Consider the following 288,358-nt stretch of genomic DNA (forward strand, 5'->3'; position numbering starts at 1 on the left):
TATACAACGCCAACTTGCATTTGGTGGATGCTGGTTGTCATGTTCTGGAGACTGTTTGAAGTGAATGTTAAACTATAAAACATGTAGTTTAAATAATTTATTATGAAACAACTGCGTAATAAGATAACTAAGATAAAACAAATAATAAAATTACTGACACTAACTATTGCAAAATGCTTCAACGTGACTTACTCCCAACTCCCCAGAAACTCACCTGGTGGGTTTACACTGCCACCTACTGGTCAGAGGTCATGTATAACATTATGTACAGAATTATTTTATGCATATCATTACACTAGTCACTGCACCCCCCCCCCCCCCCCCCCTGAAAGAAGGGAGTGTGTCTTACCTCTATACTGCAGTTAAAGCTCCGATTGGTGTCTCTGTTTTCTCTGATTATTCTTAAATTCTGTGCATTGGAACTGGCGTTTGCGGGAGACGTGGCGGTGTCAACGTTGTGGACCCCGGGGAGTCCCGCATACCCCAGTTTGGGAACTTGTATTTTAAAGGATAAAAGTGATGTATAGAGAAACCAATATCCTTTTATTGATGCAAGTCAAAGCAATTTGTTGGGCCTTGAAATTTGAATTGGTGGCAGTAATAGGGACACTTGAGGTCTCTGCGGAAAAGACAGTATCGGTAAATGTTCGAAACAAGTTAATATGAGAGACACTATGGCGGTTCAGTCATGGGTGTGGTGTTCTTTGTGTTGCTTATTTCAGGATGGAAGGCATAGTGTTCACAAAGACCACAATATAGCCTGAACGTAAACAAAGTGTTAATTAACACTCCTAACTTGGATTCAACACATACTCCTAAAGAATACACAGTTGATTAATAACATCTAAACTGCACTCATCTACAGCTAATCTCACTACTGGTTTAAACTATGATCTGCTCTCACTTACACTGTACTTCTGACTCGCTCCAGCTAACTCCTGCACACGCTCTCCCACAAGGCCTTGTATAGTTGTAACTGTAGCTCCTTCTAGTGGCTACTCGCGATACTTCATTAACCCGGGCAGTTCTTACAGTTATGATAATACCACAGTGGCAAATCTGAAATCCAGATGGCGAAAGAACAAATATTAATGTGGGTACTCATGGAACTTATGAGCTTGTTCCCTTTAGAGCAAATTTACTAAGTGACTTAGTACATTTTGTAATTCATTTGTGGGATGTGGGTATTGCTAGCTAGGTCAGCATTTATTGCCTATCCCTAATTGCCCCTGAGAAGCTGGTGGTAAGCTTGCCACCATGAACTGCTGCAGTCGATGTGGTGTAGGCACAGCCATAGCGTTGTTAGGGAGAGAGTTGCGGGATTTCCTTCCAGTGACAGTGAATGAATGCTGATATATTTCCATGTCAGAGAGGAATTATGGGTGGTGCTGTTCCCATGCGTATGCTATCCTTGTCCATCTTGATGGCAGTGGTCGTGGGTTTGGAAGATGCTGCCGAAGGACCCTTGGTGAGTTCCTGCAGAACATCTTGTAGATGGTACACACGGCTGCCACTGCATTGGTGGTGGAGGGAGTGAATGTTTGTGGAAAGGGTGTCGATCAAATGGGCAGCTTTGTTCTGGATGGTGTTGAGCTTTTTTAGTGTTGTTGGAGCTGCACTCACCAGGCAAGTGGAAAACATTTCATCGCACTCCTGACTTGTGCCTCGTCAATGGTAGACAGGCTCTGAGCAGTCAGGAAGTGAACTCGCTGTAGGATTCCTAGCCACTGACCTGTTCTTGTAGTCGCTCGTCCAATAAAGTTTCTGGTCAGTGGTAACCCCACAGGACGTTGATCATGCCATTGTATGTTAAGGGACGGCGGTTAGATTATTTCGTTGAAGATGGTCATTACCTGGCACTTGCGTAGTACAAATGTTAGTTGCCACTTGTCAGCCCAAGCCTGGATATTGTCCAGGTCTTGCTGCATTTGGACTTGGATTGTTTCAGTATATGAGAAGTCACAAGTGGTGCTGAATGTTGTGCAGTCATCTGGAAATACCCCACCACTCACTCAAAATCACATGTCTTTTGAAGGGTGAAGGAGGCACAGTGGTTACTCCTCCACAGTGTAGATGCACTGACATGGGTCTCTGAGGCAGAACTGATGTGTTAGGCAGGTTGGTTCAACGTTGACTGCAACTGGATGCAGTGAAGCTAGAAACAGACGTCTGACACAGGAGATGATCCAACACTGTTTTATTTAACTAGTGGACTGCTGCACATGTTCAGCTGTGGGTTGACACTCTACTAATCCAACTGATGACCTCTTACTGGCTTGACCAGACTTACTAGCTACCGCATGGTGATCGTGCTCACTAGCTTGTGCACTCTGACTGTCTCAGTCGCTGGGTCCTGAGAGAGGGAGAGTCTTAATGCCCTGTGGGCTTTATAGTGGTGGTGTCCTGTCTGGTGATTGGTTGTTCTGTGTTGTGTGTTTAGTGGTCATCCTATGTGTCAATCAGTGTCTGTCTGCATCTCATTAGATACATGAATGGATTTTATGACATCTCCCCCTTTTAAAAAAAATAAATTTTGGAACGTGAAGGTATATACATGCCTGACTATGTACAAGTAGTGAGTTAACGAACATGTACATGGGAAGGTGTCTATCGTGCAGATACAGAGCAAACTGAACAAAATTTACAAGAGTTAAGTCTATAGATTCAGTCTTTGAGGCGGGCGACGAATTCTTGTCGATCGCCGCAGAGGTGGAGCAGGAGATGTCGGCACTTGGACAGGCGGAATCGCTGGCAGATCGGTGGCCTCGTGGCAGGAGACGTCCGGATGAGGCATGATAACTGACGGAGCAATGCAGTCAGGTGGTGGGTGGGGAACCCACCGCAGCGCCCTCCTGTTGCCCCGGAGAATGGAGCCGTCAGCCATTTGAACAATGAAAGACCGTGGGGTGGCCTTCCTGACAACAACAGCTGAGGCTGACCAACTTCCCTCCGGCAACTGGATGCGAACAACATCTGCTGGAGCCAGTGCAGGCAGATCCGTGGCATGAGCATCATACATGACCTTCTGCTGGTCCCTGGATTGCTGCATTTTTTGCAGCACTGAGAGGTGGTCAAGGTCTGGAACATGGATGGCTGGAACAGTCGTCCTCAGGTTGCGGTTCATGAGCATCTGCGCCGGAGACAAACAAGTCGACAGAGGGGTTGCCCTGTATGCCAATAGCGCCAAGTTAAAATCGGAGGCTGAGTCTGCAGCCTTGCACAATAACCGCTTGACAATATGGACCCCTTTCTCGGCCTTCCCGTTTGATTGCGGGTAATGGGGACTGGAGGTGATGTGACTGAAGTTGTAGGATCGTGCAAAGTCGGACCACTCTTGGCTGTAGAAACATGGACCGTTGTCACTCATTACTGAGTGCTATCCCGTGCCTGGCCAACGTCTTTTTGCAGGCTTTGATGACTGACTTGGACGTGAGGTCCGACAATTTCACCACTTCCGGGTAACTGGAGACGTAATCGACCAAGAGCATGTAGTCACGCCCATGGCGTGAAAGAGGCCTATCCTCAGTAGACCACGGAGAGGTCACAATCTCGTGCTGTTGCAGTGTTTCCTTGGGCTGGTTGTGCAGTTGAGGACCGTGTCGGCAATGTCCTGGTTGATGCCCGGCCAATAAACAGCCTCCCGAGCTCTGCGTCAACATTTCTCGACCCCAAGGTGACCCTCATGGATCTGTCTGAGCACCATAGCTCGCATGCTTTGAGGAATAACGATCCTATCCAGTTTAAGAAGGATTCCATCAATAACCGTTAACTCATCCTTAACGTTAAAGAACTGGGGACATTGCACCTTTTGCCAGCATTGGCGAGGTGTTGCATCACGTGCTGCAGAAGAGGATCTTTGGCAGTTTCTTCGCGTATTTGGACCACTCGTTCATCAGTGGCTGGGAGGTTGCTGGCACACAACTGCACCTGTGCCTCTATGTGGCGGATGAAGTCCCCCTGTTCACGCAGCGTGGTGATGGATCGGGATAGGGCATCCCCGATGATCAGCTCCTTACCCGGTGTGTAGACGAGTTCTAAGTCATATCGGCAGAGACAAATAATTCGCTGTAGCCGAGGTGTCATGTCATTTAAATCCTTCTGGATTATGTGGACTCAAGGCCTGTGGTCTGTTTTCACCGTGAACTTCGGCAGGCCGTATACGTAGTCATGAAACTTGACTATTCCTGTCAGGAGGCCCAAGCACTCCTTCTCGATCTGGGCATACCGTTGCTCGGTCGGCGTCATGGCCTTGGAGGCATATGCCACTGGAGCCCAGGATGAGGAGTCATCTCGCTGGAGGAGCACCGCCCCAATGCCTTCCTGGCTTACATCAGTAGATATCTTGGTGTCCCTGGTTGTGTCAAAGAACGCCAGTACTGGGGCTGTGGTGAGCTTCGCCTTCAGCTCAAGCCACTCAAAGCCACTCCTTTTCATGTGCGGGCAGCCACTGGAACACTGTTGACTTCTTTACGAGATGCCGGAGGGACGTGGTATGGGCTGCCAAATTGGGAATGAATTTCCCAAGAAAATTTACCATCCCGAGGAAGCGGAGGACCGCCTTCTTGTCCTCCGGGGTCTTCATGGCGTTGATCACCAGCACCATGTCGGTGTCAGGTTTCACACCCTGCTGTGAAATGTGGTCACCCAGAAACTTGATAGCGGATCGACCAAATGAGCATTTGGCCCTGTTTGAGCTGGAGGCCATTTTTATGAATCCGTTGGAAGACCTGTTTGAAGCGGGCAATGTGATCCTCGGGTGTTGTGGACCAGATGATCACGTCGTCCACATAGACTCGCACACCCTCGATGCCCTCCATCATTTGCTTCATAATGCGATGAAATACTTCGGAAGTGGATATGATGCCGAAAGGCTTGCGGTTGCAGCAATAGTGGCCGAACGGAGTGTTAAACGTGCACAGCTTCTGACTGGACACGTCTAGCTGTATTTGCCAGAAGCCACGGGAGGCGTCCAGCTTGGTGAAGAATTTGGCATGAGCCATCTCACTGGTTAACTCTTCAAGCTTCGGGATCGGGTAGTGCTCTCGCTTGATGTTGCGGTTCAGGTCTTTGGGATCAATGCAAATGCAGAGTTCACCAGAGGGTTTTTTTACGCAGACCATGGAGCTGACCCAGTCTGTTGGGAGGACTGATGCACATGTTCAGCTGTGGGTTGACACTCTACTACTCCAACTGATGACCTCTTACTGGCTTGACCAGACTTACTAGCTACCGCTTGGTGATAGTGCTCACTAGCTTGTTCTCTGTTGTGTGTTTATTGGTCATCCTATGTGCCAATCACTGCCTGTCTGCATCTCATTATATGGGTAGTTATTTTAATTATGGGTCCAACATTTGACCTAAAATTTCAAAATTATCAAATTTGCTTTTGGGTTTTTAAATGAGAGAAACAACTGACCTTTCAGAAATGTGTACAAATTTTGGTATCACAAAGCATTCTGCCACGGAGGAACGCTTCAACAAGGGAAAAGTCACTCGGTTCCCCATGTAAATGTGGGACACCAATTTTTAAAAGAAATTCTGGGATTTTTACTTCATTAACTGATATATATAAAAGTTTACACAATATTAATGTTTTGTTACGATCATGTCTGACAGCTACCTACATTTGGTTATGATTGATTTGAGGAAAAATGAAAATTGAGCCATTTACATTTTGAGGATTTGAGCCAGGAAATGAGCGATTAGGACCATTATTGATTCAAATAATGTTTTCAGGTAGAAACTTTAATCATATCTAAGTACATTGCATCAGAAATTGTTCCATAATGTCGTATAAATATTACTATGAAAATTTCCAAGTTAAATACACGACAGAAATAAATCTCAATGGAAATAAAAGGCAAGGTTTCGCATGTAAATGGGACACTAAACTATCGGTGTCCCTTTAAACTGGAAACCAACATAACATCAACTTCATAAAAACAAAAATAACATGAGCACATTAAAACTACCAGTATAACTACTTTCAGCAACAATATCTGGTCCTGGGGAAATTACTGTTCCGCTTTTGTTTACTTTAATACAAATTTTGAAGATATGTTACTCAAGTCTTGCTCATCACATTTGTATAGAAAAGCTCTTCCAACTTGAACTGTGGAAGGTTCTGCCATTACTTGAACTATGTCGACCATGGGATGGGTAGCCTGACGTTCAGATGTGAAACTATAGAATCCTGTTTTGTCTCTTCTCATAAATTTCACCTGTACTTCATCTCCGCGTACATCAGTTACCATTGCCATGTAGACTATGCATGCTGTGCTGTTTTTGCCATGTTCAAACTTCACGGCCACAAAGTCATCCACAATGAGCTTCTCTGGTTCTGGTGAGGCTTTTCCTGTGTAGACTGCACACGGACCAATGGTAAGATGGTGGGTAGTGTCATGGTTTGCTGCATCAGGAGTTGCATTGGGACTTGATTTCTTCTTACCAGATGCTTTCTTCTTGCTGTTTTGTTTCTTCTTTTTCTGCCTCTGTAGGGCAACCACTTCCCATTGTTTTACATATGCTCCATTCTTACATTCCCTGATACCACGTAGGCAGCCGGTGCAAAAGCAGGAAAGGTTTCGGACAGCCACCACACCTCCCTTCACAGTCTTTATACTACAGTAGTCCCCCGTTATACCGCGCTCCGCAATACCGCGGTTCGCGATATACCGCGGGGGGGCTTATGGACCCCAACTGTCAGTTGTGTCAATTTCAGCGGCCGGCTCACTTTGATCCGGAGAGGGAAGCTGCTCTCTCACTGAAACAATCAGCCGGCCGCTGAAATTGACACTGCCCGCTGCTCTCTCCCTCCAATCCAACTTTTAAGTTTTAATGTTTCTGATTGGAGGGAGAGAGCAGCCGGCAGTGTCAATTTCAGCGGCCGGCTGATTGTTTCAGTGAGAGAGCAGCTTCCCTCTCCGGATCAAAGTGAGCCGGCCGCTGAAATTGACACTTTTAATTAGATCCACGATGGGGGTTTTAAATTTATTTAAAAATCTATGCTAGCGCTTCCCATTGTGAGTCTACGGGGGTCTGACATCTCCCCCCGCCCCCGTAGACTCTCAATGGGAAGCGCTAGCATAGATTTTAAAATAAATTAAAAACCCCCATCGTGGATATCCGCGGCTCGGATGCAATGCGGGTGGCTGTCTTGGACCCAACACCCGCGTTATAAAGGGGGACTACTGTATGCAGTTTTCTTGTCCCTTTCACGCTTTTAAGTGCTCTACCTGGTCTGTCTCTTTTCACATCTAGAATTGGAACAAAGAACACTGATCGCTGGTATGATATGCAGCAGGTTCCTTGGGCATCCTTCACAAGATTTTCTGACAAGTAGTTGTAAAGGGCCTTTGGAGTATTGATAATGGCAGTTTCTGCCTTTATGGCATCAGAGGCACTTCTCTTTACAACCCCGCTTTCCCCGTCGCTTGGTCCCTTTTCATGTCTTGTTCCACTGTAGTTATGACAAAGAGTGAAGCCATAGTCCTCTTGGGCATAACTGATATCTGATATTGGGCCCTTACTCTTGTTTTGGCTGCTGCAACCATCGCTGAAACGATAGAATGTGGAAAGAGTAAGACCCCTGGTTTGTGTTAAATGTCTGGTGACCACTTCCTGAAATAATATTAATAAAATCATTTTACAAACAGTTCCTCACCTTGTCTTATTTTTATGTACCACGTATAATGTGATGCAATTAATCTTTACACTTAAAATAAAACACCCTGCCTTATTTAATTATTCATTTATATTTAGCTTTAAATAAATTGTATGGTTAAGGTACAGTATAAAAAATAGCACACATGAATGAGTAAAACATTTGTGTACCACGTATAATGTGATGCAATTAATCTTTACACTTAAAATAAAACACCCTGCCTTATTTAATTATTCATTTATATTTAGCTTTAAATAAATTGTATGGTTAAGGTACAGTATAAAAAATAGCACACATGAATGAGTAAAACATTTGTGTACCACGTATAATGTGATGCAATTAATCTTTACACTTAAAATAAAACACCCTGCCTTATTTAATTATTCATTTTATTAGCTTTAAATAAATTGTATGGTTAAGGTACAGTATAATAAATATAAAACATTTGTATGATTAAAAAAGATTAACCAAAGCACAAATTATGGTTGTAAGCTTTAAAAAAAATATTATAAACAGAGTTTACAACGTAAAGACTGGACACGAAAAAAATGGTTTCCCCATCCTACTTAAAACGCACACCGTGCCTTTCTAGCACGAGTGCAAAAGCTTCCTGGTTGATTTAAACTGTTTGAACATTTAAAAATTACCCTCATCTACAAAAATAAGAAAGAATCTCTCACGAAATCTTAAACTTCCTGTGATTCATTGATGAATTCCAAACCGCAGCGTAAACGGAAGAACAAGGTAAAGTCCGGGACACAATGCCGTTTCATTCATAAATTTCAAAAGTGGAGTAGTTCACGTGTTCTAACCTCGCACACGCGGTAGGTCCATCCGGGTGCTGTCGAATCAGGTGACTTTTCGATTTGTAAGTTTCGCCGGTAGTGTCTTTCGCATGCGCAAATATGGAAGACGTAAAGTTTTCGGGGACACCGTTTATCATCTTTAAAAAGGTATTTGCAACTTTTTTGGTTAAAAATGTAGGCTATATTTAATGTTTTATGTTGTAATGTGCGCTGCTAATGTATGTTTATTTTACACAAACAAGACTGACTTGCCAACAGATTGACCTGAGACAGATAACGAGTAACGTCGACCATGAAGCCAAGTCTCTCAGCCATTTGTTGTCACTGAGCTCAGCCACAGGTTTTCCCTTTGTCTCCATGAAAAATTTCACTTTGCTCCTCGGTTCATAACACTTCAACAGCAAATTCCTGCAGCTGAGCCATCACAGTTCACAGTGAACTAAATCACCTCTGATTCATCGTCTTTTGTTACGTCACTCTGGGCAAGTATACGGTCAGTCCTACACCCCGGAGTTCCAACGTAATTGAATTATCCAATTATTTGTGTAGTTTTCTGAGATCATTAATCCTTGACTGGTCCATAAGACATAGGAGTGGAAGTAAGGCTATTCGGCCCATCGAGTCTACTCCGCCATTCAATCATGGCTGATGGACATTTCAACTCTACCTACCAGCATTCTCCCCGTAACCCTTAATTCCTCGCGACATCAAGAATTTATCTATCTCTGCCTTGAAGCCATTTAGCGTCCCGGCCTCCACTGCACTCCGCGGCAATGAATTCCACAGGCCCACCACTCTCTGGCTGAAGAAATGTCTCCGCATTTCTGTTCTGAATTTACCCCCTCTAATTCTAAGGCTGTGCCCACGGGTCCTCGTCTCCTCGCCTAACGGAAACAGTTTCTTTGCGTCCACCCTTTCTAAGCCATGTATTATCTTGTAAGTTTCTATTAGATCTCCGCTTAACCTTCTAAACTCCAATGAATACAATCCCAGGATCCTCAGCCGTTCCTCATATGTTAGACCCGCCATTCCAGGGATCATCCGTGTGAATCTCCGCTGGACACGCTCCAGTGCCAGTATGTCCTTCCTGAGATGTGGGGCCCAAAACTGGACACAGTACTCCAAATGGGGCCTAACCAGAGCCTTATAAAGGCTCAGTAGCACATCGCTGCTTTTATATTCCAACCCTCTTGAGATAAATGACAACATTGCATTCGCTTTCTTAATCACGGGTTCAACCTGCATGTTTACCTTTAGGGAATCCTCGACTAGCACTCCCAGATCCCTTTGTACTTTGGCATTATGAATTTTCTCACCGTTTAGAAAGTAGTCTATGCTTGGATTCTTTTTTCCAAAGTGCAAGACCTCACATTTTCTCACGTTGAATTGCATCAGCCATTTCCTGCACCACTCTCCCAAACTCTAGATCCTTCTGCAGCCTCCCCACTTCCTCAGCACTACCTGCCTGACCACCTAACTTCGTATCATCGGCAAACTTCGCTAGAATGCCCCCAGTCCCTTCATCCAGATCATTAATATATATGGTGAACAGCTGTGGCCCCAACACTGAACCCTGTGGGACACCGCTGGTCACCGGCTGCCATTCCAAAAAAGAACCTTTTATCCCAACTCTCTGCCTTCTGTCAGACAGCCAATCCTCAACCCATGCCAGTAGCTCACCTCGAACACCATGGGCCCTCACCTTACTCAGCAGCCTCCTGTGTGGCACCTTATCAAAGGCCTTTTGGAAATCCAGATAGACCACATCCACTGGGTTTCCCTGGTCTAACCTACTTGTCACCTCCTCAAAGAATTCTAACAGGTTCGTCAGGCACGACCTCCCCTTACTAAATCCATGTTGACTTGTTCTAATCCGACCCTGCTCTTCCAAGAATTTAGAAATCTCATCCTTAACGATCGATTCTAGAATTTTACCAACAACCGAGGTTAGGCTAATTGGCCTATAATTTTCCATCTTTTGTCTTGATCCTTTCTTGAACAAGGGGGTTACAACAGCGATCTTCCAATCGTCCGGGACTTTCCCTGACTCCAGTGATTTTTGAAAGATCTCAACCAACGCTTCCGCTATTTCTTCAGCCACCTCCCTCAGAACTCTAGGATGTAGCCCATCGGGGCCAGGAGATTTGTCAATTTTAAGACCTTTTAGCTTTTTTAGCACCATCTCTTTTGTAATGGCAACCATACTCAACTCAGCCCCCTGACCCTTTATAATTTTTGGGATATTACTCATGTCTTCCACTGTGAAGACAGACGCAAAGTACTTATTAAGTTCTCCAGCCATTTCCTCGTCTCCCATCACTAGCCTTCCAGAATCAGTTTGAATTGGCCCAATGTCTACTTTGGCCTGTCGTTTGTTTCTTATGTATTGAAAGACACTTTTACTATCATTTCTTATATTACTGGCTAGCCTGCCTTCATATTTGATCCTCTCCTTCCTTATTTGTCTCTTTGTTAACGTCTGTTTGTTTTTGTAGCCTTCCCAATCTTCTGATTTCCCAGTGCTTTTGGCCACTTTATAGGATCTCTCTTTTTCTTTGATACATTTCCTGACCTCCTTTGTCAGCCATGGCTGTCTAATCCCTCCCCGGATAATCTTTCTTTTCTTGGGGATGAACCTCTGTACAGTGTCCTCAATTATGCATACAAACTCCTGCCATTTTTGCTCTGCTGTCTTCCCCACTAGGGTCTGCTTCCAGTCGATTTTCGCCAGTTCCTCTCTCATGCCCTCGTAATTACCTTTATTTAACTGTAACACCATTACATCCGATTTTGCCTTCTCTCTTTCAAACTGCAGACTGAACTTAACCATATTATGATCGCTGCTTCCTAAGTGTTCCCTTACTTTAAGATCTTTTATAAAGTCTGGTTCATTACATAGCACTAGGTCCAGAATAGCCTGTTCCCTTGTGGGCTCCATGACAAGCTGTTCCAAAAAAGCCATCTTGTAAGCATTCCATGAATTCCTTTTCTTTGGATCCACTGGCTACGTTATTTACCCAATCCACCTGCATATTGAAGTCCCCCATGATCACCGTGACCTTGCCTTTCTGACATACCTTTTCTATTTCCCAGTACATGTTGCGCCCCTGGTCCTGACCACTGTTAGGAGGTCTGTACATAACTCCCATTATGGTTTTTTTGCCTTTGTGGTTCCTCAATTCTACCCACACAGACTCCACATCATCCGACCCTATGTCGTTTAGTGCCGTAGATTTAATTTTGTTCTTAACTAACAAGGCAACCCCACCCCCTCGGCCCACCTCCCTGTCTTTTCGATAGGTTGTATATCTTTGGATGTTTAACTGCCTGTCCTGAACCCCCTGCAGCCATGTCTCTGTGATGCCTACCACATCATAATCATTCACGATGATCTGTGCCATTAGTTCGTCTACTTTGTTACAAATGCTACGAGCATTCAGGTAAAGTGCCTTAATGCTAACTTTCTTATCATTACAGATATTGGAAGTCCTAAGATGTCCAAAGTTATCCTTCCTTTTTGTTGCATTCCTAGTCTGCCTCAAGCTTAAATCCACCTGCCTACATGTTATCCTCCTGCGTATCTTGCCATTTAACTCCATGCTCCCTGTCGCTTTCACTTTCCCTTCCCCCCCAACTCAGAAGTTTAAAGTCCTACTGACCACCCTATTTATCCTCTTCGCTAGAACACTGGTTCCAGATCGGTTCAGGTGGAGACCGTCCCAACGGTACAGATCCCCCCGGTTCCAAAACTGATGCCAATGTCCCATGAAGTGGAATCCCTCTTTCCCACACCAATCCCTTAGCCACATGTTTACTTCCCTAATTTTCTTATCCCTATGCCAATTGGCACGTGGCTCGGGCAGTAATCCGGAGATTATGACCCTTGAGGACCTGTATTTCAATTTTCTTCCTAGTGCTTGATAGTCCCCGAACAGGTCCTCCACCCTAGCTTTACCTATGTTGTTAGTCCCAACGTGGACCACAACAACTGGATCCTCCCCCTCCCGCTCCAATATCCTTTCAAGCCGGTCAGAGATGTCCCGCACCCTGGCACCGGGCAAGCAACACACCATGCGAGACTCCCGATCCGGCTTGCATAGGATACTATCTGCCCCCCTAATTATAGAATCCCCTATAACAACTACTTGTCTTTTTACTCCCCCCTCTTGAATGGCCTTCTGCACCATGGTACCGTGGTCAGCTGGCTCATCCTGTCCAGAGCCCTTTTCCTCATCCATACAGGGAGCAAGAGTCTCATACCTGTTGGACAAGGTCAAGGGCTGAGGCTCCTGCACTCCTGAACTCAGGTTCCCCCTGCCTGCCTCACTTGCAGTCACACTCTGAAGTCCCTGATCACTTACTGAATGTGAATTACTTAATCTCCCAGGTGTGACTGCCTCCCGAAACAAAGTGTCCAGGTAACTCTCCCCCTCCCGGATGTGCCGCAGTGTTTGAAGCTCAGATTCCAGATCATCAACTCTGAGCCGGAGTTCTTCCAGCAACCAACACTTGCTGCAGATGTGGTCATTGCCATTCACAAGGGGAACAGCCAGCTCCCACATCATACAGCTACAGCACACCACCTGCCCAGCCATCTCTGATTAGTTAATTATTTTATTACTTTGTATAAATTTCAGTTGAAAAAAAAACTTCCTAGTGTTCCTAGTTCTGGTTAACAAATAAGAAAAAGAAAAATAATAATGTAATAAGGCACTCACCTGCTCACCCCAATGGGTCTTATTATTATGTTAGAGGAGGAGGGCGGGTGGGAGACACTACGAGTTATAGGCACCAAGGCCGGGATTCTCCGAGCCCGCGACGGGCCGGAGAATGGCCGGTGACGCAGGAAGGGCGGGATTCTCCGACGCATGCCAAAGCGAGGGCGCGCGCATGGCGCCCGGCCGCACGGAGAAACGTGGAAAATAGCCGTATCAGCAATTCTCCAGATGGGCCGAATTCCCGCCGGCGTAACCAGATGTCATGCCAGTGCCATTCTAACATGCTATAAAACAGCATCAACCAGTCGTGCTGGCTGATGCTGCGGGAGAAAGTGGGTGACGGCGTGGGAAGCCCCCCGGGGGAGGTGGGGGGTGGTTGACGGCGTTGGAATGGGTGCACAGGGCACACGGCCAACGCGGCTTGCATGGGTGGCTGCAGCCATGTGGGTCACGGCTATGGTTATACCGTCCCCCTGGGGAGGGTGTGGGTGTCACACATGTGGGGGGGGTAAGGGGGTTCGTGCCATTGGCACATTGCTGGGTACTCACCCTGGCTGCCCTCAGTAGGTCGTTGAGCTATTTGCGACACTGCTCGCCAGTCCTGGGTGTCACCGCGATGGCACTGACATCATCGCCCACCTCCCTCCACAGACACTGGGCCACATTGGCTGGGACCCTCGGGCCGAGTCCAGGGTACTTTCCTCGAGGGCATCCAGAAGCGTCTCCAGGTTGTGGTCTGTGAACCGGGTCGCTGCTTGGCGTCGTGCCATGTTGCTCCATTGGCGGCCTTATGTGCATGGCGTTGATAGCGTGGCGCCGGGTGTCTGAGGCTGCGCCCCTGCTAGCCCCCTTGTATGCCGAGAATGGGGTCCTGGAAAGGGTGCCGACTACGGAGTGAAACACTCCTGTTTTGACACCGGCGCGACACCTCTGCCGCAGAGCAGAGAATCATGCCTGAAATTCCCCGCCACGCCACTCCGACGCCACGACGTGATTCTCAGATGACCGGTGAATTGCCGCAAATGGCGCCCGAGCTGTCGACACAGCGTCTGCCGGGGGCCGCTGAAAGAGGCCCCCCCCCCCCCCCCCCCCCCGGCGATTCTGCACGGTCGACCGGCCGAATTCCTGCCGGCGTGGTTCCAACCTTGCACTACCCGGCGGCGGCTCGTGCCGAGGTGGCTGTCCTGGTTGGGGAGGGGGGAGGGCTTCCACGGCATCCAGGCCCGCGATTGGGAGGGCACCTACCTCCTTTCGCGGACGCGGAGACAGCCACCACGAGCATGCTCTGGCCACGCCGGCAGTGCAGGGCGTTTTTCAGCACATGAGCAGCGTGCAGCACTCCGCCAATGTGCTGGCCCCCTGAGGAATCGCTGCTGAATCGCTGGGCCTGGAGACCCGTTGACGCCGGCGTACACCACTCCAGTGAGAGTCAACACTTGGCCGGGATTTCGGAGAATCCCGGTCCAGATATACAAGTTGGACATTAAAAACCTTTATAACGAAAGTAAAAGGTGAACAATGGCCACCTGGCCTACTGTTCCCAAAACCTCTCATCACCCTTTCTCCGCTCACACAGACATTAGTTGAAATGGGTAGGAAAGGTTAAAAATCACAGGGATAAAGAGGTATGAGAGATTTGAGGATCTTCGTTGCTGAGACTGTGGTTTTTGTGGTCTGCGATCTTCCAAGGACCAAATTGTCAAACTCCTCAGTTAGTTTGCCTTTCCTAATGTTTGTCTTCAAATAGAACATGAAAGCGGGAGAATTTCCTCCAGAGAGTCACTTGCATTTATAGGAGCTGTGCCAGTCTAACCCTCAGACCCACTGAGGTAATATTAGACCTCTTCACCTGAGGATTTTGCTAGGTTTTAAACAACCCCTCCCCCCGGGGTTGGACTGGGTCCTTCTGCAGGTTGAACTGACTGCAGAGAGAAAGGTCTTTAACCACAGGTCATCAGTTGAGAAAAGTCAGTTTCAGTTCCCCAGCCTTTCACGCAGAAGTGGAATCTTCGCAGGCCGGCTGGAGGGTACTTTAATTGCCTTAACTGATAGTAGGAGTGTTTTACATCACCAGCCCTCCCAAACAGAGATTTAAAATTCTCAGACCTGACTACTGCCTGCAGGCTTTTAAATAGGAGGCGCTTCCACAGACCTGGTTGGAACCAGTTTACATTGTCACGCTGAGTGAGAGATCTGCTTTGCTGCCTTCTAGGTCTAGCCCCAAAAGTGAAACTACTTTACAAAATGGCTTGCCTGTGCTCTCCAGAAGATTCTGAAGTGCTTGATCAATCGCCAGTGGAAATAATGCAAGGTCCGGAATTCCAAAAGACGTGATTGGCTGGGAGCTGAGTCCATCGCAATGACATTGTGGTGATTGTAGATCTGTGTAGATGCAATGCAACTGAGCAAGCACTAGAGGGAGCACAGGAGAGCTATAAATACAGAGGAACAGGAAGTGAGGACACACTTCACAGAACATGTCTTCACCTTTGTGCTACCAGAATAGGCAAATTCTCTCGAATCTCAAATAAATTTTTGATCCCATAACTAAAAATAGCCGGTTGGCCTGCATTTGTTAGGTCTGCTGTCTCATAAATAGCCAGAGATTGAAACTCTTAACGAGCCACAGACCTTTAAATATTATTGTAGTCATTTAACTGATGCTTTTATCTACAGCAGAACATGGATAAATACTGTTTTGAAGGTGCCACAAAGTCTATAAATTTTGAAATCTTTTTGTGGGCCTGCTGAAATCGAGCAACATGGGTTCATCACGTAGAGGAAAAAGGGCAGGAAATAAATTGGGGAAGCTATCGTCTGTAAGCTTCCCTCCAAACCACACATCATCCTGACATGAACTATATCACCGTTACATCGCTGTTGCTGGGTCAAAATCCTGGAACTCCCTTCCTAATACCCCCCGTCTACTTGCCCATTATTCTTGTGTCTGAAATGCAACCCCACCCCCTCAAAATAAAAATAAAAACACTTTTCTGGAGGTTTCTTGGTCACTAGAACCCGAGGGAAAATAATAAAAGATGCCACACAGATTGCCACAGATTAGATAAAAGTTTAACATACGGATAAGTCCTTGGCTTGTTAGTGAAGCATAGATGATGGTAAATCACAGCCGTCCGTTGATTTCAGCAGAACCCTGGAGCTGACTTGTGTGGTTTTGCAGTGTGCTGGAGACAACTGTTGGCTTGTCCCTTGAGGGAGATGTCCGTGTCTCTGCAGGTGTGACCAAGTGCACGATTTCTGCTTACTGTCTTTCTTTGTTAAAACACATTTCCCTCCAGCGAGAGATCGTACTTTAGTCCAGCAGTTCTTGCTTTTCTCTGTCAAAAAGACACTTGTTTTCAGCACAAGTTTTGTTTCTTCGCCGTTGTTCCTGTATGGGCCTGCAGGCTATTCTAATGTAAAGGTGCTCAGCAGAGCTCAAGTTAACTAGGGACTTGAGAATAGCCCAGTTAATGATGTATAGAGTCGCATGGTGATGGAAGGAACCTGCATGGGAGCAGCATCATGGTATGGCAATAGATAGGTAAGGACTGTCAATGAAATGTTCATGTTTAACATACAATCTCAAGATCACCAAACAAACCCATAACACAATAGTTCTCTTTTTCAGTTCCAGTTTTAAACTCATTTTTGTGTATTCCCTTGAGGGAACTCTATGGCATGTCTGAATCCAAAGTCGATATTGCTTTAATCCTGTAATATAACTCTTTGGCAATGTATCATTACTCTTTGCTTTGTAATCCAGAATGGTCTGATGGTGTGATTATAAAGAAACCACCAATCTCTAACCTAAAGCAAAATTGATTTATTGAATAACGATTGATTAATATTGAGTTTACACACTTCATAGAACTATAAAGTAATCTATGTTTAAGTATCTAATCTTAACTATGCTGTAATCTATCTCTCTGCTTACACTCATCTGAATAGTACCCAAGATTCCCTGAGTTCTTGTATTTATACTGGGAACTAGTGGTGCCCTCTAATGGTTGTGCTCCACTGAGATATAATGATTAACCCTTTACTTGTCTACATATAAACATATCAGTACATCCTTTTTATAATGTTTCTGTTCTATGTGTTTAACAAAAGGAAAAAATGAATAATATCGCAATACATGATATGTATTCTTTGTAAATATCAAATTTGAGTAATGATCACAAAGTTCACTAAATTATTTCCAAATTTCAGTCTTTAGGTTTTTATTTACAAATTCAGTCTATTCGATATTCTTGTAGGTGACGTAGAAGTTTTTACAGTTCTTTGTGTGTCATCACAAACTTGAGTATTGGTTAAAGTATCATGGAAAATACTTTCATGAAGTTGTAAGTCTGGGAAAAACTTTAGTGTAGCCTAATTTTTTGAAGTGCACGACGATTTTGTCAAAGTATGTTTCCGTCAGCAGTCTGAACGATGTAAGAATATGTTGCTGCTTATCTGATGATTCTGGCAGGAGCAGACCAACCTCCATCAGATACCTTGATCCTGACGGTATCATCTGGAAGCACTGAGTCCAGAATGGTTGTATGCTGATCGTAGTACATTCTCTGTTGTTCACGCTACTGTTTCATTTTTCGTATCACAGGCAGATGATCTGGATTTGGAAAAGGTATCGATGGTAGACTTGTTCTCAAATCTCTGTTCATTAACATCTCTGCAGGTGATAGTCCAGTTGAAAGAGGAGTCACTGTATGATAGTCGCGCTAGATTGATGTCTGATGAAGAATCCAAAGCTTTGTTTCGAAGTGTTTTGATTATGTGGACTCCTTTTTCTACTTTCCCGTTTGACTGTGGGTAATGTGGACTCCACGTGGTTTGAGCAAAGTTGTAAAGTCGTGAAAACTCAGCCCAGTCATTGCTGTCGAAACACGGTCCATTGTCTGACATGACAGTGGTAGGTATTCCATGTCTGGCGAAAGTTTCCTGACTTGCTTTGATGACAGATCTGAATGTAAGATCTGGAAACTTCATGACTTTCGGATAATTTGAGTAGCAGTCGATCATCAGAACATAATCACGACCATTGCAGTGAAATAGATCTATACCAACTTTGGCCCATGTTGCTATAGTTTCGCGCAGGTTGAATCTTCGGACACGTTTCACATCCAAGTACCATATCAGTAATGTCCCGATTGATACCTGGTCAGTATACAGCTTGTCTTGCCCTTCTCTTGCATTTTTCAATACCAAGGTGGCCTTCATTAATTTGGCTGAGAACCATGGCTAGGATTCTCCGAGACTGCGCCGGGTCGGAGAATCGCCGGTGACGCGGGAAATTCCCGCCACGCCGGGACCCGATTCTCCGGTGACCAGAGATTCGGCACCAATTGCGCCTGCGCGGTAGACGCGGAGCCTGTCGGAGGGGCCGCTGAAAAAGGCCCCTGCGACGATTCTCCGCCATCGACCATCCGAATTCCCGCCGAGCCCCGCCGGTGTGGTTCCAACCTGGTACCATCCGGCGGGAGCTTGGACATGTGGCCCCGGTGGCCGTCCTGGTGGGGGCGGGAGAATCAGACTCCAGGGGGGCTGTATGGCGTCCAGGCCCGTGATTGGGGGCTATCAATCTGCGGGCGCCCGTAATCTGGAGGGGACCTACCTCCATGTTGCTCGGCGCCGGCACATGCGCTGCGCGGTGATGGCCGTCGTGCGCATGGGTTGACCTGTAGTGCAGGGCCGCCTTTCGGCGCTGGAGCACGCTGGGCCAGGAGGCCCGTAGACGCCGGCGTGCATCACTCTGGTGTTTATGCCGGCGTCAACATTTGGCCGGGATTTCAGAGAATCCCGGTCCATGGGTCAGAGAGACAGTGATATGACTATCCGGTAAAGTCGAAGCAACAATCCATCGACGATTATCAAATCTTCTTGAATATTTCTGGATTTGGAACAATGCCCTTTCGGCCACCCATTGTTGATGTGTTGTATGACACGTTGCAGCATTGCATCCTTTTTTGTCTCTTCTCGGATGAGGTTGATCTTTTCATCCGAGGCAGACAGATTTTCAGCACACACTTTACTTGAGATTCGACATGTTGTATGAACTCAAGTTCACTTTCTGAACTCTTTTCCCGGTGTATAGATGAAGATGAAGTCGTATCTTCTGAGCTTCATCAAAATTCTCTGGAGTCTCGGAGTCATGTCGTTGAGATCCTTCTGAATTATATGCACCAGCGGCCTGTGATCCGTTTCTACAGGGAAGGTAGGGAGTCCATAGACATAGACATGGAACTTTAGTATGCCTGTTAGTAATCCAAGACACTCTTTTGCAATCTGTGCACATCGAAGTTCTGTTGGTGTCATCTGTTATGGGCCAAGGTTTAGAGAACCCTAAAGTGTATCATGGAGTTCACCTGACCTGCGACTTTTAATAGATTGTGGTATGGGGAGCACACGGCCCACTCTATGGGTGTGGTAGAGCAGAAATGGGAAAGTATTTTTTAAAGCAAAACAATGTTTATTCTATGAACTCAAGTAAACCTATTTAAAACGTACAGTGAACATCGTAGCAACGATTAATTGAAATACAACCCCCAAAGAATACAACACTATGTAATCCTTTTAACACCCATAAGACTTAAAACACCTTTTACCAGAAGCACATCAGGTTAAAGTCACTACTGTTATTAGTTTTAAATCACCAGGATCGATTTACAGTCTTTAGATTACAGAGAGAGATTCATACACCTGGCTATGACTGTAGCTATCCAGCTCTGAAAACAAAACTGAAACACACCCTGCAGCAAACAGCCTAAAATGAAAGTAAAAAGCTGACAGACACCCCAGCTCCACCCACTCTCTGACATCATTGCAGTAATAAACACCCATTTCTTAAAGGTACTCTCACATGACACATCGCACTGGATGTGTATGCAATAGGTACCCAAGACGCATTGTCGTCCTTGTGCAACAGTACAGCTCCTATTCCGTCTTGCCTTGCATCAGTTGAAATTTTTGTGTCTTTGTTAGGATTGAAAAATGAGAGCAGGGGCGCAGATGTTAATTGATTTTTTAAATCAAGCCATTCCTTTTGATGACCAGTTGTCCATTGAATGTGGTTGACTTTTTAAATCAAATTTCTAAGACCTGTTGTTCTCGTTGATAGATTAGAAATAAATTTGCCGAAAAAGTTACAATACCTAGAAAACGTAGAACTGCCTTTATGTCCTCTGGAACTTTCATTCTTTGGATTGGATTTGTTTATTGTCATGTGTACCGAGGTACAGTGAAAACGATTTTTCTGTGAGCAGCTCAACAGATCATTAAGTACATGAAATGAAAAGGAAATAAACGGGAATACATAATAGGGCAACAGAAGGTACACAATACATAAGCACCGGCTAATGGGCTGCAATCTTGTCACTGTCAGGTCCCCACCATGTTCAGAAATCTGGTCTCCAAGGAACTCGAGCGTGGAAATGCCGAAACTACGCTTGAATTGATTCAGCTTAATACCATGTATTCGTTGAAAAAACTTTTGTAGTCTTGAGATATGTGGGGCGATTCTCCCATGCCGCGCCGTCTGGGAGATTTGCTGTGCACGCCACTTTTTCTCGTGAAGCCGGTCCGACGCTGTTCCGCCATTCTCCCAACCAGCGAGAACAGCGTCATCGAAGTCGGTGCCGCACATGGCAGAGAATCTGTCGAGCAGGCAGTAGAGGCGATTCTCCCAGCCCCGCTATTCTATGGCCCGGATGGGCCGAAGTCCCAACCACGCCGTTGCCGTTCACCCCTGCTAAATAAATTTGTCAGCCAGTTGTGCTGGCTGACGATGTGGATGAGGGAGGTGAGTGGGCGGGCCCATCCCAGGAAGTTGTGTCAACGGCCGGTGATGGAGGGGGGAGGGCTGTCTGAAGCGTTTGCTGTGATCCCCCAAGAGGGGGGAGGGGTTTGGGGTGGAAGGGGGTTGAGGGGGGGTCGGGGGAGGGGTGGTTAGGATGGACGACGACAGGAGGATGGGTCATGGAAAGGAGTAGAGGGAAGGGGGGTGGGGTAGGAGAAGGGGGAAGGAGGAGGAGGTGGTGCAAATGATGCCACCAACCTGTCGGGTTGGGGGGGCCCTCCACGGTTGCCCGCGGGCCCGAGACCCCCAGCTGGAGTGCCATGGCAGGAAGGTGGCGAAGACACCCTTCCAATTCGAGGGCATGGTGAAGGGCTGTGGCCGCTGGCGCTGCAATGAGGAGGGACGGGGTGAACTGCGGGAAACGGATACTGTGGGCAGGTATAACGGTGCGTGCGTGAATGAACCGTGACCAGGCAGCCTTGGGCACCCATTCATCGAAAGGCCCCTGGCTGCCTACATGCCAAAGCGCCCTCCTAACAAATTGTGTTGCCTCTGCCTCTCTCTCTCTCTTCCCCCCCCCCCCCCCCCCCCCCCCCCCGTCCCGTTTCAAATTCCTGATGTTTTCACAGCAGCCATCGATGGAACCTTGCCCCGGTGCGTTCAGTCCATGGCCCATGCCAGGTGTCATGCCCCTGTGCCTCATATGTCGCAACGTCCTCTGTGCGTCACTGTCCTGAGGGCCTGTCCTGTTGCCAGCACTGTCCTGGTTCGATGTACCCTCCTCGTCCGTCTCACTGTCGTGTGTCATGACTGTGCATCCTGACGCCTCTGTCTGTCCTCTGTGGGTAACACTTCGGTGGCCCGGCCTCAGAGGAGGGCCTTCCTGCCCATGATCCTTCCCCTCTGTCCCGTGCGTCCCTGTGGCCAGAAGAGGTTGGAGCTGGACGGCGGCGGGGTGACGGAGCAGTTACACGGCAGTGTTCCTCTGGCCCTGGAGAACACAATAAGGCATATTTCGTTAGGCAAGCGGGGTCGTATGGGGGGGCAGTGTGAGGGCGTGGACTGTGGGGGTGGTGCAGTATCAGGCGGTGGGGTGTGAGGGGGTGGTGTGTGAGTGGCTTGGGGGTACTGATGGGCTGAGGGACTGCATGCAGACGGGATTCTCACTTGGTGCTTCGCCTCCGACCTGGCATGGCGCTACCTCCTGGCTGGGTGCTCCCCTAGCAATGTCCAGAGCCCTTTGCCTGTAGACGGTGTACCCCCCCCCCCGGCGGCGTGAGCAATGCCCTGGGGGAGTGTCAGGGTACTTGCCCTCGTGAGGTTGTGCAGTTTCTTCCTGCACTGGTCTCTCGTGCGGGGGATTTACCCCACAGCGCTGACCGCCATCCCGACCTCTCACCATCCTCGCCTCTCGGTGCTGCACGACTGCCGATCTGTGTCCACATCTGGGGAAGAGGATGGCCCGCCGCTCCTCCACAGCGTCTCGAAGTGCCTCCAAGTCGCTGTCCCGGAAGCAGGGAGTGGCGCGACGGGGCTCATCCATCTGCAACCTCGGTGTCTGTGCCGATCTGCGCACTTCCTATTACACAGCGCGGCGTCATCCTGGCGTCGTGCGATGATGCCGCTGGGCTTTCGCCATGCCCACTGTGTTTCCCACGGCACCGCTGCTGCCCCCTTTTCTGCCCCTGAATCGGTTGCGGCGGGGGCCTGTTCGCGCCGTTGTGAAACGTGATGGCGTTCACGACTGCGCGGGCACTTTGTCCTGCGATCAGAGAAACGCCCCCATGTTCTTCCTTTGTTAATGACCATATGATAATGTCGTCAACGGACATGAACACCTTCGATGCCCGCAGTCATCTGTTCCATGATGAGGTGGAAGATTTTAGACGCAGAGATTATCCTGAATGGCATTCTGTTAAAGCAGAATCTTCCAAAAGGTGTGTTGAAAGTGCATGGGCGCGATTCTCCGCTGCCCACGACGGATCGGAGAATAGCGGGAGGGCCTTCCCGACAATTTTCATGGCCTCCCGCTATTCTCTTTCCCCCCCCCCTCCCCCCCCCCCCCCCCCCCCCCTCCGGCTGCTCCCTGACACGAATCGCTGCTCGCCGTTTTTTACGGCGAACAACGATTCTCCGTGGGCCGAATACCCATCACACCTGCTTTCAGCGTTCATGAAAATGGCCGCAAAGTGCCCGTCCCGGACAGCCATGGCGGCCGTGCCAAGGGTGGCATGGGCCTGCGATCGGTGGGCACCAATCGTGGACAGCGGGTCCGATACCCGCGCACTATTTGTTCTTCCGCCGCCCCGCAGGATCAGTCCGCGGGGCGGCTGAGGGGCATGACGGCCCACGCATGCGCGGGCTTGACGCGTCTGCGTGATGACGTCATGCGTGGGTTTGACGAGTCTGCGTGATGACGTCATCCGCGCATGCGTGGGTTGGAGCCGTCCAACCCGTGCATGCGCGGCTGACGGCATCGTGCGCGTCAGCTGGCGTGACTCTTGGCGGGCGGGGTTAGCGACGTTCGCTAATTCGCGTCGCCGTGATTCCCCCGGCCCCGATACTAGCCCCGCCCGGGGGGGGGGGGGAGAATCGGGTCCCAGGACGGAGTTCTGAGGCTGGCGTGAAACACGGCCAGTTTCACGGCACGCCGGATTTGCGGAGAATCGCGCCCCATAACTTTCGACTTGATTAATCCAGTTGCATTTGCCAGAAACCTCGCGATGCATCGAATTTGGGAAAGATGCGTGCATGAGCCATCTCGCCAGTGTGTGGTGAATGTATAAGCACTAGTAATTCACCAGTATACTGTGTTGCATTATGCCATGCCATTAACCCTGTGGGCTCCATCTATGGACCACTGTGTGGCTTCACCCACAGGGGGAAATGTGGCGCATGTACGGGCTCCTCCCATGGCTCCGCCCCTTATAGAAAGTATAAGAGTAGCTGACCTGCAGGACCGCCTTCAATAATGTTCCAGTCGCAGGCAGGCAAAGTTGTTAGCTGATTAAAACCACTGTTTACTTCGACTCGAGTCTCCGAGTGAATTGATGGTCGCATCAAAGTGATCTCTCATATTGGAATGGGATAGTGTTCCCTCATGATGTTCTTGTTGAGATCCTTGGGATCTATACATATCCTCAGATCACCAAAGGTTTCTTCACGCAAACCACTGAACTGACCCAGTCAGTCGGTTCAGTGACTCTTGAAATTATTCCTTATTGTTGTAGCCTTTCTAATTCAAGTTTTAATCTTTCTCTGAGTGGAGCAGGAATTCTCCTCGGAGGGCGATCCACAAGTTTGGCATCCGTCCTTAACAAGATTTTGTAATTGAATGGAAGCGTACCCATGCCTTCAAAGACGTCTGGATATTGGTTCACTGGATCTTGGATATCATCATGCAGTATGGGTTGAGATGAAGTTGCAATATATATTTACTGTATTAGGTGTAAATCCTTCCAGGCTTGCCTACCTAAGAATGATGATTTATCCGACTTGATAATTTCGAACCCCCCCCCCCTTCCCGGGTTGCTGCTGCTATTGACCAAGGTACCTATCTTTGAGTCAGAAAGTCCAGAAAAGGCTACCACCGTTTTGTAGAACCCTTGTACTGATCCTCTCAGGGCAAATCTGACCCTCTCCAAATTTATAAATCCTGCCATGTCACTGATCCAGGTCTCCACACTTGGGGGCCTTGCATCCTTCCACTGTAGCAAGATCCTCCACCGGGCTACTAGGGACGCAAAGGCCAAAACACCGGCCTCTTTTGCCTCCTGCACTCCCGGCTCCGCCGCAACTCCAAAAATCGCGAGTCCCCAACCTGGTTTGACCCTGGATCCAACCGCCCTCGACTCCGTCCTCGCCACCCCCTTCCAGAATTCTTCCAGTGCCGGGCATGCCCAGAACATATCGGCATGATTCGCTGGGCTCCCCGAACACCTGGTGCACCTGTCCTCACCCCCAAAGAACCTACTCATTCGAGTCACAGACATATGGGCCCAATGCAGCACCTTAAATTGGATGAGACTAAGCCTCGCACATGAAGAGGAAGAGTTAACCCTCTCCAAGGCATTCGCCCAAGTCCCATCCTTATCTGCTCCCCTAGTTCCCACTCCCATTTAGCCTTCAACTCCTCCACTGACGACTCCTCCACCTCCTGCATTACCTTATAAATGTCAGACACCTTCCCCTCTCCGACCCACACCCCCGAAAGCACTCTGTCCATCATCCCCCGCGAGGGCAGCAAAGGGAACTCCTCTACCTGTCGCCTAGCAAATGCCTTTACCTGCAAGTATCTGAACATGTTCCCTTGGGGAGCCCAAATTTATCTTCCAATTCCCCCAGGCCCGCAAACCTCCCGCCAATAAACAGGTCCCTCAATTTACTGATGCCCACCCCATACCACCCCCTAAATCCCCCATCAGTGTTCCCCGGGATGAACCGATGATTTCCACCTAATGGAGCCGCCATCGAGCCCCCCGATTCCCCCCTATGCCTTCTCCACTGTCACCAGATTCTTAAGGTCACCGCCACCACCGGGCTCGTGGTATACCTCTTAGGAGAGAGCGGCAACGGCGCCGTTACCAAGTGAGGCACTCTCAATGACGACGCGAGAGCGAGGTCAGTAGTCAAAGGCTTTAATATACAGAGAACAGGACTGCATCCGAGAGAAGTGTTCTTGCAAAATGGAGTCTCATCTTATATCCTGTTTCCAGGGGGCGTAGCCAGAGGCGGAGTACCCCAGGGTTCCAAGCCTCTTAAAGGGGCAAGGTATTAAAGGTAAATACCGATCATCACATTCACCCCCTGTTTAAAAAAAAAACACAGTCCATCGGGGGTGAAGTGTTTTAAATTATAAGTTCAGTCTTTGTGGTGGTCTGATAGTCCGTGCTGACTTTCGCTGCTCCGGTGGTGGCGCCGTGGATGCGGACGGTTCCGATGGTGTTTTATCCGGTAGCACTGTTGACTGAGCCTTTGCCCGCCTTGGAGAGGGGGGGTATCAGGAGTGATTAGGGTGGTCGGTGCCGGCTGGGGGGCAGGGAACGCTATGGGGGGGGCGCTGTCGAAGTCGGCGGTCGGTGTGGGGCCGGAAGCGTCGGTAGGGGGGGGGGTGTCGGTGGTGAAAACGTCGGGGTCGGTGGGGCCGGTAGGAGAGCCAGCGGGTGCCAGGTCTGGCAGGGAGACAGTATCCTGCCTGCCGTCGGGGTGCTCAATGTAGGTATATTGAGGGTTTGCGTGCAGCAGGTGGACCCTCTCGACTATTGGATCCGTTTTATGGCTCCTCGCGTGTCTCCGGAGTACAACTGGTCCCGGAGTCATCAGCCAGGGTGGAAGCGAGACCCCAGAGGTGGACTTCCTGGGGAAGACAAACAAACGATTGTGAGGGGTCTCGTTCGTGGCCGTACAGAGGAGCGACCTAATGGAGTGCAGGGCATCGGGTAGGACCTCCTGCCAGCGGGCGATAGGGAGACTCTTGACCGTAGGGCTAGGAGGACAGCCTTCCAAACTGTCGCGTTCTCCCTCTCCACTTGCCCGCTTTCCCGCGGGTTATAGCTCGTCGTCCTGCTCGAAGCGATGCCCTTGCTGAGCAGGTACCGACGCAGCTCATCGCTCATGAACGATGTACCCCGGTCGCTGTGAATATAAGCGGGGAAACCAAACAGAGTGAAGATGCTGCGCAGTGCCTTGATCACGCAGGCCGAGGTAGTATCGGGGCAGGGGACAGCAAAAGGGAAGCGGGAGAATTCGTCGATGACGGTGAGGAAATAGATGTTGTGGTTGTTGGACGGGAGCAGCCCTTTGAAGTCCACGCTTAATCGCTCAAAGGGCCCAGAGGTCTTTATCAGGTGGGCCTTGTCTGGTCGATAGAATTGCGGTTTGCATTCCGCACAGATCTGGCATGCCTTAGTCATGGCCTTTACCTCTCCTGTGGAGTAAGGTAGGTTGCGGGGCTTGATGAAGTGGGCAAGCCGGGTGACCCCCAGGTGGCAGAGGTCATCATGGATGGATCTCAGGCGGTCCAATTGCGCGTTGGCGCACGTGCCGCGAGACAGGGCATCTGGGGACTCGTTGAGCTTCCCCGGACGATATTTAATATCGTACGTATAGGTGGAGAGTTCTATTCGCCACCTCAGAATTTTGTCGTTCTTTATTTTGCCCCGTTGTGCGTTATCGAACATAAAGGTGACCGACCGTTGGTCGGTGACGAGGGTGAACCTCCTACCAGCTAGGTAGTGCCTCCAGTGTCGCACGGCCTCCACTATGGCTTGTGCCTCCTTCTCGACTGCAGAGTGCCGAATTTCCGAGGCGTTGAGGGTTCGGGAGAAGAACGCTACCGGTCTGCCCGCTTGGTTGAGGGTAGCAGCCAGTGCGACGTCTGATGCATCGCTTTCTATTTGGAAGGGAATGGCTTCGTCCACCGCGTGCATGGCGGCCTTGATGATGCCGGCCTTGATACGGTCGAAAGCCGACTGGGCCTCATCCGTCAGGGGGAAAAAATGAGTGGCCGGGCTTTGTCCGCATATCTGGGGACCCACTGGGCGTAATAGGAGAAAAGCCCCAAGCACCGTTTGAGTGCCTTGAGGCTACGGGGGAGGGGGAGTTCCTTAAGGGGACGCATGCGGTTGGGGTCTGGGCCTAGGACCCCGTTCTCCACGACGTAGCCGAGGATAGCTAGGCGGGTTGTGTGGAACACGCATTTCTCTTTGTTGTACGTGAGGTTGAGGGCCCGGGCAGTCTGGAGGAACTTCCTCAGGTTTGCGTCGTGGTCCTGCTGGTCATCGCCGCAGATGGTGACGTTGTCCAAGTACGGGAGGGTTGCCCGTAAGCCGTACTGGTCCACCATTTGATCCATTGCCCTCTGGAAAACGAAGACTCCGTTTGTAACACCAAAGGGTACCCTGAGGAAGTGAAACAGCCGACCGGCTGCTTCAAAAGCCGTGTCGGGGCGGTCCTCTGGGCAGTGGCGTGCAGAGGTCTGGTGATGCCCGGGGCAAATCTTGATTGTATGCCCCAAAGACTCAAGTATAACGCCTAATATACTGAGAAATATTATGAGAAAGGAAAACATTTTGAATATATAAACAAAGATGAAACATGAAATAAACGCTTTATTCGATTTTAATATAAATCAATCAAATTTATTAAGTTCTTTTCCCCAAATTATACCTCCTGTCACAAAACACCTGAACTACTTCACTTTTTACATCAGCTGTGAGAAATTATTTTTCAATGCCTATTAAAGCCAGGTTGGTCAGTCGCTCCTGTGACATAGAAGACCTCAGATATGTTTTTATTAATTTCAGTTTTGAAAATGACCTTTCACAGCTTGCGACTGAAAATGCAATTGTAAGCAGTAATCTGTATGAAACACACAGCGTCGGAAAGACATCCCTCCCATACTGCAGTAAAGACTCGAGAGCATCTTTAGGATCAGGGGGAACTCTATTCCCTCCAGCTCGAAGGAGCATCACAAAATCAATAATTTTGTCATATAACTGAATTGCAACCACATCATTGTCATAATAATTTGCAAAGTCTGAACATTCCTTTTTTAATTTCTCTCTTTCTTGTTCATCTTCAATCACTACTGAATTCAAGTTCAGAAGAAAAGAAAATGGGATCACTGAGTCTTTGAAGACGGACACTGCGATCTTCAATTTCAGTTTTTAATCTGTTCACAATCTCTACCATTACTCTATTCATTTCTTCTTGTGCCGTCAGTCCACTATCTCTTGCTGACTCTCCAGGCATTATTCTTCTTCTCCTTGTTCGTGCAATTGGTATTCCCCAATTTTCACAATATTCATTGGCTAAATCTATTGCATTGTGGATAATTTCGTCATTCTTCAAATTCAAGATATGAATAAGTCCTCTCAGATCACAAGAAGCTTCATGGAATCCCATTTTCGGATCCTGCAAACGTTTTGAGACTTTCTCCACTGATGATAAAACGGAGTACCAAAAATTTAATGAAGCTATAAACGGGAACTGTTGAATAGAGTTCAGTAGCGATCCTGCATCAGATTTAGTTTCCCTTGAAAATTCTCCTTCCAGCAGGTGTTGAAGGCTTGCAATAACGTTGTCACACCCTTCGTGGATTACTTGCACAGCATCATGGCTGGAACTCCCATCTTGTGTCACACTGTCTTTTCACAGTCCGAGTGACAAATGATTTTAACACTTCCCAACGAGAAGTAGATGAAGAAAAAAAAGTAAAGAGTTTTTCTAGAATGCCAAAAAATGTAACAACAACAGGTTGCACCTCACTTGCATGGACACAGGCCAAATTGAGGCTGTGGTTCTCGCAGTTCACAAACACAGCTTTTGGGTTAACTTCAAGAATTTTTTGTTGAACACCTCCTCTCACTCCAGCCATAACTGCTGCGTTATATGCTTGACCACGACAGTCATTCATGGAAATTTTGTCTTCTTCCAATTTTTCCTGAATTTTATTTCAGGCTGACTGCATCTTTCTTGTTGACTTGAAAAAATCCCAGAAATGTCTCCTTTATTTCTACTTTTCTGTTTTCATCAATATGAACGTAACGCAGAATTTCAGAAACCTGATCTTCATGGGCAATATCTGGAGTTGAATCCAGCATTATGCTAAAATATTTTGCGTCCTTAATTTCGGAAATTATATTTTTCTTGACAGTTTCACCAAGAAGATTGATTATTTCGTTTTGAATTCTGTTGGACAAGTAGGTGACACTTTTTGGTGTCTCTTTCCCTCTCTGCAAGTGTTTTGCTAAGATGTCATCATATTTGGCCAAAAGTCTGATTGTTGCTAGGAGGTTTCCTGTATTTTCACTGACTGTCTCCCCTGGCTCTGATAACCCAGATAGTCCTTCTCCTCGATGTCCACGATAGGCCAGATTCTGTTTTGCCAGAAAGGATATAACCTCGACAATCCGTTCAGTTATAGCTTTCCATCTTTTCTTTTCAGCAGACATTTGCTGTTGAAGTTCAGCATCTATCGTAGTTGAATGATGGAGTCGAACTACGAGGTTCAGGTATTCCCTCATGTGAGCTCTATGAGAAGGGCTTTTCTCATGGTCAGGTATTCTTGGATTTAATTTTCTCCAAGTGGAGAAACCGTCTTCCTTTCCAAAGTTTGACACAGATGACAAATGCTCCTTTGAAAACAAAAAGCAAACAAAACAGTAGCATGCTTTCCGATATGGAGAGTATAACAACCATTTTCTCTCCATAATTTCTCCGTTTGTGGAAACTTTATCAAACCACTGTTTGGAAAATGATCTCCCATTCTTCTCAGCAAATGGACCACTTTTATTCTGATATCTTTCAGGGCCATGTTGTAATATTGTCATCTTCAAATGATCTGGAATCGGTTTCTTCAAACAGCCAAAATCGCTTCTTTACAAAAATATGCTAAAATCTTCTTTATTTTCTTCACATGGATCATCATCCTGACAACGAGACTGAGGAGAGAGAGTATTATGTTCTGACCGAGCTGAATCCGCATCAGAAAAATCCTTCTCTGCACCCACATCATCTTTTACTTCTCCAGGTTTTCCTACTTTACTTCTTTTTATCCATGCATCTAATGCCCCTCTTTGATGGGACTCTTCTTCGACTCTGGCCCTCTTTTTTTTTCCTGTTCTGTGCTCTACTCGGTTGTACACAAAATACTCTTAACATTTCATTTTCTATCTCAAAAAGCGTAAGACGCATGAGAAAATGGGACGAAAATGGTAAACAATCGGTCAGTTGCAGACGGATAAACCATATTTCATTTCTTTGTTCCTTCGTATCAAATTATTTCACCCTGATTCTCCACTGATAATTTTGTGCAATTTATATCATAGACTTGCAAATTAGTGGTATCTGTATTCGAATATTAGCATGTTAAGGAATAAATGTCTCCTATTCCGAGATTAAATGCCATAGCAGTCCTCTGATCATCCAGGCTTCACTCTTACTACATCCCACGGAAATATTTCATTAAATATCACCCAAAAACCTATAAAAAACGTAGTTGCACCCGTTCTAGAGCTATTCACTGACCTGAGTAGGTAAAAGAACTAATCTAGATGCACAAAAAGCTGAAGAAAAGACGAGTTATGACTCGAGGAAACGCAGGAACGAACAGCCACGTCTGCTTGGTGCTTTTGATGGTTGCACCACGTACATCATGCGCATGCGTGTGTGGGGGATGGGGAGAAGCACCATTTTCTCTAGACAGAAAGGGTACACCATGTTAAAGGAATAAAGGGCTAACAACTGCCTCTGCAGTGTGGTGAGCCTCCAAAAATTGATTTATCACCGCTGAAATTTTAAAATTACTATCTTATTTCCTTCTCTGATTAAATACCCCCATCCAATGGATGCCCGGGGCCAACGCACCGTCGGGCCCCCCCTCTGCACGCCACTGCCTCTGAGCGAATAGGGAGTTGATGGTAGGCCGATTTGAGGTCAACTGTGGAGAATACCTGGTACTGGGCGATTTGAGTCACCATTTCAGCTATGCGGGGAAGTGGGTACGCATCGAGTTGTGTGAAGCGGTTTATTGTCTGGCTATAATCCACTACCATTCGTTGCTTTTCCCCGGAGCGGACTACCAGTACTTGGGCCCTCCAAGGGCTGTTGCTGGCCTCTATGACCCCCTCTTTTAGTAGCCGCTGAACCTCTGACTTGATAAAAGTCATGTCTTGGGTACTGTACCGGCGACTCTTGGTGGCGATGGGCTTACAGTCGGGAGTGAGGTTCGCGAAGAGGCGGGGTGGCGCAACTTTGAGTGTCGCCAGGCTGCAGACTGTGAGTGGGGGCAGGGGTCCGCCGAACTGCAGTGTCAGGCTCCGGTGGCTGCACTGAAAGTCCAGACCGAGCAGCAGGGGGGCGCAGAGTTGAGGAAATTTGTAAAGTTTAAAACGGGAGTATTTCGCGCCTTGAATTGCGAGGTCAGCGACACAATACCCCGTGATTTGAACCAAATGGGACCCTGAAGCGAGGGCGATAGTTTGGGAGGCGGGGTGGGTGCGCAGGGAGCAGCGCCTTACCGTGTCTGGATGGATAAAGCTCTCCGTGCTCCCGGAGTCGAATAGGCAGGGAGTGTCGTGGCCGTTGATTCGCACCCGCATCATCGAGTTTCGCAGGTGTTTCAGCCGCGATTGATCGAGTGATCGCTCCTAGTTGCGGAACGTCAGAGTCGAACTCACAAAATGGTCGCCCGGAGTCACAATATGGCCGGTCGCACGTGTCGGGTTTCGATGATGGCCGCCGCCAAGATGGCCACTCCCATGACTCGCACGAGGTTGATGACGCGTCGGAAGTAGGCGTGCCCGGCCGCAGCGCGGCCGCGTTGCGGGGTCTGTGAGGCCGAGAGTTTGATTTCTGGGCCTGATGAGGGTTTCATTTGTGGCCTTTGGGCCCAGCCAGGCAGACTTTCGCGAAGGGCCCTTTCTTCCCGCAGTCGTTGCAGATCGCGGATCGGGCCGGGTAACGCTGATGTGGGTGCTGGGCCTTTCCCACAGAAATAGCATGGGGAACCCCCGGAGTGAGTGGATCGTCGCGTGGCACAGGCCTGTAGCGTGGCCGAGTCTGGAGGGGATCGAGAGGGGTTCGTAAGGTCCGCGGAGTACGTACGGAGGTTACGTTGGGCCGTTCCGAGAGAAGAGGCGAGTGTTACCGTGCCCTGGAGATCCTTCGCCCCGTCTTCTAGGAGCCGCTGCCGGATGTACGAGGGCCTGATACCGGACACAAGGGCGTCGCGGATATGTAAGTTCCTGTGTTCTTCTGCCGTCACTGCTTTGTGGTCGCAGTTCCTCGCGAGCGCATTGAGTCTTTCGACGAACTCGTCCAGCGTTTCCCCGGAACGCTGGCTGCAGGTTGAGAGCAGGTCTGGCGTGTACCTCGTTAGTAGTCTTTATGAAGCGTTTCTTCAATATTTCGATCGCCGCCTCATAGGTCGTAGCGCTTTCGATCATGGCGGAGAGTCGGTGGCTCACCCGGCCATGTAGTAAGCGCAGCTTGCGAGTGCTGTCGACATCAGTCGTTGAGGAGTCCAGATAGTCCTCGAAACACTGAAGCCAATATTTAAACATTTCCGGGGCTTCCGGCGTCCAGGTTGAGTTTCTCTGGTTTTAGAGCGCTGTCCATCTTGATGTGTCTGTATATTAAATTGAGGCACTCTCAATTACGACGCAAGAGCGAGGTCAGTAATCAAAGGCTTTAATATACAGAGAACAGGACAGCATCCGAGAGAAGTGCGCTCGCAAAATGGAGTCTCATCTTAAATCCTGTTTCCAGGGGGCGTAGCCAGAGGCGGAGTACCCCAGGGTTCCAAGCCTCTTAAAGAGGCAAGGTATTAAAGGTAAATACCGATCATTGCACCAAGGCACCCAGGCTCGTACCTCTACAAGACGCCATCTCCATTCTTTTCCACGCCACCCCCCCATCACCCATTTATGCACCATTGACACATTGGCCGCCCAATAGTACCCCAAAAGGTTGGGCAGCGCCAGCCCGCCTCTACCCCTCCCTCGCTCCAGGAAAACCCTCTTCACTCTCGGAGTCCCAAGTGCCCACACAAAGCTTAAAATACTGCTAGTCACCCTCCTAAAGAAGGCCCTGGGGACGAAGATGGGCAGGCACTGAAAGAGGAACAAGAACCTCGGAAGCACGGTCATTTTGACGGACTGCACCCTCCCCGCCATCGACAATGGCAACATGTCCCACCTTTTGAACTCCTCCTCCATCTGATCCACAAGCCTGGTGAAATTATGCTTGTGAAGAGTCCCCCAGTCCCTGGCCACCTGCACCCCCAGGTACCTAAACCTCTCCCCTGCCCGCCTAAGCGGGAGCCTACCAATTCCTTCCTCCTGGTCTCCAGGGTGCACCACAAACACCTCACTCTTGCCTAGATTTAGTTTATAGCCTGAAAAGGTCCCAAACTCAACTAGCAGCTCCATCACCCCCGGCCTCTCTCCCACTGGGTCCGCCACATACAGTAGCAGGTTATCGGCATACAACGACACCCTATGTTCCTCCCCACCCCGCACCAAACCCCCCCCACCTTCCTGAATCCCTCATCGCCAACGGCTCGATTGCCAATGCAAACAACAAGGGGGACAGGGGGCAACCCTGCCTGGTCCCTCGGTAAAGCCGGAAGTGCTCCGACCTCCTCCCATTTGTGGCCACACACGCCATCGGGGCATCATACAGTAGCTTCACCCATCTAATAAACCCTTCACCAAATCCAAACCTCCCCAACACCTCCCATAAGTACCCCCACTCCACTCTATCGAAGGCCTTCTCCGCATCCAGCGCCACCACTATCTTAGCCTCCCCCTCAATCGGCGGCATCATGATGACATTCAACAACCTCCGCACATTCGTGTTCAGCTGCCTTCCATTAACAAAACCTGTCTGGTCCTCGTGTACAACCCCTGGCACACAGGTGGCCAGGATCTTTGCCAGCACCTTGGCATCCATATTAAGGAGAGATATGGGCCTGTACGAACCACACTGCTGGGGGTCCTTGTCCCTTTTTAAGATTAAAGAAATCAGCGCCCGCGACATCGTCGGGGGCAAAGTCCCCCCTCCCATGCCTCATTAAGTGTCCGCACCAACAGGGGGCCCATAAAACTCCACCGGGAACCCATCCGGCCCTGGTGCCTTCCCTGACTGCATCTGCCCGATCCCCTTAACTAGCTCCTCCAGGTCAATCGGCGCCCCCAACCCCTCCACCTGCTCCTCCTGCACCTTCGGGAAAGATAGCCCGTCGAGAAAACTCTCCATTCCCCTCCTCTCCCCCGTTGGCTCTGACCGGTACAGTTCCCCTGTAAAAGTCCTTGAAGACCTCATTCACCTCTACCCCCTTCCGTACCACATTCCCACTCTTATCTCTCACTCCAGCAATTTCCCTAGCCGCATCCCGCTTGCGGAGCTGATGAGCCAGCATCCTACTCGCCTTTTCACCATGTTCGTACACTGCCCCTTGTGCCTTCCTCCACTGTGCCTCCGCCTTTCTAGTGGTCAGCAAATCAAATTTAGCCTGTAGGCTGCGCCTCTCCCCCAACAGTCCCTCCTCTGGTGCCTCTGCATACCTCCTGTCCACCTCCAGCATCTTTCCCACCAGTCTATCCCTCTCACTCCTCTCCCTGTGTGCCCGGATGGATATCAGCTCCCCACGAATCACTGCCTTCAGGGCTTCTCAGACCATTCCCACCCGGACCTCCCCCGTATCATTCGCCTCGAGGTACCCCTCAATACTTGCCCGGACCTCCTGCACACCTCCTCCTCCGCCAACAACCCCACATCCAACCGCCACAACGGGCGCTGGTCCCGCACCTCCCCCATCTCCAACTCCATCCAATGCGGAGCGTGGTCGGAGATTGCAATGGCCGAATACTCGGCCTCCTCCACTCTCGGAATCAGTCCCCTACTCACCACGAAGAAGTCTATCCGAGAATAAACCCTATGTACATGGGAGAAAAAGGAATACTCCCGTGCCCTCGGCCTCTCAAACCTCCATGGATCCACCCCTCCCATCTAGTCCATAAACCCCCTCAGCACCTTCGCCAACGCCGGCCTCCTACCCGTCCTTGAACTGGACCGATCCAGTGAAGGATCCAACACCGTATTGAAGTCCCCCCCCCCCATAATCAGACCTCCCGCCTCTAGATCCGGGACACGTCCCAGCATACGCCTCATAAAGCCCGCATCATCCCAATTTGGGGCATACACACTAGCCAGTACCACCTTCTCTCCTTGTAGCCTGCCCCTAACCATAACAAACCTACCCCCCTTATCCGCCACCACCTCAGATGCCTCAAACGACACATTTTTCCCCATCAGAATCGCCACTCCCCGGTTCTTCACATCCAACCCAGAGTGGAAAACCTGCCCCACCCATCCCTTCCTCAGACGGACCTGGTCCGCCACCTTCAGGTGGGTCTCCTGAAGCATTGCCACATCTGCCTTTAGCCCCCTCAGATGAGCAAGTACCCTAGACCGCTTCACCGGCCCATTCAGTCCTCTCACATTCCAGGTGACCAACCGGATCAGAGGGCATCTCTCCCCCCTCCCCCGCCGACTAGCCATAGCCCATCGACTGCCCGCCCCAGGCCAGCACACCCCGCCCGACCCAGTCCCCACGGCGACAGCACCTCACCTCTGTCCCCCTGGCCCACACCAGCTCCTTCCTGACCCTGCCAGCAGCAACCCGGTATTCCCCTTTCCCCCCCTCCCTCCCCCCCAGGCCAGGAACCCTCCTAGCCGCGACCCGTCCTCCATTGTACTTCCATGGGTCAGCTCATTTCTGCTGACCCCGGAAACTCCCGCCAAAACCCAACCCCTCCCAAAGTGGGATCGTCCCCCCTCCTGTCACTCCTCAAGGCACCACTCCAGCGCGGGAAGGAGCCAGTAAAGGCCCCGCCCCCCTGCCATCTCCACCCCTCCAGCCACACGGGAAACCAGAGGAAAGCCTGCGCTTTCGCACTGCCCCACCACACCCTACTGATGCAGCTCCCAAATACCAGCCACACCCCATACCCCCAACCCCATACAGAATGCAACAAACCCCCAACCCCCCCCCGCAAAATACAAAACTCAAACAATGCCCCCCAACAAAAAACAGAACACCCCAATAAATAACCATATACAGAAAAAACACAGCAACAGAAGAAACCAGCAATAAAACATTACAACCGACCCCGCAACCCCCAACCCCTAGTTCGAGTCCAGCTTCTCCGTCTGCACAAAGGCCCACGCCTCCTCCGGGGAATCAAAATAGTAATGCCGCTCCAAATAAGTTACCCACAAGCGCGCAGGCTGCAATATTCCAAATTTTATTTTCTTCTTATGGAGCACCTCCTTCGTCCGATTAAACCCGGACCGCCGCTTAGCCACCTCTGCACTCCAATCCTGGTAGATCCGCACTACCCCATTCTCCCAATTGCTGCTCTTTACCCTCTTGGCCCAGCGCAGCACACACTCCAGATCGCTGAACCGGTGGAACCTCACCAGCACCGCGCACGGGGGTTCATTCTCCTTGGGCCTCCTGTCCAGTACTCTGTGGGCTCCCTCAAGCTCCAGGGGCAGACTGAAAGATCCTGCCCCCACCAACGTGTTCAGCATCCTGGCCACGTAGGTTGTCAGATCCGACCCCTCCAGACCCTCCGCAAGGCCCAAGATCCTCAGATTCTTCCGCCTCATGCGGAGATCAAGCTCCTCGATGCGGTCTTGCCACTTCTTATGGAGTGCCTCGTGCCCCTCCACCTTACTCACGAGGACCACGGCCTCCTCCTCTCGTTCAGCGGCCTGCTCCTGCATCGCCTGGATGGCAGCACCCTGGGTCGTCTGGATCTCCAAAAGCTTTTTCTTTGTTTCCTGCAGAGAGCTCAGCACCTCAGCCTTAAAATCTGCAAAACAGTGCAGGAGAGCAGCTTGCTGCTCCTGTGCCCACAGCCTCCACTCCTCTGGTGCTCCGCCGGCCGCCATTTTGAAATCCTTCCCCCGTTTTTTCTGGGGAGCTGCTGCCGTTTTTTTCCGCTTTCCGCTCCGAGTTCGATGCATTAAATGTGGAGAAAGTTGATCAGCACACCTTCTTCCACCGGGAGACGTTGAAGAAACTCCGTTTTGGGCTCTAAAAAGAGCCGAAAAGTCAGTTTAAATCGGGAGCTCCCAAATGCGCGGCTTACTGCGTCATCGCCGCCGACGGAAGTCGATAATTTCGAATCTTAATGAATCATTGTTGGATACTATCAAATAGCATGATCCAATTGATGAGATTGAATTGCCTTTTAATCCGCAGGCTGATGGATGTATTTTAGGGGTTTGCTTAAGCTTCGTGAGATCAAGCAAATTGGCAGAAGCGCCTGTTTCTGTGGTGATCGTAGATTGACTATATACAATACAACTGAGCAAACACTAGAGGGAGCACAGGAGAGCTATAAATACACCGGGACAGGAAGTGAGGACACACTTCACGGAAGGCAGAACTGATAGCAGGACACAGACACACAAGCAGGTAGCATTTGAGGTAGCCGTATGATAAGCTCTGAAGAGAGAACAAATTCACAATAAAGCATCTTCTCCACATTTGAGACTACGAGCTTTATTAAGACACGAGGAACAACACATGGTACCAGGAGTGGCTTCAGACGCTTACTACAGGACAACTCAGCTGCAGACACAGAAAGAACAAAATGGCATGGAAATCTCCTACTGGACATTCGACTTGGGAAGACATCGCTGCTGGGAGGATGTGCCTTGGATCCCCACTTCAGCTGGACACGACTGGCAATGTAAGAAATGTCTGGAAAATGTTTAAACAATGGTTCGATTTAGGTATCATAGCTAATGATGCAGCAGCAGCCTCAGACGAAATTAAAATAGCAATGCTCATCGAAGGACATGAAGCTAGGAAAGTTTATAATGGATTTAAATACTCAAAAGGTGAAGACAGAAACAGCTTACAAACAATACTAAACACATTTGAAGAGTACTGTAAGGAATTTGAACAGCACTGTATGCTCAGAGGCCAAACTGCACAGAGACTGAGTGATGCAAAACTTCAAAAATCACGAAAAGAACAAGAAATCGCGAGTGAAAAGTACAGATCAAAAAGAAGAAATAACATGAATTTTTCACAAAGCCAAAACGCTGAAATCCAGTCCAGATCGAAAAGAAAAGATAACTTACAACTTTCAGAAAGAAAAAACGCTGAGATCCGCGATAAAATGGCGTCCGACCACATTTTGCAGTCTTGGGCACACAAAGAACTACAAATTGCGTCTGCGCATGCACCGGAACCGGAAGCCGCGCATGCGCAGTTCCAACCATCAGTTCATTGTTCTGCGCATCGCCAGCCGCGCATGCGCAGTGTAAAAAAGTTTGTGTTGCCGATCGTCATGCGCAAGACGCGCATGCGCAGTATCTAAAAGTTGTGATCGTGGATCGTTATGCGCATGCGCACGTCGCGCATGCGCACTCTCAAAAAGTTTTGGTCGCGGATCGTTATGCGCATGCGCAAGCCGCGCATGCGCAGTGGACACAAAACCGCACAGTGAAGGAAGGCCGATTTGCGCATGCCCAATTCATTCCTACGCGTGACGTCACGAGCGTCATGACGTCTGAGCATCCCGACCATGCCTACTTAAAAGGGAAATGCCTGAAAATTGAAAACAAGATACTTAAAGTGGTAAAACCAATTTTTCTTGCCTCAGAACACAGAAAAACGCCTGAACTTAAACCAGCAGTTAAAAAATAACTCGCACAACACCCTGGAAAAAGCAGTCTGCACCACCCAAAGTGAAGAGAACAAAAAGAATTCCGAAACAACAAAAGATGATTTGTTTTTCGAAGATTACTACTCAGACATGGCTGAGTTAGTCGGATATGCTAATCACAGCATCAGCGACACGGTCGCAAAACTCAACACGAATCAACTCGTGGTAGAAGAATCCAACCGAGATGATTTGGTTTTCAAAGAATACTACTCAGACATGGCTGAGTTATTCGGATATGCTGATCACAGCATCAGCGACACGGTCGCAAAGCTCAACACGAATCTACTCGTGGTAGATGAATCCAACACCATGATGCCATGGCAGCTCGTCGATATATTGGATGACAGCAATACCCAAGACGAAGATGACGCCACACAGAGAGCACAGAAAGACTCCACAGAGCGAGCGATGACAGGCTCCACAGTGCGAGTGATGAAAGACTCCAAAAGGGACGCAAGCAAACACTCCCTGGCGAACACCATGCATGAACAAGACCATGAAGGTCAACCCGCTGTATCTGAGCAACTGCAAGCAGACTATGAACGTCTACCAAGCTCACATGAACAAGAAGAAGACAATGTACATCTACCCACTGCATGCCAAAACAGTGACAAGGTGATCACACTCGACGTACAGGATCACAGCGAGACTGACAGTTCTCAGCTTGTCTGTGCAGAAGCACAGAGTCGGGCCACCCAGGAGTCCAGAGAGACCACGCCAACAGAAACCATGCAGATTTTGACTCCAGAAGAGGAGCACTAAGAGTCCAGTGAGACAACATCAACAGAAATCATGAAGATTTTAACTCCAGAAGAGGAGCGCCAAGAGTCCAGAGAGACCACGTCAAGTGAAATCATGCAGATTTTGACTCCAGAAGAGGAGCGCCAAGAGTCCACAGACACCACGTCAATTGTAATCATGAAGTTTTTGACTCCAGAAGAGGAGCGCCAAGAATCCAGAGAGACCGCGTCAAATGAAATCGAGAAGAAGTTGACTCCAGAAGAGGAGCACCAAGAAAGCAAAGAGAGGAATCAAATCCTCCACAAATGATTGATGTCACCAGCACCGATGCAACATCAGATCATTCTCACCATTCTCGAGACGAAATGTTCAATGACTCAAATTATCCACACGGGACACTCATAGAGCATAACAAGAAAAACAAAAGCCAAAAGAAGCACAGCAGAAACGAGAACAACAACAGCAAGAACAAAAGCAACATGAAGCGCGACAAGAACAACAACAATAGCAAGAAGCACAGCAGAAACGAGAACAACAACAGCAAGAACAAAAGCAACATGAAGCGCGACAAGAACAACAAAAATCGCAAGAAGCACTGCAGAAACAAGAACAACAGCACCAACAAAAACTACAACAACGACAAAAACTACAAAAAGAACAACAAAACCAACAAGAAGCATAACAAAGATAGCGACGACAAAAACAGCACCAAGAACGGCAACGAAAACAACAAAGTCAGGAACAAAGATAGCGACAACGACAAAGACAGAAACGACAAGAACGGCAACGAAAACAACAAAGTCAGGTACAAAGATAGCAACAACACCAAAGACAGAAACGACAAGAACGGCAACGAAAACAACAAAGACAGGAACGACAGAAACAACAGCAATGAAACAACGACTTGTACACAATGGTACTACTCGGCACATGAAGGACAATGCCACAGCACACTGCAAAACAATGACAAGACTACAAACATGCCATGGGATGACAACGAATCGCACAAACTCACATCTGCTCTAGAACAAGCAAGCACACCAGCTTTCAAGGCAGATGAGATAATACATCAATACCACAAGCACAGAAAAAAAGTCCATGTCAGTCTCTATCAGTGGTTCGACCATGCAAACACCTCGGGATGACGCATTGGTTACTTAAAATAACAAGGAACACCAACAACATTCACAACGGAGTTGCAATATCAATATCACCACGTCATCAACAACAAAAAGAAAAAAACTCTGAACAAATTCATCAAGTTTGGACTCATAAATGTTTTTATTAAGATTGGACACATAAATACATTGGCTTTGTAAAATATGCAATAACACCATCACTTGTATAGATACGCATATCATAAGTAACTGTTTTGTACAATTTTCTTTAACGATGTACAGAAAATATGTAAAGAGAAAAAGGGGGATGTGGTGATCGTAGATTGACTAGATACAATACAACTGAGCAAACACTAGAGGGAGCACGGGAGAGCTATAAATACACCGGGACAGGAAGTGAGGACACACTTCATGGAAGGCAGAACTGATAGCAGGACACAGACACACAAGCAGGTAGCATTTGAGGTAGCCGTATGATAAGCTCTGAAGAGAGAACGAATTCACAATAAAGCATCTTCTCCACATTTGAGACTACGAGCTTTATTAAGACACGAGGAACAACACAGTTTCCAACTTAAATTCTATCGGACTGCCGTTTACTTTCAATAGTGTTACATTCTGTATCCAAATTAATGGCGTTGACTCATATGAGAGATGATATTACTTCAGTGGTGTGATCAAACGTATCTATGATTCCAACAAAAAAAGTATTTTCCAAACAGTAAACATCTGTATCCTTTGAAATGTTCTGTTCAAAATCATCTTGCTTAGATTCTACACTTATTAATCTGTCTTGAATTGGACTTCGCCAATGTGGATCTGCTGAGTAGTAAAATGGTTCAGCTTGCAAAGGAGGGCAGGACCCCTTGTGTTAATAAACTGCTAATCATCGTTGCCGATTCCCCTTTGGCTTTCTGAGGGAGCCGTACTGTCTTTGGGGTTTAGGGTCAGGACCTTCTGTGATTACTTCCCCTGCTATTCGCCCGCAGTCATGTTTGTGACTGGCGAACGCCTCTGTGTTTAGTTGATATAACCCTGTGCTTCAGGGTCCTCCGTCATTGCTGTGGGGCTGATCCATAATTCTCCAAAAGTGGAGATTTGTTCTGTGTATCTGCTGGTGGCCACTTCAACTGGGATTTGTGGATCCCTGCATCGGCGATTAGTGGGGGTGCACGGTGGCGTGTGGTTGGGATTTGCTGGTCCCCTGATTCTACCTCCCCCCTTGTTTCGCCGCACTGGGACGGGATTTGAGTTGGGGAAGATGGGTTTCATTTTTAATTCAGGGGTGTTCATCTGTTTGACGTCCCGCTCCGAAGTGCGAGGCATTTTCCGGATAGCCCAGACCTCATTGTGTGTTTTGTCTTCAGGGTCATAATTCTCGCATGCTTTGTGACTGGTGCGGGTGGCATGGGCTATCAGGGTGCGGATCCATGTGGGTCGAATTGGGCTCTGTTTAGCGCTCCGAAAACCCCAATAAACTGGTTCCACAGCCGACCTGCAAACGCTGTCGGATTTGGGTAGGGCAGAGCGGATTGCGGGACTTAGGCTTGGAGAATGAGCTTGACCTATCGCCTCATCTAGCCCATTTAGGAGATGGTATTGTGTGCTGTTCTCAAAAAGAGCATTCGGGTCCCCGGTAAGTTCGAACACCCTGATCGCTTTTGCGATGTCAGCGAGCTGGGTGACAGTGTAGCGCGTTATGTAGGAAACATTGGGGTTCTGTCTGTCCTGTTTGCGGGTGGTGACTGGATTGATAGGGATGGGGCTCGGTTCCGGGGCCTGAGCAGGAGGTGCGGTTGGTTCTACCTCTTGGAACGGGGCCCCCAGTCAGCAGTGGGACTTGCCGTCGCATAGTCAGAGGCATCCTCTTCTAGTTCCTGCCATTCTACCCCTGGGTCACGGTCCCCAGAATTTGTGGTAAAGGCACACATTAGGACTAATCTGCCTATCTCGCACAGGCATTTGTCTCCTTTTGCTATTTGGGGAGACTCTCGTAATTTAGTTCAGTGATCAAAATTCTGGCTTTTGGGAATTTGTGTTTTGCGATTTTTAATAGTATTTGGAGTTGTTTGATCGCTATGAAAGGGTTTTCTGTCCGGTTATACATTCCAATTGAAAATACTACCTTGTATTTATCTTATTCCACTGGCCTCGCTGTTTTGAGGCCTACCTCGACTCTACCAGCTTCCCCATAAGGGTTACTGGTCTCCAGGAGTGAGACATCTTGTCAGGTGTGGTAGCTTTTGGATCATTTAATCAAAATGTTACTGAATTAAAATTAGTTCCCAAACTGGGGAAATCCTGTGTGCCCTGTTGTAAAGCCCCAAGTTTTACTCTCACACTCATACTCACACTTAAAATGGACGTGATATGGCTGAATTTGGCTCCAGAGAAACAATCGAACTGGGTGTTAGGGTCGGAACAATTTTTAATTTTAAAGAGATTGGAATCTCCTATGATAAGTGTGGGTTTTTTTGGAACCAATTTTTATTTTTGTAATACAAAAACAAATAACATTACAGCACAGGAACAAGCCCTTTGCCCTTCAAGCTTGTACTGGCCAAGATACCAACCATTCCCAAAACCCTCAGCACTTCCTTGTGCCGTATCCCGCTTTACCCATCCTATCCATGTGTTTGCCAAGATGCCTTTTGATCACGGTTAATGCATCTGCTCCGCAACCTCTCCTGGCCATGCGTTCCAGACTTTTGTGTCTTTCTGGTGTCTCTGAGATGTCTACTTTTATCCCCCTCCACTCTCTTTTCCAGAAACTTCTCTGGCTTCTGGCAAATGAGGTCTCGGGAGGGATGGTCCGATTGATGACTGACAGACCACCTGAGCCCACCCCAAGTGTCCCATCTCTGGTGGTGTGGGCTGCACATGACCTATTCCCATATAAGGTAACAGTAGATAGTCTGGGTTGACGTAAAGTCTGCACCGAATGGGATCCAGAAGCGAGGGAGATTGTCTGGGATGCGGGGTAGATGTGGAGGGAGCAGTGCCTTACTGTGTCGGGTGGTCGAAGCTCTCTGTGCGCTCGGAGTCGAAAAGACAGCGGATCTCGTTCTCATTGACCCGGACGGCCATCATCGAATTCCTCAGATGCTTTGGCTGCAACTGGTCGAGGGTTACTGCGCCAAGCTGCGGGTAGTCTGCGTGGTCTGAGATATCGAGGTCACAAAATGGTGGCCCCATGGGTAGCATGTGTCGGGCTGGGTCGAAGATGGCTGCCCCTATCGGGGGCAACGTTGCCAGTGGTGTTGGCCCTGCCCGCAGAAGTAGCACAACGGTTCCCCGGGCAGCCGCGCGGCCCAGGCCTGAGACGGAGTCGCGTCTGATGACGGCCGTGCCCACGAGGGGTCCGCCGGGAACGCACTGAGGCTCTGGTGGACTACCTCCAACGAGGTGGCTAGCTTTACCGTGTCCTGTAGGTTAGCGGCCCCGTTTTCCAGCAGCCGCTACCGGATGTAGTTCCCCAGCCACATAGGTGTCCCGGATCATCAGTTTCATGTGCTCCTTGGCCGTCACGGCTTTGCATTTGCAGTTGCGGGCGAGTGGTGTCGGGTTCTCCAGGTATTCGTCGAGTGATTCCCCGGCACGTTGGCGGCGGGTAGTGACGAAGTGCCGTGCGAACACTTCGTCCACTGGCTTCACGAACTGTCTCTTTAGGATCGCGACCGCCGCTTCGTACGTAGCCGCGTCCTGACTCATACCCGATATTCAGTGGCTCACACGGCCGTAGAGGATGCGCAGCTTGAGGGCATCGGAGAGAGGTGCAGCGAAGGAGTCGAGGTCGGCCTCAAAACAGCGAGGCCAGTGGAATAAGATTTCCTTAGCTTCTGCTGCTCGTGCGTCGAGTTCCAGTTTATCAGGCTTCAGAGCGGCTTCCATGGCGATGTCTTTGATTAATAAATTATTGTACCAATAATTCACTGCGAGACGATGAGAGTGAGTGAACTTAGGCTTCATTAACCAATAACTTGCCAGCCTGTGTCTGCTGTACAAATGAGCGCCGGCCACAGGCGGCCGGTCTATATACTGTCCGAGGGGGCGGAACCGGAGGCGGAGACTGCCAGGTTCCAGTACAATACCTGTAAGGAGATCACTTTACTGTTGGGCCACAGTGCAACACAGACAGCTTATACAATGGTGAATACATTCACCACAGGATCTAAGTAGGAAGACGCACCTTGGCAGCACGTTTGTTTTGATCGTCTGGACTCTCCCCGCGAGGGAGAGAGGGAGTGTGTTCCATCTTTGCAGGTCCTTTTTTACTTCCTCTGTCAGACTGGTGAGGTTCCATTTGTGGATCCCTTTCCAGCCATTGGCTATTTGGATCCCCAGGTAGCGGAATTTGTGTCGGGCTTGTTTCAACGGCAGTCCCGTTAGTGCTGCCCCCCCCCCCCCCCCCCCTTGTGGGTGTACCGGGAGGATCTGGCATTTGCTCATGTTGAGTTTGTAACCCGAGAAGGCTCCAAACTCTTTCAGGAGCACGATGATCACGTCCATGTTGCTCTGTGGGTCCGAAATGTAGAGGAGCAGGTCATCTGCATAGAGTGAGACTCTGTGCTCTCTGCCTCCCCTTCGGATCCCCCTCCAGCTATTTGCTGCCCTGAGCACAATTGCTCCTGGCTCGATCGCTAGAGCGAAAGACAGCGGGGACAGTGGACATCCTTGTCTGGTGCCCCTGTGCAGCTGGAAGTATCGGGAGTTTGTGTTGTTGGTCCGTACGCTCGCCATGGGAGCGTTGTATAGGAGCCTTACCCAGGGGGTGAACCCTGTTCCAAGCCCGAACCGTTCCAGTACCTCTATAAGGTATTTCCATTCGACTCTGTCGAAGGCCTTTTCTGCTTCTAGGGAGATGATCTCCTCTGGTGTTCTCTCCCCGGATGGGGTCATTATCACGTTTAGCAAATATGGTGATATGATCTGCATACCTGTCTGCCATTGGGCTAGAACATCGGCTTACCATTGGCCCTGGTCGGTCATGTGCCTCTCGACCGATTGGCCGAGAGGCTGAGTTAACCACGCCTCTATTAACAAGGTATAAATGGTCAGACGCCTGACGATCGTCCTTTCCATTGTAGACGATCGCAGAGCTATGTTCTCGGCTATTAAAGCCGGACTTTGGTAAATCACTCGCCTTGCGTACAATTGATGGCACATCAATTTAATAGACTACGACTTTGAAGATGGAGCTCCGCATCAACCCCGAATGCCTCCGCATCAGCCCGCAAACTCCGAACTCTGCAGAATTTTTCCAACTCTGGCTGACTTGCCTCGAAGGGTTCCTAGCATCTACAACCACCCCCCCCCCCCCCCCCCCCCCCCCCCCCACCCCACCGGGGCACAGAAGCTGCACGTCCTCCACTCCAGCGTGGGTATGGACGACTACGCAAATATCGAAGAGGAAACGCATTATGATGACGCTATACAAAAGCTAAAAGGACAATTCATCAAACCGGTCAACAGGGTATTCGCTCGACATCTGCTGGCCACCAGAAAGCAGGTCCCCGGTGAGTCTCTAAGCCAATACGCCTGGGCCCTCTATGCCCTGGGGAGAAGTTGCTCCTGTTTAGCGGTCTCGGCTACAGAGCACATGGAGCTACTGATCAGAGACGCTTACGTGGCTGGGATGCTGTCCCCTGTGATCCGCCAGCGGATGCTGGAAAGAGACGAACTCAGTTTAACTGAGACCCTGACTCTCTCCTCCTCTCTGGAGGTCGCAGATCAAAGCGCTCGCACCTATGACCCTGGCCAGGCCTCCTGGCACGCTTCCCACCCGCCGCTCCCGACCTCCCTCAGGCTTGTGCCGCGGGACGCCCCGATAAATCCGCGGGGCCCCGCTGCTAATTTTGCGGGTACGCAAAACACCCTCGCTCGCGCTGCCCAGCCCGCTCCGCCCTCTGTAAGAGCTGCGGGAAGAAGGGCCACTACTCCACAGTCTGCCAGGCCAAAACGCTGGCTGCAGCGCTTCTGGAAGCTGCACAGCACTCCCCCCCCCCCCCCCCCCCCCGCCCCCAGGCCTCTGCGAACGGCCTGTGTGCCTCTCTCTCTCCCCCAGGGCTGCCCCAGCCGCTCCCGACTCGCGCCCCAGAGCCGCTCCACCTCACCCAGCTCCTCTCGACTCGCGCCCCGCCGGCCGACAAGCGCACCTTCCCAGGCCCTTCCGGTCCCTGCCTGCCCGCCGCGCGTACCTCTCCCCCCCGGGCCCCAGGGCCCGACCAGCTCGCCTCTCCGTGCCCTCCCGGTCCCTGCCTGCCCGCCGCGCGTACCTCTCCCCCCGGGCCCCGGCGCCTGTCCTGCGTGCCTCCCCGGCCCCTCCAGGTCTCTGCCGGCCCGCCGCGCACGTTTCTCCCCCCGGGCCCCGGCGCCCGACCGGCTCTCCTCTCCGGGCCCTCCCGGTCCCTGCCTGCCCACTGCGCGTACCTCTCCCCCGGGCCCCAGCGCCCGACCGGCTCGCCTCTCCGGGCCCTCCCGGTCCCTACCTGCCCGCCGCGCGAATCTGCTCCCCCCCGGCCTCCTGCACCCGGCCTGCGCGCCTCACCTCCTCCGCTCGCAGCTGCTCCACCCGGCTCGCCGGCAACGCTAGCTCCGCCCCCAGCGGCCACGAGGGCTTCCTGGGCGCCGCCATCTTGGGGCGCCGACCCCATGTGCGGGTCCTGGGCGTCGCCATCTTGGGGCACCGACCCCACGTGCGGGTCCTGGGCGCCGCCATCTTGGGGCGCCGACCCCACGTGCGGGTCCTGGGCGCCGCCATCTTGGGACGCCGACCCCACGTGCGGGTCCTGGGCGCCACCATCCCACACCACAGACCCCCCCCCCTCCCCTTTTTCACCACAGCACCCCACTCAGCTTCCCCATCCCTCATCCATGGCGTCTCCGCGGCCAGCTCAGGTGATGGAGACTACTCGAAGTCCATTGCTCCCGGACTCCAGGACATCAGCAGGACCATGAGGTTCAGCGGCACCTGAGGTTCGAGGTTAGCTGCCTACCTTTGCCAAAACCCGTCTGATCCACTGCGACCACTTCTGGTACGCAGTCTTCTCGCCTCTTGGCTAGGATTTTGGCCAGTATTTTGGTATCTGCGTTCAGCAGTGAGATTGGTCTGTATGACCCACATTCCGTTGGATCTTTATATTTCTTGGATATCAGCGAGATTGAGGCCTGTGCTAGTGTAGGTGGCAGTGTGTCCCTCGCTAGCGAGTCTGTGAACATCTCTTGCAGGTGCGGGGCCAGTGCTGTCCCTGCTTGCATGGAGCTAATGCTGTCCATGATCTCTCCCAGTGCTAGTGGTGCTTCCAGGTCCCGTTTTCTGCCCTCCCCCACGACTGGTATGTCCAGTCCATCGCTGTCTTTGCAAATGCATTATCAATTCTCCTGAATACCCAGTATCTGACCGTCTCCTAGGTTTCATATGACTACTACCAGTCCAAACAATCGGGCTACAGAATGCCCCACAATCCTGACTTGTGGTTTCCTGATGCTCACTGTGAACCATTTTAAACTGAGGGCCATTAACTGCCATTTATTCGGCAGTTTCACCTACACTTCCTCTCTGTCATCAATTGGTTTTAATATCCTAATTTTTCCTGCATCATCTTAATTTTATTAAATCTTTCCCTGTCATCAGATTCTTATTTCCTGATACTGCAAGTAATTCTCCTAATCTAACTTCAGGTCTAACGCTTCTATTGCCTGATACCCCCTCTATAATGTAATCTCTAACTTCTGGTCTAATATCTTTATTCCTTAAAGCTCCTTCTACAATGTATTTAACACTCTAAACTTCATTTCTTCTGCTACAGTAGTAACTTCCTAGCGATGATTCGGGCACTAGGACCCTGGTGGAGCTGTGCCGTGTCAATTTCAACCAGTCAGCTGCACAGAGCTCTGACTGCTTGGGAGTAAAACTTCTCTTTGTGTTTGTGCGAAGACCAATTTAGTGCTGAGCATATTAAATCTATACTTCATAATATTGATCACATTTCTTGCCTGCCATTTATAACTTCTAATTGATGTGAAACTATTTTATTTATTTATTTATTTTTTTAGCAGCCAAGACTGCCGAGTTGCAACTAATCATTTACAAATCCCAATTTATACATTTTGATTTCACTTTGTGTTTATTTCCTGAGAATTATGTTCTAATTAACTCCCACAATGTTAATCATTATTACTAAGTTTCTAAAGAACTTTCAAATACTTACCCCGTTTTAAATCTCACTTTAATACCTCCTAAAACACAACATTTCACAAAACTAGGAACAGAGGATATCACATTCTTATTAAACGGACTCATTCATTCATTGGAGATCTCCATTCAACTGTATCAATTCAAATCATTATACATTCATTCATCAACACACAAGTTTGTCTCTGGTTCCCCCTGTCATTTATAACCCAATTCTGTTTCATTCAAACAACCCATATCTTCCCATAATAAATGTTAGCGTAACCAATTATATTTGTACGGAATTGAACTGTCCGCAAACATTCCATCAGCGGTCTTTTACTGAACTGTTTTAGCGACATCACATCAACCCGATAAAGACCTTAACCAATTTTAGCCAATTCGAATTGAACGGAATTGAATTATTCGCAAACATTCCATCAGCGGTCTTTTACTGAACTGTTTTAGCGACATCACATCAATCCGTTAAAGACCTTAACCGAATTAAAGTGTAATTTAATAGAACCAATTTTTAATTTTCTACTCACATGCAACTGACTGACCAGGCAACATTCCATCAGACACCAACTGAATTGTTACCTCATTCCAACCCTCAGCCGTACCTGCATTGACTGAAATCAATTCTTCTAATCCATCAGACTGACCTTTGATTTCGTCGAGACAATCTTACCTGATCAAATGCAAGTGATTAGACTGTTAGCAGAATACGAGACAGAGGAAAATCGATATTGCAAGTTTTATCTATTCATACCAGTCCAAAGATGTGCGGGTTAGGTGGATTGGCCATGCTAAATTGCCCGTAGTGTCCTAAAAAGTAAGGTTAAGGGGGGGTTGTTGGGTTACGGGTATAGGGTGGATACATGGGTTTGAGTAGGATGATCATGGCTCGGCGCAACATCGAGGGCCGAAGGGCCTGTTCTGTGCTGTACTGTTCTATGTTCTATACCGTGGGCCCATTTCCTTTTTCCCCTTCCGAGAGCAGTCCAATTCTGATTTCGCAGATGAAAGGCAAGGATCTAGAGAAATCCAGATTTCGGCACCAAATGTTAATTCCTGATTATTTTGCTGTCAGTCTGGATTCAATAAAATCTGAGATGGATTTGCAGGTATCATATCATTTAATAATAACTAACTTGCAAGGCTGACTCAATCCATAGGACCTCAGGACACACACACTGTCTTCTGAGAACCCAGGATAAAGAGAACCTCAGGACAAAGGAACACTGGAGATATACTTCAAATTACATCAAGATTCGCATACAAACTTCCCATTGGTCATTTTACACACCTCCTGACCTGGTCATATATCCTAATTGGCTCACTTATCCTGGGCCTCTTGTTACCCAGTATCCTTTTCACTATTCTCTCCACGAGGCAAAGCTCCCCTCCCCCTTCCTAGCCATGCTGTGCTCATCCCTTTGTTCTCTGTCTGTGAACACATTACCCTCAGGGTCCTACTGTCTATCATATTTGTTTGCTCACTTCCTCACATCAAGGAACTGTTTCATCCCAGACTCCCCCACTGGGGGCTCTGAGGTGTACAGCCCTTGGTAGAGGCCTTGAAGGTTTTGTTAATCTTTTCTGGTTCTGTTTCTAACCTGCCTCTGGTATCCCTGCTTTGTGCAATTTCTCTGGTGGCTGCCTACTTTCTCAGCTGGTGTGCCAATAAGCGGCTGGCTTTCGCTCCGTGTTCGTATAGGGTCGCACATGCCTGGTGGAGTTAGTGGACTGCTTTCCTAGTGGAGAGCAGATCAAAGTTCCTTTGTAGCTCTTTCCTCTCCCCCAGGAGCTCTACGGTCACGGCCTCGGTAGTATTTACAGTCTACCTCCAGTACGGAGTCGACCAGCTGCTGCCATGCCACCCTTTCCGGCCCATCTCTTCGAGCTTTGAAAGCGATAATTTCCCCTCTTACTACGAACTTTAGCGCTTCCCAGAACGTGGAGGATGAGACCTCCCCGTTTTGGTTGTTCTCCGTGTACTCTGCTATGGGGCGAAATTCTCCGATGTCCGTCGCAATGCCCTTGACTGGCGGGCAAAAACGGCGCTGTTGACTCGGGCGCGGGGCCCGCTAAACAGCTCGAAGTCTCTGGTCCCAAAAGGGCCAGCAGCGGAGTAACGCTGTACGCGTTGGTTTCACCCGCTGCGGAAGTGGCGCGTCGGTTGACGTCGGGGGACATCATCAATGCCGCCCGGCAAAACATAACGTAAATAGCGCCCCCCCCCCCCCCCCGTAAGAACTCCAATCATGGCTGGGCGCCGCTCAGCCCCGAGGTTCCAGGACCGCGACCTACAGGTGCTCCTGGACGCTGTTGAAGAGAGGAGGGCGGACCTTTATCCTGGAGATGGTCGCAGGGTCGCCCCACGCCTCAGAAAGCGCCTGTGGAGGGATGTGTCAGAGGCCATCAGTTCTGTGGGTTTTACCCCGAGGACAGGCACCCAGTGCCACAAGAAGATAAACGACCTCGTCAGGGCAGCCAGGGTGAGTCCCCTTGACCTTCACCCTGCCCGTGACCTTCACCCTGCCCTTGACCTTCACCCTGAACTTGACCTTCACCCTAATTTGGTCACTAACCCTAATGTGTCGTGACCTCTGCCAGGGGATCAGGGGTGGTGACTGATATGGACCGACCTGAGGACATTGGGCTGACTATTCCTGCACTGCTGATGAGTCCTTGGAGTGGGGCCCGTGGCGCTTAACCTCTGAACACCGGCTGGTATCTGTCTCCTTCCTAGTCCAGGGAACAGGTTGTCCCAACTCTGCTGCATGGCATTCAGCAGTATCTCGAGCTCTACAGCTGCGAATGTCGGTGCAACTCTTTATGGTACCATCTTCCTGGCTGCAATGAAAGTGTGTGGGGAGAGGAATGCTTATATGCAGCACATACTATTCAAGCTCTCGGGTGCCAATCAGGACAGCAGCAAATTCAATGTTTGCTTTTGTTAGATTAGCAGTAGTTCCACTGGGCACCGGTGCTGGCCCCTTTGCACGTCCTGAAAGGCTGCGACACTGGAGCTGCTATCAGAACAGTACAGCAACACCAATTCAGTCCCAGCATCTGCTCTTAGTCTCCAGGACGAAGATTACAGGCCAATTTATATTAATAAGAGAAGTGAATGCACTTTTGCCATAATCGTGGACGACACATAAATAGGTGTGATGGCACAAGTCTACAGAGGAATATGGACAGATTAAGTGAGTTGGCAAAAACATGGCAGATGGAATATAAATAAGGAAAATGTGAAGTTCTGCACTATGGTAGGAAGAATAAAGGAGCTGCATATTATTAACATGGAGAAAGAGTGCTGAAAGCTGCAGAACTGTTGGATTTGGGGGTCTCCAAGCATAAATGAAAAAAAGCTAGCATGCAGTTCACTAGATAATTAGGAAGGCAAATGGAATATTGGTCTTGTGTCTAACACTGTTGTTTCTACCTCTGCTACCCCCCCCCCCCCCCCTTCCAACAGGACAAGCGATCTTACAACAGGAAGTGTCAGAGGAATGGAGGGGGCATTGCGGATGAGAGACCGCTTACCACGCATGAGGAAAGGGCCCTGGAAATGGCAGGCGGACCTGAGGACCGGGAGGTTTCCGAGGCAGAGGTCGGGGGCCTGCCTGCAAGTGAGCCACTCATGGCCCTTCCCCCTCTCCCATATCCACCCTCCCCCATATCCCCGATTGCCGCTCGCGTGTCTAACCATTCATGCTGTCTTGCGTATTGCAGGACCAGACATCGAGGCACCCGTTCCCGCGGATGCCGACCGCCCGCAGGATGCCCCAGGGCGGCCACGGGAGAGGGAGCGACCCGGCCCCTCTGGCCTGCAATGCCCGCAGGATGCCCCAGGGCGGCCACGGGAGAGGGAGCGATCCGGCCCCTCTGGCCTGCAATGCCCGCAGGATGCCCCAGGGCGGCCACGGGAGAGGGAGCGACCCGGCCCCTCTGGCCTGCAATGCCCGCAGGATGCCCCAGGGCGGCCACGGGAGAGGGAGCGACCCGGCCCCTCTGGCCTGCAATGCCCGCAGGATGCCTCAGGGCGGCCACGGGAGAGGGAGCGACCCGGCCCCTCTGGCCTGCAATGCCCGCAGGATGCCTCAGGGCGGCCACGGGAGAGGGAGCGACCCGGCCCCTCTGGCCTGCAATGCCCGCAGGATGCCTCAGGGCGGCCACGGGAGAGGGAGCGACCCGGCCCCTCTGGCCTGCCATGCCTCCAGGCCCCCTCCAGGGTGGGAGAGACGTGCAGCTAAAGTCAGACGATGCCCGCGTCTCGTGCGGGTTCCGCGATGCAGGCTTCAGAGACGCAGCGATGAAGGGAGCAGCCAGAGGCCCCCGTCGCACCTGAGCATGGACACCCCTACCCAGGACACTGCCACCCATGACACTGGACTCACTGAGCGGATGGGTGAACACCAGGGGACCATGGACTCGGACTCTGAGGATGCGCACATCACAACGGCACAGCTGTCTCCAACACCCTCCACCATCGCAGAGACACTCACCCCGGCTGGGCTTTTTAGTGATGAGTCATCTGGTTCACTCACTGGTGCGCACAACACTCTCGTCCCGGTACAGCAGGTGGAGGTAGGAGCAGCAGAGGGGCCGGGAGGTCGGAGGGCATCCTGGCGCAAGCAAACATCTGCCGCCCAGACGGGTTCCGGGTTCCTGGAGTTAACACACCCACCCATAGACCCGATGCATTCACCAAACCTGGGTCGAAGGAAGAGGGTGACAGCCGGCTTGCAGCGGCTGCAGACGCAGGTAGAGGAGTCCACCCGTGTCCAAGAGCTGGGAGTGGTGCCGGTCATGCGTGCCACCCAGGTTGAAACCGCACGGGTGGCGTCCGCGGTGGAGGCAATGGGTGCAACGGTGTCCGACATGGGTCGCAGTATACAAGGCCTGGGGCTGTCCATGCAGGCGGCGTCCATGTCCCAGGACGTGGCTTCCCTCTCACAGGAAGCCATGAGCCAGACCCAGCGGCAGATGGCAGAGGCGCTCAAAGTTGTGGCCCTGTCTCAGCAGGCCATGGCGCAGTCTCTGCAGGCAATGGCCCAGTCTCAGCAAGCCATCGCTGAGGGCATCGGTGCCATTGTCCATCACATCACCGGCGTCACCAAAAACCAAACAGGGATGGCCAACTCCCTGAGCTCCATGGCTGCAGATCTGAGGACCCTTGTCGATACCAGCACGGGCCTCCAGGACTGGCAGCGCCAGGTGTCGGGGGAGCGTCGGATGGCCAGTCCGTCCGCACCCCCGTCCCATGTAGAGGCCCGTGGGCCATCGGGCACCCCGAGGGAGGAGGAGGTGCTGTGCTCTGTCCCGGGTCCCCCTGTAGGGGAGGTCCCGGAACACCGCGCCACTTCGGACTCCCCGCCCCCCCCCCCCCTTCCGTCCCAGGTGCATCTGGTGGGCAGCGCATAGGACAGGCTGGCAACGCGCCATCCCAGTCGCCCGAGCCGCAACCTGGCCCATCTAAGCCGGGCTGCCCCAGGAAACGTCCGCTAAAGGGATCCCGAGTCACAGGGCATGAGTCCACCTCCAGTCCTGCTGTACCGTCTGGGAAACCACCTAGGCGTTGTCAAAGGGCCCGTACGACCAAAAAATTAGACACGTGGTAAGTTGGCACGGGTGAAGGGCACAGACTAGTTTCAGGGGCTAGGGCACGTGTATGGACTTTCTGTTATTAAATTCACTTACGCACCTACAGAAGCTGCCTTTGTGTTCTGTCCGAAGCGTGCTGGGGTGCCATGTAGGTTGAGCGCCAGTGTGTGTGGAGGGGTCTGATGTCGGCCTCAGGTGAGTGTGCCCCCCCCCTTCACCTGGCCCGCCCTCTCAATCCCTCCGGGCAGAGGATGGGACCGTGCGCTGCACGTTGTGTACTGGGGAGAAGAAGGAAAACTTCTCCCCTGGGTGGATGAACCTCCAGGGGTCCATTGTGTGGTGAATGTATGCCTGTGTAGATGCAATACAACTGAGCAAGCACTAGAGGGAGCACGGGAGAGATATAAATACAGACGAACAGAAAGTCAGGACACTTCACAGAACGGGAACTGGTAGCAAGACATATTCAAGCAGCATGGATGTAACTTTAAGTTAAGCACTGAAGAGAGAACCAATTCAAATTCAAATTGAATCCAATTCATACAAGAGAGACATATCAGATCTGAGCCAAAAGGCAGAGCAGATACTACACTTGATCTTAGCCAAAACCAAAAGGTCGAGAAGCGATCACTTGATGAACTTCTGCCCATTTTTCATCCACCTGCATATGTAAAGGTGTTTCCATTTTCTCATCAAGACATCACTTTTGCAGTAATAACACTCTGGTATACACTCAGATTCCTCTTCCGTGTATGCTTTCTGATACATCCGTTTTATTTCTATATCTCTGTTGTAATTCTGCCAATTGTCCTGAACTAAAACTATCCACCTCATCCTCCACTTGTTCTTCTTTTCCAACCATCTGATCAAAAATCGTTTCTGATAATTGCACTTCCAACTTTATCTTCACTCGGATTTCTCCTCTTGTCTTAACCTGTGACATTGCGACCTTGTTACTACACAATCTGGAAAAATCCCAGGATATTTGCCCTTCAACACTTCAGTTGTCTGATTTTCCACTGGCTTATCAACCACAGTAGGCATCACTGCCACCTGCGATCCAGCTATATCATTACCCAAGATAAACTGTATTCCTGGACAAGATAGTTTCTCTATTACTCCTACCACCACTTCACCACTCTTCACTGGACTTTCCAACCTTACCTTACATGATGGAACACTACTCTTCTCACCCTGAATTCCACATATTACCACCTTTTCTGGCAACATTCTTCCCAAACTACATAATTCCTCATCTCTTACCATTAAAGATTGACTAGCTCCCGTATCTCTTAAAATTGTGACTTCTTTACCTGCTCCTCCTGATACACATGAGTAAACTTTACCCACACAAGTAAATTCTTTAAAGAGATCTGACACCTTCTTATCAGTCACCTCTTGATCAGGCTGTACAATCTTTTGCACCTCCTTCGCTTCACTTGGGCTTTCCTTGACCACTTTAATAAATCCCACTGTCTTATCCTGTTTTGCTACATCAGCCTTCCCAGTGCTTTTCTTCAACCACCAACACTGACTTTACATGACCTAGTGTATTACGGTGAAAACATTTGAAACGTTTCATTTCTCTTTCACCCTCCTGGATTTTTTTAATTTGAGGTACATTCTCCTTATTATCTCCCATCAGATCTCCTTTACCTCTACCACTTGAGTATTTCTCTTTTCCCCAGTTTCTATCCCTCACAGGTTGAAACTGATGTCGCAAACCAAGCTTTGATTTATGAACTAATTCATAATCATCTGCCATGTCTGCTGCTAACCTCAGAGTTTTAACCCTCTGCTCTTCCACATGAGTTATCACTACATCAGGAATTGAATTTTGAAACTCCAAAAGTATAATTTCTCTGAGAGCTTCATATGTTTGGTCTATTTTCAAAGCCCTTATCCACCTGTCAAAATTACTAATTTGATCCTTTCCTTAAATTTCTAAACATTTGTCTGAAGGCTTCAGGCACTAGTTCATATGCACCTAAGATGGATTTTTTTCACCTCCTCATACGTCCTAGATACCTCCTCCGGTAGTGATGCAAACACTTCTCGAGCCCTACCTAGCAACTTTGTTTGAATCAGTAATACCCACATGTCCTGTGGCCATATCATTTCTTTAGCTACCTTCTCAAATGAAATGAAAAAGGCTTCTACTTCCTTTTCATCAAGCCTGGGCAATGCGTTGACATATTTAAATAGAACCGCACCAGCTCTAGAGACACCACCTCAGCCATTACCTGTGCTGTAAGCAGCAGCTCCACCCAGCGGCCCGGCCTTCACCATCCTGTCAGCCCGGTCCGGGCTGGTCCACAAGCTCGAGCTCTCATTCTCTCCTTTCCTTGCTGCTGCCTTCCTCTGATTGTTGGACATCTTTCGCCTTCTTTACAGCTTAATCCTTCATGAATTGCTCTCAGGCAGGGCATTAAAAATTCCCAAAAAGAAAAAAAAATTATATGCCTCAAGCAAGATCTACCCAATGTGTGATGAACCCTCTACATGCCGCCTTCAGGTGCCTCGTGTTCTGGGCTTGGCTGCCTTGTACTCTGGACCCAGCTCCACAGTTTCGGCTACCTCGCGTTCTAGGTCCAGTCCCACCGCTCCAGTTGCTTCAAGCACTGTCCTCCGTCTCACTGCTCCAGCTGCTTCTCACCCTGCCCATAGTCCTGCCGCTCCGGCCGCTTTGCGCTCAGCACTCTTTCGGCTGCCTCGCGGTCCTAATTCGGGTCTGCCTCGTGTGTGTTAGACTCCGTTCCCGCCGCTCCAACCGTCCTGCACTCGGTGCTCGATTCCTCAGCTCTGGCTGCCCTGCACTCCTGCAGAGTTTATCACCAGTTTTAAACTGGTTTGGCAATTGTCCCTCAAGCCCCAAAGACCGAAAAAAGTTTTTTAAAACAAACAAAAACCGAAAACTCCGGAAAATAACGTCTGGAGGCTGAAGCGTCCCTCTCTAGCAACCGCTCTGCTTATCAGCGCCGCTGGATGTCATCTATTCCCTCCAACGTGCTCGAGATTTGACTTCGGGACTCGTCCACTGACCTTTTTATTGCTACAGTCAGGTCCTGATGGTGTTTTTTCAATTCAGCCGCCGCAATGCAGCTGATGTCTTCAGCTGATGGCCACGGGGTTACCTGGAGGAGGGGGGAGGAGCACGACTGCGCCATTTTGTCTCTTGCCGAGGTTGTGAAACCGAATAGTTGCGCGGGGTGGCCCTTTCGGTCAAGGCACTGGGAGGGGGGAAGAGATGACTATAGCCTGCCATCTTCCAAAACATCTGGGATAGATATTCGGTGGAATTTGCCACTTTCTGTACAGAGGAGTCACTTGAGGCCTCAGAGTCTATTGAAAACTGTCCACTTCAGGTTTCTTGGGTTCTTTCCGCTGCCTTTTTGGCATGAATTCAGCACAGGGTCCCTATAGTACCCATCCAGAACGTTCTCCTGCGAAATAAACGGGCATTAAGGCATAAAAACTTAAATCCTGGCCAGAGCTACCAATTGTGTGACCTCCCTCTCACGTTTCGCCACCAGAAGTCCATACAAAAGATAACTTATACATGGTTTAGGGCAGTGTTTTTCAAAGATTTTTTTCCAGCTACCCATTTTTACCAACCGGCCGACCTTTGCGATCCACACCGGCTGACATAGCGACTCACCATTTTCTCTTACCTTTAACACGAAAGGTGAGCTTGCTTGGTCCTCACGATCTCACTCCAATCAGGTTCACAGGAGGAGAGGGCTTTGCGCATATCGGGTTCAGGATTCAGCTGGTTCCTTTGTGCTGACGTCCTCATTGTGAGGACGGAAAATCCAACCTCGCACATGTAGGGTCGTTGTAAGGGCAAAAGCAACAAAATGCTTGTTTTACTCAGCTCCGGATACTTCTCCGAGACGCTACTCTAGAGTGCTGACAGCCTCAATGACTTCTGTCGTGTTTTTAATATGCCGTCACAGCTGAGGCGCAGAAGCTCAATTTCTTCATTTGGAGTCAGCTGCAAGTTAAGAACTGATTCTGTGGTCTCCAACTCTGATTTATCACCCACATCTTCTCTCAAAATCTTAAACTTATCCTCTGGAAAGTAGCGACCAAAATTGTTGATCAGCGCAGCCAGGTGCAACTGAATAAGGCTTGCCAGTCCATTTACAGTTTTCTTACCAATGCTGTTTTCTTCGATGTGTCATAGCAGTGTGGGGAACTGGTCGTAATTTTGGCTTTGCACTCGCAATTGCCAAACTTTCAATGTCTTTTGGAAAGATCGACGAAACATCAGATCATTCACATGAGCCTCACACCATAAAGGTTTTTAACGGCGTCAACCAGTCGTGCTGGCTCACGCCGGTGAACGAGGAGGTAGGGGTCGGCTTTGGGGGGCCGCCACAGAAGGATGCAGAGCCCGGAGCACATCACAGAGTGAGTTGTCATCCTCCATGCCATGGACCAGACTCGCTCCCACTGACAACCGTGTGAGCCCAGCTCATTGTGCCGCAGGTGGATGTGTAATGGAGGGGTGGTGTGCATGCGGGGGGTGCCGTACTGTTCTGTCCGTGCCCATGCTCTCTTCCCCCCCCCCCCCCCCCCCCCCCCAGTCTGTGAATCGTGCGGCGATCAACTCCTCCAGTGCCCGTTGGCCCAGCCGGTAACGGTGGGCAGTCTCCCGTCCCTGTCCAACCCCTCTGTCCCGTACATTGCATTCTCCTGTCCATATTATCCTCACCTGGGGAGGCCCTCCCTTCGTCGTGTTGCTCCCCCTCCTCTGCCTCCAGCGTGTTGCTCGTTCTGGGTGAGTGCTTAACACTCAATTTGGCTCTGTTTCATTACTTAGCTCTGGAGTCGCCAGGTATCATTAAGATACCGCCACAAGTTTCAAGGTCAAGTTCAAAGCAATAAAACCATACACCAATTAGTAAGTTCAAACAACTGAGTTTATTATAATACAATTATAATACTACCCATGCACACGCTAATATGATTAAACTATTCCTACCACTAAATAAACCAGTACTTATCTCAAAGGGAACTGCCGGATCAGGGGACAAGGCCTCTTGCTCTGGTCTGGTCTGCAGACTTCAGGTTGGTACGGGTTAAAAAGGGGTCAGGAGTGTCTATCTCTGGTAGCGATCGTTGTGAGACACTTACTTGCTGGTGGCTGCTGTCCGAACCGAACCTCTCTCTCGGTCAAGGTCTTTGGCAAAAGCTGGTCGAGATGCTGGTCCAGAGAGGAGGGCTGGTTAAGAAGAACGAACTAAGTGTGGGACCTGTCTTTTATAGGTCCTAGGGCTTCGCGCCCTTTTGGCGGACCCTTCTACCTGCTGGGAATCGATTGGGTCTCTTCCCAATCGATTTGTATGAATCCCCCCCAATACTGAGGCTATCTCTCGGCTACTGGGCGGGCCTTCAGGTGCTTTGTTTTCGAACCCCGCTGGTGCCGGGGTGTCTGGTTTCCCATGCACTGTTGCAATCACTTCTCTATTTGTGTCCATTGTCCCTGGGATCGTTCCATTGCTATGTTAACTATCCCGGAGATTGCCTTATTAGTATGTAGAATGTTAGTTTCGGTGCTGTCTGCTCTCTTAGCAGACAGAATACACATTGGCTTGGTGCAGCCTGCTTGTGCTGCAAACATTGTCCATTTTAACCTGCAAGCTTTGCATTCCTCCATTTTGTATTGAGGGAATGGTCAACTTCGGTGGCTACAGACGGGTACTGGATGGCCCCTCCAGAGCAGACCCGGCACCTGAAGCGCATCTTCAGCAGCCCAAAGCACCTCGCGACCACACCCCTGGTCGCTGCATGGGCATCGTTGTAGCGGTTCTTCGTGTAAGTCTGTGGCTTCTGTATCGGTATCATCAGCCATGGCCTCAATTGGTAACCCTTGTCGCCTAGCAACCAGCTAGGTTGGGGGGGGGGGGTTATCCTCGAACTTGGCGGGGATGAACGATTGTGCCAAAATGAACGAGTCATGCACACAGACCTGGTATCGGAAACTCACCCGGTAGGACTCCTTCCTGTTCATGAACACGGCGTTGTTATCCGCTGGTGGCCGCAGGGCGTCGTGCACCCCATCGATCGCCCCCTGTACCATGAGTATCCTGGCAATGGCAGCGAAGCCCACTGCCCAGGCATTTTGGTGGGCACTTACCACAGGGAACTGGATGTAGCAGTCTGTGATGTCGTACAGGGCGTCCGTCACTGCACGGATGCACCGGTGCACCGACACCTGGGAGATGCCGGAGAGGTCCCCACTCTGCGACTGGAATGACCCGTGGCATAGAAATTGAGTGCGACCGTCACCTTGACAGCCACAGGGAGAGAGTGTCCATCCCCAGTCCCACGCGATGCCAGGTGTACCATGAGATGGCAGATATGGGCGACGGTTTCCAGTCTCACCTCGAGTCACCTCCTGCATGCCCGGTCCGTGAGGTCCTCGTACAACGTGCGACCCCGGTACGCACGGGGCCTCATCGGGTGTCTCCGCCGCCGTGGCACCACCACCACCTCCTCCTCCTGTTGGGCAGGCAGCCCTCCAGCCTGCGCGGCTGCCACCTGCCTCTGCGGCACGCTCCTCTGCGGCTGCCTCCCTGGCACGAGCGTGCTCCAGGTCCCATAAAAACTACGTCTAGGTGATTCCCCAGACAGTACAGCAGAACTAGAGGCGGACTCCTGTGATTCCTGCCCTGTGACAAGGGTCTACTTTGGCGTGCGTTTCCTGGGACAGCACGGCCTGAATGGGGTAAGCTGCACCTCAGGTTCTGCCCGTTGCCAACCATATGCACCTGGGAGGAAAGGGGAGAGTCCGAGGTGTCGCGGTGTTCCGGGACCTCCTCCCACATGGTGCCCGATGGCCCCCGGGGCTCTCCATGCGTCGGGGATGTGAACGGATCCAGCACCCGAAGCACCACCAGCACCTGGCGCTGTCAGTCCTGGAGGCCCGCCCTGGTATTAACAAGGGTCTGCAAGTTTGCAACCATGGCGTTCAGGGAGTTGGCCATCCCTGTCTGTGTCTGGGCGACGCTGGCCAACACCTAGGCAATGGTGTGTCTGGGCGACGCTGGCCAACACCTAGGCAATGGCGCCGATGCCCTCAGCGATGGCCTGCTGGGACTGGGCCATGGCCTGCTGGGACTGGGCCATGGCCAGCTGGGACTGGGCCATGGCCTGCTGAGTGAGACGGGGCCACGGTGTCGAGCGCCGCTGCGATCTGCAGCTGGCTCTGGCTCATGGCTTCTTGGGAGAAGGCAGCCATGTCCTGGGCCATGGACGCTGCCTGCATGGAAAGCCCCAGGCCTTGCATACTGCTCCCCATGTCTGACACCGTCGCACTCATTGCCTCCACCACGGACGCTACCCATGCGGTTTTGGCCTGGGTGGCACGCATCACCAGTACCACTCCCTGCTACTGCACGCAGGTGGACTCCTCCCGCAGCTGCTGCTGCAAGCCGGCCGTCACCTCCTCCACTTGTCCCAGGGTTCCTGACTGCATCGGGCCTATGGGTGGGTGTGAGAAATCCAGGAACCCGGGACCCGTCTGGGCAGCAGCTGGTTGCTGGGTCTGGTCTGCCATCTGGCCCCTTGGCTGCTCCTACCTCCACCTGCTGTACCGGGACTGCACTGTCGTGCGCACCTGTTAGTGTACCAGAAGCCTCATCACTAAACTGCCCAACCGAGGTGAGTGTCTCTGCGATGTGCAGGGTGTAGGAGATAGCAGTGACATGGATGCCCTCATCGGACCCAAAGTCCGCTGTCCTCTGGGATGGTGTGTCCTGTCCGTCTGTCTGTCTTTGGGTGTCCTGGGTGGATGTGTATCGGTGTCCTGGTTGAATGTGTCTCGGTGTCCTGGGTTGACTGGGACGGGGGCCTGTTGGGGTGGCTGCCCGCCCCGTCTGGGTGGGTGTGGCCCTTCGGCGCCGCCGCACCGGCACTGGATGCAGGCGGGGTACACCTGATGGTCTAGGTCAGTCCCTGGCGTGTGGTCGCCCGTCACGGGGGCGGTCGTCATCCACAGGGATGGGTGGATTGCCGTGTGATCCTGCAATACACAATACAGCATGCATGGTTAGACACGCGGCGGGGAGGGGGGGGATCAGAGGTGGAGGTGGGCAGGCAACGGGGGTCTCACTTGGTGGTGCACCCCCAATGTTGCTCGTTATGCTTTCCTTAATTTGCTCTGTTTTAATTACCTTGCTCAAGAGTCGCCAGGTATCTTTCTGATACCACCACAAGGTTCAAAACCGAATACTGATCAATGACTTGAGACACCAGGTAGTAAGTTTGAAATCAATGCACATTTATTTACACACGCAGTCAATTATTACTCATGCACAAACTCTACTCACTAAACTACAACTATTACTAAAAGCCTATACTTAGCTTTGGGCGCCCACTCAGTCAGAGGAACAATGGCCGTTGTCCGGTTCTGATACTGCTGGCTTCGAACTGGTACAGAATAGTAGCTAGGAGCGCCTATCTCGTAGCGTGCGTTGACCTTAGACTTACTTGGCTGGTGCTTGGCGGGTCTCTCGTCTCTGAGAGCCAAAGGCCAAGATGAAGGTGAAGAAGAAGAGTTCTTAAGAGAGCGCTCTGACTTTGGGGACTCTGTTTTATACCCCAAAGGGTTTCACGCCCTTCTGGGCGGTTTCTGAACTTGGTCCCAATTAATTGGACCATGTCCCAATCATTTGTATCGATTCTCTCCAATAAAGGGGCCGTTTCTCGATCACTGGGCGGGGCCCTAGGTGACTGTTGGCCTGCCTTTGTTTTAGTCTCCACTGGCGCCGGGGAGTCTGGCCTGGTACCGATTGTTTAAATGTTTCTCTTTTGTCCCTAGAGAAAACTCATTACTATGCTAATGGCTTGTAGTATCTGTTCTGTCTGGGACCTGCAAGTTCCAATCCACAGGCAAGCCTTGCACCTGCTTGTTTTCCTAGTACTGTCCAATTTTCCCTGTACTCTTTGCGAATGTCCATTTTGGAACCGGGACGTGGCCACCCCAGGTGGCTGCACTAATCTCTGCATCCGCAACCTCCCGGTCCTCGGGTCCGCCAGCGAGGTCCAGGGCCCTCTTCATAAACGATGAGGGGGTGCAATTCAGATGGCCCCCTCCGGTCCTGTCACGCCCCCAGTTTTTATGGTCACGCTTCTCCTGGTTTGGGGGGGTTGGGTAGACAAGAGATAAAGATCAACAATGTTAGGTGGACACACTTGCAGACCAGCGGCTGTTTGTATGTTGGCAAAGGTTCACAGCCCATCCTGCCAATGCAGCCTGCAGCAAGGGCTGTTCCGCCCATCCTGCGGGGACGGGGGGGGCACCGCTGCGTCATGTGTGGGGGTTGTTGCAATGGGCACAGTGGGGGGTACTAACCCTGTCTGCCCTGACTAAGTCATTGACCTTGTGGCACTGGCTTATGGCCTCTGCCACCTCCCTTCAGAGGCGGCGGCTGGTTTTTGGTGCGACCCTGCGGCCGTGTCCGGGGTACAAGGCCTCCCTCCTTGATATTCTGCTCCTGGAACCTCGGCACTGGGCATTCCCGGCCATCTTCCAGTGTTGCTAGAGGCCAGTGAGCGTCTTTTGAAGAGTGACGCCGTTCCGGGTCGTGCCACTGCGCTTGGCGTGACGCCGCTAGTGAAACAGGAATTCCACCATAAGAGGATGAAAATCTTGTAATGATACTGCTTCAACAATCTTGTCGAAATTATATTTGGCACATATTTTGTCTTTACTAAGTTTATAAATGTGTGCATTGAAAAACAAAAGCTGGAGCATTGTCGCACTATGTCAGATCTCTTTGTTTCCATAGAGTCGAGTTCGATTGTTAAATTTCAATGGCTGTTTTTAGCACCCAAAGGTGTGGCACAGTTACACTTCTTTAGCTGTGCCCAAGGCAAGAGAGAGAGGTCAGGCTCCACCCCTTCAATCAGCTTTTTACTTCATAGTCCTTTGAAGTTTTTAAAATATTCCGTTTCCACTAACGCTCCTTCGTGCCTTCTTAATCCAACCTTGCATATGTAATTTGTCGTTGTAACCCTGGGCTAGAGCGCGGTCGATTCCAGCCCGGGCTTCCAACACAAATTAATTAACTAATCGTTTGTGACAGACAAATACGGATGGTAAGAGGTGAAAAGAATATGGATTAAGGTAAAAGGAAAGATTAGTCCTTGCTTTTGATGTTGGATTCCTTGAAGCAGGCTCCTCTCAACACGCTGACTGATCAAAAGCACCGGTGTGCAGTTGGTGATGGCGGTGACGGTCTTCTTGCCAGCAACATTCATTGAGGGCAGCATAACCCTCTGGAATCTGCTGGTTTGAATTACAGACAGCTTCATGTCGCCTTATGGTCACAGGACACTCTTCAGTTTATTTTATTGTTTATTATGTCACATGTACCAAGATACAGTGAAAGTATTATTCTGCGTACGGACCTGACAGATCACTCCATAATTATATACATAAGCACAGCATTCAAAAAATAATTTTGAATTATAATTCGAAAAATGAAAAAATGCATAGAAAGATCAATTTAATTAAGACGGGCCATTCAAGAGTCTAAAAGCAGCAGGAAAAAAGCTGTTTTTAAATCTGTTAGAATGATTCTCAAGCTTGTGTGTAGAAGGGGTCTCTGATTATGTTGCCCACTTTTCCCAAGGCAGCAAGAAATATAGACTTACGTGATGAACTGAGCTGTGTTCAGAACTCTCTAATTGCTTACGATCTTAGGCAGAACATTGACATACCAAGCTGTGATGCAACCAGATAGAATGCTTTCTATGGTGCATCTATTGAAATTGGTAAAAGCCATTGTGGACATGTCGAATTTCCTGAGGAAGTAAAGGTGCTGTTGCTCTTAATCGTACCGTCAGCATAGGTGGACCAGGGCAAATTGTTGGCAATATTCACACCTCGGAACTTGAAACTGTCAAACGTACTATACCTCGCTTCCTAAAGTCGGTGACCAGCTTTTCTGCTTTCGCTGACTTTGAGGGAGAGATTGCAGTCATTGCACCATGCTACTGTTATTGGCCAGGATTTACAAACTCCAAAGTGTATTTTGAAGTACACCTGACCTATAACTTTAATGTTGAATTTGGCTAGGATCAGCACAAAAGCCTTCACTGCAAATGTGATACATCAGACTTCCTAGAGTCTTTAATCAAAAGAAGGTTTATTCTAAGAATTTTGTTAACATATATATATATTAAACACAGCAAGAATTTGTATCAATTACAAACATAAATACACCATCTATGTACATAACACTTAATGAATTCCCCCTTAGCTGTTCCAATTCAATAACAAATCCAATTAAACCTAAACCCCTTTCCAAGGGCGTGGCCCAGCACACTGTATTCTCACTTGAATGGGACTGGTCTTTTTTCTGAAATTCTGATCCAGTTCCAATTAGCAGATTCAAACTCCTTCCGGAAAACAACTAGTTAAAGTTACCACGGCAATTAGCCACAACCAATGTGTTTTTTTACTGGAACAACTTTTAAAATGTAAACCAAAACTGGGAAAATACTTCTTTATCCTTCTAAGTCCACAGCAGTCAAACTGAAACTCCCTCTCACTTCACAGCCACAGCCCAATGTGCTACAAGTCACATGATGAGACTAAACCTTTCTTAACAGGACACTCGCATGACACCACTAAGTTCTCTATCTATCTCCTGTACTCGTGACTCGTCGTTGCTTGAAATCCAACCCACTATGGTCGTATCAATAGCAAACGTTGAGGCTGAATTTTGTCACACAATCATGTGTATAAAGAGTATAGTAGACGGCTGAGTACGCAGCCTTGTGGGGCCCTGATGCTGAGGACAATCGTGGAGGAGATGTTGTTACCTATCCTTGCTGATTGCGGTCCATGGGTCAGGAAATTGAGAATCCAGTTGCAAAGGGAAAAGCCACGCCCCAAGTTTTGAACTTTGGTTGGAATTATTGCCTCGGATTGTGAATGCTCATGTTGCTATTTCCAGCTTATCCAACCAGAGGTTGGTGTCTCAGTGTATCGGTTGCTGATAGGCTGAAAACCGACTCCAATTGAACAAGTTGGAAGGACAGCTTTTTTCAAATTTACAACAGCCAGACCGACAGCAGAACCCCTCTCCGACAGAACAGAACTCCAGGGTTTTGTGGAACCTAGTTTGAGAAACAGAGTTAAAAAGTGGCCTGTCCACTCATGCTGCTGCCAACTGTACCATCAAGTGATTTTGACAAATCACCCATAGAAAGAAATAAGCCATTCCCCCCACACCAGCTTTGGTCCCAGTAATTGGAGCCCTCCACACTGAATGTAGCCTTTCCACGAGGTGTTTATATCACAGAGGCCCTGGTCATGAGGTAGCACCATATGGTCAATTGAGGTCAGTCAGAAAGCTTACACATGGATCCCACCAGCTCCTGAACCGGTGCCTATTTCTGCGACTCAAACAGATAGTGTAATATGTTCAGGAGGTTTTTTTTAACACTAATTTTGTTATAAATCTGGACATTGGCCAGTCGTTAACGCACTGTGGTTGGTTTTCCAGCAAGTCAATTTGCTGTGAAACAGAAGGAAGAAAGGTTAATGAGGTCCTGCAGTTAATTTATGCAGGCCCTTAGCCCCCCCAGATTTGGCCATTTACATAGTCCACTTTCACTCTCTCTCCACTCTCACTGGAGCAGAGCACAATGTGGTGTGGATCCCAGGGCATGATTGGTGCCAGAATAATTTGGCTCCAGCTGGAAAGGGAAGTTCCATGGACTTGCAGGTGCATGCTGGAAGACATCCCTGCCAAATCCTCCTTTTCAATCTTGGAGTAGCCTCTCTGCATCCACCAAGGTCCTGGAGGTGAAGGCCCAGGCCATTCCGTTCGAACCCCCATCCTGTGTGACAACACTTGACTTTATTAATAACCACAAGATGCGAGTACGTTCTGTGTATTGGACAAATGACCACACAACCAGTATATTGGTTCAATTATAGTTTATTCTTAAACATAGGATTGGTTCTATACTTAATAACTTATACACTACTACACATTAGACTATATCTAACAGCTTAAATGACCTTTACTTAACTTTAAAGTGACTGGCTCAGTGCAGGTTAGATAAAGCCTTTTATCTGGTTCCCTACATGTGGCGGCTGGAAGTTGGCAGGTAGGTCTGGGCTGAAATTCGTCCTTCTGGTAGCGATCGCGGTTCCTTGAACATGGCTGGTTGATGTGCTGCAATTGATGGGGCAGAGGCCGGTCCCAAAAGAGACGGCGCGTTGGTCATGCTGTTCCTCTTATCCTCTGATCTTTTGCGCTCTTGTGCGGTCCCAACTCGGGATCCAATGGACCAATAGGATTTTGATTACCCTAATCGATTCTGACCAATTAGGAGCGGATACCTTGATAGCTGGGCGAGCCCAAATAAGGTGAATAGGCACCCCCGAGTCTGCTACTACTGTTATGTTTCAATCTAAGTCCCATTGTCCTGGGGAGATCTGTGATTGACCTCTAGCAGGTGCACGTTTCTGTATAGCTCTGGGTTGCTTTTGCCAATACACCTACGCTGTGCCTTGACTGTCCCAGCCTGACCACAATTTTAGATGGCCACAGCACTTCTCCCATTGACACATCATGGGCTGGATTGTCCAAAAATGGGGCTATATCCCCCACGCCGGCGTAAAATCGCTGGAATTTCAGTCTTGACTGTCCTTAGAAAAGTCAAGAGTGATTCACTTACCTGCAGGGTGCTAGCAAGGCCCCGGAGTGCTTCTCGCAGCTCTGGCTGCGGATACGGGCTCCCGCACTTCCGGTCGGGAGTCTGCACATGCGCACGGCGCTGGCCACCAGCGGCCTCGCTGTGCGCCATGACAGACTCGGACAGACATCGACAATGTAGGGCAGATGGCGCGCACCCAGGTAACAAAGAACAAACACACAAAGCACACAATTTAACCTGTAAATGAATCCAAAATATAGATTTGGTTATACTACCCGCAAAGATGGCTTGATTGAAGGGTGGGTCCGATCCCTCGGGTCCGTCCTCACACAGGTGCGTCTCGCTGGCTGCTTCTTCCTTCCTTCCTTCTTGGTCAGTTCTTTGGATGGTCAAGGTTGATGTGTTGGGCAGGCTGGGTCGATGTGGACTGCACTTGATGCAGTGTAGCGAGAGACAGACCTCCAACACTTGATAAGATGCAACACGATTTTATTTAACGTCTTAACTATTATACATGTTCAACTGTGGGTTGACACTATGCTGACTTGACTGAAGACCTGGTGCTAGCCTGACCAGACTTACTAGCGACCGCATGGTGTTTGCACTGGCTATGCTCACAAACTCTGACTGTCTCAGTGGCTGGGTCCAGAGAGAGCCCTCTGGCTTTATAGTGGTAGTGTCCTGTCTGGTGATTGGCTGCTGTGTTCAGTGTGCTCACTGGTCATCCTGTGTGTCAATCACTGCCTGTCTGCACTCCATTATATACATAGATGTAATTATGACAGAGCTATGTTTGCTGTGTGTTTCTACGGGTGTTAATTTATTATTTATGTATGGGGGGAGCGGGGCATTGAGTTTTGTTCTGTTTTGTATTCTACTGGGTTCCTTTCACATTTTGTTGTTGATATTTTGTGAAAACTTTAATAAAAATTATTTTTTTTTAAAAGCAAATACTGCTTTGTGTTCCTGTAGGACTGCCCTAACCTGTTTGTCTGGACTAAGGGCTCGAGGGTCGAACCAGAAATCTCCTACTGAGCTAATTCTGTTTTCGTACTCTCCAACTGTGAGCGTGGCGGGGGCTCATGCTGCCTTTGTCATTTTCCAAACACACTTGTTTATCAGATCAAAAGAAAGGTTGTGGGAGCTCATAAAATCGATCCCTCGGATATGTTAAGCTGTTTGGGGCAGATCAACCAAAACTACGGGGTGCTTAGTTGTAATGTTACCTATTTGTATCACTACAGGGCCTGTGATGTGTCCCTGTTGTAAATGACCTGTAAAACCGCTGAGTGTGATGGTGTCTGTTGTGGGCCATGTGTCTCGTTGGAACATTGTGGAGGAATTGAGTGTGCTGCGGGACCCTCCTGTGTCCCAAAGAAATTCTACGGGGTGTCCCCGGACGTTGCCTGCTACTACTGGTCTACCGGACTTGTCTCAAATGGTGTCGCAGACCCAAGTTGGGGAACCCGAACACCGTCAGTCCGTGCCGCTCATGTCTGCATTCTCTGAACGGGCGCTAACGCTATGGATCGGCTTTGCCCTATTCCTATTTAGGGTGCCTGCCTGTTGGTTTCTCTGCTGCTTTTGGGGCGCGTTGCACTCTCGTGCAAAGTGTCCTAGTTATCCACAATTGTAGCACTCTTGGGATTTGGGTTGGGGTGGGCTGCTCCTGCCCTCATTTACCCATGCGGGGTTCTGGTGCGCTTTAACTGGATTCATGTCTGCCTGCTCTTCCTCAGGTTTTATAAATGCGGGTTTGCCTTGGACTGATTGCTCCCAAGCGCGGGACAACCTTTTCAAAACCCATTTTTCATTGTGGGCCTCGTCTGAGGGGTCATAATTTGCGCAAGCTCTCTGTCCTACCTCTGTTGCATGAGAGACCAGGATTCGAGTCCATTTAGCCATATTATCTGCGGACAAATGGGCGTGGGCTAACTCTTCGAAAACTGCTGTGAAGTGTATCCACAAGCGTCCAGCAAACGCTGTGGGGTGCTCTGTTTTCTTTTGCCTACACTTGTTTAGGACTTCTACCGGGTCTCCTCTGTTATAGCTGATCGCATCTAAGATCGCTGTGTGCATTTCTTGGAATGTGCCTCCTCCTACATTCTGTGGGTCGGGAAGGGCTGCCACGACTGAAGGGTCGAGGCTTAAAACCGTGAGCTTTACCTGCTCCTCGTCCAGGCCGTACATGGTGGCCTGCTGTTTAACTCTAGCGAAAAACTGGTGGGGGTCTGATGTGGGAAGGAACGATGTAATTTTCCCACTAGCGTCCCGTAATTGGGTTACGGTTAACGGGGTTATATAAAGGAAATCTGTGTCTCCTTCTGCTGTGGCCCTGCAGTGTGTGGTTACAGGGATCATGGGGGTATGTTCTGCCTGTTCAGTCGGGTGCTCTCCTTTTCTGGGTTTTTCCTGCGTGCATGTCCCATGCATGTATCTATGGGCAGTTTCATTCAATTCCTGCCAATCGGGGCCGTTTTCCTGATCTAACTGGGGTCTGAATGTACTTTGAAACCCATTCTGAACGGAAAGCAGAGATTGCAATTCTGCAATTTGCTTCCGGCACTTTGTGTGTTGTTGCTCGTTTTACTGGAGTGTGATTAACACGCCTCCGTTTAAAGGCCGTGTGCTTAACACTACTATGGCTCTGTATGTGTAATTATGCTTGGAGTTGCCAGGTGCCGTATTGAGACACCGTCACAAGTATATCAAGGTCAGGTTCAAAGTAATAAATCCATACACCAATTAGTAAGTCCAAACGATTGGTGTTTATTATAACAAATATAATAAATACACATGCATACGCTAAAGAGACTAACTTACTTCTAATACTAAACAACTAAATACTTATCTAGACAGGAACAGGCAAGGTCAGGGAGCAAGGCCTTCGTCCCGTTCTTGGTCTGTAACTTTCTGATCCGGCAAAGTTATCAAGGGCTAGCAAGGTCTGGATCACGTAGCGATCGTTGTGTTGGCACTTACAGTTCGATGGCTGATGCTCAACGGCCGGTGATGAAACGAGTCAGGATGCGATGTAACAGGTCTGGGCCGGAGCAAAACAGACCGAACCATGTGCGGGATCTACTCTTATAGGTCCCAGGAGGTTCAGGCCCCCTTGGGGCGGCTCCCTCATCGATTGGGTCTTTCCCAATCGATATCTTTCGAACTCCCCAATCCTAGGGTCGTTCCTCGATGGGTGGGGCGGTCCCTACGGCTCTTTGTGTTTGGTTGCTTTGGTGCCATTCTGTCTGGGCGTCTATGGAAAAGTATCCATCGATACTTAAACGTTTCTATTGTCCGGGGTCTGGATCTGGATCACCTCATTACTATGCAGATCTGTTTCCCATTTGCACCTTTGGCTGAAACTCTGCACTTGGCTAGAAACTGGTTTCTGTACGTGCAGAATGCAAAACAGTCTTCTGCAAGCTGTTTGTCCTCACTATGACTGTTTTTCCCTGCAGTCTTAGCAGTTCTCCATTTTGTAGCCCAGTGTCCATCTTAGATGGCTACAGTGTCTACGGAGCTCTGCCTTTGTTCCGTCGTGGAAGTGTGGAGTGCTTGTAGGGCTGCTTTTAAATCATTGCACTGTTTCTGCAATTTCTCAACTTGTTGCTCGGTCTCCTGTTTTACCAAGACCGCACGTTGCGTGTCCTGGTAGGCCTTATCGTATTGGGTTTGGAAACTACTCAAATGCGCGAGACAAGACTGGTGTGCCCTTGTTGAGGAAAAAATACCAGAACTTTGAGTTTTCGCCAAAGGTCCTTTATTTAACACAAAGTTTGTGGAGGGAGTTAGTGTGACCACAGTCCTTCTAATTCTTCCCCACTGTACAAAGATGTGGTGATCACAAGTTAACTAGATGCAATACAACTGAGCAAACACTAGAGGGGGCACGGGAGAGCCATATAAATAGACGGGGACAGGAAGTGAGGACACACTTCACAGAGGGCAGAACTTGGAGCAGGACACACACACACACACACACACACACACACACACACACATGCCAGCTAGGAACACTGAAGGTAGCCTTAGGTAACAGCTCTGAAGAGAGAACAAACTCACAATAAAGCATCTTCTCCACATTTGAGACTACGAGCTTTATTAAGACACGAGTAACAACACATGGTACCCAGGAGTGGCTTCAGGCGCTTACTACAGGACAACTCAGTGGCAGATACAGAAAGCTCAAAATGGCATGGAAATCTCCTACTGGACATTTGACTTGGGAAGACATCGCTAATTCGAGGATGTGGATTGGATACCCAGATCAGCTGGACCTGACTGGCAATGTAAGAAATGTCTGGAAAAGGTTTAAACAAATGTTTGATATTAATCTCGTAGCTAATGATGTACAAGAAGCCTCAGACAACATTAAGATAGCAATTCTCACCGCAGGGCCTGTAAATAGGAAAGTGTATAATGGATTTAAATACTCAAAAGATGAAGACAGAAACAGCTTACAAACGTTACTAAACAAATTTGAAGAGTACTGTGAGAAATTTGAACAGCAAGGCATGCTCAGAGTCCAAACTGCACAGAGACTGAGTGATGCAAAACTTTAAAAATCACGAAAAGAACAAGAAATCGCGAATGAAAAGTACAGATCAAAAAGAAGAAATAACAAGAATTTCTCACAAAGCCAAAACGCTGAAACCCTGTCCAAATCGGGAAGAGAAGATTACTTACGAATTTTGGAGATCCAGTCCTGGTGGGAAAGAAAAATCCCTGAAATCCGCGAAAAACGCCAAAAAATGGCGTTGGAGCACATTTTGCAGTCTCCGGTAAGCAAAGAACTACAAATGGCGTCTGCGCATGCGCCGGAACCGGAAGCCGCGCATGCGCAGTTTAAAAAAGATCGCGGTGCCGATCGTGATGCGCATGCGCAGTCAAAAAAAGTCTTAGTCGCGGATCGTCATGCGCATGCGCAAGCACAGGGAAGGAAAGCCGATTTGCGCATGCGCAATTCATTCCTACGCGTGACGTCATGACGTCTGAGCATCCCGACCACGCCCACTTAAAAGGGAAATGCCCGAAAATTGAAAATAAGACACTTAAAGTGGTAAACACAAATTTTCTTGCCTCAGAACACAGAAAAACGCCTGAACTTAAACCAACAGTTAAAAACAACTTGCACAACACCCTGAAAAAAGCAGTCTGCACCACCCAAAGTGAAGAGAACAAAAAGAATTCCGAAACAACAAAAGATGATTTGTTTTTCGAAGATTACCTCTCAGACATGGCTGAGACAGTCGGATATGCTTATCACAGCATCAGCGACACGGTCGCAAAGTTCAACACGAATCAACTCGTGGTAGAAGAATCCAACCAGGATGATTTGGTTTTCGAAGAATACTACTCAGACACAGCTGAGTCAGTCGGATATGCTTATCACAGCATCAGCGACACGGTCGCAAAGTTCAACACGAATCAACTCGTGGTAGAAGAAGCCAACGAAGATGAAATGGGTATCAAAGAATACGACTCAGACATGGAGGAGTTATTTGGACATGCTGATCACAGCATCAGCGACACCGTTGCAAAGCTCAACACGACTCTACTCGTGGTAGATGAATCCAACACCATGATGCCATGGCAGCTCGTCGATACATTGGATGACAGCAATACCCTAGACGAAGACGACGCCACACAGAGAGCACAGGAAGACTCCACAGAGCGAGCGATGACAGGCTCCACAGTGCGAGTAATGAAAGACTCCAAAAGGGATGCAAGCAAACACTCCCTGGCGAACACCATGCATGAACAAGACCATGCAGGTAAACCCGCTGTATCTGAGCAACCGCAAGCAGACTATGAAAGTCTACCAAGCTCACAGGAACAAGAAGAAGACAACGTACATCTAACCACTGACACCATGCATGCACAAGACCATGAAGGTCAACCTGCCGTATCTGAGCAACCACAAGCAGACTATGAAAGTCTAACAAGCTCACATGAACAAGAAGAAGACAATGCACCTCTACCCACTGCATGCGAAGACAGTGACAAGGTGATCACACTCGACGTACAGGATCACAGTGAGACTGACAGTTCTCAGCTTGTCTGTACCGAAGCACAGAGCGAAAACAGTAACAAGGTGATCGCACTCGACGTACAGGATCACAGCGAGACTGACAGTTCTCAGCTTGTCTGTACAGAAGCACAGAGTCGGGCCACCCAACAGTCCAGAGAGACGATGCCGAAAGAAAACATGCAGAAAAAAGGCAGTACTTTATATTGTTCAATAAGCAATATTTAGAAAAACGAGGCATTCCTTTGATAAGCCCTGTGGTGGTATGGTTAGCCTGCCATTGGTGCAGAACACCGGCTTACCATTGGCCCTGATCGAGAGGCTGAGTTAAGCGGGGTATAAATACCCAGTACTCCCGGCGGTCGTCCTTCTACTGTAATCGACCGCAGGGCTTAACATCTAGTATATTAAAGCCATACTTTTGTTCAGCGACTCGTCTCGCGTTCAATTGATGGTACATCAAGCCCAGAGACAGAAAAGCGAGCAGCGTTAAACAACAGGCCTTGAATTCCTAGTCTAAGGACAATAATAATTGTCTGCTGTCAGCAACAATGTACAGCTGTGCACTTGTTTACCTGGACTGACCTTCTGCTATTACATGCAGAACTTCTTGACTGAAACAAGGCTAATATATATCCATCATGCTTTGCCAAGTGTCTATTGCCATGAAATATAGTCAAGCAGCCGGTTAGAAAGATTACAGGGTATTAAGGCAACTAATCCGCCAACTAAAGTCCCTTCTACAGTGAAGAAATGTCTCCTCATCTCCATCCGAAATGGTTTACCCTGAATCCCCAGACTGTGACCCCCTGGTTCTGGTCACACCCACCATCGGGAACGTCTTCCCTTCATCTAATCCTGTTACAATTTTATAAGTCTCTGAGATCCCCCTGCATTCTTCTGAACTCCAGCGAGAACAATCCTAACCTAGTCAATCTCCTCATATGACAGTCCCGCCCTCCCTGGAATCAGTCTGGTAAACCTTCGCTGCACTCCCTCAAGAGCAAGAACATCCTTCCTCAGAGAAGAAGACTTAAACTGCACACAATATTCTTGGTGTGGCCTCACCAAGGCCGTGTATAACTGCAGCAACACACCCCTGCTTCTATATTCGAAACCTCTCGCAATGAAGGCCAGCATACCATTAGCCTTCTTTACTGCCTGCTACACCAGCATGCTTACCTTCATTAACTGGTGCACAAGTACACCCAGGTCCCACTGCACACTCCTCTCTCCCAATTTGCAACCGTTCAGGAGTAATCTTGCCTTCTTGTTTTTGCTTCCAAAGTGAATAGCCTCATCCCTGAAAAATAGCAAGATGGCGCCGGAGCGTGGCGACTCTCTACGAGATCTCCTGAACAGATCCTCTTTTCACTTATCTTACAATCATTCTAATCTTTTAAAATTTAATTCTGAGACTAACATTATTACCAATCTCTCTCTTTTATCTTTTCTTGCAGGTTTGAACATCCTCCGAGGCCTGTGGAGACCTTTTGACCCGACCTGACCTGGAAGCAGATGAGGCCCTGATGCACGATCAATTGCACAAAGACTCAGATTGGGTATAACTGTGGCTTTGTTGCAGTCAGATGTGTGGCCTCCTCCTGCAGCTGGTGCAATGGCAGATCAATGGAGGACACGCATTTTATACGGCTCCTAGTGGGCGGAGCCAGCCGGCAGGGGCTACCAGCGAACCTGTAGTACAGGTCCTACCGTACATCCCCTAATACAGGTGTACACAGTGGTTCACCACATTCCCCCTTGTTAAAAATGAGTCCGGCGGGGGTGGTGTGGAACTATATACAATGTTGCGAATTATGTAGTGTCTTATAAAAATGAGTGGGGAAGGAAAAAAATGTCCATTTTGACGGTCCGGTGCCCGTCAGAGGTTCAGTCGATCCGGTGCTTTGACGAATCGCTGGGAGCGACGTAACGGTGGCGGCGATGTCGATGGTGCTGGCGGTGCAGGTGCTGGCCTGTAGTCAGATGACCCCGGGAGCATGCCAAAATCTTCTTTGTCCTCTTGCGTGGTCAGGGCAAGGAGGGATGGACCTGGTGGGGATAATGTTGGTAGCCGGTGGAGGGGAGGGTGGCGCATTGGTGGGGAAGTGTGTTTGGCTGGAACTTGACGGTGCCAGGTTCCTGAGGGAGACAGTATCTTGGCGGTCGTCGGGGAACTCCACGTAGGCATACTGGGGGTTGGCGTGGAGCAAGTGTACCCTGTCCACCAAGGGGTACGCCTTGTGGAGTCGGACGTGCCTACGGAGCAGGACCGGTCCTGGAGCTGCGAGCCAAGTCGGGAGCGACATCCTGGATGTGGACTTCCTTGGGAAGGTAAAAACCACATTCATGGGGTGTGTTATTTGTAGCAGTGCACAGTAGTGACCGGTTGGAGTGTAGTGCATCAGGGAGGACCTCCTGCCAGCGAGAGGCTGGGAGGTTCCTGGACCGTAGGGCCAGCTGGACGGCCCTCCAAACCGTCCCGTTCTCCCTCTCCACCTGCCCATTTCCCCGGGGGTTGTAGCTGGTCGTCCTGCTGGAGGCGATACCCCTGATGAGCAGGAACTGACTCATGAATGAGGATCCCCTGTCACTGTGGATGTAGGTGGAGAAACCGAACAGAGCGAAGATTGTGCTGAGGGCCTTGATGACGGTGGCAGACGTCATATCGGCATGGGATGGCGAAGGGGAAGCTGGAGAATTCATCGACCACACTTAGAATATACGTGTTGTGGTCAGTGGAGGGGAGGGGCCCTTTGAAATCCACGCTGAGGCATTCAAAGGGGCGGGAAGCCTTCACCAGGCGTGCACGGTCCGGCCGGTAGACGTTCGGCTTGCACTCCGCACAGACCTGGCAGTTCCTGGTGACTGTCCGTACTTCCTCGACAGAGTAGAGCAGGTTGCGAGCCTTGACGAGTGGTACAGTCGTGTGACCCCCGGGTGAAAAAGGCCGTTGTGCAGGGCCCGGAGTTGGTCTACTTATGCACATGTACCTCGGGAGAGGGCCTCTGGAGGCTTGTTGAGTTTGCCGTGGCGATACAAAATCTCGTAATTATAGGTGGCGAGCTCGATTCTCCACCACAAAATTTTATAATTTTTGATCTTGCCCCGCTGCGTGTTGTTAAACATGAAGGCTACCGACTGTTGGTCAGTGAGGAGAGTGAATCTCCTGCCGGCCAGGTAATGCCTCCAATGCCGCACAGCTTCAACAATGGCTTGGGCCTCTTCCCACGGATGAGTGCCGAATTTCAGAGGCATGAAGGGTGCGGGAAAAGAAGGCCACAGGTCTGCCTGCCTGATTTAGAGTGGCGGCAAGGGCGACATCTGATGCGTCGCTCTCTACTTGAAAGGGCAGTGTCTCGTCTACTGCGTGCATCCCGGCCTTGGCTATGTCTGCTCTGATATGGGCTAAGGCCTGTTGTGCCTCGACCGCGAGGGGAAATTGGGTGGACTGTATGAGTGGGCAGGCCTTGTCCGCATAGTTTGGGACCCACTGGGCGTAGTACGAAAAGAACCCCAAGCAGCGTTTGAGGGCCTTGGGCAGTGGGGGAGGGGGAGGTCCATGAGGGGGCGCATGTGGTCGGGATCGGGCCCCAGAAGTCCGTTTTGGACTAAATAGCCGAGGATGGCTAAGCGGGTCGTGCTGAACACACACTTCTACGTAAGGTTGAGAAGAGTGGCGGTGTAGAGGAATTTAACGAGATTGGCATCGTGGTCCTGCTGATCATGGCTGCAGATAGTGACATTATCAAAGTACGGAAACGTGGCCCGCAAACTGTACCGGTCGACCATTCGGTCCATCTCCCTTTGGAAGACCGAGACCCCGTTAGTGACGCCGAAGGGAGCCCTAAGAAAGTGATAGAGCCGACCGTCCGCCTCGAAGGCAGTGTATGGACGGTCCGATTTACGGATGGGGAGCTGGTAGTAGGCAGATTTCAGGTCAACTGTTGAGAAGACCCGGTACTGCGCAATCTGATTGACCATATCAGATATGCGTGGGAGGGGGTACGCATCGAGCTGCGTGTACCGATTGATGGTCTGCCTGTAGTCCACAACCATTCTGTGTTTCTCCCATATTTTTACTACTACCACTTGGGCACTCCAGGGGCTATTGCTGGCCTCGATGATACCCTCCCGAAGCAGCCGCTGGACCTTGGACCTGATGAAGGCCTTGTCCTGGGCGCTGCACCATCTGCTCCTGGTGGCAACGGGTTTGCAATCGGAAGTTAGATTGGCAAAGAGGGAGGGGGGGTCAACCTTGAGGGTCGCGAGGTCGCAAACGGTGAGTGGAGGTAGGTGCCCGCCAAATTTGAGGGTGAGGCTCTGGAAATTGCACTGGAAATCCAGGCCCAGCAATAGTGCAGCGCAGAGGTTGGGGAGGACGTAGAGACGGAAACCGCTGAATTCTACACCCTGGACAGTGAGAGTGACTGTACAGAATCCTGGGATCTGGACAGAGTGGGATCCGGAGGCCAGGGAGATCTGTTGATTGGTGGGGTGAACCGCGAGGGAGCAGCGCCTTACCGTATCCGGGTGTATGAAGCTTTCGGTGCTCCCAGAGTCCAGCAGGCAAGTGGTCAAGATGGCGGCGCCCATGGGACGCACATTAATGGCGCTGGGTAAGATGGCGGCGCCCATGTGCCGCATGTGGACTGAGGGAGAGGAGATGGCGGTGCCCACTGTCTGCACTTGGGCCCGGGAGGAGAAGATGGCGGCGCCCATTGTGCATTTGGCCGGGGGGAGGGGGCGATAGCAGCGACTGCGCGGGCCTGGCACACTGCTGCGAAGTGGCCCTTTTTAACTACAGGACTTGCAAGTGGCGGCGCAGGCCAGGCAGCGTTGGCGGGGGTGCTTTTGTTGACTGCAGAAGTAGCTGCATGGACCCCCGCAGCTGGGGATCGTTTGCGGGGTCCAGGAGGGGTAGGACAGGTGGGCCGCGCGGTGGCCTAGACATTACGGGATGCCACCTTCATGGAGAGCGCTAAGGTTTTGTCTCCGCTAGGTCGAGTGTGGCCCCTTCCAGCAGTCGTTGTCGGATGGGGTCCAACGCAATCCACGTTACGAACGCATCGCTCATGAGGATATTAGAATGTTCGGTGCCCGTAACGGCCTGACAGTCACAGGCCCGGATGAGTGGGATTACGGCCCGCCAGAAGTCTTTGATGGACTCACCAGGGAGTTGAGAGCGAGTGGCGGGTACGTGCCTGGCGAAGATCATGTTCGCTTTCTGCGTGTAGTTTTCTTTTAGGAGTGCCATCGCTTCTGCGTAAGTCGGGGCTTCCTGGATCAACGGGAACACGCTTAAGCTCAACCTGGAATACAAGACCTGTAACTTCTGAGCCTCCATCGGCGTGGGGGTCGCTGCGTTGATGTAAGCCTTGAAACAAGCTAGCCAGTGATTAAAGTCCTTACTGGCGTCGGGCGAGTGCGGATCCAATGCAGGCGATCTGGTTTGATTCTGATACCCATTTCGTTGAAAATCTGACTGCACTAAATTGATGCATGATCAATTGCCCAAAGACTCCGATTGGATACAACTGAGGCTTTATTGCAGTCAGATGTGTGGCCTCCTACTGCAACTGGCGAAATGGCAGATCAATGGAGGACAAGCATATTTATACAGCTCGTAGTGGACGGAGCCAGCCAGCAGGGGCTACCGGCGAACCTGTAGTACAGGCCCTACGTTACATCCCCTACTATCGGTGTACACAGCGGTTCCCCACAGGCGCAAACTAGAAGTGAGGCCCCAATTTGGGGCCTTCAACATCGTCCCAATTTGGGGCATAGACGTTCACCAGAACCACCAGCATCCCCTCCAATTTCCCACTCACCATCACAAACCTTCCCCTCTGAGTCTGTAACGATGTTCCCCACCTCATACGCTACCCACTTACTTATTAGGACCGCCACCGTGTCCTCATATCTAATTCTGATTGGATGACCTGGCCTACGTGCCCTTTCCTCAGCCTGGTCTGATCCCCGATCTTCAGGTGTGTTTCCTGTAAAAAGGCCACATCCACCTTCAATCTCCTCAAACAGACGAACATGCGAGAACATTGACCGGCCCGTTCAGTTCACTCATATTCCATGTGATCAGACTGGTCGGGGACCCCCCCTCACCCCCGATCAACCATAGCCCCTCTTGGACCAGCCCACATCATGCAACGCTCCAGACCGTCCTCGGATGGCCACCGTCACTGACACCCCTCCTATCGCGCTCCCAACAGCCACACCCCTGTCAGCAGTCTCCTTCAGTCCCCCTAACACACTGCTCACCCGCCACTGCGCTCCTGTGAACTATTCCGCCAAACTAGCCTGGCAGCCCCCACCCATGGCGCCAAACATCCTATGTGACCGGTGTTGTGTTATGTACTCTGGGATAACACAGGCTGCAACTGCAAGCAGCTTTAACCAAAAGATACTCCAGACCTTGAAGTTAGTTCAATCCGATTTATTGAACCAGTATCACAGTTAACATTGTTCTCTATGAGTTCGACTCTCTGCTAACCTAAGTGTGGTTACTCTGTCTGACTGAATCAGACTAGTTCTTAGCCACGTGCTGGAGGTGTGATACTGTACATACACCCTGACTCACTCTGGAGATGTTCATCAGTGGAAAGAGGCGGAGTGTGAGTGCCTCGTGCCTTTTATAGTGAGATATCACCCCTGAGTGTCCTGCCTGCTCATTGGTCATGTCCTGTTCTCTGTGTTCATTAGCTGCCTGTCTGTATATCATTATCTGCATATCATTACATTGTTTTGTTACCTGTAAGGCAGGTAATCTGTGCTACTCAACTCAGTTCCGGCAGAGGCTCTGGAAGAAGGCTCTGGGTTGTCCAGAAGTTTTACAGAAGGTTTATTGAGCAACACAACTTGACTAACTGCGTGAGTTCTTACTTTCAGAACTGTACTACAGTAGTCCCCCTTTATAACGCGGGTGTTGGGGTCCAAGACAGCCACCCGCGTTGTATCCGAGCCGCGGATATCCATAATGGGGGTTTTAAATTTATTTAAAAATCTATGCATGCGCTTCCCATTGTGAGTCTACGGGGGGGCGGGGGGAAGAGGTCAGACCCCCGTAGACTCACAATGGGAAGCGCTAGCATAGATTTTTAAATAAATTTAAAACCCCCATTGTGGATCCAATTAAAATTTCAGCGGCCGGCTCACTTTGATCCGGAGAAGGAAGCTGCTCTCACTGAAATCAGCCGGCCGCTGAAATTGACACTGCCCGCTGCTCTCTCCCTCCAATCCAACTTTTAAGTTTTAATGTTTCTGATTGGAGGGAGAGAGCAGCCGGCAGTGTCAATTTCTTTTTTTTTCCTCCGGCTTGCCCCCTCTCCCCCCACATCCTCCAACTAGACCCCTCTCCCCCCACACCCTCCGACTCGCCCCCTCTCCCCCCTCAACACCCTCCGGCTCGCCCCCTCTCCCCCCACACCCTCCGGCTCGCCCCCTCCCCCCCCACACCCTCCGGCTCGTCCCCTCTCCCCCACACCCTCCTGCTCTCCCCCACAGCGTCCAGCTCGCCCCCTGTCCCCCCACACCCTCCGGCTCGCCCCCTCCCCACACCCTCCGGCTCGCCCCCTCCACCCCCCTCTCCTCCCCCGTCCCCCAACACCCGCAGGGCCCCCCTCTCTCCCCCAACACCCGCAGAGCCCTCCTCTCTCCCCCAACACCCGCCCCCTCCTCTCCCCCCCAACACCCGCCCCCCCTCTTCTCCCCCCCCCAACACCCGCCCCCCCTCTTCTCCCCCCCCCCCCAACACCCGCCCCCCCTCTTCTTCTCCCCCCCCAACCCCCGCCCCCCCCTCTTCTCCCCCCCCCCAACACCCGCCCCCCCTCTTCTCCCCCCAACACCCCCCCCCCCCCCCCCCCCCCCCCTCGGCAGTGTCAATTTCAGCAGCCGGCTGCTTGTTTCAGTGAGAGAGCAGCTTCCCTCTCCGGATCAGAGTGAGCCGGCCGCTGAAATTGACACTGCCGGCTGCTCTCTCCCTCCAATCCAACTTTTAAGTGTTAATGTTTCTGATTGGAGGGAGAGAGCAGCCGGCAGTGTCAATTTCAGCGGTCGGCTCACTTTGATCCAGAGAGGGAAGCTGCTCTCACTGAAATAATCAGCCGGCCGCTGAAATTGACACAACTGACAGTTGGGGTCCATAAGCCCCCCCGCGGTATATCGCGAACCGCGGTATTGTGGAGCGCGGTGTAACGGGGGACTACTGTAGTAGAAAGGTTACAACTTTTCTCTACACTACAACTCGGCCTGACCACATTAGCAGCCCTGAGCTAAATCTCTGCCTCTGTTCTCACGGTCTAATCCAGCCATGAGGCCAGAGGGCTGCTTGCTTCCCCTTTTATACATGCCAGTGCTGCCCCCTAGTCGTCTTTCCATTACCCACCAGCCCCTTCTGTACATACCAATGTAAAGATCACTACATCCACCTTTTGCCCCTTTTTTTCATAGTTGGAGAGCTGTAACTAAAAAAATCAAACACAGTTAGTTTCATGCACAAATACAGAACAGAGAACAATGCTTGTATCAGTTCATGTTCACAAGTTCAGACGGTTTTGTGCACGTCTGATTCGGGTAGGCCTCCTGAGTGGGCATGGAGACCCAGAGGTTTTTATGTTGTTGCACGTTTTACTTGAGTGTAATTCGCGTTTATTGGAGTGTATTAACACGCCTCCGTTTAAAGGCCGTGTGCTTAACACTGCTAGGCTCTATATGTGTATTTTCAGCTCGGGAGTCGCCAGGTGCCGTATAAACACCTCACAAATATTCCAAGGTCAGGTTCAAAGTAATAAAACGATACACCGATTAGTAAGTTCCAAACGATTAGTATTTATTATTACAAATATAATAAATACGCATGCACACGCTAAGGGACTAAGCTACAACTAAACTAAGCGATCAGAATACTTAACTAAACAGGAACAGGCAAGGTCAGGGAGCGAGGCCCTCGTTTCGATCTTGGTCTGTAACCTTCAGAGAGTGTGCTGGTCGCTGGGGGTCTAGTGGGGCTGGTTCGCGTAGCGAGCGTCGTATTGTCACTTACGGTTCGGCGGCTGGTGCTCAACGGCTGGAGTCAGGATACAAGTCGAAGTTCTGGGTCGAAGTCAAAGCCGGAGCACGAAAACAGACAGGACCATGTGTGGGGGTCTATCTTTATAGTGGGCCCCAATGTCCGTGCCTTTTCGGGGCGGGCTTTACCTTCCATGCATTGATTGGATCGATTCTCAATCGATGTCTCATTAATTCCCCAATCTGAGGGTCCCTTCTCGATGGGTGGGGCGGTCTCTAGGGTCTTTTGAGGTGGATACCTTTGGTGCCGCTCTGTCTGGACATCCACTTAAAGTATCTATTCAAACCCAAATGTTGCCATTGTGTGTGCCCAGATCTGGATTGCCTCATTAATATGCAAAGCGTTTTGCTATTAACACCTTTAGTTTCTGGCCAGGTGGAAGATCTCAACCAGTTTTGCTGCGTGCAAAATGCTAATCAGTCTTTGCAGACTGCTTGTCTTGGCTAAACTGCTTTTTCCCTGCAGTCTTAGCAATTCTCCATCTTGTTAGCCCAGTGTCCATCTTAGGTGGCTACAATGTCTGAGATACCCTCAATTACAACTCGAGAGAGATGATTGGTAATACAAAGGCTTTGATTAGCAGAGAACCAGACAACTACCGAGAAATGTGCTCACTGCCCACTGAACATTACCTTATATATGGCTCCAGGGGGGAGATGGAGCCAGAGGCGGAATCCCCCAGGGTTCCAAACCCGGTCTTCAAGGGTTCATTATATTAAAGGTGCAGTAATCATTCATCACATTCACCCCGTTTTAAAAGAAAACACTGGAGTCCGTCGGGGGTGAAGTCGAATTACATGTCCAGTCTTTTGGGTGGTCTGATTGTCCTTGTTGACCGTCTCAGCTCCGGCGGTGGTGCGGCGGACACGGGCGTCTTCAGTGGGGGTATATGCGGGAGCACGGTGGTCTGAGCCTTTGCCCGTGTTGGAGCAGGGGAGTATTTGGGGCGACTAGGGTGATTGGTGCTGTGGGGGGGGGCACTGTCGGTGATGGCAGCTGGGGAGGGGAGCGTCGGTGGGGGGGGGGGACGTCAGTGGGAGAGCCAGCGGGTGCCAGGTCTCGCAGGGGAACTGTCTTGCCGTACGTCGAGGTGCTCGACGTAGGCGTATTGGGGGGTTCGCATGCAGCAGCTGGACCCTCTCGACTAGAGGGTCCGTCTTATGGCTCCTTGCGTGCCTCCGGAGTCGAACTGGTCCCGGAGTCGTCAGCCAACGTGGAAGCGAGACCCCGGATTTGGACTTCCTGGGGAAGACAAACAAACGATTGTGAGGGGTCTCGTTTGTGGCCGTGCAGAGGAGCGACCTAATGGAATGTAGGGCATCGGGTAGGACCTCCTGCCAGCGGGTGGTTGGGAGACCTCTTGACCGTAGGGCTAGAAGGGCAGCTTTCCAAACTGTCGCGTTCTCCCTCTCCACCTGCCCATTTCCCCACGGGTTATAATGAGCCAGCCGGGTGACCGAGGTCATTGTGGATGGCCCGCAGACGGTCTTTCTGCGCATTGGCGCACGTGCCGCGAGACAGCGCATCTAGGGACTCATTGAGCTTCCCTGGACGATATGTAATATCGTACGCGTGGGTGGAGATCCTCCACCTCAGAATTTTATCATTTTTTATTTTGCCCCGTTCGTTATCAAACATAAAGGCTACCGACCGTTGGTCGGTGACGAGGGAGAATCTCCTACCGGCTAGGTAGTGCCTCCAGTGCCGCATGACCTCCACAATGGCTTGTGCCTCCTTCTCGACTGCAGAGTGCCGAATTTCCGAGGCGGTGAGGGTTCGGTAGAAAAATGCTACTGGCCTGCCTGGTTGAGGGTAGCAGCCAGGGCGACGTCTGATGCATCACTTTCTACCTGGAAGGGGATGGTTTCGTCCACCGCGTGCATGGCGGCCTTGATGATGCCCGCCTTGATACGGTTGAAAGCCGACCGGGCCTCAGCCGTCTGGAGAAAAACCGTGGTCTTAATGAGTGGTCGCGCTTTGTCCGTATATCTGGGGACCCACTGGGCGTAATAGGAAAAGAGCCCCAAGCACCGTTTGAGTGCCTTGAGACTACGGGGGAGGGGGAGTTCCTTAAGGGGACGCATGCGGTCGGGGTCTGGGCCTAGGACCCCGTTTTCCACAACGTAGCCGAAGGTTGTGTGGAAAACGCATTTCTCTTTGTTGTAGGTCAGATTGAGGGCCCGGGCGGTCTGGAGGAACTTCCTCAGGTTTGCGTCGTGGTCCTGCTGGTCATGGCCGCAGTTGGTGACATTGTCCAAGTACGGGTAAGTAGCCCGTAAGCCGCACTGGTCCACCATTTGGTCCATTGCCCTTTGAAAAACAGAGACCCCATTTGTGACGCCAAAAGGGACCCTGAGGAAGTGAAAAAGCCGACCGGCTGCTTCGAAGGCTGTGTAGGGGCGGTCCTCCGGACAGATAGGGAGCTGATGGTAGGCGGATTTTAGGTCAGCCGTGGTGAATACCCGGTACCGGGCGATCTGGTTAACCATTTCTGCTATGTGGGGAATGGGATACGCATTGAGTTGCGTAAAACGGTTTATGGTCTGACTATAGTCCACCACCATCTGTTTCTTTTTCCCAGACCGGACTACCAATACTTGTGCTCTCCAGGAGCTGTTGCTAGCCTCTATGATCCCTTCTTTCAGCAACCGCTGAACCTCTGACTTGATAAAAGTCATATCTTTTTTTTAATATAAATGTTTTTTATTCAGTTTTCATGTTTTATATTGAACAAATTACAAATTGTTAGAGAGAGAGAAAAAAAAAAGAACACGCAAAAATTAACATATATATTTACAGGTAAGCATCTTCGTAGTAATAACTGTGGCCTCCCCCCTTTAGCCGGCATACATATTTTACATTCCCCAACATGTTTATTGGCATTTATTTAGTTTGGTTTTGGGCCTTAGCTAGCCATCAAACCCCCGTAACGAACCCGTAGCCCCCCCCCCCCCCCCCCCCGGCTACCTTCCCCCGACTATTCTTCCTCTTGTACGTTGGCCACAAACAGGTCCCGGAACAATTGCATGAATGGCTCCCACGTTCTGTGGAAGCCGTCGTCCGACCCTCGGATGGCGAATTTGATTTTCTCCATTTGGAGAGAATCCGAGAGGTCGGACAGCCAGTCTGCAGCTCTGGGCGGTGTTGCTGACCGCCAGCCAAACAGAATTCTACGGCGGGCGATCAGGGAGGCAAAGGCAAGGGCGTCCGCCCTCCTCCCCAGGAATAGATCTGGCTGGTCTGAAACCCCGAAGACCGCCACTATCGGGCATGGCTCCACCCTCACCCCCACCACTTTGGACATAGCCTCGAAGAAGGCTGTCCAGTACCCTGCAAGTCTGGGGCAAGACCAGAACATGTGGGCGTGGTTGGCCGGGCCTCTTTGGCACCGTTCACATCTGTCCTCCACCTCCGGGAAGAACCTACTCATACGGTTTCTCGTTAAGTGGGCTCTATGTACCACTTTTAGTTGCGTCAGGCTGAGCCTTGCGCACGTGGAGGTGGAGTTGACCCTATGCAGTGCTTCGCTCCAGAGTCCCCACCCTATCTCCATCCCCAAGTCGTCCTCCCATTTCCTTCTTGTTGCGTCCAGTACGGTGTCTTCCCTTTCTACCAGTCGGTCATACATGTCGCTACAGTTCCCTTTCTCTAGGATACTTGCGTCCAGTAGGTCTTCCAGTAGTGTCTGTCGTGGCGGTTGTGGGTACGTCCTTGTCTCCTTTCGTAGGAAGTTTTTGAGCTGCAGGTACCGTAGCTCGTTCCCCCCGGCTAGCGGAAATTTCTCTGTCAGTTCGTCCAGTGTGCGATCCTGTCGTCCGTGTATAGGTCCCTGACTGTCAGTGTCCCCCCGTCCTGCCTCCACCTTTTGAAGGTGGCGTCAGTCAGTGCTGGTTTGAACCTATGGTTGTTGCAGATGGGAGCCTTGTCCGACATTTTGTTCAGGCCAAATTGCTGCCGCAGTTGGTTCCAGGATTGGAGGGTGGCTGTCACCACTGGGCTGCTGGAGTGTTTTCTGGGTGGGGATGGGAGTGCTGCCGTGGCGAGGGCCCGGAGGGAGGTCCCCATGCAGGAGGCCTCCTCCGCACGCACCCACTCGGCTTCTGGCTCCTGGATCCATCCCCTTACTCGCTCGGCTGTTGCCGCCCAGTGGTAGAATTGTAGATTCGGGAGGGCTAGCCCCACTCTGGATTTTGTTTTCTGTAGGACCTTCTTTGGGTTCCTAGCATTTTTACCCCCCCATACGAACGCCATGATAAGTTTGTCCAGCGCTTTGAAGAAGGCCTTGGGGATGTAGATCGGAATGGATCTAAACAGGAAGAGGAACCTGGGCAATACGTTCATTTTGATCGTCTGGACTCTTCCTGCGAGGGAGAGTGGGAGTGTGTTCCATCTTTGCAGGTCCTTTTTTACTTCCTCCGCCAGGCTGGTGAGGTTCCATTTGTGGATCACTTTCCAGTCATGGGCTATTTGGATCCCCAGGTAGCGGAATTTATGTCGGGCTTGTTTGAACGGCAGCCCCTTTAGTGCTGCCCCCCACCCTTGCTGGTGTACTGGGAAGATCTCGCTTTTGCTCATGTTGAGTTTGTAGCCCGAGAAGGCTCCAAACTCTTTCAGGAGCGCGATGATTCCGTCCATGCTGCTTTGTGGGTCCGAGATGTAGAGGAGCAGATCATCTGCATAGAGTGAGACTCTGTGCTCTCTGCCGCCCCTTCGGATCCCCCTCCAATTTTTTGCTGCCCTGAGCGCAATTGCTAGAGGTTCGATTGCTAGTGCGAACAGCAGCGGGGACAGTGGGCATCCTTGTCTGGTGCCCCTGTGCAGCTGGAAGTATTGGGAGTTGGTATTGTTGGTCCGTACACTCGCCATGGGGGCGTTGTATAGGAACTTTACCCAAGCGGTGAACCCTGATCCAAGCCCGAACCGCTCCAGTACCTCTGAGGTATTTCCATTCGACTCTGTCGAAGGCCTTTTCTGCGTCCAGGGAGACGATCACCTCTTGTGTTCTCTCCCCGGAGGGGGCCATTATCACGTTCAGCAGGCGCCTGATGTTCGCGGTCAGCTGTCTACCTTTGACAAAGCCCGTCTGGTCCTCTGTGACCACCTCAGGTACACAGTCTTCTAGCCTCTTGGCTAGGATTTTGGCCAGTATTTTGGCGTCTGCGTTCAGCAGAGATATGGGTCTGTATGACCCACATTCCGTTGGGTCTTTGTCTTTCTTAGGTATCAGCGAGATTGAGGCCTGCTAACGTGGGTGGCAGTGTGCCCCTAGCTAGCGAGTCTGTGAACATCTCCCGCAGGTGCGGGGCCAGCGCTGTCGCAAATTTTTTGTAGAGGTCCGCCGGGAATCCGTCCGGTCCCGGCGCCTTCCCCGCCTGCATGGGGCTGATACTGTCCATGATCTCTCCCAGTGCTAGTGGTGCTTCCAGGTCCCGTTTCCTGCCCTCTCCCACGACTGGTATGTCCAGTCCATCAAGGAACCGGTTCATCCCAGCCTTCCCCGTTGGGGGCTCTGAGGTGTACAGCTCTTGGTAAAAGGCCTTGAAGGTTTTGTTAATCCTCTCTGGTTCTGTTTCCAACGTGCCTCTGGTATCTCTGATTTGCCCAATTTCTCTGGTGGCTGCCTGCTTTCTCAGCTGGTGTGCCAACAGGCGGCTGGCTTTGTCTCCGTGTTCGTACAGGGTCCGCGCGCCTGGCGGAGTTGGTGCACTGCTTTCCTGGTGGAGAGCAGGTCAAAGTTCCTTTGTAGTTCTTTTCTCTCCGCCAGGAGCTCTACGGTCGGGGCCTCGGAGTATTTACGGTCTACCTCCAGTATGGAGTCGACCAGCTTCTGCCCAGCCACCCTTTCCTCCCTATCTCTTTGCGCTTTGAAGGCAATGATTTCCCCTCTTAGTACGGCCTTAAGTGCTTCCCAGAACGTGGAGGGTGATACCTCCCCGTTTTGGTTGTTCTCCGTGTACTCCGCTATGGCCCGCGCTATCCTTTCGCTGAAGGCCTTGTCAGCTAGTAAGGCACTGTCCAACCTCCATGTGGGGCGCTGGGGCCTTCCCGTCTCCAGCCGCACGTCCATGTAGTGTGGGGCGTGGTCTGATATCACAATTGCGGAGTATTCCACTTTGTCTATCCCTGGAAGCACCGTTTTCCCCACCACAAAGAAGTCAATTCTGGTGAACACGTTGTGTACTGGGGAGAAGAAGGAGAATTCTTTCTCCCCCGGGTGGGCGAACCTCCAGGGGTCCACAGCTCCCATCTGCTCCATAAAGTGACCGAGTTCCCTTGCCATGTTTGAGGTTTTCCCCGTTTTGGGGTTTGATCTGTCCGTCTTTGCGTCCTGTACACAGTTGAAGTCCCCCCCCCATGATTAGCCGATGCGTCGCTATGTCCGGGATTTCTGCCATGGTCTTTTGGATGAAGCTCGTGTCGTCCCAGTTGGGCGCGTACACGTTGACTAGGACTACCGGCGCCCCATCCAGGGCCCCGCTGACCATGACATACTGCCCCCCTGGGTCTGTAACCGTCTTTGTCGCCCTAAATATTGTCCTCTTGCCGATCAGGATCGCCACCCCCCTGGCCCTTGTCCCATAGCAAGAATGGTAGGTTTGTCCCACCCAACCCTTTCTTACCCGCAGTTGGTCCTGCTCCCTCAGATGCGTCTCTTGGAGGAAGACTATGTCGGCCCTCATGTTTCTGAGGTGGGTGAGGACTCTAGATCTCTTCACTGGGCCGTTAAGTCCCCTTACGTTCCAGGTGATTATCCTGGTGGGGGGCTTCTGCCCCCTCGTTCCTGTGGGATTAACCATGTTTGTCTCGTGGACGAGCCCCTGCCCTCCGGGGTTTCTCTTTGTTAGGGGGCCATCCAGGATGGCCGCTACCGCTGCTCTCCCCATGTGGTCGGGTCTCTGCGCTCCGGGGTTTCCCCTTGTCCCGGGGGCACCCGCCATGGCCGTCCACTGCGTGTCCGCCACGCAGGTAGTCCCCTGCACTCTGGGGGGCCCCTTTGCCCACAGACCGTACTGGGTGGGTGCTTGCAGCGGTTCCTTTTTCCGAGCCCTTGGTTGTGGTACTTTGTAGCCCTGTTCCTTTTCTGGCCTCTTTTGTCCCTATCTTTCCCCTCCCTGGTCTCTCCCTCCCTGTGTGCCCCCCCCCCCCCCTTGGTCTCTCCCTCTACCCTCCTCCCCTGTATACCCCTCCTTTGCCCCTCTATACCCTATTCCTGTCCCCGTTTGCTCTCCCGACTTTGGTGGGTGATCCCCCCCTCCCCTGCCTGGCGCCTTCCCCTCTGTTGGGGGTGCGCTGCGGCCCTGCTTTGTTGCGTGCCCCCGGCGCTAGCTTTCCTGCTATTACGGTGGCTCCCCTCTCGGAGGTTGTTGTCTCGCTTCTCCTCTACCTGGCCTCTACGGTTTTCTGCCCGCTCTTCCCCCATCCTACCCATTGGCGTGCCGTTGCTCCTTGCCAGGGGCCCCTCGTCCCTACCTCCCCTGCTGTTCTTCCAGCCCGTGCTCCTCGACGAACCTATTCGCCTCAGCAGGGGCTGTAAAGAAATATTCCTTGTTTTGGTATGTGACCCAGAGTTTCGCTGGGTACAGCATACCAAAACGCACTTTGTTCCTGTAGAGAGCTGCTTTCGCTCTGTTAAACTCAGCCCGTTTCTTAGATATATCCACTCCAAGATCTTCATATATTCGGATGGTGTGCCCGGCCCATTTGCTGGCTCTATTTTCCTTGGCCCAGCGCAGGATTGCCTCCCTATCCCGGTACCGGTGCAGTTTGGCTATGACTGCTCTCGGTTGTTCCCCTGCCTTGGGCTTCGGGCGCAGCGACCGATGTGCTCTGTCCAGCTCCGGTGGAGTGGGGAAAGCTTTCCTCCCCACTAAGGTGCCCAGCATTGCAGCCACGTATTCTGTGGGGTTTCTACCCTTGGTCCCCTCTGGCAGGCCCACTATCCTAACATTTTGCCTTCTCGAGCTGTTTTCTTGGTCTTCTACCCTGCCCTTCAGGCTCCCCTGTGTTGCGCCCAGTCTCGCCACTTCCCTCTCCATGGCCGTGACCCGGTCGCTCATGTCTGTCGCTGCTTTCTCTAGCTCCTTAATGGTTGCCTCATGGGCTTCCAGTTTCCCCCCTTAAGCTTCCAGTTTCTTCCCTTGAGCTTCCAGTTTCTTCCCTTGGGCATCCACTTTCTCCTCCAATCTGCTCAGCTGCACCCCTGACATGGCCTGGCCACTGCTGCCTGTGCTGCGGCTTCCGCGTCTGCTTTCAACTCTGCCTTGGTTGCCTGCAGCTGCTCCCTCACCACCTCAGTAAAGGCTTCCTTCCAATTCCAGCCCCCCTCTAGCCCCAGGGGAGAGGGTACCTGTCTGTCTGGCTCTTTTTGATGCGGCGGTACATCCGTCCCGCCGCTTCGTGTGCTAATCCGCTCGCGTGAGCTGTCTTGCCCTTTGTCCCATCTGCTTTGGGTGCCCCCTTTCCCTTGGCTCCCTTCTGGCGTTTTTTTCTCCCCCTTCCCTTTCATCTTTTCTTCTCCCCTTGTTTTTCTGTTCCCCCTTTTTCCGTGCCCGATTTTTATTTTATTTATTTGTTTATTAATTATTTTCTCCCCCCCCCCTTTTATGCAACTCCCCTCAGGTGGGCTTACTTTGATGGGAGTGGGTGCAGAAAGAGATAAAATAATATATATATCCCTCCCCCTTTCTCTTTAACAGTGTTCTTCTTAAAATAAAAGTCCTCTTCTTTTTTCCCCCCCCACTTTTCCCCTTCCTCTCTCACGCAGGAGAGAGTGAGAGGATTCTGTCCAGTCCTTTGTTCTTGCCACGTGGTGGTCGCTGCCGGTTTTGGGGGGGGGGGGTGGGGTGTGGAGACTCCGCTCCGGGCCTGTTGTGGGGGGGGGGGAAGGGAGACGCCGCTCCGGGCCTGTTGGGGGGGGGGGAGACGCCGCTCTGAGGAGGGGGGGTAGTCTCCGCTCCGGCCCTTGGGGGGGGGTGGGTATGGACGCCGCTCCGTTCCGGCCCTGGGGGGTGGGGGTAGACTCCGCTCCTTGGGGGGGGGGGTGTAGACTCCGCTCCGGCCCTTGGGGGGGGGGGGGTATGGACGCCGCTCCGGCCCTTGGGGGGGGGGGGATGTAGACTCCGCTCCGCTCTGGCCCTGGGGTGGGGGTATGGACCTGCCACCGCTTGGGCCTCTCCTGTTGCTGCCGCCGCTTGGGCCTCTCCTGCTGCTGCCGCCGCTTGGGCCTCTCCTGCCGCCACTGCCGAGGATCCTTCGATGACCGGTTTGTTTGGGGGGGGGGGGGGGGGGTATGGACCTGCCACCGCTTGGGCCTCTCCTGCTGCTGCTGCCGCCGCTTGGGCCTCTCCTGCTGCTGCTGCCGCCGCTTGGGCCTCTCCTGCTGCTGCCGCCGCTTGAGCCTCTCCTGCTGCTGCCGCCGCTTGGGCCTCTCCTGCTGCTGCCGCCACTTGGGCCTCTCCTGCTGCTGCCGCCGCTTGGGCCTCTCCTGCTGCTGCCGCCGCTTGGGCCTCTCCTGCTGCTGCCGCCGCTTGGGTCTCCTGCTGCTGCCGCCGCTGCCGAGGATCCTTCGATGACCGGTTTGTTGGTGGGGGGGGGGGGGGGGGGGTGCGCGTCCTTTCCCTTCCCTTCCCTGTTCTCCGCCGCTACGGGGAGCCCCTCTCCTTGCGACCGCTCCGCTTGCTGTACCGGAACCTCTCATAAAAGTCATATCTTGGGCACTGTACAGCCGACTCCTGGTGGCAACGGGCTTACAGTCGCGAAAAGAAGGGATGCTGCAACTTTAAGTGTTGTCAGGTTACATACCGTGAGTGGGGGCAGGGGTCCGCCGAACTTCAGTGTCAGGCTTCGGTGGCTACACTGAAAGTCCAGACCGAGCAGTTGGGGTGCGCAGAGGTGAGGGAGGATGTAAAGTTTGAAAAGGGCGTATTCGGCACCCTGGATCGAGAGATCCACAATACAATACCCCGCGATTTCGACCGAGTGGGACACGGGCGCGAGGGCGATAGTTTGGGAGGCGGGATATGTGCGCAGGGAGCAGCGCCTTATCGTTTCTGGGTGAATAAAGCTCTCGGTGCTCCCAGAGTCTTAAGAGGCAGGGTGTGTAGCGCCCGTTGATTTGGACCTGCATCATGGAGTTCCATAGGTGTTTCGGCCGTGATTGATCAATGGTGATCGCTCTCAGTTGCGGGTAGTCAGAGTCCTCAGCTGAGTCAGACTCACAAAATGGCCGCCCGGAATCACAAAACGGCCGCCGTCGTCGGTTGCACATGTCGGATTTTGAAGATGGCTGCCGCCAAGATGGCCACCCCATGACTCGCACGAGGCCAATGACACGTTAAAAGGGGGCGTGTCCGCCCGGCGTGCAGCTGTTGTGGGGCCTGGGAGCTCGATTTTTGGGCCCAATGAGAATTTTGTTTCTCAACCTTGGGCCCAGCCAGGCAGACCTTTGCAAAATGCCCCTTCTTTCCGCAGTCGTTGCAGATGGCGGAGCGGGCTGGGCAACGCTGATATGGGTGCTGGCCGTGCCCACAGAAATAGCACAGTGTGCCCCCGGTGTGAGCGGGTCGCCGCATGGCGCAGGCCTGTAGCGTGGCCGAGTCTGGAGGGGACCGAGAGGGGCTCGCAAGGTCTGCGGGGTACGTGCAGAGATTATGGTGGGCCACTTCCAGAGAGGAGACGAGCGTTACCGTGCCTTGGAGGTCTTTTGCTCCGTCTTCGAGGAGTTGCTGCCTTATGTATGTGGATCGTATACCGGACACGAAAGTATCTCGGATGTGCAGGTTCATATGGACTTCTGCTGTCACCTCCTTGTGGTCGCAGTTCCAAGCGAGCGTGGTGAGTCCATGTACTCGTCTAACGTTTCCACTGAGCGCTGCCGGCAGGTTGAGAGCAAATGCCGGGCGTGTACCTTGTTTATTGGCTTAACGAAGCGCTTCCGCAGGATTTCGACTGCCGTCTCGTACGTGGTGGCCTTTTTGATCGCGGAGGAGAGTCTGTGGCCCACCCGGGCGTGTAGTAAGCTCAGCTTGTGAGGTCCGTCGACTGGAATTTCTGCGGAGCTCAGGTAGTCCTCAAAACATCAAAGCCAGTATTTAATCATTTCTGTGGCCTCCGTCGACCGAGCGTCCAAATTGAGCTTCTCCGGTTTTAGACCGCTGTCCATCTCGAAGTAATCTTCTAATTAAATTGAGGTATTATTCCCCCGCTCAACAGCAGCAGCTCTGTACACTTGCCACGGTTGTTTACCCACATATGTAGGCATCTGTTCGTGGTGTTGTCGCTTGCTTCTCCCGGACGGAGTTCGCTGACGTTGTCGTCTCGTGCGCACTTCCGCTTCTGCGGCCCTCCCGTCTGTGGTGATTGTATATCAGTGTAGATGCAATACAAGCACTAGAGGGAGCACGGGAGAGCTATAAATAACACAAGTCAGACCACACTTCACAGAAGGGGGAACTGGCAGCAGGACAGGCAAGCAGCATTGAGGTAGCTGTAAGTTAAGCACTGAAGACAGAACAAACTCACAATAAAGCATCTACTCCAACTTTGAGACTACGAGCTTTATTAAGACACAAGGAACAACACATGGTACCAAGGAGTGGCTTCAGACACTTACTACAAGATTACTCAGCTGCAGACACAGAAAGACCAAAATGGCAAGGAACATGTAGGTTGGAACCCCACCTCAGCTGGACCTAACCGGTAATGTAAGTAATGTCTGGAAAAGATTTAAACAAGTGTTCGATATATATATATCATAGCTAATGATTTAGCAGCAGCCTCAGACGAGATGAAAATAGCACTGCTCATTGCAGGACATGAAGCTAGAGAAGTATATAATGGCTTTAAATACTTGAAAGCTGAAGACAGCAACAACTTAGAAACAATACTAAACAAATTTGAAGAGTACTGTATGGAATTTGAACAGCACTGTATGCTCAGAGGTCAAACTGCACAGGGACTGAGTGATGCAAACCTCAAACAATCACTATCAGAACAGAAAGTGTTCAGTCTAGAAATCGCATGTAAAAAGTCCAGATCGAAAGGAAAAAGTAACATGAATTTTTCACAAAGACAAAATGCTGAAATCCAGTTCAGATCGAAAGGAAAAGGTAACTTAAACTTATCAGAAAGAAAAAATGCTGAAATCCGCTGTAAAATAGCGTCTGAGCACATTTTACAGTCTCGGGGCAACAAAGGACGAAAATCTGCGTCTGCGCAGGAAACAGAAGTGGCGCATACGCAGTTACAATTGCCCGTTTTGCGTTCTGCACAGTAAAGGAAGACCGATTTGCGCATGCGCAATCGAATCCTACGCACGACGTCACGAGAGTCATGATGTCTGAGGACCCGGACCACGCCCACTTAAAAGGGAAATGCCAGCAAATTAAAAACAAGATACTTAAAGCTGTAAAACCCAATTTTCTTACCTCAAAAGACAGAAAAACGCCTGAACTTACACCAGCAGTTGAAAATAACTCTCTCAACACCCTGGAACAAGCAGTCTGCACCACCCAAAGTGAAGAGAACAAAAACAGTTCCGAAACAAAAAAAATGAAGAAAACGATACCTAATCCGAAACAAAAAAAGATGATTTGTTTTTCGAACAATACTACTCAGACATGGCTGAGTTATTCGGATATGCTGATCACAGCATCAGCAACACGGTCGCAACGCTCAACACGACTCTACTCGTGGTAGATGAATCCAACACCATGGTGCCATGCAGGGCCGGTGCTAAGAATTGCGGGCCCAATTAGAAAAGTGATGGCGGGGCCCCTACTCTACAAAAGTAAAAATTTATGTATGTTTATATTTTGTGTAGTATGCTCGTCTTTAACAAAAAAAAACATTAAATGCTTGATATACTAAAATTTTGAAAGACAATATGAAAGTTTTATTTTTTTTAATACAAAGTAAGGCAATTACAGACATACTGCTTATACACAGGTCTTTTAGAAAAAGACTTTTCTGGCTTTTTTATTTGCAAAGTCTCTCAAAATATTTTCAAGGTCAATGGTTTTAGCAATGTCATTTTCTATAGATAGCATTGCCAAATTGTTTAGTCTCTCTTGTGAAATTGTTGACCGTAAGTATGTTTTAATCAGTTTTAGTTTTGAAAAACTTCTTTCACCTGATGCGACTGTTACAGGCATTGTTAAGTAAATCCTCAAAGCAATAAAAACATTAGGAAATGCTGTAAATCGATTGTTTACTACCAGGTATTCAAACAGAGCATGAGGCTTACTGATACTGGAGGGAAGAAAAGTTTTCAGAGCTTCAAGTTCTTCAGCCAACAGATAGCCATCAACGTCTTTAGTTTTTTCAGTAACTACCTCTCCATCAGTGCTCTGTTTTATTGTGGTGTCTGTTAAAGCTGCTTCAAGGTCTGGTGTGTGTTTCCTTATTTCCGCCGTCTGTATACTTTGAAAGTTATTTAGAAATCCAAGTAATTTTACATGGCTTTTAAGTTGTTCAAATCTACACTCCATGGACTGAATAGCTTGGTCTAGCACTAAGTTGAAGCACTGAACTCTGTATGCTTCTTTTGGATCATCTAAAGGTTGATCTTTTGTCTCATATGAAAACATTCTCTCCCTTCTACGTAGTTTTTTTTCTTGAAATTGTCTAAACTCCAATGGCAATTCAACAGCTTCAGCCAATTCATTTGCACCTACTAGAACATCATTAAAACCTTCCTCTCTATAAATTCTTAGCCATGATAATAGTTTTTCAAATTACTCCATGCCTTCATCAATGTCCTTTGTTTGACCTTGTAGTTCCTTGCTTACATAGTTAACTTTAAAAAGTACTTCATACCAAAATATCAAAGAAACTAAAAATTTGTAGTCTTTTAACTGGTTTGCTAAAGATGCAGCTTCTGCTTTTACCTTGGGCTCATCTGATAATTCCACAAGTGCATCATATACTTCTCCAACCTGATAACGAATAGCTTTAACACTATCAATCCGACACTCCCACCTTGTATTGCTCAAGGGTTTAACTGATAACCCGGGCACATGTTTTTTTAAAAACTGCCCACCTTTTTGTTGATGCTGAGAACAATATGTAGATCGTTTGCAGAATCCCAAAAAATGTTATAGCATCTGGACAACACTTGGCTACATCTCCGAGTAAAAGGTTATAATTGTGACATGCACAGGGTACAAAAAATGCTCTTGAATTATCCTTCAACAGTCGTGCTTGTACTCCAGATGTGTGACCTTTCATGTTGCTACCGTTGTCATAGCCTTGGCCTCGAATGTCTTGCACTTCTAAATTTAATTCCTTCAGTGTGTTTAATAATGTTTTATATAAATCTTCTCCTGTGCTACTTTCAACTTGTATAAACTTTATGAAATGTTCATAAACACCTGAAGGAGCCAAGTTACCATCAGACACATACCTGATCGTTAGAGACATTTGTTCTTGGTGACTCATCAGGTGTGCAGTCTAAAATAATGGCGTAGTACTTAGCTGCTTTTACACGTTTCAGTATCTCATTCAAAACAGCTGTAGCCATGATGTTTAGTAGTTCATTCTGAGTATCTTATCCTAAATAGTGATTATGAATTTCGTGGGTTTTGATTTTTCGCAAATGTGTATCAAGAACAGGGTCAAACTTTCCAAGCAGCTCCACAAGACCTAAAAAGTTTCCATTGTGCACACTCTCATTACCAACATTTTCTTCTGTTCCTTTAAATGCTAAATTTCTCCCAGCAAGAAACTGCACTATTGCTACTAACCTTTTGAATACTTGCTGCCAGTGTTTGCATGTTCATTGATGATTTTTTCACGCTCTTTGTCAATTGTCTGTCCACTACAAAGTCTTTGGTGTAAATCCCAGAAACTCCATGCGGCTTCCAAATGGTTCTTTGAATATTCATGCTCACATAACCTTGTATGAAGATTAGACCAGTTGTTGAATCAGCGGCTTGCAGAGGTCTGGTGATGCCCGGGGCAAATCTTGATTATATGCCCCAAAGACTCGATTATATGCCCCAAAGACTCAAGTATAAGGCCTAATATACTGAGAAATATTATGAGAAAGGAAAACATTTTGAATATATAAACACAGATGAAACATGAAATAAACGCTTTATTCGATTTTAATATTAATCAATCAAATTTATTAAGTTCTTTTCCCCAAATGATACCTCCTGTCACAAAATACCTGAACTACTTCACTTTTTACATCAGCTGTGAGAAATTCTTTTTCAATGCTTATTAAAGCCAGGTTGGTCAGTCGCTCCTGTGACATAGAAGACCTCAGATATGTTTTTATTAATTTCAGTTTTGAAAATGACCTTTCACAGTTTGCGACTGAAAATGCGATTGTAAGCAGTAATCTGTATGAAACACACAGCGTCGGAAAGACATCCCTCCCATACTGCAGTAAAGACCCCAGAGCATCTTTAGGATCAGGGGGAACTCTATTCCCGCCAGCTCGAAGGAGCATCACAAAATCAATAATTTTGTCATATAACTGAATTGCAACCACATCATTGTCATAATAATTTGCAAAGTCTGAACATTCCTTTTTTAATTTCTCTCTTTCTTGTTCATCTTCAATCACTACTGAATTCAAGTTCAGAAGAAAAGAAAATCGGTCACTGAGTCTTTGAAGACGGACACTGCGGTCTTCAATTTCAGTTTTTAATCTGTTCACAATCTCTACCATTACTCTATTCATTTCTTCTTGTGCCGTCAGTCCACTATCTCTTGCTGACTCTCCAGGCATTCTTCTTCTTCTCCTTGTTCGTGCAATTGGTATTCCCCAATTTTCACAATATTCATTGGCTAAATCTATTGCATTGTGGATAATTTCGTCAAATTCAAGATATGAATAAGTCCTCTCAGATCACAAGAAGCTTCATGGAACCCCATTTTCGGATCCTGCAAACGTTTTGAGACTTTCTCCACTGATGATAAAACTGAGTACCAAAAATTTAATAAAGCTATAAACGGGAACTGTTGAATAGAGTTAAGTAGCGATCCTGCATCAGATTTAGTTTCCCGTGAAAATTCTCCTTCCAGCAGGTGTTGAAGGCTTGCAATAACGTTGTCACACTCTTCGTGGATTACTTGCACAGCATCATGGCTGGAACTCCATCTTGTGTCACACTGTCTTTTCACAGTCCGAGTGACAAATGATTTTAACACTTCCCAACGAGAAGTAGATGAAGAAAAAAAAGTAAAGAGTTTTTCTAGAATGCCAAAAAATGTAACAACAACAGGTTGCACCTCACTTGCATGGACACAGGCCAAATTGAGGCTGTGGTTCTCGCATTTCACAAACACAGCTTTTGGGTTAACTTCAAGAATTTTTTGTTGAACACTTCCTCTCACTCCAGCCATAACTGCTGCGTTATCATATGCTTGTCCACGACAGTCATTCATGGAAATTTTGTCGTCTTCCAATTTTTCCTGAATTTTATTTACCAGGCTGACTTCATCTTTCTTGTTGACTTGAAAAAATCCCAGAAATGTCTCCTTTATTTCTACTTTTCTGTTTTCATCAATATGAACGTAACGCAGAATTTCAGAAACCTGATCTTCATGGGCAATATCTGGAGTTGAATCCAGCATTATGCTAAAATATTTTGCGTCCTTAATTTCGGAAATTATATTTTTCTTGACAGTTTCACCAAGAAGATTGATTATTTCATTTTGAATTCTGTTGGACAAGTAGGTGACACTTTTTGGTTTCTTTTTCCCTCTCTGCAAGTGTTTTGCTAAGATGTCATCATATTTGGCCAAAAGTCTGATTGTTGCTAGGAGGTTTCCTGTATTTTCACTGACTGTCTCCCCTGGCTCTGATAACCCAGATTGTCCTTCTCCTCGATGTCCACGATAGGCCAGATTCTGTTTTGCCAGAAAGGATATAACCTCGACAATCCGTTCAGTTATAGCTTTCCATCTTTTCTTTTCAGCAGACATTTTCTGTTGAAGTTCAGCATCTATCGTAGTTGAATGATGGAGTCGAACTACGAGGTTCAGGTATTCCCTCATGTGAGCTCTATGAGAAGGGCTTTTCTCATGGTAGGTATTCTTGGATTTAATTTTCTCCAAGTGGAGAAACCATCTTCCTTTCCAAAGTTTGACACAGACGACAAATGCTCCTTTGAAAACAAAAAGCAAACAAAACAGTAGCATGCTTTCCAATATGGAGAGTATAACAACCATTTTCTCTCCACAATTTCTCCGTTTGTGGAAACTTTATCAAACCATTGTTTGGAAAATGATCTCCCATCCTTCTCAGCAAATGGACCACTTTTATTCTGATATCTTTCAGGGCCATGTTGTAATATTGTCATCTTCAAATGATCTGGAATCGGTTTCTTCAAACAGCCAAAATCGCTTCTTTGCAAAAATATGCTAAAATCTTCTTTATTTTCTTCACATGGATCATCATCCTGACAACGAGACTGAGGAGAGAGAGTATTATGTTCTGACATAGCTGAATCCGTAGCAGAAAAATCCTTCTCTGCACCCACATCATCTTTTACTTCTCCAGGTTCTCCTACTTCTTCTTTACTTCTTTTTATCCATGCATCTAATGCCCCTCTTTGATGGGACTCTTCTTCGACTCTGGCCCTCTTTTTTTTCCTGTTCTGTGCTCCACTCGGTTCTACACGAAATGCTCTTAACATTTCATTTTCTATCTCAAAAAAATGGGAAGAAAATGGTAAACAATCAGTCAGTTGCAGACGGATAAACCATATTTCATTTCTTTGTTCCTTCGTATCAAATTATTTCACACTGATTCTCCACTGATAATTTTGTTCAATTTATATCATAGACTTGCAAATTAGTGGTATCTGTATTCGAATATTAGCATATTAAGGAATAAATGTCTCCTATTCCGAGATTAAATGCCATAGCAGTCCTCTGATCATCCAGGCTTCACTCTTACTACATCCCACGTAAATATTTCATTAAATATCACCAAAAAACCTATTAAAAACGTAGTTGCACCCGTTCTAGAGCTATTCACTGACCTCTTTATCTTTGCCATCTCTAAGGTATAGGACGGCTGCCTGAGGTTAAATTGCGCTGTAAGTTAGTCAATTTCCCCTTAGCGCTGGGATTCTAGGGATATTGTTCTCTTCTTCAGTCATTTTGCTTTGCAGCAATGGGTGAGATGTTCTGTCTCAAAAGTTGTGCCTCCCTCCTCTGCAACCCCCATGGAGAAGGATAAGAGCAGCAACGTCATGGAAATACTGTTATGACCCTTGTGGAAACAACTACAAACAACCCAACTAAGACCAATATACAAGACTTCACTTTTATATTAGCAATCACACCAAAATCAACGTAAATTAAACATGAATTAACAGGAAAATTTCAATAATATGACCGATAAATTACACATAGCAGATACAAAGACATATCTCACACATTTCGGTCAGCTCATTCAGCACGTATCGCTTTCATTTCAGCCACAATATCCTTCAAAACGTTGAACTTCTTCAAATCAAATTCCATCTTCATTTCTCTAAAGCTTTAGCACCAAGTCTCATCAAACACCGGCATTACTTCACCCAATTTCCACAAATATAATTTTCACAGTCAACACATTTCCAGATCCCTTCTTCTTCACAAAACCCTGGTATGTGGGGCCTGTTTTTGCACTATGCCAGTGCATAAAGGGTCCCCAAATCCAGATATAAAAGCTCTGTTCAAGATCCGAGCTCCAGCAGCTTGCAGTCAAGTCTCTGAGAATCTCCCATTTATAGAACCCTGGGCTTTAAGTATAAAGGGTAAGAGGGCAAAAGTTAAGAGGCCATGATGAATCTTTATAAAATACTGGTTCTGTCCCAAATGGGTGCCCCTGGCCCAAATGTCAAATTCTGGGCACGACAGTTTAGTAAGTTGACAGCTATAGAGAGGGTGCAGAGAAGAGTTTTAAAATAGATCAAAAGATAAAGAATAAATAAAACTCACCCATGGTGGCATTGCCGTCGATTCTGGAGAATTCTGTTCCCGCTCCAGCTGCCGAGTGCAAAGCCGCCTCTTCACCAGCGGCGACCGCGGTGCGCAGGCGCGCTCCACCCGACCGCGGTGCGCAGGCACGCTCCGGCCGACCGCGGTGCGCAGGCGCGATCCATGCTCTGCACGCCACTGCCCCCCATCCAATGGCTGCCCGGGGCCAGCGCACCGTCGGCCCCCCCCTCTGCACGCCGCTGTGTTGAATCCACTTGTTGATAATGCACTGGTTGTGTTCTTACTAAAAAGTTTGCAATAAAAGCAATAAATTCTATCAGCAGACTGAGAGTATATAATTCAAGGTCTTTCAACACTCTCCCCATTTGGAAGTTTCCTCTTACAGTGAAACTTTTGAAAAACACAATCCCTTTTCATTTCTTGGAAAGCTGTTCACTGGAATATTAGGAGGACCTTTCATTGTTAAATAATCTCTTACATTTTTATTTATATCTGCTGGCCAACTGGTCGGGTCATCATACATGTTAATTACAACTGTACTCATGGATGATCTATCATTGCATGATGTTTGGGCTTGTTTTTTTCCGGTCATAAGTAAGCTTTCTGCTTTGGCACTGTCTTCTGGTGCATTGAGATCGTCTTCAATTTGATTCACAGCTGCGTCATCCTTTTCTAATTTGTTATCAATGTCATCATTGTATTTATCAACTGTAATTGGACTCAAGGCTATATCGTCATTTTCTGAATAGTTTTTGTTTTCTTCATCCTCAATACATGGGCGCTTCAAAGATGGAGTGACAAGGAATTTTTTGATAGCACCTCTATGTTTTTCATTTTCAGCTACCTTAGCCTTGGCCAGTGCTCGTTTCTGGTTGCCACTTAAATATTTACGCGGCCGCCCTTTGTCTCGATCTCTGCTTGTGCTTGCCATGATGTAAGGCCTTTTTATATCATCTTTTTTAGAAAAGACAAACAATGACAATTCATCTACCGCTAGATGAATTTTGAGTCATCTAACCAAACCAAACCAAACCTAACCTAACCTAGCGATTGCACTTTTCATAATATAACATTAATTTAGGCCACATGTCGCGGATCTACTTACCCGGGCGGAAGGATTTTGCGGCGCAGGGCTGAAGGATTTGTCAACAGTAATGTGGTGCGTTCCCCAAAAGTAAAAACTACCCTATATAAGTATCCATGGAACACGAAAAATAATCAATATATTCAGAATCAGCTGTTCCACCCACAAGCCATTTTTGATGCATTGTTTACATTCATGACAGCTGATCGTAGGCTAGACATATTTCCATGGCTAATTCCGTACTGTTCTTATGTAGTCTTTCTCTATGATATCCCAAACACTCTCTAACACTGTCATACCATTATCATGCACTAAATATATATAAATATCCATGGAACACGATAAATAATCGGTATATTCTAAACCAGCTGATCACTCGCCAACCATTATTTCGTCTTCGGAGACGCACAATATTCACACTGTCATATGTCATTTATATGGCTAATTAGCCCACTCTTTCTGTTTCGTTTTTTTCTATCCACTAATGTTTTGTAAAATTATGTTGTTACAGCACAATATATCCTTAAATACGTAACAAAACACGATATATCCAAAGAGCAATGATACACACGCAAAGAAAACAGAGTCTTTACACAATATACAAGGAACGTAAAGTACGACACTTATAAAAAATGAGAGAAAACGTGTTTTTATCGTAGAGTAACCTAAACACAGACGAACTCTATCTTTTGGTACCCTTTTGGTTGTTGATAGAAGTGACATGACGACTATTTTCTGTTAATATAGTATGCATAATAAATTAATAATGTGAGGAATAAGAATTTCTCATTCTTCATTTCACGTTTTCAGTAGTGGTTTATTCCTCTTAGAATACAGAAAAGGCTTCAAACGGTAACTCTGTCGCCGCTGGCGCGGGGCCCCCTTAAGGTGCGGGGCCCAATTTGATAAAATTGGTCAAATAGGCTTAAAACCGGCCCTGCCAGTACAAAATCCAATACGGCCTCGCCTCTCATTGGCCTATCTACTTACTGCGTCAGGAAACCCTCCTGCACACATTGGACAAAAACGGACCCATCTAAAGTACTCGAACTATAGTGTTTCCAGTCAATATTTGGAAAGTTAAAGTCCCCCTTAACAACTACCCTGTTACTTTCGCTCCTATCCAGAATTATCTTTGCAATCCTTTCCTCTACATCTCTGGAACTTTCCGGAGGCCTATAGAAAACTCCTACCAGGGTGACCTCTCCTTTCCTGTTTCTTAACTCAGCCCATACTACTTCAGTATTCGAGTCCTCATCAAATGTCCTCTCGGCCACCGTAATACTGTCCTTGACTAACAATGGCACCCCTCCCCCTCTCTTACCACCTTCCCTGAGCTTACTGAAATATCTAAACCCCGGCACCTGCAACAACCATTCCTCGCCCTGCTCTATCCATGTCTCCGAAATGGCCACAACATCCAAGTCCCAGATACCAACCCATGCCGCAAGCTCACCCACCTATTCCGGATGCTCCTGGCATTGAAGTAGACGCACATTAAACCACCTTCCTTCCTTCCTGCCGGTACACTCCTGCAACTTTGAAACCTTAGTCATGACCTCACTACTCTCAACCTCTTGTGTACTGGAGCTACAATTCAGGTTCCCAATCCCCTGCTGAACTAGTTTAAACCTTCCCGAAGAACATTAGCAAACTTCCCCCCCCTCCCCCCCCCCCCCCTCCCCCCTCCCCCCCCCCCCCCCCCCAGGATATTAGTACCCCTCTAGTCCAGATGTAGACCATCACGTTTGTAGAGGTCCCACCTACCCCAGAATGAGCCCCAATTGTCTAGGAATCTGAAACCCTCCCTCCTGCACCATCCATGCAGCCACGTGTTCAACTGCTCTCTCCCTATTCCTCGACTCACTAGCACGTGGCACGGGTAACAACCCAGAGATAATAACTCCTGTTTGTCCTGGATCTAAGTTTCCACCCTAGCTCCCTGAATTCCTGCCTTACATCCCTATCCCTTTTCCTACCTATGTCGTTGGTACCTATGTGGACCACGACTTGGGGCTGCTCTCCCTCCCCCTTAAGGAACCGGAAAACACGATCCAAGACATCGCGAACCCTGGCACCTGGGAGGCAACACACCAACCGCGAGTCTCTCGTTCCCACAGAATCTCCTATCTATCCCTCTAACTATGGAGTCTCCAATGACTAATGTTCTCCTCCTCTCCCCCTTCCCTTCTGTGCAACAGGGACAGACTCTGTGCCAGAGACCTGTACCTCATGGCTGACCCTTGGTAAGTCGTCCCCTCCCCCCAACAGTATCCAAAGCGGTATACCTGTTACTAAGGGGAACGACCACAGAAGATCCCTGTACTGATTGCTTCCCCCCAGCCCCTCTCACCGTCACCCATCTATCTTTATTCTTTGGCGTAACTACCTACCTGAAGCTTCTATCTATGACCACCTCTGCCTCCCGAATGATCCAAAGTTCATCCAGCTCCAGTTCCCTAACACGGTTTTTGAGGAGCTAAATTTGGGTGCACTTCCCACAGATGAAATCAGCAGGGACACTGACAGCGTCCCTAACCTCAAACATTCTGCAGGAGGAGCATTGTACTGCCTTCCCTGCCATCCCCTCTAGATAAAAACAAGAAAAAGAAAGGAAGAGCTTACCTGATATTCCCTCAACCCCTTAGGTTAGAGGAAGTGGAAGGGTGCGAGACACTGCAAGTGTAGTGTCTCGTGTTTAGCAACCGCCCAACTTATATACAGGTACTCCCGACAGGCCCCTGCTCCCGCCGAAAATCCGGAGGCTGCTCCCGCTGAAAACAAGTGAATATAAAGGCCCATACTCACCTTCCCGACAGGCCCCTGCTCCCGCCGAAAATCCGCAGGCCGCTCCCGCTGAAAAGCAAGTGATTCCAAAGGTTTACACTCTATACAGGCACTCACCTTCCTGACAGGCCGCTGCTACCGCCGAAAATCCGGAGGCCTCTCCCGCTGAAAAGCAAGTGAATTTAAAGGCCCACACTCACCTTCCCAACACGCCCCTGCTCGCTCCGAAAATCCAGAAGCCGCTCCCACTGAAAAGCAAGTGAATTTAAAGGACCACACTCACCTTCCCAACACGCCCCTGATCCGCCGAAAATCCATGGCCGCTCCCGCTGAAAAGCAAGTGAATTTAAAGGACCACACTCACCTTCCCAACAGGCCCCTGCTCCCGTCGAAAATCCGGAGGCCGCTCCCGCTGAAAAGCAAGTGAATCCAATGGTTTACACTCTATACAGGTACTCACCTTCCCGACAGGCCCCTGCTCCCTCCAAAAATCCAGAGGTCCGGAGGGGGAGATGTTGGAGCATGTACGGGCTCCACCCATGAGAGGAAGTATAAGAGCTGCGGGACCGCCTTCAGTACTGTACCGGTCGCAGGCAGGCAAAGTTGTAAGTTGATTAAAACCACTGTTTACGTCGACACGTGTCTTCGAGTGAATTGATGGTCGCATCAATTTAATCAAGTTAAAGAACTACGATGGAGTCAGCCCTCAATTCTGACAGACTGGAGCTCGATCGACAGGCCGCAGAGGCGAAATAAATTTTTTCACATTGGCTTCGGTGTTTCAAAGCCTACCTTGCTGCGTCGTCTCCGTCATCCGTCACGGATGAACAGAAATTGAGTCTCCTCCACACACGGGTGAGCCATCGCATTTGTGCCCAGTTCGACAAAGCCATCTATACCGAGGCCCTCGCAATACTCGAACGCATCTACGTGCGACCTGTGAACAAGGTCTACGAGCGATGTATCTTCACAACTCGCTGTCAGCGCCCTGTGAATTCGCTGGATGACAATCTGCGCGACCTCAAAGCCCTCGCGCGCAACTGTAACTTTCAGGCCATTACGGCCGCTCAGCATATGGAGCTCGCCGTCCGAGACCTTTTCGTTCCGGGGGTCAGATTGAACTATGTGAGGCAGCGCCTGTTCGAAAAAGGGGCCCAGGACCTGGATGACACGGTAAAACCGGCGACCTCGTTGGCAGTCGCTTTTCAGACCACGCGACTCCCTCGTGGGCCCCTGACCAGAGACTACCCCAGGCCTGTGCCACGTGGCAGCCCGCTCATCATGGGGGGGCTACCTTGCTATTTTTGCGGCCAGCCTCAACACCCCCAGCAACACTGCCCGGCCCGCAACGCGAACTGCAGCAGCTGCAGGCGAAAAGGACACTTCGCCAAGGTCTGCCTGGCCAAGTCTAAATACTCAAACTCACAGACCCGATCCACCGACACTCAGGCCCACAGACCCCGTAATATGGCAGCATGTCTGTTGACTCCGACTCCACAGAACATATGCGACTCACGGGGGCCGCCATCTTGGCCACCCTCCCCCACACGGCCGGCCACATGCGATCCATGGGGGCCGCCATCTTGGGTGCCATCTTCCTCACCGCCCGCCACGCTCGATCAACCATCTTAGCCACCATCTGCTACGCCACTCGACATGTACGACCTGCACGGACAGTCATCGCGGGGCCGCCCTAGCACCGCCGACCACGCCGCCGACTACCCTCAACTCAGTGCAGTCACCTTGGACCAGTCGCGACCCAAACACCTCAGGAGCTCCCTGATGGCCGTCCGGATTAACGGATACGAGACACCTTGCCTGTTCGACTCCGGGAGCACCGAGAGTTTTATTCACCCGAATCTGGTAAGACGCTGCTCGTCCCGATATTCCCAACGCAACAAACAATCTCCCTCGCCTCTGGGTCGCACTCAGTACAAATCCAAGGGCGCACTACTGCAACCTTAACGATACATGGCGCCGAGTATACTCATTTTCAATTGTACGTCCTCCCAGACCTCTGAGCCCCTCTCCTTTTAGGACTCGACTTTCAGCGCAATCTCAGGAGCCTAACTCTTAGTTTTGGCGGACCCCTGCCAGATTGAGGGCCCAGGCGGTCTGGAGGATCTTTTTCAGGTTTGCGTCGTGGTCCTGCTGGTCATGGCCGCAGATGGTGAAATTGTCCAATGTTGCTCATTATGCTTTCCTTTAATTTGCTCTGTTTTAATTACCTTTGCTCAAGAGTTGCCACGTATCTTTCTGATACCACCACAAGGTTCAAAACCGAATACTGATGAATGACTCGATACACCAGTTAATAAGTTTGAAATCAATGCACATTTATTTACACACACAGTCACTTATTACTCATGCACAAACTCTACTCACTAAACTACAACTACTACTAAAAGCCTATACTTAGCTTCGGGGGGCCCACTCAGTCAGAGGAACAATGGCCATTGTCCGGTTCTGATACTGCTGGCTTCAAACGACTATGGCCTGTGCCTTCTTTTCCACCGAGGAATGGCGGATTTTGGAAGCGTGGAGGGTCCGAGAGAAAAAGGCCACGGGTCTGCCCGCTTGGTTCTGGGTGGCCGCCAGAGCTACGTCAGACGCGTCGCTCTCGACCTGGAAAGGGAGGGTCTCGTCGACAGCATGCATCGTGGCCTTTGCGATATCCGCTTTGACGCGGCTAAAGGCCTGGCCGGCCTCCATCGACAGTGGGAAGGACATGCATTGGATGAGGGGGCGGGCTTTGTTGGCATCATTCGGGACCCACTGGGCGTAATAGGAGAAAAAGTCCAGACAGCGTTTGAGGGATTTGAAAGTGTTGGGGAGGGGAAGTTCCATAAGGGGGCGCATGCGCTCGGGGTCGGGGCCTATCACTCCGTTACGCACAACGTAGCCGAGGATGGCTAGACGGTCGGTGCTAAACACGCACTTATCCTCATTGTAAGTTAGGTTAAGGAGTTTTGCGGTACGGAGGAATCTTTGCAGATTGGTGTCATGGTCCTGCTGGTCGTGGCCGCAGATGGTGACGTTGTCTAGGTACGGGAAGGTTGCTCGTAACCCGTACTGGTCCACCATTCGGTCCATCTCCCTTTGGAAGACCGAGACGAACGGAACCCTAAGGAAGTGGTAGAGGCGCCCATCTGCCTCAAACGCGGTGTACTTTCGGTCACTCGCGCGGATGGGCAGCTGGTGATAGGTGGACTTAAGGTCCACTGTGGAAAAGACTTTGTATTTCGCGATCCTGTTGACCAGGTCGGAAATACGGGGGAGGGGGTACGCGTCCAGCTGCGTAAACCTGATGATTTGTAGTCAAATACCATGCGATTTTTCTCCCCGGTCCGGACCACCAGCACTTGGGCTCGACAGGGGCTGTTCCTAGCCTCAATGACTCCTTCCTTCAGCAGCCTTTGGTCTTCGGACCTGATGAAGGTCCGGTCCTGGGCACTGTACCGTCTGCTCTTTGTGGCGACGATTTGCAATCTGGGGTGAGATTCGCAAACAAGGAAGGGGGGTCCACTTTAAGGGACGCGAGGCCGCAGACAGTAAGGGCGGAATAGGGCCGCCGAATTTGAAAGTTAAGCTCTGCAGGTTGCACTGGAAGTCCAGTCCTAACAATGCCGGTGTGCAGAGACGGGGAAGGATGAGGAGTTTGTAATTTTTGAAAACTCTCCCCTGGACCGTGAGGTTCGCCACGCAGCACCCGGTGATCTGGACAGAACGCGAACCTGAGGCTAGCGCGATTCGGTGTTGGACTGGATGAACGGGGAGCGCGCAGCAGCGTCTTACCGTTTCGGGGTGGACGAAACTTTCTGTGCTTCCGGAGTCCAGTAGGTAGTCTGTCTCGTAGCCGTTCAACAGGATCTGCGTCGTCGCCGTGGAGAGTGTGCGGGGCCGCGACTGGTCCAGCTGGACTGCAGCGAGTCGTGGCAGGAGCTCGGAATCTTCCTCTCCTGTGAAGTAATTGTTTGTGGGGCCCCAAGATGGCGGTGCCCAGGGCTCGCACGTGGGGCCAAGGCCACAAGATGGCGGCGCCCACGGCCCGCACGCGGCGTCAGGACCCCAAAACGACGGCGTCCACGGGACACTCGTGGTAACTGGGAGCGGCGGCAAGGAGGTCCGGGGCCCGAGGGGGAGGTGATCCGTGGCTGCTGCGCGGGACAGCAGCGACCGACTTGGACTGGCCCCGTGGGCTGATCGGGGCGCCCCGCAGCGCAGGCCTGGGGGGGTGGTCGGAGTCGGCTGGGGCGAGCGGGGAGCATGACACTGAGTCCAGGGGTCGCCGCGCAGCCGGGTGCGAAAGTGCGGGCGTTTCGATCGGCGACCGCTAGTGAAGATGCGAGGGTCCATGCCTCGGTAAGACTGAGGGTGTCCTTTTCTAAAAGTCTTTGGCGAATTTGCGCAGATTGCATGCCTGCAACAAAGGCATCCCGAATCAACTGCTCAGTGTGCTCAGCCGCTGTGACCTGTGGGCAGGCGCAATTTCTCCCTAGGACAGTGAGAGCCTCATAAAATTCGTCAAGTGACTCCCCGGGGAACTGTTGCCTCGTTGCGAGTAAATCCCGCGCGTAAACCTGGTTTACCGGCCTGACGAAGTGTTCTTTGAGCAAATCCATTGCGACGTCATAATCTTCTACATCCTCGATAAGAGAGAACACGGTGGTGCCCATGCACGAGTAGAGGATGTGGAGTTTTTGGGCCTTCGTAGGTCGGGCGTCTGAGGTGGCGAGGTAGCTGTTTAGACACGCGAGCCAGTGTCTAAATATTGCAGCGGCGTTCGGAGCTGCGGGCTGATGCGGAGGCAGTCTGGCCTGATGCGAAGCTCCATTTAGCTGTAGAGTGAGTCCAAAACTTTGGCTTTAATGAGCTAGATGTTAACCCTGCAGTCGACTTACACAGAATGGCCGACTGCCAGGTGTGATGGTACTTATACCCCTCCCCGTGGGAGGAGCCACCAGCCTCTCGTCAGCCAATTGGCAGAGAGGCACTTGACCAGCCAGAGCCAATGGGCTGCGAGTCCTCTGCCCCAATAGTAGCACACCTCTTAAGGTGCTGCAAGGTTTGCTAGCCATACCACCACATGTATGTGGATGGTATACCGGACACGAAAGCATCTCAGATGTGCAAGTTCATATGGACTTCTGCCGTCACCTCGTTGTGGTCGCAGTTCCTAGCGAGCGCGCTGAGTCTTTCCACGTACTCGTCCAGCGTTTCCCTGGAGCACTGCTGGCAGGTCGAGAGCAAATGCCGGGTGTGTACCTCGTTTATTGGCTTAACGAAGCACTTCTGCAGGATTTTGGGGAGTATAAGTGCTGCGGTCCTGCGAGACCGCCCTCAGTATCGTGCAGTCGCAGGCAGGCTCAGTTGTAAGCTGATTAAAGCCACAGTTTACCCCAACTCGTGTCTCAGAGTGAATTGATGGTCGCATCAATTTAATCGACTTAAAGAACTACTGTGGAATCAGCCCTCAAACCTGACCGACTGGAACTCGACCCACAGGCCGCAGAGGCAAAGGAATTTTTTTTGCACTGGCTTCGGTGCTTCAAGGCCTACCTGGCTGCGCGACGACCTCCTCCGTTACAGATGAACAGAAACTACGTCTTCTCCATGCACGGGTGAGCCATCGTATTTCTACTCAACTTGATGAAGCTGACTCTTATACCGAGGCCCTCGCGATACTCGACCGCCTGTACGTGCGGCCCGTGAAAGAAGTCTACGCGCGACACATCTTCACAACTCGTCGCCAGCACCCTTGGGAGTCGCTAGATGACTATCTGCACGACGTCAAAGCCCTAGCACGCGACTGTAACTACCAGGCTGTGACAGCCACTCAGCACATGGAACTCGCCGTCCGAGATGTGTACGTTGCGGGGGTCCGATCAAATTATGTGCGGCATCGTCTCCTTGAGAACGCACGGCCACCCGCCCACCACGGAGGACTATCGTGCCATTTTTGCGGCCAGCCCCAACACCCCCGGCAGCAATGCCCGGCCCACAAAGCGAGCTACTGCAGCTGCGGGCGAAAGGGACACTTCGCTAAGGTCTGCCTGGCCAAGTCGAAAAACTCAAACTCTAACTCGAACACTGGCTTCTCCGACTCTCAGGCCCGCAGACCCCGCAATGTGGCAGCGTGTCTGTCGACTCCGCTTCCACACAACATGTGCGACTCACGGGGGCCGCCATCTTGGCCATCCTCCCGCATGCGGCTGGCCATGTGCGATCCATGGGAGCCGCCATCTTGGACGCCATCTTCCTCGCCGCCCGCCACGTGCGATCAATGGGGGCGCCATCTTGGCCATCACCCACTACGCCACTCGAAGATTATGACCTTCGCGGGCAGTCATCGTGGGGCCGCTCCAGCACCGCCGACCACGCCACCGACTACCCTCAACTCAGCACAGTCACTTTGGACCAGTTGCGGCCCAAACACCTCCAAGAGCTCCATGATGTCCATCCGGATCAACGGATATGAGACACCATGCCAGTTCGACTCCGGGAGCACTGAGAGCTTTGTTCACCGGATCTGATAAGGCGCTGCTCGTCCCGATATTCCCGACACAGCAAACTATCTCCCTCGCCTCAGGGATGCACTCAGTTCAAATACAGGGGCGCACTACTGCGATTCTGACAATACTCGTACAACATCAATACAGGGTGCCGATTACACTAATTTCCAATTGTATGTACTTCCAGACCTCTGCGCCCCTCTCCTCTTAGGACTGGATTTCCAGTGCAACCTCAGGAGCCTAACACTCAGCTTTGGCAGACCCCTGCCCCCACTCACTATATGCAGCCGAGCAACTCTGAAAATCGACACCCCTCTACGCTAATCTCACCGCCAACTGCAAACCAGTGGCCACTCGCAGCAGGAGGTATAGTCTGCAGGACAGGGTGTTTATTAGATCCGAAGTCCGGCGTCTTTTGCGTGAAGGAGTCACAGAGGTCAGTAATAGCCCTTGGAGAGCTCAGGTGGTGGTCGTCAAGACCGGGGAAAAGCTCCGGATGGTGGTTGATTACAGCCAGACCATTAACCGGTTCACGCACCTCGATGCGTACCACCTCCCCCCGGATTGCAGACATGGTAAATCAGATTGCACAGTACCGCGTGTTCTTCACGGTGGATCTGAAGTCTGCATACCACCAGCTCCCAATCCGCCCGGAGGACCGCCACTACACGGCGTTCGAGGCAGACGGCCGCCCCTTCCATTTCCTCCGGGTTCACTTTGGCGTCACGAACGGGGTTTCGGTGTTCCAACGAGCAATGGACCGAATGGTGGACTAGTACAGGCTGTGGGTCACTTTTCCGTATTTGGATAATGTCACAATCTGCGACCATGACCAGCAGGACCACGCCGCCAACCTCCACCGATTTCTCCAGACCGCCCAAAAACTCAATCTCACCTACAATAAGGAGAAATGCGTTTTCCGCACTACCAGGCTAGCCATCCTCGACTACGTCATGGAAATCGGGTCCCGACCCTGACCGTATGCACCCTCTCTTACAACTCCCTCTCCCCTTCTGTCCCAAGGCCCTCAAGAGATGCCTCGGATTTTTTTCATACTATGCCCAGTGAGTCCCTCAGTATGTGGACAAAGCCCGCCCACTATTTAAGGCCACCCTCTTCCCACTGTCAGCCGAGGCTCGCCAGGCCTTCAACTGCATTAAGGCGGACATCGCCAAAGCCGCCATGCGTGCGGTAGACAAGTCCGTCCCATTCCAGGTAGAGAGCGACGCATCAGAGGTCGCTCTCGCTGCCACCCTTAACCAAGCAGGCAGGCCGGTAGCGTTCTTTTCCCGAACCCTCTCCGCTTCGGAAATTCGACACTCGAAATTCGACACAGTCGAAAAGGAAGCCGTGCGGCACTACCTCGCGGGTAGGAGGTTTACCCTCATCAACGACCACCTTGCGCCTACTCCACTTGAGCAGGGCCCCCGGGAGAGAGAAGAAAGGAAAGTCTCTGCCCACCTTTATCTGGCAGTCTTTCCTGAGTGGGCTGTTTCGAGGCCCCCAGGGCACCCCTCGGTCCTAGACACCGGAATTATGGTAAGGGAGATTTACTATTGTGACTTGGTCAGAGATCGTTGGTGAGGAATTGAAAACTCAAAACGGACTCTAATTGAAAGCCAAATATAGGTATTTATTAAACGTTCAAGGTCAATATCACCAAATGCTAAAAAACACCACAAAATGCCTTATGCTTTACAAAACTATGACTATGGAAGGAATACTAAACGGGCACCATGTAAAAGCTTACTTTACACAATTTTAGCAGTGTCTTAAAACCATGATAGATGCATGCAACCCACTTTCCCCAAAAGCCTCATCCACTATAGTAATCTTGGGAACTTCGCAAACTTCCAGAGGCTACTCACAATCCACGTTCAAACTTAAACTGCTCAGTAGGTCTCAGGCTGCGTGCTGGAACAAATGAAAGGTAGGCACCAGGAGCACGATGATGATGAGCAGCAGTGAGGAGAGAAGAGTGACAAAAAGGAAGAGCGCGCTGGCAGGTCTGACCATCCTTTTTATACACCAAGTAAAGGCTACGGCCTTATCTGCTACTGTGATCTTCAGCCCCCATTGAAGCATACGTGGGCTTAACATCGTTATCTTCGGTATCAGGTGGGCTACGGCCTTATCTGCTACTGTGATATTCAGCCCCCATTGAAGCATACGTGGGCTTAACATCGTTATCTTTGGTATCAGGTACTTGATTGCACCCTATTGTCCCTCCGGAGGTTGCTGAATGCTGTCCCATTAAGGAAATGGTTCTATCTTCCCTCTGGGCCAGGGCCATCAGTGCCTGTATTGAAACTAACCCAGGTGCATTGTTCTTCTGTTCCCTCTGGGCCAGGGCCATCAGCGCCTGTATTGAAACTAACCCAGGTGCATTGTTTTTCTGCCGGTCTAGTCTGGTGATGTCACAAACTCCTTTATCTTGCAGATAAACTAATCACCGGCCTGTCTGGGTTTCTGCTGCTTGTGGATTTCGAGAGTTGCCTCTCTAAACACACACACAGGGCTGAGGCTGCTGGGAGGTTTAGTCAAGGTCCTGCAGCCCCAAACATGGCTGTTTTTTACTGCTTTAAAGTTCAACGTCCTTTTCCCAGCTCGTAAAAGGCTCGAATCTTGCCCGGAAAACCTACAGGGGGAGGGGGTATGCATCAAGCTGCGTGTACCGGTTGATGGTCTGACTAGTCGATGACCATCCGGTGCTTCTCCCCAGTCTTGATGACCACCACTTGGGCTCTCCAGGGGTTGGTACTAGCCTCAATGATCCCCTCTTGTAGGAGTCGCTGGATCTCCGACCTGATAAAGGCCCTGTCCCGGTCACTGTATCGTCTGCTCCTCGTAGCGACGGGTTTACAGTCCGGGGTGAGGTTAGCGAATAGCGAGGGTGGGGCAATCTTAAGGGTCGCGAGGCTACAGACAGTGATGGGGGGCGGCAAGGGGTCCACCGAACCTTAAGGTAAGGCTTTGGAGGTGGCACTGGAAGTCGAGCCCCAGTAATAGGGCAGCGCAGAGATGGAGAAGGATGTAGAGCTTAAAGTTAGTGGACTCTACGCTTTGTACGTGCGTGGCGGGTGGAGTACAAGGTGGCGTCAAAGATGATGGCCCAAATCGGATGGCGGCGCCGATGGTTCGTACATGGCGGTTTGTGCGGCAGTTGGGGGCGGCCCCGACAGTCAGCAGGCAGCGCTGCTGGGCCTAGGAATTTTAGGGAGTGATCGGGCCTGGCAGGCTTTCGCAAAGTGGCCCTTCCTCCCACACCCGTTGCAAGTCGAGTTCCGTGCAGGGCAGCATTGTCTGGGATGCTTACCTTGGCCGCAAAAGTAGCGCTTCCGGCGTGGTGGGCTGCTGCGCGGCACAGGCTTGCGCCACACTCGAGTCGGAGAATGGCGGTGCCCATGAGGTCCACGAGGGTGCCGCGTGGTCGGAGGTGTAGGCCTCCATGTTCTGGAAGGCCATCTGCAGCGAGTTTGAGAGCTGCACTGTCTCTGGGAGGCCGAGTGTACCCCCTTCTAGCAATTGCTGGCGGATGTAGTTCAATTTCATGCCTGCGACATAGGCGTCCCTGATCAACAGCTCTGCGTGTTGGGTAACCGATACCGCCTGGCAAGCACAGTTTCGGCCAAGTACCCACAAGGCACGCAGGAATTCGGCTCGTGATTCCCAGGGCGTTGTCGCCTCATGGCAAGAAGGTGCCTAGCATACGCCTCATTTACAGACTTTACATATTGTCCCTTCAGCAGCATTATCGCCTCCGTATACGAGGGGGTATCCCTGATGAGAAGGAAAACTTTCGGGCTCACCCGTGCGTTGAGGATCTGCTGCTTTTGGAGGTTGGGGAAGTCTTCGGTGGAGGATCCGAGGTAAGCTTCGAAACAGCTTAGCCAGTGCTCGAATGTTGCAGTGGCGTCGGCTGCCTGTGGGTCCAACTCTGGGCGATCAGGCTTGAGTGATGAATTCATCTTAGAAATTTAGTTTATTAAATTGATGTGCCATCAATGAACACAAAACGAGTAGTGAACGTAACTGAGGCTTTAATAAATTAAACAGCAATCCTCCTGGCCTCTGGTCCCAAACTGGGGAAGCGGCGGAAACCAGCCACCTTTATACCGAGCCCGAGGGGAGGCGGAGCCATCAGACAGTGGTTTACCACATTACATGTAATACAGTAGGCGTTACCACAATACACATAGTATATATTACAGTGTTTTACCACACCCGCGTTGTTGCCCCGTGCCCTGCTGCCGTGGAGGGGGTTGGTCACTGTTCCTGTGCCACTTGTCCTCGGCCGCCCACGTTCTGTTGGGCGGGGGGGGGGGTCTCAATCGGGCCAGCTCGCATGCCCACGCTCCGATGCACTAGCTCCGTTCGGGGGGGGGGGGGGGGGGGGGGGGGGGGCACTCTCCGGATGCTTCCAGGTCCCAGGCTTCTCACACACTTTTGCTCCCCCGGGCCACAATTTACTGGTCCGGTCCCTTGCAGCCTCTTCTCCTTCTCCCCTGGGGGCTCTCTCTTTGTCGGTCGCTCTGCACCTGAGCGCTCAGGTCTCCGACTTAGCTCCGTTTTGGAGTCCGGGTCGTTCCTCTTCTTCCACACTCTCTTGCTGTGCGGGGGCCCAGTCGGTCAAGTTTGCGCACTTAGGCGCAAGTTCTTCGCGGGGAACGGGGCGTAACTGTGTTCCTCCCTCAGGAGCTCTTCTATCCGCGATCGCTCTCTTCCCCCGCCGGAAGCTGAATCGGCAAAGCGATTTTTGACGTGCTCATGCATTGTACATGTTTCAATTGCGACTGGCAGGGTCATATGCTTGATTTTCAGTAGCTGCTCTCTCAGAGGATCAGAGTGAACTCCAAAAACGATTTGGTCTCTGATCATGGAGTCAGCAATATCACCAAAGTTGCAGGTCAGCCCTAGCAGGCGGAGGTTAGTTCAGAAGGAGTTGAAAGATTCATCTTTTACCTTGTAGACACTGTTTGAATATGTAGCGCTCGAAGATTTCATTGGTGTCCACTTCACAGTGACTATGAAACTTTGTCTTGTCTCGGCCTTCGGTGAAGTTAAACGAGTTGAAGGATTTGATGGCTTGATCACCTGCTGTTGAGAGGAGAAGCGCGATCTTTCTTGCATCAGACGCACCCACGAGGCCTGAAGCTTCGATGTACAGCAGAAACTTTTGCTTGAATGTCCGCCAGTTGGCACTGAGATTGCCGGAGGTCCTGGGCTGGTGAGGAGCTCAAATCTTCTCCATTGTGCCGGGATACATTCGCTAGTCGTCACGGAACGGACTGAGGTAACCACCTAGATTAAGCAGTCACCTGGTAGCATGTTGTCCTGGGAAAACACAGGCTGCAACTGGATGCAGCTTTAACCAAAAGATACCAGACCTTGAAGTTAGTTCAATCTGATTTATTGAACCAGTAGCACAGTTCTCTATGAGTTTAACTCTCTGCTACTAATGTGTGGTTACTCTGTCTGACTGAACCAGACTAGCTGTTAGCCACGTGCTAGAGGTGTGATACTGTACATACACCCTGACTCACTCTGTAGTTCATCAGTGGAAAGAGGCGGAGTGTGAGTGCCTTGTGACTTTTAAGTGAGATACCACCCCTGAGTGTCCTGCCTGCTTATTGGTCATGTCCTGTTCTCTGTGTTCATTAGCTGCCTGTCTGTATATCATTATCTGCATATCTGCCTATCGGGGGGCTGGTTTCCCACACACTCTCCTCTCCCATGGTGCAAATAACAATAAGAAAGAATGATAAAACGGAGAAGAATACACAGAAAAAAGGGGTGCACACACCTAGCATCTCACCAGAGAACCTCGCGAAAAAGAACAGCCCGTTAGTGAAAAAAGGTTCTCCTCCAACCCCCTCTCCCCTTCCCCCCCAGAGAAACAGGAGAATAACAACAATAACAGTACAAAAAAATCTCCCCAGCAAGTGTGGGCCAGAGAGAACCAACATCCCCAAACACTGCCTCCAAAGTTCAATGGCTTCCTTCTCCTGCCTGATGTGTTAGGCAGGTTGGTTCGACATTGACTGCAACTGGATGCAGTGAAGCTAGAAACAGACGTCTGACACAGGAGATGATCCAACATTGTTTTATTTAACTAGTGGACTGCTGCACATGTTCAGCTGTGGGTTGACACTCTACTAATCCAACTGATGACCTCTTACTGGCTTGACCAGACTTACTAGCTACCGCATGGTGATCGTGCTCACTAGCTTGTGCACTCTGACTGTCTCAGTAGCTGGGTCCTGAGAGAGGGAGAGTCTTAATGCCCTGTGGGCTTTATAGTGGTGATGTCCTGTCTGGTGATTGGTTGTTCTGTGTTGTGTATTCATTGGTCATCCTGTGTGTCAATCACTGCCTGTCTGCATCTCATTATATACATGAGTGGATATTATGACAGTCTAGGAAACTGCATTGCCTCCTCCGGTGTTCTAAAGTAGTACTCGCAACCATTGTGGGCCAGGTACAACATCCCGAACTTCACCCCCTTCTTAAAGAGGGTGGACTTAACTCGGTTGAAACCTGCTCGCCTCTTGGCCAGTTCCGCACCCAGGCCGGAGCTTATTGCCCTCTCAGGCACTTCTCCTCGTCTGCCTGGCCCACCTTTCCTTTCCTTATTAAGGAAGCTGTGTAACCTCACCACCAACGCCCTTGGCAGCTCGTTCGCCTGAGGTTTCCTCCTCAGCGCCCAATTAATCTCAAGAGGCTGGTCGAAGGCTCCCTCCCCCAACAGCTTCTCCAGCATTTTGGCTACATAAGAGTGTGATGTTGTACAAAATAAGTAATGGCATGATGGGAAAACTGGTCAATTACTGGGTACAATGTAAGAAAAGCTGAGATGACTTAAAGCCTGAATAAGATCAGAGAAGGTCAAGCTGTACCGAAATGCCTGAGCTCCGCAAATTCTGATAAGAGTAACTCGTCATAACCCAAGGCAGTCTAAATACGACAAGATAAGGTCAGGAAGGAACAAGTCTCCTCCGACCTTTTGATATTCCGTCAAAGGACAAAATAATGGTCTGAGTGATGAGACAAAGAGTCCTGGAAGGTCAGCACGGTGACGCCTGTTTTCTGATATTGCTTATGTTTATACTTCTGATCGAATTCCTGACCAAGCTGTAGTCACGTAATCCTGATTCTGATAATGTATAAATACTGAGCTAATTCTCTAAGAAAGCGTGTACTTTTTTTTTTGGAAATGTTTTCATATTTTATATCCAACAAATTATTAGAAACAAAAAACACGCAAAAATTAACATGTATATTTACAGGCAAGCATCTTCATAATAACAACTGTGGCCACCCCCTTTAACCGGCATACATATTTTACATTCCCCAATATGGCCGAGGCACATGTTTATAGGCATTTATTTACAATTTGGTTTTGGGCCTTAGCTTGCCATCAGACTGTCGCTTGCGGCTTTGTCCTTACTTTTTTTTTTGGAATAATTTTTATTCAAGTTTTCAACAACAAATTTTATCACAACAGGGAAAAACAGTAACCCCTCCCCTCCAATACAAAAACAATAAATTAACAAGAAAAAGAAATAAGCATAAAACCATGAGGACAAACCCCCATAACGAACACGTAGCCCTCCCCCAATTTCGGTCCATTTTCCCCTGATTCTTGGCCACCCGACTATTCTTCCTCTTGTTCGTTGGCCACAAACAGATCCCGGAACAATTGCATGAATGGCTCCCACGTTCTGTGGAAGCCGTCGTCTGACCCTCAGATGGCGAATTTGATTTTCTCCATTTGGAGAGAATCCGAGAGGTCGGACAGCCAGTCTGCAGCTCTGGGTGGTGCTGCTGACCGCCAGCCAAACAGGATTCTACGGCGGGCGATCAGGGAGGCAAAGGCAAGGGCGTCCGCCCTCCTCCCCAGGAATAGATCTGGCTGGTCTGAAACCTCGAAGACCGCCACTATCGGGCATGGCTCCATCCTCACCCCCACCACTTTGGACATAGACTCGAAGAAGGCTGTCCAGTACTCCACAAGTCTGGGGCAAGACCAGAACATGTGGGCGTGGTTGGCCGGGCCTCTTTGGCACCGTTCACATCTGTCCTCCACCTCCGGGAAGCACCAGCTCATACGGTTTCTTGTTAGATGGGCTCTATGTACCACTTTTAGTTGCGTCAGGCTGAGCCTTGCGCACGTGGAGGTGGAGTTGACCCTATGCAGTGCTTCGCTCCAGAGTCCGCACCCTATCTCAATCCCCAGGTCATCCTCCCATTTCTTTCTTGTTGCGTCCAGTACAGTGACGGCCCTTTCTACCAGTCGGTCATACATATCGCTACAGTTCCCTTTCTCTAGGTTACTTGCGTCCAGTAGGTCTTCCAGTAGTGTCTGTCATGGAGGTTGTGGGAACGTCCTTGTCTCCTTTCGTAAGACGTTTTTGAGCTGCAGATACCGTAGCTCGTTTCCCCTGGCTAGCTGAAATTTCTCTCTCAGTTCGTCCAGTGTTGCGATCCTGCCATCCGTGTATAGGTCCCTGACTGTCAGTGTCCCCCCGTCCTGCCCCCACCTTTTGAAGGTGGCGTCAGTCAGTGCTGGTGTGAACCTATGGTTGTTGCTGATGGGAGCCTTGTCCGACATTTTGTTCAGGCCAAATTGCTGCCACAGTTGGTTCCAGGATTGGAGAGTGGCTGTCACCACTGGGCTGCTGGAGTGTTTTTTGGGTGGGGATGGGAGTGCTGCCGTGGTGAGGGCCCGGAGGGAGGTCCCCATGCAGGAGGCCTCCTCCGCACGCACCCACTCGGCTTCTGGATCCATCCCCTTACTTGCTCGGCTGTTGCTGCCCAGTGGTAGAATTGTAGGTTCGGGAGAGCTAGCCCCCCCCCCCGGATTTTGTTTTTTGTAGGACCTTCTTTGGGATCATAGCATTTTTACCCCCCCCCCCCCCCCCCCCATACGAACGCCATGATAAGTTTGTCCAGCGCTTTGAAAAAGGCCTTGGGGATGTAGATCGGAATGGATCTAAATAGGAAGAGGAACCTGGGCAATACGTTCATTTTGATCGTCTGGACTCCCCGCGAGGGAGAGCGGGAGTGTGTTCCATCTTTGCAGGTCCTTTTTTACTTCCTCCGTCAGACTGGTGAGGTTCCATTTGTGGATCCCTTTCCAGTCATGGGCTATTTGGATCCCCAGGTAGCGGAATTTATGTCGGGCTTGTTTGAACGGCAGCCCCTTTAGTGCTGCCCCCCCCCCCCCCCCCCCCCCCCCCCCCCCCCTTGCGGGTGTACTGGGAAGATCTCGCTTTTGCTCATGTTGAGTTTGTAGCCCGAGAAGGCGCCAAACTCTTTCAGGAGCGCAATGATTCCGTCCATGCTGCTCTGTGGGTCCGAGATGTAGAGGAGCAGGTCATCTGCATAGAGTGAGACTCTGTGCTCTCTGCCTCCCCTTCGGATCCCCCTCCAATTTTTTGCTGCCCTGAGCGCGATTGCTAGCGGTTTGATTGCTAGTGCGAACAGCAGCGGGGACAGTGGGCATCCTTGTCTGGTGCCCCTGTGCAGCTGGAAGTATTGGGAGTTGGCATTGTTGGTCCGTACACTCGCCATGGGAGTGTTGTATAGGAGCTTTACCCAAGCGGTGAACCCTGTTCCAAGCCCGAACCGCTCCAGTACCTCTATGAGGTATTTCCATTCGACTCTGTCGAAGGCCTTTTCTGCGTCCAGGTAGATGATCACCTCTTGTGTTCTCTCCCCGGAGGGGGTCATTGTCACGTTCAGCAGGCGCCTGATGTTCGAGGTAAGCTGTCTACCTTTGACGAAGCCCGTCTGGTCCTCTGTGACCACCTCAGGTACACAGTCATCTAGGATTTTGGCTAGTATTTTGGCGTCTGCGTTCAGCAGAGATATGGGTCTGTATGACCCACATTCCGTTGGGTCTTTGTCTTTCTTAGGTATCAGCGAGATTGAGGCCTGTGCTAACGTGGGTGGCAGTGTGCCCCTAGCTAGCGAGTCTGTGAACATCTCCTGCAGGTGCGGGGCCTGCGCTGTCGCAAATCTTTTGTAGAAGTCCGCCGGGAATCCGTCTGGTCCTGGCGCCTTCCCCGCCTGCATGGAGCTAATGCTGTCCATGATCTCTCCCAGTGCTAGTGGTGCTTCCAAGTCCCGTTTCCTGCCCTCTCCCACGACTGGTATGTCCAGTCCATCAAGGAACCGGTTCATCCCAGCCTTCCCCGTTGGGGGCTCTGAGGTAGAAGGCCTTGAAGGTTTTGTTAATCCTCTCTGGTTCTGTTTCCAACGTGCCTCCGGTACCCCTGATTTGCGCAATTTCTCTGGTGGCTGCCTGCTTTCTCAGCTGGTGTGCCAACAGGGGGCTGGCTTTGTCTCCGTGTTTGTACAGGGTCCCACGCGCCTGGCGGAGTTGGTGCACTGCTTTCCTGGTGGAGAGCAGGTCAAAGTTCCTTTGTAGTTCTTTCCTCTCCGCCAGGAGCTCTACGGTCGGGGCCTCGGAGTATTTACGGTCTACCTCCAGTATGGAGTTGACCAGCTTCTGCCTAGCCACCCTTTCCTCCCTATCTCTTTGCGCTTTGAAGGCAATGATTTCCCCTCTTAGTACGGCCTTAAGCACTTCCCAGAACATGGGGGATGATACCTCCCCGTTTTGGTTGTTCTCCGTGTACTCCGCTATGGCCCGCGCTATCCTTTCGCTGAAGGCCTTGTCAGCTAGTAAGGCACCATCCAACCTCCATGTGGGGCGCTGAGCCCTTCCCGTCTCCAGCCGCACCTCTATGTAGTGTGGAGCGTGGTCTGATATCACAATTGCGGAGTATTCCACTTTGTCTATCCCTGGAAGCACCGTTTTCCCCACCACAAAGAAGTCAATTCTGGTGAACACGTTGTGTACTGGGGAGAAGAAGGAGAATTCTTTCTCCCCCGGGTGGCGAACCTCCAGGGGTCCACTGCTCCCATCTGCTCCATAAAGTGACCGAGTTCCCTTGCCATGCTTGAGGTTTTCCCCATTTTGGGGTTTGGTCTGTCCGTCTTTGGATCCTGTACACAGTTGAAGTCCCCCCCCCCCCCCCCCCCCCCCCATGATTAGTCGGTGCGTCGCTATGTCCGGGATTTCTGCCGTGGTCTTTTTGATGAAACTCGTGTCGTCCCAGTTGGACGCGTACACGTTGACTAGGACTACCGGTGCCCCATCCAGGGCCCCGCTGACCATGACATACCGCCCCCCTGGGTCTGTGACCGTCTTTGTCGCCCTAAACATTGTCCTCTTGCCGATCAGTATCGCCACCCCCCTGGCCCTTGTCCCATAGCAGGAATGGTAGGTTTGTCCCACCCAGCCCTTTCTTACCCGCAGTTGGTCCTGCTCCCTCAGATGCGTCTCTTGGAGGAAGACTATGTCGGCCCTCATATTTCTGAGGTGGGTGAGGACTCTGGATCTCTTCACTGGGCCGTTAAGTCCCCTTACGTTCCAGGTGATTATCCTGGTGGGGGGCTTCTGCCCCCTCGTTCCTGTGGGATTAACCATGTTTGTCTCGTGGACGAGCCCCTGCCCTCCGGGGTTTCCCTTTGTTAGGGGGCCGTCCAGGATGGCCACTATCACTGCTCTCCCCATGCGTTCGGATCTCTGCGCTCCGGGGTTTCCCCTTGTCTTGGGGGCACCCGCCATGGCCGTCCACTGTGTGTCCGCCACGCGGGTAGTCCCCTGCACTCTGGGGGGCCCCTTTGCTCACAGACCGTACTGGGTGGATGCTTGCAGCGGTTCCTTGTTCCGAGCCCTTGGTTGTGGTACTTTGTAGCCCTGTTCCTTTTCTGGCCTCGTTTGTCCCTTTGACCCTACCTTTCCCCTCCCTGTGTGCCCCCCCCTGGTCTCTCCCTCTACACTCCTCCCCTGTATACCCCTCCTTCGCTCCTCTATGCCCTATTCCTGGCGCCTTCCCCCCTGTTGGGGGTGCGCTGCGGCCCTGCTTTGTTGCGTGCCCCCGGCGCTAGCTTTCCTGCTATTACGGTGGCTCCCCTCTCGGAGGTTGTTGTCTCGCTTCTCCTCTACCTGGCCTCTACGGTTTTCTGCCCGCTCTTCCCCCATCCTACCCATTGGCGTGTCGTTGCTCCTTGCCAGGGGCCCCTCGTCCCTACATCCCTTGCTGTTCTTCCAGCCCGTGCTCCTCGACGAATCTATTCGCCTCAGCAGGGGCTGTAAAGAAATATTCCTTGTTTTGGTACGTGACCCAGAGCTTCGCTGGGTACAGCATACCAAAACGCACTTTGTTCCTGTAGAGAGCCGCTTTCGCTCTGTTAAACTCAGCCCGTTTCTTAGATATATCCACTCCAAGGTCTTCATATATTCGGATGGTATGCCCGTCCCATTTGCTGGCTCTATTTTCCTTGGCCCAGCGCAGGATTGCCTCCCTATCCCGGTACCGGTGCAGTTTGGCTATGACTGCTCTCGGTTGATCCCCTTCCTTGGGCTTCGGGCGCAGCGACCGATGTGCTCTGTCCAGATCCGGTGGGGTGGGGAAAGCTTTCCTGTCCACTAAGTCGGCCAGCATTGCAGCCACGTATTCTGTGGGGTTTCTACCCTCGGTCCCCTCTGGCAGGCCCACTATCCTAACATTTTGCCTTCTCGAGCTGTTTTCTTGGTCGTCTACCCTGCCCTTCAGGCTCCCCTGTGTTGTGCCCAGTCTCGCCACTTCCCTTTCCAGGGCCGTGACCCGGTCGCTCATGTCTGTCGCTGCTTTCTCTAGCTCCTTAATGGTTGCCTCATGGACTTCCAGTTTTTCCCCTTGAGCTTCCAGTTTCTTCCCTTGAGCTTCCAGTTTCTTCCCTTGGGCATCCACTTCCTCCTCCAATCTGGTCAGAGCCTGCTGCACCCCTGACATGGCCCTGGCCACTGCTGCCTGTGCTGCGGCCTCTGCGTCCGCTTTCAACTCTGCCTTGATTGCCTGCAGCTGCTCCCTCACCACCTCAGTAAAGGCTTCCTTCCAATTCACGCCCCCCTCTAACCCCAGGGGAGAGGACACCTGTCTGTCCGGCTCTTTTTGATGCGGCGATACATCCGTCCCGCCGCTTCGTGTGCTAATCCGCTCGCGTGAGCTGGCTTGCCCTTTGTCCCATCTGCTTTTGGTGCCCCCTTTCCCTTGGCTCCCTTCTGGCGTTTTTTTCTCTCCCTTCCCTTTCATCTTTTCTTCTCCCCTTGTTTTTCTGTTCCCCCTTTTTCGATGCCCGATTTTTATTTTATTTATTTGTTTATTAATTATTTTCTCCCACTTCCTTTTATGCAATTTCCCTCAGGTGGGCTTGCTTTGATGGGAGTGGGTGTAGAAAAAGAGAAAATAATATATATATCCCTCCCCCTTTCTCTTTAACAGTGTTCTTTTTTAAAATAAAAGTCCTTTTTTTTTCCCCCCCCACTTTTCCCCTACCTCTCTCACGCAGGAGAGAGAGAGAGTGAGAGGAGTCTGTCCAGTCCTTTGTTCTTGCCACGTGGTGGTTGCTGCCGGTTTTATTTTTTTGGGGGGGGGAGGATGTGGAGACTCCGCTCCGGGCCTGTTGGGGGGGGGGGGGGGGGGAGAGACGCCGCTCCGGGCCTGTTTGGGGGGGGGGTAGACGCCGCTCCGGCCCTTTTGGGGGGGGGGGGGGGTAGACGCCGCTCCGGCCCTTGGGGGGAGGGGGGTAGGACGCCACTCCGCTCCGGCCCTTGGGGGGGGGGTATGGACGCCGCTCTGCTCCGGCCCTTGGGGGGGGGGGGGGTATGGACTCCGCTCCGGCCCTTGGGTGGATGGGGGGGGGTATGGACGCCGCTCCGTTCCGGCCCTGGGGGGGGTATGGACTCCGCTCCGGCCCTTGGGGGGGGGGGGGTAGGCGCCGCTCCGCTCCTTGGGGGGGGGGGGTATGGACTCCGCTCCGGCCCTTGGGGGGGGGGGGGGTATGGACGCCGCTCCGCTCCGGCACTTTGGGGGGGGGGGGTATGGACGCCGCTCCGTTCCGCTCCTTGGGGGGGGGGGGATGTAGATGCCGCTCCGCTCTGGCCCTGGGGTGGGGGTATGGACCTGCCGCCGCTTGGGCCTCTCCTGCTGCTGCCGCTGCTTGTGCCTCTCCTGTTGCTGCCGCTGCTTGGGCCTCTCCTGCTGCTGCCACCGCTTGGGCCTCTCCTGCTGCTGCCGCCGCTTGGGTCTCTCCTGCTGCTGCCGCCGCTTGGGTCTCTCCTGCTGCTGCCGCCGCTTGGGCCTCTCCTGTTGCTGCCGCCGCTTGGGCCTCTGCTGCCGCCGCTGCCGAGGATCCTTCGATGACCGTTTTGTTTGGGGGGGGGGGGGTGTGCGCGTCCTTTCCCTTCCCTTCCCTGTTCTCCACCGCTACGGGAGCCCCTCACCTTGCGACCGCTCCGCTTGCTGACCGGAAGCCCTCCTCCAACAATATTTATTTAACACAATTAACACTTAAATTACCCACAAAATACCGAGGTACCGATGATCAGTGTATACTACCCGCAAAGATGGCTTGGTAGGGCCGTAGATTTGGTTACTGCCTTCCTCTGGTCCGTATTCAGGAAGGTGATTCTCGCTGGTAATCCCTTCCACCTTTCTGGGTCTGGTCTGGTCTTTTCTCTATTGTGGTCAAGGTCACCTCCCGGTCTTCCCGGGTCTTTGCTGCCATGGCTATGGCTTCGTGCCCTTTTTCCACTTCCTGTGGCCTTTTGCCAATGGAGTATCGAGAGTGGGGTTTTAGTGTCCAATTATCCGATTGATGACCCATTGACAGGTCACCTTGGCTCGTCCCCGTTGTCCATCTCCAGTGTCGTTATTCTACACCGTTATCAAATAAGCTGACGGCGGGAATTCTAGACGCCCGAGAATCTGGCCAAGCCTGGGCTTTGCAAGAATAGATCAGTGCATATCAATCAGATTAATTATCTCTTGATGGCTGGTTGACAGGGCAGGCCCAGACATCCAGAAGATGTTCCAAGATGAAACCGGAGCATGCCGACTCTCTGCAAGCTCTCCCAAATAAATCCTCCTTTTGCACCTCTTACAGCTGTACTAATCTTTTAAAATCTAATTCTAACACTAACATCATCACTAAGATTTCCCTTATCTCTTAAAGGCTTGAAGATCCCCCGAGGCCCATGGAGTGGATCTTTTGATGCGACTTGACACGACCCGGCTGCACTCCTGATGACCCGACCTGACCTGGAAGCTGATGAGGCCCAAACCGGAAGTGCGGCCTCGATTTGGACTGGGCCCGGACCTCGGAGCCTTAGTACCAATGCCAGCCCCCGTACCACCCAATCCAGCCGCCGGATCATCTGACCCAGCCCCCGACTATGAGACGAGGCCCGCCCAACGACCTGGAGAGGCCCGCCCAGCAACCCGACTTACCTGAGGATGGAGGAAAGAAGAATCCACGAACAGGCCCGACCCAAGGAGCGACCATGGAGGGAGCCGAACATGGGACACAGCCCAACCTGCTTCAGGAAGCCCCTGCCTGCGACCCAAGATCCCTGAAATGGTGGAGGACCCGAACGCGGCACCAGGTATTCCCATACTTGCAGAACGCTGGGTCCCAACCAAATCACAAACATGCCCCCTCGGCAATCCCAATACTGCGACCAGCGCCCAGAACCCTGCCAGGCGCGACCCCGGAAAAGTAACCAGCGTCCCAGCCCCCGCCAGGCTCAACCACCTACTTTCCATGAAGTCAGACTCCTCTTATCAAATCACGGGACCATCCAGTCGCAGCCGCGGACCGAGGAAACTAGGGCAACACGGAGGTTTGCAGGTGAGACTGAAGCGACGCGGTTTCAAGACGTCTCTCCCCAGCATACTCCTGGTAAACATCCAAGCGAGCGAAAACAATCTGGACGAACTTAACATCAGACTTGCATCTCGGGGAAGAAAGAGACTGCTGTGCGCTGTTTCACAGAGACATGGCTCATCCCCGCGTCACCAGACTGTGCCATACAAGCTGAAGGTTTCTCAATTCATCGGGAGGGGCGTGCTCACTGTTGGTTTTAACCCATTTCTAATTTCAGAGTAAATGTTCTGAATAACCTCACCGGGCACCTCCGTCCTAATTCCAGCCTTTCTTCTGGGGCCATGGTTAGCTCCATGCACCCATGGTTAGTGTACGCCCACCAATCGCTGGTGAGGGTTGTCGCTGGGGAGCAGTAATCGGAGCTCCCATTATCCTTCCTGTACCCACTCTTTGGTTACTGCACCCATAGGTGACATTCTTATTCGGGTGCACCCATAGGATACCATTCTCACACTCGCCTGCATTCGGTGGAGTGAACCACATGTATCCGGGGTATCATAGGCTAGTCTCCTGGGCTTCGGTTGATGTGTTATCTGTAGTCCAGGGTTGCTGCAGCCATTTTGGGATGAGGAGTCGCAGATAGCAAAGTAGTATGAAATTCATTATCACTACCCTGATTCCTTCCCCCCCCCCCCTCTTTTTTAATCACAACCTCCCTGACATATACGTAATAGATTCTGCCGGATTTTGCACTCTGTTGTGTGGGTAGGGTGTTTCCTGATGTGGGGATGAGTTCCACCCACAGGAGAAGGTAGCGGGGTTGTACAGGTGGTGTCTCATCTGAAAATGTGAAGACTCAATAGCAGGATTGTCCGCTAACACTTGGGTGTGTTTTGGTGGAGTAGGTGTATAGCGGAGAAGAGGTGGACTCCAGAGGGCAAAGTTAATTTTATGGCACGGGGTGTGTGTCGATCAGGGAAGGAGTGCTGTGGGGTACGCAGAGGTTCGCAGCAGAGAGCGGACCATGGGCAGTTCGGAAATAAGTGAAAACTCAATTGAAGTATAGTCTTGGTGGGGTAGGTGTGTAACGGAGAAGAAGTGCAGTAGGTTTTGGGAGTCCCAGTACCGGACGCCATAGGAGGTGAGGTTTGCTGGTGCCCGTCCTTTTGGTCGGCGTCCTTTTAAGTGGGATTCTTCCTACTGAAGCCAGGTGTATTGGATCGGGAATTGGGCCGACATTAGTTGGTTCAGGGGGCATAAGGTGCACCTCATGTCTTTTAGGGTGCAGTTCATTCTGTCTACAATCCTACTGGACTGAGGGTGGTATGCAATGTGGAATCGTTTTATTTCAAACAGTTCCATCACCTGTTCCATTACCGGTGGGTTTGGGAATACCTCCTTTCCCACTAGCTTGCCCATCGTCTGGGTGATGTAGCCTATTGGGTCTCTGCCCTCTATCCCCTCTGGCAGACCCACTATTTTATTGTTCTGCCGTCTGGACCTATTTTCCTGGTCCTCCACTTTCCCTCTTAGGCTCCCCTGGGCCATTACTAACCTCTTCACCTCGGCTTCTAGGGTTATCACCCTGTCGCTCTGGTCCGAGTCGGCCCTCTCCAACTCCGGAATCGTTCTTTTCTGCGCCTTCACTTCCCTTTCCAGGCCTTCGATGGTCTGCTGCATTTTGTGCGTCGTCTCCTTCATCATTGCTTGGATCTCCGACCAGAGCTCCTCCTTTATGCTGGTCGCTGCGTCCTACTCACACTCCGCTGCTTAGTCCACCATCGTTTTCCCTTTCAGGCTCGCCTGTACCTCCGTCGCGTCTTGTGGGGCCGCCTGCCTGCGCGTCCGCCGCTCATGCGCCTTACCCTCGCTGCTGCTGCTGCTTACATCTCGCTGTCCCTTCACTTTGGTGTTTTTGTTTCCTCCAGCCATCTGTCTCTCTCTTTCCCCGCTGTTGTTCCTTCCCCTGGGGTTGCTCTCACTTCCTCCGCTCCACTGCTCTCGCTGGGTCTGCCTCGGGCTTCGAGTTTCCTTTTTTTTTGTTTGTGGGGGGGCGGTGGTTGGTTACCTTCTTCCCTTCCTTCCTTCCTTCCTTTCTCTCTTTCCTTGTCGCTTTATGGATTTACTGTTATTTTTCCCCCTTCTCTTTTTTTTCCCCATCTCACTGGGTCAGGAGAATTTGGGAGAGACGTTTCCTGGTGCGGACAGGAGTCAAGTCGCTTCAGTACCCACACTTCATTGTGTGCCGGGTCTGAGGGGTCGTAATTCGTACATGCCTTTTGTCCTGCCTCCGTGGCGAGGGAGCCTAAAATACGGGTCCATTTGGCCGTATTGTCTGCAGATAAATGGGCGCGTGTTAAATCACTGAATGCTGTGGTGAAGTGGATCCAGAGGCGTCCAGCAAATGCTGCTGGATGCTCTCTTTTTTTCTGCCTACATCGGTTGAGGCCTTCTACTGGATCTCCTCTGTTATAGCCAATTGCATCTAAAATGGCTCTTTTCATATTTTGGAGGCTACCTCCTCCTACATTTTGTGGGTCGGGAAGGGCTGAACTAACTGATTGGTCAAGGCTCATTGCACTGAGTTTTACTTATTCCTGTTCGTCCAGACCGTACATGACAGTCTGTTGCCTAACTCGCTCAAAAAAGTGATGTGGGTCTGAAGTGGGATGAAAGGTTTCAATTTTATTGCGGGCATCCCTTAACTGGGTGATGGTTAGTGGGGTGGTGCACACAAAATCAGGTTGGTCTTCAGTTGGGACTCTGCGCTGCGTGGTGACTGGATTCATTGGGTTGGGTGCTACCTGTGCAGTCGGTGTTGTGGGTGCTCTCCTATTCTGACTTTCTGTTTCGTTCACGTATCGATGGGCAGTTTCATTAAGTTCCTGCCAATCGGGGCTATCTTCCTGATCTAGGTTTGGGCCAAAGGTATCTCTGAACCCGTTCTGAACTGAGAGCAGTGATTGCAATCTTGCAATTTGCTGCCTACACTTGGCATCGTCCACCGAACTCTGCCTCTATTTTGTGGTGGGACTGTGGAGTGCTCGTAGGTCTGCCTTTAAGTCCTGGCATTGTTTTTTCAATTGTTCTGCTTGGTGTTCTGTTTTCTCTCTTACCAAAACCGCACGTTGCGTGTCTTGGTAGGCCTTATCATATTGGGTCTGAAAGCTACTTAGATGTGTTGTGGGAGCAGCGTTTTCAGAACCCCAAAATGTATCATGGAGTTCAACCAGCCTCTCCCTTTAATGTATTGTTGCTTTTGAAGCACACGGCTTGGTCTCCTGGTGTGGTATTACAATTATGGACACAGGGGTTTTTAAACACAAAGCACTGTTTATTCCATGAATTCAACTTAACCTTTTAAAATAAACATTGGATCCCTTAACACCCCTTACTTGAAAGATAACCCCGAAAATAATACAACACTAAATAATCCCTCAAAATGTTCCTTCAAACCTCCAAAAGACTTAACACCTTTAAACAGAAACACATCAGGTTATGAGTTTAAATCACCCAAATGATTCAGAGATGGGGCGCGATTCTCCGCTGCCCACGACGGGTCGGAGAATAGCGGGAGGGCCTTCCCGGCAATTTTCACGGCCTCCCGCTATTTCCCTCCCCCCCTCTCCCGGCTGCTCCCCGGCACGAATCGCTGCTCGCTGATTCTCCGCAGGCCGATGGGCCGAATAACGTGGAGTTTACGGCCGTTTTCACGGCCGCGATCACACCTGCTTTCAGCGTTCTTGAAAACGGCCGCAAAGTGCCCGTCCCGGACAACCATGGCACCAATTGGCAAGGCCGTGCCAAGGGCCTGTGATCGGTGGGCACCATATCGCGGGCATCGGGTCCGATACCAGCACACTATTTGTTCTTCTGCCGCCCCGCAGGATCAGTCCGCGGGGCGGCTGAGGGGCATGACGGCCTGCGCATGCGTGGGTTTGACGCGTCTGCGTGATGACGTCATCCGTGCATGCGCGAGTTGGAGCCGTCCAACCCACGCATGCGCAGCTGACATCATCGTGCGCGTCAGCCACCGTGACTCTTGCCGGGCGGAGTTAGCGACGTTCGCTAACTCCGCGTCGCCGTGATTCCCCCGGCCCCGATACTAGCCCCGCCCGGGGGGGAGAATCGGGTCCCGGGACGGAGCTCCGAGGCTGGCGTGAAACACGGCCAGTTTCACGGCACGCCGGATATGCGGAGAATCGCGCCCATAGTCTTTTTTTTAAATAATTTTTATTGGAATTTTTTACAGAAAATATAAAAATATAACAAGTATAGCAACAAGCAGTAATATGCAACTAACAGCCCCATAACACCCACAATTCCCCCATACCGTAACATCACATGTATCACACTCCCCCCCACCGCCCCCCCCTAACAAGAGAACTTAACCATAAATTAAAATTAAATAAATCAAATTTAAATAAAATAAGCCAACATAATCAACGTCCCCCCCCCCCCCCCCCCCCCCTGTTCCCCCCCCTGTTCCTCCCCCCCCCTCGGGTTGCTGCTGCTACTGTCCCAGTACCCTATCGTTGAGCCAGAAAGTCGAGGAAAGGTTGCCACCGTTTAAAGAACCCTTGCACCGATCCTCTCAGGGCGAATTTAACCTTCTCAAGCTTAATGAAGCCCGCCATGTCATTGATCCAGGTCTCCACGCTTGGGGGCCTCGCGTCCTTCCACTGTAGCAAAATCCTTCGCCGGGCTACTAGGGACGCAAAGGCCAGCACACCGGCCTCTTTCGCCTCCTGCACTCCCGGCTCTACCCCAACCCCAAAGATCGCGAGTCCCCATCCTGGCTTGACCCTGGATCCCACCACCCTTGACACCGTCCTCGCCACCCCCTTCCAGAACTCCTCCAATGCCGGGCATGCCCAGAACATATGGGCATGGTTCGCTGGACTCCCCGAGCACCTGACACACCTATCTTCACCCCCAAAGAACCTACTCGTCCCAGTCATGTGGGCCTGGTGCAGCACCTTGAATTGGATGAGGCTAAGCCGCGCACACGAGCAGGAAGAATTTACCCTCTCCAGGGCATCAGCCCATGTCCCGTCTTCGATCTGTTCCCCCAGTTCCCCCTCCCACTTCGTTTTCAGCTCCTCTACTGACGCCTCTTCCACCTCCTGCATAAGCTTGTAGATATCGGATATCTTCCCCTCCCCGACCCAGACCCCCGAGAGCACCCTGTCACTCACCCCCCTCGCGGGGAGCGCAGGGAAACCCTCCACCTGCCGTCTAGCAAATGCCTTTACCTGCAGATATCTAAACATGTTTCCCGGCGGGAGCCCAAATTTCTCCTCCAACTCCCCCAGGCTCGCAAACCTTCCGTCGATAAACAGGTCCCTCAGCTGTCTAATGCCCGCTCTATACCATCCCCGAAATCCCCCATCCATGTTCCCCGGGACGAACCTATGGTTCCCCCTTAACGGAGCCTCCATCGGGCCCCCACTTCTCCCCTATGTCGCCTCCACTGCCCCCAAATCTTGAGGGTAGCCGCCACCACCGGACTCGTGGTATACCTCGTGGGAGGGAGCGGCCACGGCGCCGTTACCAGGGCCCCCAGGCTTGTATCCCCCACAGGACGCTCTCTCCATCCGTTTCCATGCTGCCCCCTCCCCCTCCATCACCCACTTACCATCGACACGTTGGCCGCCCAGTAGTACCCCGAGAGGTTGGGCAACGCCAGCCCCCCCCCCCCCCCCCCCCCCCATCTCTACCCCGCTCCAAGAAGACCCTCTTCACCCTCGGGGTGCCATGCGCCCAAACAAATCCCATGATGCTGCTGGTCACCCTTTTAAAAAAGGCCCTAGGGATAAAGATGGGCAAGCACTGGAAGAGGAACAAAAACCTCGGGAGAACCGTCATTTTGCCGGATTGCACTCTGCCTGCCAGCGATAGCAGCACCATGTCCCACCTTTTAAATTTCTCCTCCATCTGTTCCACTAGTCTGGTGAAGTTAAGCTTATGAAGAGCCCCCCAACTCCTGGCCACCTGCACCCCCAGGTACCTGAAACTCTTCACTGCCCTCCTGAAGGGGAGCCTCCCAATTCCCTCCTCCTGATCTCCCGGATGCACTACAAATACCTCGCTCTTTCCTAAGTTCAGCTTATAGCCCGAGAATCCCCCAAATTCCGCTAACAGCTCCATCATCCCCGGCATTACCCCCTCTGGGTCCGCCACATATAACAGCAGGTCGTCCGCATACAGCGATACCCGGTGCTCCTCCCCACCCCGCACCAGACCCCTCCACTTCCCTGACTCCCTCAACGCCATGGCCAGCAGTTCAATCGCCAGTGCAAAGAGCAAGGGGGACAGGGGACACCCCTGCCTGGTCCCACGATAAAGCCTAAAATACTCCGATCTCCTTCCATTTGTGACTACACTCGCCATCGGCGCTGCGTAAAGCAGCCTCACCCATTTGATGAATCCCTCCCCAAATCCAAACTTCTCCAGCACCTCCCACAGGTACCCCCACTCAACTCTATCAAACGCCTTCTCTGCATCCAGCGCCACCACTATCTCCGCCTCCCCCTCCACTGCCGGCATCATGATAACATTGAGCTGTCTCCGCACATTCGTGTTGAGCTGCCGCCCCTTGACAAATCCTGTCTGATCTTCATGAATTACCTCTGGCACACAATCCTCTATCCTGGTAGCCAGGATCTTCGCCAGCAACTTAGCGTCTACGTTAAGGAGCGAGATAGGCCTATATGATCCGCACTGCAAGGGGTCCTTATCCCGTTTTAGGATCAAAGAGATCAGTGCCCGCGACATCGTCGGGGGCAAAGCACCCCCCCTCCCACGCCTCATTGAAAGTTCGCACCAGCAGGGGACCCACCAGGTCCGCATATTTTTTGTAAAATTCTGCCGGGAACACGTCCGGCCCCGGAGCCTTACCTGACTGCATTTGCCCGATCCCCCTGACTAGCTCCTCCAACTCTATCGGCGCCCCCAGCCCCTCTACCAGCCTCTCTTGAACCCTTGGGAAACATAGCCTGTTCATGAAGCTCTCCATCCCCTCTCTCCCCCTCGGAGGTTCCGACCGGTACAATCCCTCGTAAAAGTCCCTAAAGACCCCGTTTACTTCTGTCCCCTTCTGCACTACATTTCCACCCCCATCCTTCACTCCCCCAATTTCCCTAGCCGCATCTCGCCTACGGAGCTGATGCGCCCACATCCTGCTCGCCTTCTCTCCATACTCATATGCAGTATAAGGACCCTGCGCCCTCCTCCACTGTGTCTCCGCCTTTCTGGTAGTCAACAAGTCAAAATTGGCCTGCAACCTGCGCCGTTCTCCCAGCAACCCTTCCTCCGGTGCCTCCGCATATCTCCTGTCCACCTCCAGAAGCTCTCCCACCAGTCTCTCCCTCTCCTGCCTCTCCCTCCTTTCCCTGTGGGCCCGGATGGAGATCAGCTCCCCCCGGATCACTGCTTTCAGAGCCTCCCAGACCATCCCCACCTGGACCTCCCCCGTATCATTGGTATCCAGATACCCCTCAATGCTTCTCCGAACCCTCTTACACACCTCCTCCTCCGCCAGCATCCCCACATCCAGGCGCCAGAGCGGGCGCAGGTCCCGTGCCTCCCCCATCTCCAGATCAACCCAGTGCGGGGCATGGTCCGAAATCGCTATGGCCGAATACTCGGCATCCTGCACCCTCGGGATCAATCCCCTGCTCAGGACAAAAAAGTCTATCCGGGAATAAACCCTATGGACGTGAGAGAAAAAGGAATACTCCCGCGCTCTCGGCCTCCCAAACCTCCAGGGATCCACCCCTCCCATCTGGTTCATAAACCCCCTCAGCACTTTGGCCGCCGCCGGTCTCCTACCCGTCCTTGCACTGGACCGGTCCAGTGTGGGATTCAGCACTGTGTTAAAATCTCCCCCCATGATCAGGCCCCCTGCCTCCAGGCCCGGGATGCGGCCCAACAATCGCCTCATTAAGCCGGCATCATCCCAATTCGGGGCATATACATTCACCAGCACCACCTTCTCTCCCTGCAGCCTACCCCTCACCATGATATATCTGCCCTCCTTGTCCGACACCACCTCAGCCGCCTCAAACGCCACCCTCTTCCCCACTAGAATCGCCACCCCCCGGTTCTTCGCGTCCAATCCTGAATGATAAACCTGCCCCACCCACCCCTTCCTCAGACAGACCTGGTCCGCCACCTTCAGGTGGGTCTCCTGGAGCATAGCCACGTCCGCCTTCAACCCCCTTAGATGGGAGAACACCCTGGTTCTCTTAACCGGCCCATTCAGCCCCCTCACGTTCCAGGTAATCAGCCGGATCAGAGGGCAACCCGCCCCCCTCCCCCGCCGACTAGCCATAGCTTGGCAGATGTTCGCCCCAGGCCAGCACACCCCGCTCGACCCGTTCCCCATGGCGATAGCGCCTTTCCTCTTCCCCCCCGGCCCCCATCGGCTCCTTCCTAGTCGTTCCAGCAGCAACCAGGTATCCCCCCCCCCCCCCAGGCTAGGACCCCTCCTAGCCGCGACGCACCCTCCATGGTACTTCCGTGAGTCAGCTGACTTCTGCTGACCCCGGCAGCTCCCGCCAAAACCTATCCCCTCCCGGCTTGGGGTCATCCCCCTCTTGCCACACCACCTTGGCATTGCTGCAGCGCGGGAAAAAAGACCCGTAGAGGCCCCGCCCCCACCGCAAGCTCCCCCCCCCGCCCCGCAGCGCGGGAAACCAGAGGAAAGCCCGCGCTTTCACACTGCCACACCCCACCCTTCTGACGCAGTTCCCCAAAATCCAGTTTCCCCTCAATCCCCAGCCCCGTACAGAAGAGAACATATAGAACACAAACCCCCAACACTCCCCACCTAACCCACAACCATACCCAACAAACAAACCCACCCGTAAACAGAGCAAACAGAAAACCAGCATACATAACACACATGTCAAAGTTGAAACAGTTGGAACAAAACAGCCACAGCGGAAACAACGCCGGCCAAAGTATGTCCCCAGGCCCTAATTCGAGTCCAGCTTCTCCGCCTGTACAAAGACCCACGCCTCCTCCGGGGACTCGAAGTAATGGTGCCGGTCCTTGTATGTCACCCACAGGCGCGCAGGCTGCAGCATTCCAAACCTGACCTGCTTGGCATGAAGCACTGCCTTCGTCCGGTTGAACCCGGCCCGCCGCTTAGCCACCTCCGCACTCCAGTCCTGGTAGATCCTCACTACCAAATTCTCCCATTTACTGCTCCTCTCTTTCTTGGCCCAGCACAGCACACACTCCCGGTCACTGAATCGGTGGAACCGCACCAACACCGCCCTCGGGGGCACACCTGCCTTGGGCCTCCTGGCCATCACTCTGTGCGCTCCCTCGAGCTCCAGGGGCAAATGGAAGGACCCCGCTCCCATCAACGAGCTCAACATCGTGGTCACATACGCCGGGAGATCTGACCCCTCCAGCCCCTCCGCCAGGCCCAGGATCCTCAGATTCTTTCGCCTTGTGCGAACGTCCAGCACCTCCAAGCGGTCCTGCCACTTTTTATGAAGTGCCTCGTGCAACTCCACTTTCCCCACGAGGACCACGGCCTCCTCCTCTCTTTCAACGGCCTGCTACTGCAAGTCCCGAATAGACTCCTCCTGTGCTGCCTGGGTCCCAAGTAGCTTGGTCGTAGTTGAATTCATGGCGTCCCGCAGCTCAGCCTTCAGCTCAGCAAAACAACGTAGGAGCGAGGCCTGTTGCTCCTGCGCCCACTTCCACCAGTCCTCGGGTGTTGCGCCGGCCGCCATTTTGTTTTTCTTCTCCCGTTTTACTGCAGCCTTTTTCACCATAAAGTGTGGGGCAAGTTCTTCTAGGCACTTTCCCAAACCGGGATACGTAGCAACAGCACCGTTTGGGGCCCTCAAAACGGGCCAAAAGTCCTTAAATAGCGGGAGCGCTGGCCGCCATTTTGTTTTTCTTCTCCCGTTTTTTTGGGGGCGTTACTGCAGCCTTTTTCACCAGATAATGTGGGGCAAGTTCTTCCAGGCACCTTCCCCCACCAGGATGCGTAGAAACAGCGCCGTTTGGGGCCCTCAAAACGGCCCAAAAGTCCCTAAATAGCAGGAGTGCCGGCCGCCATTTTGTTTTTCTTCCCCCGTTTTTTTGGGGGAGTTACTGCAGCCTTTTTCTTCTTCCCACTCCAGGTGAGCACCATATAGTGTGGGGCAAGTTCTTCCAGGCACCTTCCCCCACCAGGATGCGTAGAAACAGCGCCGTTTGGGGCCCTCGAAACGGCCCAAAAGTCCCTAAATAGCGGGAGCTGCCGAACGTGCGGCTTAGCTCCGCATAGCCGCAACCGGAAGTTGCGCCCATAGTCTTTCATGGCAAAGATCACCGCAGGTCCAGCTTACTGCAAACACAGACACACCCAAGCTCTTTTCCTCAAAACTGAAACTACACTCCCAAAAAGCAGAAGTGATCTCAGCTCAGCTCCCCCTCTGACATCACTTCAGTAATATGAGCTTCTTCATTTCTTAAAGGTACATTGCTTAAACATCCATTTCTTAAAGGTACTCTCACATGACAGATGAGAAAGACAAGATTGGTGTGCCTGTTTGACATCAGCCATCTCCTTGTCCTTCGCCGCTAGCTGCTCTCGGAGTTGCTCATTTACTTTCTCACACTCGCTAACATTTCCCTCACTACTCCTTTCTCCTCAAGTTGTCTGCGGAGTGTCCTGACGACCTCCTCTGTGCCTTGCAATTGTGCCAAGCAGAACACGATTGTCATCAGCTTACGAACTCTACTTAAATTCTTCTTATGGATCTCGGTCAGGTTATCCCACCAAGTTTGTCCTATACTACCAGGACCTGTTTCCTCATTCGCACAAAACTCAGATCATAAGGGCCATCCTTTCCCCTTTCCGAATCTCTTCTTCCCACATGGGACACTGTTCTGCTCTGTTGGTCGCTGCAACCTCGGGTTCTTGTGGATGCATAAGGCGTTCCATTGCCTTCATTGCCATCTCTACCGTAATCTCTTTATCTCTACCGGGAATTTGGGACAGGGGGGAATAAAGCGGTGGTGCAAACAGCGGGTACGGCTCAAGCTATTTTCCGGTTTACACAGCTCCCGAAAGTTTCACGCAACAAAATCTATCAAGTTCACCTTATATCCCTTGTTGGTACGCATGCAAATTACACACTTCTGAATCTTGGAGGTTTGATCGATACTGGTCTTACGCTTGTGGTTTGTTTTACTTTGCCAATTTGGATTTCCAATTCAAATGTTTTGTGGGTTCTCTCGGAGTAACACAGTCACTTCTGGGTCAAATCCCGTCAGAGTCGCCAATAATTCTTGCCTTTTTTACCTGCTATAAATATGGCAATCAATAAGGTTCCCTTCTTTCTTTAGATCTCAATATTATATTGCTCAGAGTTGCCAGGTATCAAATGATACCAGCGCAAGGTTCAACCGGGTATCGATCAAAGAGCCAAACACCAGTTAGTTAGTTCAAGGTCAAGGGTTATTTATTTACACACACAATTAATCATGCAACATTAACACTACGAGTTAAACTACACCTAACAACTATGACAACCTGTACTTAACTTCAGGCACCCGGCTTAGGTCAGAGGAACAGTGGCCTTTGTTCAAATCTGGATCTAGAAGTAACTGCTGCTCAGCTGGGCTCATCCGTCTGGTAGCGGGCCTTGAACTTGAACTTGCTTATGGTCGTGGTCCAGCGATTGGAGGTGGATGTTGCCGGTGCGTCAGGTCCAAGAGAGGTTGAACACATGGCAGTGTCTCTCTTTATCCTTGGGGAGTTTCACACTCTTTTGGGCAGTCCTTAGGTTTGGACCCCATTAATTGGGTAGTTCGATCTGAGCCAATAAAGGGGCGGGTGCCTTGATGGCTGGGTGTGTCCTAAACTGTCATTGACCCTGTTGTTGATGCTTCCTGAGTAAAGGGAGCGGCGGCGAAATGTCTGGAATTGTATCGGTTACTCGAGTATCAGTCCTTTGTCTTACGGAGATGGGCCATCAAAATGCTAATCGGTTGGGGGTTTTGATGCTGTCTGGATTCTTTGCTCGTAAATATACATTCAGGCTCTGAGCCTGCCTGAATCTTACATTGCCCACATTTCCCTTCAGGCTTTGCGAACGTCCATGTTTCTTGTCGCAAGTGGCCATCCCAGATGGCTACACTGGAAAAATTGCACTTCGCACCCATTGACCAATCGGGTCACATGACACTCTGGGAACTTGCCCCTTAAAAGGGCACGCTGCCACAAATTCCATCAATTTCTCCAACACCATTACCCAACTAATCCCTATTTCCTTCGTTTCCTCCCTCTCACTAAACTCTGTGTTCCCCAAGATTTCTGGTACGTTATTTGTGTCCTCTTGTGAAGCCAGAACAGATGTATGTATTTAGTTGGTCGGCCATTTCTTTGATCTCCATTATAAATTTCCCGGTTTCTGACTGTAAGACATTTGACTTCACCAATCATTTTCTCTTCACATACTTATAGAAATGTTTCCAATCAGTTTTCATCTTCCCTGCAATCTTACTCTCGTACTGTTTTCCACTTCCTACTCAATCCCTTTCAATATCTGTGCAAGTTACCTCATGAGGTCTTCCTCATTTGTTTGAGGTCACTTTTAGATCTAATTTGTGGGTCCAACAGATCATTTCTTGCTCTTGGGTTCACTGATGGGTATTGATTTTGTTTTGTCGTAGCAAAAACCTTGGAAACATTTTCCTTCTTTGTATCCATGGATTATACACAAAGATATCCAATCGTTCTAAATCCCATCCACATGGATTGGGCTTTGGGAGACCGTCCACCGTTTATCTCCAAATTCCAATTGGTTTCCGCAAACTCTGCCAAATCGAGTTGATTTTGCACCAGCTGATTTGCCAGCACAGTGAGACTGATCTGGATAACGCTGGGATGTTATATCCGGTCTTGCGCCAAGTCATGGTCTCACCATGTTGTTTCCAATGGGATCACGTGGAAGTCCAGTCCACTATGACACAGAAACCAAAGAGCCCTCTCCAAGTGTAAATGATAATGAACTATTCATAACTATGTACATACATACAGTATAAGGTCTAAGCTAGGAGCTGTCTCCATGCTTGCCTCTACACACATTTCTGTCCAGTATAAGATTGTCCTCTAGATCAGTGCAGGTGGTACTGTATCCAGTCGCACATTAACCCTTTCTATGCACACCCTTATATTACAAGAGTTTGTACACAATCCAACCAGTTTCATGGGTGATGGAATCAAAAAAGCCTTTAATAGATTAAGTGCTGCACTTTTTTTGCTCCTCTGGGACCCACAACAATAAGCGGCATTGCTACTGACCCTTTATGTTGTGATGTGACTCCCAACCTACACACCAAAGGTTAAAGTCCTCCCTGTGCAGTTTTTTTTTTCCGTGGCTTTAAATAATACTGCAGTGAGACTAATCTGTATGAAAATAATCTGTAGAACCAGCCCCCCATCAATGCTAAAGTGGATTGGACATTGCAGTCTTCATTTGCTGACTGTTATAGCCCGCAGAGGTCTCACAGAGTAGCGATGATTAACAACACCGTGGATCTTGCAGTGTACGAACTCCCCGATAATGGGCGGGAGACCATTAACAATACTTGGCTTTGTATAAATAGAGTAGGCCAGCAAGGCACCAACTAGAGAAGGCCGTGTAGGGATTGATGAGCCATCAATTGCACGAGAGACGAGTTGCTATACAAAAGTTAGGCTTTAATAAGCTAGAACTTAGCCCTGCGGTTGTCTACAATAAAATGGACGACCGCCTAACGTTCCGACTATTTATACCTTGGTATGGAGGCGTGGTTAACTCAGCCTCTCGACCAATCGGAGAGCTGTCACATGACTGGTCGCAACCAATCGGCCGAGAGGCACATGACCGACCAGGGCCAATGGTAAGCCGGTGTTCTGCACCAATGGAAGACAGCTATGCAAATCATATCACCACATTCACCTCTTGCGGAGAAAGAAGCCCGGGGGGGGGGGGGGGGTGGTATCAACGAGAGCCGGGGGGGGGTGGGGGGGGGGGAGAGAACTGGTGATATGAGTAGCAGCCGGGAGAACAAAAATTTTATCTCCTTTTCTTTTATTACATTTTTGGCTTCCCACTGGCCCAGACAATTAGCAATATTACACAAAGTCCATGGAGCTGTTGAAATTTAGATCAATTCGATCAGTCTTTTCGTGGCCCGTGATGTTCTGGCAGACCGCCGCAGTGGAGTAGGTGACGTCGGTTCAGCCGATGGTGGTGGTTCCGCTGACGTCCTGGAGTCCGGGAGCGATGGTCCTTGAATAGTCTTCGTCACCTGAGCTGGCTGTGGAGACGCCATGGATGGGGAAGGGGTGACCTGAGTGGGGCGTTAGGGGGAAAAAAACAGGGGGGGGGGTCTGTGGTGAAGGGGGGAAAGGCCGCACGCCGGCGGGTGCCATGTCCCTGAGGGAGACCATCGGGGTACTCCACATACGCATACTGCGGGTTAGCGTGGAGTAACTGGACTTGTTCCACCAACGGGTCGGACTTGAGCACCCGCACATGCTTCCGGAGCAAGATGGGTCCAGGGGTGGCCAGCCATGTCGGGAGAGGGGATCCGGAGGACGACTTCCTAGGGAAAACAAGAAGACGTTCATGAGGTGTCTGATTTGTTGCGGTACAGAGGAGTGAGCGGATAGAATGTAGGGCATCGGGGATAGCCTCTTGCCATCGGGAGATCTCTGGACCGGAGGGCCAGTAGTATGGTCTTCCAGATGGTACCATTCTCCTGCTCGACCTGTCCGTTGCCCCGGGGGTTAAAGCTGGTCGTCCTGCTAGAGGCAATGCCCCTGTTGAGCAGGAATTGACGCAGCTCGTTGCTCATAAAGGAGGACCCCCGATCGCTGTGTATGTACGTGGGGTAGCCGAACAGGGAGAAGATGGAGAGGAGGGCCTTAATGACGGTCGATGTGGTCATGTCGGGGCAGGGAATGGCGAAGGGGAAGCGGGAGAATTCGTCAATTACCGCCAGGAAGTAAATGTTGCGGTTGTTAGAGGGAAGGGGCCCCTTGAAGTCAATGCTGAGACGTTCAAAGGGGCGGGATGCTTTGATCAGGTGTGCGCGCTCGGGGTGGTAGAAGTGCGGTTTGCACTCTGCGCAGATGTGGCAGTCACGGGTTACTGTCCTGACTTCCGCGATGGAGAAAGGCAGGTTGCGGGCCTTAATGAAATGGTAGAGACAGGTCACCCCTGGATGGCAGAGGTCCGCGTGGAGGGAGCGGAGGCGATCTATCTGCGCGCTGGCGCAGGTATCGCGAGACAGGGCATCAGGAGGCTCATTGAGCTTCCCAGGACGATACAAGATCTCATAGTTGTACGTGGACAACTCGATCCGCCACCGTAAGATCTTGTCATTCTTGATCTTGCCCCTTTGTGCATTATCAAACATGAAGGCTACTGACCGTTGGTCTGTGAGGAGGGTAAACCTCCTGCCGGCCAAATAGTGCTTCTAATGTCGCACAGCTTCGATTATGGCCTGGGCTTCCTTTTCCACAGAGGGGTGGCGGAGTTCGGAAGCCTGGAGGGTTCTGGAGAAGAAGGCCACGGGTCTGCCCGCTTGGTTCAGGGTGGCCACCAGGGCAACTTCTGATGCGTCGTTCTCGACCTGGAAGGGGAGGGACTCGTCGATGGCGCACATCGTGGCCTTTGCGATGTCCGCTTTGACGCGGCTAAAGGCCTGGTAGGCCTCTGTCGACGGCGGGAAGGTCGTGGTTTGAATGAGGGGACGGGCCTTGTCAGCGTAGTTGGGAACCCATTGGGCGTAGTATGCGAAGAACCCCAGGCAGCGTTTGAGGGATTTGAGGGTATTGGGGAGAGGGAGTTCCATCAGGGGGCGCATGCGTTCGGGGTCGGGGCCTATCACTCCGTTACGCACTACGTAGCCGAGGATGGCTAGACGGTCGGTACTAAACACGCACTTATCCTTATTGTACGTGAGGTTAAGGAGTTTTGCGGTTTGGAGGAATTGCTGGAGATTGGCGTCATGGTCCTGCTGATCGTGGCCGCAGATGGTGACATTATCGAGATACGGGAAATTAGCCCGTAATCCGTACTTGTCGACCATTCGGTCCATCTCCCATTGGAAGACCGAGACCCCATTTGTGACACCAAATGGAACCCTAAGGAAGTGGTGGAGGCGCCCATCTGCCTCAAACGCGATGTATTTGCCGTCACTCGCGCGGATGGGGAGCTGGTGGTAAGCGGACTTAAGGTCCACAGTGGAGAAGACCTTGTATTTCGCGATATCGTTTACCATGGCGGAAATACGGGGGAGAGGATACGCGTCCAGTTGCGTAAACCGGTTGATGGTCTGGCTATAGTTGATGACCATCCGGTTTTTCTCCCCAGTCCGGACCACCAGCACTTGGGCTCGCCAGGGACTTTTGCTGCCCTCGATGACCCCTTCCGTCAGCAACCTGGAGAAAATCCATATTCGTCGTCGTCGTCCGAGTAGGTGCTGGAAGAACCTTGCGTGCCAGTCCCGGAAGGTGGTGCCCAGGACCCGCACGTGGGGTCGGTGTCCCAAGATGGCGGCGCCCAGGGCCCGCACGTGGAGTCAGCGCCCCAAGATGGTGGGGCCCTCGTGGTTGCAGGGGGCTGTGTTAGCGGTGCCGGCGGGACGATCGGAGCGGCTGGGAGCGGGGGCAGAGAGGCGCGGGGGCGGCGAGCGGAGAGTAGCGCGGTCTGCTGGAGGGGCCCCGGAGGAGAGAGGGAGGCGCGCAGGCCAGGCCCCGGGAGGGGGGGGGGGATGAGTTGCGCAGCGTCTGGGAGGGGACCGGGAGGGCCCGGAGGAGAGAGAGAGGTGCGCAGGCCAGGCCCCGGGAGGGGGGGGGGGGGGGGGGGGGAGTGTTGCGCGGCGTCCAGGAGGGGCCCGGAGGGGGGGATCCCCGGTCGCTGCGCGGAACCGCAGCGACCATTTTGGCCTGGCAGACAGTGGAGAAGTGGCCCTTCTTCCCGCAGCTCTTACAGAGGGTGGAGTGGGCTGGGCAGCGCGGGCGAGGGTGTTTCGCGAACCCGCAAAAGTAGCAGCGGGGCCCCGTGGACTTGTCGGGGCGTCCTGCGGCGCAGGTCTGAGGGAGGTTGGGAGCGGCGGATGGCGGTGGGGAAGCGTGCCAGGAGGCCCAGGGCGGTGCCACGCGGCTGGGGACATAGGCGCGGGCGTTTAGATCGGCGACCTCCAGGGAGGTGGAGAGAGTCCGTGCCTCAGTTAAGCTGAGGTCGTCTTTCTCCAGCATCCGCTGGCGGATAGCGGGGGACTGCATCCCAGCCACGTAAGCGTCTCTGATCAGCAGTTCCATGTGTTCCGTAGCTGAAACTTGGAGGCAGGAGCAGTTCCTCCCCAGGATGGCGAGGGCCCGGTAAAATTGGTCTAATGACTCACCGGGGAGCTGTTGTCTGGTGGCCAGCAGATGTCGGGCAAATACTCTGTTGACTGGTTTAAGGAATTGTCCATTCAGCTTTAGCATGGCGGCATCGTAATCTTTCTCCCCCTTGATTATCGCGTAGGCTGCTGTGCCCACGCTGGAGTGGAGGATGTGAAGCTTCTGTGCTATGGTGGGGGGGCTGGTTGCAGACTCCAGGTATCCTTCGAGACATGCCAGCCAATGTTGAAAAAGTTCTGCAGAGTTCTGTGTTTGCGGGCTGATGCGGAGGCATTCGGCCTTGATCCGGAACTCCATCTTCAAAAATCTAGCTTATTAAATTAATGAGCCATCAATTGCACGAGAGACGAGTTGCTATACAAAAGTTAGGCTTTAATAAGCTAGAACTTAGCTCTGCGGTTGTCTACAATAAAATGGACGACCGCCTGGCGTTCCGACTATTTATACCTCGGTATGGAGGCGTGGTAAACTCAGCCTCTCGACCAATTGGAGAGCTGTCACATGACTGGTCTCAACCAATCGGTCAAGAGGCACATGACCGACCAGGGCCAATGGTAAGCCGGTGTTCTGCACCAATGGCAGAAAGCTATGCAAATTATATCACCACAGGGATCTACTGGAGTTGTGTGTAATAGTAATTGTAAAATAAAGTATGTTTTTGTTTCAACCTACTAGGTGTGGCCTCTTCATTGCCTTTACAAAACTGATATAATGTATAACTTTCCCATTTTAGACTCCTGTGGGCCAAATGGATTGGATGGGGAGGATGGATAGGGGTAGATCCTCCACTTGTCAGAACAGTGGGGGGAAGGAACTCAGTGTGATTCACCCAATATTTGAACAAATTCCCATTTTGAACGGGTTAAAATCAGGACTGTTGACAGACAGGACAGTTGCAGTACCTTATCCTGTACACTAGATGGTGCTGAGCTCCCACTGTACAAACTATTTAGATATAACCTGAGGAAGATTCCCAAACATTCCTCTCTACAATGGCAATGCTTTCGAGTCGCACTGTGACACACAATATTTAAACCATTGATCAAAATTGAACAGTTTATTGTGTCCGGTCCCAGAGTGCATTTAGTGCCTGGGTCCAGTCACTGACTTGGGAAATCAAAAAGCAAGGAATCAAGTTTAACTTTGCTGTTGTTATCTTCAGTTCAGTGTTCCAGCTCCTGACAGCATCAAGAACAGGTTAAAACTCAGTTCAGGTTGAAGCGATGTGTTTAAACATAACTCAGCATGGGAGTGGATAGGGTGTGGAGAGGGGGATGGAGAGGAGGGTGGATAGGGTGTGGAGAGGAGGGTGGAGAGGGGGGTTGGAGAGGAGGGTGGATAGGGTGTGGAGAGGAGGGTGGATAGGGTTTGGAGAGGAGGGTGGATAGGGTGTGGAGAGGGGGATGGGGAGGAGGGTGGATAGGGAGAATGAGAGGAGGGTGGATAGGGTGTGGAGAGGGGGATGGAGAGGAGGGTGGATAGGGTGTGGAGAGGAGGGTGGATAGGGTGTGGAGAGGAGGGTGGATAGGGAGAATGAGAGGAGGGTGGATAGGGTGTGGAGAGGGGGATGGAGAGTAGGGTGTGGAGAGGAGGGTGGATAGGGAATGGAGAGGGGGATGGAGAGGAGGGTGGATAGGGTGTGGAGAGGAGGGTGGATAGGGAGAATGAGAGGAGGGTGGAGAGGGGGATGGAGAGTAGGGTGTGGAGAGGAGGGTGGATAGGGAGTGGAGAGGAGGGTGGATAGGGTGTGGAGAGGGGGATGGAGAGGAGGGTGGATAGGATGTGGAGAGGGGGATGGAGAGGAGGGTGGAGACGGGGATGGAGAGGAGGGTGGAGAGGAGGGTGGAGAGGGGGATGGAGAGGAGGGTGGATAGGGAGTGGAGAGGGGGTTGGAGAGGAGGGTGGATAGGGAGTGGAGAGGGGGGTTGGAGAGGAGGGTGGATAGGGAGTGGAGAGGGGGGTTGGAGAGGAGGGGGGATAGGGTGTGGAGAGGAGGGTGGAGAGGAGGGTGGATAGGGTTTGGAGAGGAGGGTGGATAGGGTGTGGAGAGGAGGGTGGATAGGGAGAATGAGAGGAGGGTGGATAGGGTGTGGAGAGGGATGGAGAGGAGGGTGGAGAGGGGATGGAGAGGAGGGTGGATAGGGTGTGGAGAGGAGGGTGGATAGGGTGTGGAGAGGAGGGTGGATAGGGAGAATGAGAGGAGGGTGGATAGGGTGTGGAGAGGAGGGTGGATAGGGAGTGGAGAGGAGGGTGGATAGGGTGTGGAGAGGAGGGTGGATAGGGAGAATGAGAGGAGGGTGGATAGGGTGTGGAGAGGGGGATGGAGAGGAGGGTGGATAGGGTGTGGAGAGGGGGGTGGATAGGGTGTGGAGAGGAGGGTGGATAGGGTGTGGAGAGGAGGGTGGATAGGGAGTGGAGAGGGGGATGGAGAGGAGGGTGGATTGGGAGAATGAGAGGAGGGTGGATAGGGTGTGGAGAGGGGGATGGAGAGGAGGGTGGATTGGGAGAATGAGAGGAGGGTGGATAGGGTGTGGAGAGGGGGGTGGATAGGGTGTGGAGAAGAGGGTGGATAGGGAGAATGAGAGGAGGGTGGATAGGGTGTGGAGAGGAGGGTGGATAGGGGGATGGAGAGGAGGGTGGATAGGGAGAATGAGAGGAGGGTGGATAGGGAGTGGAGAGGGGGGTGGATAGGGTGTGGAGAGGAGGGTGGATAGGGAGAATGAGAGGAGGGTGGATAGGGAGTGGAGAGGAGGGTGGATAGGGTGTGGAGAGGAGGGTGGATAGGGAGTGGAGAGGGGGATGGAGAGGAGGGTGGATAGGGAGAATGAGAGGAGGGTGGATAGGGTGTGGAGAGGGGGTTGGAGAGGAGGGTGGATAGGGTGTGGAGAGGGAGAATGAGAGGAGGGTGGATAGGGAGTGGAGAGGAGGGTGGATAGGGTGTGGAGAGGAGGGTGGATAGGGAGAATGAGAGAAGGGTGGATAGGGTGTGGAGAGGAGGGTGGATAGGGAGTGGAGAGGGGGTTGGAGAGGAGGGTGGATAGGGTGTGGAGAGGAGGGTGGATAGGGAGAATGAGAGGAGGGTGGATAGGGTGTGGAGAGGAGGGTGGATAGGGTGTGGAGAGGGGGATGGAGAGGAGGGTGGATAGGGTGTGGAGAGGAGGGTGGATAGGGAGAATGAGAGGAGGGTGGATAGGGTGTGGAGAGGAGGGTGGATAGGGGGATGGAGAGGAGGGTGGATAGGGAGAATGAGAGGAGGGTGGATAGGGAGTGGAGAGGGTGTGGAGAGGAGGGGGGATAGGGAGAATGAGAGGAGGGTGGATAGGGAGTGGAGAGGAGGGTGGATAGGGAGAATGAGAGGAGGGTGGATAGGGTGTGGAGAGGAGGGTGGATAGGGAGAATGAGAGGAGGGTGGATAGGGAGTGGAGAGGAGGGTGGATAGGGAGTGGAGAGGAGGGTGGATAGGGTGTGGAGAGGAGGGTGGATAGGGAGTGGAGAGGGTTGGAGAGGAGGGTGGAGAGGGGGGTGGAGAGGAGGGTGGAGAGGGGATTGGAGTGGAGGGTGGATAGGGTGTGGAGAGGGGGATGGAGAGGAGGGTGGATAGGGTGTGAAGAGGAGGTTGGAGAGGAAGGTGGAGAGGGGGTTGGAGTGGAGGCTGGATAGGGAGAATGAGAGGAGGGTGGATAGGGTGTGGAGAGGGGGATGGAGAGGAGGGTGGAGAGGGGGTTGGAGAGGAGGGTGGATAGGGTGTGGAGAGGGGGTTGGAGAGGAGGGTGGATAGGGTGTGGAGAGGAGGGTGGAGAGGGGGATGGAGAGGAGGGTGGATAGGGTGAGGAGAGGAGGGTGGAGAGGGGGGTGGAGAGGAGGGTGGATAGGATGTGGAGAGGGGGATGGAGAGGAGGGTGGAGACGGGGATGGAGAGGAGGGTGGAGAGGGGGATGGAGAGGAGGGTGGATAGGGAGTGGAGAGGGGGTTGGAGAGGAGGGTGGATAGGGTGTGGAGAGGGGGATGGAGAGGAGGGTGGATAGGGAGTGGAGAGGGGGTTGGAGAGGAGGGGGGATAGGGTGTGGAGAGGAGGATGGAGAGGAGGGTGTATAGGGTGTGGAGAGGAGGGTGGATAGGGAGTGGAGAGGGGGATGGAGGGGAGGGTGGATAGGGTGTGTAGAGGAGGGTGGATAGGGAGTGGAGAGGAGGGTGGATAGGGAGTGGAGAGGGGGTTGGAGAGGAGGGTGGAGAGGAGGGTGGATAGGGTGTGGAGAGGAGGGTAGATAGGGGGATGGAGAGGAGGGTGGATAGGGAGTGGAGAGGGGATGGAGAGGAGGGTGGATAGGGTGTGGAGAGGAGGGTGGATAGGGGGATGGAGAGGAGGGTGGATAGGGAGTGGAGAGGGGGTTGGAGAGGAGGGTGGATAGGGGATAGGCCCCAGGTTCGCAGTGGGCTGTCAGCGACGTGCGCAGTTGCATGGTTGCCTTTCCGTCTGTCGCAATGTGTTCCATGCCCGTCCTCCCCAACCCCACTTCCCACCTCCTGGCCACTCCCAGCTACTCCCCCCCCCCCCCCCCCCCCCCCCCCCCCCCCCCCCCCCCCCAGACCAGGTAGAACTGTCAGCAAACTATGGCAATATTTCCGATTACGGCTTCGGAACCTATTCTCCGCCCAATCTCGTTTACTGATTTTGGCGGCAGCCACAGAGAATCTGCCCTAAGTGTTGACTCTGGGACTGAATCAGTGGTGTTCTACAACAGGAAAATTGGCAGCGTTCCTAGAGCAATTCATCAACTGTTAGTTGGCGCCAGGTGGAACACGACTGATTCCAATGAAAAACGGTGACCGGAGTCGGGATTGACACTTTGACAAGCTGCAGCCACATATAAGCACTCCACTCCCCACACACCATCCTAGCCAACAAGATGGCAGCATAAAGAGTGGCACTGCCATTCACTGATGCAGAATTGAAGACCCTTCTGGATGCTGTGGAGGAGAGGCGGCCACCGTGTACCCCGGAGTGGGAAGGAGTTGCCACCTGCTGCCAAGCACCAGGGCTGGGTGCATGCGAAAGAGAACGTAAACACCGTGGGTAACGCCGCCAGATCCGGCCAGCAGTCTCGTAAGAAACTGCAAAACCTGCTCCGGGCGGCCAGGGTGAGTAGGCAGCACTGTGACCCTGGCACTCACCCTGACCCACACACCCGTAACCTCACCCCCCCCCCCCCCCCCCCCCCCCACACGCCGGAGGGTGGCCGAACCCCCACCCTGCACCACCTGCCAGCACCCATACCAGCTGCCATGGCCGGGTGCCCAGGCCATCAGCTACCACCCCCTGTGCTGCATGCATCCGACTGTCTAACACTGCGTTTCCTGCCTCCTACCCCACCCCAGGAGAAGTCGGCCCACAACCGCCAGGAGAGGGAAGAAAATGGAGGGGGACTGCTGGACCTGTGGCCCCCTCACCGCAGCAGAGCAGAGGGCACAGGACCTGATCGGTGGGCCTGGGGAGAGGGCGGTCACTGAGGTGGAGGTCAACATCAGCCGACTAAGTTAGACCCTTCTGAGTTGCAGTTCCCCATGATACGTGGGTCACTACCCCCACTTTCACAACCCACCTCCATCACCCCCAAGCACCCTCCACACTGCCCCTCCACCACCACCCCCATCAAGCCCCTCCCCGCCACACTGTCCCTCCGCCACCACCACCCCCTCCCACCCACCCCGCCACACTGCCCCGCCTGCAGGTGGTGGCCGGTTTGGGGGAGGGGAAATTTGGTGGAGTGGGTGATATGGGATGGGGTGGGTGCCCCTCTGCACAACTACGGGCCATGGTGGGCGGTCAGTGGGGTGCGCAGCAAGATGACTGGCTTAGTGGCCGCGGCAATGGCGCTCTGTGCCTGGACATCCCGGTCCCGTGGGGAGGGGACCACACAGATTCCACAGCCCATTCCCTGGTCACCCCATGTCACTGCCTCCCCCCCGGGGCTGGCAGAGGCCCTCCCACAGCCAGTCCTCCCAGTGGCAGGGACAGCAAACCACAGTCGTGCCTCTCCGTGTTCCCCCCCCCCCCCACCCCCGGCCTCCCTCATCAGCCACAGCACCTGATTCCTGAATTTTAAAACCACAAGTGAAACCCGTCGTCGGTAATTCCCCCCGGCAGAGGCGGTGCATCGCGGAGGCCCCGGGTCAGGTCCGCTAATAATATGCGAATGGTGTTTACTGTGCGTGCGGAGTAGAACGCATTGATGCCGCTGTCGAGGCACCAGAGGATGGCACGGAGACTCCTGCCCACGGTCTTTTGAGGCAGGGTTCCATTCAAGGACCTTCCCGTCCAGGAGTACCATCAACGGGGATCGTAACATTGTAAATGCAAGTCTTTCTTTCTTCACCCTATCCTAAACCAAAACCTATCAGAAGAGGTCTGAATGTTGACAGGGTGACTCTGGGATATGAGAGGTGTCAGCACATGTATTCAGTGCTGGTGTTACTGGACCCTGAATAGGCGGGTCCAAATACAAAAGAGAAAGTAAATATGACTTCTCACGCATTTGTCCAGACTCCTGTTTTTCCTGAGTGCCCCTATCAGGAACAATGGGCTGGATTTTCCCCATTGGCTTTGAGACCCTGACGTCGGGACCAAACCGGGATCCTGAGGCCCACACATGGCGGCATCGGGACTGACGGCACAGTTTTAGAAGAAAGCGTCGCAGAACGACTGTTTGACGATATGGTCTGACTGGTTGGCATGTACCCAGCGCACGCACAGCGTGCCCACACATCGGGCACTGCGCCGGCTACATTGCACGCCATTCTGAGGGCCTCTGGGGTCGGCAGACTCGTGATAATGACCAGACCATCCAGCTTGTGTGATAATGATTGCGGAATAAATATGGCCAAGGCACCGTGGAGAGCAGCCCCCATCCTCTTCAAAGATGTGGGGTGGGATTTTTTTAATAGGCTCACCTCAGAGGACTTTGATTTAACCTCTCAGCCAAAATATGGCACCTCCCAACAGTGCAGAACCCCCTCAGTACTGCACTGGAATGTCAGCCTGCATTTTGTCCTCAAGTCCCTGGAATGGGACTTTAACCTCTGCCTTCTGACGTGGATGTGAGAGTAAGTCACAGGTTGTGATTGAGCCACAGATAGTGACCAATGAATTGAAGTTGTGGGTTTTTTCTTTTAGCCAAATATGGAATTCTGGGAGACCTGAAGGATAACGTGGAATTATGGGATGTAGTTCAGCGTGAAATCAGAACAAAGAAAGAAACCCCACAGTCAGCAGAGGCCACGATGCCCCGAAGCAATAAAGAACCATAAAACTGTCTCATTGGTCAACTGAGGAATTGATGTTTGTTTAACATTGGTTTGTTCCGATGGTTTGTTAATGAACCATGAACGTTGGTTTATGACACTGAACTGCAGCTTCAAATAAACAGGGGCCTCAAGTTACTGATCTCATGGGAGCATGTGACACAGATTGCCCATAATTCCTCATATGCCTATTATTTTTGATCAACACATTGGAAGGGGCGTGAATGGCCACCTTAGTTGCCCATTAATGGTTGATCTTGGGAGAAGGGTTTTTTCAGAGGAATTTAACCTATAAAACATTACAAAACAATGTGCGGCACGGTGGTACAGTGGTTAGCACTGCTGCCTCACAGCGCTAGGGACCGGGTTCAATTCCAGCCTCGGGTCACTGTCTGTGGAGTTTGCACGTTGTCCCCGTGTCTGCGTGGGTTTCCTCCGGGTGCTCCGGTTTCCTCCCACAGTCCAAAGATGTGCAGGTTAGATGGATTGGCCATGCTAGATTGCCCCTTAGTGTCTAGGGATGGGCAGGCTAGATGAGGTTAAGGAGATCGGGGGGGGGAGAGTGGGCCTATGCAGGGTGCTCTTTCAGAGGGTCAGTGCAGACTTGATGGGCTGAATGGCCTCCTTCTGCACTGTAGAGATTCTATGCAAAACGTAGTCCCAAGCAGATATGGATATTTGAGGCGACACGGTGGCACAGAGGTTAGCACTGCTGCCTCACAGCGCCAGGGACCGGATCAATTGCGACCTCAGGTAACTGTCTCTGTGGAGGTTGCACTTCCTCCCTGTGTGTGCGGGTTTCCTCCGGATGCTCCGGTTTCCTCCCACAGTCCAAAGATGTGCAGGTTAGGTTATGACGATAAGGCTGGGGAGTGGGCCTAGGTAGGGTGCTCTTTCAGGGGGTTGGTGCAGACTCGACGGGCTGAATGGCCTCCTTCTGCACTGCAGGAATTCTATGGAAGCCCAAATCAGTGAGAGCATTGGAAGACCAGCCCAAGTGAGCACACACTGAGGCCTGCTCGCCCTAGCCAGTTAAGCCGAAGTGCGACCAACTTCAGGCTACAAGACGCAAGGTGGAGGAATCAGATTGACTTACAGGTCAGCCATGAGCTTATTGAATGGCACAACAAGCTAGAGGGGCTGAATAGCCTGCTATGTTGCGAATCTGTAAGGTTAGGGTTCAAGAGTCACAATATATTTAAGGTAGGCAGTCAAAAGCTCAAAGTGATGTTAAGTTAGTTTTATAAACTTTATTAAGAAGTAACAGTTTAGACATGGTGCATTAGCTAAATTGACTGGAAAAATGCTTGCCCACAGATTTCTTCAGAAATACGAAAGGTATTTATTAACAAGAAAAACTGTACAGAGGCCATCAGCCCCCAGACTGCCCGAGAGCAGACCCCAGGCCAGCTCTGTCCCGATGTGCCTTCCAGATAATCTTCTGCCCAGAGAGGCCTCTACCCCCTGGGGTGATTGCCCACTCTCGATCCCAATTGGTCCTCTTCTGATGTTGCTGCCCTTACAGGGACAATCGGCACAAAAAAGTATACAACCCGCGACAGTTAGAGAGCAGTTGACTGGAGGATGAACTGACACGAGGCACAGAATCTCAGTAGGCTGTGATAGCCACTCCCTCCTCCCCCTCCCTCGCTCACGGCCTCGACATTCCTGGGGACTGTTCATCTGCTTTGTTAGAAAAATAAAACAATTTCTCTGCCGAGGTGGACTTGTGCTATGCCACAAACTCCATAAGAATTCTTTACTTATTCTGAAAAGGACTGTCTATTAAAGGTCTTATTTTTTACAAGTCTTGGGCAAAAGAACGAATATATGGCAACCCGTACTGCGTTACTGAAGAAGGCGTAAGACAATGATTAGGCAAAGGCCGTGACTGGACACGGACTGGGCATGTCCAAAGAATGATTTGCATTTATTTAGCACCCTGCACAGGATGTCCATTGTCCTTTGTAGGTTTTCAAGTGTAGTCTCAGTTGTAATGTAGGAAACCCAGAGAGCAGTGGGAATCTGGAATGCACTTCCTGGGAAGGGTAGTTGAGGCAGGAAACTTCACGGGCGCGATTCTCCGCTCCCACGCCGGGTGGGAGAATCGCGGGAGGGCCGCTGTGGCAACCCCCGCGATTCTCTCTCCCCCCCCCCCCCAAAATGGCCCACGGGGGGGGGGGGGGGGGAGAATAGGGGGCGAGGAGCGGCCTCCGACACCATCGTGAAACACTCCGGGTTTCATGACGGCGTTGCAGAGAATTCCGCCCCACAATCTTTCAAGGCTACGGGTGAAGTGCTGGGAAGTGGGATTAGTGTAGATTAGAGTCCTCAAGATTTGGGGGCAGTGGAGGCGACATAGGGGAGAAGTGGGGGGCTCGATGGAGGCTCCGTTGAGGGGGAACCATAGGTTCGTCCCCGGGAACATTGATGGGGGATTTCAGGGTTGGTACAGAGCGGGCATCAGACAGCTGAGGGACCTGTTTATTGATGGGAGGTTTGCGAGCCTGGGGGAGTTGGAGGAGAAATTTGGGCTCCCCCCGGGAACATGTTCAGGTATCTGCAGGTAAAGGCATTTGCTAGGCGGCAGGTGGAGGGATTCCCTTCGCTTCCCGCGAGGGGGGTGAGCGACAGGGTGCTTTCGGGGGTCTGGGTCGGAGAGGGGAAGATATCTGATATCTACAAGGTTATGCAGGAGGCGGAGGAGGCGTCAGTAGAGGAGCTGAAAGCTAAGTGGGAGGGGGAACTGGGGGAACAGATCGAAGACGGGACATGGGCTGATGCCCTGGAGAGGGTTCATTCTTCCTCCTCGTGTGCGCAGCTTAGCCTCATCCAATTCAAGGTGCTGCACCGGGCCCACATGACTGGAACAAGGATGAGTAGGTTCTTTGGGGGTGAAGACAGGTGTGTCAGGTGCTCGGGGAGTCCAGCGAACCATGCCCATATGTTCTGGGCATGCCCGGCGCTGGAGGAGTTCTGGAAGGGGGTGGCGAGGACAGTGTCGAGGGTGGTGGGATCCAGGGTCAAGCCAGGATGGGGACTCGCGATTTTTGGGGTTGGGGTGGAGCCGGGAGTGCAGGAGGCGAAAGAGGCCTTTGCGTCCCTAGTAGCCCGGCGAAGGATCTTGCTACAATGGAAGGATGCGAGGCCCCCAAGCGTGGAGACCTGGATCAATGACATGGCGGGTTTCATTACGCTAGAGAAGGTCAAATTCGCCCTGAGAGGGTCGGTACAAGGGTTCTTTAGGCGGTGGCAACCTTTTCTCGACTTTCTGGCTCAACGATAGGGTACGGGACAGTAGAGTGTAGATTAGAGTAGGTTTTTTTGTCGGTGCAGGCTTGATGGGCCGAAGGGCCTCTTCTGTATAGTGTGATTCTATGAAACATGGGAGCCAATTTACACACAGCAGATCCCTCAAGCACAGAGATAATGACCAGGTAATTTGTTTTTAGATGTTGGTTGAGAACTTATTTGCCCCTCTTCAAATCTGCCTGAGATAGCACATTGGTTTAATTTCTCATTTGAAAATGACACCCCTGCCATTGCAGCACCCCCTGAGTACTGCACTGGAGGGCCAGCCTGGAACATGTGTTCCTCTCTGTATTTAAGCTCATAACCTCCAGGCTGATCTGAGCCATCACTAAGTCAAGGCTGACTCTCACCTGAGGAAATACAGCCATGAGCAAGTTGAATAAGCAATGTCAGTCAAGGTGACAAACTTCAGGGGCTGGATTCTCCGCTCCCCGACGCCAAAATCATCTTCGGCGACAGGGCGGGGAATCTGTTTTGGCGGCGAAATCAAGAATGGCGCCGGTTTTTCAATTCTCCGCCCCCTGAAAATTGGCGTACTCAAGGAGTACACTGCGCCGAATATCCACCACCTCAGGCCATTGCCTGAGGCCTGCCTCGCGATACTCCATTGCCGACTGGCTGAATTCCCCACGCCGTGACTTACGTGTGCTCACCGTCCAGGAGCCTCGTGAGGGGGCTGCGGACTCAGTCCGGGGTCGCCACAGTCGGGGGAGGGCCGATCAGCATGCAGGGGCTGGGGGCAATCTGGGTGGGCGGTCCAGGGCGCGGGAGCGGCCGATGCCGGGCACTACTTTGGCAGTCCAGGTCCGCGGGCTGAGTCCGCCATGGAGCACGGCACGGCCGCTGCTGGACGCCACCATGCGCATGCACGGCCTCTGAACCAGAAGTGCTGGGGTAAAAGTCCACGGGCTGGATTCTCCAAAATTGGGGCTATGTCCCCACGGCAGCGTAAAAAAGTTGGCGCCTCCCTCTGGACTTCCCTTCAGAAAGTCCTGAATGATTCTACCTGCAGGAGGCTGGCAGGGCCCCGGAGTGCTTCTATGGCCATCCATGAGGACCCCACCCCAGCTATGGCCATCCATGAGGTCCCCACCCCCCCACGGCGCTCGATCACCCCGCCCGCCTCCTGAGGTTCCCAATGCCCGATACATTGTTAGAACCACGCTGTCGGGAACTTGGCGGAGAATCGCGGGGGGGTTGGGCAACTGTCAATGGCCCCCTAGCCGCGCCGCATAGATCGCGCACGGGCGATTCACGAGCCATTCTCTGCTCCAGCGCCGAATGCGATTTCAGCGAGGAGGCTCTGAGAACCCAGCACCACAGTTTTCACCACAGCGTCAGCACTTAGTCTCAAAATCGTTGAATCCAGCCCCAGATGTCCAGAGGTGAAATACAGCTCGATGTTAAAGCTGGCTGGTGCTAGATAATGTAAATATTCATTGCTTTGAAAATCCTTCTCAAATCATATATTTGTACGGTACAAGAGACCATCCAGCCCATTAGCTGCTTCAGCCTTAAAAAGAACCATCTAGTTCCTCCCACAGCACTACCCTTCCCCCTGATCTCTGCAATTCGATCTCCTCCCAGTATTTATCAAAGTCCTTTGCATTCTGGATCCTGTCAGAATTTTTTTTTTTGAAAAATATTTTTATTGTAGTTTTAACACAATATCAAACATAAGACACAACCAGCAGTGAAAAAAGAAACAACAATCATAACGTCTTTGATCCCAATCGATGGGGTCGCGTTTGCCTATTTATAATGGTACACATACAAAGAATGCTGTATTTACATTATAGAGATGGGGAGAGTCATGTTGAACTCATCATTTCCGAGGCTGGGGAGGCCGTACCGCTCCCCAGTTCCTTGCATATGAGAGGGGATTGTGTCCCCCTCGGCGTAGGGACCCTCCTCCCTGACCCCCTGCCACCCCGTGTTGAGTGCGTATTCCCCTTTCTCTCAGCAGTTTTCCCTCAACCATCCCCCCCCCCCCCCCCTGTGCCCTCCCCTCCCCTCTTGTCTGTCCCTCCTCCCTTGAAGAGTTTGCAAACCCTCTCCATGTGTCATGGAATCTCTCCTCAGACCCCCCTGATTGTGAATTTTATCGTTTCCAGCGTTAGGAGTTCAGCCAGGTCTGAGAGCCACTCTGAGGCTCTCGGAAGTGCTGCTGACTTCCATCCTTTAAAAAAAAAATTTAGAGTACCCAATTAATTTTTCTCCAATTAAGGGGCAATTCAGCATGGCCAATCCACCTAGCTTGCACATCTTTGGGTTGTGGGGGTGAAACCCACGCAAAAACAGGGGCTGACTTCCATTCTAGCAGAAGTCTCTGCCTGGCGATCAGTGAGACGAAGGCCAGGGACTCCGCTCCTTTCCCTGTGAAGAGCACTGGATTCTCTGACACCTGTCTCCACCCTCTTCCCCCCTCCCCACCCTCTTCCCCCCTCCCCCCAACTTCTGTCCCCCCCACCTCCTCCCGCCCTCCCCTTCTCCTGTAGCTCGCCTTTCTTTTCCCTTCGGTTCAGCTGCTACCCCCCCCCCCGGGTCTATCCCTCCCTCCCCACCTCGGCTACTTTCCCCTGATTCTTGGCTATTCTTCTGCTTGTTCGTTGACCACAAACAGGTCCCAGAACAATTGGGTGAACGGCTCCCACGTTCTGTGGAAGCCGTCGTCTGACCCTCGGATGGCGAATTTGATTTTCTCCATTTGGAGAGATTCCGAGAGGTCGGACAGCCAGTCTGTAGCTCTGGGCGGTGCTGCTGACCGCCAGCCGAACAGGATTCTACGGCGGGTGATCAGGGAGGCAAAGGCAAGGGCATCCGCCCTCCTCCCCAGGAATAGATCTGGGTGGTCTGATACCCCCAAAGACCGCCACTTTCGGGCATGGCTCCACCCTCACCCCCACCACTTTGGACATAGCTTCGAAGAAGGCTGTCCAGTACTCCACAAGTCTGGGGCAAGACCAGAACATGTGGGCGTGGTTGGCCGGGCCTCCTTGGCACCGTTCTCATCTATCCTCCATCTCCGGGAAGAACCTACTCACACGGGATCTTGTTAAGTGGGCTCTATGTACCACTTTTAGCTGTGTCAGGCTGAGCCTTGCGTACGTGGAGGTGGAGTTGACCCTATGCAGTACTTCGCTCCAGAGTCCCCACCCTATTTCAGTCTCCAGGTCTTCCTCCCATTTCTTTTTTGTTGCGTCCAGTACGGTGTCGGCCCTTTCTACCAGTCGGTCATACAGGTCGCTACAGTTCCCTTTGGGATGCTTGTGTCCAGTAACTTTTCCCCGCCAGCGTAAATTAAACATGCTTTTTAACGGTGTCAACCAGTCATGCTGGCTGAAGCTGGCGAGGAGTTAGGGGTCGACGTGGGGCAGCCGCCGGCACGGCCGTACCTGGATTGGATTGGATTGGATTTATTTATTGTCACATGTACCAAGATACAGTGAAAAGTATTTTTCTGCAAGCAGCTCAACAGATCATCAAGTACATGGGAAGAAAAGGGAAGAAAAGAAAATACAAGAAAATGCATAATAGGGCAACACAAGATATACAATGTAACTACATAAGCACTGGCATCAATAAGAGGGTCATTTAGGAGTCTGGTGACAGTGGAGAAGAGGCTGTTTTTGAGTCTGTTCGTGCGTGTTCTCAGACTTCTGTATCTCCTGCCCGATGGAAGAAGTTAGAAGAGTGAGTAAGCCGGGTGGGAGGGATCTTTGATTATGCTGCCCACTTTCCCCAGGCAGCGGGATGTGTAGATGGAGTCCATGGATGGGAGGCAGGTTTGTGTGATGGACTGGGCGGTATTCACGACTCTCTGAAGTTTCTTGCGGTCCTGGGCCGAGCAGTTGCCATACCAGGCTGCGATGCAGCCCGATAGGATGCTTTCTATGGTGCATCTGTAAAAGTTGGTAAGGGTTAATGTGGACATGCCGAATTTCCTTAGTTTTCTGAGGAAGTATAGGCGCTGTTGTGCTTTCTTGGTGATAGCGTCGACGTGAGTGGACCAGGATAGATCTTTGGTGATGTGCACCCCTAGGAATATGAAACTGCTCACCATCTCTACCTCGGCTCCTTTGATGCTGACAGGGGTGTGTACAGTACTTTGCTTCCTGAAGTCAATGACCAGCTCTTTAGTTTTGCCGGCATTGAGGGAGAGATTGTTGTCGTTACACCACTCCACTAGGTTCTCTATCTCCCTCCTGTATTCTGACTCGTCGTTATTTGAGATCCGGCCCACTATGGTCGTATCGTCAGCAAACCTGTAGATGGAGTTGGAACCAAGTTTTGCCACGCAGTTGTGTGTGTACAGGGAGTAGAGTAGGGGGCTAAGTACGTAGCCTTGCAGGGGCCCCGGTGTTGAGGACTATTGTGGAGGAGGTGTTGGTGTTCATTCTTACTGACTGTGGTCTGTTGGTCAGAAAATCGAGGATCCAGTTGCAGAGTGGAGAGCCAAGTCCTAGGTTTTGGAGCTTTGATATGAGCTTGGCTGGGATTATAGTGTTGAAAGCGGAGCTGTAGTCAATAAATAGGAGTCTGATTAGGAGTCTTTGTTTTTGAGATGCTCTAGGGATGAGTGTAGGGCCATGGTCTGCTGTGGACCGGTTGCAGACGGTATGCGAATTGAAGTGGGATCAAGGTGTTCCGGGAGTATGGAGGTGATGCGCTTCATGATCAGCCTCTCGAAGCACTTCATTATGACTGAAGTCAGAGCCACCGGGCGGTAGTCATTGAGGCACGTTGCCTGGTTCTTCTTTGGTACCGGTATGATGGTGGTCTTCTTGAAGCAGGTGGGGACCTCGGAGTGGAGTAGGGACAGGTTAAAGATGTCTGTGAATACCTCTGCCAGTGGTCCGCGCAGGCTCTGAGTGCACGACCAGGGATCCCATCCAGGCCCGTCGCCTTCCGCGGGTTCACTTTCAGGAAGGCCGATCTGACTTCGGAAGCTGTGATGGTGGGTATGGGTGAATTATGGGCTGCTGGGGCACTCGACAGCGGATTGTTGGTTACCCCCTGCTCAAACTGAGCATAGAATTTCTCTTGGCATCTCGGATGGCTTTGCGGAGGTCGTACCTGGATTTCTTGTATAGGACAGGGTCGTCTGCCTTGAACGCCTCAGATCTGTCCTTCTGTAGGGAGTCAATCTCGCGGTTGAGCCATGGTTTCCGGTTGGGGAACGTAGGTACTGCTTTCTTTGGCACGCAGTCATCCACACATTTGCTGATGAAGTCTGTGACGGTGGTGGCATACTCATTTAAGTTAGTCGCTGAGTTCTTAAATATGGACCAATCCACTGTCTCTAAGCAGTCACGTAAGAGCTCTTCTGTCTCCTCGGACCAGCACTGCACAACCTTCTTAGCTGGATTCTCCCGCTTGAGTTTCTGCTTGTAAGTCGGGAGAAGGAGCACAATCTTATGGTCTGATTTCCCAAAGTGCGGTCAGGGATGGAACGGTAGGCGCCCTTGATTTTTGAGTAGCAGTGGGTAAGAGTGTTGTCGCCCCTGGTGGGACAGGAGATGTGCTGGTGGAATTCTGGCAGTACACTCTTGAGGTTGGCCTTGTTGAAGTCTCCGGCCACGATGAACAAGGCCTCCGGATATTCTGTTTCGTAGTTGTTTATAACTGTGTACAGTTCATCCAGGGCCTTCCTCACTTCTGCCTGGGGTGGGATGTAGACTGCTGTGATAATGGCTGAAGTGGAAGATAGTATGGGCGGCACTTCACGGTCAGGTATTCCAGGTCTGGGGAGCAGTAGGTCGCCAGGGTTACCACATCCAAGCACCAGGAGGAGTTGATGAGGAGGCACACCCTGCCACCGTTCGCTTTGCCTGAAGATGCCGTGCGGTCTGCCCGGTGAATTGAGAAGCCTTCAGGTTGTATGGCACAGTCTGGTGAGGCGGGGGTGAGCCATGTCTCTGTGAAACAGAGCACACAGCAGTCTCTTACTTCCCTCTGAGAGGTAAGTCTGGCGTTAAGTTCATCCAGCTTGTTTTCAATCGCTTGGACGTTTGCCAAGAGTATGCTGGGGCCAACTCCCAATACTTCCAGCTGCACAGGGGCACCAGACAAGGATGCCCACTGTCCCCGCTGCTGTTCGCACTAGCAATCGAACCGCTAGCAATCGCGCTCAGGGCAGCAAAAAATTGGAGGGGGATCCGAAGGGGAGGTAGAGAGCACAGAGTCTCACTCTATGCGGATGATCTGCTCCTCTATATCTCGGACCCACAAAGCAGCATGGACGGGATCATCGCGCTCCTGAAAGAGTTTGGAGCCTTCTCGGGCTACAAACTCAACATGAGCAAAAGTGAGATCTTCCCATTACACCCGCAAGGGGGGGGGGGGGCAGCACTAAAGGGGCTGCCGTTCAAACAAGCCCGACATAAATTCCGCTACCTGGGGATCCAAATAGCCCATGACTGGAAAGGGATCCACAAATGGAACCTCACCAGCCTGACGGAGGAAGTTAAAAAGGACCTGCAAAGATGGAACACACTCCCGCTCTCCCTCGCGGGGAGAGTTCAGACGATCAAAATGAACGTACTGCCCAGGTTCCTCTTCCTGTTTAGATCCATTCCGATCTACATCCCCAAGGCCTTTTTCAAAGCGCTGGACAAACTCACCATGGCGTTCGTATGGGGGGGGTAAAAATGCTAGGATCCCAAAGAAGGTCTTACAAAAAACAAAAACCAGGGGAGGGTTAGCCCTCCCGAATCTACAACTCTACCACTGGGCAGCAACAGCCGAGCGAGTAAGGGGATGGATCCAGGAGCCAGAAGCTGAGTGGGTGCGTGCGGAGGAGGCCTCCTGCATGGGAACCTCCCTCCGGGCCCTCGCCACGGCAGCACTCCCATCCCCACCCAAAAAACACTCCAGCAGCCCAGTGGTGACAGCCACCCTCCAATCCTGGAACCAACTGCGGCAGCAACTTGGCCTGACCAAAATGTCGAACAGGGCTCCCATCTGCAACAACCATAGGTTCAAACCAGCACTGACCGACGCCACCTTCAAAAGGTGGAGGCAGGACGGGGGGACACTGACAGTCAGGGACCTGTACACGGACGACAGGATCGCAACACTGGACGAACTGACAGAGAAATTTCAGCTAGCTGGGGGGAACGAGCTACGGTACCTGCAGCTCAAAAACTTCCTACGAAAGGAGACAAGGACGTACCCACAACCGCCACGACAGACACTACTGGAAGACCTACTGGACGCAAGTATCCTAGAGAAAGGGAACTGTAGTGACATGTATGACCGACTGGTAGATAGGGACGACACCGTACTGGACGCAACAAGGAGGAAATGGGAGGACGACCTGGGGATGGAGATCGGGTGGGGACTCTGGAGCGAAGCACTGCATAGGGTCAACTCCACCTCCACGTGCGCAAGGCTCAGCCTGACGCAACTAAAAGTGGTACATAGAGCCCACTTAACAAGAACCCGTATGAGTAGGTTCTTCCCGGAGGTGGAAGACAGATGTGAACGGTGCCAAAGAGGCCCGGCCAACCACGCCCACATGTTCTGGTCCTGCCCCAGACTCGTGGAGTACTGGACAGCCTTCTTCGAGGTAATGTCCAAAGTGGTGGGAGTGAGGGTGGAGCCATGCCCGATAGTGGCGGTCTTCGGGGTTTCAGAACAGCCAGATCTATTCCTGGGGAGGAGGGCGGATGCCCTTGCCTTTGCCTCCCTGATCGCCCGCCGTAGAATCCTGTTTGGCTGGCGGTCAGCAGCACCGCCCAGAGCTGCGGACTGGCTGTCCGACCTCTCGGAATCTCTCCAAATGGAGAAAATCAAATTTGCCATCCGAGGGTCGGACGACGGCTTCCACAGAACGTGGGAGCCATTCATGCAACTGTTCCGGGACCTATTTGTGGCCAATGTACAAGAGGAAGAATAGTCGGGGGAAGGTAGCGGGAGGGGGGGGGGGGCTACAGGTTCGTTACGGGGGTTCGATGGCTAGCTAAGGCCCAAAACCAAGCTAAATAAACATGTTGAGGGGGGGGGGGGGGGGGGCGCAGTTACTACTACGAAGATGCTTACCTGTAAATATGTGTGTTAATTTTTGCGTGTTTGTTTTTGTTTGTTTTTTTTTTCTCTCTCCTAACAATTTGTAATTTGTTCAATATAAAATACGAAAACTGAATAAAAACATTTATAAAAAAAAAAAAGAGTATGCTGGGGAGAGGGGCCTTGAAACCGCGTTGCTTCAGTCTAACCTGCAGACCGCTGCGTTTCCCTCACTTTCTCGGTCGTTGACTGCTGCTGGAGGATCCTGGGATCCGATGGGAGACGTCAGCCCTTGTGGAAGGTAGGTGGTTGCGTCTGGTGGGGTCCAAGGTGCTGGGGGGGACCAGGGCGCTGTTTACGTATCCGGGGTCACGTCTGGCAGGGTCCCGGGCGCTGGTTGAGGTAGAGGGGTTGCTGGGGGGGGTGAGTTTGCGATCTGGATAGGTCCCGGAGTTCTGCGGGCATGGGAATACCTTGCAACGCGTTGGGGTCCTCGCGCGCAGTCTCTGCCGTTTCTGGGGTCCTGGGTCGTGGGCAGGGGCTTCCTGGGGCAGGTTGGGCTGGGTCCCGTGGTCTGTTTAATCCCTGGGCGCTCCTGGGGTCGGATCTTGAAGTGGGCCCGGTCGGGCCTCCACGTGGATTTTTCTTTCTTCCATCACCAGGTTGGGCTGGCCTCGCTGGGCGGGTCTCTCGGGGTTGCGTTGGGCCGGGTCGGGAGCTCCGGGGACTAGGCCGGGCGATCCGGGAGCTGGCATCGGTAGTTAGGCCGGGTTTGGAGCTCCGAGGCCCGGGTCGGCTCCAAATCAAGGAAGGGGCTTCACTTCCGGTTTGGGCCCAATCTTCTTCCAGGTCACGGAGGTCCGGTCAGGTCGGGTCAAAAGGTCTCCAAGGGCCTCGGAGGATCTTCAAGCCTGCCAGAGAAGATAAAAGAGGGAGGTTAGTTTTAATGTTAGTTTTAGAATTAATTTTTAAAAGATTAGAACGAGTATAAGTTAAGTAAAAAGTGGATCTGTTGGGGAGAGCTCGCAGAGAGTCGCCTCACTCCGGCGCCATTTTGGAATTCGGAGGGTGGGGGGTTGCCGGTGCCAGTAGAGGGTGCACCCCAGGGTCGAGGGTGCATGCCGGTGATTGGCGTTGGTGCCAGGGTGGGGATGGGGGGCGCCGTGGCTCGGGAGTGCCGTGGCGCAGGAGTGCCGGGGATGGGGGTGCCGAGGTGGGTTGCCTGGCCAGGTGCCAGCTGGCAACAGTGGCGACCATGCAGCCCACGGCACCTGGCTGAGGAGGGGGGTATGGGCAACGATGACATGTCGGCTACCCCACCTCCTGCAGACCGTTATTTTTGGGCATCACCTAGCGAAGTTGGCCGCCGTGGCAGGAGCCGCCCTTCTACATGTTGCCCTATGGGAGCTGGAACAGTGCGTGCCAGGGAGACGGTGGAGGCTGCCGCAGAGGAGCGTGTTGCAGAGAGGCAGGTGGCAGCCACCCAGGCTGGAGAGCCGCCCGCCCGACAGGATGAGTAGGAGGAGGTGGTGGTGCCACGGCGACCGAGGCACCCGGTGAGGCCCTGTGTGTACTGGCGGCGCTCGTCGTACCAGGACCTCGCGGACTGGGCATGCAGGAGGAGCCGGGAAACCGTCGCCCATATCTGCCATCTCATGGCACACCTGGCACCGCATGGCACTGGGGTGGCCCTGAACTTCTATGCGACGGGGTTGTTCCAGTCGCCGAGTGGGGCCCTGTCCAGAATTTCCCATGAATCGGTGCACAGGTGCATCCGTGCAGTGACTGACGCCCTGTACGACATTGCGGACTGCTATATTCATTTTCCTGTGGACCACGCCCACCAGGATGCCCAGGCAGCAGGCTTCGCTGCCATGGCAATCTGAACGGATCCAGCACCAGAGGCACCCCCGGCACCTAGCACTGCCAGTCCTGGAGGCCCGCTCTGGTATCAACAAGGGTCTGTAAGTTTGCAGCTCAGGGAGTTGGTCATCCCTGTCTGTCTGGGCGACACCAGCCAGCACCAGGGCGATGGCACCGATGCCCTCAGCGCTGGCCTGCTGACACTGGGCCATGGCCTGCTGGGGGCTGGGCCACGGCGTTCAGCGCCTCTGCGATCTGCAGCTGGCTCTGGCTCATGGCTGCCTGTGAGCCATGTCCGGGGTCCCCTGGGGTGCTGTTTCCTGTCCGTCCCCTGTCTGTGGGTGTCCTGGGTGGTTGTGTCCTGTGTGTGGGTGTGTCCTGTGTGTCAGTGTCCTGGGTGGGTGTGTCCTGTGTGTCAGTGTCCTGGGTGGGTGTGTCCTGTGTGTCAGTGTCCTGGGTGGGTGTGTCCTGTGTGTCAGTGTACTGGGTGGGTGTGTCCTGGGTGTCAGTGCCCTGGGTGGATGTGTCCTGGGTGGGTGTGTCCTGTGTGTCAGTGTCCTGGGTGGGTGTGTCCTGTGTGTCAGTGTCCTGGATGGGTGTGTCCTGGGTTGGTGTGTCCTGTGTGTCAGTGTCCTGGGTGGGTGTGTCCTGTGTGTCAGTGTCCTGGGTGGGTGTGTCCTGTGTGTCAGTGTCCTGGGTGGGTATGTCCTGTGTGTCAGTGTCCTGGGTAGGTGTGTCCTGTGTGTCAGTGTCCTGGGTAGTTGTGTCCTGGGTGGGTGTGTCCTGTGTGTCAGTGTCCTGTGTGGTTGTGTCCTGTGTGTCAGTGTCCTGGGTGTCAGTGTCCTGGATGGGTGTGTCCTGGGTGGGTGTGTCCTGGGTGTCAGTGTCCTGGATGGGTGTGTCCTGGGTGGGTGTGTCCTGGGTGTCAGTGCCCTGGGTGGGTGTGTCCTGGGTGTCAGTGCCCTGGGTGGGTGTGTCCTGGGTGTCAGTGCCCTGGGTGGGTGTGTCCTGGGTGTCAGTGCCCTGGGTGGATGTGTCCTGGGTTGGTGTGTCCTGTGTGTCAGTGTCCTGGGTGGGTGTGTCCTGTGTGTCAGTGTCCTGGGTGGGTGTGTCCTGGGTGGGTGTGTCCTGTGTGTCAGTGTCCTGGGTGGGTGTGTCCTGTGTGCCAGTGTCCTAGGTGGGTGTGTCCTGTGTGTCAGTGCCCTGTGTGTCAGTGTCCTGGGTGGGTGTGTCCTGTGTATCAGTGTCCGGTGTGTCAGTGTCCTGGGTGGGTGTGTCCTGTGTATCAGTGTCCGGTGTGTCAGTGTCCTGGGTGGGTGTGTCCTGTGTGTCAGTGTCCTGTGTGTCAGTGTCCTGGGTGGGTGTGTCCTGTGTGTCAGTGTCCTGGGTGGGTGTGTCCTGTGTGTCAGTGTCCTGGGTGGGTGTGTCCTGTGTGTCAGTGTCCTGGGTGGGTGTGTCCTGTGTGTCAGTGTCCTGGGTGGGTGTGTCCTGGGTGTCAGTGTCCTGGGTGGGTGTGTCCTGTGTGTCAGTGTCCTGTGTGTCAGTGTCCTGTGTGTCAGTGTTCTGTGTCAATGACGGCGCGCGTGTCTGTGACGGGTGATGCCACCGTGATTGGTGTCACGCCGCTGCTTGCCCTTCCGGGTAGGAGGTTTCCTGAAGTTCCAGTTGGCCCGATGCCGGAGTGGTTCGCGCCATTCTTGGCGCCGGCATTGGGCCATCCCACCGATTGCGGGAAAATCTTGCCCCTCGTATTTATTGTAAGAGGGAGTCCCGACCGGCCATACCACACTAGTTCCAGACCGTCGGAAACTCAGCCGGTCGAGAGGGGAGTATCGCTGGAAGGGCCTCTGGCAATGGCCCCCCAGCCGCAGGGCGTATTTCGCGGACGATGATTCTTCGGGCGCTGGAGAATCGCCGGGGCTGCGTCGGGCCCAGATCAGTTGGGAAGATCGATTCTCCGTCCCTGCGCCGAACGTGATTTTGGCACGGGGCTGTGGAGAATCCAGCCCCAGTTGTCCAACCAACTGAGTTAAACCGACCCCCACTTCTCCCTGAAGAGCATTAGTGAACCATCCCTGTAATTACTCAATTAAATCCTGATTCCTCTGATGTTTCCTCATGAGCTCATTACTGTGAAGAGTGAATGGCAGATGTTTCTCGTCATATTATCTCCATCCCTAAGGACCATCAACCTGGATTTAACCTGGATAACTTGGACACGATTCAGTGGCCTCGTTGCACCCGACCTTTGTTGGGACAAGGCCGCTGAATCTTGCCAGAGGCTTGGATCGTGATTCACGATGCTCGAAACACCTCACGAGATTCGATGGCCTCGTCCCTGGGTGAATTGGACGAGCGCATATTTAAATGAGCCTAATGGATCATTTAAATATGCACTACAGGATCTTGACTCACCAGTGTAGGAAATGACTTAAAGAGTGGCCTTGACAGGGATTTCCTCACCGAGGCCAAAAAATATTGTCAAAGTTCCATCGACCAGCGGGATCTTTCTCTACGCTGCAGGCACAGAGAAACACTCCACTAAACACACTGTTCAGCGGACTTTAACTTGAGTCCGCTGACTTGGCCCATTGTCATTGGGCATTTCTCAACTGCATTTGATTTGGACAGGGCCATTGCCCCTTGGTACAGGGCCTACTGGACTCTGATAAGTGTCTTTGTGGATAATTGTAAGCTATATGTTGGAAAGACCAAGGAACTGATCATCGACTTCAGGAAGCGTCGCATAATCCCACCCCTCCCGTCTACATAAATGGCTCCAAAGTGGAGATGGTCGATAGCTTTAAGTTCCTGGGGGTCACCATCACCAACAGTCTGTCCTGGTCCACTCATGTTGATGCAACAGTCAAGAAAGCCCAACAACATCTCTAATTCCTACAGAAGCTAAAGAAATTCGGCATGCCTGCATTGACTCTCACAAACTTCTACAGATGTGCCATACAGAGCATCCTATCCAGCTGCATCACAGCTTGGTATGGCAACTACTCGGTCCAAGATCGAAAGGAACTGCAGAGTGTGGTGAACTCAGCCCAACGCCTCACACAAGCTTGCCACCCCCACATTGATTCTGTCTATACCTCCCGCTGCCTCAGGAAGGTAGACAGCATTATCAGAGACCCCCTCCCACCCAGGCTTTGCCTTCTTCCAGATCCTTCCATCAGGCAGAAGGTACAGAAGTCTGAAGACCCGCACATCCAGACATAGGAACAGCTTCTTCCCCACAGCGACAAGACTCCTCAACAACTCTCCCTCGGGACTGATCTGTTCCCTGTAAGAACACTATTCACGACACCCTATGCTGCTCTTGCTCATGTATTGCTTCTTTGGCCCTTGTTCTGCCCTGTAACCATTCACTATTTGTCGATGTATCATTTGTCAATATACTCTGTCGAGTATTCTTTTGTCTACTATGTACATACTGTGTACGTTCCCTTGGCCGCAGAAAAATACTTTGCACTGTACTTCGGTGCATGTGACAATAAATATCAATCAATCAATATGTTCCATATGAAAATGAAAATTGCTTATTGTCACGAGTAGGCTTCAATTAAGTTACTGTGAAAATCCCCTAGTCGCCACATTCCAGCCCCTGTTCAGGGAGGCTGGTACGGGAATTGAACCGTGTTGCTGGCCTGCTTTGGTCTGCTTTAAAAGTCAGCGATTTAGCCCAGTGTGCTAAACCAGCCCCATATCATTGAACCCTGGTTAAGCAATCTCGCCATTTCCTGATACACATTTTCTACAGTGCCTGGAATCATACCCCAGGGTCTATAATGAACACTGCATTCCATTTCACTGGTTACCGTGCAGCAACTTGAACTCATCATCACATAGAAAATAAGAGCAGTAGTGGGCCTTTCAGCTCCTCAAGCCTGCTCCACCATTAAATAAGCTCATGCCTGATCTGTTTGTGCTTCAAAATCCACATTCCCATTTGTCCCCAATAACCTTTGATTCCCTTGACTAACAAGAATCAATCTACCTCCATCTTAAAAAGATTCAGTGACCCCACTTCCACCATCTTCTGAGGCAGAGAGTTCCAAAGTCCCATAACCCTTTGACAGAAAGAAAATCTCCTCATCTCTGTCCTAAAAGGGAGACCCCTAATTTTAAAACACTGCCCCCTTGTTCTGCCCACTCACTCAACCTATGGGCGCGATTCCCTGCTCCCCACGCCGGGTGGGAGAATCGCGGGAGGGCCCCCCGGACTAATTTCACGACCCCCTGGCGCCCCCCGGGATTCTCCCACTCCTCCCCCCCCCCGGCTCGGAAGAATCGGCGCTCGCCGTTTTTCACGCGGACCGGCGATTCTCCAACCCGGATGGGCCGAGCGGCCTGCCGTTCGCGACCGTTTCACGACAGCGGCAACCACACCTGGTCGCTGCCGTCGTGAAATCACCGTGAGATGCCCATTTTGGCGCTTGTAGGGGGCCTGGTGGGGAATGAGCTCCACGACTGTGCTCGGGAGGGGACCGATCGCGGGCCGGTGTCTCAATCGGACGCACTATTTCCCCTCCGCCGCCCCGTAAGATCAAGCCGCCACGACTTGCGGGGCGGCTGAGGGGAAAGACAGCCACCGCGTATGCGCGGGTTCGAGCTGTCAGCTGCGCATGCGCGGGTTGGAGCCGGCCAACCTGCGCATGCGCGGCTGACGTCACATAGGCGCCGCCGTCGCGCCGCTCCTAGCCCCGGCGGGAGGGGAGAATAGGGGGCGAGGAGCGGCCTCCGAGGCCGTCGTGAAACTCGGCCGAGTTCACGATGGCCCTCCCGATTTTTCCCGGGAGCGGAGAATTACGCCCTATATCTGTCAGCAATCTCCTTGTGTCCTCTTCACAGCATACTTTCCTATCTAGCATTGTGTCATCTGCAAATTTAACTACCATGCCTTCTCTCCCATCATCTGGGTCATTGAAATAAATTGTAAAAAGTTGAAGCCTCAGCACAGACCCCTGTTGGACTCCATCAATGCAGGCTGGCAATATCCCACATTCTTAGAACAAGTGGGTATATACATTGATGCACATTAATGACCTGGACTTCGCTATACAAAGCTTCTTTTAAAAGTTTTCAGAAGTTATGAGATTCTGACATGTAGCGGATGCAGTGAATAGCAACGAGTTCAGGCAGTCAAGTGAACCAGGCCAGTCACTTTTAATGCAAAGAAGTGTGAAGTAATACATTTTGATAGGAAGAATGAGAAGAGGCAATGTGAATTTAATAGCACAATTTTACAGGGAGTGCAGGAACAGAGTGCCCTGGGGCTCTATATACACAAATCCAAGCAAGTTGAAAAAGCTGTTAAAAAAACAAATGTGATTGTTGGCTTACTTATTGGTGAAGTAAAGTACAAAACTGAGAAAGTTTTAGTAAACTTAGTAAAACGTTGGTTTGGGCTCAGCTGCATTCCATTCTGGACATCCCACTTCAGGGAGGGTACAAAAGCCGTGGAAAGAGAATGGTACCAAGGATCAGGGACTGTGGAGAGACTGGAGAAGCTTGTTCCCCTCAGAGCCGAAAGGTTTAACGGGTGTTGAAAATCATGAAGGGTTTGGATCAGAGTAAATAAAGAGAAATTGTTTCCGGGTGAGAAGGGTTGGTGATTGACATGAGGGAACCACAGATAGGATTTTCCGTTACTGAGATTAAGTGTTGGCGCCTGCGTAGAATTTGTGGTGCCGAACCTGGATCAATTCAGAGAGGGGCTAGCACCAGCGCCACGTGGAACACAATCAATTCCAATGAAAAAGGGTGCGGGATTCGTTGGGTCCATGATTGGCACTCGGGAGGCTGACAAGCTGCAGCTGCATATACACATTGCCATCCCCACACACACTCATCCAAGCCAACAAGATGGCACTGGTTGCGCGGGAGCACGCCCATCCCGCTGATGGGTCAGCTGGGGCCAGAAGGCACCTGTGAGGGTGCCCTGGGGGCGGGGGGGGGGGGGGGGGGAAACGACACCTATACGGCCTCTGGCCCTAAGTTCATAGTTAGCTGTTAGCGGTGTGTGCAGCTGCATGGCTGCCTTGCAGGCTGCAGCAATGGTGTTCTGTGCCCGTCCACCTTGAACCCACAGCCCATCTCCTGGCCAACCCCACTACTCCCCCTGGCAGAACCCCACGGCCAGCAGACTATGACGATGTTGGGCACTGTTCGTATCCCCTCTCTCTCAGCAGCCATGATACCGGTTTCATGATTTTTAAAAGCACGCGTGAACCACGCAGACGGGAACTTGGCCCATCGGAGGCAAATGGTGGTTACCGCACATGCGTTCTGGAGCGCATTGGCACTGCTGTCGAGGTGATGTAGAATTACGATTTAGCGTCAAATTGGCGCCCGCCACGATTCGGGCACCACAGTAACACAGTGGTTAGCACAGCTGCTTCACAGCTCTAGGGTCCCAGGTTCGATTCCCAGCTTGGGTCACTGTCTGTACAGAGTCTGCACATCCTCCCCGTGTCTGCGTGGGTTTCTTCCGGGTGCTCCGGTTTCCTCCCACAGTCCAAAGATGTACGGGTTGGGTGGATTGGCCATGATAAATTGTCCTTAGTGTCCAAAAGGTTAGGTGGGGTTACTGGGTTATGGGGTGGGGTGGAGGCATGGGCTTAGGTAAGGTGCCGGTGCAAACTCTTAGGGCCGAATGGCCTCCTTCTGCACTGTAAAATCTATGATTTTGGCATGGAACCTATTCTCCGCCCAATCGCGTTTCGCGATTTCGGCGTCAGCCAACGGAGAATCCCACCCCATGTTTTTACACAGCAAATTGTTATAATCTGTAACACACCAGCTGACAGGGCGCTGGAACCCAATTCAGCAGTAACCGTTGGAAGAAAATTGGACAAACGCTTGAAACAAAAAATGTGACAGGGCTATGTGGAGAGAGCAGGGATTATTGCATAACTACAACCAGCACAGGAATGATGCTCCAAAATACCTCATGCTGTGCTGGACTGAATCGCTCAGTAATAGCTAGTTTTGACTTTGTTTCTTTCAGTGGTTCTTCCACGGTAATCTTTGGTTTTGGGTTAATCATGAGTCCTCTCTCTTTCTCAACAGTTAATCTGCACTGCTATACAGGCCCATTGTCACAAAGGGCCAGCAGGTGAGGATTTAACTTGCACACTTCTGGTCCAGTTTGAACCTGCTTGTGAAGTGACCAATGGCAATGTGTCCACTGAATTGTGTTTAATGGTTTGAATGGTTGGAGGGGACAGATGTCATGGTCACTTCCCATGCCCATAAAACCTATTTGGAAGATGGACACTTTGCTTTCAAAAGTCAGCATGGGATATGGACAATGACCATGACAAAATGGACTCCAGAGGGTCAGGTGACCTCTTTTGTGGTTTTGATACAGATGAGGGCTAACTCATGTCTGAACATGTCTCTGGAAATTCATTAAACATTAAAAGTCCTTGTGGAGGAACTTCCATTGAAGAGATGTCAGGATGCAAGGACACTTGTAGAATTTGCAGGTACTATTAACTGGATACTTACAGAAACTCAAATACAAAAGTCACCCCAGACTTGATGTCGAACTCCTTCATCACAAGCAGATGTCAATTGTGTAATTTTTCCTCATTGTGTGACAATTATCTGCCATCAACCCAGCATGTGGACCATGAAAATATTTATACTGCTGTCACGTGACAAAAACTGGCTTGAGTTAGCAAATCTCTAATTCCCTAGAGAGAGAGTTAGTCTGAGATACGAAGACCAGAGGGAAACAATCTCACTCAGCACAAGAGAGGACCCTGCCTTGAAACATTCTACAATAGACAGAGATGTGGGACGAATTTGCTTTACCTGCAAGATTATTTATCTTCACTACAGAGGCTCAACTGCAGTTTTTGACTGAAAATCCATATACTTGCTATTGCTTGGAATACCATTGTGAGTTCACCATAAGAAACCTCCAACCTTCCTTTTTCATTTTCAGTGAACTGAAAGAGAATTTCGAGACCCGCAAAGCTTTCAACTGCCTTGAAGAAACAGAGTAGTATTGATTTTCAGGAATTTGACTAATCCAGGTGCATATTACATCTTTAGTAATAATCTAATAATCTTTATTGTCACAAGTAGGCTTTCATTAACACTGCAATGAAGTTACTGTGAAAAGCTCCTAGTTGCCACATTCCGGCACCTGTTCCGGTACACAGAGGGAGAATTCAGAATGTCCAGATTACCTAACAGCAAGTCTTTCGAGACTTGTGGGAGGAAACTGGAGCATCCGGAATAAACTCACGTCGGCACAAGGAGATGTGCAGACTCAACACAGACAGGGAATTGAACCTGGCATTCTGTGTGTATGTTTGTGTGTAGGTATGAATGAGAAGTGAATGTTTGTTGTGTATTTTTTCAGATGTAATAATAATCAAATAATAATCTTTATTAGTGTCACAAGTAGGCTTACTTTAACACTGCAATGAAGTTACTGTGAAAATCTCCACACTATGGCGCCTGTTCAGGTACAGTGAGGGAAAATTCAGAATGTCCAATACACCTAACAAGCCCGTCTTTCGGGATTTGTGGGAGGAAACCAGAGCATTCGGAGGAATTCCACCTAAACACGGGGAGAGCGTGCAGCCTCTACACCGTGACCCAAGCCAGGAATCGAACGTGGGCCCCCAGCCCTGTGAAGTAACAGTGCTGACCACTGTGCTACCCTGCCGCTCCTTTTGAGAAATAAACATAATCTGTCTTTTGATTTAAACTTACCAGAACGCCTATTCTGTGCCTAACTTTAAAAGTCACAGCACTCAAGCTGATAAAACACTTCTTCTCTAAAATACATCTTGTAATGGTCAATGGAGAGATGGGAAAGAGGGAGACATTATTCCGCAACTCGGCCCTGTCCATAATGCAGTTAAGCGAGGGACTCTGATAATTCCAGTTTATGTTGTTATAGATGTGTCTGACGGAAGTATGTACCTCTGCTCTGTATAGACACAGAGCGATTATCTGTCTACTCTGTGTGTAGCTTGAGTTATTGTGTTGCTGCCAGTCCAAGACACCACAGAAAAAAGCCAGATTTGGGAGATTTTATCTGTACGATATTTGAGGACAAAGCTGTGGCAAGGGTGGAATTTATTTTGATTTGGGTGCAAAGAGAGAGAGCGGAGCAGGCTGAGAGGCTGAGGTTGGTGGAGGGCATTCTGAGGGTGGACCGGAGATATTCGGTGGCGCCTGAGGAGGCGTTACTAAAGGAGAGGCAGAGATTTCAGATGGAGTTTGGGCTGGTGTCCACTAGAAAGGTGGTGGTATAGTTGTGGAAAGGCAGAGGGGCGATTTATGAGTATGGGGAGAAAGCGAGTAGGATGCGTGTGCATCAGTTCAGGAAACACGCGGCGGCGAGGGAGATTGGAAAGGTGAGGGATGAAAGGGGCACAATGGTATCAAAGCCGGAGGGGGTGAATGGGATTTTTGAGGCCTCCTATCGGAGGTTGTATAACTCTGAGTCTGGTGGGGGATGAAGGGATTGTGGTGATATGGAGCACTGTAAATACACAAAGGGTTCATGTAAATACACGTAGACTAGATAGAGACTAGAGGGAGCACCAGAGACATCATGACACACAGACATTCAACCAATAGGTCAGTAAGATAGGACACGACCAGTGGGCAGTCACGACACACACAGAGGTGACACTACCACAGGAGGGCATTACACCAACCCATATATAAGGACACAGCACACATTATCTTCCTATTTCCAGTGGAGACACTTAGTGAGTACAGACAGGGTTGATTGAAACACATCGCACCCACCACGTGGATTGTAGCAGACTGGTTCGTTAGTCTGAGTAGCTATAGCAGGACTAACCGGAGAGTCGAATCCAAGTAGGAGAATCCTTAACAGTTTAATAAATGTGTTAAAGCTATCCCAAGTCTGAACCTTCCTTTGTCAGAGTTCACATCAAGGAAGCAGCTTATGCTACGTCAAAAGCATAACAAAACAGGGATGAGCTGGTTTTTGGACCCATTGGAGTTCCCAAGAGTTGAGGAGGCGAAGATGCAGTGATTGGGGGCCCCAATTGGGCTGCGGGAGGTGATGGATTGCGTGGGGGCGATTCAGGCAAGGAAGGCCCCGGGTCGGGATGGGTTTCGGTCTGGGTTTTGTAAGAAGTTTGGGTTGGAGCTGGGGCCCCTGCTCTTTGGGATGTACAATGAGTTGATGGTGAGGGGAGAGCTCCCCCCCCCCCCCCCCCCCCCCCCCAAATGCTGCCACAGGCCTCTATATCGTTCATTTTAAAGAAGGAGAAAGACCCAAACAGTGTGGATCCTACAGCCCGATTTCGCTGTAGAATGTAGATGCAAAGTTGTTGGTGAAAGTGCTGGCAACGCGGATAGAGGATTGCGTGCCAGGGGTGATAGGAGAGGAACAGACAAGGTTCATGAAGGGGCAGCAGTTGTCAACGAATGTACAGAGGCTGCCTAATGTTATTATAATGCCCTCGGAGGGACGTGAAGTGGCCGTGTTGGTGTGCAGACCTGGAAAAGCTCGAAGAAACGTACCAGTTACCAAAGGGGAATAGGATCAGTTATCTTCGGGTTAGGGACTTTATTGGGAAGGAGATGCCCTCAAAGGGACGTGATGTGAACGTGCTGGTGGCAATGGACGTGGAGAAGGCGTTGGATCGGGTTGAAAGAGCATATCTGAGGTGTTGGTCAGTTTGGGTTTGATCAGTGGTTTGTGGATTGGGTTCGGCTGCTGCTGTACAATAATAATAATCTTTATTGTCACAAGTAGGCTTTACATTAACACTGCAATGAAGTTACTGTGAAAAGCCCCTAGTCGCCACATTCCGGCGCCTGTTCGGGTACACAGAGGGAGAATTTAGAATGTCCAAATTACCTAACAGCACATCTTTCAGGACTTGTGAGAGGAAACCGGAGCACCCGGAGGAAACCCACCCAGACACGGGGAGAACGTGCAGACTCCACACAGACAGTGATCCACACCGGGAATCGAACCTGGGACCCTAGTGCTGTGAAGCAACCGTGCTATCCACTGTGCTACCATGCCGCCCAAGGAGCCTAAAGCGAATGTTTGGACAAACGAGGTTAGTTTGGATTCCATTGGGTGACACCGGGGGACAAGGCAGGGGTTCTCGCTATCCCTGCTGCTTTGCCCTGGTGATAGAGCCGTTGACTTGGGGGTAGAGGGAGATTTAGCGGGGGAGGGGGGGGGTGGAATCGAGGGCAGAATTTCTCTGATAACCTCCTATTGTACATTTCAGACCGGGTTGGGACCTTCGATTGGATCATGGAAATTCTGGGTGAGTTGGCCGCTTTTTGGTGTATCAGCTAAATATGGGGAAAAGCGAGGTGTTCCCAGTGAATGCACGGGGACAGGACAGGAGGCTGCAGGAATTGCCATTTCAGGTGGTGAGAGTGAGCTTTTGCCAACTTGGGATACAGGTGGCTCAGAGTTGGGCTTAGCAGCACAAACTGAACTTGGCGTAGCTGGTGGAGAGGATGACGGCGGACTTCAAGATGTGGGATGTGCTACCATCGTCTTTGGTGGGATGGGTGCAGACGGTGAAAATGGTGGTGCTACCAAAGTTTTTTGAATTTTGTTCTTTTTTAGGAAGATGAATGGGTTGGTTTTGAGGATTGTGTGGTTGGGAAAGGCTCCGTGGCTGAGGAGGGTGCTCTTGGAGAGGGATCGATATGGGGTGGGGGGCAGGGTTAGCATTGCCAAGCTTGTTAAATTATTACTGGGCAACCAACATTGCGAGGGTAGGAAATGGGCGGTCGGTTTGGGGGCGGTTGGAGGCAGCCTCTTGTAAGGGAACCAGCTTGAGAGCTTTGTTGTTGGTGCCTCTTCCTTTCTCGCCGGTTAGATACCCCACGGGTCCAGTGATAGTATCAGCACTGAGGATTTGGACCTCAGTGTAGACAGTACTTTGGATTGGAAAGCATGTCATTGTGGGCCCTGTTGTTGCGACAATCATAGGTTTTGCGGCAGTGGGGTTGGATGTGAGGTTCTTGGTGTGGTGGCAGGTGGGGATACAGTACTTAAGGATTTATTCATAGGAGAAAGGTGTGCAGACCTGGAAGAGCTCGAGGAAACGTACCAGTTAACAAAGGGGAATGGGATCAGTTATCTTCAGGTTAGGGACTTTATTGGGAAGGAGATGCCGTCCTTTCCAATGTTGCCACCCACAGTGCTGCAGGATAAGCTTCTGTCTGAAGATGAAATTGGGAAAGGCAGGAATGCGGACATGGAAGGGGAGCTGATGAAGAGGGAGTGTGTTCCCGTGGAGGAGGTCAGGCGCAAGTGGGAGGATGAGTTGCAGGGGGGGTGGGGAGAGTTGTGGGCCAGAGTGTGGTGGGAAGCTCTACAGAGGTTAATGCATCCTCGTCATGTGCTCGGCTAAGTCTTATTCAATTTAAGGTGGTGCATAGAGCCCACATGACGGTGTCCAGGATAGGTCGGTTCTTTTCGGGGATGGAGGTATGGACGGGGTGGGGGGAGGGTGGCGAACCATGTACATATGTTTTGGGCACGTCCGAGATTGAGGGAGTTCTGGGCGTTAGATTCTGGGGGTAGAGGTAGCTCCGAGTCTGGAGATAGCAATATTTGGAGTGCAGGTGGGGAGAGAGGCCGTGTGTTCTCCTTGGCCTGCCTGATAGCCCAGAGACGGATTTTGCTGTGCAGGGCAGGATTGGGAGCCGCCGACGGCAGGTGAGCAATTTGACAGAGTTCCTGCATTTGGAAAAAATGAAGTTCACCATTCGGGAGGTGGAGGAGGAGTGCACCTTTAGGTGGAAGCAGTTTATCGACTTTTTTAAGGAGTATCGAGCTGTCAGTGGGGATTTGTTGCCTGTTGCTGTGGTTGGCTTTTTGTATTTTTGTGAATCTTTATAAAATGTTTTTTAAAAGATGTATATATATATATATATATTTGTAGCAGTTCCAGACAGCAAGGCTGAAGCCAGGATAGCTTTGCTGCACTTTTTCACTCCAGTATTGAAGGCCAACTCTAAGAATGTGAATAAGCGTTGGGAATTCCATGCTGTGACTCTAGTTGGCCAACTGGGATCTCTGTCCTTCTACCTTCACTAAGACCCGGATTGCCTCATAAATCCATTCACCAGCAATGACCTCACACACAGACCTCAGGACCAATAGGCTTGCATATTGTCTGCAGGTTGTTACCTTATATACCACTGGGCTGCCAGGAGGGTGTCAGACCCATCTGCACGCACAACCCCCGTGTGGTATCTGCATCATCAGATCACACCTCCACTGGGTGTCCTCAATACTCTGAGCTGGGCTTCTGGTCTTCACTGACCGGGACTATTTAGACTGGGGCCTGATCCCAGCCCTCCCTCCAACTCAGTGATGGTGTACTACCCCGGAACTAGTTGCCATTCTGTCCAGTCACGAGTCTCCCATTGGTTGTGCTCCCAGCATTTGGAGAAAATATCCTAGTGTCTACTTTCCGGGACAATTCTGGAGTGGGATCCAACCCCTTCCCTTTCTGACTCAGAGGTGGGAATGTAACCACTGGGCCAAAGGCTCATTCCTTCACTGCTCAGCAGGAGCATTAGACAAATTCTTATAATCCGGTTTTTATGGCAGTGACTGAAGAATCCTGATTTGGCACCATGAAGTAGGCTTCATAGTTTTGAGTGTATTAACAGAAAATCTAAATTAACAACTCATAACTGTATACAGTGGAGAGTAGAGATATGCAGCTGACTCCATCCTCAGCCTTTATGCATCCCTGTCCATCTGTAGACTGACCCCAGCTCTGGGTCATGTGCCTTCTTACGGGTGTGATTTAACCACCGCGTTGCACCCAGCGCGGATCTCGGCGCGCTGCTTAAATAGCAGGAAAGGCCCAAATTGAGATTCACGCCGGGCGCAAATCAGTTTGCTATCTAACCAGCCCAGTCCCAATGGCTACTTCCAGATCATGCCCAAATATGACGAGCAGATCATTAACTCTAATGTGTATTAATTTCCATCTCATCAGCAAGATTGAAGTCGAAGGTAACGGCCTCTTGCGAATTAACCAGCTCCCCTGCGAGAAATCACGCGGGCATCGGCTAATACTCCTTTTTTAAAAAGGTGAAGCAATGGCTGCTGGGGGAACTGAGGAGATGGGTAGCTCAAGGGCACTGGAGCTGCTGCCTTGTGCTCGGGGGGGGGCAGGAGGCTGAAGCGTCGCGGGTCACTCCTGGGCCAGGGTAGGGGAACGGTGAGGGTGAAGTGCTCTTTGTCTGTGAGGCCTTCAAGCCATCTTTAAATATTGTGGATACCCATAACGGGCAACTAGTTTCCTGTCTGTCCTACCAAACACTTCTAGGACAGAACCCAGCTCTTGGTGCTATGCTGAAGGTCGCTTGAACTTCCTTTAACAATGAGCAGCCTTTAGCTTCACAGCTGAAGGCTATTGCTAATGAAGAATTGGCCTTGTTAGTTGTGAGAGCATTTCACAGCTGTCAAGTAGCTTCTTGTGGGCACACAGGCCATGTCTCAGAGGATGATAAGTGCATCGCATTTCAATCAAACTTTGAAGCTGAATAGTTTGCCTGAAGTCAGCACCATAGAGGCAGCAGCCAACAATCAAACATGCCATTGGGTAAGTGTGTGGTCAGGGGAGGACACTTGAACACGGTCTCCCTAATGTTCCAGGCAGGTGACTGGAGTGTAGGGGCTCCTGATGTTGCTGGGAGTGAGTGTGCAGAACAAGGTTTTCCAGCAGAAGTGGCTCAGTTGATGACACTCTGAGAGATGGCGGGATGCATAAGGGTGGGAGAGGCTTGGGGAATTTGAGGGTCCTGGGGTGGAAGCCCTAACTGATTGTTGGTCTCTCTCCTTCTCCAATTCCTTACAGATGAAACAATATGGCTGGTCATGTCGGTCCCACAGAGGCTGCCCTTGTGATGTTGGTGGCAGCCAAGGCAGGCAGATGCTGGAGAAGGCAGCAGCAGTTTCAACGCAGGCTAGATTTGGCACTCCATGTGCATGGGGCTGCCACACACTCTGACCACCTATCAGACTGAGCAGGAGCCCACAGGGGGACGCCAGTGATGGCCCACGGTGTACATGCGCCGTTGGTCTTCCGAGGGGATGACGGACAGCATGTGCTGCAGGAGATTCCGTCTCCACAAATAGACAGTGCAGCACCTGTGCCACGTTGTAGTGGACTTGGCACCCTGTGGAGGAGGAGGATACCCGCTGCTGATAGCCAAGAAGGTAACCGCAGCCCTGAACCTCTATGCAACTGGGGATCATTCCAGGGCACAAGAGGCGATTTATGTGGCATTTCCCAAGCTACAGCCCACAAGTGCATCTGTGAGGTTATGGATGCCCTGTATACCCAGGCATCAGACCTTATCAACTTTGATCTGGACCGAGTGCAGCATGGTGGCACAGTAGTTAGCACTTCTGCCTCATGGCGCTGAGGTCCCAGGTTCGATCCCGGCCCTGGGTCACTGTCCGTGTGGAGTTTGCACATTCTCCCCGTGTCTGCGTGGGTTTCACCCCCACAACCCAAAGATGTGCAGGGTAGGTGAATTGGCCATGCTAAATTGCCCTTAATTGGAAAAAGTGAATTGGGTACTCTAAAATTTATATATAAAACATTTTTTTTAAAACTTTGAGCTGGACCAGGCCAACCAAGGTGCCCGGGCTGCAGGACTCTCCACTATAACTGGGATGCCCCAGGATGGGGGGGGGGGAATTGATGGCTGTGGGGATGTAGGCATGCCTGCTGTGGAGATTAAAGTGACAGAGGCTTCACATGTATCAGGTGTAACATTTTAATGCAAACATTTGACATTTCCATTCCCCCTAGTTACAGATAGTGAACCCCTGCCCCCAGTGCCCATTCAGTGAACCTTTCTCTTCTTTATCTTTTGTGGCCCACTGCTACATCTAGGTGTGTCCCCAGGATGCACATCAGAGGTGGAGACAGCCTTTTGCTTTCTGTGTCATGTGGCCTTTGATGCCCTTGGCGGACGTCTTCTGGAGGGCCTGGAACGGGGAGACCTTGGCCAATTTAACTGGCATCACCCTGCCACCCTGTTCTGCCCAATACCCTTGAGATGCGCCGATGTTGGGGGGGGGGGAACGACTCAGAAACCTGGAGACCACCATCATCTCCTTCGTGGCAGGCCGTGGGTTGGCCTCCAGTGCTTCCTCCTCCCTGACGATGCCAATAGGGCCCTGGGGGTCTCCATGGGATGGAGGGGCAGCTGGAATGAGTTCCAGAGGCCTCTGTGTCATCTGGCTCTGCCAGTCCTGGCAGCTTCCCATTGTTGACGCCCTCAACGATGCTCCTCAGTGACTGGGACATGATGTCAAGGCCCTCAGCCAGGATCGTCACAGACTGAGTCACGCCTTGGGCAACACCACTCACAAAGCTGACGTCATTCTCCCTGCTGTTACCAGACTCCTACCCTCTTATGGGTTGATCTGATTAATACTACACTCCTGTATGCTTCACCCAATGCCTCTGTCTATGTATTTACTTTTTTTTTTAAATTTAGAGTACCCAATTATTTTTTTTTCCAATTAAGGGCCAATCCACCTAACCTGCACATCTTTGGGTTGTGGGGGTGAAACCCACGCAGACATAGGGATAATGTGCAAACGCCACACGGACAGTGACCCAGGGCTGGGATTCGAACCCGGGTCCTCAGCGCAGCAGTCCCAGTGCTATCCACTGCGCCACATGCCGCCCCGTGTCTATGTATTTACATTGTGTACCTTGCATTACCCTATTACGTATTTTCTTTTCATGTACTAAATGATCTGTTTGAGCTGCAGGCAGAAAAATACTTTTCACTGTACCTCAGTAAACGAGTCAATAAACAAATCCAATCCAGTGTGGTTGGCGGGAAACACCCGCCAAACACGCCCAAACTCTCACTTACAGATGTTTCCATTAAATCGTGCCCTATACCAATGCATGGGCGGCAAGGCACACAGTCCCATGTTAACCCTGTATGTACCAGACCCTTCTACTACAGTCACCCTGAGGGACCTGTTCAAAGCAAATGAGAAGGGGAAATAAGTGGATGAATCTTTAATTGTTTTGCAGATAGAATCATATCTTCATTAAGGTTTCTTACAGTGTAATGCAGAGTATGAGGGATAATATGCTATCGGGACCAGGGGTAGTAGGCTGATTAAAATCTTCAACAGATTCATTAATTTCTGATTCACTTACTGCCTCCATCAAACCAGTATTAATGGCGTCATTATAACAGGTTTGTTTATTGTTAACATTGGATACTTTGGGCGGCACGTGGCACAGTGGTTAGCACTGCTGCCCACGGCGCTGAAGACCGGGGTTCGATCCCGGCCCTGGGTCACTGTCCGTGTGGAGTTTGCACATTCTTCCCCTGTCTGCGTGGGTTTCGCCCCCACAACCCAAAGATGTGCAGGTTGGTGGATTTACCACACTAAATTGCTCCTTAATTGAAAAAAAATTATTGGGTACTCTAAATTTATTTTTAAAATCTTTGGATAATTTACTTTAAAAATACAATTCACAACTCACTGATATCTAATGTACAACACTCTGGGCTAGTGCACGGTCAGTTCCAGTCCCACAGGCCCCGGAAACCTCACACCAATGAATTAACCAATAATTTGTATAATTCCCAAACACTAAGACCCTTGGCTGTCCAATAATTTACAGTCTCCAGGCTTGTAAGTTGTGTGGCCACCTAAAATGGTGTCCAGCAAGGGATGCTGGGAAAAGTTGTCAGGTTTTATGGACAAGCTGGCTGCAGAACAGATCAAAGTTGCAGCAAAAGGCTTTACAGATTTTGCAGGTTGATGCAAACAACATAGGCAAACGGCCATCTCCAGGCCATCCCGTGAACAATAGAACTGCCCTGTCAATCACACTTGTTTACCAGACACAGCGGTACCTAAATTCCTTATTTGGAAGGGCCTATCTGCCTCCAGCATTTGCAGGCATGGCCACTGAGTGCCCACCCCAAAATTGATGTGGCAGCCCCTGATTGGACTTGATTGATCAGGATGATAGATCCCTGATCAAGTGATTGACAAATGACCCAGAGACCGCCCACCAAAGGGGACGAAAACCAAGCAAGTTAAAAGGTGTTGCACCACCTTAGAATCTCTCTCTCAGCAACACGCAACAATGGTGACCATTCACCGGCCGAAGAGAAAGACCATCACCATGTTTTGTTATGCTCTTGACGTAGGATAAGCTGCTTCCTTGATGTGCACTCTGACAAAGGAAGGTTCAGACTTGGAGATAGCTTTAACACATTTATTAAACTGTGAACAATTCTCCTACTTGGATTCCACTCTCCTGTTAATCCTGCTGTAGCTACTCAGACTGACAAACCAGTCTGCTACAATCCACGGGGTGGGTGTGATGTGTTTCTAATCAACCCCGTGTACTCACCGAGTGTCTCCACTGGAAAGAGGAAGATCATGTGTGCTGTGTCCTTATATATGGGTTGGTGTAATGCCCCCCTGTGGTTGTGTCACCTCTGTATGTGTCGTGAATGCCCATTGGTCGTGTCCTATCTTACTGGTCTATTGCGGACGATCTACTTCTGTACATATTGATCTCGCTGGGAGGGATTGAAGGGATTATGGGGATTAGAGGAATTTGGCCGGTTTTCGGGATACAAATTAAATATGGGTAAGAGTGAGGTCTTTGCAATCCAGGTGAGGGGGCACGAGAAGAGACTGGGTAAGATGCTGTTCAAGGTGGTGGGAGGGAGCTTTCGATATTTGGGTATCCAGGTGGCACGTGAGTGGCAGCAGCTGCATAAACTGAATTTGGGTCGGCTGGTAGATCAGATGAAGGGGGACTTTTGGAGGTGGACTTGCTGCCGTTGGCATTGGTAGGCATGGACAGATAGTTAAAATGAATGGTCCTCCCAAGGTTTTTGTTTTTCGGAGCCTCCCAATCTTTATCTCCAAGATATTCTTTAAAAAAGTGAATGCAGTGATCTCCGGATTTGTTTGGGCGGGTAAAACCCCGCGGGTGAAGAAGGTGCTGCTGGAGCGGGGGTGTCGGGGAGGTGGTGCTGGCTCTTCCGTATTTCATTAATTACTACTGGGCGGCGAAGATTGTGATGGTCAAGAAGTGGGTAGTGGGGGAGGGGTCGGTGTGGGAGCGGGTGGAGGCGGCATCATGTAAGGACATGAGATTGGGGGCATTATTAACGGCACCTCTTCCATTCTCGCCGGCTCGGTACTCCACAAGCCCGGTAGTAGTGGCAGCCCTGAGGGTTTGGGGACAGTGGAGGCAGCACATGTGGTTAGAGGGGGTGTCGGTGTGGGCATTGATATGTGATAACCACCGGTTCGCTCCGGGGGGGGCTGGACGAGGGGTTTCAGAGGTGGCAGCGGGCAGGGACCGAGAGATTTGGAGGTCTCTTTACTGATGAACGTTTCCCGAGCTTGGAGGAGCTGGAGGAGGAGTTTGAGTTGCGAGGTGGGAATGGGTTCCGGTATCTGCAGGTGAGGGATTTTGTGCGGAGGCAGGTTATGACCTCCCCGCACCTGCCACCCCAGGGCCCAGAGGACAAGGTGGTATTGAGAACAGGAGTAGGAGAGGGGAAGGTCTCAGAGATCTATAAGGAACTGATGGAGTGGGAGGGAGCCCCAATAGGGGAGGTGAAGAGAAAGTGGGAAGAAGAGCTGGATGGGGAGCTCAGAACCCCGAAGTCGGGAGTGGGTTAGCGACATGGCGGGGGACTTGAGAAACTCAAATTTGCCTTGAGAGGTTCATTGCAGGGGTTTCCTAGGAGGTCGCAGCCGTTCGTCGATTTCTTTGAGAAGTTGTCAGCAGGGGGAAGGGCAGGGGGACGCATGGGAGAGGTGAGTAAGGACAGTAGAATCAACGGAGGGGCTGTTGGGAAAGGTGACACTGTGTAAGCACTGTTGGCTGGGTTTGTGCTCGGGGGATTTGTTGATTATATTGTGTTTCTGTTTTTGTTGAAATTTGATGTTTAAAATTATAAATGCCTCAATAAAATATTTTCCCAAAAAAAAGTAAATATTTTTTGTACTTTCTCCAGTTTGCCTATATTGATTTATTTTGTTCTCTGATCAGAGTTTGTTGCCGTATTGATTTTTTACGTATAAAATCTCTTAACAAAGTAGTGGGAAAGAGGTTCCAGTCACAATAGTCATCCTTCAGCCAAACCACAGTAACTGGACATTTACCTCATTTGCTGTCTTTGGGACCTTGGCTGTCATCTTCTCTCTGAGGGAACAACATCTCAGCAGCACTAAGCCTGGCCCAACAGGCAGCAAGGATACCAGACTGGTCATGTAGCACTGGAGGAGCGTGGCACTTTCCCAAAAATGGGTGGACACCCAGTGGAAGTGACACTGGTTAAGCGAGGATGGAGCTTTGGCAGAATGACACACCTACCCCCAATGGCTGATCCATACCAGCCTCTTAGTCTGAGTAGCCAATCCGGAGACCCAGGCAGAAGTTCAGGCTCATGATTTTTTTGTGTGTGTCTGGGCCTACACAAAGCAGTCACTGTACACCAACAGTACCACATAAGACAGAACACCCTTGACAGGGTTGGGCAATTAATTATATCAGAATATGCATGGTACTCCATAGAAGAACAACAGGCTGATTTATCTTCCTGAAGACCATTGGAATGGAAGACTGAACATTCGGAGTACAGCCCCCTTTTAAATAAAACTAAAATTAATTCCTGTGAGCCCCTGACTTGGGTATGGGGTGACTTTCTAACCTGGGTGCTCTGGGGCCCACTTTACCTTTAGACAGCCCAATTTAATCATTCGGATGGGACTTCCATGTTACAGATTGGCCTGATCGCATTCTTTGCCAATCACATTAGTTTGTTTAATCCAATAAGTCTATCACCAAACGAGTGTACTGGAGCAGCCCCGTATACTGTAGTGCTGGGCATCGTAGCAAGTCCAATGTATTGTCTTAATGGGAGCTTTTTAAGGTTAACATGATCGAGCCTGCAAAGAGTACAACACAACGTGACCTACACAGAATCTGACCTTTCCGACTGACAGCTACCGAGCATAGGAAGCCATTTGCAGAATGGATTAACCAGTGTTAACTCGTTTGAAGTGGAGAAGCAGAAGACACCTTTCCTGGGGAATAGGCACCTGATAGGAGGCCTGAAAATCGTAAAGGAATTTAAGAGATGGTCTCAGAAAAATTGTTCCGACTTGTGGATGTGGCCAAATCAGAATTGGGCATAAACATAAGATAGCTACGAACAGATCAAATCAAGAATTTACACAGACTGTGCCTCATATTAATTGGTTATCCATCCCATTAATATAGTGGAACCTTGCTAAGCCCTCCAATTAAAATGTTCCAGTTCTCAATTTACACTTTCCATCTCTTACTGAACAATTTACCCTCTTTCCATGCACCATATAGTTTGTAACCATCTACCCCGACAGATTGGATTGTTTAGAATCGAGAGGATGATTGGGTCAGTTCAGATTGTAGAATATCACTAAACGTTTTGAGCAAAACCGCGATTAAGGTGCTGACTGTTTCTTTAGGTACAATAGGGCTTTTCTGAGGAGATGAAGGGCCAAAATTTTACTCCCATCCGGAAGTGCGGAGCAAAATCAGTTTGGATGGTGTTTGGTGCTGTGATTGTCACCAAGCTTCCCCCACTGCTATTTTACCAGCACATCAGGTGGCACATCCAGCCCAGAGCCAATTGAGACACCCCACTATCCCCGTGGGGGTGGGGTGCATGGGCGTTTTGCTTGTTCTATCACAGTATGCTCAACACAGGAGTCCCCCGCCCCCCCCCCCCCCCCCCCCCCCCCATCCCTGCAGCAGAAATGACTGGCTCACGTTAACTCGTCCCCCTCACCACCTGACTGTGGCCCTGGTGAGATCACCCCACTCACTTCCCGGTCCCACCTCCTCCATGGCTCTTTTGCTGCAGCCCCGGCACTCGGGGGGGGGGGGGGGGGGGGGGGGGGGGCGTCACTGTTGGGATTGGAGAACTCCAACCAGCAGACTGACCGGCTGCTTTTAGAGGTGAGGGGACAGGGGCTTTTCACAGAAACGTCATTGCAGCGTTAATGTAAGCTTACTTGTGACACTAATAAAGATTATTATTATCCCCCTTTTAGGCGGAATCTTCAACCTCAGGTAATGATCTACCGGATGACTGTAAAATCCGGTCATTGCTTCCAGGGTAGAATGAGGCAGGTTCCCCCACCCACCCCCAACCATGAAGATTGGACACAGTTGCAATGTGAAGAGGTGATGTCATTACGTTGGGAGATTCCATGCGGTGTTCAAGAGAAAATGACGGAAACGGGGGGGGGATCTGTTTCCGTGATCCTGATGCATTGAAGCTGCTGCAGGCGGGATAAGGGATGAACATGGGCCCCCTCTGCCAGTACAGTACTGAGGAAAGTAATATTAAGGATCAAAATTCTGGATGTGAAGCCATCCAGGACAAAAAGTCGCAAAAAACTGGTTGTCTAGCCACCCGATTGATTTTTCACACAGTGGGCGAATTCTGCCTCGAATTCAGCCCTGAATGTACCCTGTTGATGTAATGTTCCTCTTACAATTCTATTTGGAACTCACCAGGAAATAAACATCTCCCACTATGCTGCTGGCTCAAGACTGTGCTGCCCACACCATTAAGAATCTATGACCAGGAGGAGATCATTCCACCACTCGAACGTCTTACGCCATTCAACAAGATCAATGTCGACCTGTACCTCAAATCTGTCGGCGCGCCATTCTTTCATCTCCCAACTGATACACTTGCCTCCTATGTGAGTTACAAATGCCAGGTGACTGGCACCCACAGCCACACCCACTGATTGCGTGACCATGAGATGACTTCCCCTCCTTCAGCATTCAATACTGAGAGAGGAAGAGGTGCCCGAACATGTTCTGCACACTTTTTGGTTTGGCTCACTTTGTCCGTTCTCAAATGTTCAAAATGTAGATTTTGATGGAAGGTTTCCAAGTATCCAGATGATCCAACTCTGGAATATTCCCATGGATAATCTTTACAATGCTCTTATTTATGCCGTGAGAATAGTTTGCATTCCTCCAGAGTCTTAAGTAATGATGTGGACCATGAATAATTCAGTGAGTCCTGCCCATTAACAAGCTGAAATTCCTCCATTCTTTGGTAATGGAAATGTAACACAATCTGCGAGAAGGATATTTAACCCCAAATACAACACTGGCTGCGGAAAGGAGGTACTGATAAACAGGATGTCGGCTATTTTGGAACGATTTGCTGAGATTTTCTGCAGTGAGCCAACCACTGTCTAGTTAGGTGGAAAAGAAATAGTAACTTATGTAGCCCTTCAATGGTCACAGAATATCACAAAGTGTTTCTACAAAAACTTGCATCTGTATACCGCCTATAATGCAGAAAAACTCCTTCACAAGCCCTGTAAGGGAAAAGACACAAGGATATATTAAGCAGGCGACCAAAAGCTCTGTCGGAGAGGTGGCTTCTGAACATGGTCAACCTTTTGTCATAAGATCAGCTCCTCATCCCAGGAATGAGTTGAGTCAACCTTCTGTGGACTATTTCGAATGCATTCTACCCTTTTTCAAATGGGGGGACCAAAGTGTTCACAGTATTCCAGATGTAGGATGGAATTCTCCATCTTTTGCACAGAGTGTCAGCTGAGATGAGCAAATTGGCATGCAGCCAGCGGGCAGGGGCAATGCCAGGGTAATGCGCCGGCATGTCCTTTTCCCCCCAGGGGCTATACTCAGCTGTGCATCCCAGAGAGGGAGACAGTTCTGCAGGGAGCAAGAGACAGTGATGGAGAGAGAGAGAGAGAGACAGTGATGGAGATAGAGCGGCACTGGTGTATAGAGAGAGAGAGACAGTGATGGAGAGAGAGAGAGAGAGACAGTGATGGAGATAGAGCGGCACTGGTGTATAGAGAGAGAGAGAGACTGATGGAGAGAAAGGGAGACAGTGGTGGAGAGAAAGGGAGACAGTGGTGGAGAGAGAGGGAGGCAGTGATGGAGAGAGAGACTGATAGAGAGAGAGACTGATAGAGAGAGAGAGTGTGATAGAGAGAGAGAGAGAGACAGTGATGGAGAGTGAGAATAAGTTAGTGCCGGAGAAAGAGAGATGATGATAACGTGTGAAAGGCAGTGATAGAGAAAGTGATGGAGAGAGAAACAGAATCATAAAATTTACAGTGCAGAAGGAGGCCATTAGGCCCATCGAGTCTGCACCAGCTCTTGGAAAGAGCACCCTACCCAAGCCCACACCGCCACCCTATCCCCATAACCCAGTAACCCCACCCAACACTAAGGGCAATTTTGAACACTAAGGGCAATTTAGCATGGCCAATCCACCTAACCAGCACATCTTTGGACTGTGGGAGTGTGGTGATCCACTGTGTGCACCTGTATTAGGGGATGTAAGGTAGGACCTGCACTACAGGTTCGCCGGTAGCCCCTGCTGGCTAGCTCCGCCCACAAGGAGCCAAATAAATATGCATGACCTCCTCCTGATCTGCCATTTCGCCAGCTGCAATAGGAGGCCATGCATCTGACTGTAATAAAGCCACAGTTGTACCAATCTGAGTCTTTTGTGCAATTGATCGTACATCAATTTATTACAGTCAGATTTTTCTGCATTATGGACATCAGGATCAAACCGGATCGCCTGCAGCTGGATCAGCACTCGCCAGACACCAGAAAGGACTTTAATCACTGGCTGGCTTGTTTTGCGGCCTGCATCAACGCTGCGACCCCCACGCCGATAGAAGCTCAGAAGATCCAAGTTCTATACTTCAGGTTGAGCTCCAGTGTGTTCCCGTTGATACAGGATGCCCCGAGTTATGCGGAAGCGATGGCAGTCCTTAAAGAGAACTATGTTCAGAAGGCAAACACACTCTTCGCAAGGCACGCACTCGCCACTCGCATACAACTACCTGGTGAGTCGATCGAAGACGTCTGGTGGGCTCTTATCCCACTCGTACAGGACTGACTGTCAGGCCGTCACGGCCACTGAACATTCCAATCTCCTCATGCGTGACGCATTCGTAACGGGGATTGCGTCGGACCCCGTCCGACAACGACTGCTGGAAGGGGCCGCGCTCGACCTAACGGAGACGAAAGCTTTAGCACTCTCCATGACGGTCGTATCTCGCAACATCCAATCCTACCCTGCTCGCCGCACGGCCCACCTCTCCTACCCCTCCTGGACCCCGCAAATGACCCCCACCCGGCTGGGGCCACTCCTACTCAATATGCCTGCGCTGCCCGCCACACCACGCACCCTGGGGGTCCCCGCTGCTACTTCTGCGGCCAGCGCTGCCCAGCCCGCACCGCCACTTGCAAATCCTGCGGTAAGAAGGGCTACTTTGCGGCGGTGTGCCAGGCCCGCACAGTCGTGCTATCGCGCCCGAAATCGTTCACTTCCCCCAGCCGATCGCACAATGGGCGCGCCCATCTTCTGCTCCCGGGGCCACGTGCGACCAGTGGGCGCCACCATCTTCTCCCCCCAGGTCCACGTGCGACCAGTGGGCGCCACCATCTTCTCCCCCCAGGTCCACGTGTGGCCCGTGGGCGCTGCCATCTTGCCCCACCCCCACAACGTGCGCTGCATGGATGCCGCCATCTTGCCCCACCCCCACAATGTGCGCTGCATGGACGGCACCATCTTCTCCTCAACAGATCCCCCGGACGTCGCCATCGCTGCCATTTTGTCTCCCCCACGGAACTGAAACGCTAGATCCAGGTCACCGACGCTCCCCATCTGAATCCTCGGATGACCACCCGCTGCTTGCCTCTGTGACACTGGACCAGTCCCCTCCTCACAACCTGGCACCGCTTCGACAGCAGTGGAAATCAACGGCCACACGACCTCTTGCCTACTGGACTCCGGGAGCACTGAAAGCTTCATCCACCCAGACACGGTAAGGCGCTGCTCCCTCGCGGTCCACCCTGCTAACCAATGGATCTCCCTGGCCTCCGGATCCCACTCTGTCTCGATCCAAGGTTTCTGTGTGGTCAATCTCACGGTCCAGGGCGTAGAATTCAGCAGTTTCCGCCTCTACGTCCTCCCCAACCTCTGTGCTGCACTATTGCTGGGTCTTGATTTTCAGTGAAATCTCCAGAGCCTCTCCCTCAAATTCGGCGGGCCTCTACCCCCACTCACCGTTTGCGGCCTCACGACCCTCAAGGTTGACCCCTCCTCCCTTTTGCCAATCTAACTGCGGATTGCAAGCCTGTCGCCACCAGGAGCAGACGGTACAACACCCAGGACAGGGCCTTCATCAGGTCCGAAGTCCAGCGGCTGCTTCGGGAGGGTATCATCGAGGCCAGCAACAGCCCCTGGAGAGCCCAAGTGGTGGTGGTTAAAACTGGGGAGAAACACAGAATGGTCGTGGACTACAACCAGACCATCAATCGGTACACGCAGCTCGACGCGTACCCCCTCCCTCACATATCTGATATGGTCAATCAGATTGCACAGTACCGGGTCTTCTCAATGATTTACCTTAAATCCGCCTACCACCAGCTCCCCATTCGTAAATCGGACCGTCCATACACTGCCTTCGAGGTGGACGGTCGCCTTTATCAATGATGAGACCATCAATTCACGCAACACGTGGTTAGAAGTGAACAGTGGTTTTAATCGTCTTGCAACAGAGCCTGCCTGTGACGAGATGAACTCCAGATGAACTGGCAGCAGGCTCACAGCACTAATCTTTATACTTATGGTTGAGGGAGGAGCCAAGGGTGGAGCCCAGTACAAACTCCTCATCTCCACCTATGGGCAGGGCCGCGCGATTACACCCAATCTGGTACAGAGTACAGGCTCAATACATGTGGTACAATACAGTGTGAATTACTGAGGTTTATAATTCACCACAATCAATTTCTTAGGATTCCCTTCGGCATCACTAACGGGGTCTCGGTATTCCAAAGAGAAATGGACCGAATGGTTGACCGGCACGGACTGCGGGCCACGTTTCCGTACCTGGACAACGTCACCATCTGCGGCCAACGATGTAACAGGACCACAACGCCAACCTTGCCAAATTTCTCCACACCGCCACTCTCCTCAACCACACCTACAACAGGGAGAAGTGCGTGTTCAGCACCAACCGCTTAGCCATCCTCGGCTACGTAGTCCAAAACGGACTCCTGGGGCCCGATCCTGACCGCTTGCGCCCCCTCATGGATCCCCCACTGCCCCAAGGCCCTCAAACGCTGCCTTGGGTTCTTCTCCTACTACGCCTAGTGGGTCCCACAATACGCGGACAAGGCCCGCCCACTGATCCAGTCCACTCAATTTCCCCTCACGGCCGAGGCACAACATGCCTTCTCCCGTATTAGAGCAGACATAGCCAAGGCCGGGATGCACGCAATAGATGAGACACTGCCCTTTCAAGTAGAAAGCGACGCTTCAGATGCCGCCCTCGCCGCCACTCTAAACCAGGCAGGCAGACCCGTGGCATTCTTTTCCCGCACCCTTCATGCCTCTGAAATTCGACATTCGTCTGTTGAAAAGGAGGCCCAGGCAATCGTTGAAGCAGTGCGGCATTGGAGGCATTACCTGGCCGGCAGGAGATTCACTCTCCTCACTGACCAACGGTCCGTAGCTTTCATGTTCAACAACACGCAGCGGGGCAAGATCAAAAATGATAAAATCTTGCGGTGGAGAATCGAGCTCTCCACCTACAATTACGAGATTTTGTATTGCCCCGGCAAGCTCAACGAGCCCCCAGACGCCATCTCTCGAGGTACATGTGCCAGCGCACAAGTAAACCAACTCCGTGACCAGCACGACAGCCTTTGTCACCCAGGGGTCACTCGATTGTACCACCTAGTCAAAGCCCGCAATCTGCCCTACTCCATCGAGGAAGTACGGACAGTCACCAGAGACTGCCAGGTCTGTGCGGAGTGTAAGCCGCACATCTACCGGCTGGACCGTGCGCACCTGGTGAAAGCGTCCCGCCCCTTTGAACGCCTCAGCGTGGATTTCAAAGGGCCCCTCCCCTCCACCGACTACAACACATATATCCTCAGTGTAGTCGATGAATTCTCCAGGTTCCCCTTCGCCATCCCATGCCCGGATATGACGTCTGCCACCTTCATCAAGGCCCTCAACTCCATCTTCGCTCAGTTCGGTTTCCCTGACTACATCCACAGTGACAGGGGATCCTCATTCATGAGCGATGAGCTGCGTCAGTTCCTGCTCAGCAGGGGTATCGCCTCCAGCAGGACGACCAGCTATAATCCCCGGGGAAACGGGCAGGTAGAGAGGGAGAATGGGACGGTTTGGAGGGCTGTCCAGCTGGCCCTACAGTCCAGGGACCTCCCTGCCGCTCGCTGGCAGCAGGTCCTCCCTGATGCACTACACTCCATCCGGTCACTACTGTGCACTGCCACAAATAACACACCCCATGAACGTGTTTTACCTTCCCCAAGAGGTCCACATCCGGGGTGACGCTCCCGACTTGGCTCGCAGCTCCAGGACCGGTCCTTCTACGTAGGCATGTCCGACTCCACAAGGCGGACCCCTTAGTGGACAGGGTACGCCTGCTCCATGCCAACCCCCAGTATGCCTACGTGGAGTTCCCCGACGGCCGCCAGGATACAGTCTCGCTCAGGGACCTGGCTCTCTCAGGTTCCACTCCCACACACTTCCCCACTCACGCGCCACCCTCCCGGCGCTCCCAACATTAGCCCCACCAGGTCCATCCCTCCTTCCCCTGCCCATGCTAGAGGACGAGGAAGATTTTGGCATGCTGCCGGAGTCATCCGACTACTGGCCAGCACCAACACCACCAGCGCCGGCGCCGACATCGCCACCACCGCTACGTCGCTCCAAGCGAACCATCAAACCACCGGACCGACTTAACCTCTGACGGGCACCAGACTACAAGATGGACATATACTTTTTTTCCCCCCTCCCCTCTGTAAATTATTTGTAAATCTGTATATAGTTCCACGCCACCCCCGCTGGACTCATTTTTAACGGGGTGAATGTGGTGAACCACTGTGCACCTGTATTAGGGGATGTACGGTATGTCCTACACTACAGGTTCGCCGGTAGCCCCTGCCGGCTAGCTCCGCCCACAAGGAGCCGTATAAATATGCATGACCTCCTCCTGATCAGCCATTTTGCCAGCTGCAGCAGGAGGCCACGCATCTGACTGTAATAAAGCCACAGTTGTACCAATCTGAGTCTTTCGTGCAATTGATCGTGCATCAGGGAGGAAACCGGAGCACCCGGAGGAAACCCACACAGACATAGGGAGAACGTGCAGACTCCGCACAGACAGTGACCCAAGCCAGGAATCGAACCTGGGACCCTGGAGCTGTGAAGCAATTGTGCTAACCACCATGCTACCGTGCTGGCCTTTAGAGCGGCACTGCTTTTGAGAGAGGGAGAGACAGTGATGGAAGGAGAGAAAAATTGATCAAGAGAGACTGATAGAGTGAGAGAGATGGAGATGGAAAGCGTTAGACAGTGGATGGAGTGAGAGAGACAGCGATGGAGAGCGAGACTGTGATAGAGAGTGATAGATAGTGATGGAGAGAGAGAGACAGCGATGGAGAGCGAGACTGTGATAGAGAGTGATAGATAGTGATGGAGAGAGAGATGAGATATTGATTGAGAGACAGACAGCGGTGGCGAGAGCAATGATGGAGAGCGAGAATAAGTTTGTGACGGACAAAGAAAGATGATGATGGCGTGAGAGAGGCGGTGATAGAGAGAGTGATGGAGAGAGAGAAAGAGAGAGACAGTGATAGAGGGAGTAAGACAATGATGGAGAGAGAGAGGGAGAGTAATGGAGAGAGAGAGACTGATGGAGAGAGAGTGGGATAGAGAGACAGTGATGGAGAACGAGAATATCTTAGTGATGGAAAAAGAGATGATGATAGCTTGAGAGAGGCAGTGATAGAGAAAGTGATGGAGAGAGAAAGAGAGAGACAGTGATGGAGAGAGTAAGACAATGATGGAGAGAGAGAGAGAGTAATGGAGAGAGAGAAACTGATGGAGAAAGGGAGACATTGATGGAGAGAGCTGGACAGTGATGGAGAGAGAATAAAACAGTGACAGAGAGATGATGATACAGTGAGAGAGACAGTACTGGAGAGGGAGACACGGGGATGGAGACAGAGAAAGAGTGTTGGAGAAAGAGACTGACAGAGTGAGAGAGACAGTGATAGAGAGGGAGAGACAGTAATGGAGAGAGAGACTGATGGAGAGAGACAGAGAGAGATATAGAGAGAGACAGTGATGGAGAGAGAGATGAAGTGGAGGGACAGTGATGGAGAGAGAGAGAATCTGATGGAGAAATAGAAAGACAGTGATCGAGAGAGAGAGAGAGTAATGGAGAGAGAGACTGACAGAGTGAGAGAGACAGAGAGAGATATAGAGAGAGACAGTGTTGGAGAGGGAGACACGGGGATGGAGACAGAGAAAGAGTGTTGGAGAAAGAGACTGACAGAGTGAGAGAGACAGTGATAGAGAGGGAGAGATGAAGTGGAGGGACAGTGATGGAGAGAGAGAGAATCTGATGGAGAAATAGAAATACAGTGATCGAGAGAGAGAGAGAGTGATGGAGAGAGAGAGTGAAAATGATGGAGTGAGAGAGAATTGACACTATTCAATAGCTTCCAAACATTGGACGATAGCTGCTGCCCTTTCACGGTCCCTGTCTGGTCGTCTCCGAACACTCCCGGCACACAATTCTCTATCCGCACCGTCAGAACCTTTGCCAATAACTTTGCATCCACATTGAACAACAATATCAGGTGGTAAGACCCACACTGCTCTCGGTCTTTGGCTTTCTCTAAAATGTGCGAGATAGACGCCTGACACAGCGTGGGGGGTAGCTCGCCTCTCCCCACCAACTCATTGTACATCTCCACTAACAGGGGCCCCAGCTCCAACCCAAACCTCTTCTAAAACTCCGTTGTGAACCAGTCTGTGCCTGGGGTCTTCCTCGACTGCATCGCCCCCATGCAATCCATCACTCCCCCAGTTCAATTGGGCCCCTAGTCCCTGTACCTTCGCCTCAGGCTGCATTACCTCCACCCTCGGCCCCCATTTGCTCTATAAATCCAAAACTCCGTCGACATTGCCAACACACTCATGGATCAGGGGCACGGACGGTCCAGTTCAGGATCCAGCACCATATTAAAATGCACCCCCCCCCCCAAAAAAAACTCCACTTCGTCTGAGTTTGGGGCATAAATGTTCACCAGCATCATGGGCTCCTCCTCCAACCTCCTGCTCACCGTCACAAATCTACCTCCAGGATCCGCCACTGTGCTCCCCACTGAAAAGGACACGCTGTCATTAACCAGTGCTGCCAACCCCTCGTCTTTATGTCCAGCCCCGAATGAAACACCTGTCCCACCCATCCCTTCCTCAGCCTTGTCTGGTCCACCACCTCCACGTGAATCTCTTGCCAAAACACAACAGCCGCCTTCAAACTCCTCAAATGCCCAAACACACACATCCTCTTAATTGGGCCATTTAATCCCCGAACATTCCTTGAAATGAGCCGGGTCGGGGTGTCCCGTTTCGAGCCCCGCTTCCCCTCCGGCCAGCCATATCTCTGCATTAAGCAGCTCGCCCAGAGCCTCCCAAGGGCCTCCCAAGGATCTCCACTACCATCATCCCTTAAGCAGCTATGCCACACCAACTGCGTCCACATCAGCAACGCACCCCTCCCCCCACCCACCCTAGCCCCTCCTCCCTAACAAAGAAAAAGAGAAAGAAACTACCTCTCCCAACAATGGATCTATCCCCACTTCACTCCCGTTAACTAGCCTATCCGTTAGCATGGTGACCCCCACTTGAGGCAACTGTCTTCCCCCAAACCCCCCCCAATCCCTTTAACCTTCTCCTCCACATTGACATGATACCCACAACCCCAATAACCCACATGATATAAAACATGGTGCAACATTCAACCCGACCAAAAAGAGGCAACATTCCCCCCCACTGGTATCTCCATAATCCAAAGTTCTCACAAGTCCCCTTATCCAGGGTCTCACAAAAACCTGCTTGCTTCCTTCGGCGTGTTCTGGCCCTGATGTGTGACCCACAATCGGGCTGGGTACAGCACCCCAAACGTAATACCTTTCTTGAACAGGACTGCTTTGCCTTATTGAACCCAGCCTGGTACTTAGCCAGCTACGCACCCAGATCCTGGTGGACCCGAATCACATTCCCTTCCCAAGTACACTTCCTTGTCTCCTTTGCCCATCAGAGAATCTTCTCCTTGTCCATATATCTGGGCAATCGTATCACCATCGCACGCGACTGCTCCCCCACCATCGGCCTCCTCCTCAGCGACCTGTGGGCTCAATCCACCTCGACAGGGGAGGACAGGGTAGGGGGGGGGGGGGGGGGGGGTTGTCGGTGCTTCCCAAGCATGCTTGCTACATACTTTGGGGCCTGCGTTCCCTCAATGCCTTCAGGCATCCCACAATCCGGAGATTCTGTCTCCTCGACAGATTCTCCAAATCGTCCACTTTCTCCCTCAGCTTCCTTTAGCCACCAACTTCGACGAGGCCAGCCAGTCCTCATGGTCTGCCACCAACTCTTCCACTTTTTGGAGAAATGCACTATGTGCCTCCAACCTCTGCTCCACTCTCTCAATGTCTGCCCAAATCGGGTCTGCCACCAGGTCTTCTGAGGCGTCCTGCCTTTGCTGCTGGAAATTGGCCATCAAAAGCTCCACAAACTGTTCCGTGGACACTGAACGGACAACAACGCCACAAGTTCTCCGCCATCATTCCTTCTGTGGCACTTCATAAAAGATCCTGGTCTGACTGTTGCCCCTTTTCAGTTCCACTCCTTGTTTGATAGGGGTGAAACATGCCCACCCGAAGGAGAATCCTCAGCTCTGTCTGTTCCTGTACTTTGTGCCAGCAAATACCCACATGAGCAGGTAACAAGGAGCAAACAATTCCGTGTCAAGCAGGAGTCACCTAATGTGCAACCACTCACTCCATGGCTGCCACCGGAAGTTTTAAACTAGGATTTCGGAACACTTCACTGCAGTAGATACATACACACACTAACTAGGACTTTTAACCATTATTGCACCAGATATAAATAATACAATATATACCTGAAATTGCTACATTCATCACAGACCGTGAAGGAGAGAGAGAAACAGTGATGGAGAGAGAGAAACAGTGATGGAGAGAGAGAGAGAGACAGTGAAGCAGAGAGCGAAACAGTGATAAGGAGAGAGTGACAGTGATGGAGAAAGAGTCAGTGAAGGAGAGAGAGAGATAGTGCTGGAGAGAGAGACAGTGATGGAAAGAGAATGTGACCGTGATGGGGAGAGAGAGAGAGTGATCGTGAGAATGACAGTGATGGAGAGAGAGACAGAGATGGAGAGAGAAACCGTGATGGAGGGAGAGAGACAGTGATGGATGGAGTGAGAGAGAGAGACAGTGATGGAAAGAGAGAAGATAGTAATGGAGAGACAGAGAGCGTGTGACAGTGATGAAGAGATAGAGAGAACCAGACAGGCAGTGATGGAGAGAGCGTGTGACAGTGATGAAGAGATAGGGAGAACCAGACAGACAGTGATGGAGAGAGTGTGACAGTGATAAGGAGAGAGTGACAGTGAAGGAGAGCGAAACAGTGATGGATAGAGACAGTGATGGATAGAGATAGACAGTGATAGAGGGATAGTGAGGGTGAATGCTTGCCCTTAGTGTTCACAGCTTAGGTATGGTTACTGGGTAAAGGGGATAGGGTGTGTGGTGATTTGCATCACTGTAAATACACAAGGGGTTAATGTAAATACATGTAGACTAACTAGACACTAGAGGGAGCACCAGAGACATGACACACACACACTCAACCAATAGATCAGTTAGATAGGACACGACCAATGGGCATTCACGATACACACAGAGGTGACACTACCACAGGGGGGCATTACACCAACCCATATATAAAGGACACAACACACATGATCTTTCTCTTTCCAGTGGAGACAGTCAGTGAGTAGAGACACAGGGTTGATTCAATATTACACCCACCACGTGGATTGTAGCAGATTGGTTAGTCAGTCTGAGTAGCTATAGAAGGATTAATAATAGTGGTGAACCCGAGTAGAAGTGTAAATAGTTTAATAAACGTGTTGAAGTTATCTCCACGTCTGAACCTTCCTTTGTCAAGTGCACCACAAGGAAGCCTCTTATGCTACGCTAAGAGCATAACAGACATGGTACCAGAGTGAACTGTTTCAATCCATATAGCCATAACTCAGCGTACAGTGACAACGAGCAAAAATACCCAGGCAAGATGTTCGAGATCCCGGTTCCTCAGCGGCACCAGTGCCACGGCGATCCCTGCGAAAACTGGCGGGCATTCCGGCAAAAGTTTGAAATCTTCCTGGTCGCAGCCGACCTACAAGACGTGGCCGATGCTGAAAAGACAGCGGTTCTGCTCACCATCGCCGGTGCCAGAGCAGAAGAAATCTTTTAAAAATTCAAGTTCTCCAAAAGGCAAAACAGGAGCAACTTCCAGGCAGTCCTGGACAAATTCGGTAAATACTGTGAGAGAAACACTATCAAACCAACAGAAAACGGTAAGAGAGGCGCCAGTACTCACCACGAGGCCGAGATCCCGGAGCAGAGAACAATTTTGATCGACGGCCATCTTTGTAAAGGTACTGCACATGCGCAGTTGTGCGAGAAGTGCACAGACCGGGAAGGTCCGTTTGCGAAAACAGCCCCCAATACATGAACAGCGACATGCGCATGCGCAGACACTTCCTACGGCTGACGTCACATGCATCATGGCGTCAGAGGCCTGGGACCACGCCAATTTAAAGGGGAAACATCCCAAATCATGAAAAAATCTCTTAAAGCCGTAAAACAGCCTTCTTTCACCTGGAATTACAGCACAATGCCTCAAATTCAACCAGGAACTGAAAGAAACCTGCAACAATCAGTTAGCACCGCCCAAACCGATGATTCAGACCTTGAATACTTCGACACCGACCTTTATTTTTTCTCTGGACATCGCAAGCCCATTGCCAGCTCCGACACAAACAGTGATGATATGGTTCTAGAAGACTATGACTCGGACAAAGGTTTTTTTCATTAGAAATGGCGACCCCCCCGTACTAAATCCAATGCAGACGCGGATTCGTTCTTTAGATTTGAGGATCTTCAGCCCAGCACATACGACATCCCGACTCGTGAGTGCAGGATTATGCTGCGGCCTGAAACCAAGAGACAGAGAGCGGTACAAGCCCACAGAGAGCGGCCTGCTGCCACACAGAGCATGGTCCACGCACCGCTAAGGGTTCCCAACTCCACGATAGAAGACACGCAAGACTCCACATCGCAGTCCTTGCATGAACAAGAAGTGACTCCAGTGTCACATGCCTCCACAGCGAGCTCGTGGACAGCCTCCACGATAGAAGCAAAGCAAGACTCCAAAGCGCAGTCCTTGCAGGAACAAGAAGATGAGGATCTAGCAACCTCCTCTGACCAACTAGCAGCAGACGATGCAAGTCTGCCATGCTCAAGTAAACAGCAAGAAGACTATGACAGTCTACCATGCTCCAGTGCACAGCAGGACGACAATGACGGTCTATCATGCTCCTGTGAAGAACAAAGCCACTATGACAGTCCAAGCCCAAATGAACAAGAAAGCGACTACGACGGTCCACCCACATTGTATGAGCCACAAGAAGAAGACTCTGACAGTCTACCCAGCCCAAGTGAACAACAAGAAGCTACTGAGGCTCTATCCACTGTATGTGAGACAAGTGACAACAGCAGCCCATTTCCCATACAAGATGTGCAATGTGACAGACCTCAGCTAGTGTGTACAGAGGCACCCGACGATCACTGTGAGACCACTAGTGACTCCGCTGACACCACATTACTTCCAACCTCATTCGCTCGAACCTCTCCACAAGTCAATGCATTCCTGCATGTTCCGACTCCAAATGTGAGCTTCAGGAAATCTCAGCTGACTCCAGTGAATCTGCTAAGACTCCGGACGGGAAGCACCGACAAACCACGACTGATTCAGGTGACACAAACCAGACTCCAGACGGGGAGCATCGACAAACCAACACTGACTCAGGTGAAACAGACCAGACTCCAGATGGGGAGCAACCAAACGGCAACTCTGATTCACGTAAGCCGGACTTTACTCCAGACAGGGAGTGCCGCAAACTCAGTGACGGCACGCTCAGGGTGACAGCAGATGCCACAATGACAGGAGATGGATCACTTAACAATTACACTGGGTCAGTAATAACAAGTAATGGCTACAGTCCAAGAGGAAAACACCAATATTCACCACAGCTATATCCTTCCAAGCCAAACCCCCACATTCTTTCCACACCAGCAGTACAGCCAATGACAGCTTATGCTGGACAAACCCAGTATTCAGGAATGAAGCAGCCAGCAGTCTATGCAGCATATTCTCAAACAGGCCAGCACTACGGATTGCCCACTAATGGAATCAAGACCGAAGGAGGGCTACCGCAAGCACAATCTGCACTACAGACTGGATGCCTTAGTTACAGCCCAGGATTTGCTGCACCCCAGCCTGGCCAGACGGCATATTCCTATCAGATGCAAGGTTCTAGTTTCACACCATCACCCGGTATTTATGCGAGCAGCAATTCTGATTCCAATTCGACAAGCTTCAACAGTTCTCATCAGGATTACCCTTCCTACACAGCATTTGGCCAAAACCAGTATGCACAGTATTATCCAACTTCAACATATGGCACATACATGACATTGAATGATACTGTTGATGGTACCTCTTCAACGTCAACAACTTATCAGCTACAAGATGCCATCCAACATCACCATCACAAACATCGAAAAAAAAAAGGACTCCAAATCAGACAGCGAAGTGATTTGACCACTTCTTGGTTCCTGATGCACAGGGACACCAATGGCGTTCACAAGGACATGCCACCATCAAACTCACCAACCCACTAAGACAGACTTTTGACCATGATGATTGATCGGTTTGGGACTCACACATATGATTTGGACTTATTGTTTCATCACTCTTCTCATGACTTGTACATACCATAACTTATCTGCCTGTTTTTGTTCAATTTTCTTTAAGTGTATAGAAAATACGTAACAAGTAAAAAGGGGGATGTGGTGATGTGCATCACTGTAAATACACAAGGGGTTAATGTAAATACATGTAGACTAGCTAGACACTAGAGGGAGCACCAGAGACATGACACACAGACACTCAACCAATAGATCAGTTAGATAGGACACAACCAATTGGCATTAACGATACACACAGACTTGACACGACCACAGGGGGGCATTACACCAACCCATATATTAAGGACACCACATACATGATCTTCCTCTTTCCAATGGAGCCACTCAGTGAGTACAGACACAGGGTTGATTTAATATTACACCCACCACGTGGATTGTAGCAGATTTGTTAGTCAGTCTGAGTAGCTATAGAAGGATAAACAGTAGTGGCGAACCCGAGTAGGAGAATTGTAAATAGTTTAATAAATGTGTTGAAGTTACCTCCACGTCTGAACCTTCCTTTGTCAAGTGCACCAAGGAAGCCGCTTATGCTAGACTAAGAGCATAACAAGACAGTGGGGCTTAAGTGGGGTGCTCTTTCCAAGGGTCGGTGCAGACTTGATGGGCTGGATGGCCTCCTTCTGCACTGTAAATTTTATGATTCCATGAGTGAGAGAGAGACAATGATGGAGTGAGCGAGGGGGTGATGGAAAGAGAGAGAGTGAGTGCTGGAGGGAGAACGATGGAGAGAGACAATAATGGAGAGAGAGAGAATGTAATAGAGAGAGAGATGGGGTGAGAGAATGATGGAGTGAGAGAGTGAAAGTGCTGCAGAAAGAGAGCAACGATGATGAAGCAAGTGACGTGATGGAGCGAGAGAGACATAGAACAGTACAGCACAGAACAGGCCCTTCAGCCCTCGATGTTGTGCCGAGCAATGATCACCCTACTCAAACCCACGTATCCACCCTATACCCGTAACCCAACACCCCCCCCGCTAACCTTACTTTTTAGGACACTACGGGCAATTTAGCATGGCCAATCCACCTAACCCGCACATCTTTGGACAGTGGGAGGAAACCGGAGCACCCGGAGGACACCCACGCACACACGGGGAGGACGTGCAGACTCCGCACAGACAGTGACCCAGCCGGGAATCGAACCTGGGACCCTGGAGCTGTGAAGCATTTATGCTAACCACCATGCTACCGTGCTGCCCCTTGGTGGAGAGAGAATGAGAGAGTGATTGAACTGCAGCCATTGGCATGTCCTGTGCAGTCAGAGCTGGTATGAGGAGAGGGTTGCGTACTACCTAACCAATCCTGTCTATAAGGCGAGCTGATCCACCCCTTGTTTGTCTTTCCATTACTGTTGTCTTCTCACCATTCCCTGTTTCTGCCTGGCTATGTATTATATCTGCTTTAAACATTTTTTGTCAAACTTAACACCTGTATCATTGTAAGTTTTGAAATTTTCCTTGCAGTTCCTTTATTTTGACTATGTTCCCTCCAGGACACTGTAGCTGCGAGCCTGGGCCACTGGGCTATGCTGATTATATGTTGTATGCTCACTGCTCCCCTGTGTACCGCTGTCAAAGTCAAATTATTACTTGATTGTCAATGCAGACTGTGAGAACACAGCTGGAAAAGACAGGTGTTACACAAATGTCCGACAATTAAATGTCACCATGACAGGGACTCTCAGAGTGAATTGTACTTTCATTTGATAGCAGTTAAAGGGAAGCACTTCAATTAATATCACCAGATACTCAACATCAGGAAGAGGAAAATCTATACAATTACTAATATTTATATCCAACCTTCTGCTGAGCAGCATTAAAGCAGTGATCCGAGATGAACATCCCAAATGGATTAACTCCGCCAAATGTGACCTTATCAACAAGTAAAAACAGTGGCCCAGAATACAGCCTTTTCACACAGTACCAGGATAGCACGGGATTATATACAGAGTAAAGCTCCCTCTACACTGTCCCCATCAAACACTCCCAGGGCAGGTACAGCACGGGGTTAGATACAGAGTAAAGCTCCCTGTACACTGTTCCCATCGAACACTCCCAGGGCAGGTACCGCACAGAGTTAGATACGGAGTAAAGCTCCCACTACATTGTGCACATCAAACACTCCCAGGGCAAATATAGCACAGGATTAGATACAGAGTAAAGCTCTGTGGCAGCATGGCCCCTTGAAGGGGCATTCGCTTGTGGAGCACGTGACCTGCTCATGGCTTATCGTGCGGGAGTAAGACCTGTATTTCAACAGCCATTCCTGTACATAGTTTAAACTCATTGCTGTTCTAATAAATCAACAAAGAAAAGTACAGCACAGGAACAGGCCTTTCGGCCCTCCAAGCTTGGGCCGACCATGCTGCCCATCTAAACTAAAATCTTCTACACATCCCTCCATATCCCTCTATTCCCATCCAATTCATGTATTTGTCAAGATGCCTCTTAAACGTCACTATCATCCCGGCTTCCACCACCTCCTCCAGCAGCGAGTTCCAGGCACCCACTGTGGTAGTCACCACTGATGTATATACTGTATATATATGTGTTTTACGGTAAGGCCCCGTACTACAGGTACGGGGGTAGATCCTGCCTGCTGGCTCCGCCCAGTAAGCAGAGTATAAATATGTGTGCTCCCCGTACAGCAGCCATTTTGTCAGCTGCTGTAGGAGGCCACACATCTCAGTGTAATAAAGCCTCGATTACATTCTACTCTCGTCTTCTCGTAATTGATAGTGCATCACCCACTACCCTCTGTGTAAAAAAACTTGCCTCACACATCTCCTCTGAACCTTGCCCCTCGAACCTTAAACCTATGCCCCCTAGTAATTGACCCCGCTACCCTGGGGCAAAGTCTCTGACTATCTACTCTGTCTATGCCCCTCATAATTTTTTAGACCTCTGTCAGGTCGCCCCTCAACCTCCTTTATTCCAGTGAGAACAAACCAAGTTTATTCAACCACTCCTCATAGCTAATGCCCTCCATACCAGGCACATCCTGGTAAATCTCTTCTGCACCCTCTCTAAAGCCTCAACATCCTTCTGGTAGTGTGGCGACCAGAATTGAACACTATACTCCAAGTGTGGCCTAACTAAGGTTCTATACAGCTGCAACATGACTTGCCAATTCTTATACTCAATGCCCCGGCCAATGAAGGCAAGCATGCCATATGCCTTCTTGACTACCTTCTCCACCTGTGTTGCCCCTTTCAGTGGCCTGTGGACCTGTACATCTAGGTCTCTCTGACTGTTAATACTCTTGAGGGTTCTACCATTCATTGTATATTCCCTACCTGTATTATTAGACCTTACAAAATGCATTACCTCACATTTGTCCGGATTAAACTCTGTCTGCCATTTCTCCGCCCAAGTCTCCAAATGATTTAATCCTGCTGTATCCTCTGACAGTCCTCATCGCTATCCGCAATTCCACCAACCTTTGTGTCGTCCACAAACTTACTAATCAGACCAGTTACATTTTCCTCCAAATCATTTATATATACTACGAACAGCAAAGGTCCCAGCACTGATCCCTGCGGAACACCACTAGTCACAGCCCTCCAATTAGAAAAACACCCTTCCATTGCTACTCTCCGCCTTCTATGACCTAGCGAGTTCTGTATCCATCTTGCCAGCTCACCTCTGATCCCGTGTGACTTCACCTTTTATACCAGTCTGCCTTGAGGGACCTTGTCAAAGGCCTTACTGAAGTCCATATAGATAACATCCACTGCCCTACCTGCACCAATCATCTTTGTAACCTCCTCGAAAAATTCTATCAAGTTAGTGAGACACGACCTCCCCTTCACAAAACCGTGCTTTCATAATTCATGCAGCCTCCTCGTTGATAGTTCGCGCTATTACATCGGTGATGGGAGCTAATCGGACAACGGCTGCGAGCTTCAAACTTCGAGGGAGGGAGGGGTTGCCAGAGAAGGAAAGGAAAATGGTCCCTGAGGTAACACTGAACAAGAAACAGTGACACTAATGAGGAAATTTGATTCCTTTGACCAAGGGATGGAAGACTGGGGCCGATACATTGAGAGGTTCAGTACTTTTTCACTGCTAATGAGATTATTGGGGCAGGCAAACAAAAGGTCACCTTGGTTACGATATGTGGACCCCAGACACACAGCCTCATTAGAAGTTTAACATCCCCAGAGCCCCCTGTTGTGGTGTTAGTGGTAGAGCATTACAATCCTAGACCCTCTATCATACTGCAATGGTATTAATTTAATTCAGCCATCAGGGACCCAGGGAGTCAACTTTCAGAGCAAGACTGCATCAGATGGCTAAACACCGTGAATTTGGCTTTTGATTAAGTGACATGTTATGCAACCGCCTTGTTTTTGACATTAGCAGTCTTAATGTCTAAAGAAAACTGTTTGCCAAAACCAAAATACCCTTGGAGATAGCTCAAGCCATCAAATGTGCCGGAATGGGTGCTTGCGAGCGTGCAGGAAGGTGAGGTAAATCAACTCAGGAGGGGAATGGCTGCGAGACGAGGACTCCCAGTGATGGATACAGAGGAGGCTGAACTGAGGTCCCAGGGGCAGCATCGTGGATGCAAGCAAGAAAATCAGGATGTCAGCTGAGGAATCTTTGCTAAGTGTTACAGATGTGCGGCTGACCACCCTCAACAGATATGCCACTGCACAGATTTTGTTCGCTTCAATTGTAACAGGAAAGGTCACATTCATTCATGTTGCCGCACCAGACAGAGCGCTCCCAGTTTTTTAGAAATCACACCCTGATTGCGGTGTATAAGTCAGAGAAAGGTTCTGAGGAAGAATCTGAGATTTATAAGTTAAACATGGTTAAAGTGAGCAAAACAGCTCCCATTGAGATAGTCCTTACGGTTAATGAGTGACGGTTGAGTATGGAGCGGGAGATTCTGTCACAGTGGTGGGAGAACAGAGCTCCAAGTGCATGTGAGGAGGAGTCCAACCTCTGAGACTAAGCAGCATGGCTGCTAAGTTAGCAACTTATACGGGGGAAATCTGAAAGAGATTAGGTGCCACAGCTGCATCGGTTTTATATCAACACCAGTGTGCTCAATTGCCTATGATTCTTGTGGAAGGTCAGGGGCCAAACCTCATGGGGGCAGGCCTGGCTTTTAAAATATCAGATAGTGGTTTTCAAGAGATCCTGTGCAAGTGTAAAGACATTTTTCAAAATGAATTGATCAAGGTCAAGCCCAAAATCTAGAGGAACTCTGAATCCACACTGAAAACCTTCAGAGCTCAACCCATCCCATACACTCTCCATCAGAACGTTGATGCTGAGTTGACTTGGTTGGAGGAATTAGGGATCATAGAATGGTAGAGTTCTCTAAGTGGGTGACCCCTATTGTTCCTGTCCTAAAACCCGACTTCAGGATCTGTGGTGATTACAAACTCACCATAATAAATCAAGCGACTCAAATCAACAATTATCTGCTCCTTTGGATGGAAGATCTTTATGGAAAGCTGGCCGGGGGGGGGGGGGGGGGGGTTCAAAGTTCAACTTAAGTCATGCTTACCTACAACATGAATTAGATGAAGACGCCAGGAAATGTGCAGCGATCAACTCACACAAGAGACTTTTCCGGTATACAAGGATGCCTTTTGACATATCATCCTCTTGCGCAATTTTCTAACGGATGGTGGAGAACCTGCTACAAGGAATTCCAATGGCCATGGTGTACTTAGACGACAGTGATGGGGATTTAGCAGGAAGAACATCTGGCCAGCCTGAAGGAAGTCCTTAGGAGGTTTAGAGATGCAGGCATAAGGCCTAAAAGGAAAAAATGGACATTTCAGGTCAGTGACGTGACATATTTTGGATTAAAAGTTGACGCCAAAGGCCTACTTTAGAAAATAAGGTGCAAACCATCCGAGAAGTTCCTGCACCGCAAAATGTCACGGAATTAAATTGTTTCTGGGCATATCAATTATTACGGCTGTTTCATCCCAAACTTGGCAACAACATTAGTGCCTTCCAACTGTAACCGATGCAGAACGCAGATAGTCACAGATCGAGAAAGAGGGTCTCGCAGTGATATATGGCTTAAAGAAGCTTTATCAGTATGTTCATAGTTGAGGGCATCCAACAGAGGGCAGCAGTGAGAAGTGACTGAGGAGGATTCTGGGAGAAGTCGGCTCGCTCACCACAATTGAGAAAGGGATCGTGCAGAACCTAGTGTAAAAGAACGGGAAAGTCCCAAACATTACATTGCTGCAGTGTTTCCATCCTTTCCTCATCCTCAAACTGAAGAAAAAGAGAGTGAGAAATTTAGTTGTTTATGGCTTAGAGACAGCAGAGCTGAAGTTCCAGTGAGGGGGATGTGCTGAGTGGACTCAGAGAAGGTGGGTCTCCTCCAGGGACTCAGAAAAACTGAATTTTTAACACAAAAATAGCCCACCAAACCAGTTGAAACCCCCACACCAACCTTCACACAAAACAGCTGCAACCACCAGGAAATGACCAGCAACAACTCCAGGACCCAAAAGGATGGCTGAGGAGCCTGGAGAGGAGGAACGGGACGATGGTGAACACGATAAGCGAGTCGGAACCGGCCACATCTGAGCGAACTGGGCCGCCAAGACCCAAGCCAGGAGGATGGGAAAAGTGAGGGGCCCACGGGTTGTGGGGGGGGGGTGGACAAGAGGAGAGGACCGATCCAAGAAGGGGAACCAGGGGGGTAAGGGACTGAGGAACATGCTGGCTACAACAGGTTTCACATGGTGCCAGCGAAAACAGCGATACCAAGGGCGGCCACCTTGGATGGCCCCAAGCGAAGGGAAAACCTGGAGTGAAGGAAGGCATCCACATAGTGAGTATGGTTGATCCTATAGGAGGGGAGGGACAGAAACCTCTCACATGGAACGTCAGGGGGCTTAATGGCCTGGTGAGAAGATCCAGAGTCTTTGCACATCTGAAAAATCTGAGAGCCCATGTTATCTTCCTCCAGGAGACACACCTGAGGGGGAAGAACCGACTGCGGATAAAGAAGAGCTGGGTGGAACATACCTATCGTGTTACGTGAAGAGGGCTAGTGGGGTGGCAATACTACTGAACACGAGGACAGCATTCACGGCGACAAAGACGGTTACGGACCCTGGAGGTCGGTATGTCATGGTTAGTGGTGCTTTGGAAGGAGCGCCAGTGCTCCTCGTGAACGTGTACACTCTCAAATGGGGCACTGTGGAATTCATAAAGAAAATCATTGCAGAAACCCTGACCTAGATACACATCGACTCATCATGGGGGGAACTTTAACTGCATGCAGGACCCATAGCCGGACAGATCCAGCCCCAAATTGGGACAACTACGAATATGGCAAACGAGTTGAACACCTTCAAGGAACAGATAGGGGCAGTGGACCCATGGAGGTTCACGCACTCAGGGGAGAAGGAACTTTCCTTCGACTGCCAGGTCCACAGGGTCTACTCAAGGATTGACTTCTTTGTAGTGGGGAAGTCGGTGCTTCCAGAGCTAGTAGGAGAGGAATATTCCGCAATCGGAATCTCTGACCACGCTCCACACTAGGTGGATGTGAGGTTGTAGACGGGCCAGGCTCCATGCCCCCCATGGAGGCTGGGCAAGGCCCTCCTCGCCGACAAGGCATTTTGTGATCGGGTATCACAGGCCATAGACGGGTATGTAACCAACAACCAAAATGGGGAGGTCACACCCTCCGCATTCTAGGAGGGGCTAACGGCGGTGATAAGGGGGGAAATGATCACATTCAAGGTGCACAAAGACAGGGAGGAGAGGGCGGCCAGGCAGCAGCTGGTCGACTGTATACTGGAGGTGGAGCAGCAATGTTCCATGGCCCTAACCGTGAAACTGCTGGTGGAGAGGAAAACGTTACAGATGAATGTCGGCCTACTATTCACCAGGAAAGCAGTCCGCCAACTCCGCCAGACACCACGGGTCCTTTTATGAAGACAAAGCTAGCTGCCTGCTGGCCCACCAGCTGACAAAGCAGGCAGCCACCAGGGAAATAGCTCAGGCTAAAGGCAGAAGCAGCAGGCTAGTCGCTGTGCCAGAAACGATCAACAAAGTCTTTGCAACCTTCTACTAAGAGCCGTACATCTCCAAACCCCCAGAGGGGGACTCGGAGATTAAACAGTTCCTCGACAGACTGGACATGCCAGTCGTGGGGGAAGATAAGAGTGTCAACAGCATGCAGATAGGGAAGGCTTTGGGCCAAACCCATTCCCTGCGGACTTCTACAAAGCATTTGCTTCAGCATTGGCCCCGCACCTGCGGGTCATGTTCACAGACTTGCTAGTAAGGGCACCCTGCCACCAACACTGGCCCAAGCGTCAATATCGCTGATACCCAAAAAAGGACAAAGACCAACTTGACTGCGGGTCCAACAAGCCCATCTCACTCCTTAATGCGGGTGCAAAGGCCCTGGTGTGGCGGCTGGGGAGCTGCATACCAGAGGTAGTTGCGAAGGATCAGATGGACTTTGTCAAGGGCAGACGATTAGCATCGAACACCAGGCGCCTGCTGAATATGATCATGACCCCATCCGTGGAGAGAACACCAGAAGTGATCAACTCCCTGGACACAGAAAAGGCCTTCGACAGGGTCGAATGGAAGCACCTCATAGACGTACTAGAACGGTTTGGGTTTGGGCCAGTATTCAGTGCGTGGGTGAAACTGTAAGTGTACGGACAAACACCACCAGCTTTGAATACTTCCAGCTGCACAGAGGCACGAGGCAGAGATTCCCGCTGTCCCCTCTGCTGTTTGCTCTGGCAATCGAGCCACTGGTGATCACCCTCAGAATGGCAAAGGGATGGAGAGGTATCCAGTGGGGGAACAGAGAGTATACGGTTTCACACTATGCGGATAATCTACTCCTCTACATCTCGAACCCCCGGGCCAGCATGGGGAGGGATAATGAAACTCCTCAAGGAGTTTGGAGCCTTCTCGGGTTCCAAGCTTAAATTGAGTAATAGCGAGACCTTCCCTGTGAACCTACAGGGAAGAGGAGCAGGGCTGGAGTGTCTGCTTTTTAAACTGGCCCCGAGCAAATTCCGCTACCTGGGGACCCAAATAGCTCACAACTGGACACGGATCCACAAATAGAACCTGACGAGTCTGGTGGAGGACGTCAAAAGGGACATGTAGAGGTGGGGCCCACTCCCTCTCGTAGGGAGAATACAGACAATCAAAATGAAAGTGTTGTCCAGGTTCCTCTTCCTGTTCAGATCCCTCCCAATCTACATCCGCAAGGCCTTCTTCAACACAGTCAACAAGCTAATCATGGCGTTTGTGTGTGTGGGGGCAGAGGGAGGGGGGGGGGGGTAGAGGGGGTGCCCAAGGATCCAACAGATGGTTCTGCAAAGGAGGAGGAATGTGGGAGGCTTGGTCCTCCCGAACCTCCAGTTCTACCACTGGGCGGTCACCACAGAAAGTGCTTGAGGATGGATCAGGAATCGGGAGCAGAGTGGATGGTGATGAAGGAGAGTTCCTGCACAGGGATATCTCTCCGAGGAGCTCTAGTCACAACTACACTCCCATTCCCCCCTGACCAAATACTCGAGGAGCCCAGTGGTAGTAGCCATGCTCCAAACATGGTACCAAATGAGGAAACACTTCGGCCTAACCAAAATATCCACCATGGCCCCTATCTGCAGCAACCATAGGTTCACTCCCACAATAATAGACGCCACCTTCAAAAGGTGGAGTCAGAACGAGGGGTTTTGACGCTTAGGAGCACGTACACAGGACATGGAAGCCATTCACCAACTTGTTTCAAGATCTGTTTTTAGCCAGAAACCAGTAGAGTACGGTAGGGGACAGTAGGGGGGAGGGAGGAAGGGGAGTGGTGGGAGGGGGCGGGGAGGGGGGATGGTGAAGGCAAACTAAAGGAAAGAGGTATGAGCAGGAGGGACAAAGCTGCAAGGAACCGGTCCGATGGCAAGCTAAGCCAAATTGTGTATAATTGCTGGTGAATATGTGTCTCGCCCATATTGGGGAATGTAAAATATGTATGCCTGTTATAGGGAGGATTTCACATAGATTTTTACCAGTCCTTTCCTCACTAAGATGCTCTTGGTCCTGGTAAACGCCTACTCCAAGTGGTTGGATGTCCAAGAAATGAGGATACCAACTTTGACAGCCACGATCGAAACTTCAAGACCAGCTTTCACCATTCATGGCCTCCCAGAAGTTATAGATTTGGATAGTGGCACCGCCTTTACGGGTACGACACACAACAAATCCATACAACCCCCTATCAACCCGCTTCAAATCGTGGAAAGTGCAGTACAGCACAAGGGTAGAGAGTAAAGCTTGTATAAACTGTCCCCACCAACCACTCCCAGGACAGGTACAGCACAGGGTTAGATACAGAGTAAAGCTCCCTCTACAGTGTCCCCATCAACCACTCCCAGGACAGGTACAGCACAGGGTTAGATACAGAGTAAAGCTCCCTCTACACTGTCCCCATCAAACACTCCCAGGACAGGTACAGCACAGGGTTAGATACAGAGTAAAGCTCCCTCTACAGTGTCCCCATCAACCACTCCCAGGACAGGTACAGCACAGGGTTAGATACAGAGTAAAGCTCCCTCTACAGTGTCCCCATCAACCACTCCCAGGACAGGTACAGCACAGGGTTAGATACAGAGTAAAGCTCCCTCTACAGTGTCCCCATCAACCACTCCCAGGACAGGTACAGCACAGGGTTAGATACAGAGTAAAGCTCCCTCTACAGTGTCCCCATCAACCACTCCCAGGACAGGTACAGCACAGGGTTAGATACAGAGTAAAGCTCCCTCTACAGTGTCCCCATCAACCACTCCCAGGACAGGTACAGCACAGGGTTAGATACAGAGTAATGCTCCCTCTACACTGTCCCATCAAACACTCCCAGGGCAGGTACTGCAAAGGGTTAGATACAGAGTAAAGCTCCTTCTACAGTGTCCCCATCAAACACTCCCAGGACAGGTACAGCACGGGGTAGACACAGAGTAACGCTCCCTTTACATTGTCCCTGTCAAACACTCGCAGGACAGGTACAGCACAGGTTTAGATACAGAGTAAAGCTCCCTCTACACTGTCCCCATCAAACACTCGCAGGACAGGTACAGCACAGGGTTAGATACAGAGTAAAGCTCCCTCTACACTGTCCCCATCAAACACTCGCAGGACAGGTGTAGCATAGGGTTAGATACAGAGTAAAGCTCCCTCTACACTGTCCCCATCAAACACTCCCAGGACAGGTATAGCATAGGGTTAGATACAGAGTAAAGCTCCCTCTACACTGTCCCCATCAAACACTCCCAGGACAGGTACAGCACAGGTTTAGATACAGAGTAAAGCTCCCTCTACACTGTCCCCATTAAACACTCCCAGGACAGGTACAGCACAGGTTTAGATACAGAGTAAAGCTCCCTCTACACTGTCCCCATTAAACACTCCCAGGACAGGTATAGCACGGGGTCAGATACTGTGGTCCTCTCCAGCTGCAACGGTCTCACTTTCTTATCTGAGTAACAAGGAAAGAAGTGCAGGTTATGGAAATCTGAATCGAAATCCTGAAAGCTGCTGAGAAATTGAGCTGGTCAGGCAGCATCTGTGGACATAACAGGGTAATTTGGATTTGGGTGTGAATGGTTGCTGGACCACAGGGAGAGCTTGATCACTGGTACCCACAGCCACGATGACTACAAGTTGGGCTTTCATGAGCGCAAATAGTATGGCTATAATGCGCACAGCCAGGTCAACAGGCACAGAGGATGTCCAGCCATGGTCCCTGGAACAGGATGGTAGCCAGGGGTAAGGGGAAAAAATACGTTGTCAACACAGAAGTCAAAACGATTGCTACCAATGTTGGGAAGACAACCCCCAAGAAGCCTCTCGCTACAAAGGGTTTATTTTTTTTGGTGCAATAGGAAGGGTCACATTCAGACACATTGCCGTGTCAGGCAAAGCACGTCAAATCAAATAAAAACAAGCCATGATTCCAGTGTAAAAGTGGAGATGAATTCAGATTAAACATGCAAAAGTAAACCAAACAGCCCTAGTTCAAATAGTCCTCACAGTAAATGGAAGACCACTAAAGATGGAGGTTGACACCCGGCCTGGTCCACGGTTGTGGGAGGACCACCATTTCAATATCTTCAACGAGGAGTTCAGACTTTGAACCTAAGCAACACCATGGACAAGCTGGCATCATATACAGGGGAGACCCTGATAATTTGTGGACAACCACGACACCAGTGTTATATCAGCAACAGGGTGCCCAGCTACCTGTAATCATTGTCGAGGGATATCGGCCCAGTCTCATGGTGTTTTGTTACCTGTGTGGTAGGTAACATTTGCTACTCAAACCTTGGTTAGTGATGAGGTCTTCTGAATCTCGATGAAGAAGACTCGAACTCATCCAGTAGTAACAAAAGGTTTATTGAGTAACTATAACAATAATTGCATGAGTTCTTTACTTTAACTTTGGTGCTAGTGATAAGGTTAACAAGATCTAACTACGGTAACTATACGTAACTCCACTAGCCATCTGAACTAGTCTGCGATTGCCCTGGTGACAGTGCACCCAGGAGAGAGGGAGAGACACAATGTGGCTGCCTTTTATACCCCTGTTGGTCCGGCCCTCTAGTGATCATGTGGTGCTGCTGATTACACATTAACCCCTTATGTACATGGACATATAGAGATCTGTACACATGGGATGAGACTGGCTGTACCGAATCAAGTTGAACTGATGACATCTTCAAAATTTCAGATAGTGTTTTCCAGGAAGTCTTATGTAAATGCCAAAACGTATTCTAGAACTATTATATTTCTTTGTTGTCACAAAGAGAAATGGTAGGGAGGGGCCCACACTCTGGATTCTTGTAAAACATGAGAAATTTATTATGAGATCTTGCTCATAGAATCAAAGATCTGCTCAAAGACCGCGCACACTGCTGACATCACTACACATCAGGTGATGCATAAGCAGCAAGAATGTATTCCTAGGGTGACATGTGGCACAGTGGTTAGCACTGGGACTGTGGCGCAGAGGACCTGGGTTCGAATCCCGGCCCCGGGTCACTGTCCATGTGGATTTTGCACATTTTCCACGTGTCTGCGTGGGTTTCACCCCCACAACACAAAGATGTGCAGGTTAGATGGATTGGCCACGCTAAATTGCACCTTAATTGGGAAAAAAAAATTGGGTACTCTAAATTTATTTTTTTTAAAGAACGTATTCCCAGATCCATAAGAGCCCTCCCTCTTTACTTCATTAGGTCAACAAAATCAATAAACATTTATACAACAGATCCCCTGACATGTTATTTCTATACATATATACAATTCAATAAGACATTCTCTGTGGTGAATGTCTATTCCTTTTTGATAGAATTTGATGTTCTGGAACTCAGCTACTTGGGACTGGAAGTGTCTTCATTCCTTTCTGTAGATGGTACCTCCTGGGTAGTTACTCCAGTATTTGTCACTATAGGTATTGGAAAGTCCTCAGAACATAATCTGAAGTGGTCACTGTCTCTGGTCTCTGCTCCAAAGTATAGCGCTCCAGATCTTCTAAAGGTAGAACCTCTTGAAAGATTTCTGAAAACTGACTTCATGCAGCAAGTAACTGGTTAAATCAGCATGACATCACCAAACGCTTCCATCATCCGTCTGTATGGTGTATGATGTTGGATCTGTCTTCACTAGGATCATAGCTCATACCCATTTCTCGTTGGTGGTGTAACTCCTAGCTAACACATTCTCTCCCTGGTTGGACACTCGCATTTTAGAGATTTTCTCCCTCCGAGCAATTTGTGCTTGTTATTGTTTGACAATCTCTAAAATATCTCTGGAGTTAACAAATCAAACTGTGTTTGTAGTTTCCTCTTAGGACAGCAACATTGCTGGTGAACTTTGCGTATTGTACTTGGAACTTTATAGTATTGTACAGTGTTCTGATAAGGTGTTGGAATTTGTTTACTCTTCTTGATAATGTCCCCTGGTCCTTCGATGCTTTGATAGAATGTTTTAATGATTGTTCAAAACGTTCAGCCAATCCAGTCGATGCTGAATGATAAAAAGCTGACTCGATGTGATGTATACCGTTCCCTTTCAAGTAGTCCTCAACTCCCTCAAAGTAAACTGTGCCCCATTATCACTGACAATCTGCTCCCGTGTTCCAAATCTTGTAAACATTTTGCCTAGTTTCTCAATGGTCTGTTCAGTCATTGTTGACTTCATTATCGCAGCTTCTGGTCATTTCGAGGGGGCATCCACAATCACCAAGAACATGTGACCCTCCAGTGGACCAGCATAATCATGTGTGTATTCACTGTCATGGCTGAGTCGGTCATTCCCACAGATGTAATAGTTGTAATGGTGGAGTGTTCCTTAGTTTTACACAGGACTGACATTGACCAACTTTCTCTTCAATTTAAGTATTGAATCCTGGTCACCAAAAATAACCGCATGCCAATTCCTTCATCCTCACCATACCGGAATGTTCTTCATGCAGTTCGTCGCCGTCTCTACTACATCAACACGGAGGAATAATCACTTAGATTCCCCATTAGAGCTCCGTTCTGTACTGTCAACTCAAGGCTTCGTGTGATGTCGGGACTCTAGATTTTTCCGATGAACATCTGACAGCGTTCCTTTTAGGACCGAGTCCATCACCTTCCCCATTACTGGATCAGCTTTGGCATATCTTTGAACTTGAGATGAAGGCACAGGTATACAGGTACATGAGTGAGAAATACAGCAGCTTGACAGAATGTTCTTCTGGTCCATGTTTGACTTGTATTGGCAATCGTGAAAAAGCAACAGTATTTGCATTCTTCTCTGACTTGCGATATTGGATATCGTAAGTGTGTGCCGACAGTATCAATGACCATCTTTGCAATCTCTTAGCTGCCAAAAAAGGGATACCTTTATACAACCCAAAGGTTGTAGTCAAGGGTCGATGAGCCATCAAAAGAGTAAAATGACGCCCATAAAGGTAATGATGGAACCTTCTTACACCAAAAATGATGCTCAAAGCTTTTTTTTCTAGCTGAGTATAATTCATTTCTGTGAGAGTAGGGGTGTGTGAAGCAAATGCTATTGGTTGTTCCTCTCCTGAAGGCACAATGTGCAAGACAACTGCAGCAATCCAATAGAGTGAGGGTCCGCAGGCAAATTGCAACTTCATCTTGGGATTATAATGAACCAACAGCTCTGATTTTATAAAACATCTTTCACTTCATTATCTGCATTTTCACATTCTTCTGAACAGTGCCATGCCTGTTTGACACATAACAAAATGTGTAAGGGTTTTAATCGTGTTGCTAAATGCGGCACAAATTTACCATAATAATTGATCAATCCTGAAAACGACCTTAATTGTGTCACATTTTGTGCTTCTAAGATTGCTATCATCTTCATCAACTCCTGTGTAAACTGTTTTTGTCAATTATATGACCAAGATAATTTACGAATGACTTTAAAAAGTCACACTTTTCCTTCTTAATTCTCAGGTTGTTGGTCTGTAACCGCTTCAGGGTCACTCCCAAGTTCTCCAAGTTTTCTTGTTCACTTGAATCGGTGATGAGTATGCCATCTAAGTAACATTGCTCTCCAACCAACCCGCTTAGAATTTTATCCATGGATCTTTGAAAAAGAGCAGGCGCAGATGTTATTCCAAAAGGACGTCTTCTGTGATGAAACAGACCTTTGTGTGTTACGAGGGTGAGTAGTGGCTGTGAATCAGCAGCCACATTTATCTGCAGATATGCCTGTGAAAGATCAGTTTTACTGAATTTCTGCTCTCCAGAAAGTCCAGCAAACAAATCTTCAATCAGTGGCAGTGGTTAATGATCTGTGCACAATACTGGGTTAATAGTTGCTTTAAAACTCCACAAATTCTCATTGAGCCATTGTGTTTTAATACAGGATCCATTGGTGTTACCCAATCACTTGTAGCTACAGGTTCAATGACTCCAGTCTGCAATAGTCTTTCTAGTTCTTCTTCAACTTTTGGTCGAATGGCATATGGAACAAGCTATGAGACATTTGGGTTTAGGATGCGGTAGCGCGGCTCCTTTAAGGTCCAGGTGACCGGCTTTGGGCCTATTGTATAGTAACACGTGAATCCCGACCAATGGGGAAATAGCGGGGTCCAGCGAGCGGGTTCCCATGCAGAATGGAACCTGGAGCCAGAGAGTGAAGACCTGTGACTGCGCTTGTGTACAGTTTACCTTGACCTGTTATCAATAAACCTTTGTTCCGCCATACTAAACATCGCACTAGTATTGCCTCGAACCACCAAGGCTTCACAATTTGCTTTTTATGAAGTATGTATTTGGCAACATTTGTTGACACTTGAGCTGAATTTATTTCCCTAATTGGCTGGGTTGGCGATATCTGTGGTGATTCTCTTTGTTCTGTCCCTCACGGTCTTGGTTGAGAAAGACATATGTTTAATTTTTTGGATAATTTCATTTTTGGTTTGAAATATCACTGTGCAGCTGTCCTGAGACTGTGACAAAGCGCTCCTTAATGGATTCACCATCTGTGAACACTTCTCCTTGTTTCATAGTCTCTTGAGCTGCCAGCTAACTAACATCCAGTTGGTGAATGTGTTCCTAGATTTCTCTGCCTTTGTTCTTCTGCACCACTTTCGTTTAGGGTTCACCAGCGGGGCAATCTTTTGCTAAGGCACAATGCTCTTCAGTGAAATGCCTCTCAAAGATCAGGGTTGCAATTCAGTGGCCCTGTTGCACCCAGCGTGGATCAAGCGCGAGCCCCAAATTGGGCTTCGCGCCAGGTGCCGGGTCCATAACGATTCGCCCAGCTCGCTCCACCCACTGCGATCTGGATCGCGCCCTTGCTGGGTGAGACCCAGGTTTGAATACTTAAATGAGCCTCATTTAAATACTGTTATGACCTGCCTGCTTATCATTGGCTGGGGACTAATGACAATCCCACAATCCTGTGGGAGTATGAGCTTCCCCAATGAGGGGGGCGGAGAAATCATTAGCAGACTCCCTGCATAAATAGAGCTGGCCAGTTTGGAACCAGCAAAGAGAGAGGAGTTAGCTGCAAGGGAAGTTGCTGCTGTTGTGTATATATATATATATATATGTTATTGTGAATAAATGTTATTTCTTTGTATCCTGAAAACTCGTGCTGGATTCTTCGCGGCCCTCACAAAACTGGCGACGAGGATGGGATACAAGACACCTCAGAAGGGGAATCCTCGGGCCCACGGGCCGTGGATGGACAACCTTTGCGCCGTTCATCCCGGAAGCGCCGGTCTCCATCTCGTTACACCCCGCCCGATCCAGCGCCTCGTGCAAATGGGGTCCGGCCTGCGGCAAAACGAGTCTGACGCCCTCCTTCGCCAGGGTCTTCGGTGGATTCCTTGGACTTTGGGGGGGAGGGATGTTATAACCTACCTGCCTACCATTGGCTGGGGACTAATGGCAATCCCACAATCCTGTGGGAGTATGAGCTTCCCCAATGAGGAGGGCGGAGAAATCATTAGTCCCCAGCCAATGGTAAGCAGGCAGGTTATAACAAATACTCAGGAGCCGGCTTCACCCGATGCCTGGGACTCACTGGCTGTGCTTGGGAGACTTCGCCCAGGTGCCGTTTAGTACTGGTTCACACAAACGTGGACCAGTCATTACTGCACCTGGAAGGGTTTCCCAGGCTATAGGAGACTCTAGAATAGACAGGGACAGGACATGTTGGCACCCTGGTACTCCCCCTGGCACATGAGTACCTTGCCACTGCCAACCTGGCACCCTGACAGTGCCACCCAGACACCCTGGATACATGGGACACTGCCAGGATGCCAGTCTGGCAGTGTCAGGGTGCCCATATGAAAGGTGGGCACTGTGAGGGGTCAGGCCTGGGTGGGCGGGGATCTTGCCAGGTCAAGGGGGCTGAGGGGGGGTTCTCGGGGGCCTCCCCTAGTTTGGAGTGCTAAGCGGGGGCTATCACAAGAGTGGGAGGGCCTGAAAGGGGTGGGGGGAAGATCAGGGCTGCCGGACAAAATGGCGCCTCGATCTGCAAGTAGCCTTGAAGCTCAGCGGCAGAAAGTCCCTCTGTGTGGTCTCAGCGTGGGGAAACTGCACGAGGCCAAAATAAACGACAAATTGCCGTTGGAAAGCGGGATGTGTTTCAGTGCCGCAGCCACCAAGAAACATCCCGCTAAACATGCCTTTCAGCGGATTTTAACTAGAGTCCGCTGAATCACGCCCCTGATTTCTTGTTGTTTTGGTACATTCCTCATTGCAAGTGAGACACAGGCAGCTGAAATTGGGAGAGATGGGAATGAATCAGTCCATTGATCCTGAAATTCTCAATTTTTCTCTTGATTCTTCTCTTCTTTGCAGTGTCAAAAGAAATGGCCAATGTAAATGTGTTCCTTCAGTGATTTATCTACGAGCCCGGACTCAGTGCACATGCGCACCAACACAGAGTTAACACTGATGTGTTACTGATTAATGTGCCTGTCTAGTTACCATCCACTTGAACGGATGGGAGGGCGAGACTGCAGGACGCCATGTTACCCTGGTGACACGTTCGACAGGAATGGATTTTTGAATAGTTGATGCATTTTTATGTTCCTATATTGGGAACACATTGGGGGGAACCATTCTCGGAAAACTCATTCAGATGATATTTGAAAATTGGGTTTGCCCCAGGAAGCTGCCCCCAGCTTGTGAGCTGCAGTTTGCTGGCCCCTGACCTTAGGGTTGTGAATACCCCAGATGGCATGAAGTGTCCACTCTCTGCCCCCACCTCATTGATGCGCTGCACTTTCTGTATCTCGAACCCCAAGTCAGTGGTGGGGATCATGCGCTCGCGTTTGCCATAAGGATAAACGGAGACATGGGAACAAAATCCCATGAGACTCAAAAAGCAAGAATTTTGTTGGAGAGAGCTCATGACACGATTGTCCCTGCATGCCCCCCACCCCCACACTGCCCCGCACCCTGCCCCACACCCTGCATCCTGCACCCACACCTGCAGTGACGTAACGAGATTCCCGCAAGAAATGTCTGGAACGTTATTTAAACAAATTAAGTATCCATAGTCCCAGATATCCATAGGCTGCTTTCCCCTTTGAGCGGGGAGCTGACTGGTGGTGATTTAACCTGAGGATCAGGCGAGGAGCAGGGTTGAGAAGGCTTCATTAATAACTTCATCCTGTACAGAAATTGGACCCATGTTGTTTGCCTCGCTCTGCATCATGAACCAGCTGTCCAGCCAACTGAGCTAAACCGGCCCTCAAAATAAGTCAATTATAATAACATTAAAGGGCTTCCCCTCCAAACCATCGGCCCACATTGGGATCCTCTGTGACTTCACATTGGCGTGAGTTACAACAGGTTTTAAAAATGAGAACCAGGTGAAGGGAATCCACTAAGGGCGCACAGATTAATACAGTTCCTGAGTGGTGAACGACGTGCCTGGGCAGTGCCAGGGTGCTGAGGCAGTACCAGTGTGCTGGGGCAGTGCCAGGGTGCTGGGGCAGTGCCAGGGTGCTTGGGGCAGTGCCAGTGTGCTGGGGCAGTGCCAGGGGCAGTGCCAGGGTGCTGGGGCAGTACCAGGGTGCTGGGGCAGTGCCAGGGTGCTTGGGGCAGTGCCAGTGTGCTGGGGCAGTGCCAGGGGCAGTGCCAGGGTGCTGGGGCAGTACCAGGGTGCTGGGGCAGTGCCAGGGTACTAGGGGCAGTGCCAGTGTGCTGGGGCAGTGCCAGGGGCAGTGCCAGTGTGCTGGGGCAGTGCCAGGGTGTCGGGGCAGTGCCAGGGTACCAGGGGCGATGCCAAGGTGCCGGGGCAGTACCAGGGTACTGGGGCGGTGCCAGGGTCAGTACCAGTGTGCTGGGACAGTGCCAGAGTGCTGGGGCAGTGCCAGGGTACCAGGGGTGATGCCAGGGTGCCGGGGCAGTACCAGGGTACTGGGGCAGTGCCAGGGTGCTGGGGGCAGTGCCAGGGTGCTGGGGGCAGTGCCAGGGTGCCAGGGGCAGTGCCAATGTGCTGGGGCAGTGCCAGGGGCGATGCCAGGGTGCTGGGGCAGTACCAGGGTACTGGGGCAGTGCCAGGGTGCAGGGGCAGTGCCAATGTGCTGGGGCAGTGACAGGGTGCTGGGGCAGTGCCAGGGGCAGTGCCAATGTGCTGGGGCAGTGACAGGGTGCTGGGGCAGTGCCAGGGTGCTGGGGCAGTGACAGGGTGCTGGGGCAGTGCCAGGGTGCTGGGGCAGTGACAGGGTGCTGGGGCAGTGCCAGGGTGCTGGGGCAGTGACAGGGTGCTGGGGCAGTGACAGGGTGCTGGGGCAGTACCAGGGTGCTGGGGCAGTGCCAATGTGCTGGGGCAGTGAGGGGCAGTGCCAATGTGCTGGGGCAGTGACAGGGTGCTGGGGCAGTACCAGGGTGCTGGGGCAGTGCCAATGTGCTGGGGCAGTGACAGGGTGCTGGGGCAGTGCTAGGGGCAGTGCCAATGTGCTGGGGCAGTGACAGGGTGCCAGGCACAATGCCAGGGGCAGTGCCAATGTGCAGGGGCAGTGCCAATGTGCTGGGGCAGTGACAGGGTGCCAGGCACAATGCCAGGGGCAGTGCCAATGTGCAGGGGCAGTGCCAATGTGCTGGGGCAGTGACAGGGTGCCAGGCACAATGCCAGGGGCAGTGCCAATGTGCAGGGGCAGTGCCAATGTGCAGGGGCAGTGCCAATATGCAGGGGCAGTGCTAGGGTGCTGGGGCAGTGCCAGGGGCAGTGCCAATGTGCTGGGGCAGTGCTAGGGTGCTGGGGCAGTGCCAGGGGCCGTGCCAATGTGCTGGGGCAGTGCTAGGGTGCTGGGGCAGTGCCAGGGGCAGTGCCAATGTGCTGGGGCAGTGCTAGGGTGCAGGGGCAGTGCCAATGTGCTGGGGCAGTGCTAGGGTGCTGGGGCAGTGCCAATGTGCTGGGGCAGTGCTAGGGTGCCAGGCGCAATGCCAGGAAGCCTCTATGGGGTGTTCCATTGGTGGAGGGTTCCCATGTCCATGGGATGGGGCACATTGTGGTGGGGTTGCCCATATGCATGTGGCGGGCGGGGGGTTGTCTGTGAGTGCATGGTACATGGTTGGGGATTTGTCTTTTTATTGGAGATCCTGGGATTTCCGTTGTTGCTAGCCTTTTCCAGCCCACTCTGCCTGCATGACGACATGTGATATGCCTCCAATTTGCTTTGCAGTGAATGCTGTATTGTATGGTGAGAAATGCTGGCTGTGCAGCTAGTACGCTGCCCGCCAGTTTTCCCACCCGGGACAGCACTTGGTGCAAAAATTGATAAAGTGCCGCCCAATTACTGCCCGACCTTTCATGCAGTGATTAACGAGATTTCCCACCCCCCCCACCCCCAGCAGGGGAACTCGTACTCCTCAAGGAGCACGGGGAAGACAAGCATTTCCATCCTGTAGGTCCCATGCGGTATATTACATCCCTCCCCCTGTCCGAAGACCCCTCAGTGAGTGCTGAGGCAGAGAAGGAGCAGCAAGTCATCCAGCGGATACACCGGATCAGTCTGTGTATACCTCGCTAGTGAACGTCGTCAGTGACAGGAATGTTGTGGCAGATGATCGTCAGGAGGCTGCTGAACTATGGAGTTGGTGTCAGAAACCTCAGAGGTCTGCATCTCCATTTCAGAGTCACAAGGCACAACATCAGGCATGTCTTTTTTGAAATAAATTTGGAGTACTCAATTATCTTTTTCCAATTCGGGGCAATTTAGTGTGGTCAATCCATCTACTCTGCACATCTTTTGGGTTGTGTGAGGGAGAACCATACAGAAACAGGGAGAATATGCAAACTCCACATGGACAGTGACACGGGGCTGTGTTCGTACCTGGGTCCTCGGCGCTTTTAGGCGGCAGTGCTAACATCTGTACCACCGTGCTGCCTAACATCAGGTGTGTTAGCGGTGCGAGAGACTGGAGGCATCACAGCAGGCTGTTTGGGCAATGGAGCTGGAGGATTCAGGACAGGTTTCTACTGAGGTACTTCACAAGGTCCTGTATAAAGCACGACAATCCCAGAGAGCCAGCGAGCAACGGCACTGAAGTTACGAACAAATGCCACGTCATCAGGGGAAAGGCATCAACGAGGTCGATGTTGAACTGGCAAATCCCTTGCAAATCTTGGTTACCATGCACCTTTGCGCTGATGTCCGGTGCTACAAAAGGGAGATATTAGGAAATTGGGTCCAGAAATGAGATTGAAGATGTAGTGGACAATTTAGGGGTTAAGAGACTGAGGGATAAACTGCTAGCACAGAGTCAGAGCGATATGCCCACCTGACCTGAGTTACATTGCCTCATTCAGACTTAGTGGGAATACGCAGGATGCCCATGTTCAGCCGGGGTGATCCATAAGAACTCGGAGCAGGAATAGGCCATCTGGCCCCTCGAGCCTGCTCCGCCATTCAATGAGATCATGGCTGATCTTTTGTGGACTCAGCTCCACTTTCCCGCCCGAACACCATAACCATTAATCCTTTTATTCTTCAAAAAACTATCTATTTTTATCTTTAAAACGTTTAATGAAGGAGCCGCAACTGCTTCACTGGGCAAGGAATTCCATAGATTCACAACCCTTTGGGTGAAGAAGTTCCTCCTAAACTCAGTCCTAAATCTACTTCCCCTTATTTTGAGGCTATGGCCCCTAGTTCTGCTTTCCCCCGCCAGTGAAAACAACCTGCCCGCATCTGTCTTATCAATTCCCTTCATAATTTTATAAGTTTCCATAAGATCCCGCCTCATCCTTCTAAATTCCAATGAGTACAGTCCCAGTCTACTCAACCTCTCCTCGCAATCCAATCCCTTCAGCTCTGGGATTAACCTAGTGAATCTCCTCTGCACACCCTCCAGTGCCAGTACATCCTTTCTCAAGTAAGGAGACCAAAACTGAACACAATACTCCAGATGTGGCCTCACTAACACCTTATACAATTGCAGCATAACCTCCCTAGTCTTAAACTCCATCCCTCTAGCAATGAAGGACAAAATTCCATTTGCTTTCTTAATCACCTGTTGCACCTGTAAACAAAACTTTTTGCGATTCATGCACTAGCACACCCAGGTGTCTCTGCACAGCCGCATGTTTTAATATTTTATCATTTAAATAATAATCCCGTTTGCTGTTATTCCTACCAAAATGGATAACCTCACATTTGTCAACATTGTAATCCACCTGCCAGACCCTAGCCCATTCACTTAACCTATCCAAATCCCTCTGCAGACTTCCAGTATCCTCTGCACTTTTTGCTTTACCACTCACCTTAGTGTCGTCTGCAAACTTGGACACATTGCCCTTGGTCCCCAACTCCAAATCATCTATGTAAATTGTGAACAATTGTGGGCCCATCACTGATCCCTGAGGGACACCACTAGCTACTGATTGCCAACCAGAGAAACACCCATTAATCCCCACTCTTTGCTTTCTATCAATTAACCAATCCTCTATCCATGCTACTACTTTACCCTTAATGCCATGCATCTTTATCCTATGCAGCAACCTTGCGTGTGGCACCTTGTCAAAGGCTTTCTGGAAATTCAGATATACCACATCCATTGGCTCCCCGTTATCTACTGCACTGGTAATGTCCTCAAAAAATTCCACTAAATTAGTTAGGCACGACCTGCCCTTTATGAACCCATGCTGCGTCTGCCCAATGGGACAATTTCCATCCAGATGCCTCGCTATTTCTTCCTTGATGATAGATTCCAGCATCTTCCCTACTACCGAAGTTAAGCTCACTGGCCTATAATTTCCTGCTCTCTGCCTACCTCCGTTTTTAAACAGTGATGTCACGTTTGCTAATTTCCAATCCACCGGGACCACCCCAAAGTCTCGTGAATTTTGGTAAATTATCACTCGTTCATTTGCAATTTCACTAACCATCTCTTTTCGCACTCTGGGATGCATTCCATCAGGGCCAGGAGACTTGTCTATCTTTAGCCCCATTAGCTTGCCCATCACCATCTCCTTAGTGATAACAATCCTCTCAAGGTCCTCACCTGTCATAGCCTCATTTCTATCAGTCGCTGGCATGTTATTTGTATCTTCCACTGTGAAGACCGACCCAAAAAAACCTGTTCAGTTCCTCAGCCATTTCCTCATTTCCCATTATTAAAACTCCCTTCTCATCCTCTAAAGAACCAATATTTACCTTAGCCACTCTTTTTTGTTTTATATATTTGTAAAAACTTTTACTATCTGTTTTTATATTCTGAGCAAGTTTACTCTTATAATCTATCTTACTCTTCTTTATAGCTTTTTTAGTAGCTTTCTGTTGCCCCCTCAAAATTTCCCAGTCCTCTAGTCTCCGACTAATCTTTGCCACTTTGTATGCTTTTTCCTTCAAGTTGATACTGTCCCTTATTTCCTTAGATATCCACGGTCAATTTTCCCTCTTTCTACCGTCCTCCCTTTTTGTTGGTATAAACCTTTGCTGAGCACTGTGAAAAATTGCTTGGAAGGTTCTCCACTGTTCCACCATAAAGTCTTTGCTCCCAGTCTACCTTAGCTAGTTCTTCTCTCATACCATTGTAATCTCCTTTGTTTAAGCACAAAACACTAGTATTTGATTTTACCTTCTCACCATCCATCTGTATTTTAAATTCCACCATATTGTGATCGCTCCTTCCGAGAGGATCCCTAACTATGAGATCATTAATCAATCCTGTCTCATTAGACAGGACAAGATCTAGGACCGCTTGTTCTCTCGTAGGTTCCATTACATACTGTTCCAGGAAACTATCACGGATACATTCTATAAACTCCTCCTCAATGCTGGCTTGACCGACCTGGTTAAACCAATCGACATGTAGATTAAAATCCCCCATGATAACTGCTGTACCATATCTACATACATCCGTTATTTCTTTGTTTATTGCCTGCCCCACCATAATGTCACTATTTGGTGGCCCATAGAGTACTCCTATCAGTGACTTTTTCGCCTTACTATTCCTGATTTCCACCCAAATGGATTCAACCTTATCCTCCATAGCACCGATGTCATCCCTTACTATTGCCCAGATGTCATCCTTAAATAACAGAGCTACACCACCTCCCTTACCATCCATTCTGTCCTTCTGAATAGTTTGATACGCTTGGATATTTAACTCCCAGTCGTGACCATTCTTTAACCATGTTTCAGTAATGGCCACTAAATCATAGTCATTCACGATGATTTGCGCCATCAACTCATTTACCTTATTCCGAAAACTACGAGCACTCAGGTAAAGTACACTTATGTTGGCTTTTATACCTCTGTTTTGAATCTTAACACCTTGATCAGTAACCTCTCCTAAGTTATATATCCTCTTAACTTTTCTCCTAATTTTCCTTGTCGTTGAACCCATATCTTCATGTAATAACCTGCTGCGTCACTTACCATTAATGTTTTTACTTCCCGTTATATTCCTTTTAGTATTACTGGGCCTGTTCACTGAGCTCCCCTCAGTCACTGCACCTTGTACTGTCACCCATTTTGATTTTTGACTATGGCTTCTGTGCCTTACACTTTCCCCCTTACTTCCCTTTGCTTCTGTCCCTCTTTTACTACCTTCCAACTACCTGCATCGCCCTGCCACATTAGTTTAAACCCTCCCCAACAGCTCTACTCGAGATCCATTGTCCTTCGGGACCCTCTTGTTTGACCAGCCATTAGTCATTGCTGATAGATTTATTTGTCTGTAAATGGCAGGTTAGTTGAATATCAATAGCATAGCTCTGTTCTTTTGTGTAAATGGGAGTGGGAATCAAACAGCTAAGATAACGATGATGGGTTCAAGTCACGTCACCCTCGGAGAGAACTTTTATTTGAAGGGCTGGATGGAATTCTGAGAAAAAGACAACAAATCCTGTTAGAACAGGCAGAGAGAAGGATTTGAAAAGCCACCGAAAGAGATCACGGAAGACTGTTCCAGGGATGGGCATTCTAAAAGGGTGGCAGCCGGTTGTGGGGGTGATGGTTGGTGGGGTGGAGGATGGTGGATGGTTGGTTGGGTGGAGGTGGGGGTGTGGGCGGTGGTGGAGTCCGCGGGCACCCATACGGCCGGTGTCCCCCTGCACAATCACGGGCCATGGTGGGCCGTCAGTGGTGTGCGCAGCAAGATGGCTGCCTTGTAAGCTGTGGTAATGGCACTCCATGCCTGGACACACCTCAACCCCCACCTCACCCTCGGTCACCCCCGGTCGACACAGAATCCCGTCCCACATATATCACATGAAAGAAGCACTTTGTGCGGCACAGGTGGCAACAATATTCAGAAAACCACTTTGACACCTCCTCGAAGTTCTGAAAATATTCTTGGTCTGTGGCCCAACGTGATTGACACGTTGTCTAAGTAAACTGAAACGAGCGACAAACCACACAGGATGTTCTCCATGGCCGCTGGAAGACTAGGCATGCCGAGGATTCTCCCAATGGAAGTCGGGTGTACTCATCGAGTCACTTGTGTGTATTAATTGTGACGTACTCTGGGAGGATTGTTTGAGCTCCAGCTATAGAGAAGCCTTGCTCATGTCCAATTTTGTTTATGTACAGCCACTGGCCAATGTTACATACAAATCCCTGATGCGCGGTAAATGGTAACGGTCCAATCTCAAAGGCGTAGCTCCTGTCAATTTCTAGTCTCCACAGAGGCGGATTGTCTTATCCGGCTTCATTACGGGGACCACCGGCACCCACCAATCAGCAAAACGCACAGGCCGATTGATGCCCAAACTTTCTAAATGGTCTCGGTCGTTCGGTCTCCACTTTCTCCACTAGAGTGGAGGGAACCAGGCAGGCACAAATATATCGGGGCTGGGCTTCCAGGCCTACCTGGATTTTGGCTACGGCCCCTTTAATGTTACCCAAATCAGGCTGGAAAACCTCCGGGAATTTGCTCAGTACTGTTACCCCCTGACCCCACTTGCTGTCAATCTAACTGCAGGTGGTGCAGCCAACCGCAGCCCAAGATGCTGGGGCAATTTTCTAGCAGGGAAAGATAAACCAACTGCCGCCCATAAACCACTGGACTGAGGGTGGGCCCCATGATGTTCAGCCGTTCCCCTCAATTAGTGGCCAAACGAGTTGCCATGTCAGCCAAAGACAAAGTATGCACTCCTCGTTTGATAAGATCAAAAGTGCTCTGCGCCACCTCAGGAACGGCTGCTTCTGTACCCAGCTCTATTTGTAGCATATGACCATTCACTTATATCGGGACACGAATGGGGGCCACACGGTGCAATGCCAAACAGTTCCGCTGCATCTCAGCCTCACCATCTGTCTCTTCTGGGTCATCCAGGTGCACACCCGATCCCGGGGCTGATGCCTATCTCGACCGGGGCACCTGGAGCGCTGGCCCTCCTGCTGCCTGTGGGTATGTCGTACACGGACCAGAATCACCTTCAGCCGAGTCCGGGGACATCGCCTGTCCCAGCAGCCGGCTGTTCGCCAGAGACCAGAGTGACAGTGGCGTTCAGTCTGGGCCGTGCGGGTACCATATGAGGGGTGATGCTCCAAAATGTTCACCTCCATCCCTTGTATCTCTTGGACACCACATTCCGTGTTTTCCTGGGACAGAGATCCGTAGCACCCGCTGAAAATTTAGGGAGACTTCGCCCAAGAGTTTTAGTCTCCATATTATTAATACCACAGACCAAGCGATCACGGACCGTATCAGACAAAACAGTTCTATATTCAAAACTCAGCTATCCTCCATGGCCAACATACGAACTCGGTGACTGACTCACTGGAGGACTTCTCCGCTGCATTACACTGATATGTTTGAACGATTATCGACGGAGTTGGGTTAAAGTTGCGCCACATGTGTTATGAACTGCTTGAATGATCACGTATCCGCGCTGCCAGGTACGTGAGACTCAGGATCACCCCAAACATATGGGGCTCACAAGCCTTCAATACTGTGACCGTCTGCCGCTCGTTCTCTGTAATATTGTTGGCCTGAAAGAAATAACACATTCACTCAGTATATTAGTTCCAGTCTTCAACACCGGGGTCAAATCCATCTAACCTCCAAAACAGAGGCTTGGTGAATCAAAGAAATCCAAACCTGGGTACCGAAAATTGGAGAGATGGCTCAACTGAGTAGTTTGCAGCTTCGACAGCAAACCTGTTTACTCCTCGTCGCCAGTTCAATAAGGACGTGAGAGCCCACACCCAGTAAAATAAGAAATAAAGTTTTATTTACACAAACGTACACTATCCGGTAGATCTGGTTGGTGCCTAACTGGCTGACCTTTTATACTTTGGTTTATTGAGATACCTCACCCCTAGTGGGAGAGTTCGTACTGAGCAAGGAGCACAGGGAAAACCAGCATTGTCACACTGTATGTTCCGTGCGGGATATTAAACTTGTGTTGCAGCTATTTAGCACTGATTTGGTTACTTCGATTCCCATTGGTCTTCACAAAGACCCATATGCTACACTTACAGTATTTTTAAAATATTCGTTCACAGGTTGTGGGTGTCGCTGGCTAGGCCAACATTTGTTGCCCATGACGACATGGCTGAAATTTTCTTTGCTTGTTTTATTTATTTAAGAAGTTAAAAGTTTTATTCAAATCAATTATTTTAGTTTTATTACTGAGTTATTCAGTATGTAAAGAATAATCTAAAGTTATACTTTCTCAGCTCTGAGCTTAATTAACTTCTTTAGCTTTTGGAGAGCAAATAAAAACTGATATGCTCACCCCCTGATTACTGCCCTACTGCCTGTGGTGTTACTCAGGCATTGTTTTTATTGTTTTTGACTTCTCTGAATTTATAAATATGTAAATATATGCTGCTGTTTTTTAATTTAAAGTGCACAATTCTTTTTTTTCCCCAATTGAGCAGCAATTCAGCATGGCCAATCCACCTGCGGCATGGTAGCATAGTGGTTAGCACTGTTGCTTCACAGCTCCAGGATCCCAGGTTTGATTCCCGGCTTGGGCCACTGTCTGTGTGGAGTCTGCACGTTCTCCCCATGTCTGTGTAGGTTTGCTTCAGTTTCCTCCCACGCGTCCCCAAAGACATGCTGTCAGGTGAATTGGACATTCGGAATTCTCCCTCAGTGTACCCGAGCAGGCGGCGGAATGTGGCGACTAGGGGTTTTTCACAGTAACTTCATTGCAGTGTAATTGTAAGCCGACTTGTGACTATTATTATTAATACCTTCACATCTTTGGGTTGTGAGGGTGAGGACAACATAGACACGGGGAGGATGTGCAAACCACACACGGGCAATGATTCAATGATACTATGATTCCTAGAGAGAGAAAGAGGGGTGGTGTGAATAGGTGAGGAGGTGGGGAGAAAGAGGGGTGGTGTGAATAGGCGAGGAGGTGGGGATAAGGTATATGGGGATAGGACCATGAGGAATCGGCTTCATGGGTCAGGAGCTCGAGACAAGGGAAGGAGCCAATAGGCAGGAGTGGTCTAGATATTCCAGCAGCACATTGTTCCCATGGTGCTCTATGTTCAGGCAACATTTTGCGACATGCCTGATTGGTTGTGGTTCCAGCTGGAGGAGGGAGGATAGGCAGTCCTTTGATTAATTTTCCCTCAAAACGATCAATACATGCAACAGGCCCGGAGGCAACAGTAGCTAATGCATTGACTAATTATTTCAGAAGACAGTTTGACAAATACCTGAGGGACAATATGGCATTAAATATATGTGAGATCTCTGCTGTAACTGAAGTGGCAGATCACCCATGATCTGATTGAATAATGAAACAGGCTCAAAGACCTAAATGGGGTGGCACAGTGGTTAGCACTACTCCCTCACAGCGCCAGGGACCCGGGTTCAATTCCTGTCTGTCTGGAGTTTGCACAGTCTCCTCGTGTCTGCGTGGGTTTCTTCCTCGTGTTCCGGTTTCCTTCCACCGTCCAAAGATATGCAGGTTAAGCCATGGTGGATGGGCCATGCTAAATTACCCCTTAGTGTACAATGTGGTGCAGGTCAGGTGAGTTTATGGGGTTGCAGGCCTAGGGTGGGGAGTGGGCCTAGGTGGGGTGCTCTTTCAGTGGGTCGGTACAGACTTGATGGGCTGAATGGCCTTCTCCACGATAGGGATTCTATGGCTTCCTTCTGTTCCTATGTGCGGTGCTGAGGGGAAAGCCGCGAGTAAAATTCCTAGACGGTTATATTTGACGAGACAGAGGAGGTCTCCCTGGCTTCTTCACCAACATTTATACCTCCACCTATATCACTCAAACAAATTATCTGATCATTTGTCACATTGTAATTATATGGGAGCTTGCTGCGTACAAATTGATGCTGTGCTTCCTACATTACAACAACAACCTTCTATCACCCTTCTGCATTTCCCAGCCACGCAATTTGAGGCGGCGGGAGGCGATGGGCCGATTGCTGGCAGCAGAAATTCCCATGTAAACCACCCCATGCCGGCGGGAAACCCAAAGGTGGTGGTGCACTGACAGGGGACCATGAGCTGCATGGTAAGACAGTGGTTAGCATTGTTGCTTCACACCGCCAGGGTCCCAGGTTTGATTCCCGGCTTGGGTGACTATCTGTGCGGAGTCTGCACGTTCTCCCCGTGTCTGTGTGGGTTTCCTCCGGGTGCTCCGGTTTCCTCACATTAGTCCCGGAAGACATGCTGTTTGATAATTTGGACATTCCGAATTCTCCCTGTGCACCCGAACAGGTTCCGGAATGTGGTGACTAGGGGCTTTTCACAGTAACTTCACTGCAGTGTTAATGTAAGCCTACTTGTGACAATAAAGATTATTATTATTAGAATCCCACCAGTGTGAATGGGCGGAAAATCTCTGTATTGTTTTGTCTAGTGATTCTGACCTCCAGGTCACTCTATTCCTCTCCACCATTCAAACACTTATTGCCCAAGGAATATGCAGCATCCATATTCATCCTTTACCAAAATGTATCACCTCATACCTACGTTCATGTGCCAATTACATACATATTCTGCAAGTTTACTCATGTCTTCCTGTGTTTTGTTACTCTGTATTAACTACATCACTCCCTCAGCCCCCATACGGCTGTCATCTGCATAATTTGAATTTATTCTTCCAATTCTGGAGTCCAAATTATTTACCTAAGTAGTGAATCATTGATCCCAACATCAATCCTTGTGAAACGCTCCTTCCCACCATTTGCCAATGTGAGTAAACTGCCTTTAAACTTTACCATTAGTGTCCTGTTTTGTGGCTGTGGTATCATGTTGAATGTTCCCGCCTGCCATTGTAATGTAAAGGTGCTTGGCAAAGCAAGGGTTAACTAGGGCTGGAGAATAGCACTGCCCGCAGTATGATGTATAGGGTCACATGGTAATTGGTAGAGCACTCTAGAAAGAGAAATAAAACACTTTAGAAAGCAGCACCATGCATGAAATTAACTCTGTAAGTCATTAAAGATTAACAATAAATGGCTCATGTTTAAACATACAGTGTCAAGAGCTCATCATCGAGACATTGCCATGCACCATAACACAACATGGTGAGCAGTGCTGATAGAAAAGGCATCATTTTATTGATGAACCCAGAACCCAAGATACAAAAGACTAAAAGCAGCCGAAGCAGGTTCCAGAGGGACGTGCATGCAAGAAGGAAAATTGCAGAAGCAGTCGAGGAAGTTTTGCTACGGACTAAGAAGTTGACGAATTCACCAGAGTGAGTGGAAGTCCATTGCAAGACTTCCGAATGGCACAAAGCAAAAAGCCGAGCCAGATGACATGATGGTGAGCAAAAAGCCGAGCCAGATGACGTGATGGTGAGCAAAAAGCCGAGCCAGATGACGTGATGGTGAGCAAAAAGCCGAGCCAGATGACATGATGGTGAGCAAAAAGCCGAGCCAGATGACGTGATGGTGAGCAAAAAGCCGAGCCAGATGACATGATGGTGAGCAAAAAGCCGAGCCAGATGACATGATGGTGAGCAAAAAGCCGAGCCAGATGACATGATGGTGAGTAAAACGACTAAAATTGCAAGATCCTGAGTGTCACAGTGGCAAGGAATCTGACCAGATACAGGTGAGCAATAATACTAAAAAAAAGCTACACTTACATTCCACATTGCAGCAGTGGTGTCTGTGCTGTACTGAAATTTAAGCAAATAAGATTTGGCTGGCAGAGTAAAGAGAGAAACCTTGATGTGGGGGGGGGGGGGGGGGGGCACTAATCATATTCATATCTTTTGGTCCCGTCCAAAACGGGAGAGGTATTGGAGGGAGGTATTTTGGGTAATCTCAAAGGTGGTGCAGGTGAGACTCGAACCGAGTCCCCTAGAAGCCATATTCGGGGTGTCGGATCGGCCCGGGTTAGAAGCGGGTGTGGAGAGAGATGTCTTGGCCTTCACCTCGCTAATCGCCCGAAGGCGGATTCTGTTGGGGTGGAGGTCGGCCTCTCCACCCTGTGCCTCGGCGTGGCGGGGGTCCTGCTGGAGTTCCGAACGCTCGAGAAAGTAAAGATTGAGTTGAGGGGGAGGACGGAAGGGTTTTACAACTCATGGGCATTTCGGCAAATTGGATCCTCTGGCAGTTGCGTGTACTGGGAAACACTCAATTTTACCGATGTTTAGTTTATAGCCTGGGAATGTGTCAAGTCTCGTGAGTTTTCATGATGCTTTCTATTGAGGAGACTTGATCCGTAATATATAAAAGTAGGTCATCTGCGTGTAGTGAGATCCGGTGGATTCCAGTTCCAAGGGCAGCACGGTTGCATAGTGGGTAACACTGTTGCTTCACAGCTCCAGGGTCCCAGGTTTGATTCCCAGCTTGGATCACTGTCTGTGCGGAGTCTGCATGTTCTCCCTGTGTCTGCGTGGGTTTCCTCCGGGCGCTCTGGTTTCCTCCCACAGTTCCCGAAAGACGTGCTGTTCGGTGATTTGGACATTCTGAATTCTCCCTCTGTGTACCTGAACAGGCGCTGGAATGTGGCGACCAGAGGCTTTTCACAGTAACTTTGTTGCAATGTTAATGTAAGCCTACTTGTGACAATAAAGATTATTAATTATTTTTAAAAGTTCCCATTTCCTGCCTTCCTCAATGGTCGGGTGTGTAAACCATCTAGAAGCCGCACCATGTCTAAAGTATCTGAAGGAGGCTCTGACTCATATAGCTCACGGTAAAACGTATTGAAAACCGCTGTAACTGGATAGGGGCTGACACCAGAATCCCTTCTTTGCTCCGAATCCGAGGGATTTCTCGGGAGGTTGCCGGCTTCTTGAGTTGATGCCAAGAAGACTTCTCCCCATGTTCATAGTGTTATGGACCAGGGCTTAGAAACTCCAAAGTGTATTATGAACTTCACCTGACCTATAACGTTTATGCTGAATTTGGCTAGGGTGAGCACAAAAGCCTTCACTGCAAGTGTGATTCATCAGACTTCCTCGACACTGTAATCAAAATAAGCTTATTCTAAAAATGTCGTTAACATATATTAAACACAGCAAGAATTTTTATCAATTACAAACATAAAGACACCCCACAGCTACAGTAATCTATGTATCACACTTAATGAATTTCCCCTTAGCTGTTCCAATTCAATAACAATATTCAATTAAACCAAAACCCCTTTACAAGGGCGTGGCCCAGCACACTGTATTCTCACTTGAATGGGACTGGTGCTTTCCCGGAAATTCTGATCCAGTTCCAAACAGCAGATTCAAACTCCTTCCGGAAAACAACTATATCGCTAAAGTAACCACGGCAATTAGCCGCAACCAATGGGTTTTTTACTGGAACAGCTTTTAAAATAAAAAACAGAGAAAAACACTCCTTTCTCCTTCTACAGTCCAAAGCAGTCAAACTGAAACTGAAGCCCCCCTCACCTCATAGTCACAGCCCAATGTGCTACAAGTCACATGACAAGTCACATACCAGTGACTGATAGAAATGAGGCTATGACAGGTGAGGACCTTGAGGTGATTGTTATTACTAAGGAGGTAATGATGGGCAAGCTAATGGGGCTAAAGGTAGACAAGTCTCCTGGCCCTGATGGAATGCATCCCAGAGTGCTAAAAGAGATGGCTAGGGAAATTGCAAATGCACTAGTGATAATTTACCAAAATTCACTAGACTCCAGGGTGGTCCCGCTGGATTGGAAATTAGCAAACATGACATCACTGTTTAAAAACGGAGGTAGGCAGAGAGCAGGAAATTATAGGCCAGTGAGCTTAACTTCGGTAGTAGGGAAGATGCTGGAATCTATCATCAAGGAAGAAATAGCGAGGCATCTGGATAGAAATTGTTCCATTGGGCAGACGCAGCATGGGTTCATAAAGGGCAGGTCGTGCCTAACTAATTTAGTGGAAATTTTTGAGGACATTACCAGTGCAGTAGATAACGGGGAGCCAATGGATGTGGTATATCTGGATTTCCAGAAAGCCTTTGTCAAGGTGCTACACGAAAGGTTGCTGCATAAGATAAAGATGCATGGCATTAAGGGTAAAGTAGTAGCATGGATAAAGGATTGGTTAATTGATAGAAATCAAAGAGTGGGGATTAATGGGTGTTACTCTGGTTGGCAATCAGTAGCTAGTGGCGTCCCTCAGGGATCAGTGTTGGGCCCACAATTGTTCACAATTTACATAGATGATTTGGAGTTGGGGACCAAGGGCAATGTGTCCAAGTTTGCAGATGACACTAAGATGAGTGGTAAAGCAAAAAGTGCAGAGGATACTGGAAGTCTGCAGAGGGATTTGGATAGGTTAAGTGAATGGGCTAGGGTCTGGCAGATGGAATACAATGTTGACAAATGTGAGGTTATGTGGTAGGAATAACAGCAAAAGGGATTATTATTTAAATGGCAAATTAAACAGACCCGCGGGTGCATGCGATCTCGGGGGGGGGGGCTACATTTTGTGGTGTCGCTCCGCGGGCTGAGTCTGCCATGTCCCATGGGGCAGCCGCTGCAGGCCGCCGCTGTGCGCATGCACGGACTCCCGACCGGAAGTGCGGGGTCCCATATCCGCAGCCAGAGCTGGGAGAAGCACTCCAGGGCCCTGCCAGCCCCCTGCAGGTAGGAGAATCACTCGGGACTTTCTGAAGGAAAGTCCAGAGTGAATCGCCAGGTGGGGACATAGCCCCATTATTGGAGAATCTGCCCCCTGTGCTAAGTCTCCTGTGTTTCAAACACAAGATAAATACTACTTGGGATCAATAAAATGTTAAGCAATATGGATAGAGATCTATTTAAGCAAGGTTTTATTATCAATATTTTGTGCTTTTCATGTTTTATGTTTTGAATCAACAATTGAGGCACATCACATCAGAACCTAAAAAATATTGAGGTAAATTTGGAGAAAATCAAGAAAACAGTTTTATTTTGAATCTTACTAAACCTTAAGAAAACAAATCAGGCACAGTTAATTCAAATTGCAACATACAATTGCACAGTTCAAAAACACCACTTTGATGGCCTTGGTCGCGGTTTAAAGAGGCAAGTTTGTTTCTAGGATCACAAAATGTTATCAAGCCATTTAAAAAAATATACATTTAAAGTATTTATGACTGAACTGAGGGCTACAGCATCTTGACTGCTAAAGTTGATGTTTAAAGTAGCGTATCGTCATAGTACTGTGACACAGATATGTTTCAAGTCTAAATAAAATATGAAATAATTGATACTAATATGTTGCTCCCCACAATGTGCCAAGAACAATATCATGCTTATTGCATGTTTTAAAACCATTTTGAAATTATATAACTGTTGCCATTATTGCGTTTCCTTGTGGTCCCTTTACCCTGAAAACATAGACACAATGCTTCTCTATCTCCTGATTTATGGAAGTAAAGAGATGAAGATCACAAGTATTCAGGAGAGAAAGCACCAAATCCGTGTTTAGCCATCCCATTATGCCTTAGCTCCCTGTCATTTGCCATTTCAATTCTCCGTGTGCGACTCCCACTCTGGCCTCCTTGAATCTGGTTCCAGTGGAATGAACCGTGCAAACTTGAGGAACAGCCCTTCATCCTTCTGTCCGAACACAAGAACGTAAGAACTTGGAGCAGGGGGAGGTCATTCAGCCCCTCTATCCTGCTGCAACATTGAATGAGATAATGGCTGAGCTGGTCTGTCAACTCCACTATCCTGCCTGCCCTTTGTAACCCTTAACTCCCTTGTTGATCAAAACTCGAATGCACCCTTGATTACATAGCCTCCAGTGCTCTCTGGGGAAGACAATTCCACAGGTTAGTGAGAAAGAATTTCTCCTAACCTCAGTCTTAAATGAGCGAATCCTAATTTTTAAACCAAGTCGCCTAGTCCTGGACACACACACACACACACACACACACACACACACATGGGGAAACATTCTCTCAGCATCTACCCATCAAGTCCCCTCAGGATCTTTATGTTACAATATGATCACCTCTCGTTCTCCGAAATTCCAATGGGTATAGAGACCCTCGCTGATCAACCATTCCTCACAAGCTGACCCCTTCATCACAAGAATCAGATGAGTGAACCTTCTCTGAACTGCTTTTTAATAAATTATTTTTTATTGATTTTCCAAAAGTGATAAGGAGCAGGTAAACAAAGTACAATACAGCACCATAATGCCAATCCTCCAGTAAACAAATGCGGTAGTATGACTAGGGGTATTACGGTACCTGGGAGTGTGAGCTGCCATTGGTGCAGAGGGCTCGCTGCCCATTGGCCCAAGTATCGTGCTCTCCGTATTCCTATTGGCTAAGAGGAAGGTAGCTCCGCCTACGAGGTGGGGTATAAGAACCCGTGTCTCTCTGCAGCCAGGCCATTTCCTGTGCGTCTGCTGCCGGGCTCGCTTCTTGCTAATTAAAGCCTTTTGTTTCGGACTTCACCTACGTTTCATGTCCATTGATTGTACAAGATAATGAATGGCTTGGATAGGATGGACGTAGGGAAGTTGTTTCCATTAGCAGGGGAGACTAGGACGCGGGGGCACAGCCTTAGAATAAAAGGGAGTCACTTTAGAACAGAGATGAGGAGAAATTTCTTCAGCCAGAGAGTGGTAGGTCTGTGGAATTCATTGCCACAGAGGGCGGTCGAAGCCGGGACGTTGAGTGTCTTTAAGACAGAAATTGATAAATTCTTGATTTCTCGAGGAATTAAGGGCTATGGGGAGAGAGCGGGTAAATGGAGTTGAAATCAACCATGATTGAATGGTGGAGTGGACTCGATGGGCCGAATGGCCTTACTTCCGCTCCTATGTCTTATGGTCTTAAAATATTAAAACATGCTGCTGTGCAGAGAGACCTGGGTGAGCGAGTGCATGAGTTGCAAAAAGTTGGTTTACAGGTGCAACAGGTGATTAAGAAGGCAAATGGAGTTTTGTCCTTCATTGCTACAGGGATTGAGTTTAAGACGAGGGAGGCTATGCTGCAATTGTATAAGGTGTTAGTGAGGCCACATCTGGAGTATTGTGTTCAGTTTTGGTCTCCTTACTTGAGAAAGGATGTACTGGCACTGGAGGGTGTGCAGAGGAGATTCACTAGGTTAATCCCAGAGCTGAAGGGGTTGGATTACGAGGAGAGGTTGAGTAGACTGGGACTGCACTCGGAATTTAGAAGGATGAGGGGGGGGGGACCTTATAGAAACATATAAAATTATGAAGGGAATAGATAGGATCGATGCTAGCAGGTTGTTTCCACTGGTGGGTGAAAGCAGAACTAGGGGGCATAGCCTCAAAATAAGGGGAAGTAGATTTAGGACTGAGTTTAGGAGGAACTTCTTCACCCAAACGGTTGTGAATCTATGGAATTCCTTGCCCAGTGAAGCAGTAGAGGCTCCTTCATTAAACGTTTTTAAGGTAAAGATGGATAGTTTTTTGAAGAATAAAGGGATTAAGGGTTATGGTGTTCGGGCGGGAAAGTGGAGCTGAGTCCACAAAAGATCAGCCATGATCTCATTGAATGGCGGAGCAGGCTCGAGGGGCCAGATGGCCTACTCCTGCTCCTAGTTCTTATGTTCTTATAAGAGACTTAATCTTTATTAAAGAGACACTCACATAACAATAGAAGGTGTTCTGAGAACGTCGTAATTGATGCACCGCATTGTTTGTGGAGATCAATTCAAATTGAAATTGCAAGTTTTTTCTGTGCATCAGTGATCCCGGCTTTGGGGCAGCAGAATATTGGCAGTCAGCCTCCAAGATGGAGTCCATCAGCCATTGTCGTTCCTCTCACTCCTTTTTTACAATGTGAGCTTTATATAAGATAATTTCCCCCTTTATGATGGTCTTTCGGGTTTCCCATAGAGTTGAAGGAGAAATTGACTATGTTGTGTTGAATTTGATAAAGTCTGCTATACACAGTTTAAACCTCCTCCCAGAATCATACGATGTGAGTCTAAATTGGGGGAGAGCGTTCACCAGGGAGTTTAGGAAGCTTGGGTGGTCCCAGTTGGGAGCATTCACCAAAATAACTGGAGTATATGCCAGTGAACCACAGACAATAATGTGGTGACCATTGGGGTCATTCAGAATCCGCGAGGGGGAAAATTGTATTTTTCTGTAGATTAGTATTGCCGTCCTCTACCCCTACCATTAAAGCCTGATTGAAAGACTTGTCCCACCCAATTTTTGCAAAGTCTCATCTGGTCCTTCACCCGCAAGTGGGTCTCCTGTGGGAACACAACACCCGGATCCAGACCACAAGTCTGCAAACATCCTGGCCCGCTTCACTGGTCCACTCAAACCCCTCACGTTCCAGGTTATAAGGTGAAGAGAAGAACCTCTACTGCCTCTCCCACCGGGGCAGCCATTACACCTGTAGTTCAGCAGGCAAGAAATGTTGTTGGGGTAGAGGCACGGCAATACTAATCCACAGAAAAACATTTTGTAACACCACGGCAAGGAGATCCCACCAGGACAGTGGTCTGTAACGGTCCTAAGGCCAGACAAGTGCAAATTAGTAGACAAGGTTAGATTGCAAGCTATCCCCCCCCCCCCCTCCTCTGCCTCTATCCTGCCTCCCCCTATCCCCCCCAACCCCGCAATCCCCAACAAGGACATCAAATTTATAAAAAAACCTAAGCTCTCTAACACTGAAGTCTAAGCTCCCGCTCACTGAACATTAGCGAGTGGGAGCTGCAGAATACGCACACTTAACGACTTCCCTTCTCTAGGCCCATCTCTAGCTTTAGCTGAGAGACTCTACAACCGACCCATATTAAAAGTTAAAAAAAACTTCTTAAACATTATTCAAAAACAAGAATATCACAGATAACAATCCCGTGGTAACGATCGCACTATAGAACAATATAACACTGGCATACATCAACAGTAATAACATTACAGTGTAAAAGAGCCCAATAAACAACAACGATATAACTTCCAAACATACAGCAAGTTGACTTTTAAACAACAATAGCTAAAGATTTACAGAGAATTCAACCCCAGTTTCATAACAAAAGTGTTTGCCTTGTCTGGGGAGTCTAAGAAGTGATCCTTTCCCTCGACTGATTCTCGAACACGGGCCGGGTAAAGTAGCCCAAATCGGATACCCTTTTTGAATAGGGCAGGGTTTACACCATTGCGTGCTGCTCTTTTCTTCACCAATTCAGCGCGAAGATCCTGGTAAAGCCGGATCGAGTGACCCCCCGCCCCCATTTAATGTTGGGGTGCTCCCTGGCCAATCGCAGGATCTGTTCTTTTTCTTTGACGTTTTGGAACCTCAAGATCATCATTCACGGTGGCTCCTCTGCACAAAGTCTTTGTCACAGTGCATGATGAGCCCAATGCAGCCCCAGGGGGGATTTAAGCACCTTCTCACCCACCATTTTATAGAGCATGCCGGCTGTGAATTCTGTGGTGGTGTTCCCTCCGTTTCCTCCGGCAGTCCCACGAGGCAGATGTTTTCCCTTCGAGACCTGTTCCCCAGATCATTTACTTTATTTTTCTGAAACTTATTCACGTCCAGGACCAAAGACAGGGGGCTGGATTCTCCGATTTTGAGGCTATGTCCCACGGTGGTGTGGGAACGGTGGCGTTTTACGATAGAGAAAACGGCGTTGAACTGCATCATGGCGTCGGTTCAAGTTAAACTACAAGTAAATTGAGGCCCCCCCCCCGCCCAGTGATGGAGATAGACACAGAGGGGCGCGATTCTCCGCAAATGAGGCGAGTCGTAAAGGCTGCCGTGAAACTGGCCGTGTTTCATGGCAGCCTCCGCGCAGCCCCTCCCGGGACCCGATTCTCCCCCCCGGGCGGGGGTAGCAGCGGGGCCCCGTGAAGCACGGCATCGCGACTTTAGCGACCGTCGCTAAGTCCGCGCGCCAAGCGTCACGCCGGCTGACGCGCACAATGACGTCAGCCGCGCATACGCAGGTTGCACGGCTCTAACTCGCGCATATGCGGATGACGTCATCACGCAGACGCATCAAACCCGCGCATGCGCGGGCCGTCATGCCGCCCCGCGGACTGATCCTGCAGGGCGGCGGAAGAACAAATAGTGCGCGGGTATCGGACCCGCTGCCCGCGATCGGTGCCCACCAATCGCAGGCCCATGCCACCCTTAGCACGGTCGTGGTGCGGCCGTGCCAATCGGTGCCATGGTTGTCCGGGACGGCACTTTGCGGCCGTTTTTACGAACGGTGAGAGCAGGTGTGATTGCGTTCGTGAAAACAGTCGTAAAGGCCTGGGAACTCGGCCCATCGGCCTGGGGAGAATCGCTGTTCGCCGTAAAAAACAGCGAGCAGTGATTCGTGTCGTGGGGCGGCCGTGGGGGGGGGGGGGAGAATAGCGGGAGGGCGTCAAAAATTGTCGGGAAGGCCCTCCCGCTATTCTCCGACCCGTCGTGGGCAGCAGAGAATCGTGCCCAGAGGTGCTTCACACTGGAATTCTGCCATTGAATCTGCGCAACACCAAGGTCAGATTGTTGATGTATACTGGGGAACCATTACACATCATAGGAACTACTGTGACCCCAGTGACCTGTGCTAAACCACTGTTGCACCTGTATTAGGTGATGTAAGGTAGGACCTGTACTACAGGTTCGCTGGTAGCCCCTGCCTGTTGGCTCCGCCCAGTAGGAGGAGTGTGTCCTCTATTCAGCAGCCATTTCGCCAGCTGCTGTGGGAGGCCATACATCTTACTGCAATAAAGCCACAGTTGTATCCAACCTTAGTCTTTGTACAATTGATCGTTCATCAATTTATTGCAGTAAGATTTTCTAAAAGATGGACATCCGAATCAAACCACATCGCCTGCAGCTGGATCCACAATCAAGCAATGCCAAAAAGGACTTTAATCACTAGCTAGCTTGCTTCGAGGCCTATATCAACTCAGCGACTTCCCCTCCGACGGAGGCTCAGAAGACAGAGATCCTGTACTCAAGGTTGAGCTCCAACGTGTTTCCGCTGATCGCCCCGAATTACGCAGACGCCATGGCGCTCATCAAAGAAAACTACGCACAGCAAACGAACACACTCTTCGCCAGGCACATACTCGCCACTCGCTGTCAACTCCCTGGTGAGTCCATAGAAGCCATCTGACTGGTCCTAATCCCATTCGTCCGGGACTATGACTGTCAGGCTGTTACGGCCACCGAACATTCCAACCTTCTTATGTATGATGTGTTTGTAACGGGGATTGGGTCGGACCTCATACACCAAAGACTGTCAGAAGGGGCCATGCTCGACCGAGCGCAGACTAAAAAGCTAGCACTCTCCCTGACGGTCGCCTCACATAATGCTCAGGCCTACCCCTCCGGCCGCGCGGCCCACCCCTCCTATCCCTCATGGACCCCACAGAGGGCCGCCCCAGCCGGGGCTTTACCCAGCCAGTACGCCTGCGCCACACGCCAACCCGCACACCCCGGGGGTCCCCGATGTTACTTCTGCCGCCAGCAGAAAGCACCCCCGCCAACGCTGACCGGCCCTCACTGCCATTTGCAAGGCTTGCGGCAAAAAGGGGCACTTTGCCGCGGTGTGCCAGGCCTGCGCAGTCGCCGCTTTCGCCCCCTCCCCCTGACCTACACATAATGGGCGCCGCCACCTTCGTCCCAGACCACGCGCGGCCAGTGGGCGCCACCATCTTCATATCCATGAACAGGATAAGACACCCCGCCCCATACCACCCGTCCTCAAATGGCTTGGCCGAACGGGAGGTGCAATCTTTCAAACGGGGACTGCGGAAGCAAACCACGGGCTCCATGTAAACCATGACTGGCGAGGTTGCTCTTTCTCTGTAGGACCATGCTGCATGTCATGATGGGGGTATCATAGAATTTACAGTGCAGAAGTAGGCCATTTGGCCCCTTGCATTCTACACCGGCCCTTGGAAAGAGCACCCTATCTAAGCCTCCACCTCCACCCTATCCCAGTAACCCAACCTAACCTTTTGGACATAAGGGGCAATTTAGCATGGCCAATCCAGTTAACTACACTTCTTTGGACAGTGGGAGGAAACCGGAGCACCCGGAAGTAGATCAGTAGAGCTGCTGTTGGGCCGACAGCTCCAAATTCGGTTGCGTCTGACTATCCCAAGTTAGGGCAGAAAAGTTGAGCAGCAACAAGACATATATCACAACCACAGAACACCAGGGAGGGGTTTACAACTGGGGGATGCCATTTATGTCCGTGACTTTGGAGATGGTGCTCTCTGGCTGCCAGGGATTGGGTTGAAGAATAGGTCAAGGCCTTGCATAAACACATTGAGCATCTTAAAAGATGAGAGCCCGCCTGAGAGGATGCCTGGCCAGGGGTGTGGTGCCTCCACCACCTCATAGACCGCTCCTTAGCCAAGCCGTCCAACCTGCCATGGCCCAAAGCCCGGACCGTCAAGATGATGACAACTCTGGTTCGGAGATAGACACCGAAGCATCCACATTTACAGATGACATTGTGCCCGGAGCTGAACACCCGGCAGTATCCCTCCGGAGAATGTCTTGGAAAAGGTGGTCTACAAACCGCTATACGGCAGTCGACCCAGACCCGCCGCTGGCTGAAGGGGGCAAGGTGGCGCAGAGGCCTCCTCAGTTTGTGGCAGAGGGGGAGCTTTCGGACTTGTGGAGGAGGGGTGTAATAACCCTCATGACGACCATTGGGACACTCGGATTTGTCTTCCCGTGGGATTCGTGGAATATGACCTTCCCCGCTAATGGGCGGAGGCCCGTCCAGGTGGGACTCATAAGAACTCAGTAGAATGGCCGGCTCACATAGGCACCGGCATGTTGGTTTTCCCAAAGGACTGTACTCTGTAAATATATTCACTGCCGTGTGCAGATAAATAAATCGACATTCACCTTCCCGCTCAACTTCTGGGGTCTAATAATCACAGAATCACACAGAATATCTGGTCCTCACCACTGTTTGTGGGAGCTTGCGGTGCATGAATTGGATGCTGTTTTTCCTAAATTACGCTTTGAAAATATATTATTGACTATAAAGTGCTTTGGTTGTCATGAGGATGGAATTGGCACTATACAAATGCAAGTCTTTCAGAGTGTTTTATTGAAGCCTTGTCTAATGTTTCAGTCCCTTCTTCAAGAATTCAGTAAGGTTGATCAAACAAGATCTGCCTTTCAAATCTCTGCTGACTATTGTTTATCCAGTTTCTAGGTGGATTCCTATCCTATTAACCTCCTTGGGGATGGGTGTTCCCAATTTTATTCAGGAGTATCGGCCCACTTTGAATCCCTCTTCCCACAGAGGGTCAGAGTGGGAAGCTGGAAGGGTTTACATGGGGGCAGGAACTGCTGTGGGGATGGGACAGCTGACCATTGTGAATGGTGAGCTTTGTGATTACAGTTGCGATTGACAATCTCAGTCTGGGAAACCTGTCAACCAGGCAGAACTGTACCACAGGGCGACAGCAGAGAACAAAGGGACTTAGGTTTCAGCCCCTCAGGGTGTCCTAAAGTGCTTCAGAGCCAATGAAGCTCTTTTGAAGTGTTGTAACTAGTGTAAGAAACACAGCAGCCAATTTGTCTCTATCCCACAAACAGCAAGGAGATAATTATCAAATCATGGCATCGAATGTTCAACTGCACACATCCCATCTTATAGGCAGGAAAGTGCAGGTTATTGAAACTCAATATACAGGAATCAGGGAAACTCAAACATTCATTTTAATCCCTGTAGCGCAGTTTCTGGTCAGTAGAGGTCCCTTGTGTAGTTTAACATTCAGTTGCTGCTGGACTATATTCAGAGTTCATGAGGGTCTGGGGACCAAGAATTTTTTGCGTGACCCCCCACTCACCTGCCTGCAGCGTAACCTGGCCCCTCTATTAAAACGGCAGCCTAACAGTAAATGTAGTACCCTCAATAACGACGCAAGAGAGTAGAACGGTAAAGAAGGCTTTAATAAGCTAAGATTAGCCTGATGCTGAGACGGGTGCTTACTGGTGTCGCCGACAGAGCGGCCCCTTATATACGGCTCCCTGGTGGACCGAGCTGGTGGCAGAGTCCCCCAGGGTTGCAAGCCCGGTCTGAAAGGGGACATCACCTTACATGATGATAAGGGTACAGTAATACAGTAACCCTTCATCACATTCACCCCCTGTTTTAAAAAAAACACAAAGTCCTGCGGGAGTGAAGTGGGATCACAAGTCTATTTGTTTCGGCGGCCGGACCGTCCTCGTCAACCTTCTCAGCTCGGGCGGTGGTGCGGCGGACACGGACATCTTAGTTGAGGGTACATCCGGGACCACAATGGTCGGAGCTTTGGTCTGGGTCGGAGTCGCGGCGCAGGGGGGATAGCTGTGGCTGGGGGTAGCAGTGCCAGCACCTGCGAGGAGTGTGGGAGGGGGGGGGTGGGCTAGGAGGCGCGCACGGTCGGTGTCCACCGACAGAGGGAGGGACCGGGGGGATTATGGGTGCCAGGTCCCGCAGCAAAACCGTGAGAGGGGGGGTGTCTGTGGTGGGGGAACCAGCGAGTGCCAGATCCCGGAGGGAAACAGTGTCTTGCCTGCCGTCGGGGTTCGCATGTAGTAGTCAGACCCTCTCAACCAGGGGGTCCGTTTTATGGCTCCTCACGTGCCTCTGGAGTAGAACTGGTCCCTGAGTCGCCAACGTGGAAGCGAGACCCCAGAGGTGGACTTCCTGGGGAAGACAAACAAGCGATTGTGAGGGGTCTCATTCGTGGCCGTGCAGAGGAGCCACCTAATGGAGTGCAGGGCATCGGGTAGGACCTCCTTCCAGCGGGTGGTTGGGAGACTTCTTGACTGTAGGGCCACAAGGACAGCTTTACAAACTGTCGCATTCTCCCTCTCCACCTGCCCGTTTCCCCACGGGTTATAGCTGGTCGTTCCGCTCGAGGCAATGCCCTTGCTGAGCAGATACTGACGCAGCTCATCGCTCATGAACAATGTACCCCGGTTGCTGTGGATATAAGAGGGGAAACCAAACAGTGTGAGGATTCTGTGCAGTGCCTTTATCACGGTGGCTGAGGTCGGGGACGGTGAATGGGAAGCGAGAGAACTCATTGATGACGGTTAGGAAGTAGATATTGCGGTTGGTGGACGGGAGGGGGCCTTTGAAGTCCACGCTTAGTCGCTCAAAGGGCCCCGAGGCCTTTATGAGGCGAGCCTCGTCTGGCCGGTAGAAGTGCGGTTTGCACTCCGCGCAGATCTGGCAAGCCCTGGTCATGGCCTTGACCTCCTTGGTGGAGTAAGGTAGTAATGCACCATTAATTGGACACGAGGCGAAGATGTGATCCAATAAAAGGCTTTAATGCATGAGATGTGTGCCCGGCAGTAGACGTACAGAAGAATGGCTGACTGCCGGGGAACATGGCCTGTAGGCGGAGCTACCTACCTCTCAGCCAATTGGCTGAGAGGCACGTGACTTACCTGCACCAATGGCAGCTCACCTCTGAGGTACCGCAATACCCCTAGTCACACTACCACATTCACCCCTTGTTGAAAAGGAAGCCGGGGGGTGGGGGGGGGGGGGGGGGGGGGGTGTCCCGTGAGTACGTGAGACTGGTAGTATGACTAGAGATGTTGAGGCCGTGCCGTTGCATCGATGGCTGCTCACTGACCCGTAACTAATATGCAAGAGGGGAAAAGAACAATAACTATGTACAGTGTGCATAATCGGGGGGGGAAAAATGGGTGAACAGTTAAAGAACAAAAAATCACAAGAGTCCATCCGCAGGCAGAAGTCCACCCGTAGGTCACATCGATTCAATTAGTCGAGTGGGTGCCCTCGATGTCCTGCTTGACCTGCGTAGTGGTGCTGGTGATGTCGGAGCGGTGGTCGTCCGTGACTCCGGGAGCGGTGATCTTGTTTCTGTGTCCATACCCCTGGTCGGAGCTAGCGGGGGTCAGGCCGGGGGAGGGGGCCCTGTCCGCTGAGCTGTGCGTGCATCGTAGCTGGGGGAAGTGGGTGTCGAGGGGGGGGTAGCTAGTGCTGGGTGGTGTGGCCGAGATCCGGCGGGTGCCACATCGCGGAGGGATACGGTGTCCTGTCGGCCGTCGGGATACTCCACATACACGTATTGCGGATTCGCATGGAGTAGCTGGACTCTTTCGACCAACGGGTCGACTTGTGCACACGCACGTGCTTCCGGAGCAGAATGGGCCCGGGGGTAGCCAGCCAGGTCGGGAGCGGGGTCCCTGAGGAAGACTTCCTGGGAAAAACAAGAAGACGTCCGTGAGGCGTTTGGTTAGTGGCGGTACAGACACGTGACCGGATTGAGTGGAGGGCGTCTGGGAGGACCCCTTGCCAGTGGGAGACTGGGAGATATCTGGACCGTAGGGCCAGCAGGACGGTCTTCCAGACCGTACCGTTCTCCCTCTCGACCTGTCCGTTACCCCGGGGGTTGTAACTGGTTGTCCTGCTGGAGGCGATGCACCTGCTGAGCAGGAATTGACGCAGCTCGTCGCTCATAAATGAGGACCCCCGATCGCTATGAATGTATGCGGGGTAACCAAACAGGGAGAAGATGGTGTGTAGGGCTTTGATAATGGTGGTTGTGGTCATGCCGGGTGAGGGGATGGCAAAAGGGAAGCGGGAGTACTCGTCAATCACGTTGAGGAAGTACGTGTTGCGGTTGTTGGAGGGGAGGGAACCCTTGAAGTCCATGCTGAGACGTTCAAAGGGGTGGGAAGCCTTTATCAGATGCGCTCGTTCAGGGCGGTAGAAGTGTGGCTTGCATTCCGCGCAGATATGGCAGTCCCTGGTCACTGTCCTAACCTCCTCGATGGAGTAGGGCAGGTTGCGGGTCTTTATAAAATGGAAAAGGCGGGTGACCCCCGGGTGGCAGAGGTCTGCGTGGAGGGTTCGGAGGCGGTCCACTTGTGCGTTGGCACAGGTGCCGCGGGACAGGGCATCGGGAGGTTCGGTTAGCTTCCCAGGACGATACAAGAGGTCGTAGTTGTACGTGGACAACTCAATCCTCCACTGTAAGATCTTATCGTTCTTTATCTTGCCCCTCTGTGCATTATCAAACATGAAAGCCACTGACCGTTGGTCTGTGAGGATGGTAATCCTCCTGCCGGCCAGATAGTGCCTCCAATATCGCACAGCTTCAACTATGGCCTGTGCTTCCTTCTCGACCGAGGAATGTCGGATTTCGGAAGCCTGGAGGGTCCGGGAGAAGAAGGCCACGGGTCTGCCCGCTTGGTTGAGGGTGGACGCCAGAGCTGCATCGGACGCGTCGCTCTCAACCTGAAAGGGGAGGGACTCATCGATAGCACGCATTGTGGCCTTTGCAGCGTCTGCTTTGATGCCTGGCGGGCCTCCATCGACAGGGGGAACGTGGCTGACTGGATGTGTGGGAGGGCTTTGTCTGCGTAATTGGGGACCCACTGGGCGTAATATGAAAAGAAGCCCAAACAGCGCTTGAGGGCTTTGAGGGAGTGGGGGAGGGGGAGCTCCATCAGGGGGTGCATGCGTTCGGGGTCGGGCCCTATCACTCCGTTACGCACTACGTAGCCAAGGATGGCTAGACAGTCAGTGCTAAACACGCACTTATCCTTATTGTTGGTCAGTGTGGTGAATTTATATAATAATTTACACTGTTATTGTCAGCGCAGGAGCGCCATCCTACCACTAGGGGGAGTAGCGCTGGGAGCACTGAGGAACTTTTACTGGGCTCCACCTTTGGTTCCGCCCATGACTCCTCCCCCTAGTGCAGCTGTATAAGTATCCGTGTCCAGAGTCAGCCTGGGTCACTTCGAGTTCATCAACAGGTAACAGGCTGGCTCTGAAGTAAGTCGATTAAAGCCTAGATTCACTTCGGAAACACGTGTCTGATGAATTGATGGTTCCATCAGTCAGGTTAAAGAGTTTTGCGGTACGGAGGAATTTGCGGAGGTTGGCGTCGCTTTGCTGGTCGTGGCCGCAGATGGTGACATTGTCGAGATACGGGAAGGTTCCCCGTAAACCGTGTTGGTCGACCATTTGGTCCATCTCCCTTTGGAAGACCGAGACCCCATTCGTGACTCCGAAAGGAACCCTTAAAAAGTGGTAGAGTCGCCCATCCGCTTCGAACGCAGTGTACTTTCGGTCACTCGTGTGGATGGGGAGCTGGTGGTAGGTGGAATTAAGATCCACCGTGGAAAAATCCTTGTACTGCGCGATCCTGTTAACCAGGTCGGAGATACGTGGGAGAGGATACGCGTCCAGCTGCGTAAATCGGTTGATGGTCTGACTGTAGTCTATGACCATCCGATTTTTCTCCCCGGTCTTAACCACCAGCTCGCCAGGGGCTGTTGCTGGCCTCGATGACCCCTTCCTTCAGAAGCCTTTGGTCTTCGGACCTGATGAAGGTCCGGTCCTGGGCACTGTACCGTCTGCTCCTGGTGGCCATGGGTCTGCAATCCGGGGTGAGGTTTGCAAACAAGGATGGGGGATCGACCTTGAGGGACGCGAGGCTGCAGACAGTAAGGGGGGGATAGGGCCGCCAAATTTGAATGTTAAACTCTGGAGGTTGCACTGGAAATCTAACCCCAGGAGTGCTGCCGCGCAGAGGTGGGGAAGGACGAAGAGCTTATAGTTTTTAAACTCCCTCCCCTGGACCGTGAGGTCCGCTATGCAGCACCCTGTGATCTGGACCGAGTGCGAACCGGAGGCCAGAGCGATTCTTTGTTTTACCAGATAAACGGGAAGTGCGCAGCGTCTTACTATGGTGGGGTGGACAAAACTTTCCGTGCTCCCGGAGTCCAACAGGCAGCTCGTCTCGTGGCCGTTGAGGAAGATCTTCGTGGTCGTCGTGGAAAGCGTGCGGGGCCGTGACTGATCCAACGTAACTGAGGCGAGTCGTGGCAGGAACTCCGAGTCGTCATCCGGCAGCGAGTGGTCACTTGCGGGGTCCTCGGTGCCGATCCAAGATGGCGGCGCCCGTGGGGCGCACGAGGTGGGGGGTGAACAAAATGGCATCGCCCGGGGATCGCACGTGGTGGTGGGGGGTGGGGGCAGCGAGGTCCGTGGAGCGTGTGAGGAGCACGGGGGGTGGGGACCCGCGGTCGCTGCTCGGGACTGCAGCGACCGGCTTGGACTGGCAAACGGCCGCGTAATGGCCCTTTTTGCCGCAGCTTTTACAGGTTGTGGTGCGGGCCGGGCAGTGCTGGCGTGGGTGCTTGGCCTGGCCACAAAAGTGGCCCTGTGGGTTTATTGGGGCGCCCTGCGGCGCAGGCCTGGGGGGGGGGGTCAGAGTCTGCGGGGGTGAGGGGGGTTGCGTTCCATGCTGCCCAGGGGGCCCCCGTGCGGTCGGGAGCGTACGTGCGGGCGTTGTGGTTAGCGATATCGAGAGAGGAGGCGAGGGCCCGTGCCTCAGCGAGGCTTAAAGTTTCCTTCTCCAAGAGTCTCTGGCGGATCTGGGAAGATTGAATACCCGCCACGAAAGCGTCTCTAATTAAAAGTTCGGTGCGCTCGGCCGCAGAAACATGTGGGCAGGCGCAGTTTCTCCCCAGAACAAGGAGGGTCTGGTAGAATTCGTCTAAAGACTCACCGGGGATTTGCTGTCTCGTGGCCAGTAAGTGCCGAGCGTAGACCTGGTTCACCGGCCGGATGAAATGTCCCTTAAGCAAGTCCATAGCTGCGTCATAGTCTGTTGTGTCCTCTATGAGCGCGTACACGGCGGTGCCCACGCACGAGTGGAGGATATGCAGTTTTTGTTCCCTCGTCCGGCGGTTTTCGGCTGTGTTCAAGTAACTATTGAAACACGCCAGCCAGTGTTTAAATGCAGCTGTTGCATTTGTTGCGTGCGGGCTGAGTCTAAGGCACTCCAGCTTGATACGAAGCTCCATCTTTTAAAACTTATGCATTAAATTGATGCACCATCAATTGGACACGAGGCAAAGATGTGATCCAACAAAAGGCTTTAATGCACAAGATGTGTGCCCGGCAGCAGACGTACAGAAGAATGGCCGACTGCTGGCGAACACGGGTTCTTATATCCCGCCCTGTAGGCGGAGCTACCTACCTCTCAGCTAATCGGCTGAGAGGCACATGACTTTACCGGGCCAATGGGCAGCGAGTCCTCTGGACCAATGGCAGCTCACCTCTGAGGTACCGTAATACCCCTAGTCATACTACCACAGGTAGGTTGCGGGACTTGATAAAGTGGGTGAGCCAGGTAACCCCCGGGTGACAGAGGTCATTGTGGGTGGCCCTCAGGCGATCCTCCTGCACCTCCAGTGCCGCACGGCCTCCACAATGGCTTGTGCCTCCTTTTCGACTGCAGAGTGCCGAATCTCGGAGACAGTGAGGGTCCGGGAGAAGAAAGCTACAGGCCTGGCTGCCTGGTTGAGGGTAGCAGCCAGGGCGATGTTTGACGCATCGCTCTCTACCTGGAAAGGGATGGTTTTTTCCACCTCGTGCATAGCGGCCTTGATGATGTTGGCCTCAGCCATCAGGGGAAAAGTCATGGTCTTTACGCTTTGTCCGCATATTTGGGGACCCACTGGGCGTAATAGGAGAAAAGCCCCAAGCACCGTATGAGGGCCTTGAGGCTAGGGGGGAGGGGGAGTTCCTTAAGGGGACGCATGGGGTCGGGGTAGGGCCCTAGGACCCCGTTTTCCACGACGTAGCCGAGAATGGCTAGTCGGGTTGTGTGGAACACGCACTTTTCCTTGTTATAGGTCAGGTTGAGGGATTGGGCGACCTGGAGGAACTTTTCAAGATTCACAGCATGGTCCTGCTGATCATGGCCACAGATGGTGACGTTGTCCAAGTACGGGTATGTAGCCCGCAAGCCGTACTGGTCCACCATTTGGTCCATTGTTCTCTGGAAGATGGAGACCCCATTTGTGATGCCAAAGGGGACCCTGAGGAAGTGGACGAGCCGGCCGGCTGCTTAGGAAGCAGTATAGGGGCGGTCTTTCGGTCCAATAGGGAGCTGGCGGCAGGCGGATTTGTGATCGACAGTGGAAAATACACGGTATTGGGCGATCTGATTGACCTTTTCTGCTATGCGAGGAAGGGGGTACGTATCGAGCTGCGTGAAGCGGTTTATGGTCTGGCTCTAGCCCACGACCATCTGCTTCTTTTCCCCGGACCGTACTACCACCACTTGTGCTCTCCAGGGACTGTTGCTAGCCTCGATGACCCCCTCTGCCAGTAAACGCTGGACCTCTGACTTGATAAAAGTCATGTCTTGGGCACTGTACCGCCAGCTCCTGGTGGCGACGGGCTTACAGTCGGGAGTGAGGTTCGCGAATAGAAAGTGGGGTGCGACTTTCAGTGTCGTAAGGCTGCATACCGTGAGGGGGGGGGGCAAGGGTCCGCCGAACTTCAGTGTCAGGCTTCGGTGGCTGCATTGGAAATCCAGCCCGAGCAGCAGGGGTGCGCAGAGGTGAGGGAGGATATAAAGTTTGAAATGAGCGTATTCGGCGCCGTGGATCGAGAGATCCACAATACAATACCCCGTGAATTGGATCGAGTGGGACCCGGAGGCGAGGGCTATGGTTTGGGACGCGGGATGGGTGCGCAAGGACAGCGTCTTACCGTTTCTGGGTGGATAAAGCTCTCCATGCTCCTGGAGTCAAAGAGGCAGGGAGTGTCGCGCCCGTTGACTTGGACCGGCATCATGGAATTCTGCAGGTGCTTTGGCCGTGTTTGGTCGAGTGTAATCTCTCCCAGTTGCGGGTAGTCCAAGTCCTCAGCCGAGTCGGATTCACAAAATGGCTGCTGCCGTCGGCCATAGGTGTCGGGTCGATAATATGGCCGCCGCCAAGATGGCCGCCCCCTTGACTCGCACGAGGCCGATGATGCGTCAGAAGGGGGCGTGTCCAGTCGCTGCGCAGCCGCATTGCGAGGCCTGCGGGCTTGTGAGCTTGATTTTCGGGCCCGATGATCTTTTTATTTCTGGGCCTTGGACCTGGCCAGGCAGACCCTCGCGAAATGCCCCTTCTTCCCGCAGTCACTGCAGATGGCGGAACGAGCTGGGCAGGGTGGCGTGGGTGCTGGCCCTGCCCACAAAAATAGCACGGTGTGCCCCCGGTCTGGGCGGGTTGCCGCGCGGCGCGGACCCCTAGTGTGGCCGAGTCTGGGGAAGTCCGAGGGGGGCTCACAGGGTCCGCGGGGTACGTGCCTAGATTGTGGCGGGCCACTTCCAGCGAGGTGGTGAGCATTACCGTGTCCTGGAGGACTTTTGCTCCAATTTCGAAGAGACGCTGCCGGATGTAGGTCGAACGGATGCCGGACACGAAAGCGTCTCTGATGTGCTGGTTCATATGGACTTTCCCCGTCACATCCTGATGATTGCAGTTCCTGGCCAGCGCGGTGAGTTTTTCTACAAATTCGTCTAGCGTTTCCCATGAGCGCTGCCGGCAGGGAGAGAGCAGGTGCCGGGCATGTACCTCGTTTATGGGTTTGACGAACCGCTGGCGAAGGATCTCGACCACTTCGACATAAGTAGTCGCCTTCTCGATCGAGGCAAAGATTCTGTGACTCACCTGGGCGTGGAGTAGGCGCAGCTTGCGTGGCCCTGGGATGGGGGTGTCCGAGGAATCCAGGTAGGCCTCGAAGCAGCGGAGCCAGTACTTAAACATTTCTGTGGACTCCGGTGTCCGTGCTTCCAGGTTGAGTTTCTCTGGTTTGAGACCTCGTCCATCCTAACGTAGTTTAGCTTATTAAATTGTAGTACCCTCAATAACGATGCAAGAGAGTAGAACAGTAAAGAAGGCTTTAATAAGCTAAGAACTAGCCTGATGCTGAGACGGGTGCTTACTGGTGCCGCCTACAGAGCGGCTCCTTATATACGGCTCCCTGGTGGGTGGAGCCGGCGGCGGAGTCCCCCAGGGTTGCAAGCCCGGTCTTAAAGGGGACATCACCTTACATGATGATAAGGGTACAGTGATACAGTAACCATTCATCACAGTAAATGCCTTAGAATTAAACATCCAACCTTGTTGAAGGGCAGCACGGTAGCACAAGTGGATAGCACTGTGGCTTCACAGCGCCAGGTCCCAGGTTCGATTCCCCGCTGGGTCACTGTCTGTGCGGAGCCTGCACCTTCTCCCCATGTCTGCGTGGGTTTCCTCCGGGTGCTCCAGTTTCCTCCCACAGTCCAAAGATGTGCAGGTTAGGTGGACGGGCCATGATAAATTGCCCTTAGTGACCAAAAAGGTTAGGAGGGGTTATTGGGTTACGGGGTTAGGGTGGAAGTGGGGGCTTAAGTGGGTCGGTGCAGACTTGATGGGCCAATTGGCCTCCTTCTGCACTCTATGCTCTATGTTCTTGTTGACAGCTTCAGATTTGCGTGCCTCGTTCTGACAGATTACATTCCACCCACCTTGGTCTCAGTCTTCACGAGCTATGTATTCCCACCATTAAAGTGTACAGTCCAAGCCCAGCCTCTCTCACGTAGCTCAGTGGCTCCCAATCCGCACACTCAAATTTCACTCACAGAATCCCGACAGTGCAGAAGGAGGCCATTCGGCCCATCGAGTCTGCACTCACCCTATGGAAGAGAGCCCGACCCAGGCCCACTACCCCCGCCCTATCCCCAGAAACCCCACCTAACCGGCACATCTTTGGACATGAAGGGACAATTTAGCACGACCAACCCACCTAACCGGCACATCTTTGGACAGTGAGAGGAAACAAGAGCATCCGGAGGAAACCCGAGCAGACAGTCCCCCAAGGCCGGAATCGAACCTGGGTCCCTGGCACTGTACGGACTCTGTTTCTCTCTCCACAGATGCTGCCAGAGCCACTAGACATTCCAGCATTTTCTGTTTTCATTCCATGGAGCAGGTTGATTGCCTCCCGCCTCTGGTAAAGTTGGAAGTGAGTGTCAGGAATCTGAATTTTAAATCCTTTCGCCCAACCCCAACACGATTAAAACTCTCCCTCTAAGTGTTGAAATCACCAGAAATGGACAGGATATTACTTCATGTGAAATGTAAGTGCAGTATCACTTTGTAGGTGTAAGACGTCACTTTTTAATTTAAACTTAGAGTACCCAGTTCTTTTATCCAATTAAGGGACAATTTTGGGTGGCCAGTTCACCTACCCTGCACAGCTTTGGGCTGTGGGGGTGAGGCCCACATGGAATGAGGAGAATGTGCAAACTCCACACGGACAGTGACCCAGGGCCGGGATTAAGACACACTCACTATCACCCTGGAAACACAGGGCCATCGTTGGTAGCCCATCACGTAGAACTAACTGCAGGGTAGACTGACTCAGAAAGTCAAATGAAAGTAATCGATTGATGTGGATCAAGCATGTGTTCGTAGATCCAGGTTGCCAGTGCTTTAATTTGATAGCTTTGTTCAATTGAGTATATCTGTCTGCCGATCAGCCTTTCATCTGCTGAGATCAAAGAGCAGCAGAATATTGAACAGGAAGAGAAACGCTGCTGACTGCTTTTCCCCGTTTTACTGAAGCACAGTAAGAAGTCTTACACCAGGTTAAAGTCCAACAGCTTTGTTTTGAGTCATCTGTTGTTGTAAGACTTCTTACTGTGCCCAGCCCAGACCAACTCGGTATCTCCACATTATTACTGAAGCACAGTCAATGGGGTTGATTCGGCCTCATGTTCAAGCTTTCTGACACTCATACAGGGTCATAGATTATCATAGAATTTACAGTGCAGAAGGAGGCCATTCGGCCCATCGAGTCTGCACCAACTCTTGGAAAGAGCACCCTACCCAAGGTCAATACCTCCACCCTATCCCCATAACCCAGTAACTCCACCCAACACCAAGGGCAATTTTGGACACTAAGGGCAATTTATCATGGCCAATCCACCTAGCCTGCACATCTTTGGACTGTGGGAGGAAACCGGAGCACCCAGAGGAAACCCACGCAGACACGGGGAGGATGTGCAGACTCCGCACAGACAGTGACCCAAGCCAGAATCGAACCTGGGACCCTGGAGCTGTGAAGCAATTGTGCTATCCACAATGCTACCGTGCTGCCCTATGGGCCTAAGGAGGGTGCTCTTTTGGAGGGTTGGTGCAGAATTGATGGGCCGAATGGCCTTCCTCTGCACTGTGATAATTCTATGGATTCTAATGCGAATGGGCATATTTGACAAGGGACTTGGATGATGGTCAAACCGAGAGGGGTTTCGATCCCAGATGATTAACAATATATGATGACATATTCTGAACAACACTCCATTTCTTTATTTTCACGACACTGAAATGTGGCCCTTAGAAACGTTAAGGATCCCAACCTGCAATATCGACCCCCTTCCCCCCCCACCCAATTCAAGTGACATTAAAAAAAACCTTTAATCTGCAGTGGTTGTCAAAGTATCAGATTGATGCCATTCAGCAAACAAAGCTGAGGTCCATCAATTAACTTTTCAACCAAGTGCCGCAAGTCTCAGAAATTCAAGCTGGGTTGGGGCAGCTCGGGTTTCAGGAGGCTTGACTTTGATTTTGTCGAATCTTAAACCTGCACAGAAGCATCTGGAGGGACAGGCTATCAGTTTTCATCCCCGAAGGTGTCAGGAAGTTAACTCAGCAATTTCTCTTTATCCTCCCTCGATCTTATTGAAGTGTCAGTCATGTCTCAGTCGGTCCCACTCTCACTTTGGAGGCACAAAGTCAGGGCTTCAATGTCCCGCTCCAGGACAGTGAGGTACAGAATCTCGGCTGGCACTCGGGTGGGGGGGGGTCCCACTGAGGTACAGAATCTCGGCTGGCACTCGGGTGGGGGGGGTCCCACTGAGGTACAGAATCTCGGCTGGCACTCGGGTGGGGGGGGGTCCCACTGAGGTACAGAATCTCGGCTGGCACTCGGGTGGGGGGGCGTCCCACTGAGGTACAGAATCTCGGCTGGCACTCGGGTGGGGGGGGGTCCCACTGAGGTACAGAATCTCGGCTGGCACTCGGGTGGGGGGGGGGGGGGTCCCACTGAGGTACAGAATCTCGGCTGGCACTCGGGTGGGGGGGGGGTCCCACTGAGGTACAGAATCTCGGCTGGCACTCGGGTGGGGGGGGGGTCCCACTGAGGTACAGAATCTCGGCTGGCACTCGGGTGGGGGGGGGCGTCCCACTGAGGTACAGAATCTCGGCTGGCACTCGGGTGGGGGGGGGGGTCCCACTGAGGTACAGAATCTCGGCTGGCACTCGGGTGGGGGGGGGCGTCCCACTGAGGTACAGAATCTCGGCTGGCACTCGGGTGGGGGGGGGGGTCCCACTGAGGTACAGAATCTCGGCTGGCACTCGGGTGGGGGGGGGGGGTCCCACTGAGGTACATAATCTCGGATGGCACTCGGGTGGGGGGGGTCCCACTGAGGTACAGAATCTCGGATGGCACTCGGGTGGGGGGGGGGGTCCCACAGAGGTACAGAATCTCGGCTGGCACCCGGGTGGGGGGGTCCCACTGAGGTACAGAATCTCGGCTGGCACTCGGGTGGGGGGGGGTCCCACTGAGGTACAGAATCTCGGCTGGCACTCGGGTGGGGGGGGGTCCCACTGAGGTACAGAATCTCGGCTGGCACCCGGGTGGGGGGGTCCCACTGAGGTACAGAATCTCGGCTGGCACTCGGGTGGGGGGGGGGTCCCACTGAGGTACAGAATCTCGGCTGGCACTCGGGTGGGGGGGGGGGTGTCCCACTGAGGTACAGAATCTCGGCTGGCACCCGGGTGTGGGGGTCCCACTGAGGTACAGAATCTCGGCTGGCACTCGGGTGGGGGGGGGGTCCCACTGAGGTACAGAATCTCGGCTGGCACTCGGGTGGGGGGGGGGGGGTGTCCCACTGAGGTACAGAATCTCGGCTGGCACTCGGGTGGGGGGGGGGTCCCACTGAGGTACAGAATCTCGGCTGGCACTCGGGTGGGGGGGGGGGTCCCACTGAGGTACAGAATCTCGGCTGGCACCCGGGTTGGGGGGGGGGGGTCCCACTGAGGTACAGAATCTCGGCTGGCACCCGGGTGGGGGGGTGCTGCACGGACAGAGGTGCCATCGTTCAGGTGAGGCATTAAAGCAAGTCCCACAGGTGGAAGCAAACGATGGCAAGGCACTATTGTGTGAAAGATCGGGGGAGCTATCCCTGGTACCCTGACCAATATTTATCACTCAACCAAAAACACAATAGGTTCGGCCGATATATTACTGTTTGTGGGATACTGTGCTCAATGGCTGCTGTATTTCCTACTTTACCACGGTGACTCCTCTTCAGAAGTACCTCAGAGGCTGCAGAGAGTTCCGGAAGACCTGTGCTCCGGAGCAACCAAACATATCGGTTGCCAGTCTCTTATCTCTTACTCCCCGGCAGGATTGAGAAACCAATCACCGTTCCCTCATTTAATCACCGAGGCTGTATGGAGCCTCCGACCATTGTTACAACTGCAATTAAATATTCCCTGGGGTGGGTTCACTGAACGAATCTGAGTAACAACACTGATTTTCTTTGGAAAAGAAAGTGATAGAGGTCAACTTTTGAGTTTATAAAGGGGATTTGGCAAAATACATCCAAGCTCAGGGAAATGAGTCGCAACCTGGGAGTAAGAAGGGCCAAATAATTTCACACACAGGGAGAGGAAGGACTGCAGGAGACAGAGCACGCCGGGAGAGAATTTGTAAATAGTGCTTTTACAACCCCACAGTCTCCCAAAGAACTTTACAACCAATGAAGTACTCTGGGTGTGTGACCACCTGTTGTTATCTCGGCCATGCAACAGCCAATTGTGCATGGTAAGATCCCACAAGCTGAAAACGATAATGACCAGATAATCTGTTTTTCACCAATGATGGTCGAAGGTGCAACCCTGTCAATAAGTGACTGACTGACCCCTCGACAGTGTGACCCTGTCACTAAGTGACTGACTGACCACTCGACAGTGCGACCCTGTCACTAAGTGACTGACTGACCACTCGATAGTGCGACCCTGCCGCTATGTGGAAGACTGACCCCTCGACAGTGTGACCCTGTCAATAAGTGACTGACTGACCACTCGATAGTGCGACCCTGCCGCTATGTGGAAGACTGACCCCTCGACAGTGCGACCCTGTCACTAAGTGGCTGACTGACCCCTCGATAGTGCGACCCTGTCACGAAGTGGCTAACTGACCCCTCGACAGTGCGACCCTGTCACTAAGTGGCTGACTGACCCCTCGACAGTGCGACCCTGTCACTAAGTGGTTGACTGACCCCTCGACAGTGCGACCCTGTCACTAAGTGGCTGACTGACCCCTCGACAGTGCGACCCTGTCACTAAGTGGTTGACTGACCCCTCGACAGTGCGACCCTGTCACTAAGTGGCTGACTGACCCCTCGACAGTGCGACCCTGTCACTAAATGACTGACTGACCACTCGACAGTGCGACCCTGTCACTAAGTGGCGGACTGACCCCTCGACAGTGCGACCCTGTCACTAAATGACTGACTGACCACTCGACAGTGCGACCCTGTCACTAAGTGGCGGACTGACCCCTCGACAGTGCGACCCTGTCACTAAGTGGCGGACTGACCCCTCGACAGTGCGACCCTGTATATAAGTGACTGACTGACCACTCGACAGTGCGACCCTGTCACTAAGTGGCGGACTGACCCCTCGACAGTGCGACCCTGTCACTAAGTGGCGGACTGACCCCTCGACAGTGCGACCCTGTCACTAAGTGGTTGACTCACCCCTCGACAGTGCGACCCTGTCACTGTATTACTGACCCATTCCTCGATAGTGCTATCATGACACTGAGTGACTGACTGGCTCACTGATAGTGCGACCCTGTCACTAAGTGGCTGACTGACCCCTCGATAGTGCGACACTGTCACTAAGTGACTGACTGACCCCGCGATAGTGCGACCCTGCCGCTATGTGGAAGACTGACCCCTCGACAGTGCGACCCTGTCACTAAGTGGCTGACTGACCCCTCGACAGTGCGACCCTGTCACTAAGTGACTGACTGACCCCGCGATAGTGCGACCCTGCCGCTATGTGGAAGACTGACCCCTCGACAGTGCGACCCTGTCACTAAGTGACTGACTGACCCCTCGATAGTGCGACCCTGTCACTGTATCACTGACTCATTCCTCGATAGTGCGACCCTGTCACTGAGTGACTGACTGACCCCTCGATAGTGCGACCCTGTCACTACGTGGCTGACTGACCCTCGATAGTGCGACCCTGTCATAAGTGACTGACTGACTCCTCGATAGTGCTACCATGTCACTGAGTGACTGACTGACACTTCGATAGTGCAGCCCCTGTCACTGAGTGATTGACTAACCCCTCAATAATGTGACCCTGTCATTAAGTGACTGACAGACCCCTCGATAGTGCAACCCTTTCGCTGACTGACTGACTGACTCCTCGATAGTGCGACCCTGTCACTGCATCACTGCTTGACCCCCTGATAGTGTGACCCTGCCACTATATCACTGCTTGACCCCCTGATAGTGTGACCCTGCCACTATATCACTGACTGACTCCTTGATAGTGTGACCCTGTCACTGTTGCACTGCCTGATCCCTCGATAGTGTGACCCTGTCTCTGTGTCTCTGACTGATCACTCGATAGTGTGACCCTGTCACTATTTCACTGACTGATCCCTTGATAGTGTGACCCTGTCACTGGATCACTGATTGATCCATTGATAGTGTGACCCTGTCACTGGATCACTGACTGATCCCTTGATAGTGTGACCCTGTCACTGGATCACTGATTGATCCATTGATAGTGTGACCCTGTCACTGGATCACTGACTGATCCCTTGATAGTGTGACCCTGTCACTGGATCACTGATTGACCCGTTGATAGTGCGACCCTGTCACTGGATCACTGATTGACCCATTGATAGTGTGACCCTGTCACTGGATCACTGACTGACTCCTTGATAGTGTGACCCTGTCACTGGATCACTGATTGACCCGTTGATAGTGTGACCCTGTCACTGGATCACTGATTGACCCATTGATAGTGCGACCCTGTCACTGGATCACTGATTGACCCGTTGATAGTGCGACCCTGTCACTGGATCACTGACTGACCCGTTGATAGTGCGACCCTGTCACTGGATCACTGATTGACCCGTTGATAGTGTGACCCTGTCACTGGATCACTGATTGACCCGTTGATAGTGCGACCCTGTCACTGGATCACTGACTGACTCCTTGATAGTGTGACCCTGTCACTGGATCACTGACTGACCCGTTGATAGTGCGACCCTGTCACTGGATCACTGACTGACTCCCCGATAGTGTGACCCTGTCACTGGATCACTGACTGACCCGTTGATAGTGCGACCCTGTCACTGGATCACTGACTGACTCCTTGATAGTGTGACCCTGTCACTGGATCACTGACTGACCCGTTGATAGTGCGACCCTGTCACTGGATCACTGACTGACTCCCCGATAGTGTGACCCTGTCACTGGATCACTGACTGACCCATTGATAGTGCGACCCTGTCACTGGATCACTGACTGACCCCTTGATAGTGTCACCCTGTCACTGGATCACTGACTGACCCGTTGATAGTGTGACCCTGTCACTGGATCACTGACTGACTCCTTGATAGTGTCACCCTGTCACTGGATCACTGATTGACCCGTTGATAGTGCGACCCTGTCACTGGATCACTGACTGACCCGTTGATAGTGCGACCCTGTCACTGGATCACTGACTGACCCGTTGATAGTGTGACCCTGTCACTGGATCACTGATTGACCCGTTGATAGTGCGACCCTGTCACTGGATCACTGACTGACCCGTTGATAGTGCGACCCTGTCACTGGATCACTGACTGACTCCTCGATAGTGTGACCCTGTCACTGGATCACTGACTGACTCCTTGATAGTGCGACCCTGTCACTGGATCACTGATTGACCCGTTGATAGTGTGACCCTGTCACTATTTCACTGACTGACTCCTTGATAGTGTGACCCTGTAACTGTATCACTGACTGACTCCTTGATAGTGTGACCCTGTCACTGGATCACTGATTGACCCGTTGATAGTGTGACCCTGTCACTCGATCACTGACTGACTCCTTGATAGTGTGACCCTGTCACTGTATCATTGACTAACCTCTCGATAGTGTCACCCTGTCACTGTATCACTGATTGACCCCTCGAGTCTGTGGCCGTGTCACTGTATCACTGACTGACCCCTTGATAGTGTGACCCTGTTACTGTATCACTGACTCACTCCTCGATAGTGCTACCATGTCACTGAGTGACTGACTGACTCCTCGAAAGTGCAGCCCTGTCAGTGAGTGACTGACTAACTCCTCAATAGTGCGACCCTGTCACTGAGTGACTGACTGACCCCTCGATAAAGCGACCCTGTCACTAAGTGACAGACAGACTCATCGATAGTGCGACCCTGTCACTGAGTGGCTGACTGACTCCTCGATAAAGCGACCCTGTCACTAAGTGACAGACAGACTCATCGATAGTGCGACCCTATCACTGACTGACCGACTGACACCTCGATAGTGCGACCCTGTCAGTAGTGACTGACTGACTCCTCGATAGTGTGACCCTGTCACTGAGTGACTGACTGACTCCTCGATAGTGTGACCCTGTCACTGTATCACTGTCTGGCCCCCTCGATAGTGCGTCCCTGTCACTGAGTGACTGACTGAATCCTCGATAGTGCAATGCTGTCACTGTATCACTGACTGTCTCGGCACGAGTCTGGAGACTCTGTTAATGGCACCTCTGCCATTCTCGCCGGCTTGTTACTCCACAGGTCCCGTGGCGGTGGCAGCGCTCAGAGTGTGGGGGCAATGGAGGCAGCACATGAGACTGGAGGGGACGTCGTTATGGTCTGTGTTAATCACAGGTTTGCTCCGGATGGGCTGGACAGGGGCTTAGGAGATGGCAGCGGGCAGGGATTGAGAGATTTTGGGATCTCTTCATTGAGGAGGGTTTTCCGAGTCTAGAGGAGCTAGAGGAGGAGTTTGAGTTACCGGGTGGGAACGAATTCCGGTACCTGCAGTTATGGGATTTTGTCTGGAGGCAGGTTCCAAGCTTCCCTCGCCTCCCTCTAAGGGGACTGCAGAATAAGGTGATGTCTAAAACTGGTTGGGGAGGGGAGGGTCTCAGAAATATATAAGGAACCGATGGAGTGGATAGGGGTCCCAGTCGGGGAGGTGAAGAGGAAGTGGGAGGAAGAGTTGGGAGGTGAGGTGGAAGTCAGGCTATGGGATAAGGCCCTGAGGAGAGTCAATGCATCCTCGTCGTGTGCCAAGCTTAGCCTGATCCAGTTCAAGGTGGTCTAGAGGCTCATATGACTGTGGCCCGGATGAGTAGGTTTTTTAATGGGGTGGAAGACAGATGTGGGCGGTGCGGGGGAAGTCCGGCGAATCATGTACACATGGTCTGGGTGTGTCCGAAGCTGAGGGGATTTTGGCAGGGATTCTCAGATGTCATGTCAGAGGTCCTGGAAGGGAGAGTGACTCCGAGTCCAGAGGTGGCAGTATTTGGAGTGTCTGAAGATCCGGGACCCCAGGGGGAGACAGAGGCCGACGTTTTGGCCTTTGCCTCACTGGTAGCCCAGAGACGGATGCAGGGACTCGGAGCCTCCAAAGTCGGGGGGTGTGGGTCAGTGACAATGCCGGGTTTCTCAGGCTAGAGAAGATTAAGTTCGCCGTAAGGGGTTCATTAGAGGGGTTCACTCGGAGGTGGCAGCCGTTTATCAACTTCTTGAAGGAAAACTGACCATCAGCAGGAAGGGGAGGGGTGGGGGGTAAGTGGAGGAGGGACGGGGAAAGGGGAGGCATGGAAGTGAAGAATAAGGGCAGGGACCCTAATGTATGGGTAGCTAGGAGTTAGGGCGGGAGGAAGTCGAGTATGTTATTGTGGGTTTATTTTGTGAGTTGGATCTCTGTTTAAAATGTTAAAATTATAAATGCCTCAATAAAATATTTTTGAAAAGAAAATCGACTGACCCCCTTGATAGTGTAACCCCCCTGTCGCTAATTCACTGACGACCACCCTCGATAGTGTGACCCTGTCACTGTCTCACTGACTGACTCCCCGATAGTGTGACCCTGTCACTGTCTCACTGACTGACTCCCCAATAGTGTGACCCTGTCACTGTCTCACTGACTGACTCCTCGATAGTGTGACCCTGTCACTGTCTCACTGACTGACTCCCCGATAGTGTGACCCTGTCACTGTCTCACTGACTGACTCCCCAATAGTGTGACCCTGTCACTGTCTCACTGACTGACTCCCCGATAGTGTGACCCTGTCACTGTCTCACTGACTGACTCCCCAATAGTGTGACCCTGTCACTGTCTCACTGACTGACCACCCTCGATAGTGTGACCCTGTCACTGTCTCACTGACTGACTCCCCAATAGTGTGACCCTGTCACTGTATCCCTGACTGACTCCCCAATAGTGTGACCCTGTCACTGTATCCCTGACTGACTCCCCAATAGTGTGACCCTGTCACTGTATCCCTGACTGACTCCCCAATAGTGTGACCCTGTCACTGTATCCCTGACTGACTCCCCAATAGTGTGACCCTGTCACTGTATCCCTGACTGACTCCTCGATAGTGTGACCCTGTCACTGTCTCACTGACTGACTCCCCGATAGTGTGACCCTGTCACTGTCTCACTGACTGACTCCCCAATAGTGTGACCCTGTCACTGTCTCACTGACTGACTCCCCAATAGTGTGACCCTGTCACTGTCTCACTGACTGACCACCCTCGATAGTGTGACCCTGTCACTGTCTCACTGACTGACTCCCCAATAGTGTGACCCTGTCACTGTATCCCTGACTGACTTCCCAATAGTGTGACCCTGTCACTGTATCCCTGACTGACTCCTCGATAGTGTGTCCCAGTTGTCATGATATGCAGGCACACACATAATGATATACAGACAAGCAGCTAATGGACACAGAGAACAGGACATGGCCAATAAGCAGGCAGGACAATCAGGGGTGGGATCTGACTATAAAAGACATGAGGCACTCACACCGCCTTTTTCCATTGATGAGCATCTGGAGAGTCAGTCAAGGGTGCTGTTACAATCTCACACCTCCACCACATGGCTAAGAGCTAGTGTGGTTCAGTCAGACAGAGTAACCACATTTAAGTTGGCAGAGAGTCGAACTCACAGAGAACTGTGCTAACTGTGCTATTAGTTCAATAAACCTGATTGAACAAACTTCAAGGTCTGGAGTATCTTTCTGATCTAAGCTGCATCCAGTTGCAGCCAGTGTTATACCAGTGTACCTAACACAACATGATACCAGGAGACTACTAATTTAAGGTGGCTTACCTCAGTCCGTTCCATGACGACCAGCAAATGTATCCCGGCACCATGGCGAAGATTCAGGGTCCTCACCAGCTCAGGACCTCCGGCAATCTCAGTGCCAACTGGCGGATATTCAAGCAAAAGTTTCTGCTGTACATTGAAGCCTCAGACCTCGAGGGTGCGTCTGATGCAAGAAAGATCGCGCTTCTCCTCTCAACAGCAGGTGATCAAGCCATCGAACTCTTCAACTCGTTTAACTTCCCCGAAGGCCAGGATAAGACAAAGTTTCAGACCATCCTGGACCAGTTCAATAGTCACTGTGAAGTGGACACCAATGAAATCTTCCAGCGCTACATATTCAAACAACGTCTTCAAGGTAAAGATGAATCTTTCAATGCCTTCTTAATTAGCCTCCCGATGCTAGCGCTGTCCTGCCACTTTGGTAATATTGCTGACTCCATGATCAGAGACCAAATTGCGTTTGGAGTTCACTCTGAGAGAGCAGCTCTTAAAAATCAAGCATATGACCCTGCCAGTTGCCACTGAATCATGTCCAGTGCATGAGCACGCAAAAAATCGGTATCCCCAATACAAATCAGCTGAAAATGAGAAACTTGCCTCCCACGAGGCAGTGAGTGTACAGGCCATCGCCTGGATGCAGTGCCTCAGCATTGAAGACAGCGGCCATCTCGCGTGCTTTTCCCAGAGTCCCACCCATGCGCGATGCGAACAGGTTAACGAATCGGCCGACACCCACACTGCGCAGGTACTGACGTCTGCTGACCGCACTGCGCATGTGCGACGACGTACACCGCGTCACAATGCTGACGTCATGTCGTGCCCGAACTGTGGCAATGGACACTGCCCTGTAAGAGGCAGGCGATGTTTAAACTGCGGGAAGCCTGGACACTGTGCAGCCTTGTGCAGATCTGCACCACCAGTCAAAGGCCAGTGCTCCCAATTCCGATGACAGTGCGTCCAGAATGTGCAACGACAATTACAGGATTCTGATCCTGGCAGTACAACGGATCCAGAAGACGAGTGCCTGGAGTCCGCCTACCGAGTGGGCATCATTACCACACGTGAACATGCCACACCTAACTCATCTCACATTTAGTCCATCCTCGCTGTGGATTCGGAGGACGAATGGCATGCGGTGATGCAGGTGAACCGCTGCTCCATCCAGTTCAAGCTGGACACAGGTGCTTCTGCCAACCTCCTCTCACAGGCAGACTTCAAACGCAAAGAAGCCCCCCAAGGTCCTTCCAGCAGTTTGCCAGATCCTGGACTATAACAGTAATGCCATCACGGCACTGGGGTCCTGCCATCTACGGAGTACCCATGCACGGCTAAGGTTTGAAATTGTCAAGCCGGACAGGGCATTCCTACTGGGCGCGCATGCCTGCAAAAAGCTAAATTGGTGCAGCGGGTTTATTCAACGACATCCTCCAACGTGGATCTTCAAGCTGGCATTGATGACATCCTCGCTCAGTATCCAGATGTGTTTGACCATTTGGGCACATTGCCATTTCGGTACAAGATCCTACTGCGACCTGATGCCAAGCCAGTGGTCCATGCACCACGCCGGGTCCCGGCTCCGCTGAAGGAGCGCCTGAAGGAACAGCTCAAGGAGCTGCAGCAGCAGGGGATCATTTCCAGGGTAACCAAACCAACTCTCTGGGTCAGCTCGATGGCGTGTGTTAAAAAATCCTCTGGAGACCTGCACATCTGTATTGATCCCAAGGATCTCAACCAGAATATAATGCGTGAACACTACTCCACCCCGAAGCGGGAGGAACTCACCAGTGAGATGGCACATGCACGGTTTTTCATGAAGTTAGATGCGTCACATGGATTCTGGCTAATCCAGCTGGATGAGTCCAGCAGAAGGCTCTGCACCTTCAACACACTGTTTGGCAGGTACTGCTATAATCGTATGCTGTTCGGCATCGTCTCGGCATCGGAGATATTTCACTGCATCATGGGGCAGATGATGGAGGGCATCGAAGGGGTTCGTGTGTACGTAGACGATGTCATCATATGGTCCACGACCCCTGAGGAGCATGTTTTCTGTCTCCAGCAGGTATTCCGCTGTGTCCATGACAATGGCCTGAAGCTGAACAGGGCCAAATGTTGCTTTGGCATGTCGACACTCCAGATGCTAGGAAACCAGGGCCGGGATTCTCCCCTACCCATCGGGGCGGGGGGTCCCGGCGTGTTGGAGTGGCGTGAACCACTCCGGCGTCGGGCCGCCCCAAAGATGCGGAAGTCTCCGCACCTTTAGGGGTCAGGCCTTCACCTTGAGGGGCTAGGCCCGCGCCGGAGTGGTTGGCGCCCCGCCGGCCGGCGGCAAAGGGACTTCGCTGGCCGACGTAAGTCCGTGCATGCGCCGGAGCGTCAGCGGCTGCTGACGTCATCCCCGTTCATGCGCAGGGGAGGGGGTCACTTCCGCCTCCGCCATGGTGAAGACCATAGCGAAGGCGGAAGGAAAAGAGTGCCCCCACGGCACAGGCCCGCCCGCCGATCGGTGGGCCCCGATCACGGGCCAGGCCACCGTGTGGGCACCCCCCGGGGCCAGATCGCCCCGCACCCCCTCCAGGACCCCTCCTCAAACTCAGAAGGTATGACTTTGACCTGGTCTACACGCCTGGCAAGGAGCCCATCATTGCCGATACACTGTCCAGCTCCATCACCGTGCCCAGTGAACCACTGAACGTCATCCGGCAAATTGAGTCACAGGTTCAGTCACCGGTGCAGCTGTCTGCTAGCACCCTCCCGGCATCTGATGAGAAGGTGATTCGTATCCGTGAGGAGACAGCCAAAGCCCCTCTTGCAGCGTGTTATGCAACACAAAGCCAATGGCTGGCAAAAAGGGCAGTGCCCTCAATTTTTCAATGTAAAGGACGACCTGACGGTGGTTGATGGAATCCTCCTCAAACTGGACCGGATTGTAATTCCACACAGTCTCCAGAGCTTGGTGCTCCGTCAAATCCATGAGGGCCACCTGGGTGTGGAAAGTGCAGACGCAGAGCCAGGTAGGCTGTCTACTGGCCTGGGATCAGCCAGGACATCACGAACATGGTCCTTAACCGTGCAATCTGTCAACGCTTCCAGCCAGCGCAGAGTAAGGAGACACTTCAGCAGCAAGAAATCGAAACCTCTCCATGGTCCAAGGTTGGCATCGACTTCTTTCATGCAAATGGTCATGATTACGTGTTAATCATTGATTACTTTTCCAATTACCCTAAAGTTGTGAAGCTCTCAGACCTCACATCTCGGACCGTCATCAAGGCCTGTAACGAGACGTTCTTCAGGCATGGTAGCCCACTCACTGTCATGAGTGACAATGGCCCGTGCTTCAGCAGCCATGAATGGTCTCTGTTTGCCCAGTCATATCAGTTCAAACACGTCACTTCCGGCCCACACTATCCGCAGTCAAATGGAAAAGTTGAGAAAGGGGTGCATATAGTGAAGCAGCTCATCTGCAAGGCCGTGGATTCTGCATCTGACATTCACCTTACGTTGCTTGCGTACAGGATGACCCCACTGTCCACTGGCATGTCACCGATTCAACTCCTGATGAACAAGGACTTGCGAACGACACTTCCAGCCATACACGTGCCCAACATGGATCACCTCCTGGTGCTGCAGAAGGTGCAGCAACTCCGAGACCGGCAAAAACAGGGCTATGATGTTCATGTCACCGATTTGCCCATGTTATCCCAGTCAGACACTGTTCGGGTCAAGATCCCTGATGGAGGCTGGTCAGCTCCAGCTGTCGTTCGACAGGCTGCGCCCCGCTCGTATGTTGTGCGTCTGGCTGATGGTTCTGTTGTGTGACGAAACAGACGGGCACTGCGCAAAGTTGCCTGCCCGCAACCACATTCTTCTTCATTTCCTTCTGTTGTTTTGCCACCTCCTGATACCTCGCCTCATGAGGCCACCAGTTAGGCTTCAATCCCGCCCATCAAGGCGCTATCGTCCCCACTACCACCTTCCCAGCGGTCGACCAGGATCAGACGCAAGCCACAGAGACTGGACTTATGAACATTTGCTCTGTTTGCTATGTTCTATGTTCTCGCATTAGACAGCTGTTTTCACAAGTACATATGTTCACATCCACTGCATGTATATGTTTATATTGGCCTGTTCGATAGTGTGACCCTGTCACTGTAACACTGACTGACCCCCCCCCCCTCGATAGTGTGAATATGTCACTGTTTCACTGACTGACTCGATAGAGTGACCCTGTCACTGAGTGACTGACTGATCCCTCGAGAGAGTGACCCTGTCACTGTTTCACTGACTGACTCCTCGATAGAGTGACCCTGTCACTGAGTGACTGACTGATCCCTCGAGAGAGTGACCCTGTCACTGTATCACTGACTGACTCTTCGATAGAGTGACCATGTCACTGAGAGATTGACTGACTCCTCGATAGAGTGACCCTGTCACTGTATCACTGACTGACTCCTCGATAGAGTGACCCTGTCACTGTATCACTGACTGACTCCTCGATAGAGTGACCATGTCACTGAGAGATTGACTGACTCCTCGATAGAGTGACCCTGTCACTGTATCACTGACTGACTCCTCGATAGAGTGACCCTGTCACTGTATCACTGACTGACTCCTCGATAGTGTGACCCTGTCACTGTAACACTGACTGACCCCTCGATAGTGTGACCCTGTCACTGTAACACTGACTGACCCCTCGATAGTGTGACCCTGTCACTGTATCACTGACTGACCCCACTCGATAGAGTGTCACTCTATCACTGACTGACTCCTCGATAGTGTGACCCTGTCACTGTATCACTGACTGACTCCTCGATAGTGTGACCCTGTCACTGTATCACTGACTGACTCCTCGATAGTATGACCCTGTCACTGTATCACTGACTGACTCCTCGATAGAGTGACCCTGTCACTGTATCACTGATTGACCCCACTCTCTCCCTCTGTTTCTCCCTAACTCAGTCACTCTCTCCCGCTATTTCTCCTTAACTCAGTCACTCTCTCCCTCTATTTCTCCCAACTCAGTCACTCTCTCCCTCTATTTCGTCCTCACTCAGTCACTCTCTCCTTCTATTTCTCTGTAAATCAGTCACTCGCTCCTTCTGGTTCTCCCTAATTCAGTCACACTCTCCTGCTATTTTGCACTACGTCAGTCACTCTCTCCCTCTATTATTCTGAACTCAGTCACTCTCTCCCTCTATTGCTCCCTAACTCAGTCACTCTCTCCCTCTGTTTCTCCCTAACTCAGTCATTCTCTCCCTCCATTCCTCCCTTACTCAGGCACTCTCTTCCGCTATTCCTCTCTAACTCAGTTATTCTCTCCCTCTGTTTCTCCCCAACTCAGTCACTCTCTCCCTCTATTTCTCCTTAACTCAGTCACTCTCAGGGCAGTACGGTGGCACAGGGGTAGCACTGCAGTCTCACCGAGGTCCCAGGTTCGATCCTGGCTCTGGGTCACTGTCCGTGTGGAGTTTGCATATTCTCCCCATGTTTGCGTGGGTTTCGCCCCCACAACCCAAAAGATGTGCAGGGTAGGTGGATTGAGCATGCTAAAATTGCCTCTTAATTGGAAAAAATTAATTGGGTACTCTAAATTTTTTTTTTTTTAACTCAGTCACTCTCTCCCTCTATTTCTCCCCAACTCATTCACTCTCTCCCACTATTTCTCTCCAACTCAGTCACTCTCCCTCTATTTCTCCTTAACTCAGTCACTCTCTACGGCTATTTCTCCCTAACTCAGTCACTCTCTCCCTCTATTTCTCCCCAACTCAGTCACTCTCCCACTATTTCTCCCTAACTCAGTCATTCTCTCCCTCTATTTCTCCCTAACTCAGTCACTCTCGCCCTCCATTTCTCCCCAACTCAGTCACTCTCCCTCTATTTCTCCTTAACTCAGTCACTCTCTACGGCTATTTCTCCCCAACTCAGTCACTCTCCCTCTATTTCTCCTTAACTCAGTCACTCTCTACGGCTATTTCTCCCTAACTCAGTCACTCTCTCCCTCTATTTCTCCCCAACTCAGTCACTCTCCCTCTATTTCTCCCTAACTCAGTCACTCTTTCCCTCTATTTCTCCCCAACTCAGTCACTCTCCCTCTATTTCTCCTTAACTCAGTCACTCTCTACGGCTATTTCTCCCTAACTCAGTCATTCTCTCCCTCTATTTCTCCCTAACTGAGTCACTCTCTCCCTCTATTGCTCCCCACGTCAGTCACTCTCTCCCTCCATTCCTCCCTTCCTCAGGCACTCTCTCCCGCTTTTTCTCCCTAACTCAGTCACTCTATCCTTCCATTTATTTCAAACTTCGTCATTTTCTCCCTCTATTCTGTTGTGTTATGTACTCTGGGATAACACAGGCTGCAACTCTGTGCAGCTTTGACCAAAAGATACTCCAGACTTTGAAGTAAGTTCAATGTAATTTATTGAACCATTAGCACAGTTCTCTATGAGTTTGACTCTCCTGCTAATCTTGCTATAGTAACTCAGTCTAACTAACCAGTCTGCTCTGTGCCACGTGGTGGGTGTGATGCTTCTGATCTGCCCCTGTCCTACTCTCTGAGTGTTGCCTGTGGAAAGAGAAAGAGCATGTGTGCCCTGCCCTTATATTGGGTTGTGTAATGCCCCCTTGTGGTAGTGTCACCTCTGGGAGTCTTGACTGCCCATTGGTCGTGCCCTATTCTATGTGTTCATCAGCTGTATGTCTGCATGTCATGACTTCTCTGGTGCTCCCTCTAGTGTTTCCTTAGTCGTAGTGTATTTACATTAACCCCTTGTGTATTTACAGTGATGCATATCACCACATATTCCACCTGTTGCGACCCCTAAGTGGCCAAAATCTACGTTGTGTCCGCTTCCCCTCCTGCACCTCAGAGTACGAGCTCTCCAGGTGATTGGGCGGGGGTGGCGTCTGGGCTTCTCCGGCGTCTGGCTGCCTGGACTCTGTCTTGTTATGCTCTTGACGTAGCATAAGCTGCTTCCTTGATGTTCACTCTGACAAAGGAAGGTTCAGACGTGGAGATAACTTCAACACGTTTATTAAACTATTTACAATTCTCCTATTCGGGTTCGCCACTACTGTTAATCCTTCTATAGCTACTCAGACTAACAAACCAGTCTGCTGCAATCCAGGTGGTGGGTGTGATGTGTTTCAAATCAACCCTGTGTCTGTACTCACTAAGTGTCTCCACTAGAAAGAGGAAGATCATGTGTGCTGTGTCCTTTTATATGGGTTGGTGTAATGCCCCCCTGTGGTAGTGTCACCTCTGTGTGTGTCGTGAATGCCCATTGGTCGTGTCCTATCTTACTGACCTATTGGTTGAGTGTCTGTGTGTCATGTCTCTGGTGCTCCCTCTAGTGTCTAGCTTGTCCACGTGTATTTACATTAACCCCTTGTGTATCTACAGTGATGCATATCACCACAGACTCCACCAGCACTGGGGCTGCCGCTGCGAGGTCGGCAACACCATCCATTGTGGTATCTGTAAGGAATTGGAGAAGGAGAGAGGCCAACAATCAGTGAGGGTGTCCACCTTGGGACACTCATATCCCCCAAGCCTGGGTGGGGGCCCCTTATGTGCCCCGCCTTCTGTCAGGGTACCATCCTCCGAGACAGTTGTGCTGGGGAACTCCGCTCTGCACACTTGCTCCCGGCCACAGCAGGGGGCCCCTAGATCTCAGCATCCTGCTGGGAACATGAGGGAAACTCTGCTCAGGTGCCGTCCTCTGATCCACACACTGAGCTTTTTGTCACAGGGATAACCCCAGTGCTGAACCACAGCTCCTGAGTGTCTGTCTGTTGGTCGCTGCCTCTGTGGTGCTGACACATCCATGGTTCAGGCCTCTCAGATTGATTGGAATGCTAGGCAATAACATTCATATGAGACACGGCTTGTGTATCCACGAGAATGCATTTGGGAGCTGTGAAGTGTCCACACAACTAACAATGCCATATTCCTTTTGACCAATAACCTTCAGCTGTGCAGCTGGAGGCTTCTCACAGTCAAAGGGAGTTAAAATGATCTTCAGCTTAGAACCAAGAACAAGGGCTCTGTCCTGGAAGTGTTTGGTGGGACAGGCAGGTGTCATTGCCCCTGTTATGGGCACACACAGTACTGGAGGCTGGTTTGTAGGCCCCGCAGACACTAAGCTTCTCAAGCCCCCAGCCCAAATGCGATCTCCGACCTGCCCCACGACCAGGCCCATCCTCGCATGTCCTGGGGAATGGAAATGGCTACTCACCTCCTGAGTCCGCCTCGGCAGCCGTTGTGCCAGCTTCCTGTTTTTAAAAAGGAGTGCTAAATGACATCTGTGTGACCTCCGCTGCGGAGCCAGTTAGTTCCTGGAGGCCGTCACATTGGACTTCCATCTTGCTAATGAGATGGAGATTGGTAAGAATTGGGGTCAGTGATCCCGAACTTGTCACCAGGATCGGGCTGGATGTGTAGCAAACTATTCCTGCCCAGCACAGATTTTAGTTTTGACTTTCCTGCTATTTAACTGGCGTGCGTGCCTGATAGGCGTCGCGCTCAATGCTAAATCGCGCACACTGTCTCTCTATCAGTCTTTGGGTTCAATCACACACTCACTCTATCCCTCTCTCCCTCTCATGGTATGTATTTTTCCTTCACTCACGGCTTGTCTGAACTTGATTCCTTATTGACAACAGTTTTAGTTTCCGTCTATTAGTTAGTGTGCGGGTGGGCCAGTTAATCTAGTCTCTTTCTCTCTTGTTCATTCTGTATTGTTCTCTGGTTTTCCCAGTGTTAATCCCAGCCCCACCCTCCACCTGGCTGTCTCTAGGTTTTTATGTTATATTTTTGGGCTTCCTCATTAGCAAAGGCCAATTTTTAACAGACCCTTTCTGATGAGAAAGAGGTGAATGTGGGGGGGGGGGGGGGGGCGAAGACCATGGCAACCCCCCCCCCCCCCCCCCCTCCCGCCCCTCCCAATTGTCCTCAATTCTGGCATTCCTGCCACGCCAGTCACCTATGTTTTATATGTCGCAATTTGGGAGGTGTGCGGACCTCACAGCAGTCAAGATAGTTTTAAAATTATTTGTTCTTGGGATGTGGGCGTCGCCGGCTCCCTAATTGCCCTTGAACTGAGTGATTTTCTCGGTCATTTCAGTGGGGGGCAGTTAAGAGCCAACCACATTGCTGCAGGTTTGGTGTCACATATAGGCCAGACTGGGTAAGGGTGGCAGATTCCCTTCCTTGAAGGATATTAGTAAACCAGGTGGGTTTTTACAACAATCGACAATGGTTTCATTTGTCACTTTTAATTCCAGATTTTTATTGAGTTCAAATTTCACCACCTGCCATGGTGGGATTCGAATCCAGAGCATTATTACCCTGGATCCCGAGTCCAGTGACAATACCACAACACCACTGCTTCCCCTTAAGAGCCTTGTTAAAAGGCAAGTGGGTTTGATGACATAATTCGAGACCTCATCGCCATTTTGGAAAGAGCAGGCCTTTGGCACCCACTAAGCACTCTTATTCAATAAGGTTTCCTGTGTGCCACAGTAAAGTAGGATGTTTCTTCTGGGGAGGGGACCCAATGCGCAGACCTTCCTTCCCCACAACTGCCATTATCTACCCCATTTAGCACCATTTACCCCACAGGTCTGCAGACTCCAGGCTGACCTGTGCCCATCTGACCTGGCGTCATCGACCCTGGGTTTGGCTGCGGGTCAGACTTGCGGCTCTTAAACAAGGCCCGGAAGAGAAATGGGCCGGAGTCCAGGTGCTGGCTGATGCTCACCCTTTTGGTTAAAAAGAGGGTTTCAATGGCGAGCTCTGTCCGTCTTACTGTCATGTCACAGGACAGTGACCATTACTGAGCACAGTGCAGTCTCACACGAGTGCATATTGATGCAATAATTGGCCATTTACAAACATCGCTGGGTAAATGAATGATGGCAGCAGCTATCGTTGGGAAAATAGTCTCAAAATTACAACAATAATCAATGGACTGATTAAGTAAAGAAGAGAATTAATTACCACAGCTCCAGCCAGTGCAATCTGCTCAACAGTCTGCCAGTAACAGCTGTTTCTGGATGGGATATCATATGGAAACCTGCCAGAGAACCGGCCATCGGCTGACTCATTTAAAGAGATGTCACTGAGGGAAAGACACACAATAAGAATAGTTGGTAATATTCCTGCGCTTTGAGGACATGGATTGAAAAATGAGTGGTTTTCGATCCTCAACACAGATGTTCAGAATTATTTATTCCTTGCTTCAGTTACAGGAGGGCTCAGGGACAGGACTGGTCGTACATCACAGCGGCTTAAGAGGGAACTCGCACAGTGGGTGAGAGGGAGTGGGTCGCACAGTGGATGGGGAGTGAGGGCACATTGGTTCAGAGGTAGTGGGTGGCACAGTGGATGTGAGGGAATTGGTGACAGTGGGTGAGAGGGAATGGATGGCAGTGGGTAAATGAATAATTTGGAGATTCTTGGTCCTGCAGGTTAGCTGAAAAGGTCCTGGTTCCTTTTAACTGTGGTGCTGCTGACTTCGTTTGGTTCTAGGAATGAGAGAGAGAGACTTTTTACCGAGAAGAGCCATGATGCCTAATCAATATTCTTTAGCTGTGACCTACACAGCACACATTAACACAGTAGAGCCGGAACACCAGATTAGCGCCCACAGAGACCAGTGTCGCAGTTCGTTTTTAACACTTTTTCTTGTGTATTCCTGGAAGGGGAAAAATACAATCGTGGTCGGGATATATATCACAGGAGATGATTTCTGTTGAGATGATAATCAGCTTCCATTGTCTCCACAGAAGATTACAGTTCAAATTTTGTATTGCATCTCTTCCTTTGAAGTGTCTTTGCCTGAAGCAAGGGCTCGACATCCTGTTCTCGCTTGGCACTGAGTATAATCCACAAGTGGTTACTCTGCTATCTCAGCCAGTATTTACCTGTGGGTCCTTTTTTAAATAAAACACACGTTTTATTTAAAAGTTCAATATGTTAGTGCATAATGTGGGGCTATCCATTGTCATGACACTGCCTTACAACATTGACTATACTTCAGAAGTATTTCATCCTTGAGGATGTGGGAAGTGCTCCATGAATGTGACTCCTTTCCCACTGAATCTGGTTATCCCAGGCAGTATTTTGTTTGCTTTATGGCTGCTCCCCAGTGTTTGGGCCTGTCTTTACTAATTGTACTACTTTAACCCATTTATTTTGAGAAGAAAACCTGGGCTGTAAGATGCCGAGCTTAACACCTCAGTGTCTCTCCTTTAGCTGGAACGTTTTCTTCCCCAGTGTGTGGGTCATTACAATCAGCTGGTTTAGCTCACTTGGCTAGACAGCTGATTCATAATGCACAGCAAGGCCAACAATATGGGTTCAATTCCCCCACTGGCTGAGGTTATTCATGAAGGCCCTGCCTTCTCAGCCTTGCCTGAGGCGTGGTGACCCTCAGGTTAAATCACCACCAGTCAGCTCTCCCCTTGATGCCTGTGGTCATCTGGGGCTATGGTGACTTTACTTTACAATCAATCTGTGTTGAGGTGCAGTTACCACCACCTTGCTTATTCAGTGATTTTTGTCCAATTGCCTTTTGTAGCTACGTTATTGAGCATGGTTGGCACTCCTATAACTTTGCGTGAGGTTAGCCAATTTATATTGATATTCTGAATCCATTGAGGTAAAGTTGGTTATTGTAAGAGGCCTTCAACACTGACACAGTGTTGAATCTGAAATTATTATGGCCCAATTACTGGGCATTAGTAACTTTGGGAAAGACTCTGGGCAATAGTGATGCTGTGAGATCATTCTCGAGAAGGATACAGTAATCCTTTGCAATTAGACTCAGAGACAAAGCCTTGTCAGATTGGATTGACAGGTGGAGGGTGTCGCAGCTGGGAAAGGGGCAGAACAAATGGATTTTGGAGAGTCCTGGGTGAGGCTTGAGGAGATGGCTTCCCGCACAGGCAGCGGGCCCATTATTAGGAGATGATGAAACATGAAAGGAATCTCCGTCCAGAATCATTTTAACCAGAAAGTGCCTGGAGTGGGAGAGAAGGTCCCTCTGCAGTTAGTTTCACCTCATAACTATGCTGTTTTTTCAAAAACTCTCATCAAAGACTCCTCAAATTTTAGCAAGCAGACTACAGACCTCCTTTAAGGTTGCCAATCTTCCAGGATTGGGTCTGGAGTCTCCAGGAATTGAAGATTAATCTCCAGGGCACTGCTGTGCGTAACCTTAGAGAAAAATCGACATGACATTAAACAAAGATTCGTATTCTTTCATTTCCTTTGGACATTTCTCTTTACCAGGCATAAAAATATTGAAAATGGGGAGAGGGTGGCTTTTTGGCTGATAGTCAAATCGTCCAATTGGGTAATGAGTCTTTTTGCTTCCAATTGGTGTACAAAGACAGCACATCACAAGGATTGGACGTGTTGGTGACTAATGGCTGGAGCGTGGAGGAAAATCATGTAATGAAACCTCCAGGAATATATTTAATCACAGTTGGCAACCCTAATTCTGTCCTGAATTAGTGTACCTGGCCTGCGGTATGAGTAGGTCTTGTACCCCAGAGCTAGTGAGACCTAAAGATTTTTCTTATTTATTTATGGGATGTGTGCGTTGCTGACTAGGCCAGCATTTACTGTCCATCCCTAATTGCCCTTGAGAAGGTGGTGGAGAGCTGCCTTCTTGAACATCTGTAGTCCATGTGATGAAGGTACACCTACTGTGCTGTTAGGTATGGAGTTCCAGGATTTTAACCAAGTGGCAGTGAAGGAACGGTGACATATTTTCAAGTTAGGGTGGCGAGAGGCTTGGAGGGAACCTCCAGATGATGGTATTCCCATGTGTCGGCTGCTCTTGTCCTTCTAGATGGTAGTGATCGGTGGGTTTGGAAGGTGCTGCCTAAGGACCCTTGATGAGTTCCTGCATTGCATCTTGTAGATGGTACAGACGGCTGCCACTGTTTGTCGGTGGTGGAGGGAGTGAATGTTTTGTGGAAAGCGTGTTGATAAAGCAAGCTGCTTTGTCCTGGGTGTTGTGGTGGTTTCTAAATTAAGTTTGCAGACCTCAGATTCAAACCAACATAAAACTTTATTTGGAAGATGTTAACACTATAAACTACGATGTTAGATTGCCCTTTTGCCGCACAAACGGCCGTGATGTCATCCCAAAGACATTAAGTGATTGGTCTCTTAAAGTGCCCGTTCCACTCCAAGGCTGCAAGTAAGGAAATACTATGAACACACAAGAGGCCGTATCGAGTTTCTTGAGCGTTGTTAGGGCTGCACTCATCCAGTCAAATGGAACACATTCCATCACACTAATGCAGTACTGCGGGAGTGCTGTGCTGCCAGAAGGGCCACCTGTTGGGTGTCTTGTTAAGCTGGTGACCTGTCCGTCCACTAAAGTAGATATTAAATAATCCATGGCGCTGTTTTGTATAAGAACTGGGGAATTCCGCCTGGAGTCCAGGCCAATGTTTGTCCCTCAAACAACACCAAAAATGGATAATCTGTCCATTTATCTTTTTATTGTTTGTGAGATCTTGCTGTGCAGTTTGATTTTGCCACGCTTTCCATTACAACACTTTAAAAAAGGCTTCATTGCTGTGAAGCACTTTGGGATGCCCTCAGGTTTGTGAAAGGTGCTACGTAAACACAATGGGGTGACACGGTGGCACAGTGGTTAGCACTGCTGCCTCACAGCTCCAGGGACCCGGGTTGAATTCCAGCCTTACGTAACTGCGTGAAGTTTGTAAGCTCTCCCCGTGTCTGCGTAGATTTCCTCTAGGTGCTCCGGTTTCCTCCTACAGTCCAAAGATATGCAGATTAGTTGGAGTGGCCATGCTAAATTTCCCCTTAGTGTCCAAAGATGTGCAGGTTATAATAATAATAATAATTACTTATTGTCACAAGGCGGATTCAATAACGTTAGTGTGAAAAGCCCCAGGTCGCCACATTCCGGAGCCTGTTTGGGGAGGCCGGTACGGGAATTGAACCCGCGCTGCTGCCTTGTTCTGCATTACAAGCCAGCTGTTTAGCCCACTGTACTAAACCAGCCCCTGGGTTAGGTGGGGTTACGGGGATAGGGTGGGGGAGTGGGCCTAGGTAGGGTCATCTTTCATGGATTGGTGCAGACTCGATGGGCTGAATAGCCTCCTTCTGCACTGTAGCGATTCTATGAATGCCGGGGTGACCCTAGTGTCAAACTGAAATTATTGTTTGAAGGAGTTTTATAGTTAATTAGGTTTTGGACAGCCTCACCAGTGAAAGTCGCCCAGAGATTTCCAACACGGGCATTCCAATTGCCAAATTACGGCCACTGCCTGCGGCCATCACGGTGCATTGATAAGAGGTTGATCCAGTCGGGCACTTCCCCCAATCTCATGGAATTAAGAAGAGGGCTTATGCGTCACTCCCGGCAACACCCCCTTTCAACCCCCACGCAGTCAAAGAACACCACGCCACTCATCGTCTTAGAGCTCACGGAAAGGCTGCACCGCATATTTCACAGGTTGGGGGAAAGGTCCCAAACTCAGGAGGCCCCCCGACCGAGGCAAACTCGGAAACAAATGTGAGATCTCAGGATGTCAAAAAAGCTCCAGGGGAAAGTAGGAGTGGGAAAACTGAAGACAAATATTTTAATAAAAGTGTTCCCGTGAGAAACTGGATTGTAATAATAAAGCGGAGCTTTGTGCCTGTATTTCAGTGAGAGAGAGGCAGATTTCAGACAGCTGTTGAACTATTAAGCCACCTCCATTCATTAGGAGAAGGGGAAGCAGGGAACTGGCACTGTGTGACTGAACAGACCCACTGCTGCCAGGCTGACTTTGTGGTTGGTCAGGGATTCTGCTTCCCAAACAGTCCATGCGACTCAGAATGGTGTATCTTGTGGGGATCAGGCAGAAGATTCATTGAAAAACTCAACTTGAGAAAATGTTTCCCATTCAACCAAAATAGTTCCTACTGTTCAAAGGTTTCCGACTGTGTGTGGGAATGTGCGAGGCACTGTGTATATATATATATTATAATAATAATCTTTATTAGTGTTACAAGTAGGCTTACATTACACTTCAGTGAAGTAACTGTGAAAATCCCCTACTCGCCACACTAAGGCGCCTGTTCTGGTACACTGAGGGAGAATTGAGAATGTTTAAATCACCTAACAACACGTCTTTCAGAACATATATATCATACATATATATTCCAACTAGTTCCTCCTGAAAAGGGTGGTATGGTGACACAGTGGTTAGCACTGCTGCCTCACAGCGCCAGGGACCCAGGATCAAATCCAGCCTCAGGTAACTCTGTGGAGTTTGCACGTTCTCCCCGTGTTTGCGTGGGCTTCCTCCGGGTGCTCCGGTTTCCTCCCATGGTCCAAAGGTGTGCAGGTTAGGTGGATTGGCCGTGCTAAATTGCCCCTTTGGGTGGGGTTGCATGAATAGGGTGGGGGAGTAGGCCTAGGTAGGGTGGTCTTTCGAAGAGTCAGTGCAGACTCGATGGGCCGAATGGTCTCCTACACTGTAGGGAGTCTATGATCCTATAGTTCCACAGCACAAGCCAGTGAGTGTGATCATGGCTCGGCACAACATTGAGGGCCGAAGGGCCTGTTCTGTGCTGTACTGTTCTATGAGTGGACTGAATGTGCATCAACCATGGCTCAGTTGATACCACTCTGGGCCTGAGGACGTGTGTTTAAGTCGCAAACCGATATAGCACTGAGGGAGTGCTGCAGGGCCAGAGATGCAATCTTTTGTGGTGTTAAGCAAGATGGAAACATCCCAAACAATATTTACAAGAACAGGAGGAGAGTTCACCCCAGTGTCCTGGCCAACGTTTGTCGCTCAACCGACTGCACAAAAAAGGTTTTCGATTCATAATCACTTTGCTGTTTGTGGGAGCTTGCTGTATACAAACTGTATACAAATTTCAGGAGTTTCCGACATTACAACAGCCACTGATACGAATTAGGAGCAGGAGTAGGCCACTCGGCCCCTCGAGCCTGCCCTGCCTTTCAATAAGATCAAGGCTGATCTCATTGTAACTTCAACCCCACATTCCTGCTGACTCTGATAACCTTTCACCCCCTTGTTAATCAAGAATTTATCCAGCAAGATTCTGGACGGAATGTTCCCGTATTTTTTTAAAGTGTCGGTTTCAGCGAGAAAACCAGAGAGAATCGCGCTGGCGCCATTGGCACGAAACATCATAGGGCTGGATTCTCTATTTTTGAGCCTAAGTGCGGAGGATCTGTGGCGTTTTACGTCCAAGAAAAACTGCGGTGCCCCCTCACCAGTGGCAGGATCGCAGCCGTGCCGTGTGAAATTCCCACGATATAAACGACTGGAGAATGGCTGGGCCCATGCCCACACATGCGCACGGTGACAACCTGCAGTAATCGTGCAGTAAAACATTACACGGCAGCACGGTAGCATGGTGGTTAGCATAAATGCTTCACAGCTCCAGGGTCCCAGGTTCGATTCCCGGCTGGGTCACTGTCTGTGCGGAGTCTGCACGTCCTCCCCGTGTGTGCGTGGGTTTCCTCCGGGTGCTCCGGTTTCCTCCCATAGTCCAAAGATGTGCGGGTTAGGTGGATTGGCCATGCTAAATTGCCCGTAGTGTCCTAAAAAGTAAGGTTAAGGGGGGGGTTGTTGGGTTACGGGTATAGGGTGGATACGTGGGTTTGAGTAGGGTGATCATGGCTCGGCACAACATCGAGGGCCGAAGGGCCTGTTCTGTGCTGTACTGTTCTATATCTATATCTAAAACACGGTGCCGGCCTTGCACGGACCCGACGTGCCAAATAGTGCCCCCCCAGGCCACCCCCGGCCACCTCACACCAGTCCCCTCAGCCCTCGCGGAAGCTCCATGACCAGCAGCACTGGACACAATCCGCAGCCACCACGCCGGGTTCCCAACCACTGTGACCACATGTCCCCCGCACGGTCAGCAACTCGGCCCATCGGGGCGGAACACCGGGGGAGGGCCTTCAGGTGATGTCCTGAGGACGGCCCAACTGCGTGTGGCGCGCGACACTATGACGGCATTTCAGAGGGGGCGAAGCATATTCAGATTCAAAAGGGATCCTCCGACCAATTGGCGATTATGAAATCAGTGCCGGGGAATGGAGAATCCCACACCTAGTATCTTCAGGCACTTAAAGAAACAAATTTCAGGAGTTTGGCACCACGCTCGTGTCGGCCTACCTCTCATTCGCTTGGCCCGCGCGGGGAGGGGCGGCAGCAGCCAGAAAGGCTGGCGTAAGGTCTTCAGAGGCATCCAAGATGCTGGATGGGGCGAAGCACAGGCACAACATCCTCTATCCTCGCACAGACAGATGGCCAACCAGCCCGCATGGTGGTGACTGTGCTAGTGAGCGCCAGCTCGCTACACGAGAGGGCGGGGATCGAGTGCAGGAGGAAGAGGAATGTCCTTTCTTGTGCAGCCAGGGTAAGTCACCCTTCTCCAGTGTCCACCAACACTCATTAAGACACCCAGCACACTTCCGTGATGACCTCATCCCAGCCACCTCACAGGGTCCCAACACTCACTCTCCAGTGGATCCTCACATCCCCGTTTGCACTCACCTACCACGCATGCCAGACATCCTTAACATCTAAACTGGCAAGAGTCCCGGCTACACTCTCCCCTCCTGTCTCATTGCAGGACAAGCTTGAGTACAGTCGGTGTGAGTGGGCACAGCCAGCTGGACTGATGCCCGAGCTGAAAGCCCTCACCCCGTTTGAGGAAAGAGCACTTGGTCTGGCCAAGGAGGAGCAGGACTGCACCTGTGTTGTGGGCTGGGTGGGGGCAAGAGACACATTCAACCATGGTGCCATCCTCACGTCATGTCAGTTTGTGCTATCCTTATGCCCCTGCCACATACTAATGCCACTTTGCTTCCCTTGCAGGTCAATCAATCGATCAGCCTGGCCCATTCTCACCCTCCGGACGCAATGGACCTTGGCTGCTCCGAGGGAAACATCTGAGTGATGAGCATTGAGGAGGGGTGACAGCTTTCACCCGCACCCTTCACCAGTATAGATTCTCACACCTCAGTGGGATTAACTAGTAGGTAGACGTCTGGGTCACTGACTGATGAGCACCTCACAGTTGATGATTGGCAGCAGGTGGAGGCAGGGATGCTGGAGCCCAGGACCTAGTCAAATGAAGTGCCCGTGGGTTTAAACGTCCCACAGCTGCCTCAGCTAAAAAGTCAGAGTTGTGAATATCAGGAAGGAATCTCAGCATCCCTCCTCGGACTGCAAACCGGCTGTAGGAGTCGCATCACCTTCTGTCCAAGGAGAGTGTGCAGTCACCGCTGTAATGATATCATGGTTGTATTGTAATTCACCGACTGGCCACTAGGAGTCTCATTAGTACATAAGTGAATGTTCGAGTCAGGTGACCTCAGACTGACTAACGATCTGGGAGAGAGGTGCTTGTGGAAGTTCATAATGTTATTCATTTTTGTATATATTTGACCCACAGTTAATGTTAATTACCTTGGGTGTGGCTACCTCCCTGTAACTCTTCTCTATTACCCCCTCTGCCACCCGGATGATCCGATGTTGATCCAGCTCCAGTTCCCTAACACGGTCTCTGAGGAGCTGGAGTTGGGTGCACTTCCCGTTGGTATAGTCAGCCTGAATGACGCGGCCGGCAACGTCTAAATGACAGTCACCCGCGCATGCGCAAGTTGGCCGACACCAACCCGCGCATGCGCGGTTGCCGTCCTCGCCTCCGCTGCCCCGCAAGACATGGAGGATTGATCTTGCGGGGCGGCGGAGGGAAAAGAGTGCACCTTTCAGAGACACCGGCCTGACGACCGGTGGGCACCGATCGCGGGCCAGACCCCTCCTGAGCACCCCCCTGGTGCTTGATCCTCCCTCCGCCCCCCACAGGGCCCACACGCAGCGGTCGCGCAATGTTGACGCCGGCAGCGACCAGGTGTGGTTGGCGCCGGCGTGAACCGGTCGTATTAGGCAGGCCGCTCGGCCCATCCGGGCCGGAGAATCACCGCTCGACCGGAGCGGCGATTCTCCGAGCGGCCTGTCGCAAAACGCGACACGCCGTTTTGGGGGGCGGGTGGGAGAATCGCGTGCAGGTGCCAGGGCGGCGTGGCGTGAATCGCCCGGCACTCCCGCGATTCTCCCACCCGGCGTGGGGGTCGGTGAATCGCGCCCAAGGTCTTTTTTTCCATGACTAATCTCTCAGCCAAACTGTGAACCCATGTTTCTCCTTGAAAGTCAGTTCTCTTCAGTCACTCCTTCCAAATTTATTTCCTTCTCCCTTAAAAACTGGGCATGGTGCCACCAGGGGCCACCGCCCTTTCCCCTGGCATCTTGCCTATAGAAAGGAAGAAACCAGGAAACAGAATCTGATAGCGACCCTCAGCACCCTGCTTACAGCTTCCTCTCACGGAGCTGAACCACAGAGGGATTCAGGTTCCACTGAAATGTGACACCTCCTCTTGTACATACACAGCCTTGAATATTGCAGACTCAGGCGATCACCAATTGAAACCACTTCATTCATTCCTCAAACAGACATGATCTCACTGCAGAGATTTTAAAAGCCCCACTATCACCGAGAATCTACTAGACATGAAATATGCTGGGCATTTAACAGCAGATCTGACAGCACCTGAACTTGAATTGACTTTAAATGCACCTTTCTGGGGTGAGGGGAGAACCAGGGAGATTTCACCATCCACCTTGGCATCTTTCATATACTCTGGACTCAGATAACAGGCAACCTCCCCGGGGCATCTGGCACAAAGGCTTGAGGCCTAGCATGAACAGGCTACCATGGAGGTTATGTTATTAAACTAACAATCCAGGCACCTGGGTTAATGGTCCGGAGGCTGAGTTCAAACTCCAATGTGGGAGCTGGGGGCAATGTAATTCGGTTGATTAGATCTGGAATAAAAAGCTGCTCATAATAATGGTGACCATGGAATCACCAGATTGTCATAAAAGCCCAACTGGTTCACTGATGTCTTATAGGGAAGGAAAACTGCCATCCTTACCTGGTCTGGCCTACAAGTGACTCCAGATCCACAACAACAATGTGGTTGACTCTTAAGTGCCCTGTGAAATGGCCTAGC

The sequence above is a fragment of the Scyliorhinus canicula genome, chromosome 11 (assembly GCF_902713615.1).
Source record: "Scyliorhinus canicula chromosome 11, sScyCan1.1, whole genome shotgun sequence".
Lineage (NCBI taxonomy): Eukaryota > Metazoa > Chordata > Chondrichthyes > Carcharhiniformes > Scyliorhinidae > Scyliorhinus > Scyliorhinus canicula.